This window comes from Archocentrus centrarchus, chromosome 17 (assembly GCF_007364275.1).
Source record: "Archocentrus centrarchus isolate MPI-CPG fArcCen1 chromosome 17, fArcCen1, whole genome shotgun sequence".
In the NCBI taxonomy this organism is placed as follows: Eukaryota; Metazoa; Chordata; class Actinopteri; order Cichliformes; family Cichlidae; genus Archocentrus; species Archocentrus centrarchus.
The window spans coordinates 32373693-32649816 of NC_044362.1; the positions used below are offsets into that span (position 1 = coordinate 32373693).

The following is a 276124-nucleotide window of genomic DNA, read 5'->3' on the forward strand; positions in this document are numbered from 1 at the left end:
TAAAAGCTAGCAACATGATCATATCCTATTCCACCAAATGTTTCCATTTATCTCACACGTGAGTCTTCCTTATGTAACGTTTTGTTACTTTGTAATATTTCATGTTTAAATAGAAGAACCTATTTCAGTCATAAAAATCTGCCTTTCTGTTTTTGTTCGTGATTAAAAAGTTTGATTGATGCAGTTTCGAGTCTCCGGTAAGTTTTTCATCATGATTGCTTCGATTCCAGCTGGATGAGACAGATCCTCGGTATGAGACCGTTTTGCCTCTGTATGCCACCACAGTGGATTTTGAATGAAAAAATGTGACTCAAGTGCAGACTTTCAGCTTTATTTCAAGTGGTTTAAACAAATTATTGTATTAAAAGTTTAGGAAGTGCCCCAATTTCAGAACCTCAAAAGTAACTGGACACTTGACTGATCTCTCGTTATTCCATGACATATTAACAGATGAAAGATCTGGAGTTGATTTTAAGTACAATCGTCTCGCTATATCGCCGTTCACTTATTGCGGCTTTAATGTATCGTGGGTTTTTAAAAAAGTATAATTCTGTATCGTGGAGTTTTTGCTGTATCGTGGTATTTTTGTCAGCAGCTCCCCAGGAGAAGACATCAGTTACGCCTACACATTTAGCAGATATAGAAGTTATGGCAGAGGATGAAGATGCAGCACCTCATCGTCATCACCTTCATCGCCATCAGTACTGCACAGCTACATAATTCATCATCTTCATCATTGAAGTTGCAGTATACTTCACTGGTGAGTACCCATATAGAATTTTATGTTGTTAAAATTTAGGTGTAGAAAGTATTTTAAGAGCATATGAAGTGTTTATAAGAGAGTGGGAAGGGTTTATAAAGCCTTAAAATATATATAAATAATACAATAAATATGTAATAAATATAATGCTGTTAGTTGATTTTCACCTATCGCGGGGGGGGTCTCTGGAACGTAACCCCTGCGACAGGTGAGGGATCGTTGTATTGAACTTGTGGTTTACAGAAGGCAAAATTAAAGATGCAAAAAAAAAATTCTGTCACTGTCCAAATATTTACTGATTTATTGATTTATTTTTGGTATGTGTTTGTGTGGTGGACCTGACTCTGTTGGGGCCTTTTGGCCAGGTCATGTTTGTAAATGAGAACTGGTTCTCGAACATTTTACCTGGTAAATTAACGGTTAAATCAATAAATTCAAAATTTAAGTATACATTAGGGTTTTGCATGAAGGTTGCATCTGAACAACAGTCGTATAGTCTTTTTGCACTGGGGGCCATTTTATTCTGCGTTTTCTCAGCATTCAGTAATCTGAGCTGCACTTCTTCTGGGCTGGTTTCACAGAGAGAGTTTAGAGTTACACCAGGAGGAATTTTACCCAGATTAGTTTAATGCAAATCAGACTTTAACAAAATTAAAGACTAATTTTAAGCCAAAATATTTAAGACAATCTAACGAACTCTAACACCCAACGTTACCATCGTAACAGTCGGTGGCACCTCCATAACCAGCGGTATCCAACAAAGGGGAGAGAGAGGAAAAAACATAGCTCATCATCTGAGAAGAAAAATGAAGCACGTTATGGTTTTATGATGCAAATTGTTGGCAGTTTCCCTGTAAGCTGCTTTTGTCTTCTTTCTCTGAGTTTATATTTTCTCTCTTCTTTCCCTTCACCCCTCCAGTCACACTCTGCAGGTTTCTTTCTGTTAATAACAATCTATTCCTCCCCACCATCACCAGGTGCTGCTCAAAGGGGAACATTTGATTGTTGGGTTTTCTGTCTAATAGAAATCAGATCTTTACAGTAGAATATAAAGTGCCTTTCAGGCGATGGTTGTTGTGAATTGGTGCCATATAAATAAATCTCTGGAGCTTGAAAAAGGCAACTGGACTTCTAAAAAGAAGTCCAGTTGCCTTTTTCAAGCTCCAGAGACTACTATGACCTGGATGACTGAGAATCTACACAGACACATATAAATAAATGTGAATTGAATCAGTAACCAGCTAGCTAGAGACTCAACATTAGCAGCAAAACCACCATCACAAAGTAAATAGTTTTGCAGAAATGTTCTGCTGAAGGGTTGAATGCAGTCACTCAGTCTGGGCTCTGTATGGCCTCAGCAAGAGGGGATAATAAGCCAATCAGTAGAAAGTTAGCTTAAAGGAGCTAAAACAGTTTATTTCAGACAGGATAAACTGAGGCTCTCCACTAAGGCTCAGTATCAGATTATTGAACTGCAACTCATGCAGACAGTCCGATAATGAAAATACGATATTCTACAAGGAAACCTTGGATCTTCACATTTATGCTACTTTTCTATCCACCTAAATATTTTGAAGACAGCCACCTGTGCAAACATCACACTCGAGCCCAAGTGCCCACGCGCCACAGATCAGAGCTTCTTCAACAGCATCACCTGTGTGACATCATATTGGTGGGTGACTGGTATACAATTGTGATGCAAAGTGCAGACCACACTGTTCCCACTTCACTTTTCTCTTCCACTCTTTATTGCCATGATTTTTTTCAATTTTTAAAATTTCAAATTCACCAGAGAAGCAAGACCTCACTTCACAGTAAGTATTCTTATTGAGATGCTTGTTAATGCTGATGCTTTTTAATTTTATTTTTATTCATCGCTGTGCTTCTTTTCATGTACGTCAGATTTATCAATGACTCTGAGCCTCGTGCAGATGATGTAATCGAAAGCCGATCGGGCTTCGGCAGGATGCTGACCCACCACACTGCCACATTAATGAGCTCAGTTACTCCATTTGTTTGTGGTGCTCCACTTTATCTTTGGCAGGCTCTCCACTTCCTTTCGCAGGCTGGGAGAGTGTTTGCGGCTCAATGGTTTCAGGGGTTTAGGGCTTTCTGCCCGTACAGTATGCCACTGTTTGACAGAGTCGACAGGAAAAGCAGAGGAGGAGGGGCCACGCAGACTGGCCGACGGCGAAAAGGAGACTAATTGATCAGGACGACGTGGAGAGGAGCAGGGCAGATGGCTGAGAGGCATTAGCACTGTGGAAGTCACTGGAGGAGGTGATGCTAACTAGATAGACTTCTTTCTGAAGGTTGATGGGGGTCATTTGACACAAGCTGATAATTTATAGCATAGTTTCATTCAGCATTTACATTTTAGTTAAAAGGAAGTTAAATAACCAGAATTCATGTAAAGGCCACTGCCCTCCACCCAAAAAAACCAAAATTCATTGGAGGCTTTATGTTCCACCAGGGAGCTTTATTTGTATAATCTGCTGAAAAATGGCCTGATTAAAGAGATTTGGGTAATTGGATCATAACTGAACTTGATTGGCTTCCCCCTCAGTTTCCTGTAAGTAATTATTTTTAGTCGTGCTGGCAGCATGACTCCAGGACAGCAGTGTCCATCAGTCTGTCTGCCAGTTCGGTCCAGACTGAAATGTCTCACTGACGGATTGGCACAAATATTATACAGATATTATTTTTCCTCACAGAATGAATCCTACAGACGTTAGTGAGTCACTGACTTTTCCCCTTGCACCACAGTGAGGCTGACATTTGTGGTTCTGAGCACATTATCTCAGGTATTGGATGGTGAGGCTTGGAGATCTCACACTCTGGCTGAATCGTAAAACTTTGAGCAATGAAACATCTTCAGGTTGAATTCTGCTTATCCAATATTTTGTTTCATAAACAAATATCTGAATGTCTAATTATACCCCCTTCAGTCCCAGCAGTGTTTCAGGGGAATTGGAAATTGTTAGCATGCTAGCAGCTAAAAATAGGGGACAAAGGAAAGGTCAACATAAGGTGTCATAGTAACATGTTGGTCCAGTGCCTACATCCATTCAGTGGATCTTCCAAAACATACTCCTTTATGTTATTATCTTGAAGGTGATTTTTTTTGCAAAATAAACTTCATGTTGTATTAAATAAGACTTCAACCTTATCATAAACTCACCAGGACAGTGTTTATGGGGGTCATGTAGCAAAGGAGCCAAGGGGCGAGTTTCCCATAGACTTCTATTCAATCTGACTACTTTGTCCAGCAAGAGGAGCTGCCCCCTGCTGGGCATTAGAAAGAGAGGAGATTTAAGGTACTCCAACATTAGCTTCACCATTCAAACCCAGAAGTTATGTTTACCTTTATTTAAAGTCGACAGGTGGTTTGTCCAAGTGGTGTTGCTGTACACCGTCAGCAGCAGACTGACTGCTGTAGGAGATTAGCCGATCTCAAACACTGAATTCCCTCTGCAGTTCATTATGTATTAAAAACTACAATAAACAGAAGTGCTAGGCAGGCTTTGTTGTGGTGGTTTTTCTGAAGAGTTGTGAAGCTTAGCATTTTAAAAATGGTTATCATCTTCATAACCCCTAAACCTCCAGCAGAGATGCTCTCCCAGCACTGCCTCCGTAGCCTTTTGAGAGACATATATTAACAATTTCATAACATATACTGAGGCTGCAGAATGGCTCTAAAATAGTTTTGTCAGTCAGAGGTCAGCTCAAGGCGAGAGTTCCAGTTTCTGTTTCTTTATTAAATCTTTTGAGAAGCTTAAAATAGTCAAACTTTTGCATCTTTCTTCATTGATTTATGAATATATTACAGCTCTACTGACTTCTAAAACTGCAGACTTTGTTAAAAAGTATGAATCTTAACTTCTTATTAATAACTTTTTTCTTTCTTGAGATGGCAAACGGGAGTTTTTACAACCTGGCAACAAAAGTTTTATGTATTTATGCCTTATATCTGATCTAAAATGCATTAGTACACATAATTTGTTTGGCAGAGCTCAAGCATTTTATGAATGTCTGACTTATCAGTACTGTAGCTTTCAGACAAACTTGGTTTTATTAATCATAGTAAATTTCATAAAGTATTAAATACATAAGAAGAGTAAAAGCTGAGTTCCTCTGTCAGAGGACTTAGGAGGATGCATTAGGAGGATGGGCGCCGCACCATCAGACAGAAGGTAAAACTCGAAAGTAAATTCAGAGATGGCCGAAGTCACCACCCCTCCCACGCACAACGTGTTGAGAAGCAGTTCACCCGGCGCTCCCTGCTCTCAGCACGATCCCGGTCTCCCTCTGAGCCTTGGGGACCTGGTATTGATCGGTGCCTCGTAGGTAGTGATTGGGCATGAGTGGATAATTTCCTTTGCTGCATTAGAGTCCATTACTGGCCTGCTCCCTGGAAAGTGATAGACATCCTCAAAAAAAAAAAAAAAATGAGAGAGAAGATTCTTCTTGGAAAAGCAGTCTCCTCCAGCAAATGATTTGCCAGCTGAGGCTCCTCGAACTTTATTATCAGGTCCATTTGGAGGATGATAATAGATACTAGGTAACAGCAGAGGAGGATCTGAGAATAACTGAGACATTTTCCGTCTTTTTCTAAAGCCTGGGGGTGCTGTGTATGTTAAGCAAGAATAGAAGTTGAAATAAAATTGATATATGCACCTATAGACTTGTATTCACTCAGAGAAAGATTCCCAGCTGAGATTTAACCTTTACAGACTTCCTCTCCTGAAGCCTGTTCTCAGCTTGAGTGTCTTTCTCAGAGCACCTCGGGAGCATTTGTTTTGCTGGGTGAATCATTACTCATTGCCACCGTGACATCCTTTCTGTTTCATTCTCCTGTTTCGCCTCACTCATGGGGATCCTTTTTCTTCAAGTTAGAGTGGAAATTGTGAAGCAGCAAGGCTCTGTTTACTAAGAAAAAATGGGAGGGAGCTGCTGGATGAGAAAAATTGATATTCTGAATATGAACACAAATACACTCCCTCAGGGGCATGAAAAACAGAAAAAGGGCTTACACTGGTAACTACTCTGGATAATAATGCATGAAATCACAATGAGCTTCTGCCATATGGAAAACCTATTTAATGTTTCTATTTAAGAAACAGTTTTGATGGTTTCTTGGAGGTTTGGTCCAGCCAGTTCAGATTTGGTTTGAAAAACGTGTGTTTAAAAAAGGTACAGCTTTATTAAAACTGCAGAATTTCTCAGTATGTTGTGAAATATGGGGTAAACGTGTGCTTTTAGGCATGGCAGGGATCTATAGCAGGCATTTAGAAACCTGTTATTGTTCCTGTAACATCAGATACTATAGGGACATCCTGCTATCAAACTATCAAACCTTCTTACCCCTCACCTATACATAAATGCCATCAAGGGTCTCAGTAAAGCCATAAAACAAATACTTTTACCTTTGTCAGACACGGGTGATGATTGCCAGAACCTAAGAACTCGCTAAAGAAGCCTGTGAGACGAGTATAAATTTTGAACTTAACTGTGTATAATTAACATTTACCTCACAGAACCCACCTTGAGTTTATGAAATTCAAGGTAAGCTAAATTTTTAAACAGCTTGTTTCAGACAGTAGAGGAACTATAAGTCATACAAAGTAGCAGCGTCCTAAGAATAGAAATAAGTAGCTGGAAATGAACAGAAGTCTTCTTGTTAACATACTGAAATTGAATTGGTGAATGTGTTGCAGCCATTAAAAGACCATAACAGATATCCCAGGGACATCCATCAGCACTCATGGGATAAGTAAAGAAATCACCTTACCCTGTCAAAAGCTTCATAAATGCCATCTGGAGTCTCCTCAGCAAGGACCCTTAAATCAAACCCTTTGATGGCCACTAGGACTCCCATCATCACCAGAACCCAAGATCAAGAACTCCATAATGATAAATAAAAGACTTGTGTATAAGTAACATTTATAACCACACCTTCAGTGGACTCATAATCGCTTCCTTTGTGCTGGACCATTAAATTCACCATCAACCACCTTGAGGCCAGCTCTGCATTGTTGGAATATGAATGATTATTTGGAGCTGTGAATCATGCAAAGTTTCTCTGGTAGAGCTGAAAATAAAAATATGGAGCTGGTCATGAGCATTAATCAACTTTATCTTATTAAAGCATTAACTCATTAGTCTCCTTTAAGTGCTTGTTTTTAACATATTAAAGTTTAACCTCCAGCTCAGTGGCTGGTTATCAGGTAGTTGTGTGTTGTAGACACTTTAAAACCCTGTCGGAGATCTATTGACCCCCCCCCCCCCCCCCCCCCCCCCCCCCCCCAAGGAAAAAAAAACATTTGGTTGTATGAGGCTTCCTCGCCGCCCACGCCCACCCTTTCGTGGACACCTGAATTCACCATCAACCACTTTGAGAACCCTCTATAAGAGTTAATAGCGCTATCATTTATAGGCTGACGTGCATCTTTAAGATTCAGAGAGATTTAAACCCCCACCACTGATAATGATGCCATTTGTAACCCAGCAGGTGACCCCTGTAATACAGGGAGGGTGCTTCGGGTCGCCACGTCTCACCACATAAAATATTGTTTGTGGCAGGCGGGCGGACTGACCAAGTTGCTACTGCTGTGATGCTGCTCATCTCTTTCTTACTGCTGGCTGTGCTGAAGTAGCGCCTGCATGGGTCTGGAAAGTTATGTCCTCCATCATATTAATGGGATGATAATGTGATTGATTGGTCATTCCCCGGGGGAAATGGTCTTTTCTGCTTCCTGAGAGTGCACGACTCAACAGAGAACTCACAGCTGACTTGGGGAGGATTCGTGCCCAAGAGCCCCTCAGCAGGGTGAATACTCGGCCACATCAGGCAACTTCCAGCCCGGGTTGCACCGCTCGGAAGATTGTTTGTGTGCCGCTGCTGTTTTTCCATCGGCTTCCTCGGTGGGGACTAAAGAGGCGGAGGTGGAGGAGGAGGAGGAGGAAGGGGAGAGGAAGAGGGGGATTTAGGTGCTTCAGGACGGCTGAGTCCCGTTGCGATGCATGGAGGCTGCTTGGAAATGCTCCCCGGGTCTCCGGAGCGCATGACGCGGTTCCAGCCGAGCGACGGTCCGCAGCACCGTGGGCTTCCCGCGGCTCATCTGCAGCTCTGCCAGGCTGCCACGCTGTAGGCTTGAGCACAGGAGGAGCACGGTTCGGTTTGGAATCCACGGAGCGGAGGTATTTTAACCGACAGCGCCGTGATCTGAGAGCCCGAAGGCTGCATCACATCCCTGCGTCGCAGTGGTGGTGGATACTGTGTGAGCGTGTCGGGCGGCATCTATGCAATTTATTTTCGACTTTTCATTTTATTATGAGCACAGAGGAGGGAGAGGCGGGTCCCGCGTGTGTGGAGGCGAGCGGAGGTACCACCATAACCCACCGCCACACCTGGGAGGAAAGCGAACCGCACGGCTCCCAAGGACGTCCGCACCCCGACGATGAGGACGAAGTACGCGGAGGAGAGGAGGGAGAGGGGGCAGAGGGCTGCCGGGAGGGCCGGAGCTGCAGGGACGCGTGTGGGGGTGACACAGAGAAATTCACTGTGGAGAACAACGGGGGGAATTTTTCCAGTGAGGACGGGGCTGTCGGGGGCAGATCTTGCAAGGCGCAGACGATGCATTCAAACTGCAGCAGCGAAACCTGCATCCCTACTCCCAGCTGCAGGATCTGCTTCCAAGGCGCAGAGCAGGTACATGTGGCATTTAGCTTACTGATGCCAACCAGTGTGTATCCAGGATTGTGATATCAAATCTGTTTGTAGTGTTAGCAGATTAACAGCCGTGATTTTGTGAATGGTCGAAGTTGAAATAAACTGAAGGTGAGGGCTCGGTCCTCGCAGTACTTGACCCTGATTGGCTGACACCAGCAACTCTTCTAATTAAAACGTGGTAGCCCTGCTGAGTTCACATGCTGCTAGTTGGCGTGGCTGGACGGATTTCAGTAGTGCAGAGAGCCGGTCATACCCCCCCCCCCCCCCCCCCCCCCCCCCCCACACACACACACACACACACAGACACAGAATTTGAGAGCTATTAAAGAGAAAAGTTGTTTTCTATAATGCTGGTCCTGGTGCTGTCCGTGGTGCTGAAACCACCAAAGACACTCCCTAGCTCAGAGCTCAGACTCATTCAGAAGTCCTTGAAGGCCCTATAGCAACATGAGTAATGTCAGTATTTTACCATTCATCACGTGAATTACAGTAGTTAAAAAAAAAAAAAAATCAGCAAATTAAATTTCAGAGTTAATTAATTTCCTTTAATTTATAATTAAATCTAATTAATAAAGAACCAAGCATAGGTAATGCTATTAGTGTATGTAATTATTTTTTGTATAACATAAAATTTTAAATTAAATTTTATTTATAAAGCTCAAATCACAACAACAGTCACCTAAAGGTACTTTATACTGGAAGGTAAAGAACCTGCAATAATAAAGAAAAAAATCCAACAACAATCAGACCACCCCATATGAGCTAGCACTTGGTGACAGTGGAAAGGAAAAACTCCCCTTTAAGAGGACAAAACCTCTAAGCTCAGGGAGGGGCAGCCATCTGCTGTGACCAGTTGGAGAGAGCCAGAGATTAATACTGATTACATGCAGAATGGTATATAAATACATTGAGAGTGAAAAGAGTGAGTGAAGAAGAAACACTCAGTACATCATAGGAACCCCCCAGCAGCCTTGGTCTATTGCATTGTAACTAAGGAAGGGTTCAGGGTCACCTGATCCAGCCCTAACTATAAGCTTGATCAAAAAGGAAAGTTTTAAACCTAATCTTAAAAATAGAGAGGGTTTTTGCTTCTGAAAGCCACACTGGAAGCTGGTTCCACAGAAGAGGGGCCTGACAGCTGAAGGCTCTGCCTCCTATTCTAGTCTCAAGTATCCTAGGAACCACCAGTAAGCCAGCAGTCTGAGAGTGAAGTGCTGTATTGGGGTGACACGGTACTATGAGGTCTTTAAAATAAAACGGGGCCTGGTTATTCAAGACCTTGTATGTGAGGAGAAGGATTTTAAATTAAATTCTGGATTTAACAGGCAGCCAATGAAGAGGAAGAGGAAATTAGAGGTCATCCAGGCCTTTATGTCTTTAAGACTTTCCTGCAGTTTAACTAATTGATGTGTGTCATCTGGCTTCATGGATAGATAAAGCTGGGTATCATCTGCATAGTAATGAAAATGTATGCAATGCTTTCTAATAATACTTCCTAAGGGAAGCATTTATAATGTAAATAGAACTGATCCTAGCACAGAAACCTAAGCAACCCATAATTAACCTTAGTGTGTGAAGAAGACTCCCCATTTACATGAACAAATTGGAGTCTATTAGATAAATATGATTCAAACCACTGAACCACAGTACTTTTAATACCTATGGCATGCACTAATCTCTGTAATGAAATATTATCAACAGTATGAAAAGCTGAACTGAGGTCTAACAAACAAGTACAGAGATCCAGAGATGAGTCCACTGTCAGAGGCTGTAAGGAGATCATTGGTAACCTTCACTAATGCTGTTTCTGTACTGTGATGAATTCTGAAACCTGACTGAAACTCTTCAAATAAACCGTTCCTCTGCAGATGATCAGTTAGCTGTTTTACAACTACTCTTGCAACAAAACCATTTTCACTCCCATCTCCTCACATATTTTTTCAGATCACATTTATACAGCAATGCTATAGGACACTGAGTGGTCTTCAATATCAACTGTTACACTTTTTGTGCAGGTGATACAGTTCAGACACAGGTAGTCTCAGAAAAGACTCAAAGTCTTGAGGCTGATAGTGTTGAAACAGCAGTTGAAACTGTTTCTTAACTTAAATCAGTGTCTTGTTACAGTTCTATAAAAAACTGAAACCACACTGACCCAACCACATGCCACTTCTCCATGGCTATAGTACCTGTACAGGGCTATACCTATATAATATTATTTGTGTTTTAATAATGAAGTCAGAAGCTGCCAATATCTGTCTTCTTAATAAACTAAAACTTTTACATGTTGAGACTGAATATTCATCCTTTGTGCAAGAAGGATCCCCAGAGATCCAGAAGGCTCACTGTGCATACTACTGACTGGAATTATAGGCTGTAATAACATGTTGTACTGCAGCAAAAACAAAGTAACTCAGGAGAGGAAAAAACATTACAAAAAAAGAATATGAGCTAAAAAAACAAACATACGAACAAAACAAACTTCCAGACCATGGGGAGGGCTTTTTAATTTAAATGAGTGATGAAATATTAATTTTATTAATGGTCTGTTTCCCATCAGTTTCATTAGCTACATTTGCATTTTAAGGAAAATGCTTATACTTACATAATTCACAAAGATATTAGCCTACAGCTGATCTAAAGCAGCACTGTGTTAAAATAGTCTGCTGAGTTAAAACATCCTGACAGGTGTCAAACTAAAGGAAAAGTCTGAACCACAGTTGGAGGAAATGTGGCTCTCCTATGTTACTGGGGTCATGCTTTTGGTAATGTCTGGGTCCGTTTTATTTTATTTATGTATGTATGCATTTAACTTATTAGGATGTTCCAGTGAGAGCAAATGTTGCTCAGAAGGAAATCCCAACAGCCACACAAATTCAAAAAATATTGTATTAAAAAATGCAACAAGTACAGTAAAATGCAAAATGTACAAATATTCATTATGATGCCATAAATTCAGAAACAAATATAAGCATGTTTAAGTTTCTTTCTTTTGCTTTTGTCTGTCTGTGTGACTGACTGACAGATACCTATCTATCAAGATGAATGGATGGATAGACTGACTGACAGGCAGACAGATTTATATGCAGATGATACTCAGCTTTATGTATCCAGGAAGCCAGATGACACACATCAATTAGTTAAACTGCAGGAATGTCTTAAAGACATTAAGGCCTGGATGACCTCTAATTTCCTGCTTCTAAATTCAGATAAAACTGAAGTTCTTGTACTCAGCCCCACAAATCTTAGAAACATGGTGTCAAACCAGATACTTACTCTGGATGGCATTACTTTGGCCTCCAGTAACATTGTGAGAAATCTTGGAGTCAGTTTTGAGCAGGATATGTCCTTCAATGCACATATTAAACAAATATGTAGGACCATTTTCTTGCAATATCTCTAAAATTAGAAACATCCTTTCTCAGAGTGATGCTGAAACGCTAATTCATGCATTTATTACTTCTAGGCTGGACTATTGTAATTCATTATTATCAGGCTGTCCTAAAAGCTCCCTGAAAAGCCATCAGCTGATCCAAAATGCTGCAGCTAGAGTACTGACAGGGGCTAGAAAGAGAGAGCAGATTTCTCCCTGAACTGCTCCAACAGTTAGAAATCAAAAGACTAAAGAGCTGTCCAACAGATCTTTGTACACGATCCTGAGCAGGGCTTTAAGTTACAGGGATGCATGTTAAAAACCTCCAGGTCCAGCGGTTAAAGTTCTATACTGTAACTTGGTTAAGGTTAAATAAAAACTATCCAAAGCATGAGGAAGATGCTAGAGCTCTCTCTAAGGACTCAAAGCTTTGAGCATTTTGCATTGTTGGCAGTGAAGAGCACCTTTCTGCCATGTGTTAATAATCTCTAATGCATCCAAATAACATTTCTGTTAATCAGCTTTGGTGTTTAGTTGTGTTTGTGGAAACACACTAACAAATCAAAGGCTTTATTTCAGAGCAGTTTTCTTCAAAGAGATGCTAGCTGCTGTAAAAATATTTATCTCCTATTTTATGGCAAGCATGAAACTCGGTTAAAGCTGCGTTTATGGTTAAAGTGCCTTTTTAAACACAAATAAATCAGCGGCACTTTAAATGAGGTGCAGAAATGCATTAAAAACTGTGATATAAAAGCAGTTAAAAGACATGATGAGCCTTATTTTATAAGGGTGGAAGCAGCATGTAGATCATGAATGAAATCCAGTATAATATTGAATCATATTGCATCATTATAATTTAAGTGAAGCTCCTGTTATAGACAACTAAGATCAACTTGGTGAGTCCTTCCACCCATACACAATAAAACAAACTGCAGCTCATTCATTGTATCAGAGGGGGATGACAGTGACTCAGTCATAGTCCATTAATAATAAATATTTTCCCTGAAGCGATGCATCAGTCTAACTGTCTGCAGGTCTTCCTGGAGGTGAATGGACTGATGTGGACTTGCAGGGACAAATGGACACTGTCCTACCAGCTCTGAAATCTGACACTCTGCAGGCCTATTAGGCTCGTGACAGCGATGCCCGATGATGGACGTGTCATCCCTGCTGGAGCTTAAGGGAAAGAGGGGAGTAGGGGCAGTAAATGCCTAAGTGAATATCCTGTCTTCTAAACGTGGGCTACAGCCTATTAGCAGAGTTAATCTAATAACGCTGCCTCCGGGTCCAGACTGATATTTGATTTTGATACAAGGCCGCAGGCTGGGCAAGCGCACCAGTTATCTAGAAGGTTGCAAAACAGACATTTAACATTTTAAATATTCATGTCTCAGCAGATAGAGTGAACATGTGACGTAAACACCATAAAAGTCCTCTCGCCTATCAGAGGATAGTTTAAGCCTTACTCAGACGTCTTCCATTCTGCTGTTCAGAAACCAGCACTGTTTTGTTCATGAAACAGTGCAGAGTAATGATTGTAGTTTATCTTAATTTTGGAAAGAGCATCTGGCAAAACAGCCACAACTTAGGGACTAATTTCACACATTCTCTGCAGCTTTCAGACTAATCCACCAGCAGATGTAGTAAGCACATTGAGGGCTTCTTCATCTGTTTGTTTAATAGCTCTGCTTCATATTTTTGCTCAAACAGCAGGTGACAGGTGCTGCTGCTACATGCACGAAGCTCACTTACTGGATTGTTAGCTTTAAACCACATGTCCTAATCATCATCAGCTGATAGAGGGTGCAGTGAAGTTTAATAATAATAATAATAATACTTTTTATTTGTAAGCGCCTTTACAGAAATAAAACAATCATAAAACAATCACATAAAAGCACAGGAAAGAAATAAAATTCAAAAGGCAGTGAATGAATTAAATTACTTTAAAGCTACAATGAAGCTATTAGTGCTGCAGAGAGGGAAACAAGAACCAATCAATGTTAGTCGATGAGACATAAGAAAGAAAACTACAAACCTGCTGAAAATTCAGCAGGTTACAGGCAGTTGTTGTAGTGCAGAGTACTACAACTCCTTGATAGAATAGTCTTTACTTAAGGTCCACTTACTAACTTTTTCTGGAGACTTCACGTCCATTTCTTACTCAAATGAGCACGAGGTCCTCTAGAAAGCTCCAGAAAAACATGCCTCTTTAGGCTCTGAGGTGGCATGCAGTATATGTGGTTTATTATTAATTGATTGATTGATACTTTATTGATCCCACAATGGGGACATTTCGGTTAACAGAACACCCATCCAAGAAGGCAAACATGGGGAGATAGGTGAACTGTGGCCATGCTGCCCCCTTCTGGAGATGGAAACAATAGCGAAAACGTATAAGGATGAGCCCCTATTAGAGCCCTTTCACAAACTCAAGATTCACTTACAGAGTAAACACTGCATTGTTTACTCTGTAACAAACATCGGCTCATTCGGCTGTGCCGTCCAGGACAAATGGATAAGAAGTTGCGGAGTTGCCATTTACTTTGAATGTTACATTTACATTTACCCATCTGCACAACAAGTGCACACACAGACCTCGAGGTGATGCCGTCGGTGACGTTAACGGTTTGGGAGCTTTTGACTGCATTGTAAACACCATTTGATTATAAAGGTGCTTCTTAAAAGCTACAAAAATGGAATGAATTCAGAAAATTGTTTTTTTTATTACTGTTTAAATAATAATTTTCTAATGGGGGACCTACTGTGCTCATCTCCAACTCATAAATTGTATTCTTGGAATGTGCTAGACTATCTTTTTATTTATTTTATACTAGGTCATGGTGCTGTCCCTCTGTCTAAAACAATCCTTTTAACCACGTTTCATCTAATTCACTGGCTTTTGTTAAGAGAGAGGTTGAGGGTGTGGCCTCGTGTTCACCATCAGAGCTGTGTGACCTTTATTAAGTGTATCTGCTCTAACCGACATCAGTGCACGTAAAGAGTAGAAAAAAAAAGGTCTGAAATGGAGTGTTTAGAGCTTCTGAAACTTTGGACATGTTTTTAATGTAAGTGTCCACCACTGTGACAGTGTGTGTATGACAGACAGCAAGAAAAATCATAGTAGGCTCCTTCAAGGTTTACTTAAAACTTTAGTTACTAATACAAGGTCCACTTGGGGAGTAAGTTGGCTGATACAGACCTTGAGATGTGGTTGAAAGGTCTAGAACAGACATTTAAGAGTGCCATAAAGTTGTATTTTGTTAGTTATTGGAGTTGTTGGACAAATTAATTGTAACTCAAGGACCACTTAATAGCAAGATTATGCCAAACAGAAACGATCCATTCATCCAGCTGAAAACATACTTATTCCCTGAGCTTTAATCAGATAATCCATGTCTCCCAAGAGAAATCTTCCCATCTCTCAGTTCAGAACAGAATTAGAAGATCTACATCTGTAATGAAGTCTTTCACACCGAAGCTAAGATGCTTAAAAAAGCCTCAGACAGAGAGGATTCAAAGAGGCTCTGATTAAAAAATGCCTCGTTATGCTTTTCAACTCATGAATGCTGTGTAATTACAAACCCTAAAGAGAGAGAACAATGAATTGTTTATGCTGTGTGATATTTACTGTTATTCAAGGCTGTAAAGGGTGTAATCAAAGAAAGCTGGCATTATTTTTGAAACTGATCCAGTTTTTAAGGATTGTTTTCTCACTCAAACGGCGCTGTGAGGGCCCTCTGCACCGAGCAGCCCTTCCCCTTCATCACCCTCACGCTTCCTCTGTCCCATCTGGAAATGAGCCAGCAGGTCATCCAACCATTCAGCCATCTACTCGTGGGAAAAAAATACAGCATTAAGTCATTTTTATATTATACTTACTGTACACATACCTCAGTGTGGATTAACATACACTGGTAACATGTTCAGATATTTTTACAGCTGAACACTGCAGTACTATCACAATCATTGAGTCCTGTGGCTGTACAGTTACACCATGCACAATACTTCCTCTGTGATATGTGGGAATGGAGGCAGTAACACATCCACCCAGAGTGTGTGTGTGTGTGTGTGTGTGTGTGTGTGTGTGTGTGTGTGTGTGTGTGTGTGTGTGTGTGTGTGTGTGTGTGTGTGTGTGTGTGTGTGTGTGAGTGAGTGAGAGAGATCAAACACCCCATCCTGCTGTGTGGCTTTTATTTTTCATATAGTTTCATTTGTGATTGCTCCTTTTTTGGGGGATTACAGATTATTGGGAACACTTTTTAAAAATTTTGTTTTTATTAAATCAGGAAAATTGGATTCTTTGTACTTTTTGACAGATGTAAGCCAGCAGGCTGAGCAAGAAGCACAAAATATGTGACTCTGATGCTTATATGGATTCCTAATTCTAAGTGGCTTGTGGGTATTTAAGAAGATGATTCATGCATTTCTCAGAAGGAAGTCTTGTGCTCACACAGCAAGTAAAATATCAATACTATAATCAATACGCTTTATTTTCAAATTCTGGCAAACTCCATTTTCCAGGAGTTAGTCTTCATGTTGGTAAAAGTGTTTTTTAAAAATTGATACTTCCAAATCCGAACCCTGCCAAATCAAACATGCAGCGTTACCTGCTGTGGTGACCCCTCGTGAGGAGGGAGCAGCTGAAAGTGGAACCTACGTTCTTCTGAGCCCAGTTCCTCTCATCACCAACACTGTCATGTGTCTCTTTTGTTGTGCATCGCTGAACAATGACGAGAAGCGTCGTGTGCACCTATTGTGAAATTTTGGGCCGATGCTGAAAGTGAATTAAAACAAAACAAACAAAAAAATCATTTTAGCCAGCAGCAGACGCCAGTGCCGATATTTTTCCTCTTTATTTTTCTGTGCCAGCAGATTTGTACTGTAATTTTTATCATAAAATAAAAATGCCTCATGCTTAATCGCAGCAGTATATCTGACACACAACAGATAAATATCAACCACTGACATGCAGCCCGTTTTCATTCCCACAGCACAAAACAGTGCCGTTTTATCAAAGCTGCTGCACCACAAGGCGTCCTTGAGTGTTGTGGTTATGGTGTGAGTGAGATGGGGCTGTCACTCCAACTCATCATTTATCACCGTGAAGGAGGACCATTTATCACAATCCACAATCATTTCCCAAACCCAACCATCTAGTTTTTAGTGCCCAAACCAAAGCAGTGCATGAATGCAAACGCAAAAAGAGAAATTATACAGGAAGTGGAAACAAAAAGCAAACCAATCAGACACTAAGGCCCAGTTTCCCGTACAGGGATTATGTCTAATCCTGGACTAAATATTTTTTCCTATTTTGGTCTTCATTGACTTTTTCCTTTTAGTCTAGGACTATGCTTAGTCCATGACTGGGAAACCGGCTGTAAACATATAGCAGAAAAATAAGTAATATTTTAAAATAAATGTAGTGAGTAAATACTGTACCTGCTGCAGATATTGGTGCTAAGGAGAGACTGGGTGGGAAGTGGCGGCCTGCAGCAAACGCCACAAGAAACCTGCTAAATTTGAAGATTGTGTCAACATAAACAGACATTTAATCTGTATGCAAACATTTCAGCTTCTAATTAATTGTACCATCAAACAAACAGGATGGGAGAAGCTGAAGGTCACTTCTGTTCATGTTTACACAATCTGAACAGGGAGACTCTGGTGAACTGGTGATTTATCAGTATGCCATTATTAGTCAACAAGGCTGATACAGATACTCTACATCAAATTCATGGCACACAGGCCCCTGTTTGGCTCTGCTTCTAAAATCCTATAAAATCCTTCCATCGATGCTGAAAACCTGTGCAGGCCGCCGTCTTGTCTCACAGAGAGAATTGATCACAAATTAATTAGGGATTAAGGATTGATAAGGAGAATCGACAATGGCATCAGTATCAGTAAAATCTTATCGATGCCCGCTGATAACAGTCTTCTCTTTAAGGACGTTTGTTTCATTTTCAGCTGGAAATCTTTCGTTCAGGGCTCTTCAACTCCAGGCCTCGAGGCCCGGTGTCCTGCAGGTTTTAGGTGTGTCCCTGATCCAACACACCTGAATGAAATGTCTGAATTACCTCCTCAGTATGCAGTCAAGTTCTCCAGAGTCCTGCTAATGACTTCTATATTTGACTCAGGTGTGTTGAAGCAGAGACACATCTAAAACCTGCAGGACGGGGGCTCTCGAGGCCTGGAGTTGAAGAGCCCTGCTTTAGTTCATCATTCTTTCTCAACCTTTTCTCTCCTCTCAAAAGAAATACATGAATTACTTTCGCTCTCATTTTTGACCCTGTGCACTCCTTGATGGACTGACCTTTATTGTACTAAAATAAGTGGTCAGAAAATCCCTTTAGAGAATTGACCGACTTATTTTAATTATCCTTGAAGTTGGTTTTATCAATCTCTACTTCAGCGTAAAGCTGACCTGCTTCAGTTCATTCGAGCGAAAGCCTCAGAGGTCCTTTTAAACCCACAAGGTTAATATGACATGATGAAAAACGAGCTCTCTGACCACTGACCTTAATATACTATTAATATGCCACTCACAGCCCAGCTGGCAGGTCAAAGCTGCAGTAATGGCTGCTCGAGGAATGCCTAGAGGAAGAAAAAAGAAAAGAACCCATCAGAACAAATAGATGCGGCTGTAATGATTAATGCCAGGCTGCATCCCACCGTTAATATCTGCAAGTGCTGTAGCTTTGAGAAATGGTCATTGATCTGAGCGATGCTGGTAAGGCCCTCTGGTGAGCAAGTCGTGAGTTTACTTTGATGTACGACCTGTTGGGATAAAAGGCCAAACTGAGGCCTGAAAACAAGGATTTCTCAATGATAGGAAAGATGACACATGGACTATGAAAATGATAGAAGATTAATATTGGATAGACGGCTCATATATTGAACCAAAAGCAGATAGTTTCTCTCTGATCCTGAAAAGACTCAGAGGTTTAATTTATCACTGCTACTACGGGGAGAAGCCAAAATGATAAGAACATGAGACAAGACATGAATGTCAAGCAGCAAGTATGTTTGCTGCTTTTGCATTACAATACAAAGGCTTTGTAGAGTTATAGCAGAATGGAGGCTTGTATTGTGAACCTAACAGCTAAAAACCAGCTGCCCAGAAATGAAACCAATGAAAAGTGCTCTACCGGGTTGCACTGGTTACATCATCTGCAACCATACACTGATGGACAAAGTCACTGTATATATGGACACAGCTTTCAGGTTTGAAAAGTGAAGCCAATATGCCTTAAAGCTTTTTAATGGTCAGCAGGGAGCAACTCCTCTGGCTCCAAAAAGACTTCTGGTTGTACAGAAGAAGTCTATCAGACAACAGCGTCTTGGCTCCCTTCCTTTGTGATCTCAGTGAACGCGTTCCTGATGGATTACCGGCTCGAGTCATGTCAAATAAACGTGATGCTCATTTAGTAAATTTTAGTCATTATTAGAGTGAGAAAGGAGGATTGTCCATGGTATGCTCCAAAGCCACAAGCTGTTAGCTAATGAGCGTGTCGTCACTGACTGATGGTCCACACCAAGATGGCGAAGACGAAGCTTCATTAACTTGTGGGTGACATCAGCCTCTTTACATTTTGTACGGTCTATGAAATCAACCAATAGTTAGTGAGTCACCCCCTTCTGGCCATTAGCAAGAATGCACATTTAAGACAGCGCTGCACAGGCTTCACTTTTGAGACCGGGAAGGTCCGCCCTTGTTATTGCAGTCTGTGTTTGCAGTGTGCAGAGTCGTAACCAAAGGGAGGAGAAAAGACTTCTACAGTGGGACCAACACATGTTTCATCAGTTACACTCGCTGCTGAGATGCCAGTTGTGGGGATGTCTTATGTTTTGTTTCTAAATGTCTTCCAGCTTTTTTTTTTTTGGTGTGTGTTGTCATCTCTCTGCTAAACTGAGAAATCTCTGTCTGTTTTTCCATTTATTCTTTATCTGTTCATCCAATCCCCTTCAAACTTGGCAGGTATACTTCCAGGGACCAGAATAATTGCAGTGTCAGATTTGAGGTTGTTTGGTTGAAGCGTGGTCACGTGGGGACCTTTTACCTGTTGCTAGGCAGTCTGTAGGCAGTGGGCTTATTGGCTGGAAGTCAACATCATTAAAGGCAAATCTATCACATCATGTGAGGATATCACAATGTGGCATCTGTAACCAATGATGTCACAGAATGACATGTCAGATAATTCAGGTCCAAGAAGAAGTTCGGTCCAACTGCAAAGGAGAGACTCCCTGTAACAGTTTTTTCACTGATGGTCAAATGCTCAAAAGAAGTGACCAAGAAGGTCAATCTGAATTTACAGTCACAGTTCTCATCAGTTGCTCCTGGAATCTGAACTAAATCTAAGTTGCTTTGGCTTATTTTTTCCCTTCTCTGTGTTTGTCACTGATTTAAAAAAAAAAAATAAGAGATGACCAACGGAGCACAGACTCACAGAAACGGTTACGCATCAGATCCACCTCTCATGAGTACAGTCTACTAAATTAGTAGATAATTTAACTAATCCAGGTGTAGTTTTAAAACTGCCTCATTTGTGAGGCGATGGGATGATTTTTACTTCATCTTCAATCAGTTAACATCTAAAGTCAGTTTGCCCCCTCCCTTCAAATTAACCTCTGCTCATTCTTGACCTTTGCTCTCTCTCTGATCTCCAGGGCGACTTGTTGAACCCGTGCCGGTGTGACGGCTCGGTGCGGTATACCCACCAGCACTGCCTGCTGAAGTGGATCAGCGAGCGGGGCTGCTGGACCTGCGAGCTGTGCTGCTATCGTTTCCAGGTCATTGCCATCAACATGAAGAGACCCTGGCAGGTAAAATATTGAGTATTTACCCTCTGCTGAAAGCTCCCACACTCTGAGACTCGACTGGTCTCTCTTTGTGATGGCAGTAACACTTCTTAGATAATTAAATACAGAAATGTAAATTAAAGCTATGAAAGGTTCAACTGTGAAATGTTTAACAAATAGATTAAATGAAGTTATTTTTCTAGCTTTTGTTTTGTTTTGGTGTTTTATGAACTGTAGTATTTACTAAACATAACATAAAATGGGTTAAGAGGCTTTTAGAAAAGGTGATAGCTGTTTGTGTGTCAGTTACTTGCTATGAAAAATAATTAAGTCTTCTAAACTGGATGATGATTTTTTTTTTCTCTGCATTTGTCTTTTGTAAACTTCTACCTCTATGATGAAGGTCTGCATAGATTGGTGCAGCTAAAACTACCTGTTAAGGTTCATGAAAATGGAGGCATTATATCCAAAAGAAATAGATGGAAAGTGGCCATTGTGTTTGTTGGCAACATGAATAAACAAGAACAGTCCAACTGCATTGTTTTGCCAAGGCTAAAAATTCCCTTCACACATGCATGAATTCATCCCTGGATCCCAGATATGTGGATCCGGATCAGTTCATCATATTTATTTCAATTTGATATGTATTTGTGAAAGGATGGTGCAGAGCTCATCATGTTACATCGAGGTTTAAATCCGCTGGAGTGTGTGGAGTTTTCATCTTCTCCCCACCCGTGGGTTCTCCCCGGATACTCCACCGTCCTCCCACAGTCCAAAGACATTCATGTTAGGTTAATTGGTGATTCTAAATTTGCCGCCTGTGAATGTGAGCATGAATGCTTGTCTGTTTATTAGCCCTGAACTGGATAAGCAACTAAGAAACTGGATGGATGTATTTGTCAAAATAAGTTACAATATGTCCAATTTTGCCTGATCAATGACGATGACTCCAAAAGTTTATCCAAAAGGCTCGAATATTCTCCACATAGAAATGTAAGTAGTGCTGTTTTGTAACATGAATTTTACTATTTTTTTCCACCAAAAATAGTAACCTGGAGGCCTTGGCAGAGGTAAAAACTGCTGAGAGTCTCACAGAAGAAGGTTGTTTCTGATTAAAATCTGTCTAATAAAGTTATTCCACTTCACTAATTTCTAAATGAGATTCCTCAGTTTTCATGCTGGCAGATTGTTTGGGGAGGACACAGTGCATTTGGAAAGCAGCTGTTTCAGGGTCATCCTGATGACTGTTATTTTAAAATACAATTTTTGAGCCAAAAGATGGTGTCATGCTTTTTTTCTTTTTACTCCATTAACACTGAAAACAGCAGCTGTTTTGGAGACCTTCCACAGCCCTTTGCTGCTCTGCCTGATTATCCCGAACAGTCACATTATGGCGTAACTGGTGATTTTCTCTCTAACTGTCAATTCAATGCACATGGATGTCACAGAAAAATAGTGTACTCAGGTTTGTAATTTTAAGAGGCCGAGCAGTGGCGTGTGCCACCAAACTGCAGCATTCATATTCTGTCTGCCTGTTTTTGCTGCTTTTTTACTGCCTTCCACGTTACAGTTTTCCCCCACTGAGCATGCTCTCTAAATTATTATAGAGGCATTAACAAGAAATTGTTTTTACAGTCGCTGATGTTATCGACCCACCAGTTGGATTTATGCTCAGAAATATTCACAGCTTCTCAGTTGGAGTAAAATCAGCCTCACGGAGCCAAACTGGTAAAAAGCCCTTTCACTGGCAGGCTGACAGCAGATAAACCCACCTGCGTCTGTTAGAGCTGTTCTTGTAAAATGGTTGTCTTAAAGTCATACTCAGAACCCAAATAGGGAAGTGCACTTATCCTTTAATGATGCATGTTTTTCTCCTTATTGACCATCTGAATAAGCACCTCTAATTGTAGCTCAATGACTCACTGTGCATAAAATGTAGAAATAAGTGGATGAATCTTGACCTTTTTTTAAAAGTAGGATTTAACCCTGCAGATGCAGATTATACGAGTGTGATTGCACAGCTTCAACCACAAAGACAAATCAGGTCACTGAATTCAGTAATGATTAATGAAGACTCAACAGACTGAGGTATGTATCTGACATTTGTAGCCTCAGTTTAATCCCAGAATCCATTTGAAATATTAGCCCCCAAAGGGACTTACTCCAATTACATTAGTGGAATTTTTAAAGACTGTAGGACTAGTGATGGCTGCATTAGTCAGTCGGTCCACCGCTGCAGAAACATGACAACAACTATTTAATGACATGAAACTGAGACATTTATGGTGCCCTAACTCTTTCCCCCACTGACGGTAACTCTTGTTTTTCTTTTCTGAACTGAGCAGGTTCATATTTCAGACCTGCTTCCAGAACAGAATGACTGGGTGTGCATCAGAAGTTAGTGAGGGTGATCTCAGTCTATGCAGCTTACTGCACCTACCCTTGGAAAAAAACCCAAACCTGTTCTAATGGTCACCAAACCACGTCAATATATATCAATAAATCAGATCCAGTTATATTTGGTGTTCAGCGCTAATTAGCAAGCTAGAAAGCTAACTCACTGAACACAGATGAGAAACACAAAACAAACAAACTTTATCATCCAATCCCCCAAAGTCCTACCTTCTTATCATTCCAGAAAAATCAGCCCGAAGCACCTGTCCAGTACCAGCTCAAAGTAACGTGAATGTTGATCTGAACCCTTTGCAGCAGAGCCGCAGTTTTGTGTTTCTGGACATTTTTGAAACTAAACATTTTGGAGGTTTTTCCCAGGTAGCAATGAATGATCGACTGTTCTTTAAGGCCTTTTTTTTTAATCAGTAGTGGAAAAAAAAATATAGATACCTGTAGCTAACTGTATGCAGTACTCATAAAGCTTAACCAGTGCAGTCATATTTTATAGCATCCATCCATTTTCTTCCACTTGTCCACTTCAGGGTTGTGGGGGTGCTGGAGCCTGTCCCAGTTGTCGGAGGGTGAGGGGCAGAGTACACCCATGACCCAGAATTTCATAACAATACTACAAATAATGAATACTTGTGTTTTAAATGCTGCATCTGTACATTTTGAAGAGAGGGCCATTTCAGTGGAGACTCCAATAGACCTTGGGTAACCATGGATATTTAAAGCATAAAGATTTCCTAAACTAAATTTATTTTGAAATTTTTGAAAAACTGCAGTTCCTCTAATGTACACTAGAGGCTGGATCCAAAGGTGAGCCAGTCCCCAGAGACTCCCACAATAAAACGGTTTTGATTTCTGTAGATATTTTCCTTTCATTGCATCTGTATGAGGGTGTTTTTTAAAATAACCCATTTAGAGTTGGCCTTATCGTTGGGAACGTGGCTGTTTTGATTGACAGATGTGCTGACATGGGCAGCATTGGTGTCTCTCAGGCTTAATCTCTGCTAACTGGCCCTCTCAACTGTGTCTGTGCATTTTTGGAGTAGTTTTAATGTCATTAGTTGACAAATGACATAACATAACTGTGTGGTTCAGATTATCCATTTATCCATTAAGTTAATTCTTGTGGCCACTATAAATCATTAATAATGAAACCTTCAGGTTGCAGACTGACGGTTGGAGAAAAGCTGTGTAACCAGCGTGCAATGACAGCTGCAATCATTCTGAATTGTGGGAATATATAATCAGATATTTCTGTCTTTGTGAAAGTGCAGCACATAATCAGAACTTTTTCTGCTAAACTGAAACAATGTCTGCACACCTAAAATTATGAAGAACAGAATTTATTTAGTAGGAAACACAGAGAAAACATCGGCTGCTTTTGGTAGATTGAAGCGGTTGTGGCGGTGAGTATGAACCCGCCGTGCGTTCCTGTTGCATCTTCACATCTTTGCTGTCGTTTTGGAGCATCAGGATTCCTGTAGTCATCCTCTCCTTCAAAGCCCGAGCAGACAGACACTCCTGAGGCTTAAAATATCTGCATTCTGGATCGTTCCTCTCACTGAAGAACATTCGGGCCCTTTCATATCTGTTCGCTCCAGATGGGAGTTGAGTCACTGGCAGACTGAACAAACACACAGCTGAGGCTCAGCAGAGCTTTAGTTTCTGTCCACAAAGTCTGCCTGAAGTCTTTTCTTCTGAAATGATCACCGTGCAGCTTCAGTCGTCCGCACGTTGTCAACAATCATCTGATTCCAAGCTGCTTTTTTCTAAAGTTCTGCACTTTGTGGTCTTTCCTTGTCCGCTGTCCTATTTTCTCTTTTCTTATTGTTACTGATGGAGCTCTGACACATAGTCTTCTCTCCACAGCTTTTCCCTCCTCTTGTCCTCTTTTTTTACTTTCTTCATGGCCTCCTTCCACTGCTTCTTGGCCACCTTCATCTCCTTTTTGGAGATTTTGTTGTACTTGTAGCATGTTTTCAGGGTATTCTTGAACTGCCTGGTTATTTTTTTGTATTCCCTTCTTCGGGCATTTCGTGTCCTGTTGTGGTCAATTTGGTTTTCCAGCCAGGTGTTGGTCCTGCTGGTCAGGACGGTTGCTGTCTGTTGGACAGAGGAGAGGATAGGCTCTTTTAGTTAAGTAAATCTTTTTAACTTAAGGGCAGCTGAAACCTATAAATTATATTTTATGGTCCTTGTATTTTTCTTACCCTTTGCACCCAACTGGTGAAGCTGTTCAGGACTTTGCTCAAGTTCATTGACAGTCTGCTCATCAGGGTTCGTGCCTTCACAGGAACATAAAGAGGTCTGATTACACAGATTTATCACATATGCTGTCCAGAGATAATCTTTAATGTTAACGACTGGTTGGCAAGTTAAAAACTGCAGCGCATCTTATTTTAATACTCACAAACACAGTTTTAATGTTTGAGTTCCACTGCCACAAGGACAGATACAGGTTACAACCTCATATGAAAACACCTGCATTCAATTTAGATATAAAGTCCTTTCTGATGAGACGTGAAACGTCCAGTCACCCTTTTTCAAGCTCCAGAGGTTACGCAAGATATTTTAAATGCATGAATTTTGCTTTTAATAAAGTATTTTTGAAGTTAAATTAGCCTAAAGTTGCCCCTTCAATTTTGCCTCTCTATGCAGCTCCGGGCCGCTTCCAGCCCTGCTTCTGTTTTTAGATGGCTCCCTGGAGGTCACTTTTACAGTTTGTGCATCACATTCTCACAGTGGGTCAAAACTGCACCCCTTCAACTTAAATGTTATTTTGAGGAAATGAATAAAGATGCAGGGAGCCAAATATTATCCCTGAGACACCTCATGATGTTACAGTGGAGCTCTGCATTGACAGAATGACTGAGGGGGAAGATGTCACAGTACACAATCAATACACAAGGTTATAATTAATGGATAAATGGCAGATGATCTCAGGGCAATCTAAAAGTATCAACACTGCTGTCAGAGATTCAAAGGTGCACAAAGACACAGCGCTGAAATCACCCAAAATTTAAATCAGGCTTTTTTGGCTGGAGTTGTGAACCATTCTGAGTGCACAGTGTATTGTGCTTAATTAAAGGATTATATTATATTCTTCCTCGTAGGGCTGCGTAATTAATCGAATTTTAATCTCAATCAAGATTTCAGCTTCTATGATTCATGATTAACATGATTGAGCAATACTGGGAATGGATTCTCCTCCATTAGAAAGCAAAGAAAAAAACAAATCAAGCTCTCCCTAAATCAGCACTTTATGACACAAAAGCAACACAGCTTACTTGTTCAACCACATGAAAATACACCACAAACTGCAGTATAGCGAGTGTATCAGTTTGGTCAAAAAACTGCAGTCCTAATACATTCAGTTTTTTTTTTTTTTTTTGAGTGCACACAAAACAAGTAAGCTAAGGATGAACCCTTAGCATGTTAAACAGTGGTGTTCAAGCCCTGGTTTACAAACCTGTTTAAACCCCAGGGCTCATCAACCAATCAAAATGGGCAAGTGGCCAAATGGCTTAAAGTGATGTAAGAATGCCCTCTGAGCTCAAACACTGTTAGCAAGTTATCAAAGTGTTTTTAATCTGCTGCATAATTAACACAATAATGTGCATGAACAAGTTTTTTACATAGTGTTCATGTTAAAACTGATTTTGACCTGCATGGCTTTCCATAGTTTTGGAACAACTGATGTGGCAAACATACACATAATATTTTAAGATATTTTGCAAGTAACTTGTAAAAACATAACCCCAAAAATTTAAGACATGAAGAAGCTGTTGAATTTAATCTTAGGAAACTGTGAGCAGCAACAATCTGAGAACTGAGCAAATCAGCTGGAATATCATCTTTCATACAAAGACTTCACATTTAAAAGCAACCTCCATTTATTGTGTGCATTTTTCATTGCTTAATTTTTTCCATGTTAGTTCACAGGAAATATTTTCCCTCCTATGTTACAAAACCTGATTTGGAAGCAGTTAAAATTTACAGCTTAAAAAAAAAACAAATTTAAAGCAAAGGCTGTAGAGTGGTTGATCAAATGCAGCAGGACATTAACACATTCGTTTATGCGTGTTTGTAACTGCATATTAATGCATATTTATGATCACTTTTAGTAGGTCTGTCTTGTGAGCTTTCCTAGATCAGTAAGCAGGGTAGCATCTGCAACTGCGTTGCTAAAATTAAAATGGTAGTTAAATGCAGTAAGTTGGTGAGTAAGTTACCATTTACACGTGGCGGTGGGTTTTCCTCGCTTCACTTTGGGGGTGCGTGTTTTCCACGTCTTATCTGACAGCGGCACGATGACGGAAAGGTCGGGAAAAGCTCTGAGTACAAATGTCAGACAATTAAATCTCTAGAAGTGTTATTTCTGCTGCGAGTCGCTCCGATTGTGGTACTGAGTTCGGACCGATGACGTCACACATCTAAAATGATTCTATTTCTTTTTTGGGTCACCGTCTTTTAAAATCAGCTGAAGCTGCACAAACTCACTGAACCACACGGACACAGCTCCGGTGTTTTACAGAGGTGCAGGTCACTGCTTAAACCACCCGATGCCCTCTGGAATCAGTGCTGTGTAACATAAACGCTCATGTTTGAAGGGTAATGGTTTCTGAATGTGTGTGTGTGTGTGTTTTCCCCCCGTTATCCACGACAAACACAAAAATACACAATGAATGAAGTAACAGTGTGTGGAGATGCTCTCCTGCGCTCAGTGGCGGAGCGCCCGAGGGGAGTTTCCTGGTGGCCTGCTGTGAATGGTTATCTTGCTATAATATAGAAAGCGGATATGAGCGGCAGCGTTCACAGGTTTATGCGTGTGCGCGCCCACAGAGGTGCGAACATGCAGACTCTCAGATGCTTCATGCTTCTGTATAAATAACATTTAGAGAGGCTGCTGTTAGAATACCTGCCCCCCCCCCCCCCCCCCCCCCCCCCCAAACACACACACACACACACACACACACACACACACAGAGTCACAGACCGGATCACTGAGGCCAGAACACACTCTGCACTTCCCTGCAGTTTTCCAGCTCGTCTTCATTTCCAGTTAAATGTTCATCACTGCTTTATTCCTAGTAATTTTTTTCAGGAGTACTGTCACCATAACATACCTTGAAAACTCAGTTTTCAGACAGACTTCTTTGTTATTTCCAATTTTATTATTTTTTATTTTTTAAAATCTGAATAACCTTCCTAGATAATGAACAACAATATAAGTAGTTTATTACCTTTTAGAGCAGGGTCGTTAACAGGACTTTTGTTTTTAAATGAGGTGACCAAGAACCTGTTGAGGGGCACCAGAAAATTCTATCAGTAATCAATGCCAAATCAAAGCAGTTCAAAACTGGCCTCCCTTCCAACATGCATCAGAGACATGGCAGCCCTGTAACACTAACAGAGCTAACTGGACTGTTTACAACCGCAGTGAACGTGCTTTATTCTGCTGTGTGGTACATGTAGAAGAACATATTACTTAGATATACACTGTACCTGTCTGATGCAGTGTTTCAGTGTATTTCATGTATTGCCTCTGTTCTTTGTGCAGTGGCAGTCCATCACCATCACCCTGGTGGAGAAGGTGCAGATCATTGCCGTGTTCCTGGGCTCTCTCTTCCTTGTCGCCAGCATCTCCTGGCTGCTGTGGTCGGCGCTCAGCCCCCAGGCCATCTGGCAGCGCCGTGACGTCCTCTTCCAGATCTGCTACGGCATGTATGGCTTCATGGACCTGGTCTGTGTAGGTGAGAATGGGAATGCAGCTGTCCTTTGTTGGTGTTGCTGGCTTTCTGTCATGACCTTTCTTTTGAGAAATTCCTTCAAACCTTTCTAAATGTAATACGAGTCTGGACAGATGTGGATGTATTTGACTGTTTGAGGAAAGCATACAGTCACAAGGCAACAATTCTAGTCCCAATCAGGACATTTCATGCCAAATGTACCTGTGTAACTAACATGCCCAAACATAGTCTTAAATTTCAGTGCTTGAAGTTAATGCCTTTATAAACTCAATCCTTAACTCTTAAACATGTTCAGTTGTTCTGAGCAGCCACACTGGAAGGACAGAGTGGGGGGGTGGTTGGCTGAGGGCAACAGAGCTAGAAAGAGGCGCAGTGCATGGCTCAGTGCCCAGCTCCCCTCTCACTTCTGGATCAGTGTGAAATGAGTGTGGAAAGTCTGAGAAATGGTTTCCTCTCTGAGTCCGTGTTGTTGGGTTTTTGTTATCCAACCATCCAATTTACAGTTTGGACAGACCATAAATCCTTCTTAAGACTTCAAGAACTACATAATACTCTGTGGAGTGTATTCGCTTGGGGGAAAAAAGAAAACAAAATACTGCATTGTGCTTTGAGGTTATCAACTTAAGTATGAATCACAGTTTAATTGACAGTTTAGTATGTTTGCAAAGGTGTCTGCCTGTTTCAAACATTTTGATGTCAAACTGCATTATAAATAATATTTTTTCTCAACATCTAAGTTGGTTGAAAAGTAATTCCTAAAATAGGATAAAATATATGCACGTCCACATTCAAAAATGGGGGAAGATGCTGTACTGAAACATCAGTACATGAAAATAATTAACAGCTTGCATACTTCAACTCTCCAGTTTGCCTCTTTGTTGCATCTTGGTACCAATATTTTACATTTTTTTCAGGTATTGAAAAGTAAAATGAAAATGAAAGTTGTGCCAAGGTCAGGGACTCGCTGTCTGCTGGACGTCTTTCTTTCACTTCTTTAGCAAGAAGAAGTTTTTTATATTTATTATATTATATTTTATATTATACTGCAGTTTATAGTTTTAGTATTTAATCCACAGGAACCAAATGAAACAAACAGAGCAGTCTGGTATGTGAGAAGAGGAAATTTCAAAACAGTTATTTAACGGCTATGAAGGTTCAAAACTGTGGAGGCCATGACTTACTGTACTGAATGAGTATCTGAGACATATGGCCGGAGGCCTGATGATGCTATTACAAAACTGATCACGGATCAGTGGTGTTTGTTATGGACAATCTGTGGTTAGCACAGAAGTCCAATAATCAGGTCAGGCAGACTGTTCCTCCCAATACCAGCCCTCTAGTTTTCACTGTCATTAGACATGTAGGCATTGAAGTAGTAGTAGTAGTACAATGGAGTCGCAGCCACAGTACCCTTCCAGCACTCTGCTGACCAACCCCAGATTGGAACAGAGTACAGCCCCTCTCCAGTTGACTGGTTCCAGAAACCAAACTGTGTGATGAGGTAAGCTCAACTATATCTAGCTATCATCTCTCAATCTCACGCACTAGTTCAGGTACCTTCCCCACCAGAAAAGTAACAATCCATGTCCCAAGGACTATTTTCAGCTACCAGGATCAGTCAGCCAAGACCTCTGTCTTTGACCACCACCCAATCCACATTGCACTGGACCCCTACAGTCTTACAGTCTGCCCTGCATTTGGTGGATTCACAAGAAGGCTGGCCTCTGTCACTCCTTCAGACTGAGCCTGGCACAGCCACCAGATGCTTGCTGATGAGCATTACTGGGGTCTGGCTCCAGTGTGGGGCCCTGGTAACTCTGATCAAAGCAAGGTAACATGTTCCATTGATTTTCTATCCATAGAGGTCTGAATTGCATTTGGTTTAGCCCCTTACCCAGGACCAATTTGCCTTGAAAGATGCCACGAAGGGCAAATTGCCCCCGACAATATTGCTCCTTGGATCACTAGGGGTTTTTTTTGTTGTAGCCCTTACAGCAGACTAAACTTTTCTAACTGATTTCTTGACAACCATTAGCTGTTGTCAAGAAATGTAACAGCCACCGTAGTGAGGGTTGGTCAATCATCAAAACTTAAAGAACCCCGTCTCTGGGCTCTTAAGATTGTTTTTTTTGTTTTGTTTTGTTTTTTTTAAATCAGGGAAGCATATAGAAGACGTATTTCCCTTCAGATTTCCTCTAACATGTGCATTAGAAGAAATGTTCAGCCTTTAAAATCAGGTTAGACTTTGAACAAGGGCTTTGGCACCACTCTAGATCAGGGCTCTTCAACTCCAGGCCTTGAGAGCCCCTGTCCTGTAGGTTTTAGATGTCCCCCTGATCCAACACATCTGAATCAAATGGCTGAATTACCTCCTCAGTATGGAGTCAAGTTCTCCAGAGTCATGCCAATGACTTCTATATTTGACTCAGGTGTTTTGAAGCAGAGACACATCTAAAACCTGCAGGACACCGGACCTGGCGTTGAAGAGCCCTGCTCTAGATCCACACCAGAAACAGCTTTGTCAGCAAATAGCTTAAACATGTTGGAAAAAAAGGACACCTTTAAACTGAGGGAGAAGATGATGAGGTAACAAAAAGAAAAAAAAATACTTGCAAAATATTTTGTCTGTGTAGGTTCTTTTCCAGGTCATGTAGTCTTAAGTGTTTGAGTTGAAGGCAACTTGACTTCAGCTCTCATCCAACAGACTTCTTTAAGAATTCACATCTTGGCTCATGTGACCTTTAATGACTCTGACAACTCTCAGGACACCCTCCAAAGTGGCAGCTCCATGAGAGTTTAAATACATGGGACTCCCCATCAGCTGTGAGAGGTGAAACATTTTCAACTTAAAGAAGTCCAGTTGCCTTCAACTCAAGCACTTAGAAAACCTAATACTAAAGACTTCCTGAAACTTGGTAATGGCAGACTGTCTAAAATCAAAACTCCCTTTAATGTGTCGATTGTTGTCATTGTAACAGGCTTGATCATCCATGAGGGGGCAGCAGTGTACAACGTGTTTATGCGTTGGCGAGCTGTAAACCTCCACTGGGACGTTCAAAGCTACGACAAGGCCAAGGACATGGAGGAGACGAGCACCGGTCACTCTTCGCTGGCCCCCAGGACGCTCTGGTTGCCTTTGGCCACATTTGGGCCCAGCGGCCCCTTACACCCAACCCAGCTGGGGTCACATTCATGGACCTGCCTGTGTTTGGCACCCTTCTGCCACAGAATGGTGCCCCGAAACAACTTCAGCCAGGACAGTGACTCAGGAGAGGTCGTCATTCGTGTAACATCGGTATAAACACCAAGCAGTATTTGTGCAGGGACTAAACATCTGATGAGTTACATCTGGTAGTAACAATCTAAGCTGCGCTGGAAAACTTTTTCTTTTTTGCAGATTTTCCTGTAACTTAATAGTTTTAATTAATTTGAATTGTTTGTGCTCTCTGGGGCTGGTCCTCAAACCAATCTCAACACCTTCAGTAACTCGCATTGTTGTGTTGGTGCCTTTATTTTTACTCTGAGATGTAACACTGTTTATTTTGTGACAGTCATGAACCACCATCATATCCATCTTTTTTTTGTTGTTGTTTTTTAAACCACCGTGCAGCACTCGAGTCACGTGGAATTGAAAGAAGTGATGGGAAAGATAATCCAGTTTACAACTCTAAGGCACAACGTCAAACATCTCGTGATGGTTTAGGATCACAGGGTTGCCTGTTTCAGTATTAAGGAATACTGTACATGGCCAATATAGCACTATATTCCGTCAGTTTTGCTTTAATAAATATATGGCATATAGAGGGTACTGTGGAAAAAGGCTCAAGCCACCCTTCATTGCTTTATGTTTTGCAAGGAAAATCAATGCAGTGATTTATTGAAACATGAGCAAACATACATGGAAATACAGTATATAAGGAAAAAATTGAGTTTGGACAATTCTGACCAGCTTGAAAGTCAATCTTTGGTATGACCACGTTTCTTCTCCAACACAACCTGTAAGTTCTTCAGGAACAGTTCTCCAGGTTTCTTGAAGGACATTCAAAACTCTTCTTTGGACGTTGGCTGCCTTTTGTTCTAGTCTCTGTCCAGATGATCACACACTGTTTCAATAATACTGAGATCTGGGTTCTGAGGAGGCCCGTCCATGACTGACAGTTTTCCATTGTGTGTTTTTCTATCCAGGCATGCTTTTAGTGCACTTTCTCCCTGTTTCCTTTCCTTAAGACAACCACCCTTCCACTGAGACCATTTCTGATGACACTTCAGTGAACAGTAGGCGGATCAACTGGAGGGCCAGATGCATCTCTCAGTTCTGTCAGGTCTTTGCTGAATCTTTTCTTGTTCCTTAAGGATATCGTTCATCTGCAGTAGATAGATTTTTAGGCTTGGCACTTCTTGGTGCAAAGATTTTATGTTTTGTCATGTGTTATTTTGGGCATTTTTAGTAGATTTGGCTAAAGAAATGTGTTCTTGAGACAGGCTGCTAGTAACAAAGTGCCTAATGATACTATTTAAAATTGCTGGGTTTTCTGTTATGTGTAGACACGACACTGTTTCAGCCCTTGAGTTAGGTGCCTTTTTTATGCTTGAATGATTTATATGTCAGTGCTAAGTGGCTTAACAACAACAACAACAACAAAACATTCCTCTGGAAGCGGTCAGAGACTGAACTGAAAATTAGTGAAAAAGCAGCCAATGTCCAAAGAAAAACCTAACAAAGATCCTCCAAGTTCAAGAACGCCTGGCTCATTGGAAGCAAAATATAAAGAAAATGAAAGGTGGGTCAAGACTTGTGCACAGTATTAAATATATATATTTCACAGATATGAACTGATACATAACTGCAAGGAACTGTAATAATTATATGGACATTGGAGACCTTGTTTGTTGGAAAAGCCAATTTCCAATAATAAATTAGTAATTCTTGAAATTTCTATTCTTAGTTTAGTCAGATTCAGCTGGGGTAGTTATTTCAGTGAACTTCATATTGAAATCAGCACTAACTCAGATACCTTATTTGCTTAGCTGTGTTAGTTCTTGTAACTGATACCAAATTATTAACGGTAAAACCATGCTAACATCCCAGTGAGGATGCAGTACTCATTAAACTTCAGAAAACAATAACGAGGAAAGAAGAGAACACTTTATTTCTAGTGTGGAAATTTTTTATTAGTCTTACTTGGATATTGTCAGGATGTGGTAAATCTTAAAGCAAAGTGAATTTTATCAAAGTCTTTCTAGAAGCAAGTCTTCCAACTCGGGAGCCATATAGGCATCACCCTCACTCCATTTTTTTTTTCCCCTGGGGCGGCTACACCTGGACACATTAGCAGCTACTGAAAATCAGCAGTAATTGCCAATGAGTTTCCTAACAGTGTTAAAATGTTACTGTTAGCACAAAAACATGCTACTATTGGCACATGAACTGGATTAAAGTTAGCATCCAAGCATGCTAATGTTCAATGTATTAATAAGCATAGTTAAATGCTGTATTGTTAATGCATCATTGTAGGAATGCTAATACTAAGTTGTTCTAGGCTCAGAGCTGTACTTAGGGAGGCTGTATCGCTTTTAGTTTCAAACCGGATCTTTGAGCTTTGTATCTTCAGGACGATGTGCCCTGCTCAGTTTTCTACAGATAAAAGGATTTGACAGACAGGGATAAAAGCATCCAGCAATGATGACAGATTTCAAATGAGCACAAAAACCTGATGTCAGAATGATATCGAAGTTTTAGTTTTAAAAAAAAAAATAATCCAGCAAATACTGACTGTTGGTCAAAGCTGTGATTCTTGCTTTGGTGGGCGAGAGTCTGACTCCTGGATGAGCCCTACTTATGTTACACCCAGTCCCAGAAGAAACACGGGCAGAACACAAATGGTGAAAAGAAGCATTTTTCCCACTCCAAGGGACGGACTAGTGCCACAGCAAAATTGCACTCCAGACAGAAGAAATTTATTTATCTATTGATATAGACATTATCAGGGTGTGCATGGGGCCAAAGAAAAAAAAAAGGCTTCCCACCCCTTCAGCCTGCAGCACTGAATGTCTAAGATCATATTTAGACATATCTATTCTGCTACTCTACAAATAGTTTCCCATGTTAAGCATTTCTTAGCATGGTATGGCACAGTCTGATTGGGAAGCAGTAAGGAGGAGGAGAGAGGCTGGCCTAGTCAGGCTGTAATTTAAAGGACCTGCCATCAGTCTCCCATCCAGTCACCAGGTGCCACATACAGCTCAATATAATGGGTAAACAGAAATGGGTGGACCCTCAGGGAGGGAAGGGAGAGATACCCAATGTACATAAACACAATTTAAATTATTACATGGGGCTACAACATGATTTTTTCCCCTTTTAAAATTTATTCATAACATTACAAGTGTTGGTCTAAGCTGGCAAAGGGACATCTGTTCAGCATGGGAGTGTTTGACTCAAAGGACTGATCCTCAGATGGTTTGTGCCAGTATAAATATAGTAATTGGAAGTTGTGTTTTTCCCTGTCTGTAAAACATTCTTTGGAGCTTCCATGAGCCCTGTGGTGTTTGGGCTGTGGGGTAATCTGTCTCGACCTATGAGTCATTTAATTTTTTTGGTGCCTTAGGAGGCTGGGTGTTGACGTCACAATGCGCAGCACAGAAATGACTTGAATGTGACTTTTGCTGTTGGCTGTATTTCTATTTGTTTTGACTGTAATATGGATGTAATGTATAAAGAATATTTATATATACAGAGAGCTGTGTGGGTTATTTTCCTGATGTCAAATTGGTTTTAAGGATCGGCTGCAGGAATATGACCGGATGCAGACTGAACATCACCGCTGTGGGATGCCAGTTCATTTTGGCTGCTCTCTGCTCCCCTCAAGGCTGAATTTGGATTCATATACCTTACACAGTCAGCTCGGTGAAACCATTGCAGAGGCTGTACCTGTGTGTGTGTATGTGTGTGTGTGTGTGTGTGTGTGTGTGTGTGTGTGGCATCCTTCTGAAAGATGAAGTGAACTATCCGGAGACCCCAGTGGTCAAAGCAGTTGCCTTTTCACATCAAGATCAAGGGAAGGAAAAATGGAAGAACATTTAATGTTGGTGAGTTCAAATTTAAAAATACTTCTGAATGCTGCCACAGACACTTTATTTATTATGATATATGGGCTGGTAGCATTACTGCCATGGACGGATGTGCAATCACTCTTGGGAACACTGATCACACTAGTTGTAGATCGTTGACATTGCCTCCACACAACATGAGACCAGTCGGGTTAAAGTGGCAGGTGGGGGAAATTTAAGATCATTTGCAGTGGTGCAGCCTGGGGAACAGAATCACAATAATTTCTATTGTGAGCTCCAGTAGATTTTGTGCACAGGCTGCGATCAGCTGAGCTGTGCTGCTGTTCTTTGTGGATTTACACAACTGGTACATGGCTGATTTCTAACCCCAAGGGGCCACGAGAAACTGAACTCAATTCTGCTCCACATAAATTAGATCTCTTTATAAACTTATTGAAACTGACCTACACAACAGACCCAGTTTATCATGTGGCCTGTTGGGAAAATTAGTTGAATCTAATCAGCTTCATTAGCTTAAATTTAAATGTGTGCTACCTGTGATGTAACCTAACACTGACCATGAACACAACAGCTGCTCTGCACCAGTCCAACATATTACATTACTGTGAACACAGTTAGCATAGTTAGCTTTAAAATTTCCAGTCTTTCAAATGTTACTGAGCAGTCTTACCTCCTTACCTTTCTTCCTTCCTCTCCAGTCCTGTCTCTCTTACAACTGTCTCCATCTCAGTGAAGCTAACACTTTTCTCTGCCTGGGAACGAACAGCCACAGGTGTACCTTTAGCTAGCAGACACAATCTGCACAGAAACAGTTTGTGGGTTTGCTGATATTTCTTAAGCTGTTAGAAACAACTGCATTTGAAATGACCTAAAACTTAACTACTACTTCTGTAGCGCTAACTAGACGGAGAAGTACAGAACTGGACATCTGCACTAAAAGCACTGCTCTCGATCTTTCTGGCTGACTTTGACCCCTGAGTAATGATGCCTAAATTGTATATATTTTTGCTTATTTCACGTGTGCTTAGTCACACACATGAAGTGAGCAAGTGACAGATATACCAGTTGTTTCATTTGTGTTCAAATTGGTTTGATTTCGGGAAATAAGTGTTAAAACCTAAGTGTAGAAACATTTGTCTCTGGAGCTTGAAAAAAGTAGAAACATTTGTGTATGGTCTGTGTACTTTTTGGTCATTCGTTTTACCGTTTTAAAAATGGATACTGAAAAACGGATCGTTTTTCATTTTAATTTCATACTCCAAATCCATACAATGAAAAACTAATTATATTTCTTTTTCCCATTTGAAATCGAATAAACTCGCAAAGAATAGGAAACAGAAAAACGACCTATTTATTTTTCTCAAACCGGAAATACGTGTTTTGTGGCATCAGAGAAACTTTCCCATCGATCGTTGTGAAGTTACGGCAAGATCGAGCAGTGCGTTGTTTTTGTCTCTTAGACTTTTGACACCTCCACCTGCAGATGTGCGTCAGAGAGTCCACTTAAGCCACAGGTGTCAAACTCGCAGCCCACGGGCCGCTTCCGGCCCCGCCCCCTACTTCCGGTCCGCGAATTGATAACATACAATTTGGCTCTTTAAGTTACTTTTTTGACATTTCGCCTTCCCCGCCAATTAAGGGGGTTAAGCGAAATGTCAAAAAAGTAACTTAAAGAGCCAAATTGTATATTATTTTTGACATCAATTCGCGGACCGGAAGTAGGGGGCGGGGCCGGAAGTTTCCTCAGGGAGAACCCCTTTTTTTCTCCACAGCAATGCGAAATAACCGCAGGGATTGGAGACAGTCCCCTTCCTGCATCTCTACAGTTACCTCAGAATGTGGTTCTAGCCTAACGAACAGCTCTGAAAACCTGACAAGAGCGTCAAATTAGTGAGCGCGTTGTATTTACGCGCCTTGAGTTGCCTCGAGTACGGTGTTAAACTTCCGGTTTGAGAAAAATAAAAAGACGGTCCGTTTTTCTGTTTCCTATTCTTTGCGAATTTATGTTTTGATCTCACAGGGAAAACAGAAATATAATTAGTTTTACACTGTATGGATTAGGAGTATGAAATGAAAATATATATAATATCCGTTTTGAAAACAAATGACCAAAAATTAGACGGACACCATGTCCTTCGAGCTTTGACATTTTGTGAGGCTCTTCTTGGTTTGCAGTGAGTGGTTATTTGTGTTACTGTTGCATTCTGATCAGCTGGAAGCAGTCTGGCCATTTTCCTCCGACCTTTGCCATCAACACTCAGAGACCTGCTGCTCACTGGGTATTTTCTCTTTTCAGGCCACTCAGTAAATCTGAGATCAACACAGCCTCATTTAAAGTCATTTAATTCACCCTTCTTCCCCATTCTGGTGCTCAGTTTGAAAATTTAGAAAGCTACAATCACTTGTAGCTGAACAGATGACAGGAAAACAGTGAGTAAAACCCCCCAAATACAGTAAGTTTGTTCTTTTAAGGTAGCGTAAAATAAAGAGGAAAAATAAAAAGCAGTCAGTGCCACTTCAGACCAAAAGTGTAACCATTTAATGTTAGAATCATCAGTTCAACACATAACAGCTAATACAGATAGAAAAAACAAAACAAAGATCCACGGTCAGATTGTGTAGAGAAAAATACAAGATTTGATAGCTTGAGAAAACTGCCATCTGATCAGGATTCAGGAGGAAAATAGAAGGCAAAGACTTACAATATAAAATGTACAGCCGTGTGATTATAGTACATATAACATTGCACATATACCAAAAAAAAAAAGAGAACCCACACATGGAAAATAAGTGTACACAATATACAACAAGGCACTGTGGAGGAAACCTGCACACACATCTTTGGATGGATCTGCCGCCCGCGGAGCTCCAGTGAAATGTTTTTAGGAATGTTACACTGCAAACAGTCCAGCTGAACAAGTCATTCAGACTACAATCTGACAGATTACACTTAAATCCAATCACGACTTCTTATCATTTCTACACTGTTGGAGGTCCAGTTGTTTTAGAGGATATTATGTAACAGCTTCTGTGCATTTGTAAGTGCTTTGTGTAGAGGCACCTTTTAATTTTTTTTATTTTTTATTTTTTTTTACAACGTTTCCCTTTTTGGCCCAAAACCCTAATAATAAAAAATGGATTTACATTTCAAGAACCACGTCACTGTTAAACCTGTCTGGCCCATGTGGTTTTAAGGGGGACGCTTCTGTTGTAGTTCCCGTGTATTGCCAGCAGAGGTCGACAAGAATCAGAAAGAGATGTAAAGGATTGTCTGAAATTATGGCAGATTAGCCAACATTTTATACAACTATATCTCTCTCTATCTAGACAGAGCTATAGATATATATCTAAAGGTTCTATTAGTCGATGCTGCCGGCTGTCATCTCACATCAGTATCTTTAATATAATAATTTCTTTTCATTCATTTAAAGTTTCTAACTACTGACCGATTCGAAGAAGAAAAAAAATTGGATTTCATTCTTGAGTCCAGCTTGAATGACTTGAATTGCTGGACAGAGTTTGCAGTGCACAAATACATTGGCAGTTAAAAGGAAACGTGGGAGCACCGTTCAGATTCTGGTTACACAGGAACGAGAGTGGCACGATAAAGACAAAATCTGATCTGATTTCATCCTGCTTTAGTTTGAACAGGCACTTCGTATCATCAGCAAAAGAATGAGTCACAAACTTAAAGGTACAGCTGCATCTTATTTACAGTGAACAGGAAAAGGTCAAGTCCCAGAGTTTCTCAAAGCAGAGGAAAAGGCTTGTAGGCTGCAGTTTTTTCCTCCATCATCTTTGCCTTTAATATTTTTATACATTCGGACAGCCTGTAGACACTCTTCTTTTTGTCTCTAATAACACACTCCCTCTCACATTTACACGCACACCCACAGTCACACTTACCGACCTCAGTGAGAAATCGACTCCTTCTGTAAGCAGAGTCCCCGTAGGGCCACAGAGACAGAAAATGAACTGTTTCCTTCCAAAACGAGACACATCCACCTTTTAGACGTTGCATCTGACTTGATGAGAACTAATGAGAAAACGTGATTGTTTTAAAGTGAAGATTGTACACAGCATCCAGCTTCAAAAAGAGAGGAAGCTGGCTAAACAAAGGTGGGATGTGACACAACAATTAAGTCCTTCAAGCTTATTATAATTTTTTTTTTTTTTTTTTTGGGGGGGGGGGGGGGGGGGTAGAGAAGAGAAAGTTTGCTAAAGAAAGCTTCACAGCAGTGTCCCTACACATTCCCTACATATTTGGTGAAACTAACTTTAGGAGGATTTAACTGAGCGGATCCACACTGATGCTAAAGTTTGGTCCTTCCACCTGGAAGTGATTGTGTTTCTTTTTTTTTTTAATGTCTGATGTGTCGGGGGGTGGGGGGGTGGGTGGATGTTTAGGGTTTTGAAAAGAAACCAGTTCAAAATAAGTTGAGCTACTTTCCATTAAGAGCATTCTGTGTTTCTTCTTCTTCTCTCCAGCATTCAGAGTCAGTCTGTCGGGACACGCTCGAGAGTGCAGAGGATGGACGGCCGGCACGGCCACGCTTGGCCCTCCAGCTGCACTCTGGCACGTAGCTACGGGGTCAAGGGTTAAAGGGCGGAGTTCACCAGGCGCTACAGTGGCTGCCATGGCTGCTGACGGACTGACAGTTGCTGTAGCGCTTTTTGACGATCATGCTGATGTAGGCCTTCATCAGCTTGGCGATGTCCATCACCTGCAGAGGAGGAGGAGGATTAAATGTTGGTGTTTCATTTGACGAGACCAAGAGTTATGACTGAGCGAGGGTCTACTGACCATTTGGGTTTCAAAGACCAGCTCTCGGCCCTCCACAGTGATTTTGTAGGTGTTGGGCAGCGGAGCTCCAAAGGAGAGTATCTGCTCATATGGGAACACCTCCAGAGGCCACGGCTCCCCTCGTTTGTACACCGATATGGCCTCCCGGCTCACACCCAGCCACAGCTCAGAGGGGAACATGCCGTCACGACACTGAAAACAAGGCGCAGGGAACTTTGTTAACATAAGAAAACAAGCAGGGATTAAGATGTTTGTGATGAGGCCTTCTAAAATCACCAGGGAACATGAAGAATATACTTTTGCATGATGCAAAGTGAGTCACCCAATGTGCTACTTATCCTATAGGTTCAACAAGCATCAAATGAATAAGAACTGGCAACAGATGACTTCAAGTTGACCAACCAATTCCATGTTTCCCACCTTCTGCTACATCACTGCCTTCATCCATAGACAAGCCTGGGAACACGGCCATCCTTTTTCATGGATAACAGCTGGAATTCCACTTCAAACCACTCATTTAAACAGAAAAGTGATTTCCGCCCTCACCTCGACATTAAACAAAGTAGATCCGTATCCCTGCCACTCCTTCACCAGTGCCATGTATTTGACCATAGCTTGCTCCTGGTTCATCCCCTGCAGCTTCTTCCATTTGTCCATCACGCTGGTTCTCACCGCTGCTGCCTCCTCCCTCATCCAGGCCTCCAGGCTGTTCTCCTCTTCCAGCTTCTGCCGACTCAACGAGCCGCTCCTGAAGCTCCGCCTCAGTGTTCCCTCCAGGAAACTCGAGCGTTTCCTCTCCACCGTGCCCGAGCGGTCAGCCACCGATCCGGTGCCCGGAGCGAATGTCTTAGCCGAGTTCTGCACCCGGGCACGCAGTCGAGACATGGGGAACACCTGGGACATTTCAGGGATGGTGGACTGGGAGTTCTGGTCACCCAGTAAGTACTGAAGTCTCAGAGCAGCCAGGAACTGAAGAGTCTCCTCAGGAGCTGGATACTGACCACGGATGACAGCTTCATGGGCCTAAAGAGTGCACACCGAGAAACGTAGAGTTAACATATTAAAATCTAAGCTGCTTTTTTTTTTTTTTGTGAAATTTCCTCTAAAAACCTTCCCAAATTCAGTCAGCATCAGCTACAAAAGACTCCCAGTCACATCCCCAGGCAATGAGCCACAAGTCTGACCTGTTCAAACATGAAGGCAAACTCCACGCTGTCTTTGGGGACGCTGTCCGTGTCCAAGAAGCAGTAGAGTTTGAAGTAAAACTTCCAGCCGGTGCTGCATTCATCTGCGCTCGCTGAAAGCCTGCAGACCGCAACGCAAGTGTGTTAGCATTGGCTGGAAGACAAAAACATTTGCTTCACACTCGAACACAGACATGGTGGGGCTTACTTTTCAAACTTGGCGAGCACGTCAGCCACCACGGTGCGGCTCTCGATGGCTTTCTCTGTGGTGTCGTTGTGTTCAAACAGGGCAAACATGTTCCTGCTGTCCTCCATGGCCAGACCGCGGATCAGTTTCTCCACCACCTGACACACAGAACGAGAGACAAGAGAAACACATGCAAATGGCTGTAAAACCACTGATGAGAAAAAACCTACAATGTAAAGCACCTAGAGGCAACTGTTGTTGTGATTTGGTTGCCCAACATTTAAACTCTACTTGCATTTACTGTTGAGTTGTTTAATATGTCGGTACAACCACATCATCTTTTAAACTGTCCTTAAATCCTAATGTAAGTAACCAACAATAAAAGCTGTTCTGAATGATGAGTAAAAAGTACACTATTCATTTAGTACCTCGAGTTAAATCCCATCCTTCTGAAAAAGCAGTAGCGATCACAATGTTTTGGCTCAAAACCTGTTTTCCAGGAACCCACCTCTCCTGCAGTGGTGTGTGAGTTGATTGTGATCTTGCAGGAGCCTCCTCCGTGGCAGTGGACGGTGGTGCTCATGTCCTGTCGGGCCACGATGCAGCGGATCTCCTCCTGAGATGGCACGTTCTCCCTGGCTCGAGTCTTCCTCAGCGAGTCGAGGGTGAAGGCAGCGTAACGATCCATCTCGGAGCAGGGGAAGAGCTCACGAGTCCTGCGGAGAGAGCGATTTTGGAAGTGGTCAATGTGAGAGAGTAACAATAATTCATCTATAAACACGCCTGGTAGCCTGGTGCCCACCTCTTCAGGTGGAACTTGAGATATCTGAGGATGCTTCTTGTCGGGACGAAGGTGCAGGACATGCAGGCGAGGATCTTCCAGTTGCACAGGTTCCCGGGACTGCCGGGCTGCGGCGGCCGTGTGGTCTGCTTGACGAGCTGGCAGTAGAGCTCATCTCGCAGCGGTTTGAGCTCCTGGCCCGTCTGCAGGATGCCCTGGATGATGGGCACAGGGTCAGCCACACCCTCCAGGTGCTGCAGAGAGCTGAACACCTTGAGGGCCTCATCCTGCAAGGTTGTGTAGCTTCTGCTTCTTGGAGCTGAGCAGGGAAGAAGTTGTGATCATGTTGATATTTATGGCACATTAATATCTTGAGTAAAATAAAAGTAAGACACATTAAAGGTTTAAAAATGGTGTTTCTGTATCAGTGGGACTCACTGGTGAGATGGATGTCCCCGTAGGGCAGCGGCAGCAGCGGTGAATGCAGAGGATGGTGACTGAAGCGCAGGATGGGGTTCCTCTTGTAGATCTGCTCCACGACCTCAGAGTTCAGACAGTTCTCCTGCAGGGAACAGGAGAACTTGACTTTAGCACAGTTCTGATTATCTGAGGCTGATTAAAAACACCACAGATGTCTTTTTGTGCTACATGAACGGCACTTTTACAGTTTCCTACCCTGATGTCCTGGATGAGCTGCTGGGTGGGCGTGTCGATGGGAGCTTTGGTATCAATAACGTTCTGGATGGAGTTGGCCCAGCGCGTGGCTTCAGTCAGCAGCTTGCAGTAGAGTCGGTATGAGTGTTTACGGCCGTACACGATCACGTTCCAGTATCCTGACACGACAAGAGGAGCGGACAGAAGTTGAAGCTACCGGGGAACGAGTCAGCTGGCAGTTCTCGCCATTTTCTTTTCTTACCGGTCTCTTTGAAGACCTTCTCGTCCGGCTGAACCACTGAGCAGAGGCTGTTCAGCACCAGCGTCCCCAGCTTCAGGGCGTTACGCTCTGAGCTCTTATAGTAGTCCAGGGAATTGTGGGTAAGCAGGAACCAGCGCTTCTTCAGCTTCAGTGAGACTTTGGTGCTGTTCTTCATCTCTTTGTGCAGCCAGCCTGGTGGAGAAGAAAAAAAAATCATATTTAAATTTATTAGCTAACATTTTGTGTTCTTCAGTTTCCTGTTTGAACTTTTCAGATTCATAAAAATACAGAAAAGGTCAAATCCTCTCGGTGTGAAATCCTTTATTGCAGTTTAAAGTGTTTTTTTTGTAGGTTAATGTGATGAAACTTGGAAATGCCACAGAACACCATTTTTATCTTTTATTTTAATATTTTCTGTTGATTTTATTTGTTTTTTTCCTGTGGATCTTTACACACCAACAACAAAAAGACTAATCAAGAGAAGTTTGAATGATTCAGAATGAAAAATAAACTCTTTTCTCTCTTCTGCCCGTCTTTAAGCAAACTTTCTTCTGATTGGGTGTTCCTCGCTAACAGTTGATGGATCGAGCTTCTGTGCTCAGGGCTGTGCACCTGAGAGATATTAGGGTATCTGACATTATACAGATGCTTGGTTATCAGAGTTGGTATAACTGGAAAATGTTTTTGATACCCTTTTCAACAAACCGTTTTGCTCCTGTATTTGTGGACAAATGACTTTTAGATCAATAATACTAAAAAGGAAAAACGTCCACAATAAGGAAATAAGTCGTCACCTCGGATGATGAACTCCTGCCCGTCGACTCGGGTGTCTCCTTTGGAGCGCTGCAGCAGAGTGATCCAGTGGTGCATCTCCTCAGGCGTGTCAGCGTTGCAGTGCAGCACGCGGTCCGCCGTGATCATGACGAAGGAGTTTGGCCTGCCGCCGTTCAGAAAAGACAATAAGAAGCCAGAATGGAGGTGGAGATAATCAAACACCATAATAGCGCTCAGTCATCTGGGAGGAATTTGTGGATTAAAAGAGATTAACTAGATGAATTAAAGCTACCACTGAAATACAATAAAGCAGGAATTATCTATGAGCCAAATTAAACTTGTGACTTCTGCAACTCTGCAGATCAACTTTGTTGCAAATTTTATGCAAAATGCCAAAAAAAAAAAAAAAAAAGCAAACAGATGAAAACAATGTTAGATTCAACTCATTGTGCACACTCATCCAGAGACGAGCATCTGCAGTCATGCAGCCAGAGACCGGCGCTACTGTTAGTAGTAGCGCAACCTTCTGGCTGCGAGGCGAGCACCTACCCACTGCGCCACTGCCACTATGCCACTATATACTATGTTGGACGTTTTGGCAGAATACAGGACCAGAATGTATTAATGTACAAACTTCTCCATGTGAAGAAATGCAGCAGCCTGAGTATTGAAACAGGCTTCACTCGTTTTCTCTATCTATCCATCTATCTATCTATATAAAAATATATGGTTTGCTGCAGGTCCTCACCTCTCTGGATTATCTGACGCACACACTGAATCGATCATGCCCACATCCAGGGTTCCCTGAGGAGACACACAGAGAGACAGAGGGAGGTTCACAAACAGGTTTCAGGGTGCGGATAATGAGCTTGACCTTCGTCTGCACCGTGGAAACCAATTATCTCACACACATGGGGATAAGAGCAGCAGCGCACTCACTCACAGGTACAACAGTGAAAAAGCACGTGGCAGTCTCAGCACATCTGTGTCCTGTCACTTCAAAACAAAGCGCTACAATAAAATTTTAAAATACAAAAGGGGGTAAAGCATGACTGCTGATTATATATTAAGGTTCACAGAATTGGATAGCCACCTCCAGTGTTTCCCACACATAGATGTTACACAGGGAGACCATACAGGTGTATGTATTTTAGCATTTTTTTCATGATTTTTAATTTTTCATCTGTGGAAAAAAAAAAATCCCTTGCTCGTGTTTTGAAAGTTCAGTTACTGCTAACCAGCAAGCTACTTCCTGCCTGCTATTTGTCCACGAGCAGACCAATCACCGACCGGGTGTCTGCTGTGGATCCTCGATATCAGAGTCGGACGGACTTCTGTTGGTCTGTTTCTCTCCAGAACTGAGAGAGGCAGCTGATTATTGCTCTGTTATTGATTGTCATAAAGTATATATCTATAACTATTTGCTAATTTTTGAATTGATTAATTTGGGTACTCTCTGCCCTTCTTATCCAGTTCTGTGGGAAACACAGTAACAGGTTTTCTGCATTTATTAGCTGTTAACCGTGTCATTACTGCAGCTTCCATGTACTGTAGTGATTTCCAGCTGGAATTTAAAGGAGGCACAAATGTACGTGGAAATGGAGAAAATGTAATAATAAGCTGTTCAAACTAAATTAAACAGCAGCTGCACTTTGAGGAGAATATTAATGTTTCTCTAAACACAAAGCATATATAAAATGCCCCAAATGTTGTTATCACTCCATCTCCCAGAGTGCTTTGTTTCCTCACAGTACTCACCACAGCATTCTGGGGATTGGCCTGCTCATCATGCATCTCTCTGATCTCCTGCTCTGTGGAGATGTGGACCTGACTCAGCACGCTGAACCACTGACTGTAACCGAAGAGATGACATCATCATCATCATCATCATGGAATAAACAACACCAACTCTGCTTTTACACTGGACATGTAACCCTACAGGAAGCACCACCACCTCTCTTCAAAAATTCATTTTAAACAGGATTTTTTAGCCACGCCTTTATTATACATGCAGGTAAGTAATTACCAGTGAATGACGCACCTTTTAATATAAACTGTACATCTACATGTTTTTATATATGTGTAAAATAAAGTGAAAAATAATGTAATTCTGTGCTCAGGCTGATTATGTCTCAGAGATATGGAGCTGATGTTGGCTCACACAGTTCCTGTTGTCTCTCTCTCTCTCACACACACACACACACACACACAGTCATGTTTCCATCATTTCAGAGAAAATTACATTACCAGCATTCATGTCCTGTGACCTCAAACTAAGATTAGTGCTTTTGTCCTCTAAAGGAGGTCAGATCTCTACAATGTGACGGCACAAACAGATTTATGTCCCAGATTCAGACAGAGTGCTTGCTGCCCTTTTGAGCCACAGTGGAAGTGGACTGAGAGGAAATCAATGAGTTGCCAGAGGTAACCGTCACGCTGACCCTATAGCAACAATTCCTCCTGCTTAGTTTTTGACTGAGTGAGTCGGTTCATGCCAAAGCAGGCGGTATCAGGACCAGGAGAGAAAGACCAAGTGGGAGAATAGGGAGTGCGGGATTAGCAGTGTAATAATAATGTGACAAATAATCACTACTATGATAACATGAAAAGGATTACAGAGATGGAGGACATTTAAGTCCTGCTCACCAAAGGTGGAAAACAGTTCACGGCTCTGCATTTACTCTGTAATGTGTGAAGATGCCTTTGATTCTACGAGCAGGTACTAAAGCATTATGAGACACATACGCAGTGGGGGGTGCACTACCATCAGCACGAAGAAGTTTTCATGAACTCCACAAACCGAAAACCTTCCACTATAAACAACACCAAACAAAAACCACTTGGATTCTGATACTTATGAATATGTGTCAACATGCAGCTTAACATGAATACTTCAGGAAGCTGAGCTGGGAGGAATGTCAGGTTTGCAAGTGTCTTAGTAAAGGCCTCAGTCACACAGTCCTAGTGACCCCCCCTCTGGGAGAAACTGAAATTGGTTGCAAAGAGGGTGCTGCACCAAAAACCTCGTGATTGCTTTGGCTGAAAGCACACTGAAGCACTCCAAGTTAACTGTGTCATTTAAGCTCACTGACTATTGAAGCCCTTTAATCCTAGTCTTTACTTGTGTTTATTCAATCACTGTGGCTGCATCGCTGCATCTCTTTACCCTCAGGGTCGCAGTTTAGGATACTGTGTAAAAGTACGCACAATACATCAAAGACAAACACAGCTCACCTGGCATCCTCAGCAGACTCGGCGATCAGATGGTAGGTCCTCTCTGGCATCACTATGTCGATGCCGTTCTCCTTCCCGGTGTTATCGATGATTTCTCTGCAAGTCAAAGAAAAAAGGATAAACAATGACTGAATTTCTCTGAATATACAAAGATCCATCCAGAAATGTCTCACCATGGATCTGTCAGAGGTTTGTGTTCCTATTTCTCTTCAATAATACAATCATTTTTAAATTCCCCACCAGGACATGATCAAATAATACTTTTTTGCATATTTTGCATGCAGTTGATTAACTCACAGCTTTCTTATTATAACTGTGAATGAGCATACAGAAACCCTCACAGGGATGTTCCCTTCCTCTTACTTGGCATTGTGCATGTCCAGCACCCCCTTCATCTTCTCCTCGCTGTCATTCTCGAAGTACATGAGCTTGCTCTGGCGTAGCACGAACCAGCGCCGCTTCCAGTTGCGGCGGGACAGCGTCGACGAGCCCCCGCCCTTCTTGTGCAGCCAGCCCTGCTTCAGAGCCTCCTGCTTGGCTCTGAACCACAGGAAAGTCTCGTCCTTCAAAACACACCAACGCCGCTTCCACGTGTTCATCAGACCACCTGGAGAGGAAAAATATGAGATTTCAAATGCTCTGTCACACATTGAATCACCTGGAGGGCCGAATTTGATGTGAGGGTGGAAAGTAAAGGAAGAGGAATCCAAAAAATTCCAACTAGTCTCACGGCAGAAAAATGTTTCACACTTGGGGTGATTTTCACTTTTTTCTGAGAGGTAACAGAGAAAGTACTATACCTATTCATCAAAACAAGTCCTAGAGCTGCACAGATGATTCCCTTCACTGACACCTGTTCAGATTTATTAAAGGAAGAGTAAATTCCACGAGGAGAGTTACCTTTGATGTAGAGGAAGCTGTGGAAGTACGGGAGCGTGACGCAGCTGTAGACCGAGTCCCGACGATAAGACAGCTCATCATCTGTGTCGAACCTGTCGAAGTCGTCCTCGCTGTCCTCAAACTGGAGTAAAAGCAACAAAAATGAGAAATTTGACGAGACCTAAAAGGGTTATTTTGCATGTTTTTGAATAAAATGCTTCATTATAACTGTGAAAAGTTTCTTTCTGTCACTGGATTCCTGTGAGGATAAAGTTAAACCTGCTCAGTCCAGCAAGAGATCGTTTATGGCCACCCATCCACATCATTTGTGGATCGATCTGTAAATGTCATCATCAAGTACCCAGAATGCTCTGGTACTACTACTGCATTAGCAGTATTAGTACCAGAATATTTGGTTACTTCAAACATTAAACTACGTTGGAGTTTTCTCGTGCTGTTGGTCAGTAATTAGCAGCTAAGTTTTAGTAGATGAAGGTTAACAACTTTTAAACAAATCTTTTTTTAAAGGGGGGGGCGGGTTGACTAATGGGAAAATAATATATCCAAGAGCAGTAACTGACCCATTTAACTCCAACTTATACAAAACACTGAGATTCAGCTTACCGATGACTGAGCCCCCTCGGAGCTGAAGCGGTAAGCCCCTGAGCTGTTGTAGGTGCCGACAGATCCGCGGTAATCCGGAGACCACTGCCCACTGCGAGGGTTGGAGAAAGCCATGCTACCACTAGACACGATGGCACCCTCATCATAGTCGTCCTGGTCATAGTCCGAATCCTCATCAGGAGGTATCAGCTCCACCAGCTCATCGGACTGAGCCTCAGATGAAGCCTGAGGATGGCAGTAAGCTGAGTCCCCGCTGGATGAGGCGCTGTGGCAGGCTGAAGGCATCATTGGCAAAGAGTGATGAAGCACGGTGGTCGGAGGCAGCGATGGTATCACAGCATCGTTGGCGTACGGGTCTTCTTCAGAAGAGTCATCGCTCGTTCGGATCCCGCTCGTGCGCTGGCCATCCGAGTGGCCGTGTTCACTTGGGTTTGGTGAGTCTTTGAAGGCATCGTCATCAGCCCCGAACCCTTCATCGACCTCTTCTTCTTCACCGCCTCTCCTCTGGCCGTCCTCCTTCTTCTCATCCTCTTCACCCACGCCCAAGGAGCTCTCAATGTTCCTCACGCACTCGTCAATCTCGTCAAAGTTCAGTGAGTCCAGGAACTGCTGTGCCGCCTTGCAGGCTTCATCCTCCAGCCGCCGCAGCTCCTGGTCGCGAAGGCGCTGCAGGCGGTTCAGGGAGGCTTCAGTCAAAGAGAGCTCCTGACGCTCCTTCTGCCTCTGCAGCGCTTGGATCTCCCGCTCCAGACGAAGAATTTCCTCCACTTGAGACGCCTCGTGTGGACGTATTGCCTCCTCCTCTTCCGACGCCTCCACAGAGCTTTCCGCTGACTCCAGCTCCTCAAAGGCGTCCGGTGATGCTGCAGCTGCTGCTGCGTTTTGAGCCTGAGACAAAAGCAGAGAGGCCAGCTCCTCAGCACGACGCAGCTCCTCTGCTCGCCTGGCTTCCTCAGCCTGAAACCAGGAAAACACAAACAGGAGACAGGAGCAGTTTTTTCACTTGTGTCATCATCACCATTAAAACTGATGCTCATTGTCCCAAAAAACATTTTCAATTATTAGGTTATTAGGTTAACTGTTATAAGGAGGTTACACATGACCTGAGCAGATATAGGCTGCTTTTTATTAACACTTCTTCACTGCTTTGTATGACAATAAACTGAAGCCTGTTACAGTAAGCAGAGGCCTGTGTCTTAGCTGAAGAATATAATAGGAAATCTAATTGTACCCTCTGTGCTCTTTACTGATCAGATAAGCCTGCAGAGACTGAGCTGCTCAGGAAACAATCAGCCAATAAAAGTTATACACAGTATTTTCCACATAAATCAGTTTTTATCATACCTCTCTGCTGAGTCTCTCAGCCTCCAGCCTCTGTCTCTCCCTGCAGGGCACAAACACACAGACAGAGAGTGATTACATTTCCTGTCTCGCTGTGGAATTAAAATACCAGAAACCCACTTAGAATATAGAATACAGTCCACTATCTATCGAAAGGACAAAAGTACATCTCTGTACTACACAAAGGGTGCAGATATGCACCAATAAAGGCATTGATTTAAATTCAGTGGTTCACTGCTAAACTGCAATAGCTGCAGTGGTTAGAAAGTAATAATTTTTTAGTTAGTATATATATTGGATATATACTGAGCCTGAGCAGCCCACCTCTCCATCTCTTCCATCCACTTGCGGCGCTCCTCCTCCTCCCTTTTCCTCCTCTCCTCCAGCATCCGGGTGTAGGTCCGACGGGCCAGCTGCCCTCGCAGATGCTTCTGGAAGGTGAGCGCTGCCCAGCGGAGCAGCAAGAACTTCCTCCTCCAGTAGAAAGCCCGATAGTTCCTCTGGATGACCACAACACACTGCAGCAGCTTCTTGTACTGCTTCCTGTACGGACGACAAGCACCGAGTCAGGAGCATTTTGGTTTACGTGAAGATTAAAACTGCTTCAGAGATGATTTTTAATATTTTTATTTTTAATTTTTGTACCTGGCCATGAAGCCCATGACATGGGCCTGGATGATCATGGCTGCTTTCAGCACCTCCACCTCCCTCTGCTTCTCCAGGCGATGCTCCAGAGACTCCCGAAGGAAGACCTGAGACAGAAGAAAGAGAAATAAAGAAAAAACGTGAGTGTTACTGAATTACTGTTACACATCAACAAATGAAAGATCAATAATCTTTAAAGTTTATGTTGACTGTAATGACTTAAAGAACATCTCATGACATGTTTGCACAACACACAGCATAATTTAATGTGTCATCCTTATGGTTTAGTAGGATGGTGCATTAGGACCTTTTTTTTTTTTTTTTTTTAGGTAAAATAAGTTAAGGTAAAATTTTAAATTAACTCAGTTCTGCACGACTGGACCAACAATGATCCTTCTATACCTAATGCCCGAGTTTAGTTCATAAACACCACAGTAAAAAAATGTCAGAACCACTTTCTATTAGCCACACAAAGTAGGACTGAAAGCAGGGAATATTTGACACAGATTGGCCAACTGATCAACTGATCGGTTTCAGCTCTATTTCCAGATATCAACTCATTAAGTAACGTCCTTACTTATTTCATCAGACCACAGGGTTATGAGGTAGAGTGTGAGTTATTGATCCAAGAAATTAGTCACCAGAAAATAAAATACTGCTACAAGGTTACAAGGCATTCAACATCATATTTTATATATATATATATATATATATATATATATATATATATATATATATATATATATATATATATATATATATTAACAATTTAATTGCATTTTTAATATAAATCAGTTACATATATTTTGCTTACTACTCCCACTTCACTTTTGAAACTGTACCGTGGTTATAAAGTAAATGTTTATGGTATTAAAACAAGAAAGATTAGATACTGTCTGTGTCACACGGCACAATTTGTTCAAATCTCAGCCGCTTAACATAGTTCATCCATTCCTTATGCTGTATCACCCACACATTATGAATAAAAGATTTACAAGTGAGGAGAATTAAAAAGAGGCAGGCTGCTTCTTTTTCTATAACGGTACCATTTAACAGACAGCCGCTCACAGCAGAACAACAGAGCCAAACAAAGCAGCCGACACAAATCAAATCCAGATCCTCCTCTCTCTTTGTTCCCGCTACTAAAGACTGCAGATTACTGCAGCCACTGATTTCAGCTACATCTCTCCATGAAAAGACCGATCTTACAGGCACTTAGTGCAGCTGCCCGCTCCAGGAGCCGAGCTGTCGTCCATTGATAGGGAAACTGGGCCCAGTGAGGGCCGCTGGGGGTTAATCCGATTAGGGAGGGAGGAAAATGAGATATGGGACGCAGTCTCAGTCGACTGAGACGGTGGGGAAATATCATGGTGCTACAGGGGTACAGGAGCACACAATGCCTTTCTCCTGTTGAATAGTGTGTGTGTGTGTGTGTGTGTGTTGGATCCTCAGCAGTGAAGCACTAATGAGATTTTCGGGGGAAATGTAAACTTGTCGGGGTGATGTGGATGTCACTTGTGAGCAGGTTAATTAACAGGGAAACATCCATTACATGCTCAGGCACGTGCTCACGCAGACACACAAAACCTCTGGAGTCTCTCCAGGAACTCGGTCATCAGGATGAAAAAGCCTCTGAATCAGAGCAGCCTGGAACCAAAATATTCAGAGCAAAATATCATATAGAAGCAAAATTATCAGCAAAGTATACGTCAAACAGACCACTGCAGCCATGAGTGAAAAGAGATGCACACAAACATCCAACAGAGAGGTCGGTCATTAAACAGCCTTCATCAAGACTGAAGCATCATGCTGTCTCCTGCACCCTCCACCCTGACAGCACTCTCACCTAAATCAGACTATTTCCAGTAAATATATATTTTTGTATAAAGCACAGAGAAGACATAAATTGTCTTCACATTCATGATAAATCTGGCATAAATTCCTGTGCCAAATCAAACATGCGAACCATTATGGTGACCCCTTGTGAATAAGGGACCAGCTAAAATATGTGTCATTGCCTAAAGCTGGCAGCCTCCAATGTCCCAAACTCATCCTCCAGTGAACATTAACCACCACAAACTAATGACCAAATAAACCTCTGAGAGCAGTGAAGTGTTGATAGTTTAAAATCACAGGGAATTTATGCTTCTTTACGCCGTGGCTACAACGTAACTGCGAACCCCTCTGAAGCTGCACCGTAACCTGACGCATGAGTGCAGCAACTATTGTGTCTGTGCAGGACTGTCAAATCCTCCTGCACATTTCTGGCTACTTTTTCACTGCCGTTTGTGATTTTATCAGTGAGAGAAGATCAAAACTCTCCCAGAAAGGACTGTCAGCACATTCCCAGAGGGAGACTGCAGAAACTATTGGAATGGCTGAGAGGGAATGCCTCCAAATAAAAAACAAACAAACAAACAAACAATAAAAATAAACCATCACAGCAAAGAGAGGGAATAAAGTCCTGGCATTTTATTGTTTCTATCACGGCCGGCACTGCATATAAAACACCAGGACACAACCACAATTAACACACAGAACAGCATGCAGAAGTATGAATGCAGGTTATGGCATCGGCATGTGTAGGTTGTGCCGTAGGCTCTCCAATGATGAGCCACAGAAGCTAAAACAGCTGCAGTGTATTAGATTATAGAGCCCGAGCATCAGTCTGCACAGTAAAGGTTAGGGCTGAGTTGTTGAATGAGAAGCATAAAGTCACTTAAAAAAAACAAACTATGAAATAAAAATCCAATTTGTCCTTCTATTTCTTTTACAGCAGCTTTATGTTTTTCCACTGTCTTTATATATGTGCTGCTATCAGGCAGAAAGATTAGCTTTGTGGAAACCAGCTCTTTGTGAATCTGCTGATTTATGTTTACTCACAACACGAGCTCCAAGTGCAAAACATGCAAATATAAACACCACACAAAACACACAACAGCTCCCAGCACGAAGCACACAGGCTCAGAGTGTGCAGCCTCGTGTGTAAGGGCACACATTTGCATCCTAAAGAAAGCAACGAATAATCCTTTTTAATCATTACTATGCTAATTAGCGCAACGGAGGCCTCGCTGAGCCGCGCCGCATTCTGATTCTTGCTGTTGGGGCCTTTAAGGAGCACCGCTGACTGTCAGAGGTCGGGCCCGTGGAGGGAACTGAACGCTGGGAGAAGAAAGCAGAGGCACATCCTTTCCAGGAAATTAAGTTTGAGGCAGTAAAAAAAGCAAGACATAAGTCTAAGACAACAGCCAGGACATGTGCCGAATGAAAGGAGCTGCAGGCTGCCTCGATGTAAATCTCACTGGACAAAGTGGACTAATCCCTCTGAGGGAGATAGAATTGATTTAGGAGTTTACAGGCAGTCACAGCGGCAGGGACGGGCCTGCGGTTCAGTGGAGAGAATAATCTCAGAGCTAGAAGGTCTACAAAGACCATTCAGGTTGAATGTTTTATAGGAAATTTTAGAAAAATCTGCAAACCAATCTGTGTTTCAGTTTCATAATAATCAGGATCTGAGAGCAGGAAGCTGTGATACATGCAGGGTCCCAACTGTTCTGTAAACCTGGTCTCTCAGTCTACAAAGTACCTGCAATAAAACATTTATCTCCACTTACAGTATACTGAACATTCATGTTCATTTATGTTAAGCATCAACAGCAAAAATGTAATATGAATGGATATTTTTGGATGCCCTAAATATCCAATGATCATTTGAGTATTTTAGACGTTCTGAGATATAAAAACTGAACTCGCTTTTAAACCCTTTTCAGGAATGACTGAGTTGCAACAGAGTCAGTTAAACTTCAGCGATATCAGTGTGTCCACTCAGGAAGCATAAACCACTGTGGATCCATGTGACAAGTGCACCAGAGAGGCAACAACAAGACCCTTAATGTTTTTTCAGCAGGGTCTATATTACCTATATTTCATGTATTATTGTCATATTCTTTGAAATCTGTGAACTTTTCCTGTTTTGAGACGTTTACCACAGTGGGCAGGTACGATGATGCTAACTACACTTGATAGACAAAAAGCTAAAATATATAAAATACACATATTCTGGGATGGCTGCGGGTTAGGTGGTAGAGCAGGTCATCTACTGACTGGAAGGTTGGTGGATCAATTCCTGACTAACAGTCTGCATGCAGAGAGCAAATCTGCCCCCGATACATCTGAGTGTGAATGTCAGGCATAGACAGAAGCAGTGAACGGGTGGGTGAGATCTGTAGTACAGAGTGCTTTGAGTGCTCTGCAGAAAGGTGCTGCAGGAGTACCGTCCATTTACCGTTTAGAAGCGTGCCGTCATTCATGAAGCTGCGGTAACATTTATCTTATTGTCAGTGTGCACTTTAAGTTCATTTTTAGCTAAAAAGCTAATTTAATCTGAAAATAATGGATAAAGAGTTGAAGATTGTCACTGACATGACGAAAAGCATTTAAACTGCTTTTTAAATGGACTACATGCAGCAGAGGAATCCATTAACTATTCAGCCAAAGTCACCAAACTGGTAACCAAACACACACTCAGGGCTGTGATGGGATACGTTTCCTGTGCTATTGTTGCTCCTGGACACACACTGATACACATTCTGCACTAATGACCACTCATCCGTTCATCTGTCCACCCACAAACACACTTATCCTTCACTGCTGTCACCTCCTGCAGCATCACACGGTCATGCTGTGATTAGTGATCTGTATCCCCCATCTGTCATTCCCCCAACACACACACACACACACACACACACACACACACACACACACACACACACACACACACACACACACCCTGGCAGTATTCGTTCCTGATCCGGTGTAGTGGAAGCAGAGAGTGAAGGGATGAAAACTGGATCCAATAATTATTGGATTCTACGCTTCAGGTGCTCTGGACCCCAATCACACACACACACACACACACACACACACACGTGCACACACACGTGCACACACACGCACAGGTACAGCCTCTGCAATGGTTTCATCGAGCTGACTGTGTAAGGTATATGAATCCAAATTCAGCCTTGAGGGGAGCAGAGAGCAGCCAAAATGAACTGGCATCCCACAGCGGTGATGTTCAATCTGCATCCAGTCATATTCCATGTTAGAAAAGAGCATCCAGTATGGAGACAGAGGCATTCAGGAGCTCAGCGTTTGACAGGAAAATGCCAATCACACTGTAGAGAACTGATCAGAAGGAAATATTTCACTGCTGATAGACAGGAAATGCACATCTGTGAGGAAAGGCTGAGGGAAACCAGCAATCTTTGAACTGATGTTTCTGTGTAGTTTTCAGAAACACTTTTATAAGGCTAATTTAAACTATACCAACACAGCAAACTTCACTGCCAAGCAACACCTATTAGTCTTTTTTTGCACCCTTTTACCTAAAAAACACAAACAACCAAACCAAAAAAAGCTGCAGGATCTTTTTACCCAGGAGGATAATCTGGACTGGACCTGGATCAGCTCTTAGCTACTAGGAGCCAACATTTTGGCTTAACGTTTTTCTCGTTACCTTTTTAACTCTAACCTTATAGCTCTTTTCAAAACAGTAACTTTAACGCTGACTGCATGTCATGCATTTAATGGGCATCTATAAAGTGTTGCTATAGGGAAATAATCTGGGTTCCACTCTTCCTGAATGGGTTCTAACAGCAAACACTCACCTTGGTCTTGCCCAGCTGCCACTCTGCCCGGCTGCTGTCATAGAGGTGCAGCAGCTGGGTGCAGCACCCTCTGGGGTCATCTGGCATCGATGAACCACGCATCAGTACTTTGTACCTGAAGAAGAAGCAGGGGGAAGGAAGGATGTCAGGAATTTAAATGATCCTGCACCTGTTTTGGGGTCTGAAGCTGCAAACTTTTCAGTAGAGCAGTGGAAACATGACAAACGTGAGCATAAATACTACGTGGGCTTATGTGTGTGTGCTTTTATGGAGTGAATATGCGGTGCAGCTGGTACAAACCTCGAGCAGAAGTCCTGGACAGTTCTCCGGACGGGGAAGCCGGTGCGTCGAATCTTGACCGTTTCCAACATGCCGGAATACCTGAGTTGGTTGAGAACCAAGGTCTGGTCAAACTGATCAGGCATCTTTGAAGAGAAATAAAAGGAAAATAATCAGACGAATATTTCTGTGTTCAAATAACAGATTATGTCAGAAAAACAAGAACAAACAACAAACTTCAGCTGATCGAGGATCTGTCTGCATCCTGCAACAACAGCTGATGATTTTCATTCTTCAACGACACTTTAACACCAGAGCGCACACACACACACACACACACACACACACACACACACACACACACACACACACACACACACACACTGTTACAGCCATACTAACGATGTGAATTGCCTTCCACATTGTGACCTTATCATTCAGCACAGTGCTCAGTGAAGTAGTGGAAGCTGATTTTATTTTGTGTGAGTACTGAACATGGTGTAATGTTGCTGCACTTTGCTGTGTGTCACTCTGTGAGTGTGGCTGAAGAAGAGAGAGCAGCAACACATCACACTCTGAACACCAGAGGACAAAACAGTTGATGCACACAACAGAGCTGAAACGCTGAGAAAACGCCTTCAGCTGGCTAAAACAAATGCACTTCCTCTAACTTTGGTTATCTGGTCTTCAGATGCTGCATGTTGTTAGTGTGCAGTGAGGCTGTCAGAGCTCATTTGCTTGAAGCAGCAGTCGACTACTGGAAATTCAGTTAATGTGAGCAATGAGAATGAACTGTAACAGTAAAGGAAGCAAATGTAGGCACTGAAAGAAGCTAAATATGCTGAAACAATCCACCCGTATCATATGATGTCTGCAGCTAAGTCTGATGAAACTTCAGTCCCTTTAAACTCGCGCACACACGCATCCATCTGCATACCAGTCATTCAAAACTCTGAACTCAGAGAGACAGAGATGCGTATGACAGCAGCAGCAATGAATCATCCCTCCCCTCTCCAAAAACACACTTGGCTCTGAGATTCCATTATTACTTACAGAAGTGCATTCAGAGAAAGCCATTTTGCCGGGGAGCCCTCTCACCCTGTGACCTCGGTGGGCGTAGAGGGGGACTCCAAATAAGAGGGTGCTTTCATACTCGATCGTAATGCCCCCTTTATTCAGTGACGTCTCCCCCTGATAGCCCACTGACGGCCCATTCGAGCCGCTGAGATGAAGGCCGGCCAATTCACCACCAGATCTCGACCGAGTGATTGAATGGCGCCCTTTTTACTGCCACTGGCCACAGAGTGGACCTCATTAGCATAACCTGCATTTGCATACGGTCGGCCTGCGGCGATACAAAGACGAGCGGTGTCAGGAAGCTGCCTCCTGGCTTTCTTTGGCCCCACTATCGTTTCCTCTTTTTACTCAGCTTTTGGCAGCTTCTGGGATGTCAGATCCCACTTTGTCTGGATGCTCCTCTTTCTTTCTCTGCTTCAGTTGCCCGAGCAGCTTGGTGAATCAAACTGCTCCATCTCTGTCTGTTCTTTCTGATTTTTAACAAGTTTCAATATGCTGCCACTGCAGCAAGCATGTCAGAGAGACTTTTTCTCCATCCATCACATTTTCTGTTTTAGAAAGTTTCATTTTTTCAGTCAGTATTTTTAGCATTGAGTGAAAGCAATCAGCAGGAAAGGAGAGGGAATAATAGACGAGGTGAAATTGTATCCCTGCAGGGTCTCACGCAGAACAAATGGCCTTTTGACTTTACCCAGAGTCATGTGAAAGTATTTGACACATGAATATAGCCTTTAGACCTCACAGATTTTGACTAACGTCCAAATATTTTCACATAAACTAATTATTTTTGCATAATGTCAAACTGTTGCTTGTAAAATTCTTCAACATTTCCCTCTTTGGAGCAAAGAGCTAATCACTTTTATGACTAAATCAAATTTAATTAATGGCCAAACATATGTGGCCGAGTCTGTGGCTTAGTTTCAACAGAGGAGACGTTTTCCCATTTTCATGTGGATATAAAAGAATTCATTTTGGATCACTACATGTCACAATTTTTTCAAATCTGAGAGGGCTGTCAAGTTGTAAGGATACCTGCTCTGGCAAGAGTTTCCAAGAATCTAACAATCCCTCAGCTCAGAACAACAACAGTGACATAAATCAGCTTCCAGAGGCAGACCGAGCATCCCAGACCTCCACAGGTGCACGACAACAAAAGCCTGAGGGGTAGATTCGGACTCTCTCTCCCAGCTAAAAGATGCCAAGCTCGGGGCATTCAGCAGGACAAATGGGGGGCGTGGTAGTTTGCTTCTGAGGGGGTTGGGAACTGGCGGGGGTTAAAAAGGCAAACATGAAAAAAACAACCAAACTCAGGATGAGCTGTGCGTCCTTCAGTCCCAGTGAGAGTGCACTGAGCTGCGTCACTGCTCCCTTATTTGGAATAAATCTCAGGATAGACGCAGTAAAAGTCACTAAACCACTAAAAGGCTTAGATCTGCTTAGCAGAGCAGAGAACACGACAAAAATCATAAAGCAATATTTTAGTTGCAGCTGCTGTTGAAGGTTCAGATATAAAAAAGTCCTTTCCACCTTTTGTGAAGTGCAATCAAAGTTACCGCATTAAACGAGGCTCATAGTTAAAGTTTAGCATTTTTAAACAGCTGATAATCAGATACAGATTTTTGGCACTGGAAGTTTCTGGTTTCCATTTGTTGTATTGATCTTCAGCACTTTGGTGCGTGCTATCAGCTGTTGTGTGTTTAGCTTTTAAATGTATCTGCATTGTTTAAAAAAATAATTGACGCACAGGCAGGAAGTATGTGAGCAGATATTCTGGTTACATCGCTGCTGTGTGAGAACTAAGAAGCAGACTGAGAACAGGTTCACTGTTAATGCAGGTTATCAGCTGTTTTATCTATAGTGTCAGCATTAAATAAAATGCTTATTTTAACAAAGTGTTGAGTTTCTAGAATATTTATGGAAACATGGAAGAACCTGAAAAGACCTCCAAAGAAATGAAGGACTGTCAAAGAGAAGTTAATTATGGTTGTAATGCACGTTTAAGCTCACAGCTATCAGTGCTGTGGTTCACTGGCCCCCAGTGCAGGAACTGAAAACTGAACATCATCACCTAGAAAGTAACAAACAAACAAACAGAGATCTTCTTGGACACAGAGAGACTGCAACTGCTGTTCAGTAAAATATTTGCACAGGCTGCACCTCAGTGCGTTCTGATTAATCATCTTTTTTACACTTGCACATTTCCCAAAATCCACAGCAAAGCTTATTTTGTCCAACATAAAGTCCACAGACACTCAGTTTACAGTGGTATTAAAACAAGAAATCCAAACATTTCAGGAACTAGAATCAATATTCAATTTTCTACAATAAATACAAAAATACTTTTAAAGTTGGGTGCTTTCTGAAAGCTTTCCATCCCTTCAAGGATCAACATTCCTGCTTTACTAGGAGGACTGAAGGCATCTGGAGCCTCTTTGTCAGGAGCCCGTTTGCCTGTGAGCATCCAGGTCTGACTGTGGGAGCCAGCTCCATTATCACTCACCGCTCAGTGGGGGCTCCTCCAAAGAGTTTGGGGGATTCCCCGGAACAATGTTTTCGCTCATAGGTGGACATAAATCCAGCCTAAATCCCTGACCCTGCTGGACTCAGGCTTAACCCACTTTGAAGAAGGATTTTTGTGGGTTTGAATTTCTTGGAAACATCAATGACACAATAGAAACGTAAGCTGACTGCAAGGAAACTAATAAAACAGCAGTTTCATTATTGGCTTTTAATTCTTTGGCAAGTCCTCTTAATAAATAAAACAGGACAATATCTGTGCTGATGGGTATTTCAGTGATGAACTAAACGAGTCTCAGTTATAATAAACCCTAAAACTCACCCAACAAACAGGTCTGAGCTTTACAAGAGAAAGAGAAATCATCAACAAACCAATGATGGTGAAGACATTTAAACGATCAGTTAATCCATCAGTTCCTTTGCTGAGTGCCTGCTCTCTGCAGTGTCTGAAAGCAGTTTAAAAAAGGACCAAATGACATGTAAAGATTCAAATCCAAAAGGTACTCAGTCTATGAAAAATTATATAATCTTAAGTTGCACCAGACAAGAGAGAAACTAAAGAATCGACCACCTTGCACCTAAAGTGCATTCTTAGACCCGTTCCTCTTCATTATTCTGCCATTAAGTCAAATCAAACCTCACGGCTGCTTCGCAGTGATTAGAACAACCATCACGCACTCACAAAGCAAAGGCGTCCACGCCTCCCTCTCAACTCTCCAGTGTCTCTTCTCCTCCTCAAAATTCGATGTGCATCATTCGGGGACTGAAATCCTTCAAGTCCAATTAATGAGATGACAAACAGGAAGCATCAGAAGGGCGGTGTGTTCATCCGGAGCGCCGCTTTATGGAGTCTCACAGGAATAATGACACTGGTGGGAATAATTCCTGCATTTAAATTCACGCCTGCATCTTTTAATAGACTGAGTAAAAACTAATATGCTCACAGTTACTTTGACTATACAAGAACACAGATCAGCCTAAACAGACCCTGCAAACTTCAGTAATTAATATAATGATTGTAATCAGTCCTGCAGCGTACTGCCTGATTAGTTTGGTAAACATGAAGGTTGAATTTGTAGTTGCACCGTTAAAAAACTACTTCAGATATTAAAATAAGTGCATGGAATTATTTTCTTTTAGTTTCCAACATTTCTTCTCAAATCATCAATTTAACCTTTTTTTTCAGTAAAAACCAAATATGTCTACAAAACAGTGGAAGTGAAATCTGCCTGAAAAGCCTGAGACCTGCTTTGTGCATCTGTCATGTAGCCACACACACACACACACACACACACACACACACACACACAGATGCATCTCCGCTCATACCACAACACTAAAATCCACCGCTTGACATCTAATCCCCGTGCAACAAGCATGTACTTGAATGCACCACTTCCCATTCAAAGCCTGCAGCAGCCTCTCACCTTGCATCGTAGCTCCTCAGCGCCGCGATCTTTCAGGGTTTTTCAGATTAAAGACAAACGACAGAAAAGTTCCCGGAGCTGCTGCCTGTCTCCCTCTCTCTCCTCAGACACACACACGCACACTCTGCCACCACAGAGCCTAACAAAGGCTTTCAAATCCCACAACTCCACTCCCCCCTTTTTTTTTTCTGTGCGTGGAGAGAGGGAGGGCCACGGTTGCCATGGCGATGCATCTCCTGCTGAGGCTAATTTGTGAGGGCCACTTGTCGGGCCTGACGGTGTGTGTGTGTGTGTGTGTGTGTGTGTGCGTGCAGGGGAGACAGAGAGTGTGAGCACGCTGTTTACTTTCAAACGTGGTGCTGACTGTGGTGCCGGCTCGGTGCAGAGATGCTGCCTCAGACAGGAGCCTCGGTGGGACAGAATACCCAAAAGCACTGCAATATTTCTGTTATGATAAATTTCACATCAAGTCACGCAGTGTTTCTAATTTCTGCTCTCATCATGACAGACAAAGTAACACTGTAACAAAGTATAATAAATTTCCCTTTGAGTGGTTTTTCACGTCCGTCACACTGGAACGGTTCGGTTTTTAATTACCGTCGTTTTTCACACAAGATGCCACTTAGATGAAGCTCCTTTGAGGACTTCACACAGACTGATAGAGCTGGTGTTACAGAAACTATTCTTCTTGCTTACATGGAAACGTGTAAAAAGGCTCTTCATTTTCCTGCCATTAACTAAACCAAACCCTCAAACCATGATTATAATAATCATCACGCCCTCACAAGGCAAACGCCTACAGGCTTTCCTGCCAACGTCTCGTCTTCTTATAATGCAGCGCGCATCAGTCGGGGACCGAAAACCTGTAAGTCCGATTAACGTGACGGCAAACAGAAAACATCAGCGTGTTCATCCAGTGCACGACTTTATGAAGTTAGGTTGATGCCTTTTTGTGTAACAGCTTTTCTACAGCACATGGATACATTCAACAGAGCAGCTCTCTATTTAAAGTATCATAGGAGCTTAATCAACTATTAAAGAATAATTGTTCACATAAATTCAGTTTTCCCCCATTATGTGAGTATTAAACAAATGAGACAGCGTTCCAACATTTTTCCCAAACACTGCTGACACCAAAACCTCCAGAGGAGCCGCTGATGAATCTGAACATTGAACAACAATGTTCAATACATACATATAAACACATGACCGTGTGTTTATATGAGAGACACAGAAGCACGCAGTGTGCAGTCAGTACAGGTCAGGCCCGATGACAACAGGAGCTAAAAATCAATAGATTGTGATCAGTTTCATGTGTTGTTGTAACTGTCACAGACACACAGCACAGACACACAGACGCTGCTGAAGGGTGGGGCTGCAGTCGTGACGGCTGACTGCATTTGATGAGTGAGGATGATGAGGGTGACAGCTTTTTATGAGGGAGCGAGTGAGCAAGAATTTGAGGTGCTGCAGCTCACAGACAAAAAGAGGAATATGTCTGTAAGATCCGGCATCTCAACACAATTATTTTATCCAACACAAATCCTTCTGTCATCGAATAATCACACACAAAGTGAAGATGTCACAAAACAGAAAACAAGGGCCGGTCTGTTTAATGTGTTCGATTTGCTGAGTGTGACTGCACAGCGCTGTGAAATAAAGTGACTCTTCAGCACCAACAGGGTGATGTTGTCACTGCTGTTGCCAAACTGAATCGTGGATTTGTCGCTTTGCTTTGCTTCTGCTACTTGCAGTGAAAAGTTGGGAAAAAATCGTCCAATGAAATGAAGTTTCTGGACGATCACATCATTAGAAGTCTCTGCATAGAGAGTACTGCTGCCACTGCAGCAAGCCCCAAAAAACTGCACATCTGCAAACAGGTCCTGCAGGGATGCAAATGTTACAATTTCTGTTTGAGAAAAGGGAAGTAATATTTACATTATATCTTCATATATGGAGCCACACTTCCTCATTTTAGTACAGATAACGTTTACATCTGTGTGCTGAGCCACAGGCGTGCTGCCCGCTGTTCACATGAACGTACTGGAGGCTGGGCTGAAACGTGCAGAGCATCCAGTGTTAAAGCACCTCAGGACTCCTGCTGTATGTTTATTTGAAAATGCACAGACGTTTATTTTTGTATGCTGATATCTTTCCCAGTTGTATTCAGAGCCAACAGTCTGTTCCATTATGCATTCTGTCTATATATTGATATTTCCACAGACTTCACTCACCATCTGCAGGGGTCCCATTGAACCCGCAGGCCTCTTTCAACAAACCGTTACATCATCTTTGTTTACAGCTACACTTGTAGCAAGTTAACCCCTCCTTACTTCCTGGATTGTTGAACCTGAGAGGGAATATTTTGAAAGTTTTCACTTTCAGACGTTTGAGGCTTGTACCGGTGCTCACATGAACACTCTCACTGCATCCCTCCACCTCCCTCCTCCCCTCCGACGGGTCAAACAGGCAGATGACAGGGACGCCTCTCGGGGGCTTTCTAGGGGCCACACGCCGTGCTGCTCTGACCCCTGTTTTCCCCCGGGGAGCGGCCGATCCCCTCTAACTCGTTCCCCCACTACATTAAGCTCCACTCAGAAGTCATCGCCCAGCCTTGTTTAACATTCGATCAGAGGAGTGCAGACGGTCGCGCTGCGCCTCAGAAAAACATGCCGGCTGTCCAGCTGGTCTCCCACTGGACACTCAGCACACCCTGTGTGTGCTTCTTACTTCTGCATCTATGTGTCTATTAGAACTTTAAAGGATTTTCATTAGAACATCATCTGGTGTTTATTATGCTTATTTACCATAAGCGAGTGCGACCACCTCTATAAAAGCAGACGTTCTGGCAGTTTGCTGCTGTGGAGCATCTTCCCCTGCAGATTTAGGGTCAGACTGTGCACTGCTCAGACTCTCAGTCTCTCCAGGCCTCAGTTAGCATGCTGTTAAAGTTTGAGCCAGTGCAAGAACAGGTGTGCAAAGCTGCCTCTGAACAATCCACCAGACTTCTGGAACAATGTCCTTTTGACAGATGAGACCAAAGTGAAGATGTTGAGGCATTAGTGGCACGTTTGGTGAACACCAAACACTGCATATCAGCACAAACACCTCATACAAGCTGTCAACCATGGTGATGATTTGGGCTTGTTTTGCAAAGTCATACAGAGAACGATTATTTCAAGCTGTTGCTGATAAAGGAGGTCCTGCAAGCTGCTGAATCAAAGGGTGTGCCTAGGTATTCAGTTTTATCCTTCATGGTATGAAAGAAAAGTTTCAAATGGTTTGGATCGACTGAATTAAATACAGTTTAAAACATTTAAACTTTAAACACAAGCAGCTGCTTTTAGTTTATTGATAGCTGGGACAAATATGTTTGATTCTAGTTACAATTCCACCATTTCTTCAAGGCAAAAAAGGAAAATGCATCTAAAGTAATGTAGAAGCAAGTCTCTCATTTACACACACACACGCACACACACACAGAAACAGAGGGACCCACTGTGTGTGTGTGTGTGTGTGTGTGTGTGTGTGAATGAAAAACCCTGCAGAGACCACAGAGAGACTTTCAGACACTGAACTGGTCCCAGTGACGTACAGATGCAGCACATCTGCGTCACAAACGTCTGAGCGTCCACGTCGGCCTTCGTCACAGCTTCCAGCACAAAGATTAAGGCTCAACAACATAAAGTGAATCCGTCACAGGTCAAACACCACGGCTGAGCCAGGAAGCTCACAATGTGTTTCAGCTGGATTCGTCACCAGTAGGATGGGACGGGACAGCTGCATCAACTGGGTGGATACACGGTGAAATACTCCACCTACAACTTCCCACAGATTTTCACTAACTTCTCTGACACCCTCTTCTTCTTCAGTAAAACTCTAGTCACACCTCACACCCATCTCTTCATAGCTTACTAATTTTATGTTTTCTTCTAAAATTAGTAAAAACCAGCTGAGCTCCTGTAAAAGTCGCACTGTGAGATTAAACTGCATTTATTTTTCATCTTGTTCTATCAGATATTGTACAGTGGGAATTGAGAAGCAGGATAATGAAGGAAAAGGAGGTGTGGAGGAGAAGTAGGGACTGTCCTGGTTTAAGTGTAACAGTCAAACTGATAACTGGATTGGTTTACTGAAAAGCAAAACAATTATACTGTAGTATAAATGTTCCTGTCAAACACATTGATAGATAATTCTGCAAAATGTATCAATTTTCTCCTAAATTAGCAGAAATCAGTTTAATTTGCTCCTAATCTTCGAGCATCACCGGTGACCGTGTAGTGTAAGAATAAAAACAGCAAATTAACATTAATTCCCTGTCTGCACATCACTGACACAACAATCAACACGAGGATTTCAAATTCAGCGTGACAGTAAAGAGCCAGAGAGACATCCTGACAGATATTGATGATCTACTGATCTAAGAACTGTCCTGCCAGCGAGTTAGTCAATGCACGGCTGTCCTTTCCTATAAAGCACAGACTGTAGATGAACACGTGGCAGGTACAGGCTAGAAAGAGGGGAGCCTGGCTCATGATGGAATAAAAGAAGAAACTGCTGAGAGTGTGTGTTACTCTTTTAAAACAAGCCGATCACTGTTAGTATGACACAGCTACACTGATGTAGTTACAAGCTCTTTAAACAAACTGCATAAAAATGGCATCACAGCTTTGTTGTGGCTCATTAATAATTCCCACAGAGCAAAAACAAACAAACAGATGATCTAAAATAAAATTCAGTTAAACAGCAGCTGCAAAGTGCAGGTAAAAACTCGTTTTCCACAAACAAAATATTCCCGTTTCTTCTTCAAATGAATTAAATATGTTTGATAAAATTGTGCTGTAGAAGTTAGTTTAGCCTCATTAATATAGAAATGATTTTAATCAGACTGGAAAATTACCAAAAATCTGTTTTAATAAAATTATCAAAACCTGAAAATATATTTTTGAAGCTGGGACATGAAAACAGGCCGTTGAATTCATTTTTATTTACTTTATATTTGCATTTTATTCCATAAATTCAAGCTCACAAATTTTTACTGACCTATTTTTTTTGTTTCTTTTATTTGTTTGTTTATTTTTATCCACAAAAAAGGCATAGTTTTTATGCAATAATCAGGCTGTGATCTAAACTCTCCTCTGAAATATGTTTACTGTATGTTTGGCTGTGTGAAGTATTATTACATACAGTACGCAGCAGATTTGGTTGGCTGGCACTGGGAGTCACATCCCCGTATATGATTTGTGTACATTACCCCTGCATTCTCTACTACTCCTGCCTGTTGCTAGGTAACCAGAGGTCATAGGTCACCAGAAGGGCCGTACACCGTTCATTCCGGTCTGCGGCTGGTCGGTGGGGGAGGATTGTTTGATTATTAAGTGACAAACGATTCCCACACATATGCTCCAACATCGAGATGAGCTGATGTGTGCTCGGGGCAAACCTGTGTTTGTACAAATAGTGCGTTCGTGAACACTCACCTTGTGTGTATTTGGTTTGATGCACCGGATAAAATATGGGTTGGAGGTGCTGAGCGTGGCCATCAGGGAGTGCAAAGAGTCCTGCGAGAAAATGGGTGCAAACACTTTTGTTACTGCCAGTATTGCAACTGATATAAACATCAAGGAGGGTCCATGAATCCTGCATTCACCATCTGATGATGAAATTTACATCATGCTGACCTTTTCTTCAATTTCCTACATTTTTATTAAAACACTTACAGTATTAAAGGTGTGTATACTTCTGCAAAAACTATTGTAACAGCCAATAAAAACCACTCAGAGATAACTACTGCCTATACAGTTTTATCAAATGCTTGCAGTATTAAAACTGCAACTTGTACTACACTGCTATTACAACCACAACAACACCATTTCAGTTACTGTTACTAATATTATCACAAGTATTGGTACTGTAATAACCACAGACTGCATTTATGAAAAGAGAACCTATGTGGAATTCCCTTAAACCTGCATTCTTTCTAATGGCCAGCAGGGGGCAGAAGTCTAAGCAGAAATGTCCCTACTTTTAACTTGAAATATGAATGCAGTAAACTATTCCTGATGAGTTTACTTTCTCAGTCTGTAGTTTTAAGTTCTATTTAATGCAGCATGATGTTCATTTTATAACCTGCAGCAGTATCTGCTACCATAGTCATTATTCTACCACTGTAGCAGTGCAACCATTGCTGCCACTGCAATAGCTTCTGGTCACACCCGTGTAGGTTTTCCAGCATTTAGCAAAGCTAAAGAGCGATTCAGGAAGTTTATTTGCGACTTACCTTAAACTGGGAGCTGACTGTGGGCCGTCTGTGCTTGATGCTGCTCTTCAGAGTGTCCTGTTTGTTCCGGCTCAGTACGTGTTCAAAGAGATCATAGACGAAGTCCAACCTGAGGAACAGCAGGAAATACTGATGTGAAATTCCCAGTGCAAATCCAAAATGAAATAATCTGGAAATCATGTTGTTGTGCAAATGTCACAGTGAATGCTCACAGCACCAGTCCCTCTTTAAGGTATGAAAAGAAAGAACAAAGTGAATGCTTAGTGAAACTTTGATCAATAATATCAATCTTTATACTTTTCAGTTTTTGGCTATTGCTGCAATAATCATGTAGAAATCAGGCGTCCGAGCTGCTTCTGGAGCTTAGCTGCAGGAAGGTTCAGGAAAAGCCCCATGAGTGAGAAAACTGATCAAATCTGAGATCTGTCTGTTTCATTTCAGCTGATTTAATTTTAACCTTTTTAATAAACAAATGCGCAGACTGACAATAGACATCCAAAGCAGAGCCCCACGCCTACCTGCTCTCCCTCAGCATGTTCAGGATGTCGTCTCTGAAGGTGTCTCTGTTCTTCTCCAGCATCCCCCGCACGTCATACACCACCTGCACCGAGCCACAAGGGTGCGCCAGAGAGAGTTTCATAGGAGCAAAGAAAACCGAATGACACCTGGACAGGTGATTTGCTTTGGGGCTTTTCACTTTAAATCAATGTGCTCCAATAAAACCACAAAAACACAGCAATAAAAAATAAACAGAAACACATATTATGGTCTCACCTCTCCTGCATAGTGTCTGACTCCAAAGTAGTGCACAGCAACACGCGGCTTCACATAGAAAGGGTTTTTCTGCAGGAGGACAGAGCGAGCAGTTATGCTGAGAGTGTTTGAAATCGCCTTTTGGTTTCTGAGGTCATACCTGCACAAAACTGGGACACAGATTTGTTCCAACTGCTGTAAATTTAAAAAAAGTCTCCTCTTAACACTCTTACTGTCTCTGGTTTTAATAAATCCAACAGTCATTCATTGGATCCGAATCGCAACGAGGCCAACAAGGCTGTAAAGCTGCACTACAAGCACAGCCAAGAAAAGATTTAGTAACATTAAAAAAGAGCTCACACTCTGAACTCAAGTATTATTTTTCTTCTTTACTACTTGCAACGGCATCAGTGTTAAATTGACTCAAGCTGCTCGCCGCAAAGCCAAACATGAAGATATGAGCAGTCCTATCTGCTTAAAGCGATCGATATCCTGCCAGCAGCAGATGCTGAAACACTAGATTCTCCACCACAGCATGTGACACACTGAAGTTACCAGTTTACCAGATGAAAGTGATTAAGTAGCTCTGAAGCTGTGTGAAATCTGAGGCACTGATCCAAATTTATTTTAACATTATCCCAGAAATCCGAGGAACATTTAAAATTGGGTTTCAACCCACAGTGGACTTCAATGCTAACAAGGTATCAGCATTAAGATGTGCATTTAAAGCGCCAAGAGCTCTCCTGAGTGTTCTTGTCCTCATTTTGAAAACCAAACAGCATACTTTTTAAAGGGATAAGTGGGACCATTTTTATAGACTTTGTATTTTTAAAGCAATCTAAAAAAAAACAGAAACAAAGAAGTGCATGTGACTGATCTCAGGTCAGTTTTACAACAGCTAAAAGGAGAAGATCAACAGGAGCTCGACATACTGAGTGCTGGCTGTGGAGTTTCTCCAGTAAGGTGTCGTCCGTGGCTTTGGGGAAGTGACTCTCCTCATTCATCAGTGCCAGAAGACCCAGTTTCTATGGAAACACAGATTTAATCACTATCACGAGTCATCAACATGATTTATATTATCATTAATGTACGATAGATTCGCCACCTTTTTTGCTCTTCTTGTTCGCGTCTTGCCTATTCTGATCTCATATTGCTTAAACATTTACATGCACTTCATCAATAGTATTATCCTACCAATGCACTAATAACACTGCAGTCTCAACGAGGTCACATCAATCATTTCTATATTTGTTAACTAATTTAACTGCACTTTGTAAAAACATTTGTTTTGCAGAGAATCATAGAAACATCTTTTTTAAAAATCACTGTTTCACAAATCCTGAATCATCTGCAAACCTTCTCAATCAAATCCAGACATTCTCCATTGTCCATCCAGTTTATGTCAACCCAAACCAGGCCTTCCCTGCAAGACGCAGCAGACAAAAGAAGCAAAAATAAAAAGCAGGATTTAGTGATGCGGGTAAACAATGGACACGTTTAATTTCAGGGGAACTGGCACGAAAGCGCATCTCATATTCTGAGACCGTCTAGTCTTTCACTGGGCCTCCACCAGCATGTTTTCATCCCTGACTACTGAGGTGGTCCCAGATTTACAGATCACGCATAAATGGAGACGGTGAGCGATTATGCTGATTCCCCTCAAGCTAATGATCTCAACCACCTATTTACCTTTAAAATGGGTGGAAGGGAAAATATGTTTTATTCTATATATGTTAATTATTTGGCAGCAAAGCTCTAATTTTGTGTTAGCTCAGCTGATGCAAAGCACTGTTTAACCCTGTGTTATCAACAAGCTTATGTCACATTAAAGCCGATAAACTTTAAGTGATTTCAGACACAGGATGATGTCACTGTTTCCAGACATGAGAACAGCTTTTGGAAAATGGCAGCTAGCGTTACAGAGCTAACGCTACAAACACAAAGTCCAACAAGTCGTTAAATATTTGATCAAAACTGACCAATGGAAAGATATTTGGGACACCATAAAATTCGCTATATTTCTGTCTAGATAACTATCTCAACCAGCAATGTTAAATAGAAATAGCTTTAGGGTTTGTGAGAGCTAGCTTTAGCTTAAGCTAAATTTACTTAAAGCTAGCTTAGCAGAGTAACATACAGTTAGCGGCACAATCAGAAAGAATACAAAACATACATTTGTTTAGGTAAATACTTTTCTTCTAATAATTTCCATTATGTTTTCAACATGGGGAGTTAAACAATGGCTACAGTTACATTTTTAATGGGTTTCGATCATAGCAAAATATCCTCCTGTAAGTAGCACCAAGAGTATCTTTTTATTTTCTAGGCTAAATCTGTTCTATAGTATGTGCCAGTTAATTGTTTAATTGGATAATGTCAAAACAATAAGTATAAAATATCAAATTAAATGTATTTAAATGTTGGATATCTATTACAGAGTTCACCTGAACAGCCTGAAAACTTTGAACTTTAGATAATCTTCACTTTTGCCATCTTTTGCAAGCAGTGGTATCAAACAGCAAAGTAACAACCTCCACCTACTTATTGTATTCAAGTTGCTCCAGGGAGAAAATGTGCTTGTTAAAATATTCCTGAAGCTTCTCATTTGCATAGTTGATGTTGAACTGCTCAAAGCGGTTGACCTGCAGGGAACAAAGTTAGGCGGTTATCAGACAGAGAAGACTTAATGAACTGAAAAACAAGGAATCCCTGAGGTTTATTTACTGATTTTTATGATTAATTACAAAATCTGATTAAGATTCTTGGGGAGGGGAAATATACAGTTTAACTTAATGTGCCCGTGAGAGCGACTGGAATTTAATTTAACTCAGTTAAATTTAATAAACTTTATTTGACCCTGAGGGAACATTACATTCTTGCTTCCTAGTGGACTCGGAAACAGCTGACCTGGATGGATTTTTTTTTCTCTTTTTCTATATGAGTTAACTGACTGTTCTTCCTTTAGTTTACATGTTGTTTGGTCAGTATGGTAGTATGGTTCTGGAACAGTGCCAGTAGTGTCCATGGGGGATTTTCCCCAACATACCTCAAAGTTCTCAAATCCAAAGATGTCCAGGATGCTGATGGACTTGAAGTCTTCTTTGCCCTTGATGCGGCCGTTGAGTCTGCGGATGATCCAGTTGAAACACTGAGAATAAAGTGCCATGGCCATGGAGTCCCGGGAGTCCACCGCCTGCAAAGGAGCAGGACAAACACTGTTGGTGTACAGCCAAAAAAAACTTCTTTAATTAGTAGCTTAAAAGTTATTTGAGAGTTATGAATTATGGGAAATTACCAATAATTTAGCTATTATAATTTCATGCATTTATCAGTGGGCAATCCTGTTTTTCTGATTTAATCTCTTATTCTGATTTGTAATATGTTCACTTAATACTATTAGAATTAGTGCTGCAACAGTTAGTCAGTTAATCAATAAGTGACAGAAATGTGTTTTGTTAATCAGCTGTGTGCACTACAAATAAAACATTCAAGCTTCTAACAACTACAAATTTGTCTTATGGCAAATTTAATTTCTCTGGATTTGGAGCCGTTACAGCAAAAGAAGATATTTGATGACATCAACTTGTTTTTCTAATGTTTGATTTACATCTACATAAAACGCATTATAATATCCATAATACAAAATTAGATTAGATTCAACTCATTGTCATTGTGCGCACAAGGCACACAACGAAATGATCGTTCCAGATCACTCATCCAGAGACGAGCATCTGCGGTCATGCAGCCAGAGACCGGCGCTAACGTTAGGCAATGTGGTTTAAGTGTCTTGCCCAAGGACACAACGCAGCGCAGGGACAGGGGCTCGAACCTGCAACCTTCCAGCGAGCGCCTACCCACTGCGCCACTGCCACTAAAATATTTCTTCGGTTGGTTGCAGCCCTGTTTGAATGTTTAAAATTGATATTTTTAGGGCATATTCACTTTATTAGGTACCATCAGCAGCAATAAAGAGAAGAAATGACACGTAGAGTAAAAAGGGTTTTATATCAAAAAAAAAAAAGGTCCAGACAGCCACGATTTAAACTCTAAATTTATAATGTTATCATATTCAAAGAAGCATTAAAGCAAACTGGTAACATTTTTACCTTCTGAAAGTCAAAGAATCAGAGAAAGAAGCACAACAAACAAAAAAAACCCAACCTGCTCTCCCCCACAGCCCCCTACAGACTCATGAACTGAGGAAATACTGTAAATTCAGGCCTGACCCCCCCGGAAGGCCTCTGTCGTCACACAGCAAGAAGCAGAGAATAGCCGGAAAGCTTGAACACTGTTTGGGTTTTGGGTGTGTTTTGTTTTGCCTTCATTTCATACAAGCGGAACTTTCTTCAGACTAAAATTAGTCATGAATGAGGTTGAAGGTTAGTTTGGGTGGTGTAAATGAAAGATGTGAGTATTTACTAATCCAGCAGTAGTTCATGTGGAGATGCATTGTGGGAACTGTAGGATGCAGTAGAGAGTGTGACTGAAGATCTAAAAGCTCTACTGCACATTTTTATCTTCTTTCAGTCCTCAGTGGTTTCTCCATGGTTTCTCTACTGTTGACTGATTTAATTGGTTTTATTGTATTTATTTGATTTCTGTATGGTGACCTTAGAAGTTTTGAAAGCCACCTAATAAAATGTATTATTATTATTATTTTAATCCATCTCTAAACTCGGCCCTACTGCATTTGTCACCAAGAACAGCAAAGTCAGCTGTTCCTGAACTTCTTTTTGCATTTAGACACCACTGACAAACACTGTGACTGCTTCACTAATGAAAGCAGCAGCAAGATCCCAGCACAGTGGAGGTGGGTTGCAAAGGAGCTTGCAGATTCACAGCACCGTAGGCAGGTTAAAGCAGCTTAAATAGCTTACCCTACATAAATTTGACAATTAGATGTGCAGAAGCGTCACGTCAAGTTCAGTTAGTGATAAAGTAAACGATCAAAGTCCTCAATCTGATATATATGATAGTGAAAGTACAACTGACCTGTTCCACAGTTAGCGGTGTGGAGATCTCCTCGCCCCTGAGGATCATGGACCGGTGCGTCAGGACCTCAGCTAACTGATCTGAGTTCAGCCCCAAGAGTTCAGATGTCCAGCTGAGAGCTGCCAACATATGAAACACACGTCATTAAAGACTTGAGACAAATTTGGACTTAAAATACAATTTTAAAGCACAGAAAACTTAAAAAACAATGCTTGAAATATTATACTTAAACCTATTTTTAAGATTCTGTTGGATTTTTAGCATCATCCCAGTCCTCATTCACACCACAGTTACTTCTGTCACCACCTGTGCAAGCTTGACCTTCGGCTATTGAACATTACATATTAGCACTAAGATCCTTCACTTCTTTGTGCTCTGAAGTCTGAATGTTTGGGGTTTCAGGGGAGAGTGAAACTAAGTATTTTGCTGTAATCTTCCAAAACAGACGCACTTAAACTGTTTGTCAATTTCTTTGCGTCAGGCGTGGTTAAGTTTAATCATGAGAACTACTTTGGTGACAGCAGTGTCTTACTTACAGGTTTGTAGGACCATAATTAACTCACCAAAGTTCCTGCAGAGCTTGCTGAGATGAGGAGCAGGGGAAAAGTGGACAGTGAGGGTAAACTCTACCTGATTTGGAGGAAATCTGAGCTCCTCCGGCCGTCACAAACTCGATGTTCCCCGCATGGAGGATCCCGGCCAGGAGGCGCAGGATCTCGGTGATGTTCTGCTCTGAGAACTGCATTGTCCGCATGGCATTCTGGGAACCGCAAACAAAGGGAAAAGAATGGATGAAAACCTCCGGACGCCTCACGTTGAAATTCTCCCAGGCTGAGGTTTGTTTTGGGAGAAAGCTGCGTTAGCTGTGCTGTTTCTGAGGTTTACACTGATTTAAAGCCATAATTCTGATGCTTTGGTTTGGCAGCAGTAAGTTCAGTTTTCAGTCTCACCAGGATCAAACGTTTCTTCCTCTGACTCGTGATTATAGAATAGAATAGAATGCCTTTATTGTCATTATACAGGATGTACAATGAGATTGGATTATAGATGATGAATACCACACAGAAATATAATGTATGTAAAACTATGCGGGGAAATGGAAAAATATGTGCACACTCTGTGCATTTTAACATTTTGGCACATTTGAAATTTAACTGAAAGGTTTTTGGAATACGACACATAAAGTGCTAATCTCTTAAAAGCATTTAAAACCTCAAAATACTAAAAATGATCATTCCTTTTAGTCTTAAATCAGTAAATGCAACATATTCATGTGTAAATGTCTGTGCAGCATCATGTTCAGCATCCCCGTCAGTGTCCGGCGTACCTGAACATCCTGAAAAGTGCCCTTGTCATTGATTGTCTTGTCGGCGTGGCAGTCGGACTGTCTCAGGTAGTGGTAGCTGTCAGGATGTGTCAAGCCGAACGCCTCTGCAGATGCACAAATACACAAATTACAACATCTGGAACACATTTTTGACCACGTTAGCTTTGTGCTCTTTCTGCGCCTGCAGCCTGTCTGCACTGATTCATAACGTGTGGAATCACCTGCATTAACTTTCCTGCTTAAATGCTTATTTAAGATTTTTGCAACTGACAAATTGTGATGCAAGGTTTATGATTTCCATATGATGATGTTATTTTTTCCCCGTATTCACCTCTGTGCTGGTTGTTAGTCCCTGCTAATATGGCGTAGAAAATGTGGTAGTTTCTCTCCCCCGGGTTCTGCCGGACCACTCGGTTCTGCAGAGCAAGAGGAGGGAACAGTAAATACACATCTTCACATCAATACAGATGCACATATTCAGATTTTATGCACCAAACCCTGGGCATCTGTTGGCTTGTTTGAGGTGTAGCCCTTTAGTCAGTTTAAACATCTAAATCTGATGTTGAAGATGGCAAGTTTTTACTACAATGTCAAAAACTCCACAGAAGCTTCTTGTAGCATTAATCTGAATCTTCCCTTTTTTACAAACACACTGGACAACAAAGCCAACAGGATGCTTTAAGAGTCAATGCAATGACAGAGTTGGTGGGAGGAAGAAGACTCACCTTTTCTAAGAGGTCTGTGGTCACAACAGTGTCAAGGCACAAAGCAGTGAAAAAGGCCTGCATGCATACGACTGCTGACACAATCATGCAAAAATGCTCAAAGACAACAGCATAAGCAAAGGTGCTAAAGCTGCATTTAAATTCTATTAAAATGAACTCCCGGCCCGCGGGCCGCATCCGGCCCCGCCCCCTACTTCCGGTTCGCGATTTGTTGTCAAAAATATAAGACAATTTGGTCCTTTAAGTTACTTTTTTGACATTTCGCTTTCCCCTCCAATTAAGAGGAGTTAGCGAAATGTCAAAAAAGTTTCTGACAACAAATCGCGGACCGGAAGTAGGGGGCGGGGCCAGATGCGGCCCGCGGGCCGGGAGTTTGAGACCGCCAGTTAAATGTATCCTAAAGTGCAGCTGGACCTTCATTCAGCTAAACAAATGTTAAAACTATAAAGTTAGTTAATCACATGACCTCTTGTGAACATAAAAACCATGTTAATGTTTTTTTTTTTTTTATGTGAATACACAAAGATGGAGAAATAATAAAGAGCTTCAAAAGGTGCCAAATTAAATGTAATTCTAAATTAGGGGATTAAAAAGAGTTATTATGACTAATTTACATATTTGTTGTCACCTGAACTGCAATCCTTGTTGAAGGATTTGTGCAGATAAATTAATTGGAAGCTGTGGTCATAACTTGCTTGTTGTGTTCTGCATATTTTTTACCCATGGCAGCATTTTTGCTAATCTCTTAAAGCAGGTCCTTCCTGTATGCTAAGCCTGGGTTGGAAATAAGCAGGCAAAGGAAGTGTGGGCCACTTAACACTGAGTGGGTTTTAAAGGATACAGTCGACAATTTTGCCTCCCTGGATGTTGCCTTTCTGGCTGAAATGCAGCTGGACAAATTTCCCAAAGCGGCTGGAGTTGTTGTTGTACACAGTCTTGGCGTTCCCAAAGGCCTCCATGATGGGACTGTGGAGTGAAGAAGGGATGTGATCATTAACCAGGCAAGCAATTAACCATTACCACATAGTATCATCTAGTTAACTTGTAATGATAATGTAATTACCTGCTCTCCAGCAGCGCCTCTTCCACATGTGATGTCTTGTCTCGGGACGATACTTCCAGTGAGTGTTGGCTCATGGCAGACAGGAACTTCAGGATCAGCTTGGTGCTTTCTGTTTTACCAGCTCCACTCTCTCCACTGAGGGACAGAAAAAAAAACCCACACAATCATGATGATGTGGCAGAAATTTGCCTGCAGCAGCTTTTAACTCACACTGACAAGCTGGGTTACATGTTAAACAGATACCAGCAGTGAGACACGCAGCTGATGGGGTCACAAGAGATGTCCAGAGGAAATGTTCCCAACCACAACCACTAGATGGAGCACTGGCCACTGCTAACTGACTTGGCTCATCTACTGAATGAAATCCAGACCTTTAAAAATTACACATGAAATACAATAGGATGAAAATAAGAAGTGAATAAACAGTACATGAAGCCACTGGAGGCGTGAAGCATGAAAGGCTGAGAATGGGAATGATCAACAGCAAACGACATGCACCTAATGGTTATTCATGCACTTTAATAGACTAGCTCTGCATGACCCTCAAACACAACAACAGGTGTGTTTGAGGCAGAGCTGTGTGCTTCACACGACCGTATCAGGAACATCTACTCTCACTGACATCAGTGAACAGCAGACAAATCTGTCTGAAATGTAACAAACTCGTGCGCTGCAACAATGTGGCAGCACGCAGTTTAATGACATTAATATGTTTTACTCTAAAAACTGAGGAGAACAATCAGAACCATTCATGGATAGTCATTCAGTAGCTGCAGTGCTTTATAGTAACTTCATATTAAACTACACACACACACACACACACACACACACACTCTCCATGCTCTGCGGTGATGACTATGATTTTGCATGTCAAACCACCTGACGAGCTTCATCTGCCTGATCTGATCCACAATCAGTGGTGTGCAGCGTGACTTTCATCCCACTGCAGGCTTTGTTTACACACACACACACACACACACACACACACACACACACACACACACACACACACACACACACACACACACACACACACACACACACAGAGCACTGGAGACATTTTTCCATCCAAGGATATGTGTTTCATATTGTCACTGGCAGCAGACGGACATTCGGGGTTTGTAGGAATCTTGTAATGTAGAAGAAAGTGTGCAGAGCAACAGACACAGAAGTTTCCTCTTGAACAACCTCGGGACATTTAACAGACACAGCAACTAAAAAAAAGGATAAGAGAAAGGTCTAAAATCACATGTGCAGTCGCACCTCTGCTGCTGTAATGGATAACAAAAGTGTCAAACACAGCAGGTTACCCTTACACACATCTCAGTGACATTTAACATGAACCTGGCAACCCACAGCTACACAGCGTGAGCTTCAGGAGAGCCGTGTTAATAATCAACCTGAAAACCCAGACACTGACTGCAACTCCTGACTGTTAGATTACTCCCCAAAAGACACATTATTCAACAGGCACACTAAGGAGAAACCCTTACTGGTCATAAGCAGGACAGCTAAAACTACAACAGCTCCTCTGACCTTTTCTGGAAGCCAATGAGAAAATCCATCAGTAAGGAAGCATGTCAGTGATACTGTAGGGAGACATTAGAACAAAGTATACTGAAAAGAAACCTACAGCGGTCCTGCATAACAGGCGGCTTTATAATCAGGGAACACATTAGCATTAGTGCATTAGCCACTGTAGCACAGCAGGCCTTTACAAAGGCTTCGACTGAGTGGTAGCCAGCAGAGACCGGTATGTAAAAGATGGATGCAGTTTACAAATCTGAAAAGTGAAATAAATGTTGAGCAGACTTAAACCTGCACTTTTAGCTCGGCTCTCAGGCTAAACCCTTCAAACTTTACACAGATGTTCTCTATCACAAGGGCTGCATGCTGACCAAGGGCCAAGGGCACGACTTCAAAACTGTCCAAGCTGGACCCATCAAACTCCACACACATCACAACACAGATTCTCTGACCAATGAACACAGACCTTTGCTGGACCACATCTATACAAACATCCCACCTCAGAACATCAGCAGCAGGTGTGTCTGAGAGCTGCTTCACTGACCACAGGTCAGTGTGGTTTTGTACAGAATATGGCTAAAAACAAGCGTTCCAAAATATTTACTTTATTATAATAGCACTTTGACCCCTGTTACAGTCACAGGTGCTCTTGCTTTAAAGAGGAACAGGGGTGACACCTCTGAATGCAAAAATAAGTCAAATGCATAGAAGTCTATGGGAAAATGACCCTCAGTTCAATGGCACTGTAATGTCAGTGAACACTTTCCTGACGAGTTTCTGGGCTCAGTTATTAGGTTCAGGTCCTGAATGTATGGTTCCCATCAGTGTCCATGGGGACGATAAAGCTTTTAGATTATAGTGAAAATTCAAGCAATATCATCTCCAACATATCTTCAATGTGTGTGTTTTTTTTCCTTTTTGGGTGGGAGCCTTAATTAAAGTTAACTGCAGAGTAGGAAGCACCGCAGCATGCCTGCTAACCTTTGTTTTAAAATCCTGTTTATGACACTTCAAACATCAGACCCTCTTAAACTGTTTCTTTCACATCTGCAAACATTTTCTAACAGTAGGTGTGACTTCATTTAGGAACAAAACTCTTCATTTGGATAATGTCTGGGAGACTCCCCATAGAGCGGCGGCTCCTTCTCCACTGAGCGGCACGAAAGAACAATCAGGACGACACTAAAAACATGAGTGGAAGAAACAAAGCTCATAAGAGACCCCAGGTTAGATCAACCCAATTCAGTTACAGTAACATTCTCTTTGTAAATGAACACATCAAAATTCTATTGTTTTCCATTTAGAATTATTTTTCCCTGAAGCTGAGTTGGGTTCAGAGGTCAGTGAAAGGCTGCTGTGACCTGGATTTTATGTGTATTAAAATTCCCCACTAACTCAGTTGACTAGGAGATGTTCGCAACCCCACAATCAAAGCAGAGATATGAAATATTGCAGCATCCTGGAAACAAACTGGATGTGATTTATAATGAATGTGGATGTTACACACTGGCCGCGGACTGAGGAAATTCCAGTGGAAAAGAGGCCGCGGGTTTCATACGGACAGACTGCATTACAGCAGACGTACATGCCACAGACTCACAACGCCATGAAAAACATTGATGCTCGTTTCATCACCTCTCCCACCACCGGCAACTAATCTGATAACACACAAATGTTCTTTGTTACCCGACAACTTAACCGAATCACTTGACAGCCGTCTTGCACGAACTTTCCTTTCTTTTATTTCACATCTCTGAAGGTGTCTTTGTTTGTGGGACGATAACAGAGTCAGCAGATTTTCTATTATAAATATTATCAGTCACAGTTTGGAGTAAAATCACGTTACACATACATGCATGATTCTGGGTTGTTGGTAACTTTTTATATATTGGTAAACTGAGAAAATCAGACTTGCAGCTGAGTTTCTGCTGAACAGACAAAGTGGAATAAAAGGTTTAAAATGTGCTAAATGAAAGAGTCACAGCAGCAACGCTGTAAATGAAAACCTGTTTTATCATCTACTTCATCTGCATGGGGCCATAAACAAAATAAACATGTTTGACTCAAAAGTAGCAATTTGAGCATAAATTTGATAGCAAAGTGTTTACGGAGGTTATAAATCAAGTCAGCATTATGGTCATTTTCTCCTAGAATTCTTTTTGCAGAGACGTCGCCGCCTGCTGGCCACAGGAAAGAAAGCAGGCTGAAAGCCTCAGCTTCACTTTTTAGATCTCCATGTCTTTATTTTACTCTCAGTGTTGTTTTAGGAAGTGATTATGGTTTGGGTTAAAGCGAATCCTTTCACAACATTAACCACATACAGAAGGTACAATTCTGCCATCTGCAAAAAAGGCTTCAGACTCAGAGACTATTACCCCCCCCCCCCCTCGAAAAGGATAAGCAGAAGAGGAAGGATGGATAGATGGATGGATGGATGGATGGATGGATGGGTGGATGGATGGATGGATGGATGGATGGATGGGTGGGTGGGTGGATGGATGGATGGATGGATGGATGGGTGGGTGGGTGGATGGATGGATGGATGGATGGATGGATGGATGGATGGATGGGTGGATAGATGGATGGATGGATGGATGGGTGGATGGATGGATGGATGGGTGGATGGATGGGTGGGTGGATGGATGGGTGGGTGGGTGGATGGATGGATGGATGGATGGATGGATGGATGGGTGGGTGGGTGGATGGATGGATGGATGGATGGATGGGTGGATGGGTGGATGGATGGATGGATGGATGGGTGGGTGGGTGGATGGGTGGATGGATGGATGGATGGATGGGTGGGTGGGTGGGTGGGTGGATGGATGGATGGATGGATGGGTGGGTGGGTGGATGGATGGAATGTTTGCCTTGTGAGAAACAGGTCAGCACATCGTTTAGTGATGGAGTATTCTGGTTGCCTTCTAGGTTTTTAAAAAAATCTGGTTTCAGTCAGATCGTTTAGAAATGAGCTCTAAACTTTTTTTATGTGTAAGTGCCTAAAAAAAAACTGTATCCAAAATTGAGAGAACCCATTTGTGGCCCTTCTTAAAAAGTAGAGCGCCGTGGCAACGACAGCCTTGTCATTTGTCTCTTGGACAGTACTTTGGGAAACGCCGCTTGCTTTAGCTGAGTTTTATAAATAAAGTTGAACTTGTAGGACGAGAGTCCACATCCTCAAAGCGTTTAGATTATCTCGAGTCCCTATGGACAGAGAACAGGACTGGACATAATATAAACTCTCAGGGTGTCTGGAAAATAGATTTGGACATGAACAGGCAGGTCCGTGTTATGACACTGTAGTTAACAAACGTGGAAAATGAAGTAAAGTCGTTTTACTGATTCATGGCAGACTGAAAAAAAACAGCAGATCTCAGCAGAGCTTCTCTCCAGCAGTGGATCAGAGTCTCTTAAAGGCTCTCCATCTGTGTGACTCATTTGAATAGCTTCTCCTATAGCAGAGGCCAAACCTGAAAGGGCCTGTTTAACGTAAGTCATGTAAAAGACTTCTGGCAGCGGGCCAGTTTACCCAAACTAGAACACACACACTCTGGAGCTAAACAGCACCCTGCTTTTGTACCAATCCCTGGCTCTCCACATGTTGTTGCCACCCAAGGTAAAAGTCCCCCACAGGCAGGAAAGGAGGGAGTCTTCAGTGAGCGTGTTGGACAAAGTGCCTCCACCGCTCTGGACCTCACCCAGAGCCTTTGTACTGAGCCAGAGTGCTGCAGACTCTGCTGGAGAGGGAAAGTTTCAGAGGGAGGAGGAGAAACTGAGACGCAACGAGAATCTGTCGGCACGGGTCATTTAATCTGCGCATGTGTCCTGGTTCTTTTCACTGGGACAAAAAGGTGAAACGTTCTCATCGATCTGCAGAAGCTGTTTTCTTAAGAAGATTAAGATTAAATTACATCTTGAATATGGGCTGGAACGCTCCGTGTAAGGTTTGACAGGCATGTCTGCACAACATGTGCTGCACACTCAGTTCTGTAAACTCAGATACTTCACTAGATTTCACCCATTTATGACTGTTAACCTTTTTACACTAAATAACGAGATTACATTGAAAAAAATAATCAAAAATTCCCATCATGCAATCTGCAGTGCCAATAAGGAGTGTCCTCACAAAAGTAGGACACTACATTTTTCAACATACTGATAACCTGGAACATTCGCATTATATTAACCAGTATGTTAAAAAATTTTGATTGAATAAAAGGAATAAACGTTAGAATACATCAGCTAATGTTACTCCAAGCAACTAAAAACCATCTGAATCTGTCAGTCATTACATCAAACTGTGGCTACTCAACATCCAAAAATCAAATCTCAGACTGGAAGTTACTTCAGCTGATAAAACATTAACATCACATCATATCAATGACTCTTCAGTGACGTAGCTGCTCCGCTACACTGTATTAATAAGAAGTATGGAGTCAATGCTATTTCCACTGCCATATATTCTGGATTCATGAACACACACACTTGCAGAAATGAAAGCGTGCCATCGAAGTGTGCATTCTTGTGATGGTACAGTGTGAACAATTTGAGACAGGATAGAAGCCGTGGCAGCGGACTGATGACCTCAGCTCAGGAAGTCTGATTATCAGGGCAAAGTGGAGCCTAAGTGCAGCTCAGCCTGAGCCTAGACTGAAGTGTGACTTGTGCCAGAAATCTCACCCTGTATTAAACCTTTAAACACGAGCTCTGCTGCAGCCCAGGCCCAGACTGTCGTACCTGCAGCTGGAGCTTTCAGTCTGAGCCCACACAGCTGTGCTGAAAGAGAAACCTTTGGCTACTTATTCAACAATGGACTCAATTCGAGGTGTTTTTCTTTGCCGGAGGTTTCTTCCTGAAAAGGGAGTTTTTCCTCCCCACTGTCGCCACATGCTTGCTCATAAGGGGGTCGTTTGATTGTTGGGGGTTTCTGTATAATATTGTATGATCTTTACCCAGCAATATTATACAGCTTAACTCAATTTTATTGGCATATGCCAAGTGAATTACTCAGAATACAGCAATTCACTGTATTCTTTCCAAACCTTTGACTGGTACTGTATGTTAAATAAAAAAAGAAAAACAAAACAAAAAAAACTTGTCAATATATCCATAACGCTGTAATGCTTTTTATTCACCAGCATCCTCCAAATTACGTTTCTACTGCAGCTCTATTTTTAGTCACTAATCAGGGATTAAAGCATAAAAATTATTCTGACGGAGCCCCTCGATACTGAGGAAGGGGGGGGGGGGCGTAGGGAATTATATTTAGGTCAAAAGTCACGCGCGAGCAAAAACAAAATCCACGCAAATAAGTTTATATCACGGGTGCAGGAATGTGTTCACATTCGCTCAATGAATTTCCAGGCGCGTAGAACTTTGTAGCCACGCGAAAAAAAAAGAAGCCAGTGCGCAGGCGAGACCGTCTGCTGTGCGCGCGCTGCAGCACTTTCACGCGGAACAAAATTCTACGCGAGTGAAGAAACAGACTTTTGAAGCTGCGTGAAGCTGACACCCCACCCACGCGAAAAATTCCAGCAAACAGATTGAGCGGTTAGTGCCGTTAACATTTTCGTTTGTGCTGCTTTCGTTTCTGAGTTATTAAAGATTATTTTTTTAGGTCATCTAAGGTCACCATCCCCCCCATCGTGCTCCTAAACAAACCAGAGTGGTCTACTTTTTCAGTGCGCCGTTTGTGCTGGTAGCTAGAACACTGAATAACACTGATAAAAATCGCATACCAAAAAAAAGTCTCATGTTTGGAGTTTTGCTTGTCTCATGTTACCCCTAAATCTGTTTCCTTTCTACCAAGCACTCTGATCCATTCCTTCCTTTGCTCACCAATCATGCATCAGACTCTCAGAGCAGGCGATTCAGAGAAATTGTGCCAAATCCCAAGAGAAACCCCCACAGGTATGTTTTCATAAGGCTTTGCTGCAGGGCTTTTGTGACCCCAGATGCCTGCGTAATTAACAAGGCTGAAGACTATTGAGTTTGACCCAGCATCCACCTCTGGGCCAAGAGGTCAGGGGCAAACTACTGGGGGAGGAGAGAACCCGCAGGTTGTGCAGGAAAACACCTCAACAGCTTTGCAACTGAATCAAATCTGAGTCATTCTGAACACAAAGGCAGCCCAAAAATCTGGGTTGTAACACAATTTGATGTTGAGAAAACTCCTGGTATTTGTGCTTGAAGCTTTTTTTAAATGACAAACTTGTTCTGATTATTACACTTCTATGCATTTGGAGTATGAACTGAAGTGCAATGATCTGCAAAGTTAGATGTTATGAAGTTATTAAAGTTGAACCAACACAAGCCGCTCTAACAGCCTCCACTCTTCTGGCTTTAGTCTTTCATTCACATGTTGGGACCTGGCTGCAGGGATTTGGCCTCATTAAGACCATTAGTGAGGTCCATAGGGTGGGTCACAGTCTGAGTTTCAGTTCATCATCAGTGGGGCTGGACGGGGTGAAGGCCAGTGTTTAATGCAGGTCAGGAAGGTGTAACCTCCAGGGGCTCAAAAACGAGGCCAACACGCTAACACCAAAAACTGCAGTACTTCCAAGTGCCACTAGGGACCAGCTCCAACAGAGAGTCAGTTCCCAAAGACTTCCAGCACAACGAAACAAAATGGTTTTGGCCTCTATAGCTAATTTCCTCCTTTGTTACACCTGTATGAGGACTGAATTCTTATACAACTCACCTGTTTATATTCTATTTAGACTGAAAGTCATGCCTTATTAGGATCATGGCTGCTTTAACTGAGAGGCACACACCTGCACAGCATCAGCTAGCTCTCTGCTAGATTGTACCTCTGCCAATCTGAGAGCTGGACTGGACAGAGCTGGCCTTCAGAAAAGTTTTATGACGAGCAACATGGCTTATTATGTGTCTGAGTTTAGTGAGTAAAATTCTGGTATTTTATTAGTTATTTAGCACTAATTATCTGCGCAGTGCACCCATTAGCTGATATCTTAGCAGTAGACGCTGCTGACCCAACAATGAAAAACAGGTTGATGGGAAACGCAGAGAAGCAGCTAATGAAATGTGAATCACAGCTCTGCACCTCCTGTTTATTGCTTCATTGTTCAAACTTAAAGCTGCCATGGTGGCATTCTCTGTGCACAGTGAACGTTTGGAGCTTTACCAGGATTCTCTGTGCTGGCGGGGGGGGGGGTTTCTGCTGAAATCTGCAGCACTGGCTCGGGGGGTGGGGGGGGCTTCCATTAAAACAACGTGGCTTGATGTAGGCAGGTATCCGCATCATTGAAAATACAGAGTGGCATTTATGAGCATTAATGAGCAGATGGCCTGGAGTTAGAGCTGGCCTCTTCCTCCTCCTCTTCCTCTTATTTTACACCGGCTTCTGTTTCATTCGCCTCCTCCTGCCTGGATCTGATTACCCACAATCCCTAAATCCAATGAGAGAAGCTTCCTGCCTCGCCTGAAAGTGCCAGCTTGCGATTTATAGCTCTTCTTCCTCACTCACACACACACACACACACACACACACACACACACACACACACACCACAAAGTGATCCTTTCTGTGTATGGGTGGGGTCCTGCCATGTTACATGTTTTACGAGGGTCTGCACCGAGACTGCTTTGGTGACTTTGGGGGACCTGCAGAAAAAATGTGTGTGTGTGTGTGTGTGTGTGTGTGTGTGTGTCAGAGCTCATTGTGAACCGTGCTGCGTACTGTGGCAGCTGGGCAGGACTGCGAGCCAGTGTTAAAATGATCCTCCACCCGAAGTCTAACTCCAGGGCGTCAAAGATACGAATCCTCACTCTCACGTGTTTTCAGAGCACGACTAATTCTCGAACAGCCTCGGTCGGCCCACACAACCCAGCAGCGTTCCTCAGGAAAAACACAGTTATTCACAGCCATCACTCAGAGTGGAGGGAGCTCCACCTTTAAACCATGCAACAAAGTTTTTTTTTACCGAGATGAACTCATATGCAACAAGTATAAAAACAAAAAAAAGTTTGAGTTTGAGTTCTCGGCTATAGATAGGGGCGGCACAGTGGTGCAGTGGTTAGCAGTGTTGCCTCACAGCAAGAAGCCGCCACCGCCATATGTGTGAATTATGGAGAATTATGAGGATCAGAATATATGGACCTATCAGTACACGGAGTTATGTCTCTTGTGTTGGTTTGTGAACCTGTTTTTTTTTGAATAATTGAACATCACTTTGTGGACAGACCTCAACTCCACTACTGCAGCCGGGAGTTTAGTGCCTTGCTTCAGGGTAACAATTAGCAGCTAATTAGCAGCTCAGAGGCAGTAAAATGCTCACAGAAAACCAAACCAGCGCTTAGACGTCAAAGTCTTAAACTTCTCCTTCCTGATGGGTCAAAAAAAGAAACTCAGGAGGGTGGCACTGCAGTTAAATAAATAACTACTTTAAACATTTTAAGAGTAAATTCTGTATATAATCTTAAGTATATTGGTAAGTATACAGTTCAAACATATACTGAGATGGGAACTGAGAAGGTAGTGTTCAAAAGCTCATGCTTTTTCAGTGTAATAACCTTTATTTCCCTATTTCCCAACCTTGTAAGCAGCTGAATTCTTACAACAATGGAGTGCATAAAAAAGCTGCAACATTAAAGCCCAAAATATTCCAAATATGAAAACAATCAGACTTAGAGGAGCATAATCAGGCAGTACAGTGTGTACCTTGGAAAACTCAGTGTGTCATTTACTCTATTTTAACAGACAGAAAACCAGCAGGTTGTGTTTTAGCTGAAACAACAGTTAAAGGTCACGACGCTGGTCTGCGGTTTGTCCTCTCAGGCCTGCATGACTTCACGTGCTGCTGCTGCTGCTGTCATGGAAAAAGCTGCACAGACAAATTATAGGCTTTATTTCTCTCATCACATTCTGCGGTAAATTTATATAGTTTCATAAACTTTGCCCCCTCCAGACCTTTTTGTGGGATAGCTTTAACAACATCTACGAGTTCAAGAAGGAAAAAGTAATTTTCCTGAAAAGCAAACGGTGATGAGGACAAACACAAAGAGGCTCCACAGCGGTGACACGCCTGCAGCTAACAAACTGCAGCGTGTATTTCAGGACCTTCTCTGACGCCTCTGTAACGTTTGCGTTTACGTCTCGCTCTCTGCACCGCGGCACGAATTCTTCCTGCTGACCAACATCCTGCCAGACTGCAGACTTTCCCAAACACATCCGAGCAGACAGAGAGTACAGGAGCCTGTCCTCAGTACACAAACAGGGAACAGGTCCATTCAATTTGTAAGTTAGGATTAAATATCATCACCAGGTTACTGGTGAAAGTAAGTAAATATGTTTTTATATGAAGCAGCCATCTTGTCAATGTCTCTAGGCAGTTATTAAGTTTAGGTCCAATGGTCACTGGGACAGAAAAACTACATTTATAGAATAACTGATAAACCAATTTCCCTGGTGGAGCTGGAAAAAGTGGCAGACAAAAAGGAAACCTGAGCATCTCTGCTTCCCTTGATTCAGGGTACGTGGTGGCAGAACATTAATGAACAGGATATCTCTGAACAGGTCCTTCTGGTTCCTCACCAGCATCGCACCGGTGCTGGTGAGGAACCGGTTCTTCGTCGGTATCTTTTGAGTGCCGACCTCCATTTTTACACATTTGAGATCAGATTATTGTGTCGCGTTCCTCACAGAATTTGGAGGTGATTTCTACTTCACACTTTATTTGAGAAATCTTGTGACAGTGGATCATACTGGAAGGTTATGGGTCGTAGATGGTCGGGCCTTCAGCAGCTGCAACTTAAACCATCAGCAACGCAGAGGGGATTAAACTCTTATTAATTAAGGTCTAACAATAAAAGCCCGGCAACTAAACTTTCTGCTTTCCTCACAAACTTAAACCAGTTTAAAGCAGACACATGTGCCTCATTATCCCCAACTCTGTTTAAGTGAACCAAGCAAGGCAGTAAACTGCTGCCAGATAATCCTCAGTAACCCCCCCCCCAACACACACACACTGTTACAATTCAATTAAATTTGATTCAACCCAACAGTCAAAACGACCCCCTATGAGCAGCACTTGGTGACAGTGGGAAGGAAAAACTCCCTTTAACAGGAAGAAACCTCCATCAGAACCAGGCTCAGGGAGGGGGGGTCATATGCTGGGACTGGTTGGGGCAGTTACAAATAACACTGACCTGATGCACTGGACTGGGGTTCTGCACAGATCATAGGTACTGACCACACGTGACTAAGTGTTCTTAATTTATTTGCTTTTCTCTATTTTTGACTATTTTGGTGCCAACAACACAGCGCTGCTACAGGAAGTTCAGCGTCCACGTATTCAGGATCCATGATGACCACTGAGAACAATTCCCACACAGTCAAACTCAGTCACATCTCCTGCATCCGCTCTTCACTAAATTAGGAGGCAAATATGATCATATCTGAAACACAAAAATAGCTCCTTTTTAACTCAGTGGGGAAGAGAACGTCTGATAGAACAATAGAGACGCAGTGGATGTGAAAGTTGTCCAGCTAAAATCAAAGAGGAAGGATGTTGGGAAGGAAAAGAGCAGAGAGAGGATGGAGATAGAAACAGTGTGTGTGTGTGTGTGTGTGTGTGTGTGTGTGTGTGTGTGTGTGTGATCCTCAGAGGTGCAGCCAAAGAGCTGAGGAGACTTGAAATCTGATCAAAGAGTTTGGTGCAGTGAGGGGGAGCGATTAAACAAGCTAAAGAGCTCAAAGGTTTATTCAGAGGGGAAATAAGAACACTCGATAAAAGCTCAGACAAACACAGTACTGATGTCCTGAATGGGAATCATCAGGTCTGCAAAAGGTGCAAAGCAATAAGGAAATATTTAAAATATTACTGCCCTCTGGCTGTTTGTAAAATAATAATAAAAAAAACATTCTGGAGATTCAAAAACAATCAAAATTCACTAAAAATAGAAAAATCAGAAAGAAGATTACACACCTGATGAGGACACACTGGTTCTGCAGCCTCTTCCACAGCGACCGGTAGCACTCATTGGCGACGGCAAAGATGTGCGGCGAGATTTCACCGAGGTGGTGCTGGCTGTACGTGTCCACAGCAGGTCGATCGTACAGGCCAGGGAGCGGCTGGTACGGGTTCACCGCTGCCAGGATGGAACCGATGTATGTCTGTGGATCCAAAAAAGAGTATTAACTGAATTATCAGAGTGTATAAAGACTGAAAAGAAAGCAGTTACGACAGTATCATTGTGTAATCAAAAGAAGGTACACAAATAAACAGCAACGCACTTTTGTACGATGTTCATGATCGCTATCATAAAACGAGACATTTGTAAGTTGTGCATCGTATCGCTGCATGTTTTAGGTCGGGGTGTGAACCACAGAGAAACACATGATACAATACGATCACAGTAAAGTACACGATACAGTGATTCTGCAGTACTTTGATATGTGGACAAATATCCACAATAGATATCTGTGTGTGAAGAAGAAAATGAACTTCTAAAGAGGCAAACAAATTACTAATATGTCATTCCAACTAATTAGCTCCATGTTTTCCTTCTCTTAACTGTTCCCCCTGAGAGTTTCATCCTCTTCATTACTCGGGGTTCCAGCCAGCGGCTGATCGCCTGGCGCCGCGCCGAGGTCGTTTGAATTCCACAGGTTAGCTATCGAAACTCTTCGCTATCACTGCAATTAGCAAGCGAGCGCGCACCCGCACGCTCCGCCCCTTCGCCGATACAAGATTCTGATTTGTTTTCTTTCACTAGATCTCTGAGGTACGATATTATTTCACCGCAATTTACAATCTACCACCAGGGACGGCCGGTTTTGTTCATACTTGATTTCACGGGGCTACAGAAAGCACAGTAACGACCAGCGTGAAACTGAGGGGGAACTAGAGGAAAAAAGGAGCTCAAAGGAGAACTTGGGCTTCCTATTAAACATAAAATCCCAGGAGCTGTGAGAGGCCTTGGAGAAAAAAATACAGTTCCCAGCAAAATGTCACCTTTAATGCAGCTAGTGACCTGCATTAAAAACGTGATTGTTCATGCTGACAATGTGATGATGATATTCCTACGTAGGAAATGCTGTTAGCAGCTGATCAGATCGATAAAACACCTGAATTATAATGTTTTTGTTGTGTACGCTTTTTACGTGATTTCCTTCCATTGGTGGAAGGAGATGGCGCTCTGGGACACGTTGAATGTGTGATATGTAAGTGTAACTCTTCTGGTTTATATGCAAAAAGAATTATCACTCTATCGATCTAACTGTTCACCAAGACTGTAATCAGCAAGCGGGCATGGTATTAAGCACTTAGCATTAGCAAGCTTATTAGCATCAGCTTGCATAAGCTGCCCTCCAAAACACACACGCTGGGCTGAAATGTTTTTCTGGCTAGAACGCTGTTATTAATTAGCTAAGATCACTTTGCCTTCGTTTGTATAACGTGCACCACCATGAAGAGTCCTGAAGTAGTGAGTCTGGTAAGTCAAAATATATCTGTACGTTTAACTAAAAATACTGATATTTGATACCAGTTATTGATAACATATTGACAGAGAAAGCAAAGCAAAATATTGCCAAGCCAATATATATATTTGTTTTCCCTTCATTGCCATTTCAAAGCATAAATGCTTGCACAACATCCATTCTTCTCTGATGATAAGTCTCTGGACCTATCTGCCATTATCCATCATTTATTGAGCAAATATCAGAGTAAATCATCTCTGCTGCCTCTCAGTGCTCAGGTGGAAGCATCGAGGAGCCAAAGGCTGCACTTGAATCCAGTTTCTCAGATGGAAACACAGAATCATAAAATCCGTATTAAGTTCCCAGGAAGGTGGACAGCAGCAAACATCAAACATGTGACCTTAGGGATGAACACAGCCTCTTTTACAAGTTCCACTCAGCCTGTGAGGAAAGCCCAGCAGCACAGCATTCAACACATTTGACCTTTTGCTTTTATTTTCACTGCTGAATATTTTCCAAACTAGCTTCAGAGTTCAAAGCAAAACAAACCAAACTGCTGAAATAGAAGCTTGTGAAGCCAGAAGAAATTTTGGCTGAAGCTTCAGTGCTGTGGTGGTGACTAATGGATAAATAGGCAGGCTTTGGAAGGGAAGAAAAGGCAGCACATTAACATGTATCTGTGAGAAAACATCTGGATATTCCTACAGCTGGCCTCCGTTTGCTGTAAAGGTTACAGCAGAATTAGTCGGGTTCTCACAGTTACTCGGACCGGGCAGAGAAAAAAGGTAATGCTGTCAGAAACGCTCGCCATCAGCCGTGAAGGTCTGAGCAGTTGCAAAGGTTAGAGAGGCATTAAGCCGATTTTCACATCCACTTCAGCATAAAAACAGTGACGCTTTCATAACTTGTAAGTTCTAGGAGGTCCAGTAAACAGAGAGGGAACTTTTCCATCTCCCAAACATGCTTACATTCCAAAAAAGCTGGTCTTTCCACTAAAACAAAAGTACAGGAAAAGTAAAGGTCATTCACTTTCAGTTCAGAAATGTTAGCATTGTCGGTTTACCCCAGACAAGCTTCTTTTTTTGGACATATCCCAAAGAGGCACGTCCAAACCAAAATAGTTTTTCTTCCTGAACAATCTGAATTACAGCAGTAACGTTCCAGTCTCCTCTGAAAGGCAACAGTCTGCATTTTATTAAGTCAGAATTCAGAAAAAATATAGAAAAAGCAACACAAATGTTGATCTGGAGCTCAACGATGAAGCCAAATGTCAAAAATTAGTGTCCTCTATTGGCCATGAGTCACTCCCGTCTTAAAGTGCTTAACTTTCCAGCACAAATACACACAGTTACAGCCACTTGGCCTTAAAGTTATACATCATTAGCGGGGTAGTTACTTTGACTGAGAGGTGGAGACAGGCTAACTATAGCTAACTGCTTCAAATCAGCTAATGAGAGTCACCAAACTGTATTGCTCGTCCTTGTCTGTGGTGTTGATGCCTCTTGGAACATTTTAATAAGTAATATAGCCTGCTGTGTGGTTAGCTGTGTTTTCAGCTAGCATGTTTGTCTTGGTATACACCCTGACAGTCTATGGACCAAGCTAGCTAGCACTGGTTTGTAGTTGAGCACTCAACAGTCTCATCCACATATGGCTGCCCTGGTTTCAAAAAAACTCACATGGCAACAGCAAAAACGCTAAACTCGTGATTTCAAAACAACTTCACAAACAAGTGGATGACATCACAGTGGCCACTTCCATCTTTTATATACAGTCTATGTGTACAATATGATCTTTCCAACTTATAGAAGACATGCTGCTGTACAGTTTCCCAGCATCAACAGGAGCCAACATGTATATTTGTTTCACAATTAATCATCAATCCACACACTAAACGCAATATGGATGTATCCTTCTTTAAACCTGGCCATAAACTATATTTATAACCACAGACATATCAAGCTTTAAACTCAATCTCCTTTAAAACGCACAGCCATCATTTATAATTGTGCTTGTGCCTATCTCATCACTCTACTCATTTCATTTTTATCTCTATTTTTGTCAGTATGAACTCATGAGGGAAATTTATTAGTTTTATTTGCTAAATGTTCTATGAAATTTACCAGCTAGAACCTGTCAGTCTGCTGTTCAGTGCTGTGAGCGTAGAGGATGTTTAGATCATTTTTCTAAATGAAAGACTTCTCAAATAAGAAGTTAAACCTCTGTCACCAATAGCCAAGCTGCTCCTTAATACAGGTTAATCTGTCAATTGGCCTTTAAATGAAATGCAATATGATTTGTCTGACTAGCGGTCCACAATGCACTTTTTTTCCTTTTTTTACTTTGAACAGTCAAACAGCAAAATTGGATCATCAGAGAAAGCAAAATATCAAAGGACTGGTCAATAATAAATATCTAATGTTACGCCCCTCTGTAACCCCTACTGTCTTTGTAGTGGCAGTGAGAGAGTTTCAGGTGTTGCCTTTGCTAACTGCTGATTGGCTGCACCTGAGGTGTGGATTAAAGCATGCCTGAAGTCGGCCTTGCAGACTCATCACTTCTTGCTCGTCTGTTTCTAGTTTGCAAATGTTTTATCAAGTAATTCAAAATAAATCATTTTTTTCTTAAGACCCTGGTGTCAGTCTCCACCTTCTGTTGCAGCTTTTGAGCCGGGTCATAACAAAAATGGGGGCTCGTCTGGGATCATTTGGACTCTATTTTGGATATTTTTGTGGAGACCAATGATCAGAGGTTTTAGTTTTGGTATGTGAGTGTTGGGTTCCTTCAGGCGTTTCCTGTGACTGAGCGCCCTTTAGTAAAAGTGTTTCAGCTGGGTGGCTGCGCTGCCCTTCCACCCAAGCACCTGTTTGTTATTTTGCTTTGTTGTTTTAGTTTATTGTGTTATCCTGGTTATCCTGGGGAGGGTACACTTCTGAGTTTGGCAGTGAATGACCTCTGGTTTGCTGCCTGCTCACGAGTTTAATATTTAAAGTTTCCTCGAGCCTGGTACGCCACTGAAGACTAGTTAGGTGAAGTTAGTTTTGCTTGTATATTAGACTCGAATTAAACCAGTCACACTTAAATTTATAAGAAATTTTGAGAGCAATTTGAGACCAGTCACTAGTTATGGTTTTGTGGTTGAAGCAGAAAGGCCTTTTGTTGAGTTGGCACGTAGTGTATGTGCAGCTGTTTCTGTATATGCCTGTGTATCTGTCAATGTTCATGGATGCCAAATAATGAGGTATTTTGTGCAACTAGCTGACAGAGCAGAAGAGCTGCAGGTAAATCACCCGCTGTGACTCAACAACCACTTTCACCAAGAAAAGCAGTGAAACAACCACACAGTAAATCTGCAGAGGTGAATGTAATAGTTAGCAGCTCCCTTGCTGCTCATATTTCTTTGCAGCAGGTTTCACGGGAGGAATTCCCACTAATTTTCTACTTAGAGGGTACAGTAATCATAAACCTCACACTTTTCACTGTAATCGCTGTAAATGTGGACAAAGATAACACTTTTGATCACATTATCAGAAGCAATGAGAACATTTCTGCCTGCGCAACTTGGATGGAAAGTGAAAATCTCATTACAGCAGTGCACAGTGTTCCCATAAAACACATATTAGCTTCTGAGAGTCTGTTGCCTGGAGGAGAAAAACAAGAAATGCATTAGGAAGAAAGAGAGGGGGACATTTCGCTCTGCAGAGCATCTCTCTCCTCACTGTCTCCCAGCCCGTTAATCTCGGCCGGTTCGCACTGACAGACGACAGCATGTGAAAACAAACGGGGCCGTCGGTTTCCTGTCAGTCACCGTCTTCATACCATCCTCACATTTCTTCTGTTCCTCCAGCTTGATTTATTAAAGCCTGTTTTCTTGCTGTGTATTTTTCTTTCATTACCTGTAATACAGTTAGTCAAACTGTTATTCAGGTTTATTAGATTACAGAAGAGCACCAAAGAGGACTCTTGCTAAAGCAAGCACACACAAATTAAAAACAGGAGACTCCCTTGCCTCAGTATAGGGGGTCAATCAGGAGGGAAAAAAGCCTCCAAATACTGAAGGAGTAGAAAAAACTGTCCTTGTAACACAGCCCGCTGTGCCTGAGGTGAAACCATGCTCACAGTTCTGAAGTAAAGAACTCAAATTACAGCCATAATAGCAATAATTATGGTAATAGGCATACCGATGTATAGAGCATGGAAAGAATAGCAACAATAACATCAGAGAGCAAATGCAGAGTTTCTGCTGAGCAGTGTGTTGATGTCTGTGAGCATCAAAGCTGAACGGAAATATTTACAGGGGGTTTCTCAGGAATGAAGAAAACAGCTTCTCTCCTCCAGTTTTTATATTTTCCACAGACCAGGTCATGACTAATCTCAACCAACAGTTAATAATTCAAACACCAAAACACTGGCTGCAGCTGAAAGACGGACTTCAGGCATTAAATTCATGCCAAATATAGTAACAGTGAGAGTTAGCTTATAGTTGTGGTAGTAATGCTGTAGATATATGTGGCATTCAGCACTGTGTAAAACTCTGCAGCCTTGTCATTCATTTGAATGGGATCACCACTGCTAACAGACCAGAGTAAAAGCTTAAACCTACCAGTGTGTCTTCAGGCTCCATGTTGGACAATCACGTATCAACAGTTGCAAAAAGAAAAAATGTCCAGTAAAGCCCTGAAGTGAAGGTTTATGGTTTATCATTTCAGAGCTGCAGGGCCAGCTTTGAAATTAGCAGCTGTGTTTTAAATAGTACCTTTGTATTTGATAGTGTGTTTAAATCCATCCATTCACCAGCTCATTCGTCCCATTGTGACCGATTCTGTGTCACATTTATACATCTGACATGTATAAACACGACCAATTAAAGGAATTTTTATTAACCTGTCTGCTGAACACTAAACAAACTAAAAATCCGTGTGTGTAAAGGTAACGGGCCGGTCAACTCACAGCAAGAAATTGAGCATCATGTGTTCTGCCTCTTGCACGCTCCCCCCTGGGCGGACAGGCTGTTACCTGGTGCTCACAGGTGCTCACAGGCTCACCTGAGTATAAGGGCTTTCACTCTAACACTGCAGAGTCTTTAGCTTACAGTGTAAAACACCTTTAAGCAACTTCTGTTGTGATTTGGTGCTATAAATGAACGTGAACTGAACTGGATTGCAGTCATTAACTTATTCCAACAAATCGATGCATATTACAAAAATTAAGCTATCCAAACCATAAATCCATCCTTTCTTCTTCATACTGAGTTTACTCTTCTGAAACTTTCACTCCCTCCTGGCTAAACAGGAGATATTACAGAGGCAAGATGTTCCTGAGACACTGCTTCACAGCAGCTGTAGCAGACAAACAAGAACAGAAGAGCTGCTGATGAGATCTGCTTGGAGTCCACGCTCCTCCTCTTCTTTATCACCTGCACTGCGCTGCTCATTAAGCTCCTCCCATTAATCTCCCCATTCAAACGTCCCACTGACTGACTGACCTACATTCATCCCGCATGCAAAAACATTTGAATGGCCGTTGAGGTGACACTATTTACATGACAAATGCCAGGTCCAGGCTATCCTACCTGTGCAAATCAGCGCAGGGCAGAGATGGTGTGTCATATAATAATATACAGTAGGTCATAAATCCTCAGGTGTTATTGCTCACAGTATGGCGGCTCTCAGCTCAGGTGAAGGAGTCTATGTATGCACATAAAAGCAGAGCGGTCCGTCTTCTGTCAGCAGTGTAAACAGTTTACAGTCCGGCTCTGATTTTCACGTGCATCCATCAGACCATCCTGTAAACTTCTTTGCAGATGCTTATGTAATGTCATGAACTCTTTGGGATTTTTATGTGAGCTTGTATTCACAGTATGTGGACAGAGAAACACTCTGTGACTTGAACTTTTACACCTTCTGACAGCCGGGGCAGTCACACACATCATGTGTATACTTTACGGTTCAATGAGCCTGGATTGGTTTTACAGTAAGATCAACATGACTCCAGTGACAATGAGCCAAATATTTCTCTGCATCTTCTGTCAGTAAAACAGCCCCAGCTGTCCATGAATCTGACTCCATCAAATCTCTGACGCTCCACAAAGAAATCTGTTAGAGGTGAAATATTTAATATTTATCAGCAGTTTTTATGGCTGTATGAGTGCTTTATAACAGCCACATCCTTACTGCTGTATGCATCACACCATCCATTTCCATTCTGTGTGTGCGTTTGCCACAGAAAGGAAACTCTAATCCTCAGACCTGCCTCACAGCCTTTGACACAGCAGCAGCATAAACACACCCGAAAAGCAAGTTTTGCAAATCAAGTGCACGATTAACTACAGACTCAACTGCCCTTAAATATCAGCATTTACATAGAGTCATAAAGGAATGCCACGATTTACAGCCTCTAAAACATGAGCTGTTCTTCTTAGACAGAAAGACGTCCAGCTGCCTCTATTCCAGAAGGAAGCAATGCAATCTGAAAAATATCATCTGCAGCTACAGATGTACAGTATGTAAAAACTGTCAATGTGGAGGTGCAGCGAACTTGCATTATTCTAATAGCCAGTTGGGAGGGTCTCCTATCAGTGCAAAAAAGCAGCATAAACCTCTGTGCAGATAACAGCCCTCAGCTCTCCTGAGGCCATTCATGGAAAATAAAACACTGCATGTTTCAGGGGAGGGCCATCATGTGACTGACAACATATACATCTACAGGCATCTCAGTAAGCTCCGCCCCTCGCTCGCGGTGTTCGGTTTCTAAAAACTAAGACGGTGAAACCCTCAGTCTTGAAATACGTGACTTTTCAAGCACTTGGCTGTAGAAGGAAGTGCTTGTATGAATGGGTGAATGCAAACGTGTTGTATAAAGTGCTTTGAGTGCTCAGCTAGAGTAGAAAAGCACTATATAAGGACTAGTCCATTTACCAGGTTGACTGAACCATCCACTCCAAAGGCAGTTTGAGCCTAAAAGGCTACAAATCTCCTTTATTAAGACTGATGTGCTTTAAACATTTCTGGCACATTTTGCGTACTTGGGATTATTTTAAACTAAAGTTTAAGATTAGAGTGGGATTTCCTCAGAAAGGTAAAACGGTCAAAAGAGCAAAGAAGAAAACTGAACCTGCTTTCCCTGTAAAACATGAGAAGGAAAGTGATATTTGTGCACAGGTCCAAGGGGTGACATCCACATGCAAAATAAATAAATAAAGAGTACCTGGCCTTAACTCCATGGATCACAAACGTTTGGCCTCAGTAACCCCCCCGCCCCGATGGCAGCTCCCTGCCTCTCATCAGACGCCCGCCCCTCCGGCTGATGAGATTAACTGTGGCCCCTCATCCTGCATGTGTGGTGTCAAATACTCGCAGCCGTCCCACAGAGGTGACCCGAGGAACGCGATAGCCACTTTTTAGTGTGTTTGTTTGAAGTGCCTAACCTGTGGGATTTGTGAGGGAGGGGGCAGAGTTTTTAACACTATGGTGGCTGGTTTGGATACTTTAGTGTTTGGGCTGGACAGTAAAAATCTAATATTTTGTATTAATAGTGGGTAAGATGAATAAGTATAATACAAAAATGTAAAATGAGTTAATCATCCATAGAGTCATAGTTTCCCTCAGCTTTATCAAATATTTTAGCATTTTTTTGGCTCATTTACTTGTTAGGTTCATGTTCAGCTCCATCATCGGCCTCATAGCAGCCACAGGCAAATGTTTCCTGATAAACATACTGTACACAAACAGCACATGGTCAAAGTTTGAGATTTTCCATTAAAGAAAGCCAAATGTTTTAATGGTGAGCCGGCAGAGCCCCAACAAAGGCTGAGAGCACAGTGAATCCTGGAAACAAGGTTAATGGTGATGATCGTCTGTGTCTGTTCATTCTGCTGCACACACACGGCCAGAGAAACGATTTGAAACACTCCCAGAAAATTGATTCTCGTTTCAGAAACTCCTTAAAGAAGAGCAAAGAACTGCAGGTAAAGATCCACGTCAGTGCACTCGGTGCTCTTTCCAGATATTCTTACATCTGCCGCACCGAGTGCACCTCTGTTCCTCTTCTGTTGCTCTTTCTGAGGTTCCTTCCAGTTCTTCTATGTGCGCGTGTGTGCATGAGTGTGTGTGTGTGTGTGTGCATGCATGCGTATGTGCGTGTGTGTCTTAAAACCCCCGGAGGAAGGTCTGTTATTTGGAATATTGGCCTATATAAATAAAGCTGACTCGACTTCTCTTGAATTTATTCTATTAGGATTCCATTGAAATGTTTTCAGCTACACAAACACTAAAATTTCATGGAAACATCTTAAACTGCAGCTGCAGCATAATCTGCTCTATATTCAGTTTGTTCCAGAAAAATAATCACTTCTTTGAAAATGTGATTAAATCAGTGGCTTCTGTTCTGGAACATCCTAAAATCTCAAAGGGAGCAGCAAAAACAGCCCCAAACTTTGGTTAAACTGGCAGGTCTGCATGGGTCCACTGCACAGAACACATATCTGGTAATCAGTGCTAATTAATACACTAATGAAATACTAGAATTTCACCCACTAAAACTATGGTATAAACCTCTTGGATGAGCTGTACCTCCCTGCAGGCCTGATTAACTGATAATTCCATTACAAATGCTCCAAAAAGGCACAGACACGGTCCAGACAGCCCCCACCCACAGCTGCTGGTGTTAGTGGTGGTGATGGTTGGATGCTGACCACACCTTCTGGTATATCATCAGGCTGAACACAAAGAGTGAACTATAAACTTTCTGTAACCAGCAATCATTGTGGAGTCCCTAATAATCAAATTATAGATTATGAATAAACAGTATCATTTTACATTTTAACATTGTGTTCCTTCTATTCAAAACAGCTGACAAATGGCAGATATCTGCTCAAACTGACCTCAGCTTAATCTTTTCTTCTCTGACAGATCGCAGTAATAGAAGCTGTTTACAGAAAGGCGTCAGTGGCTGCTGATGGTGTAACTGTAGAGCAGAGGGAGGCATGCAGGCAGCCAGAACATCCAAAAAAAAAGAGATCCCTCTAAGACTGAGCCAGATAAATTCAGTGAGAGGGAAATGAAGACCAGATGGAGACACAAACCCTGCAGGATCAGAAGAAAAAGCATCAGCCAACCTGCCTGACTGATGGCAGGAAATGTAAGAGAGAGGAGAGCGAGGAGGGAATATTCTGTAGAGTTACCGTGTCACAGACGCGAATTCCTTCACATTTGTTATACTTGGCGTCTAAAAGCATCTCGACCCGCTCTTTAGGTTTAATGTTGCTGTTGATGGACATGCGTGAAAGTCAGGAGAGGAGATGCTCCTTTATTCTGACAGGATGAGGTTTTGCTGGACACAAAACTGTCAAGAGCTTATAAAATGTGAAGATTTCACTTCAGCTAAAACACGGAGTTGAAAGACATAAAATGTGGTTTTTGTTTTCTAACTGGAGCACACGGTTTTCTTACAAATAAGAAAATGTATTGTTCATTAGTACATGAGTAGTGCCACGCTGTGCTTTAATAAACTTGGGCCGGAGGTTGATGCGTGTCGACTGCACGATGATGATCAGTGCTCAGACTCCCGGCTGGCATTACGCCATTATTTGTCTCCATGCTACGTCCTCTTTGGCACGGTCACGGTAACAGCTGGAGGATCCATCATACAAACAAGCTTCTGCTGCCACAACTCACATAGATTTTGGAATCCCAAGTATTTTACTCCCATCTATACTGTCCGAGTTTGCTTTGTCTTCATGCTAACAGCGCATCATTTATCTGACCTTCAGGAGTGGGACCACATAAAGCTGATAAGCCATACCATCAAGCTACAGGATAGAGGTGTTGAAGCTAGGTTAAAATGAGAGGTGGCAATCAGCGAGCAGCAGCGGCAGATGTTTGAGTGTTGATGGAGAAGTATAGACTACAATGTTCACAGACAACACTGATCTGTAGTGAAGGTAGGGCACAGGTGGAAGGCATGGAGAGATGGAGGTATGAAAGTCAGTAGAAGCAAGACAGAACACATCCATGTAAATGAGAGGGAGGCAGGTGGACAGGTGAACATGAAGGCGGTAGTTTAAATGCATGGGGTCAACTACCCAAAGCAATGGACAGTACACAGAAGAAGGGAGTGCAGAGGGCGTGGAGAGGGTGGAGATGAGGTGGTTTGTGACAGAAGGATAGCAGCAAGATTGAGAGGGAACGTTTACAAGGTGGTAGTGAGACCTTATGATGGATGGTTTGAGACGGTGAGACTGAAAAAAGGGCAGGAGGCTGAGTTGAAGATGTTAAAACCTTCATTGGGAGTGAGCAGAATGGGCAGGATTAGAAATGGGACAGCTCAGGTTGAGCAGTTTGGAGACAAAGTTAGAGAGACAAGGCTGAGATGGTTTGGACATGTGCGGAGGAGGAGGATACTGGATATACCAGGAAAAGGAGATGGAGCTGCCAGGGAGAAGGAAAAGAGAAGACCTCAGAGAAGATTCATGGATGTAGTCAAGGAGGACATGCAGAGGGTTGGTGTGACAGAAGAGGATGCTAAGGATGGGTTTGAGGTGGAGGCAGATGATCTGCTCCCCCTAAAGCCAAAAGAACCTCAACTTCCCATCAATGAATGTTAACCTGTTGGTTTGCTTCTGAAACAACAAGTGTGTGTCTGGTGCACAGGCTACCTCAGAATAAATGTTACTTATGTGTAATGTTTATATTCCCCATTTAGCATTGCCTTTGTAGCCATATTAATAGTTACAAATTTATTGTTAATAATTAAAATAATGAGTTTCCATCAACAGCAATAAATTGAGCATCAACTCAGTCCAAGCTGTGCAAATCATGCAAACCCTGTAGATAAGCTGACCTCAGTGCCAGCTCACATCAGCTTAGCCTGCTGCACATCTGCAAGCTGCTTTGCAACCCACCTGCACCCCAGCTCGAGGCCTGCTCTTTTCTGTATGGAGGTCTCGTGACTGCTCAAAGGCACCGAGTCATAACACCAAGTTTGTACTCTATGTTTAAGCGTTTATCAGTTCCTTTAAGCATTAATGTTCATAAAATGGAATAAACCACATCTGTGCACTGCTGATTAGGCTTTCTAACTAGCAATTAAACACTTCAGTGTAAATGGGCTTCTGCAGTTTAAATCAAACTACAGAAGAAGAGCTAAACCTCATCTTAATGGCAGCTAAAACCGATAAGTCACATTTGGGTCTGAAAGAAAATCTAATCAACCAAGCCAAGAGCAATCTGTACACCAGATTCCAGACAAATCTCTTTCTCGTCCTTCAAGATAACTCAACTAATAACAGATGGGTGAACAAACGTCTGCCAGAAAGTAATTATCAAACCAAAAATGACAAAAATGGAGCAAAACACGTCCAAAAACCACGCACACTCTAATGCCTGTGTCTTTACTCAACATTTTTAAAATACAATAAAAAAAACCCTCAGGTCTTAGAGGAAGTGACATCAGCACAGGTTATTCATACACATGTATACATGTATGAAGCCCCATTGGCTGCTGCTTCTTCACATCTGACCGTAATCAGGACTCTGAGCTGGCCGACAGCTTTGGCTAAAAAATGTAAAAAGGACTAAAGCGGGTTTTTATTTCAGGGTCTCTTTGTGTGTGTGGCTTAATCCCAAACCCACCAAATATGTATGGTGGGAAAACAAGTGAAACATTTTCCAAACCAACTCAAATTTTGAAGTTACTTTAGATTTCTCCCTCCTCTGAGGTTGCATCAAAAGTATTTTGTCCAGACATAACGACCTGAATTTGGGACAAAACCCCAAATTTCATAACACCAAAGCAGTTTTTCTACTGCTATAAATCCACATTCTACCCATACTGTAGCTTTTCTAAGTAATCAAATGAGAAGAGTAGAGGCTGCCTTGTTTCTAAGTTTGCCCACTTGTAAGCAGCTGATCTCGTTGTCAGTACAGACTTCGTCCTCTGCTGCATATTTAGCCTCAGTTCTGAGTGGAGAGCCTGTGAAAGCGGAGCAGCAGCTGCCTGTTGCAGTCTGTCAGCGTGCCGGCTGCAGACATGCAGACTTGTTAAAATAAGCGGAGCGAGTAACGAGACAGATTCTGGTCTGTGCTGAAACAGGCCGAGCCGGCGGAGGCTTTGATCAGACCCGTTAGGAGGAAGACGGGTGATTTAGTAGCTGCGTCTCAGGTATCCTCTGTGAAATACAAAGGAGAGTTTTTATGCCACTCTACCTGCTAATCCCTCTGCTGTCACCTTTATTCTGATTGATTAGGAAGGCCATTTGCTCCCAGCCCTGTGGTTACAGGTAATCGTTCCATAGGTGGGGTTTGGGGGGGGAAGGGCATAAAATGTTGGCTCCCATGTGAAAGTCACACCGAGTGCTATGATAACCCAAAATGCTGTAGCTTAGCTTCAATATCATCACTAAGACGTCTGAGCTGAACTTTGATGCAGCTCAGTTGTGTTCAGCTCTCTGAACTGATCACATCCACAGCAGCGACTGTTTTTGTCTGCATGTCGAACAAAACTTTTTTTTTTTTTTAATCCAAAAGAAAAGACGCTAACAGACGAGCATACTTTCGATTTCTCAGATTCTCACATTATCAAGGTTCTCAGGGTCTGCAGGATCTGCAGACTGTCCAGCTGCCACAGACAGCATCTCCAACCCCCTGATCTGTTCTGCTTGGTAATGTGTGCACGTGTTGTGGCTGTTCATCAGCATCATCACTGCCATCATAACAGCTGAAACACTAAAAACACCTCAAAAGGTCTCAAATGTCCACTGAAAAACAAGCAGCATATCGAGAACACAGCCCATGACGACATTAACATGCCTGACAAATAAGCTGCGCGGGAGTGATGACTAAGGCTGAGTCTTTAAACTGGGCCCATTATGCTCACTTGCAGCCTTATCTGTGGACTCCACTAGAACTGCTCTCCATCAATTACAATTCAAAATAATCTTTATTTATCTTACACTGGCCTTTAGAGCCACCCCTCAGTTCATCCCCAGTCTGAAACAAACCAGTTTAGCTCGTCTCCTTTTAAAGTCACCCTCTCATCAAGCTTTCTTCTGATTGGTTGCCCCTCACAAACTCAGGTTTTTAGACAGGAGGTGGGTGGGGCACTGCTGTGGGAAACTAAGACTTTACAGCAGTGTGAATCCTGAGCTTTCAGCTCACAGGGTTTACTCATATACTGACCCAGTTATCTGAAACTTGTTTAAGATAAGCATCGTAAAAGTATAAGGAACAGCAGCATGGGGCCCCTTTAACCTGGGGCAGGTTGTTCAGGTTAAAGTGTTTCTTTTCTTTCTTCAGTGATAGTTGATAGTTTTCTATCACTGGTTGATTTTTAACACGTCTTTGTAGCCGTTTGCTTTCCAAGAAGAAATCCTTCTGCTTACTTTGAAAAGTGGCGGCTGATCCAGTGAGCCTCTGGGCCTGCGCCCAGTATCCCGCTCAGTAATCAGCCCTTTGGATCCACGATGAGTTGTACTGTAAAAGTATGGCAAGCTTTGATGCAAGGAGGCCTTTTTTCTTTGTGTCTACTGTGCCATGATCATGTGATCAGGCACCAAAGACGAGTTTCTAGTCTCAAAGTCTGAAACATTTAGCTGCTGCTAAGTACGCAAGCGCGCTCTGATTTGTGCAAGCTGCATGTCACAATCAATCAATCAACAATCAGAGTTTTCTGTATGTAAACAGACAAAAAATATCTGATGAGGGATTTTCTGCCATCACATGACGTTATTCTTTCTATGTTTATAACACAAAAATATTCCTGCTTGGACTGAAGAGTTCTTGATTGGATGGACCCCCTGTAGGGGAAAAGAGGTGTTGACACTGAAATGCTCAGACTGTGTGTGTGTGTGTGTGTGTGTGTGTGTGTGTGTGTGTGTGTGTGTGTGTGTGTGTGTGTGTGTGTGTGTGTGTGTTTGCAGTGGAATCTGCAAAGGAGACGAGTGAGGCCACCAGTCGACAGCACAGCTGGTTGCAATCACAGCAGCTAAACAGTGCACACACACACAGACACACAGACACACACACACACACAGACACAGACACACACACATAGACACACAGACACACACACACACACAGACACACAGACACACACACACACACAGACACACAGACACACACACACACACAGACACACACACAGACACAGACACAGACACAGACACACAGACACACACACACACACACACACACACACACACACACACAGACACACAGACACACAGACACACAGACACACACACACACACACACACACACACACACACACACACACACACAGACACACACACACACACACACACACACACACACACACACACACACACACACACACACACACACACAGGTCTGGTGGCCTCTGGGATGAATTCCCCTTTAGGCTACGTAATGCCAATGCTAGCAGCTCTGATGATTTAGCTGAAACAAAAATATTTTTGCAGCCAAACAAGCAGAAAGAGTCCAAACTTCACTTCTGGGTTTTTACACTTTTGGACTTCAGTGCGAGCCCTCAAAAATGTTTACAACATAAACCAGAACTGAGGGTTTGCTTTTGTTTGCTTTGAGTTCTTACCAGGTAAATATAAAGATAGACTTGGACACACTTCCACCTCTTCTTCATCATCACACCACATCCTCTGTTATGTCCATTTCATTTTCCAATAGTGAGATATTTAAACATGAAACATGGATCAAAACCACAAACTCCACCACTCTTCTGTGTTCTCAGTGTAAACATGCAAAGTTGGCTTTTTAATGGATGTTTGACCAGGAATTGGATGACTTGTCCAAAGGGAATGTTTTCAGATTTATTGTCCTGTTTTGATTAAACGCTCTTATTATTTTATGTGAAATGTCACTTTCAGGTTTTGGTGCTGGTAATTTAATCTCTTCAAGCTAACTGGAAAAAAAGGGATTTGTTTTGTTCTTAAAGCATCGTCACTAAAATCCTCACATTAGGAACGGCTTCATTATCCTGTAATACAAAATATGCAGTTAGATTTGCTGCCAAAATATCTCTGCAGACCAAACTCGTTAAGCATTTCAGGGCTTCTGAGAAATTATACCAAGAGCCTCTTTATTCATATGCAGATTTCATGCAAAACATTTTTTCTGTTCTTTTTCACTGCAGACACTTTTCCTGGAATAACAGGAACATTTTTCACCTAAAATATAAACTCTACCTGTGCTCCTTTGAACAAACTTTATTACAACAACTATCACTGAAGAAAGAAAAGGAGAAGAAGAGTGAAGGAGGAGGAGGAGGAGCATTTAAACTAGGGTTTGACCAGTTTCACATTTGATCCTTGATGCATCAGAGACTGTTATTGGCTCTCTGGCTTCAAGCATTGTGTTTACAGCACTTCCCTTTGGTTAACCATAACCCTCTCCATTAAAACATTCCCTCTAATTTTCCCCTCTTTGCAGCTCCTGGCCCAAAGAAAAAAAAATGTCAGGTCAGTGATTGGGTGGCTGTGATGAATTGATTGGATAATTTCGACCATACGGGAGCGTTCAGATGTGATTAAAGTAGCGAGATGGCATTTGTCAAAGGTTACTGCGGCTGATGCGTGCAGAGAGCACAATGACGCCTTTGTTGACAGTTTGTCTCGCTGGAGAAAGTGCTGGCTCAGGTTTGCTCATTAATCCGTAAGCACAAAAATGAGACAGTAATGGTTCAGAGCCATTTGTCCCACATATTCCTTTGTGTTCCACCACAGCAGGAGGGCGTCACAGGTTTCTTTACATCGACTGCGATCAGCAGCAACAGAGCTGCTTTGTTTGGTAGCAAGCTGGACGAGCACTGCAGGATGAACCACCGACAGGCTTGTTAGGATAGATATTATATGATGAAGGAGGAATAATCAACATTAAGGTAACACCCTACTGTCACGGTCACTAATAAATACTCCCAGCTCCTACTCTTCCTGCCAGGACTAACTTGCTCAGAGCTGAAAGAATAAATCACACAGAAGAAAACCAGCTACTTCTTTTTCCTCAGCCATCTCAACTGATCTGTCTCACACTGTCGGGGGGGTACTGCGAGTACCTGCAGGCTCCTCCCAAACCCACAGCTAAAACACCAGGCTCTAAAACCAGTATCACACCAAGTAAACCCAACTCTAGTTGTGCTTCCTCTCACTTGGCACTCAGATCTTGGCTGCCAAACAATGAGCACCATTAAGTGACGTCCAGGTTCCAACAAACCTCTGATTCAAAAGGACTTCAGACTTTTTTTGGTCTGGTCACCTGTGCTTTTCACTGCCCGCTCAACAGTGCAGACATGGAAACACCAACAATACATTAAAGCCCTCGAAAACAGAGTCGAACAGTAAAAGTTTATGCAAATAACCACACTGACCAAATAACCAGGCTAAGTTTATCTGAAACTCTTCAGTCTCAGCACAGTCATGTTTAAGAATTCAACCACCTGCATAAATACTCTGCAGACGAGCCACAAGGCTGCTATTTCTGAAAGAACAAAGTCATCCAAGCAAAACAGCAAACTTTCAGAGTTTCAACAGTTAGAACAGGGTTAAAGCTGTCCAACTGTGTCATCTTATACACAATGTTATACAGACACAGACACGAATGTTTTACTAAGAAAAAGGGAAAAAATACAACTCGAAGCTGTGAAAAACCATTTCAATGTGCCAACGAACTGAGCCAGACTTTCCCTCCAACAACAGTGACCCAGAGCGTAAATCTGTAGAGGACAAAAAGCAGCCATTCCTCCTGCAAACCACCCGAAGCTCAGAAAAAACCCTTCCCTGAGCATTTGAGGCAGTGGTTAGGGTGCGGCTTAGGTGCCAGCAGGGATGAGCCGACGTCTGAGGGAACGTGAGACAATGTGAGCTTTTTTTAGGGCACTGATGTGTGTCTGTGCTGGGAAATGGGACATGTGTGGGCTTACACAGGGAACAAGGGCAGGTGTTCATGTGGTTTTACAAAGCAGTCTAAAAACATTAAAATAGTACCTGCTGTTTGTTAATGGTTACATTTATGTAACTATTTTAGTTTTATTTTTTAGCCACACTTTGAAATAATCAAAACTACTATGATTTATCATTCTTGAAACGCTTTTTCCTAAATATGTTTTAGGGAAACAAACGCAGCAGCTGACCTCAGTGAATTTTAGCAAATGCACAAACTAGAAAACGAGCAGATCCACCAACTTCTACACGGACTATAACTGACATGAAGAAAATCAGAATCAACCCCCAAACTGTGACTAGGAAGAACACAAGTTTATACATTTGGATATAAAAAATGTTTGCAAAAAGGCTGTGTATGACCTAGGGCTCCTCGATTATGGAAAAAAATCATAATCACGATGGTATTAACATGATAGGGAGGAATCAGGCTCCAGTGCTGTGCTAATTACACCTGTGGAGCGATTATTGGTGGGACCTCGCTGGCCACCTGCGTAGGTTACGTTGTAGGCAAAGACTCAAGGCCACAGAATAAATCAGGGCCAAGTGTATACACAACGTAATGTGACAAAATCATTTTAATAATAATCGTTTTTTGTTGATGGAACTGTTTTTGTGATCGTTTGGAACAAAATCAAAATTAAAATCAAATTTCGAATAATTACACAGCCCACCAAATAATTTTGGATTTATCTCTTGTATTTACAGGAATCCCTCGCTAATTCGCAGTTCGCTTTTCGTGGACTCGCTGTTTTGCGGGTTTTTGCGGTACTCGTTCTTCACATGCGTAGTACGTGTTGTACAGTAATGTATATATTTGGTGTATAAGTGTGTTGGGAGGGTTTATAAAAACTTAAAATAGTGTATAACTACTAAAAGAATGTATAAGTATTAAAATAAATATAGCGTCCCTACTTTTGCGGTCCTGGAACGTAACACCCGCGATAAGTGAGGGATTATTGTATACTGAACATTAGAAGCTAAATTAAGCGTTCCTGCAGGTTTATGGTGAGTGAAACCCTTCATCGATACCCTGCTGGGTCTCTACACTTGTCTCCTGGATGTCAAATAACCAAACCTGTGGATCAGTTTCACACTATGTGAAACTCAAAATTCACTGAGTCCCTTTTGTGATAAATCTGAAGCAGAAAGCCAAACTTTCTCTGACAGGATATCCAGAGGCAGCATGCAGGGAAATGCAGCCACTGCACTGTCAGTTAATCCTAGAGTCATGTACAGACCAGTAAGAAGCTCCAGAAGGACACGAAGCCTCTCACGTCCCCGTTTCCTGACAGTGATTTAACGCTTTCTGACCCCTCCATCTCTTTCTCCTATCTGCCCGTTTCTAGATGATCATCCCTGCTGTTGTGTAATGTTTGGGCAACTCAAAATATTCATGGGAAAATGCTGCACAGAGCTGATGAATGAAGGTAATGTACCCTGAACAAACCAAGCTGTCAACACGAGCACTGATGGTGCAGATAGACCTGAGATTGTTTTTTTTTTACCTGCCTCACACACACTGCATTACTTCTGCAAATTCAGCAATATTCAGCAAATAAACCACATGTCGGTGATCTGTTTAAGTTCAGTCAGGACTAATATACTCAAAAAAAGATTATTTCCATCTATGGTCATTTTTATGTGATGGAACAGCTGCGTGCTTAAACCTCCCTGCTCTTCATCATGTTGATGTGGAAAGAATAAGATGGAGAGAGAACTCATTCACACTCTTCCTCGTGCATGTTGGGAATCCCAGAGGCGTGCAGAGAAGCAGCCAGAGCCCCGTACAGATTATGTTGGGCATAAATGGCAAGAGGCGTGATGCTAATTAAGTCAGACACAAAAAAATGAAGACTCTGGGAGTCGAGGTGAGCTGCAAAGCAACTTGCAGACACAACTTAGATTTCCCATACCATATTTGATGAACTGGATGCACTGAAGGGCATCAGTGGATCCATCAGCTGTTGTTGGATGATTCTGAGATCAGCTTGAATTCATGGTTTGTCTTACCAGAGACAGGTTTGTAGTCTTTAATGCCACAAAATGTGTGTTTGGCAGGTGTTTTCAGTGCATTACTCTCATGGTGTACTGCTTGTGGGAAACTTACATAGATGTGTCTCTGCTTGTAGCGCAGGTAGAGGTTGTGCATGATGGCGCCATCGTGAAGGTCCTCGAGGCTCGCCATGTCCTCCACCCCTCTGATGCTGCTGTGGTGCATGGGCTGCACCTTCTGCCTGGTGAGTGTATTCTGCTTGTAGGTGTAGACCTGGATCAGAAAATGGAAAAAGTGCAGAGTGTAAACTATGTAAATGATCACCACAGAAATCCATACTGACTCCAAAAGAAGAGGATCAAACAATTTGCTTCTTCTACGCCCACAATAACAAACCTTTAAAGGAGAATTCATAACAATCAGCTCAGACTTTATTTCTCCAGTTTTAGGCTTGATGTATCCCCTCAGAGGCAATCATGTTAGAAATCACAGGAAATCATTTCTCCCTACAGCAGAGCAGTTTCCTGAGGTGCTGTTTTACAGCAGAGTTGGTCCATGTCAGCTTCCTCTGTGCGTCTGATCTGGTCACAGGTCATTTATTCACTGGTTTAAGGCCAGATGTGGACATCAGGCTGCCAGTTTTCTACCACAACTTTTACAAGTATATTTTTAGATTGAAATTTCCCTCCGTTTGACTCATTTATTACTGAATGAGCCAGACTAGAACAGATAAAGGCAAGACCACCAGACCGCAGCAGCTTTGAGAAATGAACTGAACTAATTTCATGACAATTCTAGTACTGATTTACCTTCACATACACTCATCAGCGATGAAATGCGTCGAGTACAACTATTAAATTCCAAGAACACATAGCAAACATTGCTGTGCTGCAGAGATTCATGTCATGCATGAAGCATAACAGAAAACAGCTGGAAAAAGAGGCAGAACCATGACAGGAAATGTTCTTGGTTCCAGCTTAACTTCTTTTCTGCAGTCATGGCCAAAAGGTTTGAGACTGACATGAAGTATTAGTTTTCACAAAGTTTGCTGCTTCGGTTTTTATGATGGCAATTTGCACATCTTCCAGAATGCTATGAAGAGTCAGCAGATGGATTCCAATTAATTGTGAAGTTCCTCTTTGCCATGAAAATGAATTTAATGCCAAAAAACCCATTTCCACTGCCACAAAAGGACCCGCTGACATCATTTCAGTGATCCTCTCATTAACACAGGTGAGTGTTGACAAGGACAGGGCTAGACATCACTCTGCCACGCTGATCGAGTTAGAATAGCAGACCAAATGCTTTAAAAGGAGGGCGATGCTTGACATTTTTATTCTTCCTCTGTTAGCCATGGTTACCTGCAAGGAAACACATACAGTCATCACTGCATTGCACACAAAGGGCTTCACAGGCAGGTAGTGCTGGTGAGACTGCACCTAAGTGGACCATTTATCAGCTCATCAAGAACTTCAAGGAAAGAGGTTCCATTGTTGTGAAGAAGATCGGGGCGCCACCAGTGCAGAGCTGGTCAGGAATGGCAGCAGGCGGGTGTGAGTGCATCTGCACACACGGCGAAGCCTTTCTGAGGATGGCCTGGTGACAAGGAAAGCAGCAAAGAAGCCAGTGATAGACTGATACTCTGCAAAAAGGACAGAGATCGAACTGCCGAGGACGAGGTCCAGAGAAGAAAAGGCGAACGCCACCAACAGGCAATTATTGTAGAGTCTTTACCTCACAATACAAAGTGCCTTGAGGCAACTGTTTGTTGTGATTTGTCGCTACATAAATAAAATTGAATTGAGTTGAATTAGCCCTGCGTCATGCCAACAATAAAGCATCCTTATACCATTCATGTGTGGGCTCGCTCACAATTATAATTAAGAATGCAGCCGTGAATAAAGAATGGCACCAAAACATCTTCCAAGAGGAATTTCTCCTAATGATCTGAGAAGAGTTCAGTGAACAAAAACGCCTTTTCCAGCATGATGAAGCACCGCACCATGAGGTAAAAATGATATCTAAGTGGCTCGGGGGCCAAAACATTGAAATTCTGGCCAGAAAACTCCCCAGAACTTGTGAGAACTTGTGGTCAATCCTCAAGACAGAAGTGGACAAACAAAAAAACATGAATTCTGACAAGTTCCAAAGACTGGGAGTTGACTTCAGTCAAGAAGTTGATTGACAGAAGGGTAAGCTAAATTGCAGTGGTCTTGAAAAGATAAGCCGACATTGTAAAAATTGACTTTCTGCATAAACTTAATGTAATTGTCAATAAAAGCCTTTGAAAGCTATGACGTTCTTGAATTATACTTCAGTTTACCATAGAAAAACCAATCCTTCATTCTCAAAACTTTTGGCCATGACTGAACAAACTGCAGATATTTTGGTTGTTAAAAATAAACACCAATAACTATGTTTTTAATATTTTTCAATATTCTGTCTGAAAATGTTCATTTTATGTTACTGAAAGGGTGACAACGGTGGAAGGAAAGCTTGTTGTTAGAGACACAGACTTGTGACAAGTACAGCACTCTCATAATCTACGGGAGAATTCCATAACAGCGCAGATGATATACCTCCCAGGGGGAAAAGCTGTTTTAAATCTTATTTAAGGACAAAGCCAGCGAGCCATTTATCAGCACTGACGGGCGATTGTGTTCACGCAGTCTCTACGCTCCAGTGAAAAGTTAATTTAGATAATGTTTCAAAACAGTTCTCCAAATAAATCCCTCGAGGAGTTTTGAGATGACCGCCAAGTCAAGACTTTCTTCTTTTTTAAGGAAAATACTCTGTTAAATTTTTATTAATGCAAACAGGTCCTAATACTGTGTAAAAAGAGAAGATACTGAAGGAGATTCATGTTTAATGTTGCTGAAAAGCTACAAAGAAACAAAGAAAAACCTGAACCTTGTTTTAGGCCTCTAGCTGAAAGTATATTTCCCTACACTACAGTCTAAACTTCGATGTGGTTACTTCAAATTGCAGGCTGAAGGTTGCTTTTATTTGTTAGGTAGCTACCAGTTAACTGGAAGGTTTTATATAAAAGTACTATCTATAGTAATTCTTCCTAGCTTATAATTCAAGGTGTACTGTGATAAACCTGACCCTGAGTACATGAAGTCTGAGCTGGACGAGGACAGCCGTCAGCACGCATCTTATCACGTGTGTCTGAGGACAAGGCCGAGCAGCCTTTCAAGACTAAACTCTCTGGGTAACGTTTGTCCTACGACGACAAGTCAAAACTAGTGATAACTGTTACATCGTCAAAGCCTGATAAATCTCCCTCTGTGCCATCTTTTTATTTTTAGTAAGCCAAAATGTTCTAAACTTCCAGCATCCACATCATGTTCAGCCTCCTGTTAATAACTGTGATGGAGACAAAACCAACTTTCTATCATTCTTACACTTCAGTTTGGACCCTGTTCTGCTGCTGTTTAATTCCACTCCCTACACAAACACATCGAGTGTTGATTATTGGGCAGACTTTAATCAAAAAGCCCAATCAAGCAAATGTGATTCTGGGAACCCAGGCTAATCAGATCCTTATAGGATAGCTGTGCACATCCATATGTTCTTATATCAACCATCATCCATTTATCCTGGTTAAACCAACTGTCCAAACAGACTCAAGCTACCACGAAGGAATCTAAAAAAATTAAAAAATCAATTTCAAGAGACTGGGACTAGTTGTTTTTCTACTTTTTCCTGTAAATAATTTGAAGGATTGTCACTTAATTTTCTGATGAACAACTGACAAATTTATAAACAATCAAAGGTCTGAAATGTTTGGGAAATGACCTGCATACAGGTGGATGGTGGGTGGAGATAATCTGGCCCCCATCCAGATGCTGTAGTTAAGGACACACGGTAAAGCTTCAACTACTGTAAATGCAGCTATGATTTGTGCAGTGACAATCAAAACTTCATGCTGTGGATAACATCAGGCTCTAACCACTGCCAATGCTTCTCATGGATGCTTCTCACAGCCTGAGACGCACCTGTCTGTTACAGGTAAGAGAGATAAAGGCTGAGCGGATATTTGAGTGCTGAAACTGAAACATCTGGATGGAACTTCATGACTTTGACATCCTGAGAGGCCACTTTCTGTTCTTTTGCTAAAGTGTCTTTTCTAAGCACTGACCCGACCTTCAAGCCTCTGAGTCTACGGGTGGAGATCAAACTTCAGTCTAAACATTATACAGAATGTAACAGCGGTATCACAAAGGAAGGATATTTTGTCTTATGAAATATGTCAGATAGTTAGAGGAAGCTTAAAAATACTTCCTGGATTAACCTTAAACATGAGAGATTCTAAGGCTTAAACAACTATTTATAGTTTGGTTTTTATACATCTGATTTATTGGTCACAGATAGGAGAATCTCATTGAAAGATTCTCCTATGAATATATCTCCTGTTATATTTTTGACCATTTCTCTACTAAAGGATTAAATGTATTAACTTGTTTCACCTCCAAATAAATCTTCTGGAATTATCTGTAATGAAAATGAAATCCAAATTAAAAGGCCCTTAAAAGCCTCAAAAATGCAACAGTCCCGACTCAGCGTTCAGACAAAGAGACCGTTCTTCAAACCAGCTCTGCAGTCGGTCAGCAGTGCCAACCGTTTAAAGCCTCAGGACAGTCCGGTTGTGAAGAGCCACAGAGGTTAATTTAGAGCAGACCTCAAATTATCACTGCTCTGCGGGGAGTCTGCAGCCTGCAGGATCGCTGAGGGGGATCTGCTCAAAATAACGATCCCTCACTGCAGGGAGGACGGACATTACAGCGGTTTGACAGAAGAAGACCGAATCTTCCAGAAAACACATCAAATATCAGAGTTTGAAGGGACGCTGAAGAAGAAAACTGCTCCTATTGTTGGACTCTGCTGGCAGCAGCTTTCATGGAAGTGCTGTAAATCGAGCAGTGAGGTATTACTCCATCTGACTGGGTCTAGTTGGCTCTTGGATGGAAAATGCAGAGCAGCCAAACCCTCTGCTGTCTCAGCCTTTTCTGCAAACAACCAAACCGCAAAGTGACACACACGAACGGGGCAGATATTTCAGTGACCTTTTTAGGTGGAATGATGTCACTAACTGCATTATTTCAGTTACTGCAGGACTTCAGGATGTAGAGCTTTAGAGCAGGCAGCTTTCTGCAGACAGCTGAAGACAAGCTGGTGAACATAATGAGACATTTAGCAGTTAAAGAGCCAGATATCAGGACATGAGTTGGTGGAGACCAAACAAGAGCTAAAAAAAAAAGAAAAAGAAAAAAAAGGGTGAATATTGGACTTAAGCAATTTTTGCATATGAGCTACGACCGATTTGCAAGCTGGCAACTTAAAGACCTCCTAAATTTAACATTTGCATTCTCATGTGTAGCTCTGCTGGAACAAAGGCCTTTAAAGCTACAGCAAAACTTATAGTTTAAAGAGCAACTTTATATCTGCCACAAGCAGTAAAATTGTTCTTTATACTAGAGGTGTTGCTGGTGCTTCAACTGCTTCAGACCTTATCCTCTTCCCCATGCACCTCAGAAACACGTGAAGTTGGGCCTGAAACCTCGAGTAAATCCTAAAAAAGTCCAGGGCTGAAACACATGCTTGAAAAAGGCTTTAGAGACAAGCTAGAGTTTGAATATTGGACCTGTATCAGTCACAAACACCACGCCGAACGGGAACAGAAACCAGTAACAGACAATCCTTTTGTTACAATGATGCAGTTCATTTTTAATTTGACTCTTCTCTGTTTAATTAATAATCCATCGTCCAAATAAACTACAGTTACCAAGAATAAAAATAAGACCAGTGTACAGTGTATTCAAACACACAAACACACAGCACAGGGGGGCCTGAAGCCGTCCGTTGACCCGCTGAGGCCGAGGGACTCGGGGGACTCGTCCAGAAGAAAGCAAGTCTCTGTCTGAGGAGTCGATCACATCTGACATCACACCCCCACACGCACATTAACACCAAAAATGCCCTTCAGGCTTCATTTCTCACATTCTTCCCTCTGTGATGCTTCAGTGGACTCAGAAGCGTGTTCTTCTTTAGATGGATGAAATGTGATCGAGTCCAAGAGGCGCTCACAGTCTGCCGGCCTGTTCAGGCGGGTCCATCACTCCAGGTCATAACATAAGTCAAAATACTTTGATTCCTGGTAATGAAAGCTAAACTGAAAAGAGTTCACAGTTCCAGAGTCACTTTCAGGTTTCACAAATTCTGTTATAACCTCCACAGGACTTCCCACACACGTGCACACACACACGCACGCGCACACACACACACACACACACACACACACACGCACACGCACACACACACACAGACACTGCTGTAGCACCGCTTTTCATAAATCTCAGGTTTAGCTCTTCTGTCTTTAAGGTCCCTCATCTTCATCAGAAAATTCATTGACAATCCTTCTGCTGACTTGTGGCAACAGAAGAAGATCTGATGTGATTTACTCACACAGTTAGAGTCAGCACATGAAAGCAGACTGCGAGCGAACTGACTGCATTAGCTGAAGGCACTGCTTAAAGTTTGTTTGAGGACGAGCCAAACTAGCCATAATTAGCCATAATAACTCAGTTTGCCATAGACTTTGGCCTTTTTAACTTTCACAATAAAAGGCATGGTTATCCCAGACTAAAGGAACTGGGAAGCCCCTGAAGTACGGGCACGCATGCACATGCTGTTTCAAGCCATTTGGGTTCCCTGTGAGGAAAACCATGGTACTGTGAACAGACCTGTTGGACTAGTCCAGTGTAAACACTGTTTATAGTAAACTGCAAACCCTGAAACCTTAAAGGCAGGTATTTATTATTTACTAACCTTTACCTGTCAGCTGACAAATTCACCTTTTCTCTTTGTACTTAGTTCAACTAGCATGTAGTATAATCCAGGTGGGAAAAAATTAGCTTTATTTTAACATCCAACACATGCGCCCGCAGCCTGTATCCTAGTCCATCCCAAATGTATGTGTGTGTTATGAGTCTGACTTTGTGGGAAAAGGGGGGAAAAAAAAAAAAAAATCACTATTAATTTTTGTTTTATTGGATGTAAGATGTTTGAGCCTCTTTTAGTCGTGTTCAGTCTCCACAGTGTTGCAGGCCTTTCCCAGCAGGCCTTCAGCAGAGCACAGATTGTCCGTGGACATTGACCCAATTAGATTTCTAATTGGTTCAGTTGTCTTTGTGGTGATGAAGAGGGTCCACGCCTCGAAAACAAAGCCACGGGGGCCCGGGCGCTAAGCCTATAGTGACAGATGCTAACAGGAGTAAATCTCAGTGAAACAAAGCCATTAGACAGCATCGCTGCACATAAGGAGGATGCGGGGGGGGGGGGTGTACTCTCAGATCAACAGGCTCTGCTCCCGGATCAAACCGGATAAACTCTGTTGTTTTTACTTAAATGGATCTGGAGAGTGATTTCACTTTACATTCAGGCAATTAGAGAGAAATGTAAAATTAGCAGCAGAGTATTTTCTCCTCCACTGGCCCATCATGAATACTTCCTGATCGCGATGTATGCTGAATGGTTCTGAGGCTCTTCAATGACCCAAAATTATTTTATTAAATTGCTACATTTAGATTGGGGTAGACAGGATTTTCAGTGTTATTTGTCAGCAAATATTATACACAAACTACACTGGCAAATATTATAAAGTATATATAAAACAAATATTATAAAACTTGGGTGAAAGAAGAATCCATTAAGCTCTGCTGCAGATTTCATCCATCCCAAGATTTTACTTTTCTTCCCAAATTCCCAGCCTTTAAATGATATCCCCAGGAGCACAGAGGGTTTCTCCATCATTTTATCCCAACTACATGTTTATAATGTGACCTTTTTTTTTTTGCTTGTGTAAAATATTCCTACTTTTTTCTGCCAGCTTGGTGAGCATGACTGTAAACACCAAAATTCAAGGTGTGACTCCCAAACTGTCAGCAAATCCAAAGTCCGTTTCTTTGTATCATTCAGTGCTTTATCCGTCTTTAGCTTCAGTTTATAATTATACAATAATAATATAAATAAAATAATAATATATTTTGTTTTAATTACAGGTTGTATGACCCAATTAATCCCTGTTTGTTCAGAGGCTTCATCTGATTGTTGTTTTTAGGTCCCTCAATTTGCCAGTTTCAATTAAAATGAGCTGATTTTATATTGTTTTTGTACACACACACACACACACACGCACGCACGCACGCACGCACCTATAAGAATACTTTGATAATTGATCTTGAACACACGTCTTGTGTGTAACTTTATTGTAGCCTTACAACACAGCATAAAGACCTCTAATATCTGAGACCCAGACTGACTGTGTGCTAACAGACACCCAAAGGCTACAGGCAGCTAATTACTTCAGTATCATCTAATAATCGCTCTGACTTTTCGTGCCTGTAATCAGTTTGTCAGAAGAGGGGAAATGAAACTCTTCATTATGTATCGTTAGGAGGGAAAACTGAGCCCCCCCCGCCCCTCGCTCTGTCAGCGAGTTGAACAGGTAACCTTCCACTCTTCTCCGGCTTCATTCCCCCACCTTTCATCATCATCAAAAGCAGCAGCTGCTCTTTGAATCACCATTCATCTCCTCCTGCATTGTCCTGCAGTCAGCTGAGGAGGAGGAGGCTGTCTGCACCGTCAAAAACACCGAAACTCAAGCAGGACCAGAGGAACTCTGTGACCTCTGACAGCAGAAAGGTGTGCGCACACACACACACACACACACACACACACACACACACACACACACACACACCCTTACAGCACTTTAACCACTGAGGGCAACTTAATAAGCAACCACAATATTCATGTGTTTAATATGATGAATGGATCGGTGGTAATTCTTCTGTCTGGCAGGAGGGATAAAAATCTAAACTTTATCCTGAGTCTGTGTGACTGAATTCATCCTCAGGATTACGAGCTCAGCAGATCTGATGGATTTAGCAGTTAGATTACACTTAAATTAAACTCAGTTCAATTAGTTCAGTAGTTTGTTTGTCACTAGGTGCAAGTGAGACCTAAGCAACAAAATAGAGGAAACATGAAGCAGCAGTAACCGAGCACTGACTCCAAATTACTCACAGTGTGTTCACTTTTCATGTCTATTATCTGTATTTGTTGCATATAAATACAGATACATGCATGAATATAAATACGTGTAAACAAGTTTTAGTGAATTTTATATTTTGTTCATTTTTGGTTAAAAACAATTCAACTCTATTCCACAAACACACTTTTATTCTTCAACCCCTAAAAACCATCAGAAGATGTGGGAAGGTTTCAGTAACTGTAGCATAATCTGTATACAGTGTAACCACTGTGATATTACCAACTGGTTTCTTCCAATATGAAACTTCCACTATTTATAAAAAGCCTGAGGAGCAGCGGGACCTTGGAGCTTTGGGACCTTGGAGCTTTGGGACCTTGGAGCTTTGGGACCTTGGAGCGGTGGGACCTTGGAGCGGTGGGACCTTGGAGCGGCGGGACCTTGGAGCTTTGGGACCTTGGAGCGGTGGGACCTTGGAGCGGTGGGACCTTGGAGCGGCGGGACCTTGGAGCGGTTCGGTTCTCTGACTGGTCAGTTTAGGATTTCCTCACAGGGAGCAGCATTTGCTCCGAAGCTGAACAGGTGACATTCATCTCCAGTTACACACAACAGGTGGCTGGCGGACATGAAAACGCACACCTACGTACTTAAAACTATGAATTAGAGTAAGGTCACACAAACACACAACATCAGAAAGCACGCTCTAAATGACACTGACGAGCTGCTGCACAGCGTTTTGCTCAAGGGAACACACTGCACACACAGCCATCTTTTTAGTTACAGGACAGCTGAGGCAGCCACTCCCTCTGAGTCACACTACTTTGTGGTGTGTAGTAAAGTGATTATAAGTAACTCGTAGTAGTACTGCTAAAGCTCTTGATCAGACTGAGTGTGACGCCGACCACTCAGCACATGATCCTTAAATCTACTGTGAGTTATTTACAGTGACTGAAGGAGCTGAAAGAAGAATAAAATATAAATAAAGCAGAACAAAGATGGGAAACATTTAGAAAAGAAAAATCAAGGAGATGAGTAACAAGAGGAGGTAAAGGCTCATGAAGGGAGGAGAGAAAAATGAGAAAAGGATTAAAGAGTGATAAAATAAAGGAGCCTAAGGGATCAATTAAAAATTTAAAAAGAAACCCTCAAAAGAACTGAGACAAAAGAACTAAAACTTTATTAACAACAGCAACTTTATCACCACAAAGCATAATTTGTTTGACCTGTGAGGCTCTGTGAGCAATGACTCAGTGAGATAAAGTGCTGCTGGGTGAATGTTTGACACTTGTGGATAAAGACCTCTGGTTTTTGAGTTACTTGGTTACTAAACCAATATTTTAAACCAGTCATTACAGTTAATTTTCAGGTGAAAGGTTTTACTAAATCCAGGTACCTCCTGTATCTGTAGGATTCTGCAGGCCCTGTCTGCCCACCATGAATGTCTGCAGAAAGTTTTATATGTATCTGTATATGTGGAGATTTTTCACCCAGTAAGGAAAAAGTCTGACCTGCTGAAAACACATTACAAGTTGTAAGAACAGCAAAGTCACACAGACTCACAAGGCTGCAGGTGTTAAAGTGAGACAGATTCCTCCATCCTCTAGTTGAGATTTCAAACTGTGGTGTGGAGAGTAATTAGCTTCAGTGGCCGGCAGGTCTAACAGTCTCTGTGAATGAGTAGAGCCCCGGAGATAAGAATGCCTTAATCTGCCAGTAAATCTTCAGGACAATACTCGAGCTCAACATGACCCTAAATCCTTCAGCGCTCACATTTAGCGGCTGTCCGCTGGTAGTGACCCTCTGCTGCTCGCCAGCTACACAGGAAGTCTTTGTGAAAGCTGTCAGCACAGGAGGGTGGAGGAGAGCAAATCCACCCAAACAGCTTGCACTGGTTATTGTTTGTTGGCCTGATTTTAAAGGCTTTGGTTGAACAGGAGAATAGGTGGCAGTGAAACTCACTGATGCACAAACATGTGGAAGATTGCAGATACTCAACATCCTGGATTCTGCAAATTCCTAAAAAATAAGTTCCTTTATAATGACTCTGTGGCCCGTGCTGTGACTTGCTATGAGAGAAAGGAGATCATTTAAAGGTCTTGTTTTATGCAGCTCTGGCTTTGCGTTAGATTTGGGGGTTCACCAGGTTTTTTTTTTGAGCATTTTATTTTGCCGATATAGCGGTTCACTTTTTCCATGCTTGTTTCGCTCTGCAGCACAGGTGAGTTCAGGTAATGACACATCAGTCAGTTTTCTACCTGCTGCAGGTTCTAGTTGGAACTATTACTGTAGAGGGACTTCTGTCACCAGCTGCAGTTTGAGGCCATCTGAGGGATGAGACCATCCATCCATCCATCCATTTTCTTCCGCTTATCCGGGGCCGGGTCGCGGGGGCAGAAGCCTAAGCAGAGAAGCCCAGGCTTCCCTTTCCCCAGCCACCTCCTCCAGCTCATCCGGAGGGACCCCAAGGCGTTCCCAGGTCAGCCGAGATACATAATCTCTCCAGCGTGTCCTGGGTCTACCACGGGGCCTCTTCCCGGTGGGACATGCCCGGAACACCTCACCCAGGAGGCGGCCAGGAGGCATCCTAATCAGATGCCCGAGCCACCTCAACTGGCTCCTTTCGATGTGGAGGAGCAGCGGCTCTACTCTGAGCCCCTCCCAGATGGCCGCACTCCTCACCCTATCTCTAAGGGAGAGGCCAGCCACCCTTCGAAGGAAACTCATTTCTGCTGCTTGTATTCGCGATCTTATTCTTTCGGTCACTACCCAAAGCTCGTGACCATAGGTGAGGGTAGGAACGTAGATCGACCGGTAAATCGAGAGCTTCGCTTTTACGCTAAGCTCCCTCTTCACCACGACAGACCGGTGCAGCGTCCGCATCACTGCAGAAGCAGCCCCGATCCGCCTGTCGATCTCCCGTTCCCTTCTCCCATCACTCGTGAACAAGACCCCGAGATACTTGAACTCCTCCACTTGAGGCAAGAACTCGTTCCTGAGCCGGAGATGGCACTCCACCCTTTTCCGGCTGAGGACCATGGCCTCAGACTTAGAGGTGCTGATTCTCATGCCAGCCGCTTCACACTCGGCTGCGAACCGTTCCACTGCGAGCTGGAGGCCCCCCCCTGATGAAGCCAACAGGACCGCATCATCTGCAAAAAGCAGAGATGAGACTCTGAGGCCACCAAGGAAGAAGCCTTCTGCCACCTGGCTACGCCTAGAAATTCTGTCCATAAAAATTATGAACAGAATCGGTGACAAAGGGCAGCCCTGACGGAGTCCAACACCCACAGGAAACGAATCCGACTTATTACCGGCTATACGGACCAAGCTCTCACTGTGGTTGTACAAGGACTGAATGGCCCGCAACAATGGGCCAGACACCCCATACTCCCACAGAACCTCCCAAAGGACACCCCGAGGGACACGGTCGAATGCCTTCTCCAAGTCCACAAAGCACATGTAGACTGGTTGGGCAAACTCCCACGCACACTTGAATATCCTTGAGAGGATAAAGAGCTGGTCCAGCGTTCCACGACCAGGACGAAAACCGCATTGTTCCTCCTGAATCCGAGGTTCGACTAACAGACGCACCCTCCTTTCCAGCACCCTGGCATAGACCTTACCGGGAAGGCTGAGGAGTGTGATCCCCCGAAAGTTGGAGCACACCCTCCGGTCTCCCTTCTTAAAGATGGGGACCACCACCCCGGTCTGCCAATCCAATGGCACTGCCCCAGATCTCCACGCGATGTTGCAGAGTCGTGTCAACCAAGACAGCCCTACAACATCCAGAGCCTTCAGGAACTCAGGGCGAATCTCGTCCACCCCAGGGGCTCTGCCACCAAGGAGTTGTTTAACTACCTCACCCCCAGTGATGGTCAAGTCATCCCCCTCATCCCCAGACTCTGCTTCCACTACAGAAGGCGTGGCAGTGGGATTCAGAAGGTCCTCGAAGTATTCCTTCCACCGTCCGACTATAGCCTCAGTTGAAGTCAGCATCCCCCCCCCCCCGCACTATAAACAGTGTGAGTGAAGCACTGCTTTCCCCTCCTGAGTCGCCTGACGGTTTGCCAGAATCGATTCGATGCCGTCCGAAAGTCTTTTTCCATAGCCTCACCGAACTCCTCCCACACCCGAGTTTTTGCTTTGGCCACTACCCGAGCTGCATTGCGCTTGGCCTGTCGATACCTGTCAGCTGCCTCCGGAGTCCCACAGGCTAACCAAGCCCGATAGGACTCTTTCTTCAGCTTGATGGCTCCCTTCACCTCCGGTGACCACCATCTGGTTCGGGGGTTACCACCACGACAGGCACCAACCACCTTGCAGCCACAGCTCTGAGCAGCAGCCTCAACAATGGAGGTGCGGAACATGGTCCATTCGGACTCAATGTCCTCAGCCTCCCTCGGAATGCTGTCGAAGTTCTGCCGGAGGTGGGAGTTGAAGATCTCCCGGACTGGGGCTTCTGCCAGGCGTTCCCAGCGCACCCTCACAATACGTTTAGGTGCGCCAGGTCTGTCCAGCATCTTCCCCCGCCACCTGATCCAACTCACCACCAGGTGGTGATCAGTTGACAGCTCAGCTCCTCTCTTCACCCGAGTGTCCAAAACATACGGCCGCAGATCTGATGATACGATTACAAAATCGATCATCGACCTGCGACCTAGGGTGTCCTGGTGCCATGTGCACTTATGGACATCCTTGTGTTGGAACACGGTGTTTGTTATGGACAAACTGTGGTTTGCACAGAAGTCCAATAACAAAACACCATTCGGGTTCAGATCGGGCAGGCCGTTCCTCCCAATCACGCCCCTCCAGGTCTCACTGTCATTGCCCACGTGAGCGTTGAAGTCTCCCAGCAAGACTATGGAGTCACCAGATGGAGCACTCTCCAGCACCCCGCCCAGCAATTCCAAAAAGGGTGGGTACCCTGAACTGTCATTCGGCGCATAAGCGCAAACAACAGTCAGGACCCGTTCCCCAGCCCGAAGGCGCAGGGAAACTACCCTCTCGTCCACCGGTGAAAACTCCGACGTACAGGCAGCAAGCCGGGGGGATACAAGAATACCCACCCCAGCTCGCCGCCTCTCACCGAGGGCAACTCCAGACTGGAACCGAATCCAGCCCTTCTCCAGGAGACTGGTTCCAGAGCCCAGGCCATGCGTTGAGGTGAGCCCAACTATATCTAGCTGGTATCTCTCAACCTCACGCACTAGGTCAGGCTCCTTCCCCACCAGAGAGGTGACATTCCATGTCCCAATAGCCAGTTTCGATAGCCGGGGATCAGTCCGCCAGGGCCTCCGCCCTCGGCCACCGCCCAACACACACTGCACCCGACCCCTACGACACCTCCTGCGGGTGGTGGGCCTGCAGGAGGGCGGGCCCATGTAACCTCTTCGGGCTGCGCCCGGCCAAGCACCACGGGCTAACGCCTGGCCACCAGACGCTCTCCCTCGAGCTCCCTCCCCAGGCCTGGCTCCAGGGTGGGGCCCCGGTAACCCTATCCCGGGCAGGGTAAACTGTTCCCTTGTTTTTTCACTCATAAGGGTCTTCTGAACCGCTCTTTGTCTGGACCCTCACCCAGGACCAGTTTGCCATGGGAGACCCTACCAGGGGGACAAGCCCCGAGACAACATAGCTCCTGGGATGAGACCCTCTCTTGAAAAGAAGCTGAAGGATAGTGAGCATTATCACAATAACTACCTGGTCAACAAATCAGCCGGCACAAGACAGGAAGGGTTGGGGCTAGCTAGTTAGACGGAGTGTCAGATGTCTGATGTCCACAAACTCCCCCAGAATGATCGGGCTCCTCATCCTCTCTCTGCATCACTGCATCAATCTCCTGCTGGGCTCTTCCCTCACTCACCGAGTTACCATGCCCAGGCAGGACCCCACACAACCTGGAGTGGCTCAAGGGTGATCACCTGGTGGTCATGGAGACCAGGCAGGCCCATCCCAAAAAAAACCTCCACAGGCCCGCTCACCTGCGGACTCACTACCTGCAGGAGGGGCTGTAGGTTTCTGGTGGAATGTGGATTGGGTGGCAGTCAAAGGAGGAGGCCTTCATGGTCCAATGACCGGTGGCCAAATCTGGCGTTAGGGACATGGATGTGATGTGACTGTTGCTACTGAAACTCAGTCTGCACAACATGCTAACCTCAGACACTACAAGTTGGAGGAATCGTGCAGCAGCAGGTTTAGGGTGGGAGCTGTGGTCAGTGACAATGTAACTTAGCCGGTACCATTAAAGCAAGTAACAAGTTAACAAATGCATCCCATCCTGGCAAATACTGCGAATCATCAAAATAACCCTCAGGTCTCCACAGTAACACACGTGAGAACAGAGCGTGTTGATTTTCTGAGGCAGGCAGTCAAAGTGAAAACAACACAGATCTGTGTGTGTTGGCACCATAATGCTGACAGCTTTAACTCTAATGTTTGAGTCAATTAAAAATAAAAAGACTTTTGGGACCCCTCTGACATTTCACAGTCCAAAAGAAGACTGATGTTTTGTATCAAATCCAACCTCAAAACCTCCTTGATTGATTGATTCGTGTTAATTCTTAATAATCAACCCAAACAGTGTGAGCCCTGTTCCCTCTGCCCTTCATCCTCCATATCCACTGTTTTGAAAATACATGGATCAAAGAGGTTATGCAGAGACATATGGAGTTTAGGGGATTTGCCACTTCTTGAGCTGATCCCAGATTATGGGAAGATCTTGTTAATCCTGTGCTTTCTTATCAGCATCAGAACAGGTGTGGGAAAGACGGGAACGTTCCTCGTCAGGAGAGCGAACGATCATATTCGCTCAGCGAGGGAAATATAAACCTCAAAACTTTATAATGACGTGCGCTTTCATTACATCCTAATTTGATGCTCTTTTTATTGTGTTTTGTGCGTCACTATTAGCAATAAAGTTAAGCTTCAGCACTGCTCCAGAAATCCCCACTTATAGGTACTGATTCCATTTTAATAACTTCCTGGTATAAAGAGATCAGACTTAGTATAATTATACACTCATAACTTGAACCTTGAATAGATGCTCTTTATGTAAGTAAGTCTGCAAAAAGGAGGAAAAAACCCTAAAAAAAACCCCCCAACCCATAACCCAACACACACACACGCACACACACACACACACACACACACACACACACACACACACACACACACACACACACACACACACACACAAAATTAATAACAATAACTGCCTACAGTGAGTTATGATGATTTGTGTTAGCTTCTGCTTCCACAGGCATCCATGCATTAGGAAGTATGATTCCCAGAGTAACGATGCTCAGACCAATGCGACGTGCATTCATAGCAAAGCTGCTGCAGTTCTTACCTGGCCATAGTCTGTGGCAAAGACGACAACACCCCCGGAGCAAGAGGACACAGTGCTGGGGAGGAACTGCTCATCCTCCCGTAACCACACCCGGTCACCCTGCAGAGAAGGAAGAAAATATAAATATGGCAGTTTATAAAAAAGGGCAGCAGAGTAACTAAAACCAGGTTACAGTGAGTTAATCTTTAAAAAACATGCAATCATTTTTCCATTATGAGTGATACTGTATGCAAACGGATTAGAACCCCACTTATTGTATCATTGTATAGTATAATAATCTAAATATGAGAGTTACAACCTAGGTGTTTAATATAACCTAAAAATGTTAGCCCTCCCCCTTTAGGTTTAGATCAGGTTTGAGAGAGACTGCAGTGCCATCTGGGTTTGTGGACCTGCCTCTGCTGCCAGCTTTTCTCATCATTTAGAATAGAATAGAATAGAATAGAATAGAATAGAATGCCTTTATTGTCATTATACAGGATGTACAATGAGATTGGAGGACCACTCCTGTTCAGTGCCATGTAACAGAAAATCAAACTCTCTAAAATAAAAATATTATGAAAATATTATAATCTAGTATGATCAATATAATCAAAAGATATACAGAAATAAACAATGTGTAAAATATACAAAAAATAGCATGTATAAAAATATATACATACATTGGTGCATCTGTACATTGTAAGAAAAGTAAATATGTGTATACATATAATAATGAAGATGATGAATATTGCACTTGGTGAATGAATATTGCACTAGTGAATGAATACTGGATATTACACAATATAGGAATGTCAGATATTGTTCAGTATGAATAATATAATATTGCACAGTTACAGTGGGTGAGTGTGTGAGTTCAGGGTGGTGATTGCTCTGGCGAAGAAACTGTTCTTGAGTCTGTTTGTTCTGGCTTTGATGCACCTGTAGCGCCTGCCAGAGGGCAGCAGGTCAAACAGGTCAAAGCCAGGGTGTGAGCTGTCCTTGATGATGTTCCTGGCTCTGCTGATGCAGCGGGAGGTGTAGATGTCCATCAGGGAGGGGAGAGGGCAGCCAACGATTCTTTGTGCTGTCTTGACTACCCTCTGAAGCCTGACCCTGTCTGCCTCAGTGCAGCTGCCGTACCATACTGTGATACAGTACGTCAGCAGGCTCTCAATGGATGAGCGGTAGAAGGTCAGCAGCAGGTTTGAGTCCAAGTTGTTCTTCCTGAGGACCCTCAGGAAGTGAAGTCGCTGCTGAGCCTTCTTGATAACAGCTGTGATGTTATCTGACCAAGAGAGATCAGCAGAGATGAGGACACCAAGAAACCTGAAGGTGTGGACCCTCTCCACATGCTCGCCGTTGATGTAGAGGGGAGCTGGGTCAGTCCTGTGCTTCCTGAAGTCGATGATGATCTCTTTGGTTTTCATGATGTTCAGTACCAGGTTGTTCTCTGAACACCAGGCTGTCAACTTCAAGACCTCCTCTCTGTAAGCTGCCTCATCTCCCTTCGAGATGAGTCCGACCACTGTGGTGTCGTCAGCAAATTTGACGATGAGGTTGTTATTGTGGGCCGGACTGCAGTCATGGGTGTAGAGGCAGTACAGGAGGGGGCTCAGCACACAGCCCTGTGGGGAGCCAGTGCTCAGTGTGCGGGTGGAGGAGAGATGGGGGCCAAGTCTCACAGTCTGGGGCCGGTTGGTTAAGAAGTCCTTGATCCAGGAACATGTGAGAGGGGGGAGGCCCAGGGTGTGCAGTTTGGTGGTGAGAATGTCCGGGATGATTGTGTTGAACGCTGAGCTGTAATCCACAAAGAGCATGCGAGCGTAGCTCTGCTGCTGCTCCAAGTGGCTCAACACAGAGTGGAGAGCTACAGCGATGGCGTCCTCTGTGGATCTGTTTGCTCGATATGCAAACTGATGGGTGTCGAAAGTGGGGGGCAGGTGGTCTTTGATGTGCTGGAGAACCAGCCTCTCAAAGCACTTCATGATTACCGGTGTGAGGGCCACAGGGCGGTAATCATTTAGGCTGGTGACAGATGACCTTTTGGGCACGGGGATGATTGTGGCTGTTTTTAGGCAGGGGGGGATGACTGCTTGGGCCAGGGAGCGGTTGAAAATCCTGGTGAGAATCAGGGTGAGCTGGTGGGCACACGCTCTGATCACCTTGCCAGGTACTCCGTCTGGTCCGGTAGCCTTCCTGGGGTTCACTGCCAGGAGCACGCGCCGTACCTCATGCTCCTGGACAGTGAGTGGGGTGCAGCCTGGTGGGGGGGGGCAGGACTGGAGCAGATGGGTGGTCCTGAGGCATCTCAAAGCGAGCAAAGAAACAGTTAAGTTCCTCTGCTAGTGACACACTCAGGTCTCCTGCAGTCACATCACAGCCTCTGAAGTTTGTGATGTTCTGAATGCCCTGCCACACCTCCCGTGTGTTATTGCTGGACAGATGGGACTCTATTCTCCTCCTGTAGTCCGTTTTGGCTTTTTTTAATTCCTCTTTTCAGGTCAGCTCGAGCAGCACTGTACAGAGCTCTGTCGCCTGACCTGAAGGCAGCATCACGGGTTTTGAGGAGTGAACGGACCTGGCTGTTCATCCAGGGTTTCTGGTTAGGGAAAACCCGGATGTTTTTGCTGACAGTCACATTTCCGATACAGAACTTAATGTAGTCCAGTACCGTCCCTGTGAATTTAGAAACATATATTTATGTTGGTGTTTAAATAAAGTACTTTAGAGCTCGTGTTGTGCCATATTTTGTTCTTTGCCAAAGACACAGGCTGTAATGTTGCCTTGGCATTGACCTTTCTGTGGCCAAAAGCAGGCTCCCTGCTCTCGCCACAGCTCGGTAAGCTGAGCAGTGTTGGGTTTCAGAGGTCTCTACCTGCAGCTGCCGTCACCCAGGAGGCCGTTAAAGCTCCATGTTTATCGATGCTTTTTACTGAGCAGTTCCTGAGGAGAGCTTTATACCTGCTGACCTGTCAAGTTTACGGCTCCCAGTTCCTACAGCGTGTCTCCTTCAGGCTAACAGCTAACGACCAGAATTCCCCCTCTCCGTTACGTATGTGCAGGATTAGCAGGGACTCTGGAATTTATGGAAGAAAGTCTGATTCGTGTTTGGAGGACTGTATCCTGGTTTTCATCATTCATTTGGCTTCACACCTTTGTTCTGATAGATTACTGCTGGATGTTTGGTTGATAGTACTGAGTACTCTGAACCGGTCTCACTGAAATACAGCCGAGCTGAAGGATCGAGGGGCCCTTCCAGTGGATCCCCTCTTAATCGCAAAGCCACATGTGCTGTTGTTCATTAGCGTGACAGGCTAATGCTAATGGCAAAAACAAGCTCTGCACTTCAGTGAGATGCCCCTCCTCTCTCTGAACGAGACATACGAATGACCTCTGACCCACAAGCGCTCACTCAGAGAGAGCTGTCCTGGAGAGGGGCACCTGGGTGGGAAAATGTTGGCTGAATGAATGGATGAGGAGTAAAACGTGCACACAGAGTAAAGCTCAGGGTTGCGGTGTCAGCAGTGGATCAGAGGGGGGGGCTGTGTGTTGTTCTAAACCCCTGACCGCCCCTCTCTGCAGAGGGAGGCGGGACGGTTCAAACGGTCCCGGGATCTCCCGGTGAGATAGAAATGTGGCAGTCAGAGGAATTTCCCTTCTGATCCTGACTTTGTCACATGAAGTCGGACACTTCCTGATTATTCTTCTCCAGTTTAGCCACGTAAATGAACTACATACTTTCTCCCACACTGTCGTGTTGGGAAAAAAAATATCCACCTGAAGATAAAAATTTATATCCAGTCTTATTATTGTGCTTATGTGGAATAAACCAGCCTCACTCCCATCTCAGCAAGTATGGATACTTGGTCTGGACCCCTCGGCACCATCACTGTTTTTATGAAGATCATTTACCAACCTGTTGTGTTAGTGTTATGAATGAATATATCTGAACTCCAAACCATGACCTTCTCCTAACCTGAACCAGCCTGCACATGAAAGCAGAACTAAACAATGACTGAAGTCAAAAAACAAACCAGAGGCTCGACAGACAGCAGCGTCTGACGCTTTGGTGCTCCAAAAAGAACCAGACAAAGGAACGTGCTCCACTGTGAAGTTACAAAGAGAAGGAGTGTGCTGTTTACCAGCCAGGAACGCACGGACATTCCTGATGCGCTCCAGCACGGGAATCTGATGCTCACATCAAGTTTGGGTGTAGAAAGTAGAAGAAGGGTCTCCTATGAAGGACCCCCCCCCCCCCCCCCCCCACACACACACACACACACTTACACTTTGTTTGCAGGCAGCGTGTGCTGCCCGTCCTCTCTGTGCTGGGACAAGAAAAAGAGGCGTCTTATTGTGCTTTCTCTCCCTAACCTCTTAATCTTCTCCGTCTCTCCTCCTCCCTCATCTCTCTGTCATCCCTGCACACACACACACGCACACATGCAGACACACTCTCAAACACACACACACACCATCAGAGCTACTAGCCCATTTTTAAACAAGCAGTCTGGGTCAAAAGCCTCTGCTTTACCTCCTCTCTGTCATTCATCACCACTGATTGCCTGAACTTTGAACATCAAAGAGCTCATTTGTCCTGAAGTTGCATCTGTTAGCATCACAAAGCAAAAAAAACTAGAAAAATATAACTAAAGCAGCACATACCATGCTGCACGAGACGTTAGTGACTGATATCAGGTTACGGAAAGATCATGAAGGATAATGTGTGTAAAGCACACATACTAAAAAGTGTGGTCATTTATATGTTTACTAGATCAGATCAGATGTGCAGAATGGCGATTTCTCACACAGCTGCACCTGATTCCAGTGTGCACGGAAGAGGGGAAAACCGTGGTGCTTGGGCCAAATGTGAAGCAAAGATTTGGTGCACTGTGTTTCTATGCAAAGTCTATGCAAACACATGAATCAATGCAAACTCTTATAGAGGTGACTACACATCCACACAAACTGTCACTTCACAGTCACTTCACACACTGCTGTGGACGCCTTTTAGCCGACACGAGTCCAGAGACTGTCGAGTCTCCTGAAGCCTCCTACAATCAGACACGGGTGAGACGCTTTCTAGCAGCCGTTTGAAGGGCAGCCAACACAGCATGAACAGGTTAAACTCCAGCAACGGCACAGATCACCACTGTGGACCAAAGTGTTTGAGCCTCATCACGACTGAGCCAAACAAACTGGACTTGGTACCAGAGCTGCAGGATTTGTTGGCTGGGGATGAGAACACAGCACGTATTCCTGCTCTGGCACCAGCTGCAAAATGAATTCTCCAATCTATGCACCCTAATAATTTAAAAAAGATGTGCAGTGCATTAATTTAGTTAAACATTTAGTCAGGGTCCAAGAAATGGTTCAAATACCACAAATTTATTTAAATTATAAAGAAAGTTTTGAAGCATTAAATTCTAGAGATTTCAGCTCATAAAAGCTTTCAAAACCAGCTCAACACAAAAACTAACCAGCCATTTTAAACGTGGGGAAAAGTGAAGCACCTGTACAAATCTGCACTTACACTAATTTTCTGCCACCGCGCTGACATGCGAGGAAGCGGGGCCTCGGCACAGTCAATGTCAACACGCTCGCTGGGAAACGCCTGAGAGGCTCGACTGGGAGCTGTGGATCAAAGCCCAGCTGTTACACCAAAAAGACCTCCGAGCCCCTCATTCCAGATTAAACTAAGTAAACTCTCTCACACAGCGGACTCAGAGGTGTCAGAGTGTGACTGGTATGAACAGGCAGGATAATTACAGTGGGAAAGACGCTGCTGAAGAATTACAGTTAGTCTTGGATCCCCCATCACACCAGAAAGGAGGTCAAAGTATCTGGAAGAAATAAACCTGATGCTCTGGCTTCACTGAGGGTGGATTTGTGCTCTTAGAAGTACTTTGACTGGACAAGACAGCCTGCAACAACAATAAAAGCATGTACAGATGAAAAAATAACAACAGTGAGCTTCAACATTCTGACTTCAGTCATTTCTGATCCATTGGGGTTCGAGCTTTATCCATGCTCCTGTGTCCTCTGTAAACATGTTGGCCACATGATCCAGGGAGATGCTCTTTATCTCGATCCTGATTCCTCCTCCCAGCCAGAGCCAAAACACCAACACAAACCTCACCCTGAAAGCTCTGGGAGTAGAATCGAAGCAGTGACCCATCGCCTACATGTATTTTCCCTGCATAACCTCAACATGTGTGGCTAATGCTCTCCCTGCAGGGTGCTGGGGGGAGTGGGAGACTGGGGGTCCGTTGTGTGGGGCGTGTTCGTGCGCCATCGGCGTCGGGAATGAGCAGCTGTCTTGTTTGGGAGATTCCACTTCCTCTCCCACAACAAACTGAGTGTTGTGCTCGACCACAGCCACCCCCTCTATCAGAGCCGTCAATGCCAAAGCCCGTGACGGCTTTTCTTTATCTTTTAGTGAGCATTAAAACTGACTCAACACAACTGCTGGTATGTTCTCTGAGACGTGACCCACTGCTGCCCGAGCAAACAAACGGCACCATTTTCTTCAGCCTTCATTCAAATGCTGTTAATAAATATTAGAATAAATGAAAATCCTGCCGTTACACGTCTCTGCAAACGAGGAAGAATCCGTGCAACGTGTTGCCGCTGCTGCTGCTGAACTTTGACCTCGTCTACACCAGTTGTTCTGAAAGCAGGCACATCTCCAACAGCTGCATTCCTCCATCAGTGTCTGCACTGAATCCATCCCACCACAGTTCCCCTTCAGTTAACTCTAAACAGAACTCAGCCTTATGGCTAAATTCATTTCTCTTCATTTTACCAGGGAGGCCCGTTTATAGCAAATATAGTTCTATAAATGAGATCTGGCCAAACCAGCAGCCATACACTGATGTTGATGCATTTCAAATGATACTAGTTCTGATTGTCTCTGTACGATATTGTGTGCCAAATGTTACTTCCATGTCTCCAACTATCAGTTCCCTCCCCCTGCACATCAGCAGCTCCCCTCAGTCAGCCGAGTGGAACCGATTATCTGCTCCTTGTTTACAGAAGCCCCACATGCTCCTCGCCCCCCCCCCAAAACATCAGGCTGAGAAGAAACGATGGACGTGTTAAAGCAAAGAGAAAGAAAACCTGACGAGGGTCATTTTAAAGTTCTGTAATCAGGAGGAACAAAGATGAACGACGGATCAGAAGTGGTTTGTCTGAAAAGCTGTTTTTGATCTGAGTGCAGGCGTGCTTCGTGTTTCTCTTCATTTCATAATTCGTGATACTTGAAACCGCTTCAGAAACAGGCGTGTGATCTCTAAAGTTTACCAAATAAAAAGATTCTCTCTTCACTGCTGAAAACCTTGAATGTGAACTTTCCACCCACTGAAGGTAATAATCATACACGACGATCATTCACTGGAGCTGATGGTGGACCCTGTATTACACGGACCATGATAGGAGATTAGAGCAGATGCCATCACCTCAGCTTTGTGTGAGCCATTGTGCGTCTCAGACGCAGCATCAGGCCTGTTGTTTTGTTTGGCCGTTACGTGTGAGCAGCCTGACTGGATGAATTAATCATTAACTGTTAGTGGGAAATGCTTTTTATGACTGAGGTTAAAGTGAGTAACTGTCACACTTCATGCAATTTTGAATCTGTCTGCTTTTTATCAAGATATGACATGTAAGATGGGACTGTCTGTCAGCCAGTGGGAATGCTCAGATTTTTTCCCGTCACCTTAATGTGAGACTGGAGACTGGGGGCAGATGGAGAGTGCCTCATTTTGACCACACAGAGGAAATTTATGGTTTCCAGAACCTAAAAAGGTGAAAGTGTCACAGTTTCTAAGCCACTACAGGACAAAATGTATTTTTTCTTAGAGTTTATGCAAACCATGTGCTCCCCTGTGATGATGGTGAGTGACAAAACAATAGAAACAATGCACACCTACACACTGTGGTTTAGTGGGAAACTGCTCCCTGGGGAATGCAGCCAGGAGGAAGTCCACAAACTGACCTTGAACCTTTGCCAGCATGTGGCGCAGACCAATCACCGCACAAAGCCTTCGTGGAGAGCCAATCAACACAAGCTCAGTGGAAGAAGTTATTTAGATTTGAAAGGCTGGACACACACGGTGAGAGCAGGGGATTGTGGGAACCGATCAGCCTGCTGTATTGACTTGTCTGGGAAAGCCTCACAATTTGTCACACACACCAAAACAAACACACAAAGGCAAATCATACACAATTAAACTCAAGTACACTGACAGAAGCGCGCACACACACACACACACCAGTGTGAACTCATTTATCTGATGCACACTTTTTACTCACATTGTACGAACGCACAACTGTATCCACACTAACATCAGCATACAAACTTCTTCTAACACAAAACACATGACATGAACTTGCAAAGTCGTGCATTAACTCACATATGCAAACAAGGAAATCATACAAAACACAGATGCACAAATGCACTGACTGCATGCACACAAACACACTCTTATGGCAACAAATCCAAACACAGAAACACAAGATCAGCCAAACTTACTAAAAATACACACACACACACACACTCACTGATAAGGATAGGAGGTGTGGGAAGTGAAACACAGGTGTGGAATTGAAGCTGCATCCAGGTAAAGCTTCACAGGTTAGACACATGGCACTAAATAAAAAAGAGAAGATATTCCACTTTTTAATGATACCTTTACTCCCAGTAGTAGTAAAAAAAAAAAAAAAAAGTTCCATAGACTGTATATAAAAGATGAGCTCTGCATTCTTTCTAATGACCAGCAGGGGGCTGGTAGCAAAAACACATCTATGGAAAAAAATGACCCTACTGCTCAGTTGATTTATAACCTGTGTGAAAGGTTTTCTAATAATTTTGTGGTCTCAGTCGCTAGTTTTAAATCTTACTGAATAATCACTGTAGATGATGGTTCTGATTTCAGTTAAATAAAACAATGATAAGCACAGTGTGACTGATAAGTCGCTTTCCTGTCTCAGTCAGATCAAAGCTCGAGGTTTCACAACAGGATTTCACTAACCTATAGTGACATCACAGTGGCTTCCCCCATCTTTTATATCCAGGTTATGGGAAGCACCAGTCAGCTGCAATATATTCACTATGTTTAGGCTTAATGTTACGAGGTTACATGCCAAACAGTGATTTAGCATGTTAACAATTGATGTTCAAATGCAGGTTCATCCTGGACAAGTCCCCAGTCTATCATTCACGAACGTCTTTGAATTGTGGGAATAAGCCGGAGAACCTGGAGCGAAGCCTTCTGCTGACGTGGGTTTCTGTGGGGACTGAATCACTTGGCACTCAGTGGCATCATTTTCCAGCTGATTGCTGGTTGATCCAAAACTCAAATTAGTTGCCATCACCCCTGGAGCCTTTAGCATGGCTAAAAATAACATTTTAATTGACATATTCAGTATTTTAAAAGCTCTGGTTTGTTTTTCATTATGTTTATTGGACACATGTGAAACCAGTTCTTCTTTAATATGCTTTGATGTTCCTCCATCTTTCTATAAAAAGCAGTCTTATCTCTGCTCTCTGTTTAACTCACTGAGGATGGATTTTTACATTATCAAAGTTACCAAACTCCTTTTCAGCCCGACACCCTTTTTTCTTTTTTGCTTTAAGGAAAACAGTTTCTCTGGAGTCGTAGGAAGTTCGGAGCTGCCCTGGGAAAATGTAATTGCGATCAAATGCATCGTCTTTGAAGCCTCTGTGTGGAGCAAATCTTGGCACCGCTTCGGTAAATGACATCCCAGGCGGCAGCACTGAATACACTTCATCTGTCATAATAACTGCTGCCTTTACATGAGCTCCTTCTTATTGAATTTCCAGGCCTTAAAGCACCTTAATTAGATGTTACATACCACTTAACCACCCGGCTCGGTGAGCAGTGCCACGTATTACTCTGCCCTAAGCCGAGCGCGTCTGCTGAAGCCCGGCAGTCATCAGACATGACATGTAATTTCTTCAGAGAGCAGAGAAGTTTGATCCAAAGATGTGTGTGTTAGGATGAAGTCTAAAACTGTAGCGCTGGGAAAAAGTTTACCCTTTGCAATTATTTATGAGGACTTATCGTCGGTGGTTTGGAGAGCCAGACGGGTGACGTTTAACACAAAAGATGTTTATTTTTGTTGTTGTTGTCTGAGATACTCGAGGCTGCTGATATCAACTTTTAACTCATCCAAGTTCCCATAAAGACATCAGAAAGATCACAGGAAGTTAGCCTGAGGAAATCTACACAACTTTGGCCTTCACAGTGACAGAAAAAAAGAATTTAACGCAGCAGAAGCCATTATCCCTCCTGTCTGCAGCGCCTTGATGTGGCAGCAGAACAACAGAGTCCCATCACACCCACTCAGCTTGTAAGACAGACACTGAAAAGCTAAATTCCTGCTTTCCATGGCTGTTCGCTCGCACAGGGGTAAATGAAACCATGTGTGTGGCTCAGCAGACACATCTGGCTCATTCTGAATAGTCTGAATTTTTTTCCCATAATCCACTTAAAGGTGATTTTTTTTTCCCTCATCTTTATTCAAACATGCTGTAGATTTATTGTGGGTCAACTATGATGCAGAAACTTCCTCTCAGTAAAATCAGTTCATGGTCAAGAGCAGCGAGGGCCCCTGCCCGCATTCCTCAGGCTTTCAGTGTTTACAAGGACAAACAGAGGAGCCCGTGTATTGTGGAAGGAAGGAAATCGGTGGTTGCAGAGGTTTTCTTTTTTCTGGGACAACTAATGATGGTCATAATGATGATGGATAAAGGAGAATTGTGATTATCACACTCAAAAACACACCAGCAAACACAGAAACACAAGAAAAGTGCGCACACACTTGCTCTACTTGTATATGATCTGTGACCACTTACACAGACATGAGCAGCGGCCATAAAACACACACAGCTCAGTTCGCAGCAGCCAATCAGAGGCTGCGAGGAGATGCTGACTTGACTGAGTTTAAATGATGTTTCTGATTATTTTCTCATGCACTGCGGTAATCAGAGCGCTGCCTTTATTATTGACTCTGATGATCTCTGGACAAAGCTGTTTTTATGGGGTGTTTATGGAACTACTGCACACTGTATTCCTGTTTACAGTACACTGAGAAATGACTGTAGATGTTTTAGTTGCCCGTTTCCCTCCAGCAGACAGCTGAAAACTTGATCTCTTTGGGTTATTGTTTCCATTTCATTTTCACTATTTAAATTAAGTTATAAATGACAGAGGCACAGATATTGTATACAGTACATTCCTGGCATTCCCTAAAGAGCTATTGTTTGATTATGTCTCTATCGTTTGATTATATCTTATTAATTGCTGCTGTGATTGGATCATTTTGTGGGAGCCCAATTCTGACCACCTCCACATTCCCGTGCAATTTCACCATGGATGTCAACCCAGAACAAACATGATTTTTGGTGTCAAAATGAGCCGACCTTCAGGTCGAGGATCATTGCTGGAGGTGAGAGCTGCAGCTAAAACTGAGCCCAACCTGCAGCCTTCAGTGCAGCCAAAAGTCCAGAGAATCAAAGGCAGACAGCTGTGCATGCTCATCGTTTCTGTTTCCCATCGTGACTTCATCCCCCAGCATCACTTGGCCATGACAGATTGCTTATATGAGGCATGTGAGGGAGAACACACCGTGCACAAACATCAACACCATCATCGCTCATCACCTGGACCCTCGCCATCCACAGAATGAACTTGAAAAGGCAGGGTCGCCATTCCTGGAGTTTTGCGAATGGTCAGTGCATCACTTCCACAGATCGATCCAAAAATAGCAGGAAGTGGTGCCGTGGTGCACAAGGAGATAACCTTGAAGCGCAGACTGGAAAAGTTAAATGAGGTAAAGATTTGTTGGGGTTTTCTTTTAAAAGTAGAGTCGAGGCACTTTGTACGTATACAGCATAACTGTAATAAATTTGCACTGCCGATATCACTTCCTTACTCAAGCTCAAAACACCTCCTCAACCTCTCGTTATGTGAAAAGGGTTCGATAAAGAGATATTTACTAAAAATGAAGGCTCGAGTGTGTTTTTGTTGGAGACCATTTCTGCCCGTTCACTCCTCGCTCCTCCTCAGGTTCTGGCTGCCCCTCCCTGAGCGTGCTGAGGTTTCTTCCTTCCCTCTGTCGCCAAGCGCTGCTCATAGGACAAAGGACGATGGTGGGCACATTTCAGCAAATTAAACAAAAACCAGTGTGAACAGACTGCAGTTAAAGCTGCCTGCTAGAGGCTCGGCAGTACCATTTCATCATGATGATGATGATATTACATAAATGACTCAGCGTAGTTTCACTAATAAATATCAGTGAACTCTGCATTAAGGAAAAGGAAGCACAACTGTAAAAATGAACTGAAGGAAATCTGTTTCATTACATCCATTCAGAACCTCCAGCTTTCACTGACCACAGGATCAGCTTCCTTTTGGCTCCTGTGCCTTATTTTATGGTTTGTGATGTCACCATTAGCTCAGAGGCTTTGTGGTCAGAATATACTTAGAGTCCAGACTCAACTTAGAGATGGTAAACATTTAGAGAGCAAGTGTGTGGGCTTTTTCTTTTATTTATGTCCCTTCAGGCGAGTGGGAGTAGAAGTTCAGCCAGGACCGGTTTACTCAGAGGGAACATGCAGAATCAGCTCAGAAGCAGTTCATAAATTTAATGTTTGAAGAATTTAAGCATTTCAAACTAAAAATCTTCCTTCTGACAGAAATCCAACCAGCAACTGACATTAGATACACATTCAAGAAAGACATTTAGTTGCATATGTGGAACATAAGCACAGCCTTGGTACAAATTTTATGGTTCAAACTTCCAGCGGAGTGATCGTAAACCGTGATAAGACTCACTCAGCGTTTAAATATTGAAAACATAAACTCAACACCCAGTGAATGGCACATAACACCTGCTAGACGTGAATTATTAACAAAGCAGTTGTCAGCAGGGGTCAGAGGTCCCGTCAGGGAGTGGGTGAGAGCAGAGGTGTTGACTAGAGGCTCCACAGGAAGCAGCTGTTCATCAGCAGATCGTCTTCCTGCTGTCAGTGATCAAAAACAATTTGTACAAAGAGACGAGAGGAACAGGAATCCCCGGGCTGATGAACGTGACACTCACTGAAGACGACGGCCCGTTTCAGGGGATAGCTGATTAATTAAAATGTTGGCTCATCCAAATTACAAATACGCATATTTTCTGGAAGCCTTTGGGCCTTAAACAAATGCATGAATAACACTTTCCCACACTAAATTCTCAAAACTTCAGAGACATGTAGGTCTGGGAGATGAAGCTCTCAGTATCCTCCTTCAGCTGCTTGGTGGATAATTAAAAGGCATGTCGCTGTGGATCTGGAGAGCAGCTGTAGGGTGGATACATGTGAGTTTGCAGCTGACTCGGGAGAGACTTGGAACCTCTTCTGGTTGGATGACAATCAAACCGCCAGGGGGAAAACACAAGTACACTGTTTCATGAGCTGAGAAGAAGACACAGCGCTGGGCCGGGCACTGGAATACGACAGAAGGCAGAGCCACAGAGAGGTGCTGACGCTGTGGTGAAATGCCTCAGCAAACACACACACATCCGTGGATTTGATGCTAATTTGTTCCCATGTTTCACCGTGTGTGTTTGGCTCTGAAGGCCAACTGCTGTCCAGCCCACGACTCTTTAACTGTACTTACTGTCAATATTTGGAACACAACCAAAAAAAATACTACAACTAAATGCAGTTTGGAGCTGATTCTAAGCCGCTTCACTCAATGCACAATATTCACAGTATTCAAACTATAATCCACCCATTTTTAACCTCTTATCCAACTAGGGTCACAAGGGGGCTGAGTCTATCCCACCCACTATCGGGAGAGAGGTGAGGGGGTGCACTGTAAAAAGGTCACCAGTTGTGCAGCACAGACACCAAGTTAGCTGTACGGTGTTTTCTGACAGGCCTACTTATGACTGAAATCATCCACATGACCCTCGCCAAGCTGTCGCCAATAAAATGAACCAAACTATGTAATCTTAGGACACTGCATGGGGTGGAGGGGTGCCAAAACATGAAAAATGCAATTCTCTGTTAATCCCTATTAAGAGGCATGTCCAAAGACTACACAGTTTACCTCTAGCTTTTACCAGGAGCCAAACATACCGGCCTGAAATGAAGACCACCTCCACTCAGGACAATCAGGAAGCAGTTAGCTTATGTGGGAGCAGAAAATTCATGCAGTGCTGTAGGTCAGACACCCGGCTGAAGTTAGCCTGTAGTTAGAACAGCGTTTATCTGGACTGCCTCGAGTGCGTTATTGCTAACAAATGAGCACAGTAAAGCTTAATTTATAGTTAAATCACCCACGCTGCAGCCTGACATACACCTTTACCAGAAGAGTAACTCCATGTTCCAGCAACGCAGACTGCAACAACTGTGGTTGGTCTGATTCACTTGCATTGCATGTGGATAATGCCTCTGTCAAACTGGACCTGTTATGGTAAACCTGTTCCAATGGTGGATGCTCATATTAAACAGGAGCAAAGGTTCAAATAATGAGGTCAACATATGTACAAGTAATCCATGAAAACCAAAAGCTCAGACAGTTTTTCTACTGCTGGATCTGCATGCTGTCAGAAAGAGGGGCCATCCTCAAGCACACCGAAGCTCCACCCACCCGCTGTTCAAACCTTTTGTTTGCAAGGAGCAGCCAATAAGCAGAAAGCTGACTTAAAAATGAGAGGAGCTTGTTTTAAAAAGGAGGCTTCACAACAGCCAATGAGGATTATTTTAAAATGTGAATCTCGCAAAGCTACTTTAGTCCAAGAATAAAAAGGTCTACTCTCTTTTAGTGCCTCGGTAAAATAAATTATTGTAGCAGTTCAGCAGAACAGGCTGTGGGTTCTGTACAGATTCAATGTAGAACCAGGTTGAACAGGCGTAATGCTGCTAGTCTCCATCACTGGGAGATAATTCAAAGAATGAGTGAGCCAGCATTAGAAGCCAACCAGAGGCCTCTGAATGTCACACCGGTCCCTGCACCGGCTCCAGCACCGTCAGCGTCACCTGGCAGAACATTTACTTTCTCACCTGCAGGTTTCATCACGCGTCAGTGCAGCGACATCTTCAGCTGAAGCCAAAGTGAGGGAACCATGAAGGAATTTCACAATGACTGAACATCTGAGGATGATTTACTGTCATTCCCAGACAGACTTCAACTGTAAACTTTGCACTTACTCCCTTTTTTCCCAATAAATGTCGTTGCTCAATAAAAGTTCCTTGTGGCTGCCGGTGTCTGAACATGTTTGACGGGAGCATTTCTGGATGAATTTGTATGATTTGGTAATCAAACCTGACTGACTCAGCAGGGTGTGTAAGGTTTCACCACTCAGCTGCCGCCACCAACAGAGAGTCAGACTATTATTTTTATCTTGTTACATCAAAATGTGGAAATTCACCCCAAGTCACCACACGGGACTCTACTTCTGTTACTATATTCTTCTGCAATTGAAAAAATTTTTTAAATAATCATTTATTTTTAAGAGCGAGATAACAGAGACGTGTGATGTGCCAAAAACGTGCCACAACCTGTACAACTAACCTGTGAAGTAAAACTGTAATATCACAGCCAACTGGAGCTGTCAGCTAAACACTTAAAACGAGATTGTGGGACTCTGAAGTTTGTGTTTCACTACACAACCTCACTCTGAAAGTAGAGCGGGAGGCAGAGCCTGCAGCCATCAGGCTCCTCGACTGTGGAATCAGTGTGGATCTGGGAGACAGACGCCCTCTCTTCCTTTCAGATTGGATTCAAACATTCCTTTTTGATGAGTCGGTCAGGGCTGGATCAGGTGACCCTGAACCACCCCATCATTTTCCTTGGTAACCTCACATGATGCACCGAGTCTGTGAACCCGGTTCTCTCACAGGTCCTTTCCATGTGACGGACCCCACAGTAACCACAATAAGCGATGATGCCGTCGGCGATAAAGCGGAAGTTTATTTATTACAATAACAAAGCCAATACTAAAATAAAAACAATGCAACAATGAGCATGACGCCCTCCAGACTTTACACCACAATGACTGCTTTTGGCTTCAGGGCTGCCATGAAAATATGTCTCTCATGCACACTGTGCTGCATGACACGCAGTCAGCAAACATCCGCCCACCTTCAGCGTCCCATCAACAAACTCTTTCTGATCAGTTCCTGACAACAGCAGCATTTGTCTCCTTGTACTTCCTGTCTGCTGCAGATGACGGGTTCACTCACTGCGGCTCATTAACTGTTCAGCAGCTCTCTTTGAGTTGTTCTGGTAACTCTTGAGTCGCGCTGTACAAAGGTGACATTCACGAGGCTACGTTAATGACTCAGTTGTGTATCCAGTGTTAAATAAACTGAAAAACAAAGACACACATGACTGGGTGCAAACGTGGAATTTATCGAGTACTCAGATGGAAGAAGCTCATACTCGTGTGAGTGCAAGTCCACAGCTCAGTAGCAGGTCGACTAAAACAGGATCCAGGCACCATTACAGCTATCATCTACAATGCCCCAAACACATCGTCTTAAATCATCCAATCAGCTGCCACAGACAGGAAGCAGCCCAGGCACCAACCGCCAAAACCGGAGCTGTACTGGGAAGCTCTGAGCATGAGCATAAATATATGAATGTGGAGCAGGCCAGTGCTGGAAAGGCCATGAATACTTAGCAAACCACACTGTAATTACAGACACACAAATATATACATATAAAAAAACAATGTGCAATGAATCAATTCATCAAGAGAAAACAAACATGTAAATATGCCTTTAAGGATCAGATGTGGGAAAGCTGGAATGCAGCGATTCCCCCTGAATATTTGATACAGGCGGATGACTTTGGTTTGGGCTGATGAGGAAAACAGGTGTTTTTCACTGAGAGTTTTCAATGTGCAGTGAACCTTCATGCACCGCAGGAGACGCGCAGTTGAGCTGCAGCTCCGATGCTGAAGGAAACGGAGGGAATCTGAAGAGAACGGGGGAGAGCTGTGCTGCTCTCCCTCTGCCAATCTTAATACTCAGGGGCTCGACACACGGGGAGCGACGTCGCTCGCTCTCCATTCATTTCCTATGGAGCTTGTGCGATGAGGCGACAATCGCTTGCCCTCCTCCAGCTAAGCGACCGGCGACATTCGTGCATGTGAAATTTCGAGCTCGTACACGTAGACGTGCACACGCGACCAGGCGACGCGACACAACGAAGTTGAAAAATGTTTTACTTTTGTCGCTGTCGCGTGGCACTAAACCAATCAGCGAGGGTTTCATTGACTGACCAATGAGCGGAGAGTATGCTACACGCTGCAGTCTGCAACCACTTTCAGCAGGAAGGAAAGCATCGTTTTAGCTGTGTTTGACTTTCCTATATTATATGACACTTCACGCAGTGATTATCGACTTACACACAAAAGGCAGCCGTATGGGAACGTGTTGGCACAAGACCAACGTTAAACAGACGGATAGAGAGGACTTTTGTGCTAATATAGGATGAACCCAAGGTTGTCTTTTTCTTTTGTAGAGGAGACTTAAGATTTCTGCCAGTTCCAATAAAATCTTCGGACTCATCTTTATTGCCGTGTCTGACACGGACTGCTTTGAAAATGTCTAACCAATCACATTTCTTGGAGATGAGTGACATGAGAGCGCGATTCGCAATGCTGCTGTCGCTATCGCCTCCCGTGTGTTCGGTTTCACCCCAGTGGCGATGCGGCCCATTTGTCGCTGTCGTTTGTCGCTCCCCGTGTGTCGAGCCCATCACGCTGCTGTTTCTGCGATGGCATCACATGTCACCATTTTTATTATTGCATATTTTAAAGTTGTTTATTTTTTATTTATTTCTTCTTTTTAATAACTTAGATACTGTTTTATAACTGTTACATGGGCAACACTGAGACCTGAGGACTGAATTTTGTTCCACCGCGTGTGAATGTGATGTGAATGCCAATAAAGATCCTTCAATCAAAGTGAGGACACCACAATCGTGGCATCAGCATCAGCCGACCCCCTTACTACACATCTAATCGCTAAATCTCACAGAGTGCAGTTTAAAGCTGGTTTAGCATTTCCTCATCTGCAACCCACATCCTGCTTTGAAAGTTTACACATATTTCTAATATTGCCTGTCCCATAACGTATACAGCACTTTAACTGCAACCTGCCACACAGTGTTGAAGTATAATGCTGGCTGCCATAAGAGCAACAAGAGTATATACAGTAGGTATTCATACGTCTGTTGTCCACTGAGGCTCTATCAGTGTCCTCTTGAAAGCTTCCACCAAGCTGTGCATGTTAGACTGCAAAAATAGTTTCAAGTTTAGGTTTCTGCTGAGCCAAAGCTCACAGTGCAGCAAAGCCACCTGCACGCCGTGACCTTTCACTCTTTCTTTAGCGAAGCGGCTCCCGACTTTCTTCAAATTGGCTCCTTATTTAGTGCCTGCACCTGGTCGCTGGCCCCGTTACAGACGACCCCGTTTCAAGGCAGCCACGTGAAACAACACAATGGGTAAAGACGACTTTGGCTCTGAGACACTTAACGGTCCGACGAAGACACAAGCAGCACGCAAAAAAGCTGAACGTGCTCAGCAGAGATCTGAAGGAAGCAAACAGCTTATTCTAACTTGCCTTTCCTGTGTGGACTTTCTTGACCCTGTTCTTGTCTGTGTTTGGACCCGTTTGCCCAGAGCCCCTCTGTATCCAGTGTTTGAGATGATCATAAGGTTGGCAGTGTGGTTCCCAGCCCACGTGGAAGGATCCATGTAAGGAGAAAGACTGAAACTAAACTGCGGTGTGCTACATTACAGCCAACAGCAGGTCTGAGAGCAGCCTGCAGGTGTGAAACGGTAAGTGAAGGCAGCCTCAAAGTAAAAATAAATCCTCTTTTCATGTTTTTTGAATGACGAGGCTGTTTTTGGTTTGCAGAACAAAGCGACTGTGGATCCCACAAGCCCAGGCTGTAATCTCAGTTATGCTTGCTGGGCAGCTTCCTTGTTTTCTCCTCAATGAGTCAAACATGCAACATCCACAGAAAAAGCCAGCAGAGCTTTGTGTGCCATTTTTAGTCAGGTGGGGGGGTCGGGGGGCTGAACCGTTTTGCTGTCCTTTAAGAGTTTTTCTCATCATACCAACATTTTTATTTTTAACCGGTGACCCTTCACTGCTCCATCGGTGGGCACAGATGATGGAGCATCTTTGTAAACGTGCTTCAGTGTTTCGGCCATTTTAACATTTAAATGCATCTCAGTTACAGGAGTTTCACTTTTCCAGCACCTGATCTTAAATAGTACAAATACTACAGTCGTATTTAACTCAGCCTCAACTCGGCAATTCCACGACATTATTTCTGTGCATTAAATCCAAAGTTGGAACAGGCATTCTGGGTGCTGCTTCCATCCAAGCATCGGTGTATTTCCACCATTTGGATGTGACTGAAATTCTCTTCATAAATGAATAAAAATTAACTTGGCTGAGAAATTCACAAGCAAAATGTCAAAACTCTAAGACTGCATGAAATGGAAACAACAAAGCCGAGCGCTGCTCCAAAAAAAGCTTTTCAGTAAGAAATATTCAATCCCAGAGCGCCAGCGAGCTGCTAAGAGCTTCAAAATATTCACTGAGTCTAAATCAATCCAGCAAACATGGCACCACGTTTTACTCCCCGATCCAAAACCTAAACAGTATGAATTTGCTGCAGCTCGGACTCCGGCCTCTGTTTGGCTGCTTCTCCACCGTGCTGGCAGCTTCAGCCCGTTTTAATTTTGAAAGGCAGAAAAACATTTCTGGATCTTCACAGCAGAAGAAACCAGCAGTCACACAGGACGACACCGACACAAAGATTTAACCATGTCTGCTTCATCGTGTTACTTACGCTGAGCTCGTCCCACTGAGCACCTAATGGGACTGAATATAAACACTAGAACCACCTGCACCCCTATTAACCGTGTTTATCCCCTCACAAGAGCTGGCTATCTCAACATATATTTATGTCTCCTTCTGCTTGGAAACATGCAGATTATGATTTCCAGATTTCATGAAGCCGGACCAGACCACAGGAAGCACAGCTCTTGATTAAATAAAGCCTTTTTATTTTCTCGTCTCAGAGCTTTTAGTCAAAGGGAGATCAATGAGTGAGCTTTCTCCACACTGCTCCACAGGGAGGGAAGCAACATATACACATATACATGGATCTAATACATACCTCAAAAATAGGATCAAAAGATTGTATAAACAAAACTAAAAGCAGTGACTAAGCAAACGTCTTGTCTGCGACTCATTAGTCATCACGAGCGTCTCTGCCGCTGCACGTCTGAGTCCAAATCAAACTCACGTGAAGGGAAGAATTCTGAATTCAAAGGAACAAACTCAAACTTGCACAGACGCTTAAATTTCCTGCAGATGTGAAACTCGGGGTCAGCAAAGACCCGACGAACGGGACTCAGATCGCTTTCTGTCCCCGAAGACCACTTCAGACCATAAAGGAGGGAAATGAGCAGAGTCCTTTCAGTCGAGCCCACCTGACCTACTTTCTCCTGTTATGTTTGTGTATGAAAGTATGCGTGTGCGTGAGAGCACGGGAGAGTCATTTGTGTGCGTTAAGGCATTGTTTGCACAAGTGCAGTGAGACACGCATTAACGTGTAGTGTAAACTGTGCTGTGAGGGAGTGCGTCTGCAGGATATTCTGTGCATCGGTGTGCATGTGTGTGTTTGTGTGGGTTTGTGTGTGCTACAAGTCGGCAGTTGAGGCCGCAGTTGCCATGTGCTGCCCAGCTGTGGTCGCCTGGCACTGCTGCTGCAGACTCCAAGGAGAAGGAAGGGACAGAATATAAATACCGTCTTCCCCTCTCTGCTTTCTTCTGGGACACACAGACGCCTTGTTGCACAAAAAAGAGGCAGATTTACCCCCAGAAACCTGACATGTGTGGCTGCACAGACTAAGGTAGCACTTCAGTGTGACCTGAAAACATCTGCAGACATTTAAGGGGGCAAAAGTGTTGAGACAATCAAGGGAGGTTTGGTGCATTCATTTACTTTTTAATCACTTTCTAATAATCCTTCATTCCTACATGGTGTTAAAACTGCCTTCCTACACAACAGGAAAGTGAGCTACACATGTGCATCTCTGCTGCTTCACATTAAAAACATTTAACTGGTGGCTGTGAAGCATTCACAGAAAAGTCCATCAGATTACTTTCCATGCAATCGGCAGTTCATGTTTAACAGACAGTTAACACCCTCCTGTCACAGCTTCCACGGTCCAGTCTCAAAAGGTTTACAATGAGGCAGATACAAGTTCCTGGAGCTTACAGACTGATGACTGTGAAAAAGGGCCCCATAAATAAACACTTTTTACCGTGTTACATTTTTATTTATTAGGTTTCATACTTTAGGACCTGCTTACAGAAATACACTCATTAGACTCAAAGCTCCATTTAACCATGTGCAGCATTTGGTGTCTTCCATCATCAGAAAATGAGATGCACAGAGCGTAGACAGTCTTACATCAGATTTATTATTATGTCACAAGTTTTCTCACAGACTTTTCCATCGAAGCTGCAGACATCAGTGCTAATGTCCAATGCAGCCTTTAAGCCAGCAGCTCTTTACAACAAATGGGATGCCAGATTGAGCTCATGTGAGAATAGTGCAGCTAACTGTCTGGTAGACTCACAACAAAGGAGTGGGAATCATGTGTCCTGCCTGCTGCACCCTCACATGAACCAGTTTTCCACCCTGACAGAGTGCCAGGAGTCTTGCTGCTCTCTAACTTATGCTTTTAATGTATATGCATGCAAAAGCAGAACAAACTGCAAACAAATCTAAATTGCCGCACAGGTGAACAATCTTCTTTCAACTTAGTGGTCTCACCTGAACTTTGTGAAAGACAGAGAGCCTGATGTGTCTTTATCAAGGCTGTTTTGCCCAGAAAGAGTCAATTTAATCTGGAGTTGCTGCTAGCTTGAGATTGCAGATAACAGCATTGAACAAATGTTCTCCAGACAGACATTAACAGACATTACAGCACACTACTTCTTGGATTTAATGGAAATTAGATTTTCTTCCTATCCTGCTCAGTCCTTGTTGACCTACATTTTTACAGTCTGCCTTTTACCCCCCCCCCCCCCCCCCCCCCCCAAGACAGATCACAGTTCAGGAAACAAGGTTTGATGTTCAGGTATAAAATGCTCCACCGGACTGCAGAGACAGCCTTGTTTTCTTTGTCTCAGCATCTTTGCTTAGTGAGTGTGAGAAAGGCCTGATTGTGAGACATGCTTCAAGCCTCGGAGCTTTTAACTTCCTCTAATGACTTTATGGCTTTTTTGGAAAAGTGTCAAGTAACTGAGTGCACTCACGAAGACCAGCTATGATTCTGGACGGAGGAGAAGTGGGTTAAGTGGCCCGGCGAGGGATGAATTAGAGAAGAATTGCTTCGCAGAGTAAACAAACTTTAAGGCTCTGTTTTATCACAGCGGACCCCAGAGGGTGTAATGTAGTGTAATGGGTATACTGTTCAGGTGGCACAGCAGCCAAGGTAGACAAAACTGACTCTCTGCTACTTCTTGCTCAAGGGCACACAGAAAATGGATGCACTCTTTAGCAAGCCAGAAGAGACCTTTCAACAATGTATTGGGGGGATTTGCTTTTTAAACAAATAGTTAACCATTAAAAATGTGAATAAAGCTGTTTTTCAGGCTTGAAATTGTGAATCACTGTAAAACTGATGATATCTCTTTGAATCTACTTGGTAAAACTTAAAGATGAAAGAAGAAACGAGTCAGAGAAGGGCTTTAATGTCTAAAGTAAGAGAGCGTTTCAGGAATCATCTGAAACTGAATCTGAAGGCAACCACAGTCTAAAACAGCAAAAACAAACTGTTCATTCAGCCATCAGCCCACAAACAAGAAGCTAACTGAAGGCTGAAGGCTCCTCTCATCAGCTATAAAGAAGACTTAAAGAGTGAGCCCACATTTCCACGCTGGACTACCTGACTGGCAGACCACAGTATGTACGCCTGCAGCACTGTGTGTCTGACAGAGTAGTTACCAACACTGGAGCCCTACAAGGGACTGTCCTCTCTCCCTTCCTCTTCACCCTCTACACCACAGACTTCAGCTACTGCTCAGAGACCTGCCATCTTCAGAAGTTTTCTGATGACTCTGCAGTAGTTGGATGTATCAGCAGGGGTGATGAGGATGAGTACAGGAGGACAGTGAAGGACTTTGTCACATGGTGCAAGCGGAACCATCTAGAGCTCAACGTGACAAAGACAAAGGAACTGGTGGTGGACTTGAGGAAAGACAAGGCACCGGTGGCCCCTATGTCCATCGGGGGGGTCAGTGTGGACACCGTAGAGGACTACAAATATCTGGGAGTACACACTGACAACAAACTGGACTGGGCTAAGAACACTGATGCCCTATACAGGAAGGGCCAAAGTCGTCTCTATTTTCTGAGACGCCTGAGGTCCTTCAACATCTGCCGGACTATGCTCAGGATCTTCTATGAGTCTGTGGTGGCGAGTGCCATCCTCTATGCTGTTGCATGCTGGGGCAGCAGACTGAGGGCGGCAGACGCCAACAGACTCAATAAACTGATCCACAAAGCCAGTGATGTGGTGGGAGTGGAGCTGGATTCGCTTATGGCAGTGTCGGAGAGGAGGATGCTGTCTAAGCTGCAGGCCATTATGAACAATGGCTCCCACCCACTCTACAACACAGTGATGGGACACAGGAGCACATTCAGTGCAAGACTCATCCCACCAAAATGCACCACAGAGCGCCACAGGAGGTCATTTCTACCTGTGGCCATCAGACTCTAGAACTCCTCCCTTAATAGGTGACATTGTGGTTCATCAGTGTCATTCATTTATCAGTATTCAATTGTACATAAAATTGTTTAAATTTCCACATACATTGTACATACACTATCTACATTGTACAAAAAGGACTGTGCATATATATATATATATAATGACACCTATTTAAAAAAAATTTTTTTTTTTTTGCACTCAAGTTTCATATGTGTATAGATTTAGATGTGTTTATAGTCAAATTATCTCTTTAGTCTTTATATTTTTATGCCTTAGTGTATGTTATTGTGTTTTTGGTTTACTCGTCTAAATGAAACGGTTGCAGCTGTAACAACAGAAATTTCCCTCTGGGATCAATAAAGTATTCTGATTCTGATTCTGATTCTGATTTCTCTGAACTTCTTCTATCACAAAGCTCAGTGAACACTGACTTGAGTACTTTAAACAGGAGACACAATCTCATCTCAGCCTCCATTCAATTGCCTCTGACCATGGTTGTCACTAGAAGTAGAAGAAAAAAGACTTTTAATGGTTAAGAGCTCCTGAAGGGCGTCTCAGCCATGCTGCCTCATCCTCGTGACTACAGTGTGGTAAATAAATGTCAGTAGACTGGTACTGAGTACATTCACCCAGTCACACACTTTCATGCAGCACCTCCTTCTATACACTTTTTATCCATTATGAAAACACTCAGAGATGCATCAGGGATAATTTAGGGTTCGGTATCTCGACCAAGGACACTACAACAATCAGCTCAGGACTGCTGATTGGGAGACAACCCGCTCTACCCACGGGCAGCTGTGTAACGCACCCAGGTGAACAGGAGAATGAGTCTGTGCTGGCAGTTTACAATATTAACCTTTATTATTTTTTACTCAACCATTGCTGTCAGTACAACTCTCTCCATACAAAAACTTTCATTTTTCAGACCAATTTCGCTCAATTTCACCTTTCATGTGTGGTCAGGAAACATCGCTCTGGAGACTTTGTGCTCCATATTGTCATCCTTAACCCCCCCCCCCTTCCTCTTTCCTGACATCAGCCCCGGCTGTCAGAAAGAAACATTAAACAGGAGACAGACTGATACTGACAGGGAGGGCGAGCATGGCGGGTAGATGAACATCATTCAGGTTTCATTCAGAGTAAGTGAGGCGAATCTATTTAATGATTCATGTGCTTACTTGTGGATAAAGCAAAGAACCATCATTGGCACAACAGTATGAATTAGTAACCAGTTCTGCGGGTATTTTAAGATGAGATCAAATGTTACTGTGTTACTCAGACTTGCAAATTCCTGCATTAAACCGCTCTGTAATGAAAATACCAACTTCAAAACTAAAGCACTCATTAACAGACTAGTTTCCTGTATACTCACTGTGAAACTCCCCAATGTGACATCAGAGCTAAATTCCATAAAGTGATGAAGATGATCAAAAGCTGTCAGGGTGTCACGTAGCGTTTTCCAGCATACAGGGTTTGAATTTGAAAAGAGTACAATTACAACCCAAACCTGTTTCTGAAGCTAAAGTGATTTTGGTGTTGTAGCTTCTGCAAAGTTGTCACATAAATTCAATAATTTGAAGGTGAACACAAGGCTCTGCATAGACGTCTGTGAGCCTGCCACTTTGTTGTGGGCACTACACTGCAAGGGTACCAACTACATATGCTTCCTCCAAGTGGACTCCTGCAGACTAGAAAAAAGTCTAAGAACAATTACTCAGTCACGTGTCCACAGTGGGCCGTTACCTGACATAATCTAATATTGCTATGGCCAGTGCATCAAGGTACTGAGGTAATAAAAACCTTGTGAATCTCTCTGCAACACCAGCAGCATCTGGCAGAACGACAATGTTTGGTACCCTGGGACCTGAACATGAACCATGTCCAAGCTCCTGCTTTACCTTGATTACCTTACTGTGAGGGTAATCGAGGTATCGAGGAGCTTCTAACCTTTATTTTTAGACAGTGCTTCAACATCATTATGTAACCATGTATTTCTGTTCACAGCATGAATCTGAAAATGACCTTTATTCTGACAGATGCAGAGGACTGTTGGTTTCCAAAACAGAAACATCAGGAACATATGTAACTTGAGTTACATCCCATCACTGGGAGTACCCATACTTTACTGTCAGCAGAGCATACTATAAGAATATTAATCCAAAGGTTATCTTGACCACTGAAGCTGCAATAACCCTTAATGGATTTCCAGAACCAGGAGTAAATATAAGGTCGAAGGAAAGAGCTACAGTGACTGCCTTTTAGACTCCATGCTGCATAGAAAAAAAAAAAAAAAAATCAATCAGATCCTTAACGAGCCAACGTTTTAGTGTTCTTCAACAGCACAAATAAAAATAGCATGATGCACGAGGACTTTGAGTAGCCCTCTGTGGAGAGGACCTGCACTCTCACAAGGTAACAGGATCGCATGAGAAGAAGCCAATTAGTGGAAATGGATGTTTGGTTTTTTGGGTTGTGCCTAGCCTCCACTTGTGTTGTGTTGTGTTGTGTCGTGTCGTGTGTGAGTGTGCTTGTGTGAATGGGGGTTTCCAGGAAGCTGCATTCAGCACAGTCCAGGATCAGATAACCCTCCTCCTCCTCCTCCTCTTCTCTCAGATCTGATCTGAAACAGAACTGTGTTTATCAAAGACGTCCAAGACAATAACCAGCATCCGCCTGAAAGAAGCAACTGCAGAATTCAGAAAATCAGTTTGTTTCCTTCAAAACAAATTGAAATCAGGGGCTTTTCGATTGGTTCAGTTAATGTTCCGCTCACTAAAACTTCATGTAAGGTTGAGTGTGTCAGCGAGAGGCTGAAAGGTTTGCTCTGAAGCACTCAGGTTAATGAAAAGTTGTGATATCGCGCCTCGAGGCGACTGTTGTGATTTGGTGTTATATAAATAAAACTGAATTGAACTGAATTCATTTTTGTACAAAATGAATCTGCTGTCATTAGAAATCAAGTTTGTGAAGTCAATTTATTTCAAGTTGTTTCCTTCTTCCACAACTGAGGCCTGTCAAAGAGCCAGACTGGAGCAGTGTCTTTAGTGATGCAGAGAGCACAAAGCTGCAGAGCAGAGAGAAACAGGATATTCTTCAGGACTGAAAGTGTTTCCTGAAGCCAATCACAGTGTTTTTCTGCTTGTAAACATGCAAAGAGTGTTTCTATTGCTTCTCACTATCAAACACCTGCATCCCCTCTTCCCTCCACATACCCGCCAATCACAAACTGCAGAGGACGTCATGTTAGAGTAACTGTCAGATCAGCTCCAAGGTGTCAGAGGTCCTTTTCTGAGAACCATTAAACCTAAACTAAACCAAAGGAGTAGTTCAGGCTGTTCCAGAGTTTCTCAACATCAACTCACAGTCACAGCAACACGGGGGTAACTCCGACTTTAGATCAGGACTGACTTTTATAAGTAATAAGGAGCTGAGCTTGCTCCTCCCCCTCTGGTCTGCATTTGTGTATCTGCAAAAGTCCCGATGTGTTTAGAGCGTTGATGGCTTTACTGGCAAAACTAAAGTCAGAGGAGGCTTCCTCATTATGGGAACACTCTGACCTCAAATGAACCCTGATCATATCTGCTCGTGCTTCTGTTTCTGTATCCTGTGTACTTGAACTGTGACGTTCAGATGGGAAAAAAAAGTCTCAAGTTAAACAACCATGTTTATCAGGCCCATTCTGAGTGAAGCCATGAGCTTAACAAAAGCACCGTGACAGAATATTTGATCAGTTAGTATGAGCGCATTTTTGATCTGTCAAAATAAAGAGAAAGAGGAGGTAGAAAACTTAAATAAAACATTGCGCTGGGCTGGGATGAACATTGTGGGTCAGGTTTAAGGTTTAAATATTTTAGTTTTTATGCTCACAGTTTTTCCAAAAGCACCTTCCTGATTTTTGCAATGCACCCGATCACATCAAAATAATGTCATTATTTTCCATTCAAGGAACCTGGAGCAGATTTAAAAATATCTACTCACCTTTAAAATGCTGCTGGTTCTACTCTCAATACTAATTTCTGACCTTTGAAAGGTCGAAACAGTTACACTGACCAACACCTGCCTGCAGACGCGCTTTCCTCCGAGCTCATTCGCTCCGCCCTTCAAGGAGGAAAAAAAAAAATTTCTAAAGTGCATTTTACTATTCGTGTTTATCTGCAACCTGATTTGTGGCAACTTAAATTATTCCAGACAAAAAAATTCTATATTAAAAAAAAAAAAAAAAAATACCTCCCCAAAAAATTGATCTTGATTCCTGAATCCTGGAATAAGCACACAGACAGTGTGGAAAGGTCTGAAAGAGCCAAACTCAAAAGCCTCTCCCTGCAGCATCACTGAGGATAAGTCAGAGGGGTCACAGCTACAGTCTTCCATTCCTGCTTTTAATTGACCATTTCATCAGCGGGGAACCACAACTCAGCAGGATGCTGAGGGATTAGCGTCAACAGAGCATCTCAGACTAAAACTCATTTTACTGGATTTTTTGGAAATATTGCCTCTGCAGCCGCTCAACCGAGAAATGACCTCTCATGCAGAGATGTGCAGGTTCCTGTGTGGCTGCAGAGCGGTACAGTAAGTCTGCACATCAGTGTGATGTAAAGGGGAAATAGGTGTAGACACGATACACCAGAGAAGTGATGGTTTCAAAATCATCTTAATGGAGTTTGATTTATTACACGATGATGAGGTCATGAAGCGGTCAGGTAACAGCAAAGTCCACAAGCTGAACCTAAATATATCTAGAAAAACACAGTAAGAGGACCTCAAGTTACAGTTAAATGTTCATTTGAGAGTTCATTACTAATAAACCGCCTTCCTCATTTTCTCATTTCCCCTCCAAATGTTTTGGAACTGTGAGGTCAGACCCTTCATTTCTGCTCTAGACTGGAAACATTCAGGTTTGATATAAAAAACACAACAAAAAACAGACAAAAGTTCAAAATCTGAGCTTTTATTTCCAGGTATTTCCACCTGGATCTGATACGCAGTTCAGAAGAAGCACCTTTGACCTGAAGCCGCCCATCTTTCTGGTGAGCAGAAGTACTGGAACAGATAAACTTAAAAAAAGAGAAGAGTAAGACTTAATGTTTAGTTTGCTTGCAATAACTGCATTAAGCCTGTGACCCACTGACATCACTGAACTTTTGCATTCTTCTTCTTTGGTGCTTTTCCAGCTTTCACTGCAGCCTCTTTCAGTTGTTGTTGTTTGTTTGGGGGGGTACTCCATTCAGTCTCCTCTTCAGCAGGTAAAATGCTCGATAGGTTTAAGTCTGGAGATTAACTAGGCCGGTCTAAGACCTTCCACTTCCTGCCCCTGATGAGCTCCTCTGTAGTTTTGGGTCATTATCCTGCTGCGTGATGAAGGCTCCGTTTGGGTGCATCTTTCTTTCAACTGACAGACAAAATGTTTCCGTGGATTTCCGAGTTCATCGCACTGCTGACATCATGGTGACATCATCGGTACAGGTATGTTTGGGATCATGAGGAGATCCTTTCTTTCTCCAAACTTTAGCCTTTCCATCACCATGGTAACAGTTCGTCTTGTCTCATTAATCCATCAAACTTTGTCCCAGAATTCCCGAGGCTTGTCTCTGAAGCTGAAAACTCCAGCTTGGACTTCCTGTTCTTCTTGCTAATTAGTGCTTTGCATCTTCTGGTGAAGCCTTCTGTGAACAGTAGACTGTGATACCTTCACTCCTGCCCTCTGGAGGTTGTTGGTGAGGTCACTAACAGCTGTTTTAGGGTCTTTCTTTACAGCACTTACAATGTTTCTGTCATCAGCGTCTGTTGTTTTCCTCGGTCTACCTGTTCCACATCTGTTACAGAGTACATTGGTGATGACTTTCTTCTTCCGGACAGTCCAAACGGTTGTTCTGGCTAAAGTTTGTTCATGGCTCTGATTGTGGGTGAAAAACAAGCAGCTGTGAAGCTGAGAGAAGATGGAGAATCAGACAGCTCTCTGGTTTCATGTTGGTTCCTCCTCTGATTATAAACGCACAGTCTGCACAGGCGGAGCCCAAACCTGTACCTGAGCGCAGACATTCAGTGCTATTTATTGTTTGAATAATCAATGTAACAGGACACACCTGGGCAGCAAAACACACCTGTCAGTCACATGGTGCAATACTTTAGCTCACAAGAAAACTGGGTGGGTTCAAACAAAAGGTGCGGTCTTCTGAACTGATCCAGATGCAAACACCTGGAAATAAAAGCTGGAACTTTGGTCTTTTGATTTTTTGATGTCAAATGTTTTAAGTCTACAGTAAAAATGAAGGGTTTGGCCTCCCTGACCAAAACTTTTTTGTATATGTTTTAAACATGCAAAAATACAAAAAACAAATCACGTCTAAAAGGATGAAACCAGCTCCGAAAGAGCCAAATCCCTCTCCGACCTTACAGACTGGTCTCTATAGATAGTCTCTCCCATTGGTGACAACTGTACTGTGGTACTTTAGTTATAACTCACATGCTTACATTGTGTTAAGACTTAAAGTTTGCATTAGCAGAGACACGGCCTGACAGGTTGACAGAGTCAGTTGTAGCCACGAGCTCTAACTGTTTGTGCAGTTAGTGCTTTACAGACCAATTAAAATATGTCATAAACTAAATAGTAATATGGCTTATTGTGTGGTACAAGTTTGTGCTCCAGTTTTCATGACTGAAATTCTAATATTTTATAAGCTGGTCACTTACCACCAGTTAGCATTGCAGCCATACTGCCAAAATCCCAGAAACCAGCGGTTTTCATCATGCTGGCTAACTCCATCTTTCCCATATAGTCTATATTTTTTAAAGGTAATATTTAAATGAAAAGTTTAGGAAAACTTTAGGATGAATCCTCTGAATTTTCCCACAGTTTATTTCACAGCTTCGTTCTTTGAACACAAATGCATTTCATGCCTGAGGGAGTGAAGATTGGTTATGTTCGAGGTTATTGTGAGCGTCAGATTGCAGTTACTTCAAAAATTAAAATATCAGAATCTAAAATTTAAATTAGTTTATGTATATATAAACTCATAATGAGTTGAGCTGCGCAGACCTCTGTGCGCAATAAAACATACACATGTGGAGGGAGTTGGACTGAGTGAGAGGTTAGGAAGTGTTAGGATCCAGAGGAATGTGTAGAACTACCCGGCAGGAAATCAAGAGTTCATAGAAAGTCAGAAGAGGAAAGAAGAGGGAAGAACAAAGGGAGAGGGAGGTGAAGAAACAGAGCACAAATTAAGTTTTTCAACACATACTTAACATATTTTTAGCCAGATGTCCTTCCTAATGCAAAGCTCCCCGGGATTTATATCTCCTCCGAGCCTCAAATCGGGAATCTTCCACGTGTTAGGCAAACGTGTTCACCACGGAGCCACAACCAGGAGCCCAATTCCATTTTTCTGTTAAAACAACACTTTTCATTTCACCATTCAAGCTACCGTATTTTCCGGACTATGAGTCGCACTTTTTTTCATAGTTTGGCCGGGGGTGTGACCTATACTCTGGAGCGACTTATATTTGAAATTATTAACACATTAACCAAAATACTCAGACACTTGACATGTCCGTGAACCGGAGCTTTAAGGCAGTCTTGCGTAACCTGTGGGCGCAGTGGATGATGGATGGACAGCACAGCTTCACGGCAACCAGGAGAATGCGCCACCCAACTTTCCTGGAAGTCATCGGATGGATCAACAAAGCGTGGGCTTCAGCGACAACCGAAACCATCCTGTCGGGATTCAGAAAGGCCGGAATAATTTGAACTGCAACTGACGACAAGTCTGACGAAAGCGACACAGAAGAGGAAGAAGAGGCGCTTCGTCTACGTAAGGAGTGTGCAGAGTGGTTTAGAAGTGACACCCAGGATGAAGAATTCAATGGATTGATGGTTTGGTGAACTTGTTAGTATGTTCTTTATGCTGTGGTTATCTGAATAACTGTTAATGTTACGTTAACATCTCAGTTCGTAGTCTATGCATCATGTAGCTGAATGTGTTACGTTAGCATACCGTAGGCGTAACCCTGTCCGGCCTGTTCTTTAATCCATTATTATTCTAAATTGCCTTTTAAGATGAAATGTCTGTTCTTGGGCTTGGATTTTATCAAATAAATTTCCCCCCAAAAATGCGACTTATAGTCCAGTGCAACTTATATATATTTTTTTCTTCTTTATTATGCATTTTTTGGCTGGTGCGACTTATAGTCTGAAAAATACAGTATGCGTGCATTTTATTAAAGAGAATAACACTAACAGCTAAAGCTGAGTGTTCTCACATAGGTTCAAAGAGATTAAAGACTTTATGAAATGAAAAGACAAACAAAGACAACCTTAGCGCTAATCCTCGAATCCTGATCCTCCATCTGATGCGTTTGCAGTCGGAACATATGTGCGAGATCAGCCGTTACCTCGTCCTCCTCTGAACCATGTAAAGGCTAACCTTAGTGAGGTTCTCCTGATTACAGGAACACAGGCCTACACACACTAGATCAGACATTAACCTACAAACTGAGACAAGATGCAAATATGAGGGAAAAAGGCCGGAGCAGAACCAATCCCTCAGAAGGTGAATCGCTAATCTGATCACACGGAAAGACTCAGTCAGCTATGTTGGTGCTTTCAGCTTGTGAGCATAGTTTTATTTGAGTGTTCATGGCTCTGCATCACCTCCAAGATAACTCATGAAAAGGCCATCATCACTGTCGGTCCATGCCTTCTTCCATTTTCATAAGCAGCTGTTTCTGATGCTTAAATATCCCAGTTATCTAGATCAATCCCTTAGCGTTTCACTGAAAGGTTCCCCTGGTGCTGAAGAGAACTGACCTTGGAAAGAACCCCCAAATCAGGGCTTTAAGAGCTTTGACTGTTCCTGGTTCCTGCACTGTGGCAACACACACACACAAAAAAACCCTAAGCCTTTCTCCAAGAGTTATGAGCACAATGAGAAACGTTCCTGCGGTTCCAAAGTGCCCATTGTAGAGCTTTTTGTTTCTCCACCAGCCTGCTGAGCCGCTCATTAAAATGATCAGCTTAAATGAAAGTTTTGGAACGCACTCAGTGCCGCGGTCGGTGGAGGGAATAAAAATAAACAGGTTTCCTGTCTGGGCCCGGGTATGAGCCTGATTTCCCACAGTCGCTGCTGCCCCTCTGCCCTACACGCAGTCAGTCGAGACCAGTGAAACCAGTTTAGGATCAGGCGCCTCTGGCTCGTATCCAGAGTGTTTCCCGGCTCGAGAAGGTGTTATTTTAGCACAAGGGTAAAAAGGACTCAGTGAGCCAGAAGTAAAGCTCGACTCCTTTTTTAATAAAATGACGTAGGAAATAGAATACCAGCCCTCCTTACTGTATATGTAACTGTGGAAAAGAATATTTTTTGTTCCACACATAATTAGAAGGCTGCAGACGAGGAAGCGAGACCACCACACTGAAAGTTCGGCTTCAGCTCCAAACACACACATTTACACCAGAAATACACAGATTCACGTTTGTCTGCTTAAATCTTGGCTTTGCAGTTCGAATGAAGGGAAATTTTAGCGCCGTAACATATTAAACATAGATGTTCTTCACTTTTACTGCAACAGTTTGTTTTCCAGGACCAACAATTAGACTTCAAGCTCAGTTCCACTGTTTGGGTGTCCACACGAGTCTGGTGATGAACCCTGCTGGGAGTGACCGTGGGGGTGTGTCACTATGTGTGTTTTGAATTCCTCAAACTCTGATTGGTCACTTGTTAAGATGACCAAATGAAACTCCTGCAGGCTGAGCAGGAATTCAGCTGTGCGTACAGCAGTTGTCTGACACGGACAACATGGACTGGGTGGGGGTGGGGGTGAAAATGACAAATCTGCCCGCCGTTTAAATTCCTTCCAGTTCCTTCTGACGGCTCCACAGGTGTCACGTTTCAGCTTTAATAAGCGAAGGAGAAACGGGGGGGAGCAGTTTGACCCTTCTGGTTGAAATCATCATTAAAATGCAGCAGTATAAAATGGGCAGGGCCTTTGCTTGTTGTGGTGAGCCTATTAACATCTATGATTGCGCTGTTACTTTTAATGGTTTTAATGGGAAATGCAGGCGGCTGAGCCGGAGGGAGGAGAAGAAATAAAAGTGGCTCAAAGAATGAAAAGCCTTTCAGAGCTCGTTTGGACTCTAGAAAACCGGGTTAACGAGCGCAGGGACCCGATTCTCACAGGTTGATTTTGGAAGTCCGTCCATGTGATTTTACTACAATGCTGAAGTAAAATCTTTCAGCAGAGTTTAAACTTCGTCTCCAACTCTGAGCTCAGGCTGCCAAAGATGCAGCCACCCCTAATGGCTCATTCGTCTTCCAGAATTCCAACAACATGGCGTTTAAATGGAACGGAGCGCTGCCAACATGGATGTTTATATATTCCCATCAGCATATGAACACAGGAATTTCTGACCCACTGAGACGGGTTTGAAAAAAAAAAAATAAAAATCATGTTAGTACAGGGTGAAGTGAAACTGTGGAGTTTACAGCATTTTAAAGCGGCTCATCTGGAAAACCCAACCAGGATTTCCTCCAAACTACAATACCTGCTGCTCACCTGAGCACTGGGGGATGTTTTAAATATGCTTATTTCTATAAACAGAAGCTACAACCATTACGCTGGCTAATGGATCCGAGTAGCCTAATGTTCATTTTTAGCCATTATTACAGAGCGGTTCAGCACTTATATTCACTAATTCATTTACAGTCACTGAATCATTCATCACTGTATGTGAACAGGGTTAATCCTGTGTCAGGCACTCACAGAAATACTTTCAGGTTCAACATTGGTGTTGTTGGAGGCCGTGACAGGACCGTCTGCAAAATCTTTCATTTTCATGGAGAAAATAAAGGTCAGTGAAGTTCCCATATTTGGTTCCCATAAGTGGTAAAAGAAATTCCAAGAAGTAGGTAAGAAAAACAGATACACGGAGACAGGAAGCTGTATTTTAGAACATTACAGCATCCACATTATGACTTTGTGCAATTTCTTCATGACCACATGCTTCTGAACCACAATGACGCACAGGACAGGCGTCATGTATATGAAGCATGTGGCAGCCTTTCTGCTGGAAACCCTAAACTTGAATACACATGTTGATGCTGGCCATTTATATTCAAAATTTACACCATATGGACAAAATGATAAAGTTCAAAGTCAAAATGCAAATGTTCATATACACTTGGCAGCAGCGAGTGATGATGCACGCGTCTGCACTGTTTCTGTCCTTTAAGCCAAAGGCAGCCAAGGGGCCTCATGAAGGCATGACTGTATCTATAAACACAGGAGAAATATGATTTTATGAGTTGTTGTAATGCGTTTTTAATCTGAATCCACACAGCAGTTCTTACTCTGCATGTCAAACTCAGCTAAAGGTTCCACCTTTCTATCATTACTGCCTTCAGGAGGCTGACTGATATTCGTTTACGCTGCGATCACTGCAAACACACGTCTGAGGCACAGCCGCCGTCTGATTGGTGCACAGGTGAGGCTCAGCTCGCTCCACGCCCACAGTTCAAATAAAAACAAACCTTCTAACCGTCTGAACTCAGTAACTGCACTGTGTCAACACACACCCAAACACACACTGCAGGTCCTCAGAAAAGAAAGTGATCCTCTGCTGGCTGTTTATTGGATACAGCAAAACTGGATATTAGCCTATCACCGACACCCACCTATCAGGGTTATTTTCTGCCTCGGGGGTGTAGGTCAGTGAAACCTGAATGAACTCTGCCTCGTCCTGCCTGCAGCAGCTGCAGAGCAGAGTTTCAAAAACGCCTCTTCAGATATTTTTCTACTCAAAACACCATCAAAGTTTCTCATATTTGGAGATGAGAGACCTCATCCAACCAAAAACTGTTTAAACATTAAAAAGATAAGCACCAGATTGCTCTGCTGAATCCAAGGAATATATTAGTGACATTAAACCTCACACTCTGCTGACCTGTCCACATAAGTTTCCGTGTTTTCTATGTTTAGCAGCTTTTCTCCCCATGAAACTCAAACCTGCCCGCGATATAAAAATCACTGATTGCTGCTGGACTGGAAAACCGATTCCTGTTTCAAGAAAATGACCAAGCGATGAAAATGTGCAGTCTGGATTTGTGGTTAGGCTCTATTTATAGCAGCTGGACTGAGACTGTTTTGGCTGCAGCGCAGTAATTAGAGATGCTGAAGGATGTGTCACTGTCGACGCGCTCGAGTCTCTGATGCTCAGGACAACGCGCTCTCCTGTAGCTCAGAGGCAAAACATTTCATTTAAGAAGCTGGATGAGCTTTTCTGAGGATGATAAATGTCCAGAACTTGATGGATAAACCATAAATTATACTAACAGATGTTAACAGAAAGGTTTCTCTTCTTCCCGCTGCTCCTCAAACACTTTGAACCACAATCAGCTTAAAGACGACAGACATCAGAGCTGAAAATGACACACCAAAGCCTTTTACATTTAATACTCTCACTTCAGCCCGTCAGCCACACTGTTTGAACGCTTTGAAAAGTCTCCGTCCTCCTCAGGACACCCGGCAAGTTTAAGTGGACGGTCCTGTTCGCTACTGCAGCGTAACTGTGAATTAATCTAAAGTGAGTAAAACACAAACAGGAATCTGACAGTGAAGATTCAATATTAAGAAAATGTAGATGAAGTTATATAAATGTAAAAACCTTTGATTAAAAACAAAAACATCTCATTTAAACTGGAGTAAATTTAAAATATTCACTCAAAATATTATAAAATTACAATTTTAGACTTAAAACTGTGAAAATTCCAAAATTAAACCAAAACATTTCAAACTTGATGGGCTTTCTTATGACTTCAGAGGAATAACTGAGAATTACACTCAGGATTAAAGCAGATAATTATGGAATATTGGAAAAATAATCTAGACTCATTATGTATATATTACTCATGTATGTATATATTTTTATACATTCTATTTTTTGTATATTTTACACATTGTTTATTTCTGTATATCTCTTGATTATATTGATCATACTAGATTATAATATTTTTATTTTAGAGAGTTTGATTTTCTGTTACATGGCACTGAACAGGAGTGGCCCTCCAATCTCATTGTACATCCTGTATAATGACAATAAAGGCATTCTATTCTATTGCCTAAGAATATGGTAAATATTACAGAATCCTCCGAGTCAGGATTAAACCTGACATCCTGAGATAATACTAGAAAAAAAAGCATTAACTTCCCATGATGCTTTGGGAGTTTTTGCCATTTAGATCCTTTAACACTGTGAATTTACTAAAGAAGTTAACCGGGCTTCCTTTCACAGAAAAACGGTTGAAGGTTTGATGCCCTTTATTAACAGTGTGTCTTTGGGTATCCATCCTTTGACTGCGGGTCTCTCATGTAAACTCAGCGTAAACACTCCAGTTTCCTTCCCAGTTCACATTCCTGTCTCCTCAAACTGTCGGCCTCCGTACGCGACGGCTGAAGCTGCTTCACTTCCTTCACAAATGCCCTTTTCCATAAAGACTGGCCTCTTTGTTTCAGCTGCGATTAGCTGGCAGATACACAGGCAGGCAGGCCGGCCGATATTTGAGACCACTGAGCGCGCCTGCCTGCTTCTGGCACCCGGAATGATTCCCTCTCAGACTTCCACACAGAGCTGCACGCTAGATGCAGTACCGCACACTCGTCATGTGACCGGCACAGCGTCACAGCGTTTGCTTTACTCAGCCTCGCACGTGCACCTATGAGCTCAGTGAGTCCCCTGACCTTTGACCTTTCATACTGCCAAGGCTGGATTTTGAAAATTCACAAGCACCAATGGGAAAGCAGATGATCTTTGAACAAGGAAGCAGAGTTTTATAACTGCCTTTAAGGCCGCTGCCTGAAGAGAAACCGGTTTTAAATGTCTGAAGTGAGTCAGTGAAAGCGGCCGCAGCGACGACAGCTTTCCTGAAGGCTTCCAAAAGGAAAAGAGAAAATATTCAGGCATGACTCAGGTGATACCACTGTTACCTGCCCAACGTCATCACAGCAAGGCCTGAGTGAGCACTGATGTTGCAATCATATCACAATGAACAGCCGTGAGTCACATCTCAGGTTGTTACACACCCACAGACTCACACACCCTGATAAACACACCTGAGCCCAGTTACCAGGTTACAGAGCCCACCCATCAGTTAGATCCACAAATATTTTATTTGTTATTTATTGAATTATTGCAAGAAAGGCTCACCAGCTGATGATTACTCCCAAAGAGCGTGAGGCAAAGACAGGGAGACGGTCCAAATAAGTGAGAGGCTGTAACAAGTTCATTATTTTTTACCTAAAATACTACCTGGAATACTTCATCAATTAACTTTTTAATTAACCAGATATTTGTTTAAGCTCATGGTTTGATGAAAACTGATATTTTTGTTTGAAAATGGTTTTTCTTGAATAAAGAGTAAAAACTCAACATAAACTGGAAATAAATGCTTCAGCGTGGTCAAACCTCAGTGGTGATTACACTCAAGCAGCTTTTCAGACATGAGTCCTGGTACTCTGATACCAGCCTGCAAACATCCTCCATCCATTCAACCAGTGGCTGTCTGCAGCCCCCCCACAGGTTTAGACTTCTATCGATAGCTTTACAAGACAATTTCTGTTGGAGGAAACCAGAAAAGCGGTGCGGAAATACCAAAGGACCACCGGGACCAGTCCGGCCCCCCCACCCCACCCACTCTGACCATGTGTCAGTGATGCACCTTTGATATTGAGTGTATAAGTGTGTTTGATGAGTTTAAAAGTATTTTATGGCCTCTTTATGACATGAGTAGGAACTCCACGGAGTTTATCTCGACTTCACGGTGCACGATCTCCATATTAAAGTAGCCTATGTTACCATTACTTCTGCACTCAATGATAAGTTTACGCTCACTTTATTGCACCTTATAGTATTTGCATCTTCCCAAAGAGATTTAGGGGCTAACTGCTGAGCGTGAGCTGCACATCTTTGGAGATGTTTCCTTGTTTTATGCTTCCTAAAGTTTGCAGGACTAGAATCAAAGCGTTCACAGTGCAGCATATGGAAGAGGCGCTTCATGCTGCACGAATGAAGCGGCGTCTTCTTACCTCCGTGAAGAAATTATCCATTGCCCTCGTTATTTTAATCCCCGGGGATTTACTGTATGGAACCCGCGCGTCCGGTCAATCCCACTCATGTGTTGTTAGTGGGATTCCCAACAAAAACCCAGAAAGACGAAGGCAGCAGATCCAAAAGTTTCAGTGCATCATCTTCCTCCTGAGAGTGTGCAGGACGGAGGACACTCACAGAGTCAGTCAGTCAGTGTGGCGCTACAGTAGTAAATGTACTCTTTTGTTTCCTGGGTTACTCATCCAGCACAGAGTCCTTTAACACAAAACTTTGGGGGCTTCTCCTCCCGGAGCCCTCTCCGTGTCCTCCGCGCGTCCCCGCTGCGTGTCCGGGGTCACTTTTTGCTCCGTGAAGTTCGGTGGTCGGTTTGTTTGATCGGCAGTGAGAGGGTGCAGGTTATGCGACTAAACGACACACCGGTCAAACTTTAGAGACGCTCACTCGGCCAGCCAGTCACTCAGACCGGTGGACAATAATACTGAAGCTCCACCCCCCCCACCAAGCACCTCCCTCCACCTCCTCCTCCTCCTCCTCCTCCTCCTGGAGCTGCGGCCCCGCTGTCTCTCTGACTCCTCCTGCTGTCAGCACGGAGAGTCCGGAGCTCAGGGACCGGAGAGGTAAAAACCGCAGGAGCACAGAGGAGCTGGTCCCGTTAAAGTTAGGCTTTAACTCTTAAACAGTTGAGCAACTGCATCAACACTGAAGGGAGCTGAAACCTGTTTAAATCAAGAAGGAACTCTGGGTCTGAGTTTTTGAGCCAGACTTTAAAAAATCGGATAAAATCTAAATTTGAACATACAGTGTGAGCTACATAGACTGTATCAAAAGATGGACACGGTCAAAAATAATCTTCAGTTTTGGGGCAGCGTCAGGTGGCCGTTTGAAGAACTGCACTTTTTGATGATTTCTTGACTTAATTGAAGATGTTGCTTTGAACTACAGGTTCTTCTGTGGAACCAGCTCCCAGCTTGGATTCAGGAGACAGACACCCTCTCTGTTTTTAAGATTAGGCTTCAAACTTTGCTTTATGATCAAGCTTATAGTTAGGGCTGGATCAGGTGACCCTGAACCTCCCTTAGTTATGCTGCTATAGGCCTAGGCTGGGAGGGGGGGGGGGTTCCCATAATGCACTGTTTCTTTTCATTCACCTCTTTTTACACTTTTATACTTCACTCTGTATTTAATCATTAATTATTATTAATCTCTGTCTCCCCCCCCCCCCCCCCCCCCCCCTCCTCAGCAGATGACCCCCCCTCCCTGAGCCTGGTTCTGATGGAGGTTTCTTCCTGTTAAAGGGAGTTTTTCCTTCCCACTGTCACCAAGTGCTCCTCATAGGGGGTAGACTGTTGGCTTTTCTCTGTATTATTGTAGGGTCTTTACCCACAATACAAAGCACCTTGAGGCGACTGTTTGTTGTGATTTGGTGCTATATAAATAAAATTGAACTGAATTGAATTGAATTCAGAAGCCAAAAAAGGTTATAGCTAAATTTGTGGCTAACATGCCATAATTTTTATCAGTCATTAACAACAGAAAGGTTTAAAAGCAGGTTTATGACATCAGCAAACTTTTATTTTCATCATCTTCCTTCAACTTAGTAACTGGATTTTTCTGCTGGTCCTATACCCATCCTGCAGGTGCTCTGTGCCCCACAAGAAGGCTCCCCTCCACAGCTGAAGAGTCGCTGGTGTATGCAATTAATTTTACTGATGTGATAGACAATGAGTGGCCAGAGGCGTGGCCATGGTCAGAACAGACTAAGGCCAGGCCACACAACATAACCAGTGGTGCGGCCTGTTATGCAGCATTCACAGTACTGTGTTTGTGTCTCTTTGTGTATGCAGATGTGCTTAGATGCAGTTCTCCAAAAGACCAACAGCCTGTAGACAAGAAAAGTCATCAGAGAGGAGTGCAGAGGAACCTCAAAGATCAATAAAGGAGCAGGAGAAGCTCAGACAGTGGCTGCAATCAACAGTTTTCACTGTTTTTAACACTCTGCTGCACTTCAGCTCTGTGCTCCAGGACCAACAACAGCACAAGCAAAAGCTGTTTGTGACACTGACCACTGGTGACAGTGAACAGCTGCAACATGTAGACAGTGGTCCTCAAAGCTGTCTGTAGGTTCCACGTAGGACCAACGATGCTTAAGCCATTGGACGGCTAAACACATGTTCAGAGAACTAGAGTTACATCAAGTAACGTTTTGCACTTCTTTTGTCCTTCTACATCGGAGTCACGAGCAGTTTGCATGAGCAAACGATCGGCGTGAGTGACAAAAAATGAATATGTATATACTATTGGTTCTACAGCGTATAATAATAATCACACCGAGCCAGGAGAATCATTTGTCACTGAGTGAAATATTTAAACATACAAAACAATTCACAGTTTCCAAACCAGGAAGTTCACTGGAAGTGCAAAAGATACAGAGGAAGGTTTATATTACACAAAAACATTTACAGAGCAGCAATGACAAACACACAAAAGAAGAAAATAGTCACACTTCCAACAAACTGGTTGTGGAGCCTTTTTGTCCTCTGTGAGCTGGTGTGGAGCAGCAGGCTGTGTAAACATGTAATGAGCTAGATGGTTAAACATTAACATTCCAGATATAGGTTAACAACACAACCCTCACATCTGTCTTTATGTGTGTGTGTTTGGTTTTTTCCCTTCGACTAAAAGCACACCAAATGACCCTTGACCCCTGCAGATTCGGGTCCGAGGCCCCACATTCCAAATTTGGTGCCCACTGCTGCTGCTGACTGACAGGAGAGCAGAAAACCCGACTCACAGATCCACCTTCAGTTTGGACTCAGGCAACTTGGTCTACAAAGACTCAACAGTTCACATCAGACAACTCTGAAGACATTTATACTTTACAGATGTATTAATTTATATATTTATGTTACATTTTTATTTTTTTTTTAAAAGGTGTGGCTTAATGAAAGTCCAGCCGTGCTTTGAGTTTTTGTGCCAACTGTATCATTATTTATTAATTTTTAATTTATTATGTCAGTACCTGCAGGCACTGATCATTGCAGATGCACATCATAAACAATAAACTGTAAGAGAAGATGGACATCACCCACTGGTTTCTGGGCTCTGAATTTTGGACATTAGCATTCTGGCTGCTAACACGCTGCTTTTTGGAGACTGAAGTGACCATAAATGCACCAGTTAGTGGAGTTCTAACCTATCAGCAAACACATACTGGCTTCCTCAGCGAGCTGCACCCATACTGAAGGGTGGCTGGCCTCTCCCTTAGAGAGAGGGTGAGGAGTGCAGCCATTCAGGAGGGGCTCAAAGTAGAGCTGCTGCTCCTCCACATGGAAAGGAGCCAGTTGAGGAGGTTCGGCCATCTGACTAGGATGCCTTCTGAGTGCCTCTTGGGTGAGGTGTTCCAGGCATACAGGGAGGAGGCCCCAGGGCAGAGCCAGGACACGCTGGAGAGATTATATCTCTCAGCTGGCCTGGGAACACCTTGGGGTCCCTCCGGATGAGCTGGAGGAGGTGGTTGGGGAGAGGGAGGTCTGGGTTTCTCTGCTTAGACTGCTGCCCCTGCAACCCAGCCCCAAATAGGTGGAAGAAAATGGATGGATGGATGGATGGTAAAAGTGTCAGATAAGAGATGCTGGTAAAGTCAATGCTACTGTAAAAATCAGGTGTGTTTCATTTTGAAACACACCTGTGTTTCATTTTGTGCTTTCAAAAGTGCCTTCGTCAGTACAATGAAAAGAACATTTCAGAGGCGTTTGGCTGAGTTTCAGGCACAAAATGTTTGCAAACCACTGATGTAGTTTTTTTTTTTTTTGCAGGCTACATGAAGAGAGTTTAACTGCTTCTGAATCCTTCTAATCAGAACCTCGTGAGATGCAGGCAGCTTCTAAGGTGCTTCTGAAATGTTTTCTCTGTGGAGTCTTTGTATTGCTGTGAGCTTGTTTTAAACTTGTGCAATACCAAAACCACAATGATGCATGTGGTGTACAATCCTGTGACTGTCAGCAGCTCATTTAAGAGTGGAAATAAAATGTGAGGAGGCCACGGGAAAAAAAGAAGAAGAAGAAATAATAAGGTTTATAAGAAGGAGGAAATTTATCATTGACATCTCATCCTCGGAAAGTCGAATAAGGTGAAGCTGGAATGCAGTAGCTACCTAATCCCGCATGAGTTCCAAAAAAAGGCTGTTAAGGTAGCCAAACATGTTGGCATATCTACAGCTGAGAGTGGGTTCTTGCACCAGAGGTCATGCAAAGCTGCCAGATTTGGGAAATTTTAAGGGTTCTGACTCACACACTGATCTGGGCTCAGAGTTACTACAGATCCAGCCAGTGTAAGCTTTGGAACAAATGAGGCTGTGTTTCAAAATGCCAGCAGTGATGAATTTGGGCCAATGCTGGACCATTAGGACACTGCCTTTTAGATACTAGCTGAAAAGAGTAGAATGCTGTTAACACATCTGCTCCTATATTGTGTCAGATTCAACTGTGGTGTAGGTGTGGGTGTGGGTGGATTAATAAACAGCTGTACTGACCATCAGTGTGGAGGCTGCAGGTTCCAGAGGATCTGAGTGAATGAACAATTCTGTCTTGTTGGATTTTTGAGGCTTTTGCATCACTTCATAATCCATCCAAACCACTGCTGAATAAAGAAGGAAAGACTTTGCTTCCAAACCCGTTAAGGGTGCAGAGCGGACCGACCAGTAGGTGCTGATCTGGAGCTCAGATAGAGGTCTTAAAGTGTAGAGTCTTTCATTTTAACAGCATTTTATTTGCTGCATTTTTAAACTCTAATTAGGACATGCATCATAATGAAATATACTCAGTGAAATTATGCTAATTGAATTTTGTCAATTAAAAAAACTAGTAGTTCCAACTAACAGACCAAAACAGGTTTAACCCTCTTAGGTCTAAGCTGTCATTAATGATGACAAGTATCCTAACTCCCAATTCTATCCTGTGTGCATCGGAATAAATTTATTACTCTATTACTCTCTCATTTCATCAAATCATCACTCACTGAGAAATATAAAAAAGCTGCTGTGAGTATTTCCTGTCTGACTGAGTCCAGTGAGCAGGGCAGCTGCTGCTGTTTAATCAGGTGATTTTCTCTGTGTTAATATGAAGCAGTGATTTGTTTTTCCTCTCGTGCTTCTTGTTAATGCGCCTCTCGAGCTGCACGCTCTGCATTCTCTCACTTCTGCCTCTTATTTGTCTCAGAGATGTTGGTGCTGATCACCTGTCTGGACAATGCGGTCTCAGCAACCCTTGACCTCTAATCTGCGGCCGCTGACAGAGGTTAAGTAACACTCGCTCCCTGTAGCGATGGTCTTGAAGCCCCCTGAGGATTTCACAGTCAGAGTCAAAGAGAACTTAATGAGCTCAGTGCTCGTCTGCAGACTCAGACCAACCTGAACTCGCCTCAGATTCTGGATTTGACCTTTTGTGTCAGGATTCTTGAGATCTGACACGTGGGTGCTGATCACGAGTGAAAGACTGATCCTCGCCTTGAGTGACGAGGAGCTGCTGAAGCACTCGGTGATTGGGTAACCTCTGCATGAGTCAGCCTGTTCACAAACACACACTTACCTGTTTCAGAAATTCAAATGCATTTGTTGGACTTTCTCAGACATCCAGAGACTGCAGCACTGCAACAAAATCCATATTAACTGTGCATAAAAGAGAAACACCACCAGCTATCTGCAGACCGTCTGTGTGCATCACACAAATACCTGCTATTGGTAATTAGTGATAGGTAATATATAAAATACTAAAATATAAATTCACCAAAAACAGAGTACAGCTGGATGATTAAATACTCCACAGGCTATCTTATTTTTCTGATGATTTCATTAAAAAAGCTCCAAAAAGCACCAAAGTCACAAATATGGTTGAGAGGTCCTGCTCACTGACTTTATTTAGCAGAGGTGAGCAAACAGCAGACAGCAAACTCCAGAACTGTGAACCTTTATATGGTGACATGAGTGGGTTATACGTCCATCTTCTTCTTCTGCTTATCTAATTGAAGGTTGCAGTTGGGCTGGAGACTCTCCCAGCTGTCACAGGGCCAGAGGCGGGCTACAACTGCTCATCTGGGTGGGATACACACACACACACACACACATATATATATATATATATATATGTATTTTAACATGGTACGGAGGTCGACTGGAACCTGGAACTGCAGTGTTTGGTCCGACTGTGTTGGCTTCATTTTTCAACCCTGCTTTTTTCTGGGATTGATTACAAAAATCAAACCTCAGTCAGACATGAATGGAAACCAGTGGCTACACAGGAAAATATCCATCACTGAAGTATTCATGATTTGCAGCCAAGGGGCCAAAAACTGCAGATGTACATTATAGTAATTCTTGTATATTTTTTCTTATTTATTGTTTTAAAAACTCACTGATGCCTCTGTTCACATAATTATCTTTGGTTTAAATTTCACCGTGTAATGTATGTGGTAAGAAAAAAATCTATTATAAAAGATGTGAAAGTTTGATTTAGTTTAGGAGAGTCGACGGATCGTCGAGGAAAGGTCTGTGAGATGTTTTATTTATAAAAATTAGTTTGGGGAAGGTTAGGATCGAGGGTAGAATTAAACACATTTGGAGACAAATTAGAAGACAATGTTGAATCCTGACAGCTGAAATATTAGAAAAGTGTCTGAAATCTGTAACTGATCAGCAGAGGCGACGTTCCCGGGATTGATCACCTCCTCGTTTCCCAGAGCTGCAGCACCGTAAGAGCCGGCTGTGATTCTCTGCCAGCATCTTGAAATTTCCAAATGTCCCTAAACAGGATGAGGAAGACAAACATTTCCTGTGGCTCTTTGAGACTTCTCCTAAAGATGTAAGATAACCGCACTGGGAATTATTTTCTTCCAGACTGTCAGTGGTGAAGCCAAATCAGACTTCCTCCAACCGGGATCATGCTGTGAGGAAGACTGAGATGAGGAACAGGAAAATCCAGGTAATTTTACCCGTTCCCGAAAGCTATAAATACTGTAAATGCTTCATTATGTGCATTTAACTTAATATATACAAGTTTTTGAAGATTACTCACTTTTATTGATGTATTTGTACTTTTGTACCTGCGTGTTGAGAAGCGTACTTATGCAAACTTGTTCTATTTAATCATTATAAATTGATTTTTGAAAGTTTGAAACACTTCTGCAGAAGTACCAGTGTTCACCTTCAAATCCACTGGTGTGTTTTGATTCTCGAGGATTTCTGAGTGTTTCCAGAGTTTGTGCGGCCTGTTGTGTCTCTGTAATAATAAAACTGCACAGGAATAAAAAAAACTGGAACTTTTTTCTCAATACATTCAAATGTTGTGTTCAAGTTCTGTAAGCTTTTTGAAAAGAGGAAAAGTTTTTTTTTAATATGAGGTTTCCTAAATTAAGGTTGTATAAACTGCATTTATACTGAAAAGAGCGTGTGTGTGTGTGTGTGTTGTGTGTGGGGGGGGGGGGGGGGGGGGGGGGGGGGGGGGGGGGGGGGGGGGGGGGGGGGGGGGGGGGGGGGGGGGGGGGGGGGGTAAATGAGTGACAGTTTTTAACCACAAAGAAGTTTTTTCTGAGGCTGAAAGGAACTTTGCTAAAAGACTGACAGCAGCACAAGACATACTCCACCACCCCCCCCCCCCCCCCCCCCCCCCAGTGACATTACACATGTACACGTTTCCAGAGGTTTCCAGAGGTTGCAAAGCTTTGCGCGGCATCTACGATGAACTCACCTTCAGTCAGCACCTTTTTCTGAGGGTCTTTAACTTTCATCTGGCCTGGTACCTTCACAACTTTCACACAGATGGCAGGAGGTGCTATAAGAAGATCTCTAGTTGCTACTCTGGGCTACATGCCAATGTATCCTTGGGCAAGATACTTAACCCCAAGTTGCTCTCCGACCGTTCTGTCGGAGTATGAATGCGTGTGAATGTTAGGTAATTAAAAGCACTTAGCTTCATAAAAATGGAAGTGCTTGTATGAATGGGAGTGCATGGGTGAATGCAAAACAGGTTGTATAAGCGCTTTGAGTGCTCATACTGAGTAGAAAAGCGCTATATAAGAACTAGTCCATTTAACATTTACATTCTCACCTTTGCACAGTGACTGATGTGGCTGGTGGCCTGTCCAGGGTGTTACCTGCCTCTTGCACTGTGGCAGCTGGATTAGGCTCCAGAAAATAAATGGATGAATGGATGGATGATAGCCAAAGTAACAACCTAATCACCCCCCACCCCAGCAACAACCACCAAGCCTCATCAGGATTCCCCGACAGCCTTTAATAACACGCGCCTCCTTCGAGACATCCTGAGTCTTCTGAAGGACGCGAGCGTGAAAAAGAAAGGAGGGTTTTGATTGTTTCTTGCAGTCAAGTTTGTCTCCAACTCGCTGTGATTACACCACAGACTAAATCTAATCTTCCCTCCTTACCAGCAGAGCAGGCTTTCTTGCCCTATTAAGCCCTTATAAAGAGACAGAATTCAATTTTATTTATTATAGCACCAAATCACAACAACAGTTGGCTCAAGGCGCTGTATGTTGTAATGTAAGGACCCTGCCGTGATGCTTTGATACAGGAAGTGTTGTTGGTGGCAGAACGAACCCTTTTTCCTCAGCAAAGATGGCGAGTTCATTTTCTCCTATGATTTCATTGCAGATGACAGGAATGCTGCAGGACTCAAAACTGCCATTAACTGTGGAGAAACTCACTTGATCACTTTTAATGTGTCCAAACCCTAAATGTTTTAAGTAATTACTTAAATGTCCACATTTGAGTGTAATGTATAATCATAGAGTGCTTTAATTAGTTTTTCTCAGAGGCTGTCCAGCTGGATTCCTCATAAATAACAAAAAGCCAAATGCTTCTTTGGTTCTGCCAGATTTATGATTCATTAACTGTTATTTGGTTTGAAGAAGCAAACTTTTCTACCATGTTCTGAATAGCATTTAACAAACGCTGTGCAGAATAATTCATGCTTGAACAATGTTGTTAACTGTGCTTCGTCTGCGGTGACTCATCTTCACCACATCATCAGAACCAAATGCTTCAAAGCTGCGTTTGAACTCCGCTCTGATCTCCTCATAATCTCAGGTCAGATCTTTACTTCAGTAAATCTTCCAGTTCACTGTACAGCAGTGAGGGGCTGCTCAGCCCCACGCGATGAGGTGCGGAGGTGCACTCAGCCGGATGATTCAGCTGCAAATGAAAAAAACATGCACGGGAAGCCAAATGCTGTCAAACTGTTGTTTATGGGTCCTCATATCATCACATGCATCATTCTGAACTGTGGTTCTTTACGTGTGCAGGAAACGTATCAATGAGCTGATAGATGTTCAGATAAAAGGTCTGAATATCCAAAGTCAGATGCAACCAGCAGCACTGAGGCTTTTTTCACCTTTGGTAAATTTTGTGTTTTGTGGAGTCTGAGAGTCATTTCTTCTGCAGGAACTGGAAGCAGACGTGAGGCAGCCTAAACATCCACGGGGATGTCCCCCTACAGCGGCTTCAGGTTCTCCTTCCAGTGAGCTGCAGGATTCAAAAAGTCTCACAAGTAACTTGATGATTTCATCACAGCTTCAGCCATGACTTTGATTTCTAGGACTGAAGATGGTTGATGCACTGCTTTGATGAATTTTACTTTGCTGATGGCAGTGTTTCAGAGAGAGTCTGCTCTTCTTGTCCTGCTTCTGTTTGATTTTTAACAAGAGCAGCTTGTTCTGAATTGATCTAATCAGTGTTGACTGGGATGCTCAGAAGTGCCCTGCAGTAGATCCTGTTTTATTCCTCACAAAAGGCCCTGAAAGAGTCTCTACAGCGGTGATTCAGAACATCACAAAAAGGTGCAGACCACCCTAAAACTGGCCTCCTGTTGGTGGTATGTGCTGAGTGCTCTCAGGTTCAGCATTAAATGTTGGGAAAGAAAGGGAGAACTTTGGGATGTGAAGGGTCACTTGTAGTTCATAAGCAGTGTGCTGCAGCGGGATCATCTGCAAACACGCAGGATTTATCAGCAGCTCTGTGCAGAGGTCAGGTACAACCGGGTAAGTCGGGACACGGCATCTTCCAGAACAAACTGACCTCTCCTTAATCCCCACATACTTCCTGCCAGAGGGAGGGGAGGGGAGGGGGGAGGCTGCATTTTGTTGGTGTTCACCATGGGAATCCCTCCGGAGCAGCTGAGGTGCTGATAACAAACTGCTGAGTCTTAGTGTGACAGTGCAGAGGGAGCTACAACGCATGCAATTTAGTTGTGCATACGAAAATGTGCTTAAAGCAGACGTGTGGTGGTTTTCTTTATCCTCTGTCATATTTATACTGTTCCAGCAGTGGACGGTCACATTAAACATGGTAACAACCTCAGAAAGTGAGGTCAGAATTATATGTAAGTAACCCACATGAGCCAAAAGCTGTTTTCTTTTTATTCTTGGCTCTGCATGATGTCAGTGAGAGGTGATATCCTTAATATGGACATCTCTGCCCAGCAGCTACAGCTGTGAGCACCCACTGCTCAAACTCTGTTTGTGAGAAGCAGCCAATCAGAGGAAAGTTAGATTAAAGGGGCTGCAGATTGTTTCAGACAGGATGAGCAGCAAGGCCTGACATAAGATAAGTGAGAATTTTATTTCAGCTGCTTCCTTATTTCCAAAGGGGTTGCCACAGTGGATGGATCCACAGCTGTGGTTTGGTCCAGATTTCAGGTTGATGCTGGTCCACACTGAGGCTGGGCTTGTGTCTGATCCCAGTCTTGAACCTGGTATCTTTTACATCTAAGGCAAATGTGTTAACCACTAATAACAATAATTATTATTATTATAATAATTAAGGGTTATTTTGAATGGTGAATCATACAAAGCTGCTCTGGTAGAGTCCATGAATAAAAAAATACCTGGAAGTGAGTATGATAGATGAATTTAAATCAAACTGTTCATGTCAAATTCCTGAATTCAAATGATTCAAGCAGTCAAATACTAAAACTTTCCAGACACTTGTATAAAGTAATAAGTTTACCTGCAAACAGCCCCGCTGTCAACACTGATGAGTATGAGATTCCTGAGCAAAAGGAGAGCAAGTCTCTAAAAAGAAACTAATAACTTTATGAAATAAATATCCCCTTTGTTTTATTCGAAGGGATATTTTTATTTTTACACTGCTAAAACTAACACGGTGCTTTTATAAGAACAAAGGAAACGCATCAATTCTTTGCAAACATCTCCACCTAGTGCCTAACTCCGGGTAATGCAGCTCACCGTACATTCACACAGCCTTTCCACTGCACGGAGACATTTATAAATAAATACAAATACACTTTATGATCTAATATTTCTGACTCATTCACAAACACACTAAAATATAATAAACACATTTGACAGTCGATAGTTTTTTCCTAAAATGTAAATTCTTCAGTCTGCGTATCAATAAGTGCATCCGGCTTTCCAGCAAGTCGTCGAAAAAACTAACCGAGAGAAACATGTGAGTGCAGTGAACGGCAGGGGGCGCGCTGACGCAACGACAGAGGAAAAACGGAGCGACGAGACGCTTGAGCAAGAATGAAGTATTTCAGCTAAAAGAAGCGCAGCGGGAAACTGACGTGCCTAGCCAGTGCGCAAACAATATCTGAGTAAATGTTTGCAAAAAAAAAATAAAAATCCTCAATTCATGAAGAATTTAAGTCAGAAAGGCACAAAAAAAGCAGATTTCTATTTGGAGATGTTGCTTCATCACACACATATATTCTAACAGCCGCAGCAGTGATGATAATTATCATAAAGTGACATTTTAAGTGCTTTGAAATTCTTTCGGAAAACCAAAGTAAAGACACATCCGCATGAAAACGCTTTATGAGACTGACTCAAAGATTGTCACAGGTACATCTTCATCCTTCTGCTCTGAGTGCACAGTGCTCGCGCGTGCACGTGCGTACGGATGCGTGTGCGCGCAGGCGGAGGATCGCCGCCGAGCCGTACCGTGTAAGCAGGCACAAGCCGCTGGGCGCGCAGGAGAAGCCGCAAAAAATACAAGAGCCGCTACTTGAAACTGCCAGGAGAGCAGAGAAAGCGTCGGAACTTCAGTGTCCACGGTAAGAGCCGCTCCGTCGCTCCGTTCTCCTCTTTTACTGGCCCAAAGAGCCACTTAGATGCTCGTGGCTATTTGATTTTTTTAAATTTCTTTTGTCTTTTTCCATCTCTCCATTTGGAGAGCCGCGGCGCACGCTGCATGGACTGAGAGTAGGGAATGAGACAAAGGACGCGGAGATTTAATGAAAAAAGAAGAAAATAAAATTAATAAAATGGACTGGGAAACTGTCACATTCAGTATTCTGCTGTCCTTTTTTTTTTCCAGGCGACAAAATGTGCACGAGTTTAAAAAGGGGTGTGTACAGTCTGGAGGAACACGCGCTCACACACAGATTCTCGTTTTTCTCACTTTTATTGAGGGGAAAAAATGCGCACAATGAGCGACTCCGTGTGGGGTCCACTCGCGCGCTCTTTATTATTTATTGATTGCTTTGATATCGTTTATGATTATATAATTTCCACAGACTGCTCGGCACCGCAAAAAAAAAAAAAAGGGGGGGGGGGGGGGGATGCTCGCTCCCCTTATAATTTGCAGCCAGTAAACAGTTGGAGCATCCAGAAAAAAGAAGCCCTCCTCTGTTCGCCCCACCTCTTTGTCTGTGTGGAGGTGTGACACCGTTTGCCTGAATGCAACACACGCGCGCGCGCGCGCGCGCACACAGTGACTCCTATCACACAAACTCTAACCACATAAGGCCGTGTCCTGATTCAGATGAATTATTGATCTCATAATCCCGTTTTATTGCACTGAGAAGAGAGAGGAGGAGGATGGAGGAGGAAGGAGGGAGACAGGGGAGGGGGTTTGGGGCGCCTCCGTGGGATGGTGATGAGGAGGATGAGGAGGGGGGGGGGGTTGATGGAGGATTTAAGCTGAATTCTCTCCCGCACAAACATGGAGTTCGTCTTTTCACTTCTCTCCTTGTTTCTGCTGCAGCGTCGATTTTACATGTTTATCTCTGCGGCGAGCCAAACTTTATTAGCCGTACTCAGTCGGTTAATTGACTGGTCCTTTGTTTGCCGCGGCACGCATGCGCAGTTGATGTAGGGTGTGGATGGGAGAGATGCCACCTTGCGTATCAATAGGATGGAGAGGAGGAGGAGGAGAATTGTCTTTCGGTTCTTGGTTTAATTGTTTATTCCCGTGAAGAATAGATTGTAGAATTAAAATTGATACATTTTGTAGGGATTTTGTGTGCGTGTGTGTGTGTAGGTTGTTTTTTTTCTCCGTTTCTCGGTACTGTGACGGTGGGCATTGTGTGTGTGTGTGTGTGTGTGTCTGTGTGGACGGCGGCTTGTGTGTGAATGGCGCCTCAGTTTTGTGGTGCTGTAATTGGACCGTCGGTGCTGCACCGATGCTGGAATAACTGATTAATTGAATACTTTAATGATGATTAGTTATGATAATTGCCTCACCTGTTATCATTATAGAATCAAACAGAAATGACAAGCAGCAGAAAACAGCATCACATGCTTAAAAGAGGGTTTTGGTGGAGAACTGCATCCATTTTCTGACAGACTGCCGCCTGCACAGTTCATCCACTGTAGGAGAAACACTCAGGTTACAGTGTTACAGCACTGAAGCCCACATACAGTAATCCTGCAGATTCAGGGAGTTTTTGCATTTCTGAAATTCTTCTATTGACTTATTGCTGAAAAACAACCTTTTACCTGACACAGTAAGGAAAGGTGTGCAGTGGGGGGGGGGGGGGGGGGGGGGGGTGAATTCACATTTGAATTTCATTTACATTTTTCTCCTCTAACGATTTTTAAAACAAGATAATGCAGATGAAATTCTGGCTGTGCTGCGTTCTGTTTCATGACCACACTCTCATTTTGTTACTTCCTGCCAGGCTGTGGCATGTTTACTCCGTTTCACATCTCTGTCTTTTGTTTTTAAATTGTTTTTAGATGAATTGCAGTTATGATAGAGGGAACATCACAGCATGGTTAAGGAGACGTATTGAATAAACAGTCCTCAAACAGTCATCTTAATGATGATCTCAGCCCTGGTTAAAATCACTGTAGCACCAGTTTATAGGAAATCACTGACAAATTCAGAGGCAATTTCCATTTTGAAAGGGAGTCAGTGTGTGTGTGTGTGTGTGTGTGTCCCCGGTTAGATTGTGTGGAACTTTAGGAGTACCTCTGGGTGTCCAGGTCCTTGTAGATGGTGCAGAGACGAGTTGTTTCCACGTCATCAGAGTGGATTTATGAAACTCTGTGTGAGATTAGAATGTAAAAATTATTTGAGTGTGCTGTGCTGTGTTCACTTGTTCTGCTTGATATTCCATAATTAATATATCTGTATTTAATACTATTCATCTGCATGTTCAGCAATTATTTCTGCATGACAGTAAACCCAGTCTCATTATAAATTCAGACTGATAATAATAATAATAAAATGTGTGATGGATGGATAATCGCTTTCTGGTCTGATCTTTTTCCTAAAAAAAAGAAAGAAAGAAAATGTGTAAACAAGCTTTTGTCCAAAGGAATCCTGTCCATGCTTATAGTTGTGCAATGGTGGGAATTATTCCAGGAGTACAAAATAAAAGGCCCGACTCCCAGTCAGGGGGGTCAGTTAGGTCCCTCTCAGTCACTTTTTTGTGTGGAGCAAACCAAAGCAGACGGGTCGCTAAAACCCAGACCAGCAGCAGAGTGCTAATGCTAACACGGTGCTCAGGAAGCTAAAGTTTGAAACCAGAACAGGAGAGCTGCACTTAAACCAGAGGTGGAAGTAATGTTTTTTGCATTGTACGGAATTGTGAAGGCATTCGCTGTCGAGAAACTGACCACATTAATACAGATGTGCGCTGCAGCTGTACAGTCTGATACAGTGAGCCTGATAACAGTTTATGTTTGGTCCGATTACTTTCTTATTCTTCGGTGTTTCTAGTGGTGCAACTGCAGTGTAACAAAACAATTTTAAGCAGATAAAACATTTAAAGATATTTGAATAGAAGAATTCACTAAAAACGTGACCATACGGAGCATTTTGATTGGCTTATGTGTGGCCATGTGACTGTGGATACTTCCAGTCACTGGATTGACTCCTGTCTGTTACAGGTGAGCATACCTTTGAGGAAAAAATGTTTTACAATTGAACTGGATTCCCAGAAAACATCTCAGACATGAGATTGATTCCTATAATTTTCCTAAAAATTGGTGAGCCGTGTTTAAAGGACCAGTATGAAGGATTTTGTGTCCTCTAGCAGTAAAGTTGTAGATTCAAACTGACTGAATGCTCATCCTTTACCCCGTTTTTCCAAGCCTCTATCAGACATCTTCAGTGGTCATTACTTTGTAGTTACAGGTGATTCCACTAATAAAAACATTATGAATGCTTTATTCCATCTATGCTAGCAGCTCCCCCTAAATCCTGCACACTCGTCCTTTTATTTTGTGTTTCCATCTGAGGCCTCCTCGTGTTGTAAGAGCACCGTGGTAATGGGGGTCTTGTAGTAATGTGTCCTCTCTGTCTGGCTGCTGATTGGCTGACATAAATTCAGCCCGACTCCGTTCATTCATCTCGCCGGCCGGAGACAAACAACAACCTGATGAGAAGTTACGATGGTGACTCATCCGTTACTGCTGCTGTCTGCTCTTCAGTGTGTGAGTGTGAATACGTTACAGAGAGGCGAGCAGACACATAGCAATGATAGCTCACCCGCCCCGTCTCTGTCTGTTACACACATCGCATAAATGACTCACACAAAGATGAGTAAAAATGCAAAAGTAAGTGGACGATGAAGCACAAGTGCTCAAAAATATCTGTCCGCATACTTTTGGTATATAAGCGTGTCGCTAGAAAATAGGTTTGGACAGTGAGAGTGAGCAACGGGGGGGCGGGGGGCCCTAGTGAACTTGAAGATCTTAGAGGACGGGGTCTTTGTAGCATGCCCCCTGCTGAGATGTCAAGATTGAAAAAAAAAATCGCATTGTTTGGCCAGTGAGTCATACGATCAACAGCATCACTTTCACACAACGCGGCATCACTCTTAATTAAGCCATCATGCTGCGTGTAATAGAGAAACGGGCTGGTTAACTTAAAACAGGAGATAAGGCAGAACAATGGGAGGCTGCAGCTGCTGTGTGACACACACATGAACATCTGTGTGTGTGTGTGCAGAAGAAGGTGTGTAATGGGTACAGCTGCAGGTTGAGTCACTACTGCTGCGACTGCAAAGAAAGAAAGAAAAAAACATGTGAACACAGCTGAGAGTGAAAACACGCACTGGGCAAAGATTCGAATAAACTAGAGTCACTTCTACTTTAAACAGAAATTCACAGAAACTGGTGAAATGTGCAGAAATAATGTGCGGAAATAACTACAGCAGTGTGTCATGTTTAAACACAGCAGGCTGGGTTACAGTTTATAAGGAAGTTCAAATCTAAGTTGGAAGTATATTTAATGAGGTGCTGCAGCTGCACTGAACTGAAACCACAAACATATATTTAATTGTGTATGATATCATTTGCATTTAATTGCATTAATGTGGTGGGATTTGAGGCTGAACCTCACAGCAACCTGAGGACGTACCAAAAAACTGCAGTTCCTCTAATGTCCACTTGAGGCTGGCTCTAAAAGAAAGTGTTCATTTCCAACTTTAAAGCAGAAATATGCATACAACTAGTGGATGACACTGGTTGGTTATGGGCTTATCTTAACTGGTGTAAGCATGTGATTTAAGGGGGGGGGCGGCCTTTAAGAACTTTACTGTAAAGCAGCTCTGGGGTTTCCAGAGAATGGTCTGAAAAAGAGAATCTAGCCAGCGAGCGACTCTTGGTGAAAAAGCCTCGTTGATGCCAGAGGTCAGAGGAGAATGGCCACGTTGCTTTGACCTGTTATCAGATAGAGCTGCATCGTGCATGTGCAGCCAGCAAATCTGCGGCAACTGCATGAAGCTTTTGTGTCAGTATGGACCAAAATCTCTGAGGAATGCTTCCAGCACTTTGTTGAATCTATGGCACAAAGAAGGAAGGCGGTTCAACACAGCATGAGGCTGCTGTACCTAATGAAGTGGCTGGTTTGTGCATTTCCTGGTCTGTGTAACAGCCACGTTCAGTCTAATTTAGCGGTGTGGCGCACTGCCAGCTCCATCTTCAGAAGCATCTGAGAAGCAGCGATTTGATCACAGATCATTTTGTGATGTGTTTGGGTTCCTGTACATGGACATGTTTTACACCTGCATCCTCTGCTGTACCCCCCCCCCCCCCCCCCCCCCCCCCCCCCGTTTTGATCACGGTGGTGTACCAAAGCCATCGAGGTTCTGCTTCCACTTTGCTGCCACACAGCTCACGTAAAAGCTAAGCTGACACCTGCTACAGTACACGCAGCATTTTAAACATCCACCTTCACCCACCAGCCAGTTAACCCTAATCACTCCCACTCGATGCTATATTGAGTGTTTCCTGCTGGGCCGTGATGAGATCACACCCTGACTATCACTATTTCTGCTGCTAGCCTCACCACTGCTGATCTTTTCCATTGAAGCATTCATTTGTGGTTTCTTTCATCTGCAGAGAAAGAATATCTGCAACCATACACAATGCAATACCACCAATTATAGCTTCAAAAATCACCACAAAAGGAGTTTGACGTTGACTAAATGTAACTGCAGTGTCACCAGTGCATATTTTAGCCCACTTGTTTAAATGCCTCTCCCTGCCTGCCCCTGCATTTCCTGTCCAATTCTCTATTCAAGCCTATAAATAATTTTAAAAAGGCGAAATGGCACCGAGGTAGCATTTGTTGCACCACTGCTGTGGACCTCATTAGTGTTTTTGCGAACCCTCGGTTTAATGCTACTGTGTCATAATTACAACAGAAATGTTGTTTTCTATTTATAACGCAGGAGCAGCTGCTGCAGCTGACAGCTCCCAGATTTTCTTCTGTGGAAGAGGGAAATGAATTTCTTGAACAGCAGCCGCTTGTTTTATGTTTGACAGAGGAGCTCACAGCAGTGTGAAGGTATGAGCAGTAAGTGTCCATGAAGAGTCCATGAGCTGCGGTGAAAGCAGAAATGGCTGCTTCCTCACAGCTCGGGGAGACTTTCAGGCTCTGCGTGTGGCCTGTTTTAGATCCAGCGTCCGTCACTGCGGCCCTCCGGCCTGTCAGGAATGAGGAAGTCAGATGTTTCAATTTCCTGTTAAAGGAAGCATGACTGCATATCAAATGACCATAAACTTGTGTCTAAAGTTTATTTTGGTGTGATTTATTTGTGCTGCTGTATGAGGTGCCATACGGGGTTCACGGTGACGTTGGCGGCAGGGCGTTTGGTCAGAGATGACGTGATGACTGCTGGTCACATGCTCCGTGTGTTCTGTCTGCCTGTTTGGGGGTTAAAGCATCATGACTGAAGATGAAAATGAGAATATTGTGAGGCTAATTCCTCTCTATGGTCTTAGACTCTTTTCACAGTTAATTTTTGTTCACATTGCTTTTTGATAAAAATATCACATTTAACATTGCAGAATCACAGGAACACGGCCCTTAAAATATGCTGTTTAACTGTATTTCATAAGGTCGCTGCAGTTTCAGCAGGAACATTAGATATTACCAGGGTTAGCCGCAGATAAAATCTCATATAGTAAAACAGAGATGAGTGCAGATGAAGAGATTGGACACAGAAATGAAAGAAATCACTGAAGGATTCTGCATGCGCTGCATTCAGCAGATGTTTTTAGATTAAAATGGACTGAAATAATGTAAAGAATATAAAACGCTGCTCCACAGTTGCAGTTCTTTTTACATTTCTGTTAACTGCTGATTCTCAGTTGGCTGTAGGCGTGGGTGTGAGTGTGAACGCTGGTGTGTGTGTCTCTCTGTGAGGCCTGCGACAGATTGGCAGCCTGTCCGGGGTGTACCCTGCCTCCATCACAGCTGGAACACCCCCACCCCTCGCGACCCTGACCTTATACACCCCATAGCATGTAACACATTAGGACTGTGATTCATGTTCAGCAGTTTCCTGACTTGCTAACAATACACAGCAATTATAAGATACTTGAGGGGAAATGCTTCGTTAATGGCCCGCTTGTTGTAGAACAGCGTTCTGCAAAAAAGGCAATAATGCATCACAAATGAAAAGCTAATAATATGTGACTGATATGCAAAACAAACAAATCGTTAATGGTGAATATGCACGCCTTAATATAAAGTGCTGCCAGATTAAGCATCAACAGAAAGTTGGGAACACATTTGTGATTTTGTGATAATTCTTACAAAATCTGCATGTTCCTTTAATTAATGAAAGAAAGCTGCAGAAACATCACATCTGATGTGAGCTGACAGGAGCCAGGCTCCAAAATATACATTAATGTGATTCTACAAATGCTAAACTCTTTGACCCGGGGTCTTTTTCTCTTGCATTCAGGGTTTTTTTTTGCAGTAAAATCGAAGTAGAAGCGATGGCCGGCCCCTCCTCGCGCCCCCGCCCGCTCTCCAGTCTCGCTGGAGGTTTGACGGCGCAGCAACATGTCCTCGTCCTCGGCAGCTCTTTCACCGTGAGCGCCATCTGTCACATCGCGCCTCGTCTTCCAGGAAATTACAGCTCAAACCGAAAGCGACAACGTTATCTGATATGTACCCCGACGGGGCAGGAATGAACTCAGCCATCTCGGCTCGCTCTCTGCCGAATCCCAAATCCACTCTCTCACTCACTCGGGTGTCCTTGTGGATGTAAAATCATTGGGCGAGGGCAGATAAAGGACCAATCCGACCATATTTCTTCCAACGACCTGTCCTCTTATCTGCAGAGCACACTGAGTTCATTCTCAAAATGCAGCAGGCAGTGATAACATTTTCAGAGCTATGAGATTTTAATAGCCAAACAATTCCACTTCAGGCCCGGATAGAAAAGTGGCACCTGTTATTAAGTAGTTGCTGTGAAAGAGCAACAGCATATTGTGGAAGTATTTTCAGCTTTATTAACACCTGTATGAGCCAAATGGGCACATTTTTATAGAGATATCACCTGGTTAAATAATAACTCTGGCACTGGGTGAAAGAATTTTTCCTCCCTGGCTTCAGGTTTGTCAACAGCAGGCACCGAACACTAAATCCTATGAAAACTAAAAAATGTGACATTCCTGCCTTAAACAGTGAGGATGAGAGCAGAGACATTTCTTATGTTGCATGCAGGACTCAGTTATTAACTGCAGGAATTTCCTGATTCAGATACTCAGTGTGAATTAGAGACCAGTGTAGACTCAGTAACACAAGTTCACAGTTATATCTATTATTGTAGGGTCTTTACCCACAATACAAAGTGCCTTTAGGTGACTGTTTGTTGTGATTTGGCGCTATATAAATAAAATTGAAATGAAATGAAATATCTTTGTAAAATCTTTGTCTGAGCCACAAAAGTAAAGTTTTGGGATCAAATACATATATTTTTAGTCTTTTTTTACATGGGCAGAACTAGAAAAACATAGTTTAAACCCAAACACAAGACAAAAGTGGAAATTGGTTATCTATTATAATCCATGTGAGGCTTTACAAACAAAGGTTCTCAAAGTGTGGCCCGTGGCCCAGTAGCAGCCCCAGCTCTTGTGCGATAAGGTAAAAATATGCTGCTGCACATTTCATCCATGTCACATTTCCATTCAGCTTTAGCGCTTCAGACAAACAGCTGTTTTTAAGTAATCCCGCCCCGCTAATGCAGGGGTGGCCAACTCTAGGCCTCGAGAGCCCCCGTCCTGCAGGTTTTAGATGTGTCCCTGATCCAACACACCTGAATCAAATATAGTCATTAGCAGGACTCTGGAGAACTTGACTGCATACTGAGGAGGTCATTCAGCCATTTGATTCAGGTGTGTTGGATCAGGGACACATCTAAAACCTGCAGGACACCAAACCTCGAGGCCTGGAGTTGGCCACCCCTGCTCTAATAGCTAAAAAATTATAACCCACAAAAAAAAAAAACAATCTACTAAAAATAGCCACTTTCCAAAAATACACATTAAAAACATAATTTAAATCTGTTTGATGCGTACCACAGAAATGACTGCTTGCTAGTGCTAATGGCCACGCTGCTAGCTAACTGTAACGATAGCGAGCCGTTCCGGTAGCTAACAGCATGACTCAAGGCACGCCGCCAGGTGATCAGGCGCTCTTTAACTAAAGATAAACTTGTGTTTTCTGATGATGTTCATGTTTTTACCTGAATGATCTATAAAATTGCAGCTCTCACCAGATTAGCATGCTTTGAGCAGCCATTGGCTCCACGTGGCTCACTAGTATGAGCTCATGACTGCTAGCATTTCATATCAGCTAATAATTGTTTTGCTGTGATGCATCCACGACCGGCTCAAACATGATTGTAGTCAGAGTTGTTTTTATCAAGCAGAAAGCAGGAAGCCTCTGGGACCAAAACTGAGATCCTTCACTGCTCGGCCCTCCGCTCATCCTCACTGCTGGTGTTTTTGGTGTGTCTTACAGTTTCTGCAGCAAAATGAAACGGATCCTCCTCCTTATCGATGATGCTGAACACAGTAAGCAGTGGCATGCTGGTGCATTCATTTTAAGGCATGTTAGCAAACTGATGTTAACATGCAGTCTGTTTTAATTGATATTTCTGTTAAAATGAATAAATATGTGATGCATTTAGTTATTAGTTATTAGAGAGCCAATGGAAAAATAAAGGAAGCACACAGAGTGAGTAATTCACTGACATTCATGAGGAAACAGATCTAAAAATACCAGTTTTATTGGTGACAGCCGTCACCAGCCATCAGCATCTCCTGCCTTCCTTTTCCCTTTAAACCTTGAAGGACCGCCAAGTCTCGGAAACTGTACCAAACGCCGTTCCTTGCGTGAATCTTAAACAGTCTAGGGACGGAGTCTGAAAATAATGAGATGGTACAACAGAGTTTAGACTCGGAGGTGTTCGGCCTCCTCGCGCTTGTGTTGCGGTCCCAGTTCTGTCAGCTCCCATCAGCGAGAGGGAAACTGACGACGAGAAGAAAATTACAAGAATATCTCTCGCCGGATTTTTTTTTTTCCTCAAGTGCGAGACGTAATCAAAGGCCTGTCTGAAATTCCCAGCAATGTGTGGGATGTGTGAGACGTTGTTAAGGTGGGTGTGTGTGTGTGTGTGTTTTTAATGTAACCAGTTTTGTGGGTTCTCTGACCACATCCGATGCCTTTAAGCACAAACACTTTTACATTTTTACATTCTTAAATTTATTCTTTTCAATATTTTCATGAAATCATTGCTTACAAATAATGCACTGACTATTTTTATAGATGTGATTACAGTTTATGCATATTACAACTATAAAAATACTTAAAAGGATTAAATTATTAGATACATATTTTCCATTTTTAAACAAAGTATTTTATTATTAAAATGCATTTGATATTTTCATTCAAAATAAATGAATACAGTTTAATTTAATCATAATAGAAGCAGCTTTAACAACAATCTACAATATAATTATTGTCATTAAAATGTATTTATGATATTGTGTCTTTAATTCATTATTGCCTAGAACGAGTTTCGTGGTGTTTAAATAACTTTGCTGCTTGTTGTAGAAGACAAAGCAGACCCCATCTAGACTATGGGTCTAGATGGGGTCTATGGGTCTAGATGGGGTCTGCCCCCCCCGTGGCTCTTTACAGGGTTAGCTGGAGTTGAGAGTAAACTTTGTCCTGGCATCCAGCACCACTCACTCCGGGGTTGCCCCCCTCCCGCTCTCTCACTGTTGTGGCTGAAGACAGCGAATGCCCGCCACGTCCAATTTCACTCCACCGGCGTTTGGCCCCGAGCTGCAGACACGCTGCTGACAGGGGTCACTTAGATCCAAAGCTGAGCGGGTCAGTTTAGCTGAGACAGACAGACAGAAGGAGGAAAACAAGGCTGGGGTGGATGTCTGAGTCTGCAGCTCCGATACGAGTGTTCGAAATGGATGCAGTTGCTGTTTGATATCAGCCTGAAGCTGCTTTTTACGGCTCCTCAGAGAGTCCCGTTTCTGGAGCCATTTTAAGGTCACAACCACAGTTTCCTTTTTTCTGTTGGAAGCCAGGCAGGAAGTTGTTCACAAAAGTCTCATGACCCACACACAGACACTTCAGACACTTCTTGTGACCTATGAACAATTCCAATATTTTTTTTTTTTTTTTTGACTGATGTGATGTCAGCATCTAATCTAATACTGGATGCAAGAATTTCCAGTGGCAATAAAGCTTGTGGTGAAAAAAATAAATGGTAGCACAGAATTTCTTGAACACAGAAGATGAAATCGTTGTCACTGTGGCTATGGGAGGGGCTACTAAAAGAAATGGGCTGATGGCTGGCAGTGAGCACCGTGAATTTGCTCACACTGTAACCTGGCAAGATGTTCTGAAAAGGCATTAATGCCGGGCTCTTGTATTACTCTGTAATTACCTAATCTTTGTTTAACCACACACTGCTCCTCAATCAGTGATATTTTAGGACTTCATGATGAAAGTTATATTTTGGGAAGGAGGTGTGACATAGTGATTTCCATGACATGCTAGCCTGAAGTCCGTTTCCATCTATGGTGACAGACTAGTGGAGATAAACTAGTCATCTGTTATGCAAAACACACATTTCCATCTCTAACATCAGCGAATGCCCCACGTCACTGAGACCGGGCCAGAATCAGGACAATAGCTCCGTACATGAGCTAAAGGTGAAGCAGTTAATGCACTTCAAAAATTGGTGTCATTAGTGGCTGTAGACTTCTTAGCTTCTTAACGTGAACCCATGTCTTTAACATACACACTAAATGTAAGTTAGCATGTTACAGCATGTGTTATAATGTTGGTAATTCAAAAACTATAAAGAACAACAAGCTACAGCTTCCACAGGTTTGGCTCCATCAGATGTTACACTATTCAACCCCACAATCATCAGTCAGAATTTATCATCAAAGTCTGACCTATTTTAACCAATCAGTGCTGGATCAGCTTCTGCTCTGAGCAGGACAGTCAGACCGTTTCTTTGTGGACCTTAGTCAAAAAAAAAAAGTGGAATTGGAGCCTTATATAATTTTAAATAAGGTAGGACCTTGATTATTTTAAAGGACAGCCCCCCTCAGCAGATGACCCCCCCTCCCTGAGCCTGGTTCTGATGGAGGTTTCTTCCTGTTAAAGGGAGTTTTTCCTTCCCACTGTCACCAAGTGCTGCTCGTAGGGGGTCGTTCTGACTGTTGTGTTTTCTCTGTATTATTGTAGGGTCTTTACCCACAATACAAAGCACCTTGAGGCAACTGTTGGGATTTGGTGCTATATAAATAAAACTGAACTGAACTGCAGAAGAATTGTTGAAGTGGTGCGCTGTAGCTGCTGTTAAAAGCCACCTGCTCCTACCTGATCTTATAGGAGATGGAAGGACGTCAGATATTACACGTTAAACAGGAACTGCTACAGTATCAACGGATTGCTGTAGGAGTGGAAATTTAATATCACCAAGCAACATTTTAACTTGATACTGTAGCCACTATACATAGCACAGGTAGACTGTGTGATGGAGAGGGGGGAAGGGGGTGCATGTACATTTTATTAGTATTTTTCATCATTTTACAAACAAGATTTGCCGCTGTAACACCAACCTGCCTCTCTGCCTTCATGCAGTTGGATGAATGGATCACAGTTTGAAGAGCATTCGACATGCAGGAAGTAAAGCAGAGATATTCTGACAGAGCGAAGTGCAAAATGCAGCGAGGCTGCTTCATGCTTGGTGTGCGTGGGCAGCAGCACTCGATAAAGGCTGTTTTTAATGTTCATCTTTTGCTTGTGAACTCACTGCCTCCTTTAAATGTCTCGGGGAACCTTCCTCTCTCTTCATGCGTCATATTTACAGCAACATATTAAAGCTAATTCTAGGGAAGGTTTACTTTATGCTTTTTCTGTTCACTCAGGTCTGGCTGGTAAAGGGGATCATAAACATCACAGGAAAGTCTCCAGAAAGCAGTGAGGAGTTATTACCCTCGGTTCTGGGCTCGGGGGGGGGTTATATCAGACAGCTTCTGTCCTCACCTCTGATGGACTGAGCCACAGTCTAAGTCTTGTAATATGACTAAAGAAACAAAAACCCTGATGGCACCAATTTAAGAGTTCATCAGTAAACTCTCTTTAGACTGTTTTTAGCACACAAGCACAACTCTCCTCGCTCCACCAAGAAGCCATGTTTGATTTGCTCGGTTTGCACAAAACAGCTGCAGGTGGATCGGGCCGTTAGGCTGAGGAACGCTGCACGCTCACAGGGTAGAGGCTGTTCAGTCAAGGTAGGGATGGTGGATAAAATGTTATTCACTGTTAAAGCTCTCGGGCAACTTTGTAATCTTTGAAACCTGAAGTTTGTCCTGCTTTAATAAATGGGAAACAATTAGTGCTTAAAAGATAAACTATAGTATATCTAATAGTCAGTCATGTAAAACGAGTGTCTCCAATTAGCAGTTAATGAGCCGAAACATGCAAAACAACTGATACTGTTTTAAAAGCCATTTCCCATTAGGATTTTTCTTTCCATTCCCAGAAATGTCACCTGGCTCTGATCCGATGTGAAGAGAAAAAAAAAAAAATGCGCTGCTCATCAGCACAGCCCTGCAGAAATATTGATTGATGTTGGACCATGTCTGGCTCCGTCTGGAAGCCGGGAGGGGCCTCTGGGATCTGTGCAGACAGATGGAAAGGAGGATGGCGTGGGACACAGGGACAGCGGAGCTGCTAGTGGTGGGCTTAGAGCTGCAGTTGTATTGATTGACACCAGAGATAGACCCCTGTAATGCTGAGCTGAAAGCAAGACAAAGAGAAGAGAAGTATTCTGCTGTGAAACAATCCCCGGGTAGACAGATGGAGCCTCTGTGCAGATGTGATATTTGATATTAGCCTTAACAGCATCTTACCTCTTTACAGAACAACACTGTAATCCAGCAGTGTGTCTGGAATTTCTTATAATATTCTGCTCCTTCAAAAGGTTACATTATCACTGGGTTACTACTCACTGCTGTCAGTTCAGGAACCTTTCTGTTTGTCCCAGAGCTCCTAATGAGATCAAATCAAGCCCACCTGTGCTCTGTCACGCGTGCACACATGGGAAATGAAGTTCAGAACTGTAGTCGTGTCATTTACCAACGAGGGAGGAAAGCAATCAAGAAAATGAAAAAATAATAAAATGGGGAACAATAAAAGGGAAGGAAATGTTAAAATGGTACAGTCGCTGTTGGTTGCTCAGGGTAACAGTGTCAGATATGGGAATGTAATTACTCAGTTTGGTTTGAGATTTGTGGTGTTTGAGTTCCCAATCAGGAGCAACTGTGACCTCAGTGACCTTAACCTGTAGTTGTACCTGAGAGGTGCAGCCTCTTCCTGGCTCGTTGTGTCTGTGAAGGTGAATCCACAGCAGCAGATCCAAGCTTTCAGATTCAGTGTGGCTACATTGTTTTGAGGGACCGTCGCTGTGTGATGGTGTGTGATGACTTGTTGGTGTGATAGGAAACAGTCCACAGTCTAACTGTATGCAAACACATTAAGCATGTTCACATTTTTGGGTTATGCACATTAAAATACTGCACACTCAGCGATCAGGTTTTTAATCACGTAAACCCAGCAAACATTTTTGATGTTATGCTTGAATAATATTTCTAAGGCCAACCTTGTGCCAGTGACCATGATGTTATCTCTGCTGAATGTCCTCCATGGACTCGCTGACGTTCTTGCAAAGCAGATCTTGACTGCAGGAATTTTGGTGCCAAATGTTGCAGTTCTTCTGATGGCCACTTGAGGCTTCACAAACCCTCACCTGTGTGGATTTGGTGAAGGTTTTACAGTTAAAGGTGTGCTCATTTTGACTGACAGGTGGATGTGAGATGACCTCACCTCAGCTAATTCCACTGACTAAACTGGACAAATGCATCATGCCATGTTTTACTTAACACTAATCAGCAGGTATCTGTTTCTATGCAGATTATTGGATATGAATCTATTCTTTATATGTATTAATCTTAGCACTACCCTGTCTCACCCAAATACGGTCACTTCTGGGTAAAATAAGCCAGAACACCAGAAACCAATAGGTCTATGATGCAGAGTGAGCATTGTGCAGATGTCTGATTGCAGCTGTTTTACAATGATTTATTGCAATAATATAATAAGTATTTCAGAATTTTTCCATTGGAACCTCTGGCCATCTGCCTTATTACCAGGAGGCAGTCTTTGCCAACAGTTCACTACCAGTTTTGGCCAGAGACACAACGTCAGTGGGAACATTGATGGGTCTTTCTCTCTAATTGCCTCAAGAGCAGCCAAGTGCATACAAGTTCATGATCAAATATGTCTTGTAATTACTGGTATTTACAACACTAAAAGTCTGATGGCTCATTTAAACAGTTAGTTTAATCATAAGATATGTGAAATGTCAGAAGTCACCTGCTGAATATCAGGCACCGCATCAAAATGTTATTTTCACATGTAAAATAATGTCCTGCTCCAAAACACATCTAATCCACCATGAGGCCGCTTTTATTCTGAGGTTTCTGTGATTCTTTATGTGTGTTTGTGTCGGTTCAACTATTATAGAACAGTTCATCTGGAAAAGCTGTAACACCTGTTCAGGATTTTCAGGTATTCTGTTGTTATCTATGTGTGATTAATAAAATACAGAAAGGGGAAGGTATTCATATAACGCCCAGAACAAAGCTGCAGTATACGAGCGATGAAATGCAAACACAGCTGAGAACACAAAGCTTTTATTACTCCTCACTTTGTGATTATGACAAACAGCGGTTATGACATGGTGAGTCACATTTATGGACTTATTTAAATGAGTTTTTAAACAATGATTCAGAGAGAAAACAGAATTTTCATCCTTCCAGTTACTCAGGAGGATTTTCTCTGTTCAGGATGTTCACTTTGCGTAATGACAACACCACAGGTGAACACGTACAAGTACAAGTAATCAGAGTATCTGTGTGGTGAGTTGTGCTTTTCGTGCAGTCTTCAGTCAGAATAATTCCCAGGCTGACAGGCGGGCGGGCCGTCTCATTTAAATTCAGAGGCACCGGTGATGATGAAAGATGCAGAGACGACATCACGATTCCTTTGAATAGACACACAAACCGAGGACATGACAGCACTGGCGGTGTCCTGTCTTAACAGCGTGTATCTCAGGCCGGGCGGCGGCGGCGTGTGCTGGGAGGAAGGATTATTGGCAGGATCCTGTGATGGAGTGGAAGATAGAGCCGGCTGTCACAACAGTTTGGGAAGAGTGCTTCTGAAATGACAGAGAGGACTAACACATCCACCCTGCACCATCTCCGGCCCTGCTGAGGGTCCATTTTGGTTTGGTGGTTTATGATGTGCACTTTGCAGCTTATTGAACACGTACGATGTGCACGCCTGCTTAAAATGGCTGCCGTTTGGACTGTCAGAGAGGATGGACGGCCCTCAGTGATGCAACAACTGTCTAGATAGAAACAAAGGAAAAGGAAATTAAACCCAACAATGAGATCTTTTGGTAGCGTCTCTCATCCAGCTCAGCTAAAAATGAGAAAGTTTGGATAAAGTCATTGATATTCTGTGAGGTGTCCTGAAAGTCTTGACTCGATAATTAGAGAGCACATTTCTTCAGGACAAACCCCGGAGAGAACGGACTATATTTATGGAGATGAATGAGTTCAGTCGTTAATATTCCTCCAACATATTCACTCATTAATTCATATCCTCGTGCCCTTGTAGCTGGTCTGTTATGCTGTGACACAAGGTCAGAGCAGTGCAGTCAGTTGTTTCCTGTTTGCCGACCGTTACTGACCGAGTTCAATCGACCCGTCGAGCTTCCCAACGCTGTCGCTGAATCAGACGCTGGTTCAGGTTACGTCTGGACTACTAACCAGCTCCATTATTCCACATTAAGTCAGTATAAATTAAAGCAGGCTCTACTGGAGCAGGGCCTCCTCCCTTTAAACAAACTTCCCTCTGATTGGGTGAACAGAATGTTTTAACTGCAGGTGATGGAGCATCTGAGCTCACCTGTTGCATGACTGACATAATTATATCAGGGATATCCCTTCCCATTAATATTATATTGATCCAAGAGTAGAAAAACCTGTCAGAGAATAAAGGGAACCAGAACAAGTCCCCTTTAAATTCATCTTCTTCTTCTGACCTCAGCCTTTTTTTCTTATTCAACAGTCAAACAGGTGCAGACCTTTGCAGAGGAGCCAGATTACAAATTAAACCTCTCAGTTCTTCAAGCCCAGCCTAGTATTTGGTAAATAGACTGATACCTGGTACTCTGAGCGCTGAAACCCTCATTCACCCAATCACACACACACATTCATACAAGTGCTTTTTTCTATACCTGAGCACCTTGTCTAACATTCGCACACACACTGCTGTGGATGCACCGGGGCCACTCGGGGTTCAGGATACTTCAGTGTGCAGACCGGAGGAGATGGGAAGCAACACCACCACAGACCCCCCCCAAACTGACATTGTCAGTAATACAGAGCAATAATAATGCAGAATAAACAATGAGCTGTTGTTCTGCCATCACAAAAGACTGAGAACATCCAATATGGCCGCCAGAAGCTGCATCATGTTAGCTGCAAACCCTCAAACAATCACATTAACAAAGACAACACAGAACAGCTGATTCCTGACACACACACACACACACACACACACACACACACACACACACACACACACACACACACACACACACACACACACACACACACACTGTGTCTCTGTGAGAGGAATACAGCACTGGTTATTGTGCTGCTGCAGACCGTTTTCCATAAATGAGGAGGGGAGCAGACTGAGCGCTGTGGTAGGAAGTGAGAACTGTTTGTGTGACTAAGACAGTCAGTCGGCCATCTTACAGACACTTTCTACTGTTGTCTGAAGCAAATTTACTAGCGGTGCCACAAAAACAGAGTTTTCTATTATGGACACAAATGCCAGAAGGCAGTAAAACAAATGATATTTCAATGCACTTGTTCGGTGAAAAGCACTAAAAGCTGCTGCAGGTAGACGGCAGGATATTCCGACAAAAGTCGACACGGAAATAAAAAAACTCCAGAAGAAGGGAACTCGCACCGGAGACCCAAGCGATGGACATGGAGGGTGAAGAGACAATCCAACAAAGAGGAAAGAACAGGTGTACATGAGGGGCGTGGCTCCACATGACTTTTCTCCCAGGTCATTTGTGGCCCACCTGTCATGACCCTGCGGCCCCAACGGTGGGGCGCGCCCCACAGTTTGAGAAACACTGGCTTAAATGAATACTTTAAGGGGAAGGACACGCAGATATTCTGCAGTCACATCAGCTGATTTGCATCCCAGTTTATGGACTGCTATTAATTATCCTGTAGCTTTTTCTATTTTCACACCCAACACATTATAATCAGGATGAATACTACATATCCATACCGAGAAAAGTAAAATATAACTTTTACATCTTTTAGACTGGAATGTTTGCAGCTCTCAGCAGTAGCGAAGGCCTTTGGGGATTCGCTCCTTAGCTCGTGTGGTTCCCCTTTGAAACCAAGAGACAATATTAATAAATTGGTATTATAAATAAATTGCTTTGGCAGATTCGCTGGTATGAAAACACCGGGGTGTTTTGGCTACACTTTGTAGCTCTCCTAATTGAGAGGATTCAGTGCCTTTGACAGATTGAGTGGACTGCAGTGCATTGCATGATTTAGTAGATGGAGGGGCAGGTTGCCAGACTGAAAACATTCAGAGAGTTGGCAGCAGCTCGAGCTGCACTCAGAGGAGAAGGCAGCGGGTAGCTCAGCGCTTCAATTATCGCCGTCTTCATGCACTCCGGTCACACTGATACGTTATTGGAGGGGATACAGCTGCTGATTTTCTGATTTGCGAAGGCCGTAATGGCTCATGTCGAGGAGTTAACACACTGCTTTTCTGCTGAATTATTGATTTTGGGGGGGGGGTTCTCTTTAAAAAAGGACATTTTTTTAAAGCTGGAAAATCATTTAGTGTAAACTTCAAATATTATGAGCACCGGATTCAAGAGGTTAATGGATGTAGCATTCTCAGGCCGCTCTCATTCCCACAAATACTGCGGCTGCACAGGAATACACACTGGAAGTCCTTAAACACAATTTGTCACTGTGAATGTGTGTATTTTAACATAAATCATATTTGATTTTAGTGGTTTCCAGAATCAAAAAGAAAAAAAAAGCATTTCCTGTTGGATGATTTTCCCTTAGAGTTCAGTCCTCCTGCTTCTCTAACATCTCTGCTTAAAACTAAACAATCAAGTAAAAATGAAACAGTCAAAGGGCAAAGGTAAAGCTCCAAACACAAACCGGCCATCTGATTTATCCCATCTCCTCTGTCTGGCAACGCCAAATTAATCTTTCACCAAAGGGCCAATCAGCAGAAAAACAATAGATGTCCTATCATAGTCCTGTAAGGATCACGTTTCCAAAAATCAACCAAAATTCATCCTTCAGCTAAAAAAAAAACATGTACATGAAGCGCTGTTTGGGAATGAGGTGAAGCTCCTAGAATACATTTAGTTGTTTATGGCATCATGTGGATTTAACTGCTTGAACATGGAGGCGTTTGAGGCTTATTGTAGCAGGAAGTAGCTCGAACCTCCGCGGCTGAAAAAGAAGCCAAAACAGAAGCGCCAAAAGCTGCAGTTCCTCAAATGGCCCCTAGGCTCCAGCAGTGAGTCAGTCCCCACACACTCGCTCCATTCTGGACGTTTTAGTCCAACTTTACAGAGAAATAAACACGTTTACAGCCTGCCACAAAAACAGTTTCCCCCTTTATCACAACTGCACGGACAACTGAATAATTTTTATATGACAAATTAGATTAAGACTTAATGTTATGCATTATTAGGGCTTGACTGCTTTGAGTGACAGGCAGCTGTAGCGTCCCCCCCCTTTTCACCTCTGGTTATATTAAACATCAGTTTGTCTTCCTGCCTCCAAATAACCAAAAATAATAATAAATGTAGCTCCAGATCTGGATTACATCCAAATCAAGCAAACAGCCTTGGGCTTGTTATCGCTGATACGAAACAAAGCTAACGGGCTAACAGCTAATAAACAGCACAAATCTGAGTTTACTGCAGGATCTAATTTCTACATTAAAAAGAAAAGCACCGACGATAAAACAGCTTTCACGTTTTCTTAAGGTGAAATGTTGCTGAGCTGGAAATGTGCAGTAATCCTGCCGAATGCCGGGGCCTCTCATAGAAGTGTTGATCATTGTGTTTTCTGCTGTTTGATTCCTCTATCAGGACATCTATCTGGCTTCCCCTTAAAGATGAGTCATGAGGGTGTGGAGGAAGTTGTTTTCTGTGCACACAACCAGTTCCTCTCATGTCGCTGTCACGTCAGAAAGCAGTGAAAGTGAAGAATCTCATCAGACTCGTCACTGCGACGGGCGAGCAACCGACCAGAACAAATGTCTGTAAGGCTGTCTGTGCTCGGGCAGAGGTGTCACATCTATTTGTCTGCAATGTCTGTGTGTGTGTCTGTCTGTGTGTGTGTGTCTAAGACTTGTCAGTGTCAAACCCACAACCAACTTTATCTCTCTGTGGTCTCTTTGCTGCGTGTTGTTAACATGTTGCCACTCTTGAAAGACACGCTGACAGTGATTAACAGAAAATGTTACAGTATTGATCGGTGCCTCACGTGTTTGTTTATAAACATAACTCCAGATAAATGTGCCGTGAGCCCGCACCCCCCCGATTTTACCAAGCGGTTGTGCCCAGATGAGCATTTCTGTGACATCAGCTGTCTCAGCCAATCAGTGCTTGTAATGTTATCACAGAGACTTTTAACATTAGCATAAAGGAACATTAGCATAGGTGAGCTAGCCCAGCTGCTAACAGCCAAAACCTATGAGCATTTCTAATATCTATATATTGCTAAATATATGAAATGAATACTTAAATGTGGGTAATGCCTGCTTAGCACTAACTACACATCAAAAATAATGCTGTGTCTTCCTGTTGTGTAATGTATCCATATTAAAGCTAATATAAGTGAGGGCACTACGTCCTCTTGACCTTTTGAAATAATTACCTAGCAGATCAACATTTAGCTGTGCCATTTTCCTATGAGGCAGGAGACATGTCCTCTGAGGTCCTGTTACTGCACGGGGGGTTTAAAGAAAATGTGGTCATTATTATCACAGTTAAACACTGACCCACGTGGTTTAAGCTGCTTGAGGAGCGTACGCACAGCAGTGAAACGGCAGCCATGCAGAGATCATAAAATCGAAACGCTCGCTCAGTCGTTACGGGAAAAACGGTTTGACAGGAAGGAAACCGACTTTACGGCAGAAGCAGGCGGCTGCCAGTTGCTGAGGCATTTTTTTATTGTGCTGTATTTAGATGGTCACCATAGGGAGGTTTATCACGAGTTATGTCAGCATCTGCTGTTTGATCCACTGCTTTACTCTTAAGAATGAGTTCAATTAAGCAGTTCAGCGTTTTGTTTTTCCTGATGGAGAAATCTCAGTTGCAATAATTGCAGCTAATGACAGTGTTGGCATGAGGAAATGTTCTGTTTTGTGTGGACACGCTCCACTTTCTATTCCCAGATCCCCGTGATTTCCCAGAGGAGGAGAGTCCTGCGAGGACTTTGCTGCTATTTTTGGAAAAACGATTTGGGAACGTCTACTTAAGTTTAATTTTCATAAAAATGTGAAAAAATGCCAAAAAACAATTTTTTTAATCGCTCTTCAGCTTTGATGAGTCAGAGGACACTAATTGAAAAATTCTTCTTTCCATTTTTTAGTATTAATTAGAACTATTTCCAATCAGAAGGACGTGGGATTATTTACAGCTCTCTTGGTCCAGATTCCACCGGGGCTCATTAACGTTTCAGCTTCATTTTCATGAGGATGCAGTGTGAGAGTTTCTATTTTCAATACCAAAACTGACATTTACAGGTTCACAAAGTTCACGACAACATCAGCAGGGAAGGAAAACAAGTGCTGGCTGGAGTCCAGATAAATGATGGAAACCCAACAAGAGGACACGAGGACGTTACTGCAGCTTCTTCTTCAGATTAGTGTAATGCTGAGAGTTTATCTGTGAGGAGAACCGACAACATCCACAAACACATCATATGGTTACAATTCATCTTCCTAATTTCCAATTTCAGTTGACATTTAACACCAACGGTCTTGACCTTTTCTCCGCTATCATTATTAGTCGTTATTAGTCAGACTCCAATTTAACTAAAAGCAAAAGCTTTTGTCTCTGTTCATCCTCAGTTTCTGCTTTCAGAATCATTTTCATAACTATTGAGAAGTTGTCATAGTCACACTGTAGCCCTGCCGTAATGTGAATGTTTCCTGTAGGCCAGGGGTGCCCACACTTTCTCAGCTTGCGAGCTACTTAAAAGATGACCAAGCCAAAAGGATCTACCCACAATAAAAATGGAAAACGCTTATTTATTTTATATTATTTAAATAATTATTATTGCATATTTTGTGCTTTTAGGATAAAGTATATTTTAATTGAATTTAAATTTCATCTATAACACATATTAGTTTGTCTTGCATAACTACATTAACCCACATCACACAATTCAGCTGTGTACATTCATTTTTCTTAGCTTACTCCGATGAGGAAAGTCAATGTTCTAGTTTTTGTGGACAGTCCGAAAATGCCGCTCTACGTTTCTCTTCTTTGGAATAGCAATGGCGCTCTCACAGATGAGGCAAACGCACTTCGACTATGACATCGTGAAAAAAAAATCCTCCTCCCATTCCGTATGGAAGTGGTAAGTTTTGGATTTCTTATTTGGACCGGCTACAGAACTCATTTTTATAGCCTTTCCTTTCCTTTCTTCAGTTTTGTTTAAAACAAACTGAAGGCTAGCTTTGCGACCCGGCAGCTTGCTAAAGTGGTTAAAGCAAAGCTAGCGTGGTTAAATGCGCATGCGTAGGGCGGTAACGAAAGAGATGGATGATAAACTATCATCGATCTTCTACTTCTTTTAATGCTGTGCGATCTACATTTTTCCCCCAACTTAATTGGGAGTTCCGTGCGATCTACCTGCACTCCTCTTGCGATCGACCAGTAGATCGCGATCGACGTATTGGGCACCCCTGCCGTAGGCTTTCTTATTTTCACCCGGAGGAGACGCCCCCTTCTGGCAGTTAGAAAGAATACAGGTTTGAGGCACTTGTGTGTTGGCTTCACTTTTCAAACCCAGAGCTGCATCCATCTTAGTCATCTCAGTGTTTTGTAATTAAAAACAACTAAACTGCAATGGTTCCCTTAAAATTTGCCTTTAAGGAACTTCATAATCTCACAGAGGAGACGTGTCAGACATTTCCCCTCAGTCTAACTTTATTTTTAGTCATTTATTCTTTATCCTCTTCATTACAGCACGTCACTGAAGTGATTCCACGCTTACCTTGAGCAAAAGTTTCAAACCCTAGAGGTTTCCATCAAAACAGCTCATACAGATTTCCCGGCAGTTCAGCGCGACCCGCCTTATCTTTGGGAAACTCCCGACAAGAATTTAAATGGAACTTCTGTTGGTCTGAGTGAACGTTTGGGAAGCAAAAGCAGAAAAGAAAGCAGCAACAAAGACGATGATAAAAAAGTATTTTCACTTTGTGAGAACAGGAGGATTTTTCTACTTTTACGCTTTGACTTATTTTCTTCTTTCAAGGTCTTTTGTTCTTTTACAGTCACTTTGCAGGAGTGTTTTATTGCACAGGTCAGCGCTCTGACCTCTAAATTCGGTAATGCTGCTGACAGACAGGCTATCCTCATTCTGCATCTGGATTCTGAAGGGCATCAGCTAAAAGCCTAAATGTTGAAGGTGGCGCTGATATGACGAGGTCACAGCATGACATTTACCAGGTAACATGGATGCAGAATCTTCTGATGACCACTTAAAACCACTTTAGTGACAAAGAGAGGATGAGGAGAGCAGATAAGCAGACAAAAAGGCTGCAGAGAGTCTTTGATCCACAGATCATGTTCAAAGCTGCAGCGATTAATTATAAAATCCATGTAAACAAATGACAGAAGATGGTTCAGGGACAGCTGAGTTCCTAGAAGTTTTGGCATAGTTCCCACCTCTCTTTACAATTTAATGAAAGGCTTTATGCCATAATGTCATTTTCTTATTATCAGAAAAACAACAAGTTGGTCATCGATCTCTTAAAAAAAATGCCAGACTCAGTTTGACTGCTGCTCAGGAAGAAATGCTGCTTTAGTTTGAGTCTGTTTTCACACAGACCTGTGCTATAAAACAGGAGATCGTTTCCTTATCTGACTCTGCTTATCCTAACATGGACAATCAGACTAATGACTTTAGATGATCGCTGAAAACCGACTAACTGCACACTGAGGGGGTCGTCCACGAAGGGTCAGCAGGTGGTGGTTTTGGTGACGGTGATCTCTTATCTTGACCATAAGCTGATCCGGAGCAGGATAAGTGTGAACTGTAAGTGTGTACCCTGGTAAGAAGTGAACCACCTTAGTACAGGCCTGAGAGCCGCTGGGATGTAATTTAATGTGTGTGCTGTGAAGTGGACCTGAACACTGTTCTCTGCATCATCATCATCATCATCAGTGCAGCAAGAACTTGATAACGACACAATTATTAACCGTGTTAAAAACATTGTTATGAATCCTTGCCATAAGCATTCTTGGGTTCGGACTTTGATAAACTGCAGATTACATCTGTAAATATCTACAAGTAATTTGTTTTGACTGTTGCAGCCAGGGACAGATTCGCTTTTCCATAAAATCCTCAGCATTTCTGCTGACAGCTGTTTCTCAGGACATTGTGATCTGTTATCATCTTAGCAAGTAAATCACTCCCTTAAACCCGTCCTGGAGGAGTCTCACGATCAGACGAGTTTGTGTTTTTATGAGTTTCCTGATGAATTCTGGTTTGTGGTGTCTGGCGTGTAGTTTGCTTTATGAGTTGGCCAACTTAGTGACCTTATTTGGGGATTGACAGCATACCTGACACCATCTGACCCACACTGATGCAGTAAATGCCGCCCATCTGGTGCTGCAGGAAACTCAAAGCAAACACCAAATATGGAGTGACCCTGGGCCTGTGCTGAAGGAGAGAGGCGGGGAACAGGAAAAGGAACTTCTGTTTTATGCAGGAAGCGCCCTTGACTTACGGTTAGGAGCTGGATCCCTACAAATGAAGTTTTTTAAATATGCTGAGCATCCTCCCTGTGAAATGTGCACTGCACTGAAACAAGGTCAGGTGACCTGCTGCAACAGAAACAGCACAAAAAGGGAGGAATAAAACTCTTAAACTCCCACCCTGTGGTGTCTAGTTGAGCATATTCTGCACCGCATGTTTTCTCATAAACATCTGATGACTCAGAGCAGCCTGAAGCTGAGGAGTGTCAACAGCCCAAATTCACCCCCCCCCCCCCCCCCCCCCCCCCATGTTTAAAGTCAAAACTCAATGATTCAAGTCAGGATTTGTTTGGCTTGCGATTTGTTGCTGGAGATAATTGAATTTAACATGTAGGTGAGAATAATTTATCTTTAAGGTAAACTCACTGCATGGCTTATTTCCCCCTTCCACACGGCTCTGATTTCTTCAGGATGCATGTTCTTTTCTGTTTGAAAATGGGGCCATTTTTAATTTACATATTTTCTTTATCTCACCGGCAGACTTCGGTCTGCTTATCAGGTGGCAGAAGGTGACGCGCACATTTCGAGGAAGCGTACAGCATGTGTTTGGCCTCTGCTGAAGACATAACACATCGAAACAGTCGTCCGGGGAGTCTGCCTTTCTAAACATCTACGTTTTCCTGCCTTTATCGCTGACTTACTGAAGGGAAGCTGAACTGGATTCATGCCTCCCTGCAGACATTTTTAGCAGAGCTATCTCTCTAAATGTGAATGTTTAGTCGAGTTTACATTTTGCAGGGGAGGGCCCCTTCTTGTTTTCATTATGGCAACCTTCGTGCTGATGGATGACTCTGTGTGTGAGTGTGTGTGTGTGTTGGAGAAGCTGTGGACTGGTCAGAGGTCGCATATTTCTCAGACACAACGTCCACAGCGCTCATTAATAAACATTGAGTGTGTGTATGTTGACAGTTCATGTCAGTGTACACAAACACAGGCTTTTATGACTGTTTCTGCCTTTGAGATCTGCAGAATCAATGAACATAACTAATAACCTCTTTGGGGTTCCCGTTTTCCTCTTTTTGGTATTTCTGACTCCGAGCTGTTTTTTATCTAATGAGATACATTAGATAACTTCATATTTTGTGTTTATGTCTAATTAATATATTTTAAAAATATACTTATACTGTCGGTTACGCTGAGTGAGGGTTATCGTGGACCCAGCAGGCCTCCGGGCTCACAGTACACTGCTAAAATCTGGGATTTAAAGTACTTAGTCATGGTGGCTGTTTGAGATTGGTTATTAAATCACTTGTATTAGATCTCCTTTTCCCATGAAAAACCAAGCATAATTTGCTCTGTTTAAACAGGGAGGGAGCAAACAGTCTCCATTAAAATGTCATTAAAAAAATACATTAAAAAAATATAAACAGCAGAAACAGTTTAGTACTGCAGAAATCACACATGCACATGTTTGTGCATCACTCTTCTTAAAACGTGGTGCATCAATGGGATCTGCTCTTAAGTTCTTGGAAAACTTTCAATTTAATTTTTCTTTGTTTGTACAGAAATTATTATGTTTATGGTTTTGGCATAAACAGCTTTTCCAACAGGCCACCCAGGAAATGGATGCCTGCCAAACAGCAGCCCCTTGTTGCATTAAATGAAACCTTACTACATCAACAAAGCGAATGGTCGCTAAACTGTGAGGCTGTATGTAAATTTTGACCCACGTCTCGGGGATGCTCTGCTTCACATGCAGACGCTGTGGCTGAAGAGCAGCACAGGAGCTCACCTGTGTTTCACTGAGGTGCCGTTTACACGAGACCGTTTTCATTTTGAAACGGTGTCGTTTTGATGCGTTTCGGCCTTGCGTTTACACGACAACGGTGTCGTTTTGATGCGTTTCGCCCTTCTGTTTACACGACAACAGAGTGAAAACGATGTGTTTCAGAAACGGGGTCCAGAGTAGAGCGTTTCAGAAACGCACCGGCTTGCGTTTTCGTGTAAACACTTGAAACCGGGGTGATTTGAAAACGCTCGACTCGCACATGCGCACTATGGTTGCGACGGCCAGTTTTTCGCGCACGCGCAAACTGATAAACAGTACTCGCGGATTCACGAGTGCTTCTTATGCTTTTCCTGTGTTTTTACCGTTTTGTAATTCAGCGTTGTGTGCAGCAGCGATCCAACCTCATCATCTGTCCACACAAAACCTCTCACATTGGCCGTTTTGTAAGTAATGAACAATTTGCCGCACTACCTACTGTGTCACTCCACGCATGCGCGTCTTGCGTAAACAAACTGCAAAGAGAAAACCAACGCCAACTTGTGGCCTGGCATGGGAACTACATCGTTTTCATCGTTTCACATGTCCTCGTGTAAACGCGGATCGTTTCTGAAATGCCATCGTGTAAACGAAAGGCTGAAACGCATCAAAACGACACCGTTTCCAGTGAAAACGGCCTCGTGTAAACGGCACCTGAGTCTTAGCTTCATTTTGTGGTGGGCTGTGACGGGTTTGCAAAGCACAGGAAAAGAAAAATAGGGCATAAAAAAAAATGAAGTCAGCATGCAAGCGCCCAAAAACGGCAGTTCCTCGAGGGCCGTCAAACCCCAAAAACTACCGTGTTAAAATTTACAGTAGAAATAAATGTTTACAGCTTCTATGAAGAACTCTGTAGCTCATTTTACTAGAGTATGCCAACAATCTGAGATGAATGTGTATAAATTGCCTATAAAATTCCATTAGGACTCACAGTTTGTATTATGGGATGCTGACCTGGACGTGTCAGATGTGTTTCTGCTGTCGTTGCCTTTTGTGTTTTTGAGTGTTTTAATGCAGTCGTGTGACTGAGATGTTAATTGTAATCAGAGCTCATCCAAGAAGTTTGCGCCTCAATTTGGGTAAAATTCTGGTATTTTATTGATCTGTTACTTAGCAACAGGTAGCAGGTATGCACACAGCTCACAGGCACACATACATTTTGCATTTTGCTAACCAAGCTAGCTCACGTTAGCTGATAATAGTCCATCCCCTCTACCAAATATGAGCACTTCTGGCCACAGTGCTGGTAACATCTTGGTGGCTACTTACATTTTTTAATATACTTTGATAAATATTAATAACAATCTGTATTTGCTTATAGTTTGGACATGCTGGCACTGGTGAAAAGGCAGAGTTGGAGAGGCTAAGGATTAGAAATGGGACAGCTCAGGACGAGTGATCTGGAGATAAAGTCAGAGAGGCGAGGCTGAGAGGGTTTGGACATGTGTAGAGGAGGGATAGTGGATATGCTGGACAAAGGATGTTGAAGATGGAGCTGCCAGGCATGAGGAAAAGAGGAAGACCTCAATGAAGATTGATGGATGTAGTGGAGGACATGCAGAGGGTTGGTGTGACAGAGGAGGATGCTGGGACAGGATGAGACGGATACAGATGATTGACTGTATTGTCCATCTACATCCAACAGAAAAGGTATCATTTTTCTACAGTATATTCTTGCGTACACTCTAGCACATCACGTAGGGTAAATGTTAATGTCATATTCTGGTTTTAGAAACCTGAATATATTTTATCTTTAACTGATGGTCAAAAAAGGATCCATCCTCAGATGTTCAGATGTGATAAGCTGGTCAGTTTAAAAAGGACACGAGCGGCTGGATAAGAAAAAGTTTTTTAAAAAAAGAATTTCAAATTAGAAAAAGAAGGTTACAGTTTTCAAATAAAAGCTTTCTTCTTAACTGTCATGTTAATGTTTATTTATGATTTGACTTTTCTCATGGATATCTGACAGTAATTTTACACTGCAGGTTGTTTATGTGTGTGTGTGTGTGTGTGTGTGTGTGTGTGTGTGTGTGTGTGTGTGTGTGTGTGTGTGTGTGTGTGTGTGTGTGCAGAGATTAACAAATGATCTGCACACACACACACACACACACACACACACACACGGTGGTGAAACGAGTTTTTCCAGTAGAATAAAAACATGTAGCACTAACATATTGAGAATGTATGAGGTTGTATTCAGAGTCCTCTGAGATGCTCAGAAACAGCTGCGCATGTTAAAGAGTAAAAGTCGAGGTGTTTTTTAATGACGCTGACAGCTCTGCTTATTAATAAGGAGACTTTTAATGTTCGTGCTGTTGCATCAATAATCAGTTTAATCTTAACTACAGGCCATCACAGCATATTCACAGTGAGTTTATATTTTGGACAAGTCTGTACGCAACAGGAATTAATGAAGTCCTCTGAAAAATGTGATGTTTCCAATTTCTCTCAAGAACAACAGGTTTTCTAATCTGACGGCTGTATGGACAAATGTATGGACATAATTATGGTTTGGTTTCTAAAACTGTAGCCATTGCAAAAGCAAAATCTTTTGATTTGAAGCTACTGTGCTCCCCAATCAGACCAGAAGCCACATGTTTAGCCGCATGTTCTCCTTGAATCGCTGGCTGTCTGAGTGGTGTCCAAAAAACGACGTGGGCTTCATAGATAACTGGCAAAGTTTCTGGGGAAAACCTGGTCTTGTTAGGAGAGACGGCATCCATCCCACTTTGGATGGAGTAGCTCTCATTTCTACAAATCTGGCCAAATTTATTAACCCTCCTAAAAACTGACTACCCAGGGTTGAGACCAGGAAGCAGAGTTGCAGTCTTACACGCCTCTCTGCAGCTTCTCTCCTCCTGCCATCCCCCCAAAACCCCATCCCCATAGAGTCGGTGCCTGCTCCCAGACCACCAAACACCAAAGCTAAAATCAGCAAAAAGCTATTTAAGCATAAAAATTCAAAAACAATAAATAATACAGCTTCATCAACTACACCAAAAAATAAAACAATTAAATGTGGATTATTAAACATTCGGTCTCTCTCTTCCGAGTCCCTGTTAGCAAATGATTTAATAATTGATCAACATATTGATTTATTCTGCCTTACAGAAACCTGGTTACAGCAGGATGAATATGTTAGTTTAAATGAATCAACACCCCCGAGTCACAGTAACTGTCAGAATGCTCGAAGCACAGGTCGAGGAGGAGGATTAGCTGCAATCTTCAATTCCAGCTTATTAATTAATCACAGACCCAGACAAAGTTTTCATTCTTTTGAAAGCCTGACTCTTAGTCTTGTCCATCCTAATTGGGAAAATCAAAAACATGTTTTATTTGTTATTGTCTTTCATCCACCTGGCAAGGTGGAACCATCAGAAGAAAGCTTACTGTTAAAAAAAGATCTTCCTCCCTACCATCGCCGAGTGCTTCCTCATAGAGGATTGTCTGACCCTTTGGGTTCTCTTTCTAATGTTGTAGGGTTCTTTGCCTTTACTGTAAAGCACCTGGAAATGACTGTTCTATAATTTAAACTGCACTGAAGTGAACATAATTTAGCTAATTCTTCAATATGTTTATTGCTTTGCACTGAAATGAAGTAATTACAGTTCAGCAAGCAATCACATCTATCCCAGCTCCGACTCTGACCTGCAAACCCTCAAACCAGTTCTCCTTAGCAGGAAGCATTAGTTTGCATTAGTTTCCAGGAATGTTTTTATTAAATGCCAGATATCTATAACTGTTGTTAAACAGGTTTAATATTGAATCAGCTGGAAGAACTGAATATTGATTTTTGGAGATGTGGCGTCCCTCGACTACACATTTGTGTAAGAAAAGGAGACATTTTTGTTAACACCAACCTGTTTGCTCTTGAAAACCGAGCCTCCACCTTATATAGATAAGCTACACGTTTGCCTTTGAAATTCATATCTTATCTTTACGATATGTTCTACTCAGCACAGGTGTCACTGTTTGTCGTCACTTTAAGAAACGAGCAGAGAAGGGTGTGAAGGTAAATTTGTCTAATGTATTATTGTATGCTTTGAGGTCATATGACCCTAAAAACCAGATTCAAGGATGTTAGCTCAGATATGTCTGACAAAAATTGTTACAAAAGGTTTTTTCAGATGCTGAGATCGGAGAGCAGATTCTAAAGTGAGCCTTGGATTGGGAGCTGTTTTGTGCTTACTCCTGTTTTTGTGATCTCCCTGTATGCTCAGAAAGTTTCCCTGGAGTGCAGTTATTGCTTGACTTTGCGTTGTTGTTTTGTTCCCATAAACATCACCATGTCCCTCTGCAGCCATTCCATTTTACAAGTCAGAGAAGGGTCTGTTCTTTTTTTTTGCTCCCTCATAACGGATTCAGAAATGCTTTGAATGATTTCATGGTTTCATAAAGTCAGTCCACTTTGTTTCCCATTGATTTAGACTCTATTCATGCTGGTAGTGGGGGGAGGGAGACGTTAGGAGAAAGGAGGTTCTCCTAGAGTCCAGCGGCGGCGTGCTTTACACCACTGCATCAACACTTTGCATTGAGCTTGGTGATGTAAGGCTCGGATGCAGCTGCCATGGAAACCCATTCATGAAGCTCTCACTGTTCTCGAGCTGATCTGAAGGTCACATGAAGGTTGGAGGTCTGTAGTGATTGACTCTGCAGAAAGTTGGTGAAAGTTGGTACACTATGACCCTCAGCATCCTCTGACCCCACTCTGTATTTTTACGTGGCCTACCACTTCATGGCTGAGCTGCTGTCGTTCCCAATCACTTCCACTTTGTTATAATCCCACTAACAGCTGACTGTGGAATATTTAGTAGTGACTGGACTTGTTGCACAGGTTTCATCCTATCACGGTACCACGCCGGAGTTCACTGAGCTCCTGAGAGTGACCCATTCTTTCACTGATGTCTGTAGAAGCAGTCTGCATGCCTAGGTGCTGGTTTATACACCTGTGGCCATGGAAGTGACTGGAACACCTGGATTCAGTGATTTGGATGGTGAGTGAAGACTTTTGGGAATACAGTGTACATGTTATGCTATCTCATCTTTACATTATCTTGGTCAGGTGTGAGCTGGTGCAGTCTTTTGTTCCATCAGCTCACACCCAGCTGACTCAGGCTCAAAAGCCTCAGAGACCAAAAGTTGAACACTGTACATACATTTTCCAGACTGATTATGGATCATTACAACAAGCCTTAAAAGTGCACCCTACTTGTCATCCATCATGAATGTGTTGGGTGTTAAGAGTTCAGTAGTGGGTTGAGTTGTGGTATTCATGGATTTCACAAGGAACTCCAAAGTCATTCCTACTCCCTGAGTATTTCTGGGGGAGTAATAAAGATGCTTTCCCCTCTGAACGTCCTCATATTCCTCTGAGCTGCTACACCTTTAGAATCCCATTTAACACGTGATGATGTTTGACCAAGGTAGGAAAGCCAGATCGATTCACATCCTTCCCAAACACATTTTCCTTGTGAAAGTGTGAAAACATATAGTGACACACACTGTAAGGTTCTTTGAAGCAGTATCTACAGAAAGTCATTATAGATGTTCCTCAAACGTCAGATACGGCCACCACAGAGTTATGTCACCTTTGGCATCACATTTAAACTCATCATTTTCTTCAACATGCATCTGTATCTCTTAACCTGAACTACAGTTTTTCTCCTAAAATCCAAGTATTTGGTGTTTAAACCAGTGACTGAAAGTGAGCGATCACCTAACAAATCAATAAAAAATGGTGATTGAATTGTGACACTTCCAAACTTCTAATAAAGACTTTTAGCCTTTTAAAAGAGGACCGTTATCTTTTGGTGTATAATATTGTCCGGAAATCCCCCTGATACATGTATTTCTCCTACACTAGCAGCATCTGACAGAACATCAATATCTGACGTCTTGGGACACGTTCTTTACGGCTGAACACATATTTAATGTGATGCTGCTGCACCAACACAAGGCCAGTCCATTCATTCATCCAGGTTCGATGTACCCTCCTGCTTTTTCACTCTGAGTCCATCCTTCACCACGTTATTCAACATGTCCAAGTGCTTCAGCTGTATTTGAAAATAGACAAAGTAAGCAGCAGACTGATGTGGAGAAAATTTAGCAGCCCTGTCTCATCCCCACAGCATCAAATACTGACGCTTTATCAAAGTCACTTTCATCTCATTTTCATGTACAGTTTGTCTCCGTCTGTAACACAGCTGGTTGATAGTGAGGTGGGTCTCCTTCCTTGCTTGTGAAGGAACCTTTAGCGTGACATTTAAATGCACCTCTGTGACACCAGCAGATCATCAGTATTTAACGCCCTGGGATGAGAAGGCCTTGCAGAAACCAACTGGGGTAATGAGCGGACAAGTGTTGTATGTTAACTGGGTGCATAAAGACTTCTCCATGCTTCCTGTCTATGGTTACTGTGTAGCTCGTCTTTATCATCAACAAGTTGTGACTTAATTTGTTTTGTGTGAGGTCCCAGAGGCCCCGCGGGGAGCGTCGGTTCATGATTTTCACACAGTTCCTCAGTGGGACACAGACTGATGCCGAGTCTCTGTGGAGCCCACAGCTCATCGGCTGATCCACCTGAGGCTCTTCGGTAGTGTCAGCATGTGATGATAATGCCAGCGAATGAATGAATTTCTTCATAATGAATTCCAAACAGCAGAGACAGTTATTTATGCTCATTCAGAAATCGCTGAAGTCCTGAGTGTGGCTGAGAATGAATCAGGCAGAGATCCTCTGAGGCGGACCGGTCAGACATAGCTGTCTGTTTCTGGCTGCTGCTTCCAGCAGAGGAGGTGCTTTTGAGACCACGTAAATATCAAACAAGCCTTGGGGTTCACTGGCGAGCCGCTGCCTTTCGTCCTTGGACCTCCCCGAGTCTCTTATCTGTCTGAGAAAACAGAGCAAGTGGCCAAGGCAGCGAACGCATCTGACAAATCCAATCAGTCATCCTCGCCGCAGGGTCTCTTTCCAAGTAGCCTCAGTAACCAGGTGCAGTGTGTGTTCATGCGCCGCGATGCACTCAATAGCTTCATAACATCTTTCAGCTCACGGCTATGACAATAAGTTTCAGCTTTGTCACCTTGACTTGTTTGTTTCTCTGCAGATCATAAATCTAAAAACAGACGTTTTGTTTTCATTCAGCTGCATTTTAAGTCTGCCGGTGATTTTTTTTCTCATCTGTAATCAGCAGCTGTGTTTGAGGCATTTTGGCCACCTCCTGTGGCAGTACCACAACGCAAGCCGTGGCTGAGGGCGGTCCATCTGACAGAGGTGAAAAGTGTAAAGGCCACAGCATCAAAAATTCTCAAAGTCAAAGCAAGTAGGAAGAGAAATAAGATGATGATGAGACACAAACAGCAAGTTGTGACTCTCTGCTAGGTGCTCAGTTTATATGGGATGCACTGATGTAACCTATGCCGCTTCAGGTATCTGTCAATAGAGAGTAGCACAGTTAAATTAATAAGCTGTATTCTTCACTGTGAGGACAACAGTGGGAATCATTCTTTTATCTGCAAGGCAGCATGAGGCTCAACTTAAATATTGCTAAATAAAGGAATCACAGAAACCTCCCAAATGACATCTGTGGTTACATCAGCTGTCCTGACTGGTAAATGTGTGCATTAGAGAGAGCTGTGGGTATTTTGCCGAAGCTACTGACGCTTTGGTAGCACCTGTTTCGTCACTTAACCGAGCCTGAGAGGCTGACCTGGATGTGTCAGAGAACAGTAAAATCTTTTCAACATTTTACAGGAGAAACAAGGCCAGAGGCTTTGCCACATTTCACAGTAAATCAGGGTGGAATGACAAAATTATTACAGGTTGGTGCTCGCAGAAAGGAAAAGTCTGCATTATAGTTTCAACTGGAAGAAAGGATCTTAGAATGAAATGAGACGAGACATCAAAAAGCATCAGAAACAGAAATAATTGTTCTCTTAAGACAAGCCTGCAGGCTTTATTCTATGTGCTGCTTCTGATAGTTCTTTAGATTTCCATCAACGGCTTTTCTTTTACCTCTGCTGACCTACAGAGGAATAAATCATGAGGGAGTGACCAAAAGTACAGATTTTTGGTTGACACTAATCAACACACCTAAATGTGTCGGTTAAGATTGAGTCACTTTTGCAAACTTGATACGATTGCACATACAAACAAAACAGTTAGCAGTTTGCTAACCCTGCTCACCCTGAGTCTTGTTCTACCAGAGTTCTTCCTCCCCACCGCTGCCAGGTGGTTACTGGTATGTTTGATATGGTCACAGCGTGTCTTGTGTCCTGTCTCTGTCCCCCCTCAGCAGATGACCCCCCCTCCCTGAGCCTGGTTCTGCTGGAGGTTTCTTCCTGTTAAAGGGAGTTTTTCTTTCCCACTGTCACCAAGTGCTGCTCATAGGGGGTCGTTTGGACTGTTGGGTTTTCTCTGTAATTACTGTGAGGTCTTTACCCACAATACAAAGCACCTTGAGGTGACTGTTTGTTGTGATTTGGTGCTATATAAATAAAATTGAATTGATAGGGAATGATCTGATGGTTGAAGTTCTCAAATGTTGTAGGGTCTTCACAATACAGTAGAGGATCCTTGAGATGCAGTAAAGTACTTTGAACTGATTCAGTCACACGTTTACCGAAGAATTATTTTAATTCATAGTTTTAATTCATAGTACTCAGACTGTTTCCAGGGTCTCCATTCAACTTCAACTATTTGGTGCAGAAATGTGCAGGAATGTGACAAGCAGAGAATTTGTGGGGCGCTACTTCCCATCCAGACGAACTCGCGCCAGCTTTTGCAGACATGGAGGTCACGTGAACGTCTGAGGAGGAGAGGATTTAGCAGAGCAAAATGTCACTTAATCCGCAGAGATGGACATAATCGGTTTCACTTCTGTTGTGTTTTGTCTGCCGTTGGTTTTCTCCGCAGCCAACAAAGCGTTGGGATAGATTTTGTATTCAGCATTAAACGTCTCAGTCAAAAGCATCTCAAAGCGCCGTGCTGGCTTTCATCTCTGCTGAGTGCGTCCTCTGACTCATAAGCAGCAGCTGAACACACAGCGGCTCTCTGTGGTCCCACTGTGCTGATCAATAACCATTTCCAGCCCAGGAGTTTTCTCAAGCTCTGTCAATTTGAGGATTGATCGTCTAAACAGCACTGAATGTGAATGTGTGCTTATCCATGCTTGTGTATGCGTGTTTATCATTTGTTTCAATGCACATGTCTGCGTGCGCGTGTTCAGCCTGAGGCCAGAATAAGCAGTGGGCAGTTTTGTGTGTACTCTGGGTAATTAAACTGCTCTCCAGAACAAAGTGATGATTTTGTTTAGATCGCATCCTGCTTGAGTTTAAAATCCCGACTGATCCACTCTCAGCTGACAAAATAAACACAGACTCAACTACAGAAGTCGTCACGAGTAATAATCCCAAATCTGAAACTTCAGCTTGAGTTTTTGTTTTGAATTCAGTTCAGTTTCAGTAGTTTTAGCATATTTTTATATAATTCATTCAGCCTCCTCACGCTGGTTGTGTTGGCAAATTTGATCAAAACTCCAAAGTCAGACTGGAAGGAAGCAGAGACTAAAATCTCTTTTCCAAGAGAGACCTCGCCACTGTAGCAGACACACAGACTCACAACAGGTTATAAAACGCAACAACTGCAACATAAGATAGAATATATACAACAAGGTAAACAAATACCCAGAACAACAACAACAAAAAATGGTAGTGTGTTTGGAGAAAAACAACCACCTTCTTCCTTCACCACATTATTTTTAATGCCTTTGAATTCAAGTATTGATATAAGCATGTTAAAGTTTCGATCCTTCTACAGTGAAATTCCATGTCGAAGGCAGAAAAGTAGCATACACGAGTTAATTTTCTTACATTAAACATGAAAATCCATCTCCACACTCAGCATACCAATGAGATTCTGTCATAAGTCATAAAAGCTCCTAAGTGAGCTGTTGAGACGACCATATATTTTAAATTCTGCACATTTTGCTTCCTGTGCTATAAATGGAGCACAAATATTTTTGGCAGTGTCATCAGCATAGAAGTGTTGCTTGAATGTTCAATGTTCAAGTCATTCATAAAAAAGAAAAGGTAACATTGTTTCAGTCAGGTTATTTTTCCCCTAAAGTCTAGTGTTTATTTTTTTATAGCTAATATTACTTGTTTGGTTTTGGTGAGCTAGAATAACCTCGGTGAGGACTTGTTTTTCTTTTCTGTTACTATCTTTACTATTATATCTCCAGTTTTAACTATATACTTTCTTAACCTAGATTTTATGTCACCGACTGGTTAAAGTCCCACTGTGACGCCTTCAGCAGAGTGCTTGCAGTCATGATCTGGGTGTTTTAAATTGTTAGCCAATGAGCATATTCTGTTTTATTCTGCTCCAGTTTGGACCATAGCTTACAAAGTGAACTTTATGTTGTATTTTGTTTGGCTTCATAACAGCAGTTGAGCCCATAAACCTGTCAGGAAAGTATTTACTGAGGTTACAGAACAAGCCTTTGAGACCAGAGGTGTCACCCTCTGCTGGCCATAAAAAGAATGAAGGTAGACTTTATTTAAGGGAAAACACATTTTTTATATATGTAGCACCTTCACCTTCATCCTGATTTTTCTGTTAATGCTGTGTTAGAAACATGAAAATAACCACATAGCTGGAAGGTCCTGTAGTTGGAAAAGTGTTTACTGTTGTACAAAAATAGCTGTAGCTGCTTGTCCTGCTGTAGCTGTGACACCGGGGACCAGTACTGATTTCCTCTGATAGTACACTTTGTGCTTGCTAGTGAAAATTCAGTCGTTCAGACTGAAATTAAAGTGCAGCGAGTGTGTGGTGGGAATGAAGGGAGAGCATACTTTTGCTTCATCGTTGACTCGGATGCGGTGATGCTTGCCAAGATCCGGGGTGCTGAGCTTCTAAAATAGCACACTGCTGTGGGAAAATCGTATCGGCACAATGTGAAAATTTTGTCTCAAAACACTCGTCGTGGACTCCAATCTGTCACTTCAGCTATTTGAATACTTCAAATCAGGCTCTGCGCTTCCCAGCATCCTCTACTCCTCTCTTTTCTTTCCATCTCAGTGCAGAGAACCAGCGCAGAGTGCTGTGTGTGTGTGTGTGTGTGTGTGTGTGTGTGTTAGTGTGTGTGTGAGAGATCGAGCCAGATTTTCTGCTCCAGTTTTTCTTCCTGTCCGCTCAGCCTCCTGCACTCTCCTGCTTCAGTTTGGTGAATCTGACTCGCCTTAAATCAACCAGCTGGATGGCAGCGGGAGGAAGTGCTCAAGTCTGTGTTATGAATTATGGCGTTACATTTGTGTTACATTTATTCATGAACACACAGGGCAGATACTTCATCCAAGCTACTGAATTACTTTCACATACCATTTACCTCTAATGCTGGATAAACTGTTGTTTGACAGGTGCTAAATTCTAGGAGAAATTTGAACCCTTGACCCCCTACAAAAGGTTTCTATTGGCCCCCAAAAAAAAATAATGTGGGAGGGAGTAAATGTCTAACCGGATCCACACCACTGGCTGGTGTGGATTTAGACTCTGCTGCTGCAGATATCTGCAACAGCTTGTTGTAGATCTGTTCAGTCTCATGGCGCAGAACTGTTTTAAAATGGAGGTCAGTGTGACATAGGAGGAGAAACTGTTGTTTTTATCCTCAGGGAGAGGATGCTATCTCTGTCAGTGCGTCCTGTGAAACCAAAACTGTCTCCTCAATGTCAGTTTCACAGGAAAAAAACAGCTTTGCCAAGTGATGCAATCACTCCTACCCCCACCCCCCCAAGTCCATTTGATTTCCTTGAGTGTCATTGTATCTAGTTTATAGGACAGCTTTGCATCTTCTGATAAGCTTCAATGCACATAAAACAAATACACTACGGAGGGCCAGAGCTGCCAAAATAACTAATAAACAAATGAATAAATAAGTTATTAAAAACATCAAAAATAAAAGTAGGAATTGACTAATGTAAAAGATAAATTGATATTTATGATTTCATTTGCTTCTTTTTTTATACTTTGAACTTTTAACAAGATTTAAAAAGAGTGCAGAAATTAAAAAAGAGAAATATATTATAAAGGTTCATAGTAAATACACGGGTAGATAAATGCAGAAGCAAATTAAAACAGACATTTATATAAAAAAAAGTATTTTGATAATCACTTTTAAAAAAAAATTTTTTTTACTTGTTTTTATTTTCAATTTTAGCAGTTTTGGTCCTCCATACATCACAAAAAAAAGGACATATATTGCCGCTGCTCCTTTAAGATCCTGGAAAACCTGGAAAAGGAAGAGAAAGCTGTTGGAACAGGTTCAGTGCTGTAAAACTGTGGCGCTGCCAGAAGAGCCCCGTGTCTTCACTTATCTAATAAAGGGTAAAAATACCGGCCTTGTTCTCAGAACCACACTAACATTAGTGCTCCAGCAGTTCCTCCTGTTTTCTGCTGTCAAGCCGATTTCCCGGCAGAGTGAAAGTGTCCGAGCGGGACGGGGAGTCGGACAGTGACAGCTTTAACCTTTAACGTGTCATCTCGTGTGGCAGAAACACAGAACCTGCCAGGCCAGCAGGTTCACCACTGCTCTGAGGGCGGGGATTCACTGAGACCCCGCGACCTCCTGGAGACCTCCATCTGCCAAACCAAAGGGGCAAGAGCGGGACACCAGACACCAAATATTTAAAAGAAAGGAGTACGATCTATCTTCAGAAAGGCTATATTTTATACATGTCTGATCCAGGTGAGATTAACGAGCATGTGGAGACCATAGCTGAAGCAGGTGGGAGCAGCAAAGACGTGGAGAAGAAGGGAGGCTGGAGTGATAACGCAGAGAAAAAGTGGAGCAGAGCTGAGCGGTGGTGTCGGTGTGTGGGCGTGACAGATGACTCGCCAGAGATGGTGAGAGCTGGAGAAGCTCGGCCATCTGCTCCTTCAGGGACTTTTGTTCATCTTAAACCTCTCTGCCACCTTTTTGACTTGCCAGACATGAACATAATCATCACTTAATAATGTTTAAATACTTTTCCACTGAGCGCCGCTGCTACTCTAAGCAGTTGTTGGGTTTTGTTAACTCAGCGGCTTGACAGGCTGAGGGATCGGAGAGTCGGTGATTAAGGGAGGCAACTGCTGAACACGGTGGAAAAAATGGGAGGAAAAAGGCGCAGGTGGTGTTAATCTTGGGTGTGCGCACACTGAGGGAAAATAAATGGACCTCAGAAAGATGCATCGACTTTCACTGAGGTCTCTACAGGCTGCTTTTTAAACATGCTGAATGCAGGTCTTTTATGGGATTTCAATAGTGTCTTTAATTTGACTTTAGCTGAGCTTGAAAGTCCTTATAAGGTGTTCGTCAGCTTCTTCAGAAAACACATGTAGACTTTTGGCCAAGACTGAATAATTCCAAGAACTTCAGAGTAAAATTACTCTCTCTTCTCTTTCCCCTCAGCCATGACCGTCCCCTGCGTGAGGCTTTTTCCTGCTAAAAGGGAGTTTATAGCTTGCCACTCTTGCCCCGTGCTAGCTCATAAAGGATCATCAGATTATTGGTTTGTAGGGTCTCAGTTTAGCATTATTCAGAGTGCTGGAATAACTGTTGTTGGGCAAGGATTAAAGAAACCAGTGACGGCAATGTTGGGAGACCGTAGGAGTCTCCAGTGTGGAAAACGAGACTTTGTGATCAGTGTTAAGGTGCCCTTCACTTCATGACCCCTGCTGTGACTACAGTCAGTCTCTGTTAGGTGAAGGGTTCGTTTATCCAGCCTGTCATAAAGGTTAAAGTCTCGCCTGTGAAATACAATGAAGTCTCATATACATATTAAATATAGGGAAGTCTCTCTCTTCTTGAAATACAGTTATGAGATTTGTGAATGCAGATGAGCCCTGGTCGGAGCGCAGAAGTGATTTCACAGAGATGAGATCAGGGATTTCCACAGTTAGAAGATTAGCTTCTTACAGCCGGAACAATGAAGGTGTGTCTAACTGGATTGAAACACTTGATTCCGGATCCTTATGGAGTGTGGAATAAAAGGTCAAGAAATCGATTTAAAGATGAACTGATAAATATAACAAAGACTTGTCTTTGTGCGTGCGGCTCGGGAGTTTGTCCTGGGGTTTTGGACCTTTGCTCACTGCCTTGGAGTTGCACCCTTTTTATTTCGTTTGGAGCCACTGGCATATTACTTAGTCCACACTAAGTAATATTGGAAGTTCATAGTGGCCCATTCACACTTGCCTTTTGTGCTTCTCTGACTGCAGTTTGCAGGTTAAATTAAGTCTTTTGTCAACTGGGGGCCTTTGCTCCAGGTTGTCTCAGCCCTGCCCGGCTCTTCAAACAGTAAAACCAGCAGTGAGAAAGCATGCCTTTCGCGTGAATAGCCATTGTCTGCCCAGATGATCATGAGTCATTGTACTGGCAGCACAAGCCGGGAGTCAAATGATGTGAAGCAGCAGAGAGACCTCCATTGTGGGCCGTATTAAGCTGCGGCAGGAACGGCAGCCTTGGCAGATGCCAACTGTTGGACGTCCGCAGGAGTGCTGCATGAATACTGGAGTAATTCAGTCAGCGGCAACGAGGCGATTAGCATTTTGAGTGGATTCAGCATCAGCTCGGCCCCATTCACAGGGCCAATCTGTGAGTAGGCAGCAGAATCTCGCAGTGGTCGGGTTTGATTAGGAGGAAAAGGTCATGTCTGTATTCAGAGCAGTTTTGACAGATTTCACACTTACAAATGGCAGCACTGATACTGTGGGGTCAACCACATAGCAACAATAATAAGAAGGTCTTATTAGTGCATCAACATGACCACATTTGAGACGTATTCAGTAACATAGGACCATTTTTTTCATATCTTTAAAAAGAAAATAATTATGAGCTTATTGGCTTTTAGACACCATTCTGCAATGGATACTTATGCATATGTAAGTAACCAATCATTTAATATCTTAGACACTGAAATCACGAGGTTATTTTTATTTCTCATCTTGTTTAAGGCAAGTGAATTAGATATTTTAACAATTCAAACTGCTTTGAGAACAGCTCGATAAAAAATAAAAAAAAGACTTTCTTCATATCCAGAATAGACTGACAGTTAGTTTTCTGTTTTAATCATTAGTTTATGAGCATCAAATCTGAAACAGAAACCATCTTTGATCCTTTGCTCCTAATAAGCTTGATTTGTTGTGGCATTGAAGTCCTCTCCCCCATGAAGCAGGCAGATGGTGATGCTCATGAAAGACTGAGCCAGGAATCTGCAGGTGTGTGTGTGTGTGTGTGTGTGTGTGTGTGTGTGTGTGTGTGTGTGTGTGTGTGTGTGTGTGTGTGTGTGTGTACTGAACCTACCCACACACAGTGCTTTCTGCCTTCTTACAGTTCTTTGTACCATCCTTAGAGCACCTAAATGTTTCACATTGAGTATTTCAAGGAAAATATTCTTTGCTGATGATGGAATATTCTACAGTACAGTTTGAGGTTTTCACATACCTGTTGTGGTAAAAGTGAATGTAGAAATGTTGGGTTTTAATTGGTTTTTGCTGTTCCAACACCAGAATTTGATGCCTTAAAGGTTAAAAATAATCTCATGCTGGGCCTTGGTGCAGACCATCAATACATAAAACAAGCTGTTTTAGCTCCCTTCCACCATCATTAAATACTGCTGCCCCTCAAAAACACAAAGGGGGGGGGGGGGGGGGGGGGGGGGGGGGGTATTTGTGCCTGCATTGACCTCATTATATGAAACTTTGGCTATATTTAAAATCAACATCCACTATTGGAACAGATGACAGAAAATAAAGAAAGTAATTCTCTACTAGGTGTATTTATTATTTTATTATATTTTAGTTTTACACAAGACACATTTACAAGGATGTAACCCATTTTATATATTATCAACTATTACTGTATGGGAATTACAATTTCTATCAGTCCCATAATTGCTGCATCAGCAGTAGGTGACCTCCTTTTGAGGTAGTTGTGCGGTCGCTGTACCCTGCTGAGTGGAAGTAATGAGGCAGTTTTTTTCTTTTTAGGTTAAAATAGGTTACATTAGGTTTGGTTTGGTTTGGTTAGATTTACGGAAAAATGACAGTTTCAAATATCACCTTTTACTATGTACTGAACTGATTTGGCACCGGCTGCCATTCCTGACACAACCTTCCCACTTATCTGGGCTTGGAACCAGGACTAGGAATACACTAGCTTGTGACCCCCTGAGGCTGGCTTATGGCTTCTGTGTATAAGGTGAATGTGTTAATCGCTGCACCATGGAGCCACCTGGGTGATAACATCTTACTGAGACTAAGATACGAGACCAGTGAACTGACTGGCCATTTTAAAGGATGACAACCAATCAGGTGGGAGATGTACTTCAGAACTTGAGTTAATCGGACCTTTGAAGCTAATGCTGACACATACAGAGTTTATATTTTGTGTCAGTTCTCTCACCTTTTCACTCCTCATAGGATATAATCTAAAATCTGCACAAGATTTAACCCCAGAAATCCCACTCTACACAGTGTGACAGCAGCTATTGTTGCACTGTGGGACACATATCTTTTATGTATAGTTCTCTGTAAAATAAAAAAAAAAGTCTATCTTGACTATCTTGATTGGAGAGTTTCCTCAGTAACTTCTTACTCCTGGAATCTGAGCTGCAGAAACTCTTTTGTCCACTTATAATGAGAAGGTCCTGATCTGAAAGATGAGAAAGTCTCTGTTGTCCAGGATGCTGGAAGATGTGAGTGAAGTCTCTTTTGTCTTCAGCAGTTTTCTTACAGTGAACATCAATAATTCTGATAACGACTTCTTCCAGTTTCTTTTTCTGTAGTAACATGGAGGAAGAAATGTCATGCTGGGTTGCTCTCCCCGTGGGGTGAGGGGGGTGAGGGGGGGTATGTGGATCATGCTGAAAGAATGCATTAAAAATGCAGTTTGAGAGACGTTGCTCCAGAAACGCATGGGTTCTGCATATACATTTCACGGACGAATTTTGCACTTGTTGTCTCAAATAGAAAATGAAGGCTGCTGATGCAACAAACTGATTTATTTTAAAGAGAAAAAAGCCTTTCAGCTGTCAGTATTTTATGAGGAGCAGTTCATAACCTCTTAACGTCCACCAGGTTCTGGTAAGCCACTCAGGGCTCGGGTTAGATTGCATTTATCCACATGCTAAATAAGTACAGAAATTTTTTCAGTGCTAAATAAGTGAAAACTCCATTTAAAGAGGTGGAATTTAACCCTAACTCTGAATGGGTTGCTGTTCCATCAAGCCCATTACAATCTTTGAAATGAGGGCACAGCCCAGTCCAGTTTCAGCTTCAGCTGATATCTCTCCAACACAATACACAGAGTGTTTGTTCACCTTCTGCTTTTAACTCTTTTCAAACAGTGACTCTTTACAAAAATGCCTTTATTGCATGGATTAATTATACGTTCTCTATAATGCTAAAAATCACATTTTTCCCCATGTCTTTCAGAGGCCAGTGATACAAAATGGGAGGCAAGATCAGCAAAAAGAAGAAGGGGTACAGTGTAAACGATGACAAGGCTAAAGACAAGGATGCCAAAGCAGAGGGGGCCTCTGCTGAGGAGAGCGAAGCACCGAAAGACAACAAGGACGGGGCTCCGGCTGCCAGCGATGCTAAGGAGGTAGCGAATGACACGGCAGCCAAAGAGGCACCAGCAGCTGACGCTGCAGCGCCCAAAGAGGAGGAAAAGAATGCAGCTCCTGCAAAGGAGGCAGAGAAACCTGCCGCCAACGCTGAGCCGAAAACAGAGGCGCCCAAGAGCGCAGAGCCCGCCAAGGCCGAGGAGAAACCAGCTGCCCCCGCCCCGGCCAAAGAATCAGCCCCAGCCGCAAAGGAGCCTGAGGCTAAGGCCGCTGCACCCGCCCCGGCAGCCGAGAGCAAAGATGAGGCCGACGCCAAAAAGACTGAGGCCCCTGCGGCACCGGCAGCCAAAGCTGAGACGGCCCCCGCTGCCTCCCCTGACCCCAAGCCTACAGAGGCAGCGGCGGCTCCTGCACCGGCAAAGGAGGCCGCCCCCGCTCCTAGTTCAACACCAGCCGCCGAACCTCCCAAGGAGGCGAACGCCACAGAGGCACCGAGCAAGGATCAAACCGTAGCAGTTCAAGATTAATGGACAGCCACTTTTCGGAAATGAAGAAATAAATTACATAATTCAACAACGATGAAGATTAAAGAAAAATGAAATTTACTAGCCCACCCATATTATGATAACAATAATAATAATAATTGTAATGATGAAGATTTGTTGAATGAGGAGGACTGAAGCAACCACCTGGAGAAGTTTCCCACCGCTGCAGATGATTATTGCTATTATTATTGTTATGTTTTATTCTATTTTTTTTTCTGCTGTAGTATTTGAACTTTGATACGAGTGTATGTCGGCCATACGCCTCGCCGTTCATCCACCATCCCTCTCACGCATACAGTCCCAAAGGTTTAACCTGATTCCCATGTCAGCCCACAGAAGGCTCCTGCATTCAGTCTGTGGACGTTTAAATTTTGGGGTTCTGATGGGAGGAAGAGGAGAGGCTTAGAAAACACCTCAGCAGCTGGACACAAGTCGAACCTGTCCCCTCTTCCTCTCATCCTCCTCTTCAGAATATCATGATTTTGGCTCTGGCCTGGCGCCCTCCAGTTTTTCAGTGCTGTGGAGTTGTGCTTGTGGTTGTGTGTGACTGTGCGTGGTATTGTTGGGTTGTGTTGCTTCCTATTTTTCTCTCTTAAAAATTCCCACTTTCTTTGAAGAGCTTTTGCTTGGAGATTCATTGGAGGACTGAGGATGTTCAGGCTTTCTAAGACTTTTCAAAAGGTCAGTAAAGGTGGGCTTTGCAGAGAAGAACACATTAGACATTAAACAGTTGTAGGATTTTTCAGATAAACTTCTACATTTTGTACTGAAACCCTTAGCTATATTGTAAGTAAATTAAGTGGGTTTTTTAACATTTGTATTGCTTAGATAATCTGCAAAGCCTTGCTGAAGAGCTCTTTACAATGTTCTTAGAAACCAAGCCTCTCAGCCTCTATCCAAATCTGAAGACAAATTACAGTATAAATTATAACTTTTTTTATTTGAAGACATATCTTCTGCTAACCTGGGTGAAGCAGGCGGTACAATCACACCTTAGAGGCTGTTTGAACTCGCTAATGATACCAAGCAGGTGATGTTAGTGTATGTTCAGTTGTGTCCTTCTAACTAAAATAGACGAATCTGGCCCTCAAACATCCTGCGATTGTTTGGAACACAAATCATTTCCTTAGTGAAAGTAAAAGGGCCGTAAAAACACACTTTCTATTTATCAGCAGCACAACAGCTCTAAAGAGGAAAAGTCAACAATGGATCCTTTTACGCTCCAGTCCGAGGATTTCTAAACTAAACCGTGAAATAAAACGATGATGTTTGAAGGTTTTTCTGCTGCCAGACCAGCTAAAGATTTATGTATAACTCTCACATTCTGCCAGATTCAGTCAGTAAATGCAGCAAATGTTGAAAAATGTAACTAAGCAATTCTAATTTGACTCTATCCAACCAGTGGATATTCAGTATGTTTAACGTGTCTGCAGAAACATTACAGCACTGGTCTGTCCTGCTGAGCGAACCTCACCAGTTTGGTATAAAAGCGTGTGAAAAAGCCTTAAGCGAGACCCAGGTCTGAATCAGTGTAGCTTTCCGCCACTAGCAGTCTGATACCACTGAAGAACAGGCAGGAGGGAGGATTTCAGCAAATGATCAGAGCCATCAGCAACCAGTTCAGTGTAATGCACTCCATGTTTCTAAGGCTGGATGCAAAAAGCCTTGCACATGGAAGGGAGCCTCTGATGAAGTCATTACCTCCATTCGTGCATTTTCCTTTACTATTCAGAAATATAAGTTACATGTATGTACATCTGTGCAGTGGTGGAAGGAAAAGTACTAAAGTACAGCTTTGATACACTTAAAACTAGCAATACTAATAGATGGATCCACCCAAACTTATTTTTACTGAAACACCAAGCACACTTTTGACACCCAGCTTCCCTCACTGGAGGAACAGCGTTTTCTTTCTTCTGTTTTTTAAAAGCCAAAAACACTCATGAAGTCATAAACAGTGTGGGATTTTTGGGCTGTCCCAGATGAAAGATGACCAACATTAGAGAATTGTGATGATATCTTTGGTCATGGCTGTGGAGCCTTGCAGTCAAAGATAGTTTGGGACAAAACATGCACAGCAAAATGTTCGGGATTCCAGCAAAGCAGGCAGCCTAGTTTCAGTCGACACACGAGGGAGGAGGAAGCGAAGAAAGAAATAGCATCGATCACGGGCCCGATGTCCTACACATCACATCATGAATGGACTTTAATTGGGAGCGATTGATACTTGATATTGAGCCCCCCCCCATTCTTGGTCATCACTTGTGCAAGTAGGAAAAGACGGTTGGTCGGCGTGCTGTTTGCCCCGCCCCTCCTCCACCATGACTGGACGACTGGGTAGAAAGTGATGGTGACAAATTGAGCGTTGAGCAGAGCTGAGCATCTTTCAGCTCTCAGCAACCAGCAAAAACAGCCCATTCTTAGGTGTGCGTCAGGTTTACGGTAACAGTGAGACAGGGACCCCACAGCATCACATTTAAATGCACTGGTTAACTCTTTTTTTGACCTACCTGGCTAATGTTGTGAAGGGGCCCATTTTAACCCAAACCTCCATCTTGTTCTAACTCTGTGTGCACATGTAGCACCACGTCACGCTGCTCATGTCTTCAGCACAGTGCAGTGATGCAGTGCAAACAAGTGAAAACAGAGCAGACTGACCCCAGGAAAAAGCAGACTTGGGAAGAAAGCCTCATGCTTTGACACACTGAAAGAAACCAAAACAGAATAAAGGGAAGGAAGAAAAATGAAGGACAAGAAATATCTGACATTTGAATCATATTTCATGGTGAATATAGTGGAGCAAATTTATTGAGCTAAATGCTTTTGCACAAAACAGTCAAGCAAGGTACCAGCAACCCCAAAACAGCTCTTGGCTTATTCAAATGAGCATTCTTCTTTCCACCTTTGCATGTATGTAGGTATATGTATGTATATATTTAGCCATCTCAGCCATCCATCTGCCAACTTTTCAGTTCCATCCATGTGATGTGCAGCGTTTTCCTCCCAGCACTCGTCAAACCGTAGCAGAAACAAACACTCGAGGAGCGCCGTGTGTCACTTGGCTCAGTTTTTCTTCCTCTCTTGACTCAGTAACTTGCATGTCCGTGGTTGGGTGAACCTGTAGTCCTGTCTTTTTGGTCAAGTGGAAAAAAAAAATAATAATGATTTTTCAGTCTGCATCCATGGCAACTACAGTTGGTATTTTCATCCCATGTTTCACCACTGCTGCTTCCACACCACACGTTCAAGCAAACCAACAAAAAGATGATATGGAAATTGATGCATTCAAAATTATATGTACTTGTATAAATGGTGCAACAGTAATAAAATGTACGAAACTGACTTGAGGATCGTGTGCGAGACGATTTTTTTTTTAATGCACTTCAGACACATCAGAGTCACACCTGCCGATGAGGTGTGAGAGCGAGGGTGACCTCACAGCCCCACAGAGTACCTGAGCATGCCAGGGGGTGTGGCCTGAGGAAAAACTACACATGCTGACTGTTTCAAGGCTGTTAAACAGAGTCACACAGCAGACTACTGTGTAAGAAGACAGAAAAAACAAGGTTAGACCAGGAAAGCCAGTGTCAAAGTATCTTAAACCTGCATTCTCTCTAATGGCCAACAGGGGGTGCATACCTTAATAATGCTTTAATAGTAATCCTAAGCTATCCACAACCAGGCTTAGAGAACAAAGCAACACTGAGTCTACTTATAAAGGCTTTATAGGTAGGAAATTACAGCAGATCCCTCTATGATACAATCGAGTCTGATCTTTAGTGTTTGATAAGCTGTACATGTCCCCACCTCCAAAACCTTTACAAGCAGCACAAGCATACATTCATTAAAGTGTGAATCAATGCAGGATTTCTGCTCTGATTTCTCTTAAAATGTTGATCATCTCAGTTTTGATGTGAGTGAACTCCTTGTTGATTATTAACATCATAAATACCTGCAGGGCCCATAAACCAGACCCCACAGGAACAAACAGTTACTAATCCATACATTTCCAAACTCTTCTCTGTGTACATACGACAGTCTCTCTTTTTTTAAATTGTGGGTTGCCTTACCTTATACCACAATCATGGGCAAGATCGTGCAGGCACATCTGTGCAAAGGCATTCACACGTGTGAATGTGTGAAATTTGGGTTAGATTGGTGATGGATGCACCAGCCTCTGAAGACCAAATATAAGAAACGTCTATGAAAAAATAATATCATTAAAGAAGAGGATGAAAGCTTGGCTAACAGTTGTAACCAGTTTACAGCCTGAAGGGTAAAAGTGACCAAGTAAACCACAGAAGTCCTGATCCTTCATTTCACGGTTTCTCACAACAAAGTGGAACAAAACACAACTCTGGATTTGCAAATACCCAAATATGAGTGAACAAGTGCAACATATAAACTCTCAGCAGTCTTTTTTTGCTCTGCACAAAGTTCAGTCTGAAAACTCTGAGCAGCATAATGATGTGACTGAACCGATGTAAAGCAGTCAGCAGTGGCGTGTGCACAAGAAAGCTGCTGCAGGTAATAGCCAGGTTTGTGAGGGCCGAATGCAGCGATGAGGGGTGCAGACTGCTACTACATAAAATGAAGTAAGATTAATTAATTAAATGATGTGTGGATTTTGTATTAATTGTTTTTTTCAGAAAGCAGAGCTTTAAAAAAGTGTTTTCAATCAGTAGCTACACTTTTATAAAATCCTTCTGTGGACACACGATGTGAAGTTGTGTCAGTGCTCACAGCCTGAGCGAGCTCCATGTGGCTGCTGGAGTTGACTGAGTTCACTGAGATAACACTCAGGGCCACCTACATAATGTCTGTGAGGTCACAGCACTCCTGCTGAGCAATAATTTCACCTCCTAATCACACAGAACAGGAAAATACTGATGGAGGTACCTGAAAGAGGACAAGTGTACAGGAGCTAAACTCTTGCTCAAAGGTAATGATTGATGTCGTTATCTGTTCCTCCTCACAGGGAGTGAAAGGCTGTAAATCAAAGACATCATGTCACTCTTATCACCTTCCCCACCTTTACTAAGGCCACAACGAGGCTAGATAAGGTGTGCACAACCAGGAACTGCACAGCATCCCGAGAACCCGGAACAAAGCTTCAGTGATTTTATTAGAAAGTGGTGAAGGATATTAACTTGTATGCTCATATTTTCAGTGGTTTGCTTATTTTATGCCAGGTCTGATTGATTTATTAGCAAGGTGGAAAGAGATGAAGTTTCTTTACTTTATTAGAATTTTAGGGATACCTTCTTCCCGGGAGAAAGAAAATGGGCTGAATTTTTATCTTCCTCATTTTTTATATGTATATATAAAACTTCTTAGAGGTGAAGAAATGTAACATTACAAAGCTAAAAAGGAATGACTTTTCCCACGGCAGTTTGCATCATTTTCCCTGGAATTTCACCTCCTTCCTGATGACATCATGCAGGTTGTGAAAAATGGCACAAACTGATTGGAGAACAGAGAGCAGCCTGTCATGTCTCTCAGTCAAAGGCAGGTTTTTGACTCCATACTCACCTAATCTGACACACAGCAGCAGACACAGACAGGAGGACGAGAGCAAAAACAGCTCGTGGAAGATGATCTAAGTGTGTGCACCCAGTACGAGCTGAAGAAGGATTATTTTAGGTCTGAAGCGTGATGAGAGCACCTGGAAGAGGCAGAATAAACCAATGATGACAAAAAACAGAAAATCCAGATGGAGCAGAAGGACACATAAAAAAAACAGAGAAATTAACAGTTTGATCTGACAAAGAGAGAAGCAATTCTACAGATACAAAGGTGGATCCCTCCATATCAGCCAGGCCAACATTCATCATGTATGCATGTGGAAGTACCCTTTATGGATAGTATTAAAATTAAGTGCACTTTAGAGCAACTTCACATTAATAGATTCACAACTGCCAATTTCACAAGTAATTGCTGAGCTATTTATGCACAACACGGATGTTTTCAATCGCTGTTTGCTGTTGGTGGTGAAATGAAGGACGTTGTTACATTAATATTCAGCAGAGAAAAAAAACACAGATCCAAAAACAGCTCTCTGACTGGCAGATCTTTCCTGACTGAAAGCTAATGTAAGAACAAGGACTGTATGTGAGAGCTGTACACGGGGGAGGCAATGATGGGAACAACAGGTAAGTGAAAGGTGGGAGGCACCACCTGTGAAGTTACAGCAGCACAAAGATCATAACAAGAGTTCAGGAAAGATTTAAAGATGCATGTTTCTTATTGGGGCGAACAGCCTGTTATTCCTCTGATTTATCCTGATTTCATGTGAGGATCCAGTTTTGGAGATATTGTCTGTACAAACTTCTGCCTTTGATGAATGTAAGGGAATTAAATGGCACTCACTCACTTTAACAATTAAAGAAAGGAAAAAATCAGCAGCAGTGAGCGTTTAGAAATCATCACCTGATTCCTCCAAATAAAATAAAACTGCTGTGAGCAGATTTATGTTTTCTTTCTGCTGAACACAGAGAGAAAGAACAGCACACACTCACCCTGAGTGTGTCCAAACCTTTGACTGTATATTTATATATTTCTATGGGGTGGGAGTCGTTCCCCTGTATGGATGCGAGCATCCTCCTGTGCCCCACCACCTGCACTGGGTCTTAGTGACATCCCAAGACAGAGCCAGCCCTTTTTATGACTTTTTGAGTTGTGGGGTAAGAGTGAGTGACCCTCAGCGATTCACCTGTTCATGGTGAGTATGAGCTGAAATAAGGGCCGCTGTTCCCTCATCGTAATCACAGGAGTCGTTTCAGGTGTGAACCCATCCATACGTGGCCTCTAGATGACATCAGAACTAATTTGAAGCGCACACTTTGTCACTGTTTCAGAAATGATTTACACCCCGGGACACTCAACCACCCACCCACATCCTAGTTCTTTGTTCCATTGAACTAACAGCCTTTCAATAGTTCGATGCATCCTGACGTTTCTATTTTAGTTTGTATTTGAAAACACTCGCAAAGCCAAGTCTGTCTGTCAGAAATATTAAAATGCTCCGAAGCAGACACGCTGACCTTTACACACACACACACACACACACACACACACACACACACACACACACACACACACACACACACACACACACACACACACACACACACAGCCTGCAAAGCTTCAGAGGATGAAAACTGGATGACAACAGGGAACAATGAAGAAAAAAGCATCTTTTGTCTCTGCTGCTATTTTCTCTTGAAATCCGGTCCGTCAGTCCCTGTCAGGGAAAAAAAGTCCAACATGGAATAATTAGAGATTGAAAAAGCTGTCAGACTTTAGTCAGGATGACTCTAAATGTCAGAAAGTGACACAGTAATGAGCTGGAAGCAGAAGGTGAAGGAGAACAAATCTGATGAACCAAGAAACCCTCAAAAACCTAAAAAGTACAAATGTGTGTCTTATTTTCAGTCTTTGCTGACTTGCTTTGATCTGATGGGTCCTTATTTCACTTTATTCACAGTTCCTGTGGAACTGTGTGAAATTCAAGACCAACTTAATAACAATTCACAGTGAAGAACATCACAGCTGTGTGTTGGATTGTGGAGACGTGTTGGTCTCTGGTTGTTTGATTTGTGTGGTTCAAGGCTTGAATTGCAGGGTGCAGGCTAACTTACTGGCACTGCTGAACTGGTGTGTGTGGGGGTTTCTGCTGCCTTAGATCCACTGAGCAAAGCCTAAAACACTTTCTGCACTGTGCTCGTGAACACTTGGAGTGGGTGCTGCTGGATGTCTTTTCAGTGATACTCTTCCATGACCTGCTGTCCTTGGCTTTGGTCTTCGCTTCTTTAAGGTCAAGTTGGTGAATCTTCAGGTCCTCCTCGATTTGTTTTGTCCACTTTTCACCAGCATCCCGGATCTCCGATGTCGGTGCATCGGTTGCCCCGGATGCAGTCGTATGATCGGGCTCGTCAAGATCAATAATAACCTCCTCAGGCACTGTCTCACGGCTGGGTTTTCATGGCTGAGCAGCTCCTGCAGGTGGAGTGTGCAGGTGGTTCGGTACTTTTGTCCACACTCAGTCTTAACACTCAGCACAGATCTGGGGACGGCCTTGAGGCAATTATTTCTGAAAGCCTCGTCACAGAAATGTAAAGGAACAGGAAGAAATGCTTCAACGTTCATTTCTATGGACACCATGCCATAAAAAACTGCATGTATAGAATCACAGTGCTCTGCAATGCTCTGCACAAAGTTTCATACTGTATCAGCTTCATATGAAGGCTGAGGCCAGAATGCCGACACTGTACCGATGTCTCTGACCTCTTCCACCACAGCACTCAAATAAATTCACACTAATTTAAGTTATGGATAAAGAAAGTTACCAGAAGTGAATAAAGTCCCGTTACCTACATCTTTACCCCGATACGAAGTATAATTGGCTCATGTTTCCCAGTTGAATGGATTTTATTGTAGTTAGCTCCTCTGTTAGTGAGGGCTGGGACACGAGGACAGCCCAGCGGCTTGTAGACAAGGACAGACGGGATGTCTACAGGTAATCTGTAAAGCTGGATAGCTGACAAAGGACCTATGAAACTGTATGGGAGCTTAGAGCATCAGAGATATGTCCAATATATATTTCTATGGAGGGTTATGGACTGACATCTCTCTGTTTTATAATGGGTTTTTTTGCTGGCTTTCTGCACACCAGAAGCTTAAAAAAATTCACCAAGAATCAAAAGGTTTCTTAGTTTTTCATCACCTGCCCTGCTGTCTCTCAGCAGGCCGAACCACAGGTCAGAAGATGAGGACAAAGTTGCTGATTTTTCTGCTGTCATACTAAGAAGCTCTCAGTGTGCCCCTCTCAACCACTCACGTGGATCCTTTTGTTTCTTCCCCTTCGATGCGACTGCTCTTTGAAGCCTGTGCGGAGAACTGTGCGAGCACTGGTTTCAAAGAGTCCGTGTCATTTAGCTCGCTGACTGTGAGAAGGTCCTTACCTAGCCTCCGTCTCTCAGCTTTTCAAAGCCAGGCGTGTGGGGGAGGATCAGAGAGAGAGACACGGAGCTAGATGGAGGCGAGGCTTTGTGGAAGATCAGTCAGAGCCTCTCGACTGGTGGATACCCACAATCGGGGGTCCTTGGGACCAAATGTGTCGGATCTGCCGGCGTCTCGGCTCGGTAGCTGTCGGGGGCGATCTGTCACTACACAGTCCTGAGATGGTAATCGTGTTTTAGGCTCAGGGGACAGAGAGAGGAGTCTACTGTAACGCTTTAGAAATGACAGCTTGATATATTTCAGTGGTGCTGCTTTTTGGGATGAACATGGAACACATATGTTGTGTAATATGACAAGAGGCACAGCATGTATGCTGAAATAAGACAGCCAATCAAATAAACAGCCTCTGAATAACTCACGAGACAGAAAAGGTGGATCTCTAAAATAAAGTAGGAACTCCAACTGGCAGCCAGGCACTCTTCAGAGTCAGTCTGAAGATGTGTAAGATAATCTTTTGTTGCATATTTGTGCGTGTGTGTGTGTGTGTGTGTGTGTGTGTGTGTGTGTGTGTGTGTGTGTGTGTGTGTGTGTGTGTGTGTGTGTAAAATGTGCAGCAGGAAGAGAAAAAGCTTTGGCTCATCCATCCAAGCGTGATTCTTTGTTTTTAATCACTCTCAGACTGCTGTAACGTCTGATGAAGATCCTCCTTTCATGAACTCAAACTTGAATATGATGAATTTTGTCTGCTGCATCTTTTATTTCTGTTCTCTCTTCATTCAAAATGTCCAGGAACGTCACTTCTTCCCGTCTCTGTGTCGCCTCCACAGCCTGTTTGCACTGGAGAAACTGTTCAGATGAAGAGTTTCATTCCTGCAGCTCTGAGCTGAAGCTCGCTGAAACTCTTCCTGCATTTGTACTAGAAGCAAAGGAGGATCACAAAGATCAGGCTGCCAGAGTCCTGCTGCCAAACACAGAAAACATCTTTTGCCTCCCGAAGGTTTGTATTTTTGGTTTGTGCGACACATACTGGATTTTTGTTTTAGGTAAATTTAACGAGAAATGTCAGTATTATTGCTTTTAGGTCCATTTGGAAAAGACAAATCAACATAGAAACTGATTTAATTACATTTAACTACTACATAGTAACTATTTTATACAAATTGTGACAACTGTGCAGCAAAGAAACAGCAGCATCGCTCCATTGGCACAGACTCTGCTCTGATTTAATTACTGTAGCTTTCTGCAAATACTTCTTAATATCACTTAATTCTCTAAAAGTGGTTCGATTCTCTCTGTAAACTGCTCTGATTTTATGAGCCATATATTAAAGCTTTGGGCTGTTAAGCAGCTCCCTTATAAAGTGCCACAGTTAGCTTTTATCCTGTGCTGTCAATCACTCTGTAATAAGTCGGTGTCACTTCCTCAGACCGCAGCTCTTCATCTGCCACATTAACACACACGTTTTCATTACTGCTAAATGGCACTTTATGAAATTGAAGCTTTCATTTCCATATACCATTTTAAGAACGACTCCTCCAGGTAATCTTTGAATCACTTTAAAATATAAACGAGCCCAGCTGTCATTAACTCTCTGATACTGTGTATTTCTTTATAATCACCTTATTCTCCCTGCCAGTCGCTGTAACAGCTGCCAACACCTTCAAATCACAGCAATCACATCTTCAGTTTGCATTAATGTATAGTATAGTTGGGGGGGGCATAAGCTGGTCTAGAGCTGCTCTCTGTTCCTAAGGTAAAGTGCAGTGAGTAATTATTCCCTATTACACATTTATCCTGGTCATTAAATATAGAATTGCTAAAGTACAAACTTCGGTTTAAGTGTTTCTGCTTGAACTGCAACTATACAACAGTTTGCAGTGAGATACGTGGTGTGATCCAAATTTTCTACATGCATCTGTTCCAGTGTGTTAAAATTATTGTGATCCGTTACCTTAATTTTCACCGTCAGAAGTCAGATGTGTGTGGCTGCATACTGTAGTGGTTTACACCAGGGAGCCTCACCTCCAGGCCTCGAGGGCCGGTGTCCTGCAGGTTTTAGATGTGTCCCTGATCCAACACACCTGAATCTAATGGCTGAATTACCTCCTCGGTATGCAGTCAAGTTCTCCAGAGTCCTGGTAATGACTTCTATATTTGACTCAGGTGTGTTGAAGCAGAGACACATCTAAAACCTGCAGGACACCGGCCCTCGAGGCCTGGATTTGAGGTTCCCTGGTTTACGCATTCACTTGGCACGCGTCACTGGTTCCCTTCCAGCTAGAGACACAAATCCCCTTTGGGGTTGCGTCAGTATCAGCATCCACTGTAAAATTCTGCCAAATCAAATGTCCCACTGTGGCAGCCCCTCGTGACCAGAGCGCAGCTGAAAGTAGCTTCAGAAGCCAACAAAGGCACGGCGAGGCGTATCTCGTGAACAGTGGTGAGTGAAGACTGTTGCTGTTGGCTGGCCAATAAAACTTTTTCACCGGGTTCCACAGTTCAGGTTCATGTTCTTCCTCACACACTTCCAGATGTTACAGTGTGTCTCCTGGTCTCACTCCTCACCTGACAGGAAGCCTTCAGGCTGGGAAAATGTCGCCTCTTCCTCTGAAAACTGCTCAGTTGCAGCCGGAAACCCATCTCTCACCAGCAGCAGCGATCTGCCGCACATGTTTCAAATGTGTTTCAAACTAAAGCTTTGTCCTCTCTGCATGTTTGTTTGTATGGTCGTGGGGAAATTTCAGCGTGCATGCTGGTTAAAAGGGGGTCTTCCCTGGGAGTCCTCTAAAAACAGCAGCCTAGCAGAATCCATCTGGACGTGCCCGAGCAGAGGACCTTGAAGTGGAGATAAAATTGGAACTGCCTCGGCTTACAGTCGGGGTTAGGATCAGGGTTAGGATTATAACTGACGATAACTTAGACCTCAGAGGGTTACATAAGGTAGTCTCATTGTCTTAACGACATGTGGACCACATGTGTAGTCCCCCATCAAAGGTTTTAGCACAAAGTCAATCATACTCAGAGTTGAGAAACACACTGATTTGTCTTTAAGGCACAGAAAGATGACCATACAAGACAGACCGCCAATACAACACACACTTCACACTACTGTGCCAGCAGTGTTATTATTATTATTACCTCCGCCAAGGAGGTTATGTTTTCGGTCGCGTGGTTTGTTTGTCAGCAGTGTTGTTATTATTATTATCATTATATTATAGGAATAAGTACAGGCAGTGTTGAGTAAATGTGCCTTTGCCACATTTTTAGCCCTGTCTTGGAGCAAGCGAAGCATGAGGGCACTCTTAAAATATTCAGTGCTTCCCATGATCTCCCTCATGTTTCCCCGGTCTCCATCGTTCTTGCGTAACCTTACATAATGTGTTGAATATTTAAAGCGAGTTTAGCTCTGGCGCTCACTTCCCGCTGATGGAACGAGGACGGTGGTTAGACTCACTCCAGAGGAAATGAACAATGATGGAAAAATACAGCGAGAGACGACTGCTGAAAATAATTACAGGAAGTGTTCTCCTGTCTTTGAGGATGCTCGCACACCAGAACACAAATATCCATGAAGCCTGCCCGCTGGTGGAGCTGATGTGAAATATTTACTCTCCCAAACTAAGACTCCGTGACAGCTGTTAATACGTTTAACATGTTCCCGTTCATGTTCCATCCAGATGATTCAATATGAACCTCTGCTGGGGTCTTCTTATTTGGCAAGAACCTAGACTCTGTGTCTAACCTTTGGCAGATTTTAGGGACAGTTCAACAGCAAATCTAATGTGCATATTACCCCTCTGACCTGTTTTGGTGTGAGCTGCACAGATTTAGAGACATTGGCTGCAGAAATATTGGGCTTATTTTGATCACAAGATAACTGGGTGGTACCTACCTTTTAGTGATCAGAGTGCCAGAAGAAGCATGGTCTGCACCGTTTTAGAGTTGCCCCCTGTTGGCCATTAGAAAGAATGCAGGTCTATGCAGGTTCTGTCCTGACTTCACTTTTTACACCCAGAAGCTGCATCCATCTTTTATAGACTGTCCATTCTGACAGAAGTAACTGGGTCACTATTTCAGGAAAGAGACATTACAGATGAGTTTATCAGTTATCTTTATGGTGCTTTTGTGGCTCCATAGTGGAGGGGTTCCCACATTTACCTAACAAGTGAAAGATATCCCTTTGAGGTTGCATCATGAAGGGTATCCTGTGTAAAAATCTTCCAAATGCAGAGCTACCCACTGTGGTGACCCCTTATCAATAAAATGATATAGTAACAAAGATGTTACTATATCATTTTGTTCAATTATATCTAAGAAATGTAAAAATTTCTGCAGAAAATAGGTGGAAACTGGCCAGCTCGCACTGAAACACCCTCGATCAATAAGCAGCGCTGAGCCAGAGGGAAAATGTGCAAATATAATTTTGTAATTCTTTCACAATACTCTGACATTTTTGCTCATGAATGAATGGGAAGTGATCGAGGTTTGAACCAGGATAAAATATTTAACTCATTAATCCACAGTTCATTCTGTCTGACAGCAATGCTGAAGGGCACTTATGCATTTTTGTTATTTTTTTGTCATATTTGAACAACGTTCACAGAGGTACAAACCTCAGCTCTTCCTCTCCTCTGTGCTTGGCTGCTTATTTGCTGTGCTGTGTGTGGAGCTGTCAGAAAACAGAAAAACTGACTGTAATTGGCATTAAAACAAAGCAAATGTCAAAACTATTGGTTTCTTAATTTAAGGGTATATTAAGGATGCTGAAGTTCCTGTGGTTGTACAAACATAAATCCAGCATTTTCTTACAATTCCAGACTTAAAGGTGCCTTTCCACACCAGTCATGCTGTAAGTGACGCACATAATGCATTTAAAAATTTCCAGAATTTTTAATATCCACAAATGAATCCAGTAGTGACCACCAGCACTTATATGTTTTAAGATGTAAAAATATTTTTTATGATTTATATAGAATAAAATTAAGTGTTTGAGCAGCAGCATCAAACAGAAAATATTTGGACAGCAGGGGTATGAGAGCAGGTAGGGCTAATTTGCATAATTAATAATCATTTTAAGGCTCCGCAGAGCTTCCCTGAGAGAAGGCGTCATCGTTAACGGCCCACAACAAAGACTTTGATGCCACTGCTGCTACAACAAAACGCAGGGGGGCTGAAAATAACTCCAGACACTCGCTTTGATGTCCGACACAAAATAACCCCACTGAGATATCAGTGGAAAAAACTCCATGAAGAAGAACCTGAGCGTCGGCCCACCACCTCGCTGAGCCGCCTCATTGGTGCGGGGCTCTCCTGCGTTGTCGTGATTGGCTGCGGAGGCAGCCCCGGTGGCGGCTCTCGCCTAGCAACAGGCACAAGTGCATCCACTGCAAAGCACCCCACCTCCCCCTTCCACCCCGCTCCTGCCTTCATGGGGAGAGCAGCTGATGGATCCAGCATGTGGAGACACACTGAGAGAGAAAAAGGCAGTGACATATGGATATGAACGCACAAACACACAATAACAGAGCTGAGGAAGCATGCTATGTTAACACACAAACACACATGCAGTCAGCACATCTTGTGCTGTCTTGTTTAACCCTTACATAACACAGGAAGCTGGAGCCTGAGGGAGCAGCTGTGGGGGAAATCAAACACACAACATTGGGCTGCAGAGCGTTTTGGTTTTTGAAGCAGGATTTTTGAGGTGTAAAGACAAATTAATTCATTTATTGCTTTTTTAATTAAGCCTGTTTTGTCCGGCAGCTTTTTGTCTTTCAGAATCATGATCTGAATGCACTGTTGTGCCAAACAGAGTAAGTTTAAGATAGCAAAATGCTAACTTTGGGCTAGGTCACACGCCCATGGACGCTGTAAAACATGGACACAGCTATTGTGACGTCACCCACTGGTTCCTGAAGTCCTGCTCTCGAGCTCAGGATGAGTGTTTTCACAGGAGCCATCATCTGAAACTGAGTGTGATGAATGAGGAGCAGCTCAGACTGAAACTGAGCTAACAACTTAGCATCTGCCAAAATGATGATGAAACTGTCCTACATGACTATTGCTGCCCTGTTTCATCCACTGTAACTGTGAGACCAGCAGAGTACGTCTGTTCCCTCACTCCTCATGTTCATCAGTCTGGATGGAATTTACTGCACCGGGATTATCAACATCTTTATCATCTTGGGGAATTATTATTATTATAGCACTCAAATCCTTACAAATTATACATAATGTGTAGTAGCTGATTTGATTGTAGCTATGTTACGTCTGCATAAAGATTACTGTTTGTAAATAAATGTTAGTAAACAATGTTTAGTGCAGTTGTGCTTCGGGGTAACTGGAATGTGTTGGTATGCATATCTGTAAATAAGTGTTCATTAAACAGCGACACTAATGGTGCCTGTAATTTATTACTTGAGCTTGCAAAGAAGAAGAAATATATTTATTTATTCATCTGGTGTTTATGAAAAGCTGTTTTTGCCACCTGACTATACACAGCGATGTAATGACAAGAATAACGTAATGGACGAGCATACATGAGTATGTTTTATTACAGGAGCGATCTTTGCTTTAAGCAATAAAACATAAAACTGTCTTGGGCTGTGCGGTATGTGGGTGTGTCTGTCTGTTTCCAGGTGGTCTGGGGGGCGGGCGGTTGTGTTCCCGCCTTCGTGGCTGTGGTTCACACCTGTGGCTGGTTATCAATCAAGGCCTGGAGTTTCAGGAGCGGCTGAGATGCAGACTCAGATTGTACAGCCTCAGTGTTGGGAATCCAGAAAGCTCGTCTCTCATGCAGCAGTCTCGTTTGCCTGTAACCTTGTCCTCTCCTGCTTTACCAGTTTACTGCTTTTCTCTGCATCATGTCCTCGGAATCACAGACCAGCTCAGCCTCGTCACGGAGCCACCCCCCTCTCCAGCCTCCGCCTGCCAGCCCCACAGATCACGCCAGTCCCCACTCGCCCCTGCCACCGGACACTGGAAACTCCCCGCCAGCCAAGACCCCGACCAGTCTACCCCCCGAGCCTCTCCGAGTAAGGCCATTCACATCCCCTCAACTCACTACCACCACACTGCTGCCTCACACTGTCTCTCTTTTCCGAGATCCTGCAGACGTTCCACACACCCACCAGTACTCACTTCCACCAGTATTCACTCCCGCTTGTGATTTGAACTTGTTTTTAATAAACTTTGGTAACTGTCTCCTCGGCGTCTTGGGTCCGACCCGCCCGGCCAGCATGACAAAAACAGCATTTTGCATTATACATAAACTTTAGTAGTTTGAACAGCTATCGCAGCCACTCTGGTATCACCCACTGGTTGGTGAAGACCAATCAGGAAGCCTCCAGTTGAGTCACCATCTTGGTGTTTTGAAACCAAAAGTGATGACTCTGCTGCGCTGCTAACCTTAGCCAAAAGGAAGACAGCTCAAGGTGAGATCCCCAAAACCAAACAACCCCTCCATGAGTCAGATTCCCTGCTGAGGCTGATGTCTGCACGTCCAGCAGTTGCTCCATTCGTCCACGTTACAGCACACATCATTTTCTTGCTTCCCTGACGATGAAGAGAAATGAGATTTTAAATCATCAGGAGATGATGAACGTGCTGCGAGTATACTCTTACAGTCTCTTTAAGCTTCCTTTCTTTTCCACAGCGAATGAACCCATTGTCCTCTCACTGCTTTCCAAATTTAGATTTCATAAGTTTGGCAGAAGATTAAAGACTGACAGGACCGAGAGAGCTTCAGCGATCGGGATTTATGTTCATTTCACCAGTTCAAGGTTAAAACATTTCCATCGATTTTATCGCTATTAAAGCACACAGGTATGGGACTGCTCTGTATTCATAGAGCGTGCTGTAGCAAAACTAACAAAGTGCCCACTGAAAAATGATTTAATGAACACAGAGAGTGAGCAGCATGCCTTAACGGGTATTGCCTTCCCAGTTTCCTCTCATTTACTGCAGATGGGGTTGTGTTTGAGTTTAACAAGCATTACTCAGAGAAGTGAAATATTCCTGCTGCCAGACTCAGGTTGAGGGAACAGATATCAGATGTTAGGAGGAGTTACGAAGGTCTCTGCTTCTAACTTAATTGTGACCACAGTTTAATGAATGCACAGCATTACTAAAGCTATTGTGGGTGGATGCTCATTAAGGAAGACAGGCTGAGCTCCAGGCCTGAGCTTGTGCCTTCACGCGACCTAAATGTGGACATCAGGTCACATGAAAACAGGTGCACATATATTAACCTCGGGGTGGATGGTGGTGAATGTAGATGTCCAGTTGTCCAGTGACTCCTGCACAGCAGCTCTAACCTCTTCACTGCAGATCCAGTGACTGATTGTGTGCCTGCGTTAACACAAATGCATCGACAAAACTGTACGATTTTGTAGTTTTTATATGTCTTATTTGATGTAGAAAAACTATTGTTATCTGCCGCTATCATGTTATCTTATTTGTGTAACAATTCAACTAGGCAGTAACACTGCATGGGTATCGCACCGCCGAAAGGTCGATCTGCGCTACAACTGTGGGCATGTATCCTGACTTCAGTCAAGTAAAGAAGTGTTGCGCAGCGTACACAAATTCAGATCTAATGCCTTGTAAGTACGGGCACATTCATAGGCAGCTAATTATACCAATTCTTGCAAGTTGTTTTTATGAACTCACCGGCCATTTCATTAGCAACTCGTGTGGCACCAATTCAGCGCATTTAGTCATCTAGAGATGGTCAAAAGCAGTGATGCTGCGCGCCACCAGGCAGGGCTGAAAAACTTTAAACTACAGCAGTGGCAAAGTGCAAAGTTTGCAGTGACAGCTGGACAGTCCTGAGCTCTCTAAGAAGGCCACACCTGCCTCCACTCAGTCCCACTGCAAGCATGACTCAGTTAATCAAACCCAAATGACTGATGATGACGAGTGGGAGTGAAAGCAGGAAGTAGAAAAAAAAGGAGGATGATGAGGAAAAAAGCAAGACAGTGGTGAATAGAGCAGACAAATGAGTTAAAGAACTAAATGCTACTAGTCTGCAGTGTAACTCCCACAAACATCACATTAGTTCTTTTGTTTACTTTGACATTTAACGTTAATTAGCTTAGCTAGCAGAGCAGCCCGGTGTGACCGGCTCTGCTGGCAGTCATGAGCCCAAGTCGAGTGCGTGAGGCCGAGAGTCAGAGTTGGTCACAAATGACTTGTTAGGGTAGCTAGCAGGCTGAAAGAGCACAGAAGCTAGCAATGACACTGTTAACACTTTAGTAGCAGTCAGCTTTGTCTTGGGCAAATAAACCTGGTCTCTGGCATTTCCACAGTCATGTTTGACCTGTTTTTTTGTAGGACATCAGTAATGGTGTGAGTTGGAGTGTGAAATTGGCTCTTTTTTGTGTCTGACAGAGCTAACTGTTCAGCTGTGAATGCTAAGTTAGGAAATTCAGGTGCAAAGACATTCGGACGTGTTACCGAAGTGTGTCGGAACAAATGATTGTGTTTTATGAACAGTGTGGTGTGTGTATTGTTGTTTCCATATATGCTCCAGCACATCAGTTTAAACCTCTGTATTTGAACTATAATGAACACTATTCCAAGAAAACATTCAGAGGTTAAATTTCAGGAATTCTATATTTTATAATGTCAAAACTTTTTAATTTAATGTTATCATGTGTCTTATAGAAGTATCTTATACTATAATCACTTTATTATCTTTTCTCAGAATATTACTTACATTTCTAGCACCAGCAGGAAAAGAGAAGGATAAGGTGCCTCCTCCAAATGCTGATAATGCCAGCTATAACTGATTACACTGTCTGTTCACTGCATCCCAGAGATTTCTGGGTACATGGTCCTTTTTTGCCCTTTCAGTTCAGTCAACAAAAAAACCCTCACATTGATATAAACTACTCACAGTGATATTATTTATTTAATTTGTTATTTTTAACATAATGGCCAACTGGGTGGAGGGGCCCCCTGTGAATTTTTGCCTAGAGCCCCGACAGATTCTAGAATCGCCACTGGTCAAGATGACCTGCTCCTGTTGGCTAAGAACAGGAAACGGAGGCTACAGAAACAGAAAATCGGAAAAATACCTCCTGGTCTAAGTCTTGATTTCTGCTGCCACATTTGGATGATAAGGTATTTGGCCTAAACAACATGAAAGCATTGATCCATCCTGCCTTCTATCAACGGTTCAGCCTGCTGCTGGTGTTGTAATGGTGTGGGAGATATTTTCTTGGCAAACTTTAGGCCCCTTAGTATGAATTTGGCATCATTTAAGTGCCACAGCATACCTGTATCCCTTTATGACCACAGTGTTCCCATTTTCTGATGGCTGCTTCCAGCAGGATCACATGTTTCTGGTACCTTATTGAACAAGGCAGTGCAACGAAAGCAGTTCTGCAGGCAAAAGGGGGGTTCAACCTAACACTAGCATGCACAGTTGGTCCATTGTAGTGTTGTGTCTCCATAGAGTAGTCCATACAGTCCCTCATGCTCATTGTCAGAAGATGGTATTTATATCACAAGCCAGGTGAGGATCAGCCAATCAGAAAAAAGTAGGCTTTCAGGTAAAAAGCTAAAATGATTTGTTTCATAAAGATGAGAAACTTGGGAGCTGCATGAATGCCCAGTCTGAGGTAAGGAGGGTTTTTTTTGTACTGTGAATCATGCAAAGCTAATCTGCTGCACTTCCAGAATAAAAAGATGGAGAATTAACATAAAATAGTTCCACTTTAAATCAAGAGTTCTTTAAATGACCCAAACCCCTTTCTCTCTCACTCTCTCTGTTACTTTATTGCCTGGATTTTTACAATTTGTATATCCCATCATCACATGTCCAGGAAGGGGATCGGAAGTCCAGGACAAACAGTGGATGTTTAACAGGAGCTCTGAACCATTTCTGTTTGAAAGAGCAGAAGCCACATTTAAGGCTGGCAGAAACGGTCATAACAGTGCTCTGCTCCATACGCAGACTCTGTCCACTGAATTATTAAAATCACTTAAGTCGCCAAGTACAACAAATGTGCAGAAATTTGTCACAGTGGCAGTGCTGCAGACAAGTCAATAAAATAAAAACGCTAACGCAGCACTGACAAGTGCAGTGCAACAGGAGGAAAGTCAGTACAGCAATTTATGCACATCGGTTTTCACATCATGTCTTATACAAAATAAATATGTGCATTCCTGCTTTCCCTGGGCCCACGATAAATGATGGGAAGAAGATTATTTCGGAGGCCAGCACTGAATCTTATTTGTACTCCTCAAAGAACTGTGGAGCATCCGTTCAGTCTCCAACAGCTCACCTCCCTCTGCACTAAAAGCCTCGAGTACTTAAGTGTTTACTCTGGACTCTCACAAATGCAGATGATGTAATTATAACAAATATGGAGATTAGGTTAATACATGTGATTGTGACATGTAGTGTTTATGGACCTTCCTTACAGGCTGTTCTGTGGAAATGCTTGGTACCACTTTGAGATTTTACATTTTTTTTGGCTTGGTGAACTTCAGGGGTTGGAGAACACTTAATTCAACAAATACCCCAAAGCAAAGTCTTTACATGTGGCATTGTCCTGGGGGGTAATATTATGGGAGCAATGCAGGGAGTCAGTCATTAAACCCGCACAGGGAGGACTCTGTGGCCCATAAATGGGTTGGGAAAACGTTTGGACTTCAGCAGGAAATTCAGCATTTCGTCTCCCATTTTCAGCTACAGAAATGATTCTGAATGCTGTTTATTTTAACCATGGTGCTCCATCTCTGAGGGTTATATAGTCTAACCCTAACAAACAATATTTCAAAGATAACAGAACTGTTTTTGTGCCTACACCTAACTAACTTTTAGCATAGCATCATCACATCGATTTGTAGTGTTAGCTGCCACTGTTGGGTTTCAGTTCAAAGTAATGTAATTCTGAAATGAAAAACTAAAGTTAAGATCAAGAAAATAACAAAGCTACAAAATCTAAAGTGAGCACAAATTAGGAGAGCAGGATAGGACATGGGACAAAGACAAGAAGCACAGATGATCTGACAAAATCAGAGGAAAAGGAGCAGAGAGCATTTATACACTGAGGCCCGAGGGCTAATGCGACACAGGTGGAAACAATTAGGGAAATGAAGTGGTGGAAGACAAAGACAGGAATAAAATTAGGAGGGATGCACTGGCTTCTGTCTGCTGTACCTGTCTGCATATCTAATATTGTAGCACTTATTCACCGCACTGATATTTTCTGCAGCACAGGGACGTTAGGCTAGTTAAACTGGGAAAACTTTGCCAGTGAGCATGATCCACACACAGGCAGTGTGTGGATCATCCAGTGTGCCACCAGATTCTGCAGGAGATGGGATTTTTTTGATCGCAATTTCAAGGTCTTTCCAGGACAAAGTCCTTCCACAAATGCATGAACTGAGTCTATATTTTCTTAACATTGAGAAGGTGTCATCCAGTTTTATTTAAATTTGTTAGGTATTTTTGAAGTTCTAATAGGAAGTGTCCAATTTCATCCTGATCTCACAGGGGTTGAGAATGCAGACGGACAAGCGTTTATCACTTTACCTGCCACAGGTAAAAATTTAATGCAGATATGTCTGCAACAGTTTACAGACAAACATATCAAACCAAAGACATGAGCTCCTTCTAGTTAACAAACATGCATTTTTTTAACTTCTTGTAGAGGTTTATTCTAATTTTAAGCAGTTTGCAGTGAGAGAATATCAAACGTTCCTTTCTAGAACGAGAAAATGAGTTCAACAAGTGCTCCGGTAGCTCATATGCATTTTATCAAACAGCAGGAGAAATTCAACACAACAGCAGGAAGGCTGTGACACGCTCACTTTGTCAGAGGCGCTTGTCAGCTGAGCCTCCTCCAGCTCCCTGTGTCTTTTTTTATCTCCCCCCCCTTCCTGCCCAGCGGGGCGTCTGTGCATCCGTCAGGCTCTGTGTGGAAAACAGTGGGACTGGAGCTTTGTGATTGTTATAATTTTCACCCCTCCCATCCCTTCACGTCTCTTGTCCAAGGCCACCTGCTTTTGTTTTGGGGTTTTTTTCTTTGTCCCCCCCCACAGGGAAGTCAGCAGGCTTCATCGGCTAGATTGTTGCGGCAATCTGATACTCGGCAATGCATTGCTGTGTAAGAAGACGCAGCAGTGGCTCTGACTCCTGTCCGTGAGACATGTGCATGCTTACACGGTGAATCTGGGATCTGAAACCCAAAGCATGAACCAGGATGTTGGTGCAGATCACCAAACACACTGACATGAAGGTACTTTCAGCTACTCCCTTATTTCCCTAGAGGTCGCTAAAGGGGATGATCCGTATCTTTGATTTATGCTGCTGCCCTTCCCAACCCTCCCATTTATCCAGGCGTGCACTAGTTTGTGACCTCCTGAGGCTCGGATTGTGTCTCCTTCCACACTCAGACCAGTGATCTTTCCATGTACAGCGAATGTGTTAACCACTACACAATTTGACCACCCAAAGACACTGACATGAACTGGTCTTGATGTATAATGTAATATTAATTATGTTTGTTGACTGTACTCTGCTGTTCTGTATGTTTGGTGAGCCAGTCTGTTCTCATTCCTCCCAAAGCTGCTGCTGTCACATTTTAAGGATCCGCATCATCTGTAAAGCATCATTTTCATGTGCACAGTTAATGTTAAGAGGAATACTTTAAGCCAATTATGGCCTCTCTGTCTAACCCAGGATCTGTGGATTAGGGAGGTTCAGAGATAACATTAACTAATACTTGAAATTTTGAAGAAATTTTACACATACTGTAAATATGCCTTTGGTGTATGAAGAGAAACAAACACTCTACCCTCTTTGTTTTGTACAAATATCTTGCAGTTACACTTTTACATGTGAATAAAGGTTAAAGTGTCTTCCAGCTTCACTTAAATCTTAATTAGTGACTTAAAAATGGCTCCGTTAAGTTGACAGTTCTGTTTGTGTAAGTGTGCTTACACAAATGTTCATTCAGAGACTCTGAATGAACATTTAAGATGGCAGTTAATGCTGTTTTTCTGCTCTGGTAGCTTCAAAGTCTCCCCACTGAGGGCAGCCATCACTACATTTTTAGAACAAGCCAGAGAGAGAGAAAGCATTCATTTTTGGCCTGTTCGCCTCAACAAGCTTCAATTTGTCTTCCACTTAGAGACCAATCGACTTGCTCAGCCCTTCGCCCCTGAGACCTGCGAGCAGCTTGGATTAGAAAATGGAGCTCTGCTAAACAGCCTTCAGCAGCGCGTGAGGTCCTCGACTGGGCGTCCAGTGCAGCAACGCCACACGGAGACGTGACCGATGACAAACATCTAGAGTGGTTCAAAAATCAGCATTATCTCACCTCAACACTAACGTGGTCAGGCATGCGTGGAGGTTAATGGCAGTTTGTACCTGCTACAGATCATGATAGGGACAGTTAAAGCTAGTTTCTCACTGGATGGGATCTGCTTCTTTTATTCTGAATTCTACTTTGGTGAACCTTGACACATGAATTTGCAACACTGACAAATTACAACCCATCTTGACAGTGCTGAGCTTGGAAAGGAGCAGAAGGGACCATATTAGTGGTGTTATGGCATACAGTGTTATATGAACCCTCCTCTTCTGCAATAATTCTCCTCTAAAGTGATGAGCTAGAGCCAAGACAAGTCCAAGTGCTTCAGAGGCTTTAAAACCAAGATCAAGAGGATGTGGAGTCTGAGTGCTACATGGGTGCATCCTGTTAAAGTTTGGTGAAGTTTGGGGAAATCCCACAATGTTAGTACCATAGCATCAGATACTGTAACACACACATTCCTGACTGAGTCACATGGTTGTGGCTGCACTGGCATTATGTTGATGCCTGAACAGCCTAGTCCAAGCTGAAAGGGCCACAGAGTCAGAAAAATCATAGATCAATAAAGACAATGGATGAAATCATCCTACAGTCCTACAGTGTTCAGTGAAGATCGTGATAGGCGATCAGAAAGTGCACACTCCTGCAGTGGTGACATGTCAGTTGCACCATAAACCACACTGAGCAGCAACAACCAACAAAGGCCTCTTCTGCAGGTTTTAATGGCAACTGAAGCTGTCTGAGAAGAGCAGCGACCACATGAGGCTGGTTTAAAACTGAATCATTCCATATAGACTTCCACATTAAAATGACAAATCTTTATAGAAAATATAAAGCCTGGTACCTCGTACCGCCTCTTACCATCTGAATTAATTAAACAACATTAGCTGACAGCCTTGCATGCTAACCTGCTGCCCAGAGATGGTCACTTCAGGCTCCAGAAAAACCACAGTGGAACTGAGGCTTTAAAAAGTCACAAGTTACACACAGACTGTGGTTTTAGCCTTTTACAGCAGGATTGTGAGTTGAATAAGAGAAACCAGCTGGGACAGAGTGCAGAGATTCAGCTAGCTATCCCTGGAGTCGTGCTGCTAGTGTGGCTAAAAGCACAAAAAGACAAATACTGAAAAATTCTCTGTTTTGTGGCAGCGACACTGTTCAGAGGCAGACTTGTCACATTCTGTTAGGTGTGTATGAGACAGCAGCTGTGTGTGTGTCTGTGTGTGCGTCTGTGTAGAGACTGTTCCTTGGATGTGGGTTGAGCCCTGACAAGCCAAACACCATCACCCCACCATCACTCTCCCCATCACCCAGAGCAGTCTAGCAGCTTGTCCTTCCCGAGGGCTCCATGTCTGACATGTCAATCCATGTCTGGGTACTCGCTGGATCATAATCACAGACACACACACACACACACACACACACACACACACACACACACACACACACACACACACACACACACACACACACACACACACACACACACACACACACAGTTTGAATGTCAAAATAATCACTATAAGAACTTAATACACTTGCTCATTCAGAAAGCAATCTCATTCTCATCTCAGAGAGGGTGGTTAGGCCTTTCATGGGCACTTCAGTGGATCGAGATGTGTCATGTAAACACTTTCTGATTACTTTCTATTTTCAGAATACACATCTACTTGAACTTGCAGATGTAATTGTGCTGCAAAGTCAGGGCTCATTGCTCCTTCAGGGCTCAGGAAGAATATAAACAAATAGGAAGTCTTGAAAGATTGAGATTATTGAGAGTATGTCTGGGAATGAAAAAAAAAACATGTTTTCTGTTTCATATTTTAGATTAAAAATGCTTATAGAACACCACTGTTGCTGATGGGCATTTATGAGCTGCCCGGATACTTCAAGTATTCTTGTTTTATACCAGACTCCTGTCAGCGTGTCGAGTACGGGACTACTGTTGGGTCAAGATGTGGTCAACGTAGCTCAGCATGAATTTGAAGAGCAGGGAAAACAGGAATAATGGGCTGGAAATGTTTCTTGCTTATAAACACTTAATCCATCAGCCTTTTATCACATCAAAGCATCAGTGAGTGAGTGGAATAGTTTCAGCATGTAGCATGTTATTGTTCAGTTCTTCAGAATGATTTAATAAATCATAAATAAGCAAGACTTGGTTCTGACTGAGAAACTGAGGCCTCTATGCAGTCCAGTATTATAGTAACGATTATGGTAACATATCAGAAGGCAGCAAATTTAATCCATAATATATCAAAACTGAGCATAGCATAAGATCTGGCTCAGGCCACCAAGTCGAGCCATAATTCCAACAGACCAAATAATCCCACTGCGAGCCCACATCAGCTTTTAGATGTCCTTGTACACATGCAATTAGCAGATCTGATACAGAGGGCGCTGTTTTATGCTGCCCACGTTTGCTGGACATCTGCAAACTGCTTTGCAACCCACCGGACTGATTCATGTCTGTGCTGGGCCCTCTCCTCGCCTCCAGCTTTCCACGTGGACACATGAGTGTCGGGAGGCTTCGGATTAGTGCAGATGGAACAGTTTGACTATAGTGATCCGGACTGAACTTGTGATTGAAAAATAAATGAATTGGGAAAGTGCTTACTAAAATCACAGGTCATGTCGTTGCCCCCTGCTGGCTGTCAGAAATGATGTCGGCTTAATGCACTTCTCATGTTGGCTTCACTTTTCAGACCCATCTTAACACAGTCTGTGCTGATGAGACTGGAGTCACAAATGCATCTGCAGCTGTCATAGTTACCAATCATAATCTCAACTGTTATCTCATGAAGACTTGAAACTATTGATTGAGATGATAAACTGAAAATGTTTACCGAGGAACTTAACTGAGTAGGAAGTTTGGGTTACCAACAAAGGCTAGCTGTTAGAAAGAATGCAGGTTTAATGTACTGCAGCCTGCTACTAAACAAATGTGTTTATTCTCTGTCTACTGATTTATTAAATTTAACAAATGGGGGGGAAAAAATCCATGCAACAGTCTTCAAATGAGGAAATCTGTAAAACCCGTGTGCAGATGGTGCTTTCTGACCTTTCAGATGAGGACAGCTTTCACCTTGGTGACGTAAACCGGAGCAGAGACAGAGACCTGCTGGAGAAGCACGTATCTGCGGTCAGATGTTTTACATCAAGTCCCAGCACGATGAAACGGTCTCTGCTCATATACGGACTCTGAACATGTTTGAAGGTGTTGAGGTGTCCTGCTCAACCTGCAGCATTTCAGAGGCAGTCAAATCAGTGCTATTTCCAGTGCAGGAAGCACAAAGATTACAGCATCTTCTCACTTTTGTTCATTATATTTTCATGGGTTTCGTGGTTGCTAAGCAACAACAGCAGTATTTCTGAGTGTGAGGAGCACTGAGAGAAACTACACAGAGGCTGAGTGGGTTTTGATTAAAAAAGGATAAATCTTTGATCTTTTCTTGCTCGGCTTGTTGGAAACACAAGACTCTTAACGTGCACGTGAAATGTTTTTTTATTAGACGTTTCTGCAGCATCGAAGCCGCACTAATAATAGAGGCTGCTCGTGTCACCGTGCTGGAAGAGTGACAGCACACAGACCGGCTGATTCTGCTTTTTTCCCTGCATAATTAAGTTGAATTAAATTTTACTTGTTCGCGGCGAAGAATCGTCAGCGTCAGCCTGTCTGTCAGTTAGTTCAGCACACGGGCTCAGCTCCAAATATCTCCACAACCACTTGATGAAAGACCGTGAACTTTGGTGCAGACACCCGTTGTCCTCAGAGGACAAATGCCAGTGATTCTGGTGATCCTCTGACTTTTAAACTTGCAGCACCAGGGTCATGATTTGCATTTCTGCTCACGACAGTCCCACCTAACCTTTAAGATATTTATTCTTTACTTGAGCGTTGAAAGATTTTAATATTCCCGTCTTGCTTTTAGTTTAAACCTTTTAATATTTTTCAAATCTTTCCAAACTTGAGATTTTTCTACTGATTTTTTAATATTTAATAAAGCCCCTAAAATAACATGTTCTTTTTGACATGGAAGTATCTGTTAGTGCTTCACCACCACTCATCAAACGGTTGCAGCCCTCCTGTAATTTAGGCTCGTAGCATTAACATCCGGGTCCTCCATAGAAAATGAGACTGTAGCACAGCTGCTGACAGCTTGTGCTCTGCAGACCCACTAAACGGGTCTATGCCAATATCTACATATAACATATGTCTGCATGGCATGTGACTTAAATGGCAATCTACAAAACAGTAAATTTTGTAATCACAATACATTTTCAACAGCTCTTTACTCCAGAATATTTGTATTGTACACATTTAAAAAAAATAGGACTGAAGCCCCCCCTTTGGCTGCAGGGCCATGGGCATGTGCCCATTTTGCCTTTGCAGTGTTCAGCAGTGGATCTAACACGTCCTACTCTGAGCTGATCTGGTTGGCAAGTTTGCAGTTTCAAGCTACTTTATGCACTAATGTTACAAACTAACCACATTCACATTTAAGTAGCAACGAGAAGCCAGGTGGCTAACCCTAATTTGATTGCTTTCTTCGGTTATTGCAAGTACTATCTGAGGAAATGCTAGTTAGCTAGTTTACCAAAATGATTAACCAACCAGCAGGATCTGTGATGCTTTTGTATCATGTCAAATCACAGACTGTATGAAAAAAATGATGTAGCTGCTTTCTGAGGCATCTTGAAGCCTCACGATGACCGTTTGCTGTCGCCATCACGGTTCCAAAGGGGAAAAAATGGTGAGGAGGACTGGGTCTGATTGGCATGGTAGTCATACCATGAATGATCCTCCATTTTGAAACGCGCTGTGACCAAGATTTACAAAATAGACTTAGTTTTTCTTTTCTATTCAATATGACCCAAAATGAGTGACGGAGCCTTTAAACTCAACAGGAAACACTTCTGTAGGACTTCTGTAGGAAGTCTTTTTGCAACCTCAGTTATCGCCATCTGGTGGCCTTCAGGTAGAATGCAGGTTAAAGGCACCTCTGCATTGGCTTCGTTTTTCCGACCCAGACGACTTTAAACTGTCTGTGTGTCAAGCATTATTGATTTTGATGCACATCGGAGGTGTATAACTAACAAGCCAGCTAGATATAACCTGCTACACACCATGCATCTGATGGAGCTGAAAGCTTCATCATGCTCAGGCAAACCTTGCTGTTATTATATAGTTACAACAGGTACTTTAGATCCTTATTGCATGTAAATGGCACAATAGAGAAACATAAGTAAGCATTGCAAAAATGTCTATACTGTTCACCTAAATGTGGCTTTTCTGTGGTAGTGTTGTGTCACAGTGAGCATTACAGCCTCACACGTGCTACTGTGGATGCAGAGCTTTCACACTGGGTTGCATCCTTATTTACATTCTTTGCCTAAATTTGCTGCGCTGACCCAATTTGTCCACATGGATCAATAAAGTTCATTTTATTGTATCTTATCTTTGGTCTGAGCTGGTATCAGCTGCACTGTGAGCACTGCTGTGTATTTAAGTGAATCGATGTGAGGCTAAGTGGGGTCTTATTTGTGTGGTAAAGCTGAGCATATTGGACAGATCAGACAAGAAGAATCTATATACTAAAACGCTGAACTACTAGAGAGTTTAAGGCCTGAATGACCATTAAATGCAAGCTGACCTCAGTTTTTCCAAAGACGCAAAGAAATGAAACTGAGAGATTTTATGTTATTCTTGTTCAAAAAGATTAATATTTAGAAGCCCGTCACCCCCGTCATCATACCAAAGTCTGTCTGGAAGCAGGTCTTTCCACTTGGCAGCCAACTCGGTGATGCCACGGGCCCTTATTTGGTAAAATGTTTAAATTAACTTTCATTTCAGTGGTTGCTGCGATATGAAGCGCATGAATAGAAAAAGTTTGCTTAGTTTGCCCCCAGAAAACTGTTTGCTGTTGTGGAATTCTGTGCCCTTTCATCGGAGTACCATGCTGCTGAAAAGGTATCTCAGCAGTAACAAAAACTGCAAGTTTCTCCAGTGGTGGATAATTCCCCGAGAATCTAATTTATTGTTTCTTTTCATTTCCGTCTGCTGTACAGTTTTCAGATGCTTCCAGTCCCCACCGAGCGAGACAGAAAGGCTGCCTGTCCTTTGAATCATCCAGCCCTCGCTCTCCTGAATTATAGATAGTTAAGCTCAGTGATTACAGCAGATTGCCATGCAATTGCCTGCGTCAGTCAACCGGAGCACCATCGACTGTCCTAGATTCACAAATTCTCCCTCGAGTGTCTCTCCTGGGATCCAGGGTGCTACTCTTCTCTGCCTCTGTTTAAGAGGTTTATGGGCTGAGAAGTGACAGAAATTCAAAGAGTGAAACTATTTTCAGCGCTTTTCAAGTCGGCTGGTATAATGATAGACCGCGGTGGGATTGTTGTCACAAAATCTTAAGTAGAAGTTATTTTTGGTATCATATTAATAAGGTTGCTGTGCTGCCAAAGAAAGAAAAAACAAAGTATAAGAGGAAACAAAAAGTAATTTCAGGTAAACCTCTTAGAGTAAAAGTTTCTAATCTCTGCACAGGAAGACGTCTCAAAACCATAATCTGCACTGTAAGGAGATGATCAGTGTGTTCTGAGAAGAAACCTTGGGTCTGTGCACTGATGTGGACGGAACCTAGACAGCCCGACTGCCAAAGGAGAACCTGCTCAAGAACCTTAAAGAACACAACATTGGATTGGGATCTATGAGTCCAAGGTTGGATGAACTCTTTGGGCTTTTGTTGTGTTCATCAAAGAGTTCATCCAACCTTGGACTCATAGATCCCAATCCAATCAAGTATCCACATGACGCATGAAGGCTGACTGTGGAAGCCCCAGAACAGAAGACCTGCTGGTCAGAACACCCCCAGAGGAGACGGTTTCCCTGACTGGTCAGAGCAGTTTTCTGGGACAGGAGGAACACCGAGATCCAGACCCTTAAATTCAATCAGTGGTGATTAACACGTCTGTCAAGCTGGGGAATCAATGCACATCTGTGTTAACCTAAGACGACAGTTTCAAGAGAATGGTCATTATTTTATAGTTATTGATTATGGAAAATCAAATCCATAAGTTAGATTCGTGGCATCTCATACCTGAAGGTGGAAATGGAGCCAGACTTTCTCACAGTTTTTAAAGTATCTGTGAGCAGTAGTTCTCCAGGGGTTTTGAAGGTCTTTCAAAGTTTTCCTTGAACATTGACTGCTTTTTCACTCTTTTTCAGCATGATGGTTCTGTCTGAGGACAGAAGAGGTTACAAAGCCTCTTGAGGGAAATCTGTGATGTAGTATTGGGCTGTATAAGTAAAAGTACTTCGACTTGACATATCTTTCAGCGATTATAGTTGGAGGACCCCACCAGTGACACCAGGCTAAAATACCGTTCTAACAGTGTTAGAATGAATCGATCAGAATCTGATACACTGCTCAACAAATTAAAAGGAACCCTTCAAAAACACATCAGATCATGCTGGATATCCACACTGATATGGACTGGGTAATGTTTAAGGAATGAAAGGATGCCACAGCATTTGATAGAAATGAAAATCAACCTACAGAGTCTGAATTTAAAAATAAAAAAACCTAAAAAAGTCAAAGTGAAAAAATGATGTTGCAGGCTGGAACATCTGCTGAAATTTCTTTGCAAGAACTCAAAATGGTACTCAGTTCGTGTGGCCCCCACATGTGTATATGCATGCTGATGATGTCGGGGCTCCTAATGAGATGATGGATGATATTCTGGGGGAATCTCCTCTGGACCAGGGATCACAGAGCTCCTGGACAGTCTGAAGTGTAACCTGGTGGTGCGGGATGAACCAAAGCATAGATTTAGATCAGACAAGTGTGGAGGTCCAGTCAATGGTATCAGTTCCTTCATCCTTCAGGAACTGCCTGCATACTCTCACCACATGAGGCCGGCCATTGTTGTGCACCAGGAGGAACCCAGGACCCACTGCACCAGCGTAGGGTCTGACAGTGGCTTCAAGGATTTCATCTTTGCCTAGCCTGCAGAGGTCTGTATGTCCCTCCATGGATATGCCTCCCCAGACCATCACTGACCCACCACCAGCCTGATTGGCATTTGCCTGATTGGCAAATGCCAATCAGGCTCCACGGTGCCGGGCAGTGAGCACAGGACCCGCTAGAGGACGTCGGCCCCTCAGGTCGCCTTCATGACGTCTGTTTCTGATTGTTTGGTCAGAGACATTCACACCAGCAGCTGCTGGAGGTCATTTTGTAGCTCTGCAGTGCTCATCCTGTTCCTCCTTGCACAAAAGAGTAGATCCTGGTCCTGCTGATGGGTTAAGGACCTTCTACGGCCCTGTCCAGTTGTCCTAGAGAAACTGTCTGTCTCCTGGAATCTCCTCCATGCTCTGAGACTCCATGCTGGGAGACACAGCAAACCTTCTGCCAATGGCACGTATGGATGTGCCATCCTGGAGGAGTTGGACTACCTGTGCAGCCTTTGTAGGGTCCAGGTATGACCTCATGCTATCAGCAGGGACTTTGACCCTAGCCAAATGCAGAACTAGTGAAAAACACTCAGAAAAGATGAGGAGGGAAAAATGTGAGTGTCCTCCAGCTGTAAAACCATTGCTGTTTGGGGGGTGTCTCATTGTTGCCCCTCTAGTGCACCTGTTGGTAATATCATGAACACCAAAGCAGCTGAAACTGATGAACACCCCCCCTCTGATACTTACTGACCTCATCAGTATCACAGAGGTTTATGTGACTGATGCTGAACTCTGAATAAAAAGTCCTTTAATTTTTTCTGAGCTGTATATTATACTGTGTATGATTTTGAAATGAGCTATTCTGTATAGTTTGTTTCTTATACCTTTATACTTAGAATAGGACAGTAGTACATTGGTTTTAAATGTGTAATTTATGTGGAGGAAAAAACTAGCATTACTAATGCTGAGAGGCATTTTATGTGATATTCTTTTGATTAATTTTGCTAAAAAATCAACTGTTCTTCCACTTGGCAGCAAAATAAATAAATAAAAATAATTAACTTCAATCACAAAAAAAAAAAGCACCAGTCAAACTGATCCTAAACCCAGTGCACGGAGCACTCCTGAGGCTGATGTTGTTTCTCTGCACCTGCATCCCTCCTCCTGTTAATCACAGCTTGGGACTTGGTGCATTGAGGGCTGCATACATTTCAAAGGAAGTATATCATGAGCTAGAACTGTGTGTAGATACTGAATCGTAAAATGTGGAATCAAACATTGATGAGTGAGTCGTTAATAATTGAGAGAGGCAGTGTAGAGGTCTGTTGGTGGGTAGGAGTTAAAAGAGTGACTCAAATCCAGCATGAGGGTTTGTTAAGACGGGTACAGGCTGGATGATTTTAGGCTGTCCCAGAGGAAAGTTGACAGAGTGGTACATACAGGCTTACTGCCCTGTATGCACTCAGAGTTCCCAGTCATACAGGTGTGATATAGTTAAACTGAACATTTTACCTGTGTTTATTATCTAATGTTACAAATTGTGGCTTGTAATAAATGTACAAGCCTGACAACTTGATGAGTTTCAATTTATACTTGTGTGCAAAAGTGTTTTCACAAGGATTTGTCTTCAGCCAAGGTGTAAATGTTTTTTCCATTTGCAATCCTCACGTCTGCTCTTCTTCCAACTATTCATTCATTTTCTTACCCACTTCAGGGTCACAGGGGTGACAGTGAGGGGGTGGGAATCTGACACTAGGAGGCAGGGTACATCCTGGATAGCTTGGCCAGTCTGTCATTTAAAGACACAAAATCATTTGTGCTCACACTCACACCTGCTGGAAATTTAGAATAATCAGTTAACCTAACATGTATGTCCTCGGACTGCGGGGGGGAGACCTCGGGACACGGAGAACATGCAAACTCCATACAGAGAGGTCCGTGTAGTAGGTTCAAACCCAGAACTCTGTGTGTGTGTGTGTGTGCGCACACGTTTTAAAAATAATGTATTTAGTTCAAGTAAGGCTGGAATTTTATCCATCCATCCATTTTCTTCCACTTATCCGGGGCCGGGTCACAGGGGCAGCAGCCCAAACAGAGAAGCCCAGATCTCCCTCTCCCCAGCCCCCTCCACCAGCTCATCCGGAGGGGCTCCAAGGTGTTCCCAGGCCGGCCAAGAGATATAATCTGTCCAGGGCGTCCTGGGTCTACCCCAGGGCCTCCTCCTGGTAGGACATACCGGGAGGACATACACCTCACCCAAGAGGCGCCCAGGAGGCATCCTAATCAGATGCCCGAGTCACTTCAACTGGCTCCTCTCAATGTGGAGGAGCAGCGGCTCTACTCTGAGCCCCTCCACCTGGAATTTTTTTCTCCTCCATGAATCGCCATCTTATCGTGGTGGAGGGGTTTGTGTGTCCCAGTGATCCCAGGGGCTATGTTGTCCTGGGGCTTGTCCCCCTGGTAGGGTCTCCCATGGCAAATTGGTCCTGGGTGAGGGGCCAGAAAAAGAGCGATTCAGAGGATAGTGTTACTGGGGCCCCACCCTGGAGCCAGGCCTGGGGAGGGAGCGTGTCTTGTGTCCGGTCATTAGCCCGTGGTGCACAGCCAGGCGCAGCCCGAAGAGACGACATGGGCCCGCCCTCCTGTAGGCCCACCACCTGGAGGATGTGTCGTAGGGGTTGGGTGCAGTGTGTGTCGGGCAGTGGCCAAGGGCGGAGGTCCTGGCGGACCGATCCCTGGCTATCGAGACTGGCTGTGGGGCTGGAATTTTAGTTCTAAAAAAATTAAAACAGCCACCAAATGTGGACACTGTGCATTCACAGTGGCTTCAAATTCATATTTGTTTGCCATTTTATTTTAGTTCCATTTTTTAAAATTGCATCTGTAATCGTAGTTATCGTTTTATCGTAACCACACCGAGTACTTTGAAACTTGAACTTCAAGCCTCTGTAGTGACCAGCAGCCTTGCATAGGGGGCGCTGTGGCAATCACTGAGACTGCTTATCTGCGGGCATCCAAACTCTGTTGAAAAATGATTGGCCAATGGGACAAGCAGAAACAAAAAGCTTCCAGAAACTGTTTCCACTCTCTCATATATTCTTACACAAGCAGTGGGTACCTGCACCCTCACCGGTTCTGTCCAGCTTCTGAGGATTCAACATCGAACTGCATAATTTAAAACATTCAATATTAAAACAAGTACTGGCAGAGTTAAAGAACAGAGAGGCATTTTTGGGGTGTGTGAACATTTACCTCAGAGCCACTGCTTTACTGCTACATTTCCCATCTTGATCCTTTACAGGATTTAATGCAGGATTTGCAGTTGACTGCCTCCTATACACACAACTACTGACTTTGCTGGCTATGCTGAATATTAATGTGCCCCCAGTCTGCAAGGCAGGACTTGAACTCTGATCAAACCTCTTCATTCATCCTTCACAGAAAAAAAAAAACATTTGATTTGTTATTTTGTTAGTAAAATTTAAATCTGTGGTTTAATGAAAATATCTGCGATCTGCAGAGCATGATGAAGTTTTACAGTGAGGATGGTGAGACTACAGTCTGGAAAAGACTCAAGATAAGAGAGTTTCTTTATGTAGTGGCTGATGGTTTGATTGGATAATAACCAAGTAAAAAAACTACAATATCAAATCAGTTTGTTTGTTTTGTTATGACTCACTGGTTTGTTAAGACTTAAACTGTTGCCATTGTCACTTTGACAGTTTTGCCAACACAGGCAGCTCATTCGAGTGGCTGAGCTGGAACCCTTCACTGTGTTTGTGGTGTGAGTGGAAATAACAAAGAATATAGCTTACCATAACCAGAGCTTAAATTCTAGTATTTTATTAGTGTGTTATTGTGTAGCAGATATATATCCAAACATGGCCACTTTTGGCTCACTGAGTGCATGCAGCGTCCAGACACCAGCACAGGTGACAGCAGGGTGGGTAGATACATTTTTTATATATAGTCTTTGATGCTTATTGTGATGAATTCTGCCGGTTGTGACATCCTTCTGGAACCTGTCAGCTGTGTATTTTGAACACCGGCCATGAACGAGGGGCAAAATCTATTCTTAAATTCCCAGAGTTTCCATTTGCATGTGTACTTATTTTTCTGAGTTGTCGGGATTATCAGATGAAGTCATAAACTTAAATGATACGAATCAGTTTGCCCAAACTCCCCTCACAAGTCTGCAGACTCAGATCGTTACCGTCTCATTTGACAGAGGAAAAAAGTCTGACAGAAACTCCGCTCTCCTCTTCCCTCGCTCCATCCTCCCAGACTCACAAACCTCATTATGCACATTATGCTGAGTACAGATCTGCACGGTCCCGGAAAAAGGTTTCATGTTTTTTCCTCATTTTTCTAGTTTGTCTCTCTTCTTTTGTCCTCACTGACCCATTTGAGCACTTCCAGGTACAGCCACGGCCCGGCGAGACTCGACGATGGGGCTCAGGGGCTTGTTGCCTAGCAACAGGCAGCAAGCTGGTTTGTGTGGCAGTAGTGGCTTTATGTAACAGTGGGTTTGATGGTTGAATGTAGGGCGCTCAGTCTCCGGGGGGAAGTGTAGGGACGTGTGTGTGTGTGTGTGTGTGTGTGTGTGTGTGTGTGTGTGTGTGTGTGTGTGTGTGTGTGTGTGTTTGGTCAGCAACACCCTCCCTCCCCCACTTGCACACACACACCACCACGTACACGCATGCAGGGGATGGCCAGTAAACTGAAAGGATACCCAGCTTGAATAACTGACAGTCGCTCTCTCTGGATATGAATTTGATGTGATGAAATGTCAGATCCCATTTTACCTTTGCAGGATATTTATCATACATAAACTTGTACGTGTATAATACTTTACCTACGAAAGGTCACAAATTGCTGTGTTTGCACCCCCTCAGGTGAAATACACATTAATCATCATCATCTCTCTTAATGTGCCAGTTTTAGCCAAATGGCAAATCTTTGAACCGTTGTCCTCTGGCCAGATGTTAAAATAACCTTAAAAACAACTATTAAACACACCAATATTTGAGCACAGGAGGAAGCAAGCAACAGAAACCACGGAGGAAAAAAGGAAGGTAAAAGGTAAACAATGCAAACAACTGATATAAGACTAGAACAGGCGGTTAAATCTCTCGTAACACCGGGGGTGACACAGGTGAAGCCAGAAGGGACACGAGCTGACAAAGAGAGCAGGCGTGATGGCGGCACTGGCTGCTACTTAACTGAGTTTTGAGAGTGTAAAGGAGGATTAAGATAGATAAGACAGATAAGATGATAAGAAATCCCTTTAATGGTCCAACGATGGGGAAATTCAGTGCAGCAGTAGCAAAGGTACAGAGCACAAATAATAACTAAGATACAATAAAAATACAAAGTAGAAGAGTTAAAGTAGAAAATAGAATGATAAAAAAAACCCAATATGTATCAGTATAAATAATATGCACATAATGGAGGACAGACTCTATTATGTGATAGATTATGTTACACAGTCACTGTTTTTAAATAAAGGCTCTGCAAGGAAAAGACTGTATATAAAAGATGGACGTTGGGGTTTGGAGTGTTATCAGCTCATGTTAGCAAGCTGTGTCTGTGCTAAGAAAGATATAAACACCAGAACTTCACTCACCAGAACTTGGATGGGCTGTTAGAGGTCTGAGTAGAGTTTTATTAGCTAATTCCAGTAAAAATGCTCCAAAAAGCTAAAACATTATAAACCCGGTAGCGGGGTTCAGTTCAGTGACTCAGATTAGGGGAGGTGACTGTTTCACAGGCTATCTGGTAAAAAAAAAAAAAATGTTAAATATATCATAAGATATGGTTGTGATTTAAAATCATGAAGGGATTAAAACCACAAAAGCGGCTAACCATCAGGCTGCCGAGTTAGAGAAATCCAGCAGATTTACCTTTGGGATAAAACAGACAGGGGGCACTGCTCAGCTTAAACACACAAATTAAAGCTACAGTAACATGTTTCCAGCCGTTCAGGTCCTGCGTAATCAGCGTTGTGGTGCACATTTTTGTACATATTTGAGTTGCGCCTTTGTGTTGTGTTTGAGTCCATATCAACATGCTTTTGCACATGCACATGGTGCCTGCTGACCAGATGGCAGACGGCTCCTTGTGGCCATCTGAGGAGCATCACTGGCAGCAGTTGCCACAGAGTAAGTGACGTCTGATTTCTATTCAGTTAGTATGACTTCTTTTTTTTCCATGTTGACCATCTGATGCAGAAAAGCTGCTCTGATCTAAACTCAGCTGTCACATTGTGTCTGCAGTAACACATGTGTGCTCACAGGGATCTTTATTTCTGTCCTGCTTTAATAGTGGAGATGCAGTGTGTTTGGGTTGGTGGGGGCTGAATAGAGGGTTTTATTAGCTGTGAATAAACGCTCGTCTCTGGACTCTGTTTCAACTTGGCTGCTTCATTTGATGTGGACAACAGGCTCTGAGGTAATAATGTGAGCTCAGCTGCGATGCCACAGGCAGATTGTGTTTGTTGGTGTGTGTGTGTGTGTGTGTGTGTGTGTGTGTGTGTGTGTGTGTGTGTGTGCCACACATTAGTAAAACAATGTTTTACATAAAACAGTGAAAGCCCATGACCCATGACAGCAGCAACTCATTCAGGGAGCAAAGCAGAGAAAATTAAACTCTGTCATTCGTACTCGTCACGACTGATGGGTTCAAAAATGCTTGTTTGTACTGAGACACCAGAGGAAAGATGAACTGTGTTTAAACACGGCAACCTCCAGGGCTGAAAATAAAGAGGCCAATGCGGACGTGCCAAAACCTGCAGTTCCTCTAATGTTCAGCTTGAGTCTCGCTTCAGAAGTGACAGTTTCCACATATTCCCATGTAAAGAAATAAACGTGTTTGCATAGCTATAAAACCGTTATTAATAATTTCCACCTTAGTTCCCCTTTTTTGTAACTCCTGCAATGACACGCATCTCTAATGCTGAGCCCAGACAACCTTTGGAGGAAACTCATTTCTGCTGCTTGTCTTTCCAATCTCATTCTGCTGGAAACCACCCACTACCTTCAATCCACCCTCATGAAGTCTGATTGTTTGGTCAGAGACATTCACACCAGTGGCTGCTGGAGGTCATTTTGTAGCTCTGCAGTGCTCAACCTGTTCCTCCTGCACAAAGGAGCAGATCCCGGTCCTGCTGATGGGTTAAGGACCTTCTCCTGTCCAGCTCTCCTAGAGAAAGAGAAAGAGAGAGAAAGAGCTTTATTTGTCACATACATTTACATGCAGTGAAATTCATTCTCTGCATTTAACCCATCACACACATGGAGTATGTAGTACACACAGCACAGCATGGAGCAGGGGGCAGCCAAGGGGCGCCCGGGGAGCAACCTGGGGGGGTGGGCTTGCTCAGGGACCCACAGTGATGCCAGCCCGAGGATTTGAACCAGGGTCCTCTCAGTGACGAACCCTCTTCTTCTCCCCTAGGCCACCACTCTCTTCTTCTCCCCTAGGCCACCACTCCAGGCTCCACTCCTAGAGTTCCTGCCTGTCTCCTGGAGTCTCCTCCATGCTCTGAGACTGTGCTGGGAGACACAGCAAACCTTCTGCCAATGGCACGTATTGATGTGCCATCTTGGAGGAGTCGGACTACCTGTGCAGCCTCTGTAGGGTCCAGGAATGACCTCTACCAGCAGGGACTCTGACCCTAGCCAAATGCAGAACTAGTGAAAAACAATCAGAAAAGATGAGGAGGGAAAAATATGAGTGTCATCCAGCTGTAAAACCATTGCTGTTTGGGGGGTGTCTCATTGTTGCCCCTCTAGTGCACTTGTTGGTAATATCATGAACACCAAAGCAGCTGAAACTGATGAACACCCCCCCCGATACTTAAGCAGACCTTGGTACCAAGGTGTTCAGTTCTCTCTTCATCATGACAGACTGCTACAGCGTCCACATCACTGCAGAGGCTGCACCAACCCATCTGTTAGTCTCCTCCATTTACACTTGTCCACTTGGGGCAGCAACTCATCCCACTGAAACCACAACCTCAAGTTAAAGACACCCCCTAATCCCAGTTCTGTTAAAAATACTTTAAACTTTCCACACAGTTTGACTGCAACAGGAGTGTCAGTGCATCGTACTGAAAAATCAGCGATTAATAACATCACTGCAATTTTGTACTTTCCGAATCACAGAGTGGGCCAAATTGGACCCTTTGGAGGGCCGATTCCAGCCCCTGGGTCACATGTTTAACCCCCTGGTTTAAGCCTATTCTGAAGGAAATGTTGTACACCTTGTGCAACAAACTTGTCTTCTCACACACACACACACACACACACACACACACACACACACACACACACACACACACACACACACACACACACACACACACACACACACCAGCATCAGTGTGCCCATATCACCATAGCAACTCCATTCTCCACATCTCTGCCTCTCCCCTCGTTCCTCCTCCTTCATGTCAAACAGAAAATCCATTCGAGGGAGGGAAACAAGAGAAACAATCAATTTGTCCTGAATGCGCTGCGTTTGTCACTGTCGTGGTGACCAGATGCTCCGAGTCCTTCCCCTCTGATTCAAATATTCATTCATCGCTAATGTCTCTTTGGTAACGCACATTTGTGGCAGAAAGGAAAGTTCAAGCTGCAACAATTTTTAACATTAAAATGAAAATAAAACTCTGGCTTTGATTTGGTGGTTGTCCTGAAGCATTTTGAGGGTGAATATCGCATCAAATTAAGCAAATTAAGCTGCATAGCCTTAGCTACCCATCATCTCCCTTCAGTCATGCTGTCACTGCCAGTTGGCAAGCATCTTAGCAGAGATTAAACCTACAAACCTAACGTGAGGTTGTGGACTGATCTGTGTACAGCTTCAATTATTTAAAAAAAAAAAAAAAAAAAAAAAGCTTGAAGATTTTCTGCTTGTACTTCCTACCACATTATTTTTAGACAATCCAAATAACTGCCCACACATCACACACAAATATGTTTGTACATCTTGGTGGCTCCTTTGACATCAGTTGTTGGTCTCCTCCTGACCCCTAGTGGTTAAAAATAACAGCAAGAAAAATCATTTGCTGCATCTTTAAATTTCTCAACACAGAAATCCACACTGTGGTTTTGTGTTTGCTCCTGGTTACCCACGTGGTGCCATTAAAGCCTGGCTGAAGCACGCTGCTGTTAAAAGTAAATAAGTGCAAAGCAGCAATCTCAGGAAGGTGCCAGCAGGCGTGGAGGTGTCTGCAGGTGATTTATAAACAAAATGGCAGCCGGTTCATTTCAATATTGCTAAGAAAAAAAAAAACTCACTGACTTTTTTTTTGTGCACATATGTGACACAAAAAAAAAAATCTCACACACACTGGCTCACTGTAATAACCAGCACAAGAATCATCTTTGGGGCTCAAACACTCCAATCCAACTTTATTTATAAAGTGCTTTAAACCACCCACAGGGGCCAAAGTGCAATAAAATACAGAAAACACAACTCAATAAATACAGAAAATGACCAAGAGATACACAATATACTGAAAAAGCACAAACCAGACTCAGGATCTTACTTGGTGTTAAACGCCAAAGAAAAAAAGGCGAGCTTTTCAAAGGGGTTTAAAATGTGTGAGTGATGAGGCCTTTCTAACATGGCAGATCATTCCACAGATTTGGTGCCGCCACAGTGAAAGCCGGGTCTCCTCCGAGCTTAGGCCTAGTTTTAGGCACTGTCAGGAGCAGCTGACCTGCTGACCTGAGAGAGCGGGTGGGAGTGTAGCAGCTCAGAGAGATACAGCACTTTACATATGACTGGGTAGTATTAGCAATTTATAGCCAACAGCCTGTGTTGTTTATGTTTTTTTTATCCATCACTTTCTCTTGTATTTTGATGAGAGTGAAGACAGGCTTCTAGAAAGGAAAATGTCACGTGATCCCCCCACAAAATTAAAATGCGCAATTATGTGCAGTATATTTCACAGGAAAGCAGGCACAAAATACACACCACAAAAATTTTCCAGGTTACAGTTAGGGGTGCAAAGATTAGTCGACATGATCGATGACGCAGACCACAAAAATTCGTTGATTTTGGTCTGTGCTAAAACCTTCTTTTCTCAGAATGGTGGCTCAAATTCAGAGCAATCACACAGTCTCTTTAAACATGAACTCTGCTAACATTACTCTACTCCTTAAACCAGGCAACAACCCTACACTCCCATCCAGCTACAGGCCAATCTCTCTTATTAATGTAGACTTTAAAATAATTTGCAAAGTCCTTGCCAGAAGGTTAGAAAAAAATCACTCCATCTATTATACATCCAGACCAAACAGGTTTTATCGAGGGTCGGCACTCAGCCAATAATACACGCAGACTGATAAATGTAATAAATGTAATTACTTTTCCTTGGGAACCCACAAACCTCTCTTCTGAAGACAATCACCCTTATAGATAAGTTCTCATCTATATCAGATTACTCCATCAACTGGAGTAAATCAACAGTTTTACCTCTGAATTGTAATTTTCAGAACACCACGACTACCTCACTACAGTCGGGCAACATTAGATATTTAGGTATAAATTTTTCCTCCAGGCTGTCAGACCTGGTACGGTTAAATCATATTCCTCTACTAAAAACAATAGAGGATGATCTCACACGTTGGAACTCTCTACCTATATCTCTCATGGGGACAGTTGCCACAGTAAAAATGATGATTCTGCCTAAAATCAATATCTGTTTTCACTGATCCCTAATAAACCTTCTGTTGCTTGGTTTAAGTCTCTGGACTCAAACATTTCAAAATGTTTATGGAAAAATAAAACGTCAAGAATAAGTTTAAAGACATTACAAAAGCTAAAATGCAGTGGTGGTCTACAACTCCCAAACGTTTATCACTATTTCTTAGCCAATAGATTACAGTATGTTTCAAAGTGGATCAAATCAAGCCCCTTAGACAGCCCATGGCTGGATCTAGAACAAACACTCTGTGGAAGAGTGAAAATCTCTGACTTACCTTTCATGAGCTCCAGTATTAAACATCATAACTGCTTTAAAAGTCTTAACATAAACAGCTCTCTGACAGCCTGGTGGGAATTTTTAAAGATAACTAAGTCTTCACTTATCCCATGTAAACTGACACCCATTTGGAACAATCCAGATATATGTCAGAAAAAGACAGTACTGAATTTTTCAGCATGGCAAGAGAAAGGAATAAAGAATCTAGAACATGTTATTCATAATGGGACCTTTATTTCATTTGAAGAACCTATTTCAAAATATGAAATTAGCAATAGCAAAGTTCTTGAATATCAGTAATTGAGGTCCATCATACAGGCAAGGTTTAATTTAAATAATCTAAAATCAGAAATCCTTGTATTGGTAACAGAATTTCTAAATCTTTATACCCCTAAATTGTCGTCAAAAATATATAAGTTATTATTAAAAATTAATGATTCAATATCCCTGCCAACTACAAAATGGGAGTGTGATCTTTCCATCAACCCACATGAAAACTTCTGGACACAGATACAGTATGTTTAAACACTTTCAAAATGATTAAAATTTCAAATTTACAACTCATACAATACAAAACTCTCCATAGAATACACTATACAGGACACAGGATGTTCCAAATGGGCCCCAGAGACACAAATATATGCACCCACTGTTCAGGCAACCATACTGAAAACTATATGCATGCAATTTGGTCTTGGACACCTGTTCAGAGGTTCTGGCAGAGGATATGTGTAGAATTATCCACATGTTTTAATTGCGATTTCCCAGCATCACCAAAACTGTGCATTCTAGGTGATTTAAGTGAGTTAAACATGGAAGCAAATATATCACACATAGTTCTTACTGCCTTATACATTGCTAAGAAAACTATCCTCACGAATTGGAAATCAAAAAATGATTTATGCATTACTCACTATAAGAATCTACTTTTAATTCAGTTCAATTCAATTTTATTTATATAGCGCCAAATCACAACAAACAGTCGCCTCAAGGCGCTTTGTATTGTGGGTAAAGACCCTACAATAATACAGAGAAAACCCAACAGTCAAAACGACCCCCTATGAGCAGCACTTGGTGACAGTGGGAAGGAAAAACTCCCTTTAACAGGAAGAAACCTCCATCAGAACCAGGCTCAGGGAGGGGGGGTCATCTGCTGAGGGGGTGCTGAGGGGAGAGAAAAGACATGCTGTGGAAGAGAGCCAGAGATTAATATCAATTAATGATTAAATGCAGAGTGGAGTATAAACAAAGTAAATAAGGTGAATGAAAAGAAACAGTGCATTAAGGGAACCCCCCCCAGCAGCCTACGCCTATAGCAGCATAACTAAGGGAGGGCTCAGGGTCACCTGATCCAGCCCTAACTATAAGCTTGATCAAAGAGGAAAGTTTTAAGCCTAATCTTAAAAATAGAGAGGGTGTCTGTCTCCTGAATCCAAGCTGGGAGCTGGTTCCACAGAAGAGGGGCCTGAAAGCTGAAGGCTCTGCCTCCCATTCTACTCTTAAGTATCCTAGGAACCTCTGGAGCTTGAAAAAGGCGACTGGACTTCTTTTTGTTTCTTGAAGACGTTTCACCTCTCATCCGAAAGGCTTCTTCAGTTCTCAACCAAATGGTGGAGAGACCCAGGTATTTAAACCCCTGTGGGCGTAGTCCCATGGAGGTGGTTATGACCCACAGGGGTTTAAATACCTGGGTCTCTCCACCATTTGGTTGAGAACTGAAGAAGCCTTTCGGATGAGAGGTGAAACGTCTTCAAGAAACAAAAAGAAGTCCAGTCGCCTTTTCAAGCTCCAGAGACTACTATGACCTGGATGACTGAGAATCTACACAGACATATCCTAGGAACCACAAGTAAGCCAGCAGTCTGAGAGCGAAGTGCTCTGTTGGGGTGATATGGTACTATGAGGTCTTTGAGATAAGATGGGGCCTGATTATTCAAGACCTTGTAGGTGAGGAGAAGGATTTTAAATCCTATTCTAGATTTAGCAGGGAGCCAATGAAGAGAAGCCAATATGGGAGAAATCTGCTCTCTCTTTCTAGTCCCTGTCAGTACTCTAGCTGCAGCATTTTGGATCAGCTGAAGGCTTTTCAGGGAGCTTTTAGGACAGCCTGATAATAATGAATTACAATGTCTGTGTAGATTCTCAGTCATCCAGGTCATAGTAGTCTCTGGAGCTTGAAAAAGGCGACTGGACTTCTTTTTGTTTCTTGAAGACGTTTCACCTCTCATCCGAAAGGCTTCTTCAGTTCTCAACCAAATGGTTGAGAGACACAGGTATTTAAACCCCTGTGGGCGTAGTCCCCTGGAGGTGGTTATGACCCTCTATTGATCATGTGTGTGAACACATGTGCCCAGGTGTAAAGGGGGCGTGGGTCATATTTAATCAGTGGTTTCAGTTGAAACCAATTTAGGACTCCGCTCCATTGTTTCCTGTGGCCTATTGAGGTCACTGGAACAAAGGTGTGAATGGGGGTTGAGACGTCTGGGAAGGGAGCTCAGGACAGCACTGTAAGCGGGGGAAAGTTGGTGACGTAATCCACCTCCTCTGTTCAATGATGGTTGTTCACAGTGGACATAGATGGCTTCTTTCACTCCTCTTTCAAACCATCTGTTTTCCCTGTCCAAAATGTGAACATTGGCATCCTCAAAAGAGTGCCCTTTTTCCTTCAGATGCAGATGTACTGCTGAATCTTGTCCTGTCGAGGTGGCTCTTCTATGTTGTGCCATTCGTTTGTGAAGAGGCTGTTTGGTTTCACCAATGTAGAGGTCCGAGCACTCTTCACTGCACTGAACAGCATACACTACATCGCTGATCTTGTGTTTGGCGGGTTTGTCCTTGGGATGAACCAGTTTTTGTCTTAGGGTGTGACTTGGTTTGAAGTATACTGAGATGTCATGCTTGGAGAAAATTCTTCTGAGTTTCTCTGACAAGCCTGACACATATGGGATTACGTCACCAACTTTCCCCCGCTTACAGTGCTGTCCTGAGCTCCCTTCCCAGACGTCTCAACCCCCATTCACACCTTTGTTCCAGTGACCTCAATAGGCCACAGGAAACAATGGAGCGGAGTCCTAAATTGGTTTCAACTGAAACCACTGATTAAATATGACCCACGCCCCCTTCACACCTGGGCACATGCGTTCACACACATGATCAATAGAGGGTCATAACCACCTCCAGGGGACTACGCCCACAGGGGTTTAAATACCTGTGTCTCTCCACCATTTGGTTGAGAACTGAAGAAGCCTTTCGGATGAGAGGTGAAACGTCTTCAAGAAACAAAAAGAAGTCCAGTCGCCTTTTTCAAGCTCCAGAGAATGAATTACAATAGTCCAGCCTAGAAGTAAAAAATGCATGAATTTGCTTTTCAGCATCACTCTGAGAAAGGATGTTTCTAATTTTAGAAATATTGCACAAATACAAAAAGCGGTCCTACATATTTGTTTAATATGTGCATTGAAGGACATATCCTGGTCAAAAATGACTCCAAGATTTCTCACAGTGTTACTGGAGGCCAAAGTAATGCCATCCAGAGTAAGTATCTGGTTAGACACCATGTTTCTAAGATTTGGGGGGCCGAGAACAAGAATTTCAGTTTTATCTGAATTTAGAAGCAGGAAATTAGAGGTCATCCAGGCCTTAATGTCTTTAAGACATTCCTGCAGTTTAACTAATTGATGTGTGTCATCTGGCTTCATTGATAGGTAAAGCTGAGTATCATCTGCATAACAATGAAAATTGATGCAGTGCTTTCTAATAATACTGCCTAAGGGAAGCATGTATAATGTAAATTAAATTGGTCCTAGCACAGAACCCTGTGGAACTCCATAATTAACCTTAGTGTGTGAAGAAGACTCCCCATTTACATGAACAAATTGGAGTCTATGAGATAAATATGATTCAAACCACTGCAGTGCAGTACCTTTAATACCTATAGTATGCTCTAATCTCTGTAATAAAATGTTATGGTCAACAGTATCAAAAGATGCACTGAGGTCCAACAGGACAAGAACAGAGATGAGTCCACTGTCAGAGGCTGTAAGAAGATCATTTGTAACCTTCACTAATGCGGTTTCTGTACTGTGATGAATTCTGAAACCTGACTGAAACTCTTCAAATAAACCGTTCCTCTGCAGATGATCAGTTAGCTGTTTTACAACTACTCTTTCAAGAATCTTTGAGAGAAAAGGAAGGTTGGAGATTGGCCTATAATTAGCTAAGACAGCTGGGTCAGTGATGGTTTTTTAAGTAGAGGTTTAATTACAGCCACCTTGAAGGTCTGTGGTACATAGCCAACTAATAAAGACAGATTGATCATTTTTAAGATTGAAGCATCAATAATTGGAAAGACTTCTTTGAACAGTCTAGTAGGAATGGGATCTAACAAACATGTTGCTGGTTTGGAGGAAGTAACTATTGAAGTTAACTCTGAAAGATCAACTGGAGCAAAAGAGTCTAAACAAATACCAGCAGTGCTGAAAGCAGCCGAACATGAAGAATAATCTTTGAGATGGTTATGAATAATTTTTTCTCTAATGTCTAAAATGTTATTTGTAAAGAAATCCATGAAGTCACTACTAGTTAACGTGAAAGGAATACTCGGCTCTACAGAGCTCTGACTCTTTGTCAGCCTGGCTACAGTGCTGAAAACAAACCTGGGGTTGTTCTTATTTTCTTCAATTAATGATGAATAGTAAGATGTCCTAGCTTTACGGAGGGCTGTTTTATAGAGCAACAAACTCTTTTTCCAGGCTAAATGAGCATCTTCTAATTTAGTGAGATGCCATTCCCTCTCCAGCTTTCGGGTTATCTGCTTTAAGCTGTGTGTTTGTGAATTATACCACGGAGTCAGGCACTTCTGATTTGAAGCTTTCCTTTTCAGAGGAGCCACAGTATCCAAAGTCGTACGCAGTGAGGATGTAAAACTATTGACGAGATAATCGACCTCACTGGGAGCAGAGTTTAGGTAGCTGCTCTGCACTGTGTTTGTCAAATCATCTCAAATTTTGTGCAACTTTCCCCAACTTGAAAAAAGGAATGCATCTTCTGCAGTTTAGGATAACTGGGTTTCACTCGGAATTACTTCACACTGAACATCCTCCTTTTTGTTTTTCTTTGCTTTTATTTGGAATTTACAAGGGGTAACATGCAGTCACCTTCATAGTGCAGTGAGTTAGGTGAAAAACCTTTAAAGGAAACAAACAAATACAAATACAAGCAATCAACACAAGCCTGTGCACACTCACACGCACATAGCTTAATATAAATAAAAGTACCCCACCTACAATACACATAAACTCCCGCAGAAAAGTACTCCCATTAAAAGTATGCCCCTTTAAAATGACCTATCCACATGGTTTAGCTGTTGGGTGGTTGGTGGGGACAGGGCACCGTATTTCCAACTCAGGCCAGTATGTCCTGTCGCTTGTTTGTGTCTATTGTCGAGTGAATGGACGTCTAGTGTGAGTGGGCTACCCTCTGCGATGCGGGCAGTGGCACCAGTCTCAGGTGCTGCAGTGCTCTGGGATGCTGTCACCACGGCCCTGGGTTCACCCCTCCCTGCCCTGGGCTGGGGTGTGGGAGATCAGGGTGCCTATTGAGCCAGTGGACAGCTGGCTCTCTTCTTCCAGGTTGTTTTTTTTTTTTTTTCCCCTTCCTGGTCATATCCCCCCCACCCCCCACCCCCCACCCCCCACACACACTCACACACACACACACATAGACACACACACACACACACGTAGGGTGTAGGGTGGAGAGGCCACGCACAGAGCCGCGCGGCCACTTGCCTCTCCTTTTAATTGCACTGTAGTCATTATAACACATACACACATACTACTCGATACACATAGGACCTTTGGGGCAGGCATGTTACCCAGAGGTTGATGAGATCCTCATTACTGTCTGTCGCCAAATTTTATTTGCACTTTAGACATGGAGGGTTTTGGGGGGGGCAGTGTGGGCGAGCACTGACAATCAGCAGTTGGTGCTTGTGGCACAACTGCCCCTCAATTTTAACTGCACCCTATACACCTCATTCATTCACAAACATAAACACACTCACTTACAAGTTGGGCGGGGAGAGGGGGGGTGGGCCATATCACACCCCGATTTCTTACACCTCGCCCGGGGTGGGGGTCGGGTGGTTCCTTGGGGACCGGGCTGGCGGCGTCTTGGGGTCACTGTTGGCCCTGGGGTGGTTTCCACTCGCCCCATCTTCAGAGGGTGAGTAGCTATGAATGAATGTGTGTCTTTGTATTTGTCATAGTCTTCGTGAGTATGGGTGGGTGAGTGGATGTATATGTATGGTGTATCTATGTTTATATATGTATGAGTGAGTGTGTATAGTATGTGCATGTATATGTATTTGTGCATAAATGTGTACATGGGTGTGCTTGTGGGTGTGCGTGGGGCTGTATGTTTGGCTAGACCTGAGTCTGGGCCTGTGCCTCGCCTCCTGGCCGCTCCTTGCTGGTTGCCTCTTCCCCCCTGCCCCCCTGGGGTGTGGGTACCTCCGGGTTCCTGGGTGGGGCTGGATGTTCGGACGTGGGTGGTGACCTGCTCCCCTGGGGGCTGTGGCGCAGGGCTGCATTGGCCTCTTCGGCGTGGGGGGGGGGGGGGGGGGGCTCTGTGGGGGCTTGGGCGGTCCTCGGGTGCCGGGGCCCTGGGGCCCTGTTGCCGGCCCATGCAGGGGGCCGGCAGCTGGGGGGGGCTGGGTTCTCGTTGCCTCGGATTCTCTGGTGCCCTTGCTCCTTGACTTGGGGGGCTCCGTCCGAGACCTCCCTCCCCTGTCTGCTGGGGTGGGTGTGCGGTTGTCTTTGGAATGAGTGGCCGCGGGTCTTTGTAGGTCTTGATGGGCTGCTGGTGGCCTGGGCTTCCTGGGGCTCTCTTTGTCTGCCTCTAGCTTCTGATGGGCAGGGCTGCGGCGTTCTGCCCTCATTGGTAAGTACATCTCATGACACAAACACAAATACTCACGTAATCATAATACAAAAGGGTTGGTCTGTGTAATCAAGCAATTTTTGTTTTCCCCACACAATTTTTAATTTTGCAAGTATTGTCAGTATCTTTTATGTTTAACAAGTGATTAATTATTTGGTTTATTCATCCTATTTTGTTTCTCTCTATTCTCTTCTTTCCCTTCTCTCTTTCTCTCCCTTTTTCTTTTCTTCTTTTCTTCTTCCTAAGCCTGTCAGCTCTGGCAAAATTCATCACACAGTATGCTAAAAATAACTCAAATAAAATAAAGGGTCACACACTAACAAGAGAAGCCTATAGAGAACCTATAGAGCTCACCTTGAAATAGCAAATATGTTTGGCACAACAACGCTTTCAGGTCACAGTTCTGTTTGCAAGATCTGCCAGACATGACAGGCTTAAAATAAAAAAAAAAATGACCGCTCTTATCTTCACTATATATAAAATTCACCGGGACATATAACCAACAACCTTAATTGTGACATCTCATAGCCATATTACAAACATTGTTAAAACTATAAGCCGAATCAATTTACAACCGATGATCACTAAACTAGCGCGATCTCAGATGCTAAACGCCACATGTAAACAACAACAACCGTCAAAGCACATTCACATGACAGAGTATTAGCAGCGCTGCACCCAAGGGCGTAGGAAGGAGTTTACTATTGGGGGGGACACATATCAGAAACCTGACAGATCCGTAAATACTCGGAGCAAAGCATAAAAACTGCTATTTGATCTTTTACTTTTTTCTTTTTCAAATGTTTCTTGGAAAAATAGTGTTGTGTACACTTATATTATTGCATGTATAATTCACATATATACAGTGGCTTGCAAAAGTATTCATACCCCTTGAACTTTTCCATATTTTGTCACATTAGCATACATATTTTAATACTTAATAACCTTCATCCATTGAAATATCGTACAGGGGACTTATGCATGATGACGATATTAAACTGATATTAGCTGCCATTAGTTTGCCTCTATCTCATCTATTGTTGTGTTGTGTTTTGAGTCACATACAAATTACATCAAGAGACTACTGCCCACTTTGCTATATCAACTCCACCCACATTGAGCTGGTACTCAGTTGTAACTGGAACAAAGCAAGACTGTGCCAAGTTGTGTCGCGTCGACACTAGTGGAAAAGAGGCATTAGTGCATCGCATTGATAGTCAATTAATGTTTGTACAGTAATGTTTCTGTTAGTTTACCCGTCGAAAACAAGCTCTGATGGATGATGTTTGCTTAGCAGCACCATTTCAGTTATGTTAGCTAATGAGTGAAGGACAATAGGAGCAGCTACGTTGTCTCCTATTTTTTTTTCTCACATTAATATTAGCGTTCATTCGGAATAATAAACCTCTTCATAAACTGAATCATCTGTAAACTTTTCTGTTGTTTTGGACAGAAAAATCTTTTTGATTTAATTTGAAGCCTTATTTGAACTTTTGGACAGAGGACATTTTTATTTACTTATTTGCACATTATATTTTCATTTAAAAATAAAAATTGCATTCACTTTAATATGCATTGTTTATTTGATATTTATTGTGATGGTCACATTAATGTTAAAAATACATTTGATTAGTTTCAAACTCGTAATTTTATGGGTCATTATTTTAATTGTGAGAAGAGAAAAGGTGATATTCACAGGTGGGCAGGCTTGAACAGGTAGGACTGAAATAATTGTTGACTAATCGCCTGATCCAAAAATAATTGACTGATTAGTCATCTACCAAAATAATATACAGTTGCAGCCCTAGTTACATTATAGGTCTATGCTTTCTACCCATTACAATCCAGTAAACTAGTACATTTTAATTTAAAAACCTGTTTCTTACCTTGTCATCACTAGGAAGAGGAGCAGGTTGTTCAGTCTCACCCTCATGAGTTTTGATCACAAAGCCAACCTTCCTGCAATGAAACAAATTTATTTCAAACACTGACCTGAGGAACAGTAGCTGACGATATTAAAAATTCAATTCAAATTCAAATGTTATTATTCAAATCTTTTTATTTGTTTTAAACATGCTATATGCCCAGGAGATCTTTGTCTCAAAATACAAAAGAAATGGCTGCCAGGTGATGTTGTATTGTTGAATTGAGTTGTTAACTGTATGTTTCAGATGCTCAAGCTTCAGATGGAACATAACATCTTCTATCCATTGCTTATGAGACGGAGGAGCAGCTCTCTTCCAATTGACTAATATTAGGCGTCTTGCACGTAGTGTAACAAATGCTGTGGCATTGGCCTGCTGCGTTGTTATTGGTGTTGTCGGAGGGACAACCCCAAATAAGGCAGTTAGTGCACTTCAATCAATATTCCTCTTGCATATAAATGTAATCGTCCTAAAGATTGACTCCCAAAAGGGGAGGAGCCTGGGGCAAAGCCAGAACATATGACTGAGATCAGCAGGGCTGTGCCCACACCTAACACAAGATGAGTCTACGCCAGGAAACATTCTAGATAGTTTATTAGGGGACAGGTGTAATCTGTGCAGCACCTTAAACTGTAGCAGGCTATGTCTAATGCAAATTGAAGAAGAGTGGATTCTTGAGATTGCGGCCTGCCAGGCTGCATCAGTAAATAGTTCCCCTAACTCTTCTTCCCATGATTCTTTCAGATGTCTAAGTGATGGGGATGCAGCGTTCTGGATTTTGCCATATATAACTGATACTAAGCCCTGATCAGTCGGATTCATATCCAAACATTCATCAATCCACGTTATTCGAGGCAGCGTTAATAAAAAATTAGCTTTCACGTAACTGTGTACTTGGAGATACCTAAAGAAGTCACCCTGAGGGACACCAAAGTCCCTTTTTAGCTATTCAAAAGAAATAAATTGGCCTCTTTCAAAAAGGTCCTTTATGCAAGTTATGCCACTCTCGTGCCACTTCTGACAGGATGGATCTATCAAGGATGGGGTGAACTGGACATTGCATCGCACAGGAGATGCAGTTAAAGCGTTTCTACATCGAAAATTAGTCCTAAATTGGGACCATATCTTTAGAGAGCCCCCAACAACTGGATTGTTTGTCCCGTGACATTTACTTAATGGTAAAGGGCTAAATATTAATGAGCTAAGCAAAACTGGACTGCTAGAATGTTGTTCCAGGTAGACCCAATCTGGAGATTCAGCATCCGACTGATCCATAAACCAGTACAAAAACTTATGGATATTGGTTGCCCAGTAATAGTAAAGGAAATTAGGTAGGGATAATCCACCCTCCTCTTTCTGTCTCTCTAGATATTCCTTTCTAATTCTCGGAATGTTTTTATTCCAAATGAACACAGATATATGTTTGTTTAGTTCTTTGAAAAACTTCTTAGGAATAAAGACTGGTATGGTTTGAAATAGATATAAGAACCTTGGCATGATTGTCATCTTGACTGAGTTTATTCTTCCTACAAGAGACAGAGGGAGTTTTGACCACTTCTCCATGTCTAATTTAGCCTTATTCAGTGTCTTAGTGAAATTTTTGTTAAACAGGCAATTGTAGTCGCATGTTACGCAGACGCCCAAATAACCAAAACTATCTTTACTGACTATAAAGGGGAGACTATGGAAGGCCATTTGACGTGCCTTTTCGTTGATTGGGAATATAACACTTTTTGATAGATTCAATCTATAGCCAGATACCTGCCCAAATTTTTCAATTAGGTTTAGAGCAATAGGTATTGTGGTACTGGGTTTAGACAGAAAAAGGAGGAGGTCATCAGCGTAAAGGGACAATTTGTTTACGTGCCCACCTCTCTGCACACCAGTTAAATTAGCGGAGTCCCTTATCATGATTGCCAGAGGTTCAATAGCGATATCAAACAAAAGGGGGCTAAGGGGGCATCCTTGTCGAGTTCCACGTGAGAGAGGAAAGAAACTAGAAGTGACATCATGGCGCTAATAAATTACATTAAAGAGACATCGCAAATTACTGGAAATCTGCCTGCCCCTAACAAAGCCCGTCCGGTCCGGATGGATAAGTTTAGGAAGAACATCTTCGAGTCTGCCAGCAAGGACCTTTGCCAAAATCTTATAATCACAACATAGCAAATTAATTGGACGATGTGACTCACAGAGCAAGGGATCTTTAGATTTTTTAAGTATCAGTGAGATAATTGCTTGTGTCATAGTCACAGGTAGAGCATTTTTATCTAATATCTCCCTAAAAACTCTTAGTAGTAAAGGG

At 42.9% G+C, this 276124-nt stretch overlaps 4 protein-coding genes across 6 annotated transcripts in view; 3 read left to right on the forward strand and 1 right to left on the reverse strand.

The window, feature by feature from the left end:
* Nucleotides 1–175, forward strand: part of znf622 (zinc finger protein 622) — an 8353-nt gene extending 8178 nt beyond the window's left edge. For both annotated transcript variants that reach the window (XM_030751949.1, XM_030751950.1), the window contains exon 7: nucleotides 1–175. This exon is cut by the window's left edge and continues 1038 nt beyond it. The gene's annotated coding sequence lies outside the window, so the exon portion shown is untranslated.
* A 7918-nt stretch (nucleotides 176–8093) lies between these two features.
* On the forward strand, nucleotides 8094–32116 carry marchf11 (membrane-associated ring finger (C3HC4) 11). Its single transcript, XM_030751991.1, has 4 exons — nucleotides 8094–8471; nucleotides 20530–20685; nucleotides 28625–28817; nucleotides 31793–32116. The coding sequence occupies exons 1-4, from the start codon at nucleotides 8094–8096 to the stop codon at nucleotides 32113–32115; spliced, it is 1050 nt and encodes a 349-aa protein (XP_030607851.1). The 3' UTR covers nucleotide 32116.
* Nucleotides 32117–40274: 8158 nt separating this feature from the next.
* On the reverse strand, nucleotides 40275–165990 carry myo10 (myosin X). The gene is made up of 41 exons (XM_030751891.1): nucleotides 165530–165990; nucleotides 126650–126748; nucleotides 110364–110522; nucleotides 89831–90018; nucleotides 77361–77495; nucleotides 77139–77263; nucleotides 76298–76311; nucleotides 75904–75988; nucleotides 75573–75676; nucleotides 74876–75005; nucleotides 74246–74364; nucleotides 72300–72446; nucleotides 71795–71895; nucleotides 70610–70676; nucleotides 70186–70278; nucleotides 69275–69343; nucleotides 69019–69101; nucleotides 68501–68609; nucleotides 67701–67781; nucleotides 57221–57345; nucleotides 56921–57035; nucleotides 51255–51361; nucleotides 50934–51152; nucleotides 50613–50652; nucleotides 49269–50225; nucleotides 48666–48786; nucleotides 48129–48372; nucleotides 47766–47861; nucleotides 46290–46383; nucleotides 45280–45335; nucleotides 44552–44694; nucleotides 43758–43949; nucleotides 43517–43674; nucleotides 43280–43403; nucleotides 42863–43160; nucleotides 42569–42776; nucleotides 42082–42218; nucleotides 41874–41994; nucleotides 41236–41712; nucleotides 40690–40881; nucleotides 40275–40609 (listed from the first exon to the last, which is right to left on the reverse strand). Exons 1-41 carry the CDS (start codon nucleotides 165548–165550, stop codon nucleotides 40499–40501), a joined length of 6264 nt encoding a protein of 2087 aa, XP_030607751.1. The 5' UTR covers nucleotides 165551–165990; the 3' UTR covers nucleotides 40275–40498.
* Nucleotides 165991–177503: 11513 nt separating this feature from the next.
* On the forward strand, nucleotides 177504–223243 carry basp1 (brain abundant, membrane attached signal protein 1). Of its 2 annotated transcripts, none has more exons than XM_030752005.1 (2): nucleotides 177504–177634; nucleotides 222030–223242. In XM_030752005.1, exon 2 carries the CDS (start codon nucleotides 222046–222048, stop codon nucleotides 222688–222690), a length of 645 nt encoding a protein of 214 aa, XP_030607865.1. In that variant the 5' UTR covers nucleotides 177504–177634; nucleotides 222030–222045; the 3' UTR covers nucleotides 222691–223242. The 2 variants fall into 2 exon arrangements, with proteins under 2 accessions (XP_030607865.1, XP_030607866.1); XM_030752006.1 differs by lacking the exon at nucleotides 177504–177634 and adding an exon at nucleotides 190535–190554 and having other exon boundaries at nucleotides 222030–223243.
* The last annotated feature ends 52881 nt before the right edge of the window (nucleotides 223244–276124 follow it).

Bases quoted from the DNA above. Each gene is read 5' to 3' on its own strand.
- marchf11 (XM_030751991.1), top strand. From the start codon at position 8,094: ATGAGCACAGAGGAGGGAGAGGCGGGTCCCGCGTGTGTGGAGGCGAGC. The intron at 8,472-20,529 runs GTACATGTGGCA...TCTGATCTCCAG, and splicing joins GCTTCCAAGGCGCAGAGCAG to GGCGACTTGTTGAACCCGTG. The intron at 28,818-31,792 runs GTGAGAATGGGA...TCATTGTAACAG, and splicing joins CATGGACCTGGTCTGTGTAG to GCTTGATCATCCATGAGGGG.
- myo10 (XM_030751891.1), bottom strand. From the start codon at position 165,550: ATGGATAATTTCTTCACGGAG. The intron at 68,610-69,018 runs GTAGGCGTGGGG...GCTGTTCCTCAG, and splicing joins AACATGCTGAGGGAGAGCAG to GTTGGACTTCGTCTATGATC. The intron at 57,346-67,700 runs GTGAGTGTTCAC...TTCTCTTCAAAG, and splicing joins TCAAACCAAATACACACAAG to ATGCCTGATCAGTTTGACCA.
- basp1 (XM_030752005.1), top strand. From the start codon at position 222,046: ATGGGAGGCAAGATCAGCAAAAAGAAGAAGGGGTACAGTGTAAACGAT.